Below are 215,416 nucleotides of genomic sequence, written 5' to 3' on the forward strand. Positions count from 1 at the left end.
CATTTTTTCAGACAAATGTACAAGATCTCTAACAGACATATTAGTTCATGAATTACTTCCGGATTGAAAATCAGGTATTCTTACACTGCACCCACACGACAACTGTGCTAACTATACACTTCCTTGTTAAATCTCAAGCAATGGATATGTTCTCCCCTAGTTCCTTTGTGGCTAACTTTTCCTGTTAGTTTATTTTCTGTTCTGAGAATGAGATTTTGACTCTGTAACAGTGTGTGCTCTGATATGAAACTTCCTGGCAAATTAAAGTTGTGTGCCAGATGAAGACTTGAAATCGGGACCATTGCCTTTTGCAGCCAAGTACTCTACCAACTGAGCTACCCAAGCACAACTCAGCCCCCATCCTCACAGCTTTACTTTTCTGTTAGTATTTAAAACAGATTGAACATAGTTCATGTTTGCACTGCAAATGAAAGCTGATTCCCACACAGTAAACAACCAACTCCAAACACAAAGGGTGGTTTGTGGAAACGATTAAACACAAGTAGTAATCATTACCATTATGGTCACTTGACTAGAATACAAATGAGGTGCTGAGATCCTTAGGGGCCCAAAGCACACCACCATCAACCCCACATTTAAGTGAATATCAGAGAAATCAGTGAAACAGCTTTTTGTGAATATTCATATATACAATATGGGCCCACACTACAGAGGAACCTGACTCGCCATTAGATCAACAGATCTCAGAACCATGAATAAATGCTACAGTCTCCCAATTGACAGTGATGTGCTTTAGGCCTTATGATTTTCAGTGCCTCAAATGGATTACTGTATGATAAAATTCATAACTTAGCACACTATAACTCATTCCGAAACCAAAAAAATAGGTTTACTGACAGTAAAACTTGAATATATACTGATGTCTGATCTAATTTTACCACAATATATAGTGAGGGAATTAGCATATCTGAGGAGTGTGCTATCATCTAGCTGGGTTAATGCCAAGCAAAAAAGATAAAAGTCTGCTGCCTGGGAGCACAGACATGAACTTGGCAAGGGCTAGCTGTCCACGTCATGAATTGTGCATGTTGTTTATCAAATCTGTATGTATTTAGCCTGTAAGGCAATTACATCATGCAAGCTGTGCATGCATAGAATCTCCTTAAAATGTACACAACTGAGGGTGTGCTCGCGACCCTGATTCCAAGTTTCAAGGAGGCTAGAAGAACAGAATGAAGTATGTTACTATGAAGCCCCTCTACAAAAAAAAGTGATGCCACAGATGTTTCCAACTATTGTCCTATCTCTCTTGTAACAGCATTTCCTAAAGTCTTTGAAAAATTAATGTATGACAGGTGTTATAACCTTTAATCACCAATAATTGCGTGGATATTCAAACACACTCACTTAGAAACAATAGCTGGTTACATGATAACAACTCAGTATCTCTTATTCAACTGCCGTGCTGTGACATGTGGCCGGCGCTGATCGTAGCTAGGTGGCGCTCCTGCGCTCAGCCGAGTTGCGGAGCGCCTCTATCGCCGTTTGCGCGTACTGTCGTGGCGGCACTGTTAAATGTCGTGGCACTGTCACAACACTTTTCCCCCCTTGAAAAAAAAAACACTCACTTCCTTGGAGACATGGACAGTGCGGAGACATCCATGGCCTCTTGTGAGGCCCCGAGAAGATCCCGCGGAGAGACACAAGAGTATGGTTGCAAATGTCCAGGATGGAAGCTCATGCGTGGTACGTGCCTCCTGGACGAGATGATGGGTGAAAACTCCGGAGCAGCATCCATAGGTGTCGTGGACCTGGGGGCGTGCTCCAGCGAGATGGGTCCCAGAGAAGGCGGCGTCGCGACTGGGGCCGGTTCCGGCATACGCGGAAGCGGTAGCGACGTCGGCTGCATCAACACAGACGGTAGATCGGCAGCAGCGACAGGACTGGCTTCTCGGGCTGGTGGAGGGAAAGGAAGGGGCAGTGGCACCGGCATGGCCCCCACTCGTGGGTGCATGTGGTCGTAATGGCGAACAACCATGCCGTCGTCCATACGTATTTCACCAAGCCGGCGGCCGCGAAGAGCCTTGACCACCCCTGGAATCCATTTAGGGCGAGATCCATACCCTCGTGCCCACATGTCGGCACCCACCGAGTATTTTCCCGCACTAGTGGACACAGCACAAGGCCTGACAGGTGCAGTAGAGTGCGCGGTTGGCGGCCATGCAAGAGTTCAGCAGGGCTGCGATCACCCAGAGGCGTGAAGCAATAAGAACTCAGAAATTGCAGCAGAGCGTCATCTGTGGAAAAATCACTAAGGAATTTTTTCATTTGGCTTTTGAAAGTGCGGACAAGGCGCTCTACCTCCCCATTCGATTGCGGATGGAAGGGCGGTGCTTTAACATGATGAATCCCGTGTCCAGTACAAAAATCATGAAAGGCCTGCAAAGAGAACTGAGGGCCATTGTCCGTGACAATCGTGGATGGAAGACCTTCTAGCGCAAAGATTTTGGACAAAGCCAGCGTCGTCGCCGCAGTGGTGGGCGACAGACATCGAACAACAAATGGAGACTTCGAGAAGGCGTCAATCAACAGTAGCCAATAAGTACCGAGGAAGGGGCCGGCAAAGTCAGCATGCACCCGTTCCCATGGCTGCGCCGGATCAGGCCACGGAGAGGGCATTGTATGAGGTGCAGCCAGTTGTTGAGCACACTGACCACACACAGCAACCATGTGGGCAATGTCCAAATCAATACCGGGCCAATAAACGTGCCTGCGGGCCAGGGACTTAGTCCGAGAAATACCCCAATGGCCTTCATGCAACAGTTTGAGAACATCTTTGCAAAGAGAGGCTGGCACCACACCCGTGGAGATGCGCCATCCGTGGCCAGAAGAACAACACCATCACGAACAGACAGACGAAGGCACAAGGCATGGTAGTTGTGAAGGGGATTTGATGCCCGGCCTTTGGTCCTGTCCGGCCAACCCCGTTGATCAAAACCGATCACCTGACGCAGGACCGGGTCCCGCGCAGTAGCTGACGCGACCTGTCTACCTGTAAGTGGAGAACCATTGACCGCACGACGTTCTTCCTCATCAATGTGGAAACAGAGTAGTTCATCATGATCGAAAACCAGGTCGGGGCCCATCGGCAATCGCGACAATGCGTCAGCGTTGGCGTGCTGGGCCGTGGGGCGATAGTGAATCTCATAGTGAAAACGAGACAAGTATAAGGCCCAACGTTGCAGGTGGTGAGCTGCCTTATCCGGAAGCGACACCGATGGGCTGAACAGAGAGACCAGCAGCTTGTGGTCGGTGATGAGGTGAAACTTAGAACCATATCAAAAAACGCTGAACTTTTTTAGAGCATAAATGATAGCGAGTGCCTCCTTTTTGATTTGAGAGTAACGCTGTTGCGCATCATTGAGGGTCTTGGGAGCATAGGCGATGGGTCGTTCCGACCCATCCTCATACCGATGGGCGAGCACATCTCCTAGGCCATACTGTGACGCGTCAGTCGCCAGAACCAAGTGCTGACCCGGACGGAATGTGGCAAGACAAGGCGCTGACTGCAAATGAGCCTTCAGGCGGACAAAAGCCTGCTCACACTCGTCGGACCAACAGAAAGGGACGTTTTTGCGTAACAGCTGATGCAGAGGTTGAGCTACCGCCACTGTGGATGGAATGAATTTGTGATAATAAGCAATCTTGCCTAGAAACGCCTGAAGGTCTTTGACCGTAGACGGCCGGGGTAGAGCGTTAATGACCGCAACGTGCTGACGTAGAGGACGTATACCCTCACAGGACAAGTGGAAACCAAGATACACAATGAAGGGTTGGAAGAACTGTGACTTGTCCACATTGCACCTCAACCCAGCCGAATGCAAAACTCAAAACAGTGAACACAAATTGCGAAGGTGCTCCTCAGTGGAGGCCCCCATGACAACTGTGGTGTCACCGCCAGACACCACACTTGCTAGGTGGTAGCCTTTAAATCGGCCGCAGTCCATTAGTATACGTCGGACCCGCGTGTCGCCACTGTCAGTGATAGCAGACCGAGCGCCACCACACTGCAGGTCTAGAGAGACGTACTGGCACTCGTCCCAGTCGTACAGCCGACTTTGCTAGAGAAGCTACACTGACCGATATGCTCTCATTTGCCGAGACGATAGTTAGCATAGCCTTCAGCTACGTCATTTGCTACGACCTAGCAAGGTGCCATAGCAGTTGATAATTAATATTATGAAGCATGTACCGTAACGAGATATGTTCTACAATTGTGGATTAAAGTTAAGTATTACTTCATCTACGTACTTTATTTGCACTTCTCAAGATATTGTCCTGTTCCAGACCTCACGCCAGTCAGCGTGTAATTAAACGCATGCATTTCGGCCTCCTCTAGAAACACAGTGTTGGCTCTTCTACCAACACTACAACAACAATGTCATCCAGATAGTTGATGCAGCCGGGAACAGAAGCCATGAGTTGTTCCAAAAACACTGAAAAATGGCCGGCGCACTAGCGACACCAAATGGTAACCGCTGGTACTGATACAACCCACAAGGAGTGTTGATGACGAGAAATTCCTTGGAAGAAGCATCCACCGGCAATTGATGGTACGCCTCTGATAAGTCAAGTTTGGAAAAGAACTGGCGCCCAGCGAGCTTGGTAAATAACTCCTCAGGACAGGGAAGAGGATAAGTGTCAATGAGGCTCTGAGCGTTGACAGTGGCTTTAAAATCACAATCGCAGACTCCCATTTGGTTTAGAAACCACCACAATTAGCGATGCCCATTCGCTGGAGGTAACAGAAAGGAGAATCCCTGAAGCTGTTAACCTGTCTATCTCAGCCTTGACAGGTGCATGCAACGCCACCGGAATAGGGCGTGCCCGGAAAAACTTAGGGCAAGCTGTAGGTTTAAGCGTAATGTGGGCTTCAAAATCCTTGGCACGGCCCAGACCAGTAGAGAACACGGATGAAAATTCAGAACACAATCCATCCAGCTGTTGATACAGAATATCCTCAGATATGAGGTGCACATCATCATCAATGGAGAACCCGAACAACTGGAAAGCATCATGACCGAACAAGTTTTCAGTGCCCGCATGATCCACCACATAAAACGTGAGGGGCCTAACAACAGACTTGTAGGAAGTAGAAGCATCAAACTGGCCAATGATAGGAATTTTCTGTTTATTATAAGTTCTCAGATTTCGCGTAACTGGAGGCAAGGGAGGGGAGCCCAACTCCAAATACACGCGAGAATTAATGAGAGTTACTGCAGAGCCAGTGTCTACTTGCATGCGAATGTCTGTATCCAGAACACGAACAGTAACAAACAACTTATTTGTTTGAGAAAGCACACAGTTAACAACCATGTCCGATGCCTCATCCTCGTCGACAGGAACTTTAGGGAACTGACACACAGAAGCAATGTGGCCTTTTTTCCTACATGAATTACACGTGGCCCAACATTTTGGACACGCGGCCCTGTCATGCTGTACGAAACAACGTGGACAAGAAGGAAGTGCGGAATGAACCTGCTTCTGTGGTTGCTGTTTTTGCTGTGAGCGTTGCGGCCCAACGCGACGTCGTTTACGCGAGTGAACTGCCACCACATCTTCGTTCTCCTGTGAAACAGGCAAATTGTCCGTGTCGAAAGTTGACTGTACACTGCCTATATCACACCACGCGTCTATTTGCACGCCAGCAGCGTGAGACACTTCAAAGGATTGAGCAATGCTTAGGACTTCTGACAACGACGGGTTTGGCAGTTGTAGGGCACGTTGCCGAACTTCTTTATCAGGAGCAAGCCGTAGAATAGCATCCCTCACCATTGAATCAGCATAAGACTCATGATGGGTGTCCGTGACAAATTGACATTTCCTACTCAGACCGTGTAGTTCTGCCGCCCAAGCCCGGTAAGATTGATGGGGCTGTTTACAACACCAGTAGAACACCACGCAGGCGGCAACAATGTGGGTGTTTTATCGGTAATAGTTAGGCAATAAGTCACACATTTCATGGAAGGACAGAGAGGCAGGTTCCCGCAGAGGGGCTAACTGAGATAGCAGCTGATAGATCCATGGGGAAATCCAAGATAGAAATAACGACTTACACATAGGAGCATCGACAACGCCGAAGCCAAGAAGTGTTGCCGCAAACGCTTCTCATAATCCTCCCAGTCTTCAGCGGCCTCGTCGTAAGGAGGGAATGGAGGCGGAGAAGAGGAAGATAGACGATGAGTAAGCGATGTCGACAATGCCTGAATAGCAGCCATCACCTGTGTTTGTTGTGCCTGAATAGCAGCCGTCAGCTGTGTTTGTTGTTCAATGAGCGCTTGCATAAGCTGTTCCATGTCTGCCCCGTCACGAACACACAAATCCACAACGCATTACATGATAACAACTCAGTATCTCTTATTCGACTGCCATGCCATGACATGCGGCTGGCACCGTTCGTAGCTAGGTGGCGCTCCCGCGCTCAGCCGAGTTGCGGAGCGCCTCTATCGCCGTTTGCGCATACTGTCGTGGCGGCACTGTTAAATGTCGTGGCACTGTCACAACAACAGGATTGTCAATCACCTTGAAAAATTTGCACTAATTAGTAAACAACAATCTGGTTTCAGATCAAGTATATCTACAACCAAAGCAATTTACACAATTACAAATAATGTTTTAGAATGCCTTGACAAGAAAAAATTACCCATTGGCATATTCTGTGATCTGACTAAGGCTTTCAATTGTGTTGATCACAGAATACTTTTAGGAAAAGCAGCCCAATATGGAATCCATGGACAAATGGGTAACTGGCTCAGATCATATCTAGAAGACAGACAACAAAAAATACTATTAGGTGTTAACAATCTACAAGTAGCAGAGGTGGAGTCTGACTGGGGAACAGTACATCATGGAGTTCCACAAGGGTCAGTCCTTGGTCCCCTCCTATTTATTATATATATTAATGACCTACCCCTGTCCTCAAACAGTGATAGCAATATCACAATGTTTTCAGATGACACAAGTATACTGACAGCCAGCAAAACCTCCACTGACATAGAGTTAAATGTCAACCAAGCACTTGCAACTGTTCTGAACTGGTTCACAGCAAATTATGTAGCAATAAACCGCAGTAAAACAAATTACATGCAGTTCCAATCCAGTTACATAAGCCCAGAAGAGATAAACATTGCACATGAGAGCCAACAGTTACAGAGCGTTCAGTGCACAAAGTTCCTAGGCATTCACATAGATAACTGGCTCAACTGGGAATCCCACGTACAGCAAACACTAAAAAAGCTTAGCTCAGCAACATTTGTCATCCGAATAATCTCCAAAATTGGAGAAATCAACGTATCAAAGTCTCCATATTTTGGCCACTTCCATTCAGTGATGTGCTATGGAATAATCTTTTGGGGCAACTCACCACTTGAAAAAAAATTTTTGAGAGCCAGAAAAAAGTAGTCCAAATTATATGTAGTGTTCCTCCAAGAACCTCATGTTGCAATCTTTTTAAACAGTTAGGTATATTAACCACTTCCTCACAATATGTCCTCTCACTCATGGCCTTCACACTTCTCAATTCCTTTGAATATTAAACAAATGAGGCATACCATCATTATAACACAAGGCAGAAAGGTGATAGGCACTGTGAATGGAAAAGTCTCTCTCTGGTACAAAAAGGAGTAAAGTTCACAATACACAAGTACAAAAATCTTTAACACACTCCCGAGTAATATAAAGTGTCTAAAAGAAAATCAAATGCTATTTTTATATATATATATAAAAATAAAAAAAAAAAAAAAAAAAACGGCTAAAGGAATTCCCACTGGAAAAATGTTTCTACTCTTTAGATGAATTCTTCAGCAGAGATAAATAATTTGAGTAGTAATTCAGATTATTTCCTTTGTCATTGTATCTGTATTGGTTTTATCACTATTGTATTTTTGTACTGTATTGTTTATTATCTCAATTATATTATTGTATTGTACCAGTTTTAAATCATTCATCTACCATGTGTAATATACCAGTATGTATTGTATTGTATGATATCTATATTGTATGTGCTTTGACTCATTCCACATCCATGTGTAATCACGCCATACTGGATCTATGGAATATGTATCTCAAATAAAAAATAAAAATAAAAGCAGTAGTGTGGTAAATTTAAGTGCAGTATCTTTCAGAGTCCAGCATCTATGTTATGTTTAAGAGCACTCAGAGAAAAATAGCCAATAAATCTGCAAGGTGTTGAAAGTCAGGGTGTTCACATGCTCCTGTGCTCTTACATGGCAACCACCACTGGCAATATTATCAAAAATTGAAATAAAAACTTTAAATGTGAATTGTTGTAAACTGACTTTTTTGAGCTATAATGTATCTTTTCTCAGGAACTATAAAATTGAAATTGAAATTTGGCATTGTTCTTAAGAATTACTTTCTGAATAATCCTGTGCAGCACTTTTCTGTTATCTTTTCTCTGAGGGAAGTTTTCCTTTAAAATTTGAGAAAAGTAGAGCAGTTCTGGGTAAAACAAAACTGAAAAATTAATTTCAAATCAACTGTGACCATAAACAAACATCTGTTCCACACATTTCATTAGCCTCTTATGCAGATGTAAACTATGAAATTCCAGTTTTATTGCTTGGTTAGTTTATGAGAAAAGGTTCATTACAAAAACAATGGCAATTAGAATTTCAAATCCTTATAAAATTAATGTGATGTGCATTTTTGGACAAAAATTGCCTAGAATTTCAAGCATTATGTTGTAAGTAATAGTCTCAGGTTTACTATTTTAGCTGTAATATTTTTGGAAATATATATGTTTAAGTACAAGAATGCATTTGCCCAACATCTGTCCTTAACTGTCTTAAACATTAGTTTATTCCAAACAGAAGGAAGAGGAATAGGATGGGAAAGAAATTGGATAAGTAGTTCTATGGATTGACAGTTCACCCAAGTGGGACCACCACAGAGACAAACTACTAAAAAAAGCTGTGTAGTCTCTGCTACATATTTTGGAATCCTTGGACAACCATGTGAAATAAAAGCTCTTTAAACACTGGGGAGTGAAATTAAATATAAAATAAAAAAGGAAAAGCACCAAAACCCCTAAACCATGGCACTGCACTTGGTAATCATCTACATTACTGTTACACCAGAGGACTTACTAGAAGTCTTAGCCTTCACCTCTGGGACATCTCAGGGTTAAGGAAGTTATTTTCCTCACAAAACTCATGTTGCAGATTCTACATATATGATCTATGCAAACATTATTTCCATCTATGACCTCTCAATTGCTGGGGACAACATTTTATCACTAGAACCAGATTTCAAGGAAACCCACAGCACATCAGCCCTGAGATGAGGCCACATGTGAGTTAGCATTGTTGGCCACAGTCCCAGTTGTGTCAACCAGTGGAGCTTAATGGCTCCTCCCTCTGCAGCTAGCTCTTGTGAGGAGACCCACATACAAGGGGTGGACAAAAATATGGAAACACCGAGAACATACAATACCTTACCTCAAATGGTCTAGGGAAACTGTTGACATTCAAAATGGCTTCCAGTCTTCTCAGAATGGATAAATATAGGTCCTGCATGGGGTTTTCAAGGGAGTCTTAAACCATTCTTCCTGCAAAACAGTGGAAATTTCAGGTAACAATGGTGGAGATGGATAGCGATCACACACCCTTCTCTCCAAAGTACATCACAAAGGCTCAATAATGTGGTGGTCAGGGGAGATTAGACAATTTGTTGTCATACTCACAACACCTGTCCTGGATGATGCAAGCTGTGTGAACAGAGGTCCTATCATCTAGGAACACAGCATCATCACTGAGAAATAAACATTGTACCATGGTATGCACCTGATCAGGCAAAATGGTCGCATAATCTTTGGCTGTAATGTGACCTCACAGAGTAACCACTGGGCTACTGGAATACCACAATATGGCTGCTCATATCATAGCCAAACCCCTGTCATGTTTCACTCCTGGGACGTAAACTCAGTCAGAAGCTGTAAACAATATGGAAGAAGGCTCATCTGACCAAATGACTTCCTTCCATTGCTCCATGGTGCCCGTTTTATACTTTCAGCATCATGTTTTCCTATTATGGGAAATTGCATCACTGATGAGTGGTCTTGGAATTGCAGCTCATCCTGCAATTCCCTGTTTATGTAATATTCTTTGTGTTGTTTTAGTGCTTACGGGGTCTGTGAGTATGACATTGAGTTTTGCAGTGACTTTTGCAACTGTTGTTCTGTTATTTTTTGTCATGGGCCTCTTCAATGACCGTCCATCACAATCACTATACACACACTTTCGTGTGTGTTGTGACTTAGTGGGTGATGTTTCTCCATTGTCCCTGTATGCGGTATAAATCTTCAATGTGGTTCTACTTGAAATACCAAACACCTTGATTATGGAAGCAGCCACTGTGCAAGCACCAAAAATTTACCCAAATTTGAATTCAGTTGTTTCTGGCAAAATGTACTCACAATTAGACAGAACACCGTTCTGACCCCGACTGACACCTGCAATGTATTGAGGACATTGCCCAGGAGTTGTTTATGGTCAGATAGAACAGTACAACCAGAAATCCTGGCTAGCACCTGCATCAATGTTGAAGCATGAATTGTATGCATTTCCATATATTTGTTCCAACTCTTGTAAGTCCTATACCACTTCTCATTCATTCTGCTGGTTCTGCCATAGCTGTTGTGTTGTTAGCTTCTGGTTTCCTCCATGTAGAAATTAAATTATTAAATTCTGCTATCAGTGAATCCTCAGTGGGAGAAAGTCATTTTGTCAGATGAGTCTTGTTTCACACTGCTTCCAATTTCTAGCTGAGTTTATGAACCCAGGAATGAAATGAGGCAAGGGTTTAGTGATGATTTGGGCAGACATATCGTGGTATTCCATGGGCCCTACAATTACTCTATTAAGGATGCATTATGGCCAATGATTATGTGATAATTTTGATGATGATGACGATTATGATGTTTGGTTTGTGGGGCATTCAACTGCGTGGTCTTCGGCGCTCATACAAAGTCCCAGTTTTCACACAGTCCAATTTTTTTTCCCAGTCCAATCTAGCCATTGTCAGGAATGATGGTGGTGATGATGATGATGATGATGATGATGATGATGATGGTATGATGAGGACAACACAAACACCCAGTCCCCAGGCAGAGAAAATCTCCAACCCGGCTGGGAATCGAAGCCGGGACCCCGTGATCCAGAGGCAGCAACGCTAGCCACCAGACCACAAGCTGCGGACAAATGTGATAATTTTGGCTGATCAGGTCCAACCTATGGTACAGTGTTGGTTCCCTAATGGTTATGCTGTTTTTCAAGATGACAGAAAGCCTTCTTTGGACAGCTTTCATGATCGAGGACTGGTTTTGTGAACACAAGAACGTTCTCCACTGAAGTTGGTGATTATTAAAGATAAGTAAATGTGCAAGGTCACTTCTACATTCGAAAAACATGATCCTAATAAATTTTCCATTAAAAATTTGTAAATTTGTGGTTCCAAAGCTTCGTTCTGTTTTCTTTCAAAGGCAGCAGCGATATCCGTTTCCAGCAGCTCAGCAAACTGTACCAGTTCATCGCCTAGTGACTCTTCTAAATCATCTGGGTAAGCATTCACGATGTTAGGAGTTCTTTTCGAGATCTCTTGTGCTGCAAGAGATTTAAAGTCCCGTAATATTCCAAAAACATTAGTGAGGTGATGGTATTTTTGCATGTGTTTAGCTAATGCAGCCAATACATTGTCAATTATCACAATAAACAGCTGAAATTCAAAATGTTCTCCAGGTGTTTGATTTTCTACAGCTTCACCAAGTGTAATTGACTACAAAAATGGTCATACTTTGTATTTTGCTTATGTCGCCTTGAAGTTTTTTGCTGATATTCTTCACTGCTAATCAGGGATTTGGCTTTTGCCTCAGTTTCTGAAAACATGAACCTCATTGCTTGGATATATTCGTGCAAGGATTTATAAAGTGCACATCTGGTGCTCAGATCATGATCAGACGACTGCAGCAAAATGCTAGTCACTTGCAAGTGTTCTAGGATTCTGTTCTATGTGACATGCATTATTCCCATTTCCAACTTACTCACTTTCAAAACCAGTCTGTAAAACCTGCGACACTCTACCTTTTGATGCATATTAGTAGATATGCCACTCAAAACTTGTTTGATCATATGAAAATCAAATAAAAGGGCCTTTGTAGCATCAGCTCTTGCCGACGAACTGGTATCTGATAACCTTTTCAAAATCATAGAGTCTTTCAAGGAAATCAAAGAAAATAGATGCTTCTGTACAACATTCTGCAGCACACTTGGCGACCAAATTTGGCGAATGTGAAAAACAGGGAATATATTCAGTGTACTTGTTTATATCTTAATTCGTGCTTCTAAGCTGGTGTACCTGCCACTCATGTTACTGGCATTGTCAAAGCTTTGCCCACGACAATCTTTGTATGAAATCATATGGGACTTAACTGCAAAGGTCGTCAGTCCCTAAGCTTACACACTACTTAAACTAAACTATCCTAAGGACAAACACACACACCGATGCCCAAGGGAGGACTCGAACCTCCACCAGGACCAGCCACACAGTCCATGACTGCAGCGCCTAGACCGCTCGGCTAATCCTGCGTGGCCACGACAGTCTTTGATATTAATGCCATTCTCTATTAAAAAAGATAGTAAGCTTTGGGAGAGTTGTTCAGCAGTATGACCTTCCATATCCAAAAACTTCACAAATCTTTCCACTGGTCCTGATGGTAGAACATAGCGCACTATCAGAGTCAGTTGATCTACGTGAGATATATCAGGAGTAGAATCACATGAGACTGAATAGTATTTGAATCTCATAATATCACAAATAATATGATCCAGAATGGCTGATGCAATTAGATGGATAAATTCTTCAACATTGTTTTTGACAAATATGACGTACCATATGTCCCTTCCTTTATTTGCTTGAATACGTATATATTACGCCAGAAACACATCAAATTTGGATAGTAATGCTAATAACCATAAATGATTTCGATTGTGGGGTGAACCAGCAATTACATCACTACCTAGAAATGTCAGCTCAGCTAAAAAACTTGTAACTGCAACAATTCATTCTAAGAGCGTTCGCCAATACTTTTGTTCGCTCTCAATTTGGCTTACTAGTTGAGAATCGACACGTGAATCCTTGTTTTTTAGAACTAATAGGAAATTATCGCTTTTCTGTGAAAAATTCATTCTTCATGTCTCTTCAGCAAAATATTTTGCATTCTTCCAGTCATGTAATCAGTCTTTCGTAAACTGTGGCGAGCCATCAGAATCTGCCACTTTGCAAACAAAACAGAACAGTCACCCTTTGCTTTCTGAATAGTACAACCAATCTCTCATGTTAGTCTTATTTGTTAGTTTATTTTTATATGTGAAAAACGATTTTCTGCAGAATCTTGACAACCTATGGTCGTCATCCTGTCAAAAAGGGACGAAAGAGGACACTCTCGTGCAGTCTGTGTGCCAGTAATGCTATATAAAGCTGCACAACATGCCAACGGTATCTACAGTTTGACACTTGCTGTCGCCTCTGTTTCTACTTTTATAAGAGGCGACGTGCATACTAGGGGCATGAGATGAGCAACAATTGTTTTATAGGGATCATATTCTAGCAGATTTTATCCAGAAGCAACACTGACGGATTCACGAGAAGATGTGTTTTCCAAAATTATACAAGATTACAGTAGATTAGTTTTCATTCCGTAATAGTTTTCAGTTCACAAAATCTTGTCAATGAATGAGGAGCATGGAACTAAAGAGTCTGCCGTTTCTTCATTGTCGATAAAACCAGGTGGGAGAAGATTGCCTACTGGTTTAGAGTTGTCACAAGTCTGGCTTTTTCCGGATTTATCTTCACATTGACTGCATCCAAGGCTGTTCATTGCGGGGAGGGGCTGTCTGAGATAAGTCCGGTCTTGTTTCTGTTGTTGGTGAAATTAGAATGATTGAAAACAACACTCTTTGCTAAAAATTTACTAAATGGTGACAGTTCTGTGTGTAGTTTCGCTCAACCGACATTTAAAAAAGCCAGTGCCATGCACACTTAACCGCTCTCCTGTACACATATTTTTTATGCCACTTTCCACAAAATGTAGTTCTGATACTGTTCACGTGCTTTATTAGTCTGTAACTGGTACCAGAGACGTCTTTGCTTTGTACACTTTTATATTGTGATTAACATTTACCCGTGACTTTGTCCACGCATAAAAGATGCTGGCACAGGTGGCGGCTCACAAAGCTTTGCAGTCCTGCTGGCACATTCGATTTTTTGCAGCACGCGACAATCACAAGCTTTTGTGGTAAAACTGTGATAACTTTGATTCTACCCAGCATGTCAAAATGAAAGCTGTATCACATTTTAAGTTAGGCCTGCAAAAACACAACTGAAAATCGCATCAAATTCTGTGCATTAGTTTTTGCGTGGTGCGCGTACATATATATACACACAAAAATTCTAAAAATAATTTTTTCGCTTTGCTGTTATAAAAAACGCCCTCATCTTTAGTTTTCTTAAATATCTCCTACATACCACTGGCCGGTGTGGCCGAGCAGTTCTAGGCGCTTCAGTCTGGAACCACGCGACCGCTACGGTCGAAGGTTCGAATCCTGCCTCGGGCATGGATGTGTGTGATGTCCGTAGGTTAGTTAGGTTTAACTAAGTTCTAGGGGACTGATGACCTAAGATGTTAAGTCCCATAGTGCTCAGAGCCATCTGAGCCATCTCCTACATACAGCATCTTTAAGTTACAATTTTATTATATGTGTAAATTCACAATGCAGTGGAAACCACTGAGCGCATCAGGTGAAGAGTACCACACCGGCTTATATGCAGCAAAGCTATGTCCAACATTGAATGATTTTCACTGCCAATGTCTTGAGTAGCTGTGTGGACATCACTCCAGAATACCATCCTTTGAAAAATTGTTAAGAGGTATCGCTAAGGGAACACTTGCTTTGAATTGTAAAGCTGACAAATGTGAAGTACAGATTCAAGAGCTATACTTTTCTTTGTACATTGAAAATTAACCTGTTATTAAAATAGTTGTTCAACCAATTAGCTGTGTTCGTGCTTCACACTTTACCATTAGGAGGATACAGTGGAATGGAGTACTGCAACGTGCTAATGCTTAAAATGTATATCATAGATGGTGAAAGCTGCAACCTATCAAAACTATTGCTCAAATTTTGGCAAAAAATCGATTTGAAGATCGTTATTTCACCAGTGTTCTGTTTCCCTCTTTAAAATACGACTTCAAGTCGATGATGTACCAATGTGGTATTAAAATCTCTCAAGTATATGTCAGTACTAAGGGCGAACAAATTCTAAGCTCTAAATAAATGGGAAATATGGAAGCGTCCGATCCCGCCCGTCTGCTTTGACCCATGACGTCACAAATATGGCGGAAACGACCATAAACCACGATTCCAATATGGCGCATATAAAGTCAGTACGTACACATTATGAGGACGAAAATACATCGAAAAACAAACACACACACTTTCCCAAAAAGCCTAATGACACTAATCAGACAAGCATGGGAAATGGGGTGTTTTTGGGTGGGGCCAAACTAAATATAAACAAATTTAGACACCCAGCCCCATACAAAACGACGAAAAAAACCGACATCACAAAACTCCCCAAATACTACTAAACACAATATCATCTGGAATCGGACACTTCCCTTGACCTATATAGCTCAACAGCAGCTCCCGATCCCACAAATTAGGATCAAACACTTCCCTTTGTCTATATAGCTCAAAAACAATATCAACATACACAGACATACATTGGGATCGAACACTTCCCTTGACCTGCGCACTGTTAATTTTATCCGTCATATCCATTCCTGAACATAAACAACAACAGATTAATTTTACTAAAATTACCACATGATGTATGGCGAACAACACTAAATTAACCTTCACACAAAATCGTTAACTCACTGAAATGAATTCCACTACAAACACAGCCAACACTCAAACAATTCTGGAAAATGAGCAAAAGCAAACTGTGCCCATTACACCACACAAACGAAAACCCTGAACATATCACCAGAGAGCACAACAAACCACAACACAACGACATCTACAAATACGCCACACTCACAAACCAAACTCCGCGCCGTCATGACGTCACACACGACAACACCCTTACGTCACAGGTCAAAGCCGACGCGTGGGATCGGACATTTCTGTCGACCCAATAAATGTCTACTGTATTCGAAATCATCAAAATAAAAACTACAGTGTTTTATGATGATATCAAACACAAATAGCTGATTCCTAGATAGGTACATACTGAGAACCAACACACTTTTCTGTTGTTTAAACTTCGGGGTATACATGAACAGACATGAACCCTACCTTATGCTTCAGTGGTTGCCTTTTTTTCAGCCAACAACTTTGGAATCACTATATAAAATCGACGTCACCCACTTAACAATCTTCAACTTTGTATAAGAAGTTGACGATTGGCCTCCAGACGTGTGGGGTAGCCGTGCGGTCTGAGGCGCCTTTTCACAGTTCATGCGGCTGCCCCCCTCAGAGGTTCGAGTCCTCCCTCGGACATGCATGTGTGTGTTGTCCTTAGCGTTAGTTGGTTTAAGTCAGGTTAAGTAGTGTGTAAGTCTAGGGGCCGATGACCTCAGCAGTTTGGTCCTGTAAGAACTTATCACATATTTCCAATTGGCCTCCAAGCACCGATTGTTAGATGTCTGTACCTCTCGGGACTTGTGTCGACTGCCCTTTTTGGATCACTGTTGCAAACGTCAACATTGCTGCGCTTTTACATTTCTAATTGTTGTGCTGTGTGGTGTTGGTTGCATGTAAGGGGTTTGTTGCGTGAACTAAATGTCACTAAGAAGCTATTGCTTGCCTTCGAGGTTATCTTCGACACACCGATTACCCTGTTCTTCATTGTGATGCCAGAAACATTATTAATCAGTTGGCAGAATGTTGTGAACTTAACTGAATGGTGAGATAATTCACCTTTTTCACAAGTTTACTTGCAACAAATAAATACTGTATGTGAAATCACAGTCAAAAAAAAAAGAGGTGATGAAACCCCTCTAACTTGACAAAAGATTTTGTGAAAAGGCAACCCCCTCCCCCCCTTCTCAATGTGCAGGGCCCATAGCATTTGCTAACTCCTGCTATGTGGGCTAATCCAGCACTGGTGAGGGTCAGTGTGCCAGCCAGCCTGCATGTGGTTTTTAGCTGGCCAGCCTGGATGTTGTTTTTAAGGAATTTCCCACATCTCACTAGGTGAATATCCTGCTAGTACCAAAGTCCCGGCTCAATTACACAATTTGCAAACATTTAGAGAACTTTTGCTCACTTTCAAGTGAAATTCTAAATGCAGCCAGTTGAGGTACACACATTCCATCCTGGAGGGTAAAGGGGTGGCAACTAAAAGGCATTCAATCACTCCTTAAATTAACCATGCCAAATCAATTCGTCACTATGCCGACCCAGTGCTAATGTGGGACAGACTTCCCTTGAAAACCACACACGACCTGTATTTATCCATTCCACAATGACTGGAAGCTGTTCTTGAATGCCAACGGGTTTCCTACCCTTTATGAGACATGGAAATGTGTTGTGTTATTGGTGTTTTTGAATATTTGTCCAAGCCCTGTAGATTCCTGTAGACAACCTTAGTGACTTGCCTATTACTTTACTGGATGTTATTTTCCACTCCACAGTGTACCCTTCAAAATAATCTATGACGCTCTGGTACAAACATTTTGGGACCACTGTTGACTAAGGTGGGCACCATCACAGATTGTCAAATGTCCCCTCAATGTCAACCATGATATCTATGACATACATCCTACTACAGTTGCTTAAAGTACAGTTAATTAGGTTGTCCATGAATCTGTCTTTCCTGAAGTTGAGATGCCTCTGACTGAGGCCATGTAGCTCCCTGTAGGACAGTGGTTACTGCATAGAAATTGTTCCTGTACTTTGCCCAAGGTCTTAAGAAGGGAGATTGGTCTGGAGCTCTTAGGAACCACTGGATCCCCATCCATGCTTTTCTGAATTATCATAAATTGTGCAGGCTTCCAGAGTACAGGAATTAGTCCTTGTCTTAATAGCTGTGTGGAGAATGGAATGATTTTGTTCTTTGCTGTCTTTTACATTGAAACAATTTTATTGTTTGCTGTTTTCTCTGCTTTGTTATGAACAGAACCTGGACTGGTAGCTTTCCCACTGCTTACCTGAGTAATAGCAGCTGCAACTTCTTATTGTGCAAATCGTAGAATGACACTTTGGCTTTCATATGGGTCATACCTACTTTCTCGTATCTCTCTTTGATGATCATCATAATATTCACTGTTACCTTATGGAAGGAGCAACTTAAGTAGAGTCTCTCCACACTCTAGTAATAGTCCCCTCCTGTCTATGCAATGTAGGTAGCACATTTGGTGTTTTTACTTTCTACAGGGAGTACCCCATGTGTCTGTTACTAGTTGACTTTTAACATATTGTTCCTATGGCCCTTTCTTCCCTTCCTTGATATTCAGCTTTTTCTACATACACAACAATAATCTAGTGTCTCTCACCCCATGGCCTAAAGCTCTTTGATAAAAGTTATCAAGATAATGTATGCATTTTTTTCAGATTTGTAAGCTCTGCACCCCATAGCGTACCATCATAATGCCTGTACTGGACTGGCTACATTTTGTAAGACAGTTATAAGTGTCTGTGCCATGTAGTCAGAATCTTCTGGTATTGGAAGGACAATTTCTACACTTAATTTTTCCAACTTAGATTTTTAAAATTATAGCAAATATTGTGTTCCTGCCCCCCCCCCCAACCCCCCAAATTCCTTCATCATAAGCCAGGATTCAACTGAACTATCATAATCGCAGTGTGATTACTACCAGTAGCATGTCGACAGATTCTCCAGGAGTTTATTTGTGAGTTGCAGTCTGATATAGCAAGGTGACATCAATGTTGCTGCAGCAACAGCACTGTTTTCACATCTGGCTGAACAGCCCCCTCTGGTCAGCACATGGAGTTTTAATTCATCAATTACTTTTTGCATTCATACACCACATTCATCAGCATATACTTGATTTTTACAGAATACAGTTGTTCCCTAGCAAATTGAATCCCTCAACTACAATTTACACCTTGAGCTACCAGATCACTAGAATTTTGCCTAATTTGTCTAGTTTTGGCAGTATCTCTTACACACATTGGTGTTTTTGTTTGTGCAGCACCAGCTTTGATGTAGCACACATTCTGAACATAATGGTTATAGATGAATACTACAAGAGCACCCTAATTAGGCATGTGTTAAAAATGTACTCTTCCAGGCCTTCATTAGTCTTCATTCTCATGTGATCAATTTGGTTTTCCCACAACTTTAATGCATGCATCCAATATTGAAGGCACATCAAAGGAAGTTACTTCTTTTGTCCCTATGGTAACCTCTTCCTACATTCTGCTTAGTCTCCAGAATTGAATGTCAATCTCTTACACTAACTGCAAGATGGTTACTGACAATAGTCAGTTTTTGTGATGTCCATTTGCAGCAGCATCTTGTATGTGGCACATTCAGTGCCAGGCCTCTAACACTTCTTACATCTAATTGCAAAGGGTATGCACTTTGGTGGCACTTTAGCATTTGGGCAGTCTTTCTTTAAGTCATCGGCTTGGCCACTACATGCACAACCATGATACATGAACCATAGACTGAACAGAAGACATAATGATGTGAAAAATATAGGGAGCCTACTCTTCAGCAAACTACCCATATCAATTACAAATAAAAGCAATAATTTAGGAAGAGAGTAAAGGAAATGCTAATGCAACAAACTTTTCACTTTATTGATGAGTAGCTGAAAGCAAACTTGCATTAGCTATATGACCTCATATTCTCACCCACGTAATTTAAATCTTAAGAACATTGTGTGCTACATACACCATTGTCAATAGTGCATACAACTTCTTTTTATTTGTAAATCATGCTGTTGGTTACAACACCACACATGGTACACAGCTATAACAACAGAGGGTGCCACTACACAAGCATTCCACAGACAGGGTGCCACACAGATGGCGCACATGACAGGAACCTGATTATGCTTTCACCTCTAGACATTAAAATAGTCCTGCCTATCTGCCGATAGTTACGTCTGATGTCACAGAGAGCACTGAAACTAACCACTACTTCCTTTACCTACCAAATACTTCATAGATGCAGATTATTCCACTGTTTGCAGAAACGAGCACACCTTCAGTTGAACAGTAACCAATAAGTTGTGACCATTACTGGCCAGTTGCCAAACAGTTATCAACAGTTGCTGCAATTAACCACAGCTATTACCAACAAGGAATTATTAAACAGTTAATGCTGAGTGTTAAAGCATTTATTATTATTTGAGCCTAAACTACAAATTTTCTACAGAAGTCTACACACAACTATTATATTAGACAGCCATTACTGAGACTGAGCTCAGAACTGCTACATGTGTTCAATCTCACATATTATTTTAGAAATGATTGATATTTGTTACTTACGGTGTTGCTTAAATTCTTCGTGTTTTAGTATTAATTGTCCTGTGATGAAACTAGTTGCAAGTGTGCAAACCTGCCACCTAATACAATAGCTACATTTTGTGGTAGGACACTTGCTTCTAGATACCTTTTATGTTGGGCACCAAACTTAACTGGTGAATACAGTACTTGCTCTGTCCATAAATATTCTAAGTTGTCCAACTCCACTGTAGCTGGTTCAAGCCCCGGTTGAAAAAGGAGGAGCAGAGGATTAACACATCTGGGCTTGTCTGGTTCAGGACAATAATACCCAGTAAGGCTCCCTGTCTGAGGTGACAAATGAAGGAAATCAACAGCTTTGATGGTGGAAGAAGGTGAAATCTCAGTGGCAGAGAAGACAGAGGAACTTTTTCCAGTATGAACACTTAATGCAGACACAGCACCTATGATTTCAAAGCTGCGGTATAATGCTGACACTGAATACGTAATTCCTGTAATGTATTTTCTATATTTTATAAACACCAGTGCAAATGTCAGTGGCAGTTGCGGCAGTGCCGCTGCTTCGGCAGTAGTGGCAAATCACATTAGGACCAAACATGCAGCATCTCCAAGGGACCAGCTTCAAAATGCTTCAGTTCTTAAAGTTAAGCCCAAAGAGGAACTTTAAATTGGCTGCCAGGCCAGCAGTCAGTCTGCACATGAAGCATCCATCAGTGTTTTCCAGAAACTGTGGTCAGGATCCAACATGGCTGAAAGGATTCAACAGAGTCACCAAATACAACAGATGCGAAGATATGATGTGCTTGGCAAATTTATATTTCTACTTGGATGGCACAGCTCAGCAGTGATTTGAGAACAATAAAGAGAAGTTCAATAACTGGGATACACTGAAGAACGAAAGAAACTGGTACACCTGCCTAATGTCGTGCAGGCCCCCCGCGAGCACACATAAGTGCAGCAACACGACGTGGCATAGACTTGATTAATGTCTGAAGTAGTGCTGGAGGGAATTGACACCATGAATCATGCAGGGCTGTCCATAAATTCGTAAGAGTATGAGGGGGGTGGAGATCTCTTCTGAACAGAATGTTGCAAGTCATCCCAGATACGCTCAATAATGTTCATGTCTGAGGAGTTTGGTAGCCAGCAGAAATGTTTAGGCTCAGAAGAGTGTTCCTGGAGCCACTCTGTAGCAATTCTGGATGCGTGGGGTGTCACATTGTCCTGTCAGAATTGCACAAGTCTGTCGGAATGCACAATGGACAGGAATGGATGCAGGTGATCGGACAGGATGCTTACATACATGTCACCTGTCAGAGTCATATCTATACATATCAGGGGTCCCATATCACTCCAAATGCACTTGCTCGACACTGAATTGAATAGTCCCCTGCCAACAAGCATGGTCCATGGACTCACGAAGTTGTCTACATACCCATACATGTCCATTCACTCGATACAATTTGAAACGAGACTCGTCCGACCAGGCAATGTGTTTCTCGTTATCAACAGTCCAACGTCAGTGTAGATGGGCCCAGGCAGTCAGAAAGGGTACACGAGTGGGCCTCTGGCTCCGAAAGCCATATTGATGATATTTCGTTGAACAGTTCACATGCTGACACTTGTTGATGACCCAGCATTGAAACCTGCAGGAATTTGCAGAAGGGTTGCAGTTCAGTCATGTTGAATGATTTTCTTCAGTTGTCATTGGTCCTGTTCTAGCAGAATCTTTCTCCAGCTGCAGCGATGTCGGAGATTTGATGTCTTAACGGATTCCTGATATTCAAGGTACACTTGTGAAATGGCCGTACAGGAAAATCCCCACTTCATCGCTACCTCAGAGATGCTGTGACCCACTGCTCATGTGCCAACTATAACACCACGTTGAAACTCACTTAAATCTTGATAACCTGCCGTTATAGCAGCAGTAACTGATCTAACAACTGCACCAGATGCTTGTTGTCTTGCTGTATTCTGCCTGTTTGCATATCTCATGCCTATACCAGTTTCCTTGGCACTTCAGTGTATATTCCAGGCTGATATGAAGAAAAAATTTGGTGACAACCAACAGCAAGCCCCCTTAGCAGAAGAACAATTTATGATTAGAGACCAATGGCATGGCAAAACAACACTGTCTTATGTATAGAATGTTTTGGCTTTTTGTAGCTCTCTGAATCTGAAATGACAGAAGCCAACAAGATCTCACATTTGATGAAAGGAGTTGCAGATGACATGTGCCCAGCTCTTCTGGTAAAGCTGTCACTACAACAGACATTAAGTACCTGCCTAATGAGGAAATGCAAGATAAAAAGAGGTGGACTAAAGAGGTATGATCAACTCCCAAATGTGGTCTCTGTGGCAGCTGTGGAAGACCACACTGAACTTGCCTGTCATAAGAGAAGACACAAGCAGCAATGACCACGAATGTTGACCTTATACATCAAAAGATTATAAAGAATGTTGAAGGAAAGGTGTATCGATCTATGGCTCTAACATCCAACACCAGTCGAAGACCCCTTGAAGAATAGACTTGGCCAGCTCATGCCTACCCCCTGTCATCATTGTCGAATGTCCTAGCATCTGGCCAATGTCGAAACAACCAGCTCCTCCAAAAAGGATAATGGCCTGCACAAGTTACGCCGTTTGGACTGTGTAATGCTCCAGCTACCTTCCAGTGCATGATGGACAACCTGCTGTGACACCTTACATAGCCAGTACGTCTTTGTTATCTGAATGATGATGAGGATGATGATGATGATGATGATGATGATGATGATGTTGGGAATGTTTTTTTGAAGGGCATCTGGAGATCATTGAAGCTACTTGACAACCGTTTTGACGTGTATCAGACTGCAGGCCTCTGCCTGAATTAAAAAAAGTGCCTCTTAATCACCCAAAGTGTAAAAATCTCGGGGCATCCAGAGAAAATAAGAGCAGTCACAGATTTATCGAATCCTCAAAACATTTGTGACATAAGAAGTATTCCCAGAATGCGTTCATACTGCTGGGAAACTGAAGCTTCAGGAGCATGTTACAGAGGTATACAAAAGTAGACATAAACACAAGGATGCTGACTGCCTTTCAAGCAATCCTTTAGTGGAAAACGGCAGTGTGGATGAAAACTCAGTCATTACCACATTAAATGGCTAAACAGAGGGAATATTCAGCACCGCTGTAAACAATAGAAGCATTCAAGGAAGAGGAATCAATCAAATGAGGATTCTAGTTAACATAAGGAAAACTGTATAAGAGGAACAATGCTACAATGCAGTGGAAATAGCTGCTTGTCATCCCATGTCATCCATGACCAGCTATGTTGAAGTATTCTATGATGCTCCAACATCTGCTCACTTGGACATGACCCAAGAAGACTTTAGCCAGAATCATATGTAGGTATCGCTTGCATTTCTCTACTGATCCATTAGACACCACACGAGCCTCTGTAAGGAATGCCAATGATGGAAGCATGTATTGCAGTTATGTCCAGGGCATTTGGTACTAATCCCATCTGCAGCATGCCATTCCATGCGGTGAAAAAGAGACTGGTCAGAAAATGAAAGATGTAGAAAATTAAACTGAGTGATAAAAGGATTAGTTACTGTGAATAAATCCTGAGACAGAAGGAATTAATGTAAATTAAGGCCAGGTGGATGGCGAGAACAAAGGACATATTGTAGCACTAGTTCCCACCTGCGGAGTTCAGAGAAACTGGTGTCTGGGGGAAGAATCCAGATGGCATGTATGGTGAAACAGGCACCGATGATGATGACTGTCATGTTGTAGAGTATGCTCTGCAACAGGGTATTGTATGTTGCCAGTATACACTGTCTGCCTATGCCCATTAATCCTGACTAATAACTGATGGTAGTCGTGCCAATGTAAGAGGCTGTACAGCATTTACATAACAGCTGGTATATGACATGTGTTATTTCACAGGTGGCTCTCCCTTCGGTAATACATGTTTTGCCAGTTACAGGGTTGAAATAGGTGATGGTATGAGCATAGGGCAAGTCTTGCAGTGGGGATGGGCACAGGGGTGGGAGCCATAGGGTAGTGAGATGGGTGCAGAAGGAGCATAGGTTCTGACAAGGATATTGCAGAGATTGGGAGGGCAATGAAAAGCTATGCTAGGTGTGGTAGGCAAAATCTCAGACAGACTGGATCTCATTTCAGTGTATGATTTTAGGAATTTATTGTCTTCTTGCAGTAGCTAGTTAATACATTCAAGATGACAAATGGTGTGCTCTGAAGTTGTTTTTTTGAAGGGATTAGCAGTACCAGGATTGGATGTGATGGCCCAGGAAATCTGCTTTTGAACTAGGCTGTTGGAATAATTACATCCGCTGAAGGCTGAGGTGAGAAAGGTGGGGTATTGCTGTAAAGAGTCTGCATCTGAACAAATATAATTGCCTCGATTGCCAAGGCTGTATGAAAGGGAACATTTGACATGGAAAGGATGGCAGCTGTTAGAATGTACATACTGTTGTTTATTAGCAGGTTTAATTATATATTTTTATATATATAAATTTGCACAACTGGCAACCGTGACAGGACATTGAGAAAGCCATAAAACCAGTTGTGTAAATTATTCAAAATTATTTATGGCATTGTATGAGTTTTTTTGCATGAACTAATTATTTTCAAATTTTCATGTGCAACATCACGACTGGGAGCAAAATAACCAGAACCAAAAATTCTTATGGATAAAGTAACCAGTTCAAAAGGGAATCAAAAGAGAAACCAGAATTTATGGAAAATTTTGGAAATACACTGTTTGTTTCATCGCAGCAAAGGTAGGACCACTACGCAACCACTTGCTTTGCTATGGCTGGTAGCGTCTCCTACATAGTAATTAGAAATCCCTTTCCTCAATTTCCCTTCCTAAATGTATTGTAATATATTTTTCAGAAATTTTATGTAATGATTAGGGAGAGAAAAGTTTAAAGTTTTTGTGTCATAACATTTCGTGCATCATAAAAGTAACTATTTAACGCTTGATGACACGTAAATCGTGTGAACAAACTGCATCCCTATGCAGTTTGTTCACTACGGTAGAAATGTTTTTTACTGTGGAAGTTAACTGTGTTTGTGTATCTTGCAAGTTTGTGTGTGTGTCTTTAATCGCTTTTATTTGTTGATCTACTGTACCATTCTCATTAAGAGTGTCTAATTTCTGTTTTATTTCCATAATGTCATTGTTTACGTCAGAAAGTACATCTTGCTTTAGCTGTTTTTCCATGTGTTTAAATTTTACATTCATTTCCTCGTGAAAATTCTTAGTCAAATCAGTAATCTGTTGTGTGACTGTATCCTGAAAATCTTTTAAAACTTGCCTTTGCTCTTGTTTTATGTTGTTTATGTCTTGTGTGACTATGGTAAGGTTTTGCAACAAACTGTCAAATTTTGTATTTATGTCTGCACGCAAATTAGTGTTATTTGTGTTTGTATTTTTTATTTCTGTGCTCAAGCTATTGAGTTTTTGAAGTATAGTGGCAAGTGCGATGTTTTGGTTGCTATCTAATGTAGTACTTTGGTTGTTAACAACTGTACTTTGTAAATTGACATTTGGATTTCATATGATAGGTGACGGTAAAGTGTCATAAAAAATCATGTTATTTTCACTTTCTATGTTTTCCCGTGCGAGCAGAATGATGCTCATGGAGATATGTGATGTAGTTTCATCTATTGTCATCAACATATCATCAAAGTTAGAACTATGTGAAAGCTCACTAACAGTTGTTACTTCGGTTATGTTCACCTCTGAACTGCTGAATACGTCTAAATATGGAAGACATGGCGCTGGCACTTCAGATGCTCTGTCTTGCTATTTTACACCATCTTGGCTCATTGCGTTTTCGCCATTGTCAGCAATAATGGAAATTGATTTTTGTGCCATTTTGCTTGAATATTAAAAATAAAATTTTGAAAAATAGAAAATTGAAATATATTGCTTTTGGAAATTTAAGCATACGATTTACGTGTCGTCAAGCGTTAAATACCTACTTTTGTGATGCACGAAATGTTATGACACAAAAACTTCGAACTTTTCTCTCTCTAATCATTACATAAAATTTATGAAAAATTCATTGCAATGACTTCATAAAATCATGTACTGAAATGAGATGCATTCTGTCTGAGATTTTGCCTACCACACGTAGAATAGCTTTCACTGCCCTCCCAATCTCTGCAATATCCTGATCAGACACTATGCTTCTTCTGCACCCATCTCACTACCCTATGGCTCCCATCCCTGTGACTGTCCCCTCTGCAAGACTTGCTCTATGCTCGTACCATATTCCAGTCCTGTAACTGGCAAAACATATGCTACAAAAAGGGAGAGCCACCTGTGAAATGACACGTCATATACCAGCTGTTATGTATACACTGTTTGGCCTCTTACATTGTCATGACTACCACAAGTTATTAGTCAGGATTAATGGGCATAGGCAGACGTTGTGTACTGGCAACACATAATATCTTGTTGCAGAGCATACTCTGCAACATGACAGTCATGACCTCGGTGCCTGTTTCACCACTTACGCCATCTGGATTCTTCCCCCAGACACCAGTTTCTCTGAACTCCGCAGTTGGGAACTAGTACTAGCACTAAAACATACTCTTGGTTCTCTCCTCCCACATGGTCTTAATTTATGTTAATTTCTTCTGCCTCCTCATTTCTTCCAGTAACTCCAGTAACTACTCCTTTTTTCACTCTGTTTTAATTTTCTACATCTTTCATTTTTGACCTGTCTATTTTTCACCATTCCCCCTCCCACCCGTTACATACAATGCACTTAGCTTTTCACTCTTATTAACTCATGCATGATGTTTTAGTAGTAATCTCTGTATTGCATATTACCCTGTCTTCCACCTTTAAGCTCTCACATTTCCAAATCGTGCCCAGTGCAGTCCCCAATAATCAGTCTTTCCTTCTCATCCTGTTTGGTAAGCCTTCCCTAACCCAGAGCTCTGGCTGACTTTTGTGAACTGTAGCCTTTTCCCTAAAACTCTCCAGTATTTTTCCTTCAACCCTCTTCCTTCCTCTTCAACTATTCTGCCAGAAGAAGGAGCCATTGACCCCAAATGCTTGAAACTTCCTGGCAGATTAAAACTGTGTGCCGGACCGAGACTCGAACTCGGGTCCTGAGTTCGAGTCTCGGTCCAGCACACAGTTTTAACCTGCCAGGAAGTTTCATATCAGTGCACACTCCGCTGCAGAGTGAAAATCTCATTCCCAAATGCTTGTAAAAGTTAAACCTTTTTGTGTGTGTGTTCTCCTGCCGCCACTTGGTGAGTAGATTTTTTATCTATCCATTTATATTGTAATGTGATGCTTTGGTACGTACTGTAACCTTCATCGCATGTTGGATGTCGCATATGTTGTGTAGGATTATGATCCTTGACTAAGAAAACAAAAAGTGCAGATATGTCGTCCATGTCTTTTGTATGAAACACTACCACAGTCCAGAGGTGCAGATAGTCAGTGGGAGGTTCAAGGAATCTGGAGACCCACTCAATCATTGCAAAGCATCAACAGGAGGGGCTACCTTCAATGCTCACCATGTAAAGAGGATGTAACAACAGAAGCTGAATATGAGGATGTACCAGTGCCACCACACAGATGACCATTGACAAGATCTAGTTCTAGGATGATGTAGTCAGTTCCAGTGAGAACTTCTGAAAGAAGGTGAGGGACACTGCCACAAGCTGTGGTGGGTGCACTCTAGTGTAGTGGTTAGCACCAATGGCTGACATGCTGCAGGTCACCACATCAAACCTGACCACTATCAGTTGCTTTTTACCTAGTAGTTATGAGTTCTGGAAGGTTCTTGAAATCTCTCACATTTGTTATGTTTGTATCTGGTGGTTATAATTAAACTGACGGTGTTCCGAGTGCTGCAGTGCAGATTGTATACATCACAGGACGCTGAAACATCATAGCTATGTTTATTAATTGGTGCACTTTGGTGTATCCTTAAGCTGCAGCATAAATTGAACTTATTCTAAAATTTCACTTGTATATCATTCACCCATCTCCAGTGTGAGCCAAAAGGCTGATGCTCCAGCAGTTGCTCTGTCCTCTTAAACTTCTGAGCCACACTACAGTACATGTGGCCACAGATACATAGGTGCCTAAGATGTTCATGGGCTGAAAAGATGTATAGTGTACATGAATTATATCTGTCACTGCCCAGTTGATCTACACTATGATGAAAAAATGAAATGATCCATGTGGCATCATTGACTGGGAGGCTCGATCCGGCGAAGTTCGGCCACCAGGTTGCAAGTCGTATTTCAGGTGACACCACATTGGGCAACTTGAGTATTGGTAATGATGGGGACAACACAACACCCAGTCCATGGGTGAAGCAAAACTCCGACCCTGATGGGAATCAAACCCGGGTCCACTGCTTGGTAGGCAAACACGTTACCACTCAGCTAAACAGGCAGACTACACTAGGATGTCGATGTATCACTCTGAACTGAACCGTCGCAATGTATTTGTAAGTTTATTACACAAAAGTGCTGGTTTCCATGACTTATCCCAGCCAAAACTGCTATCTCTATTAATTAAATTCATCACTGAGCAAATTTCAATTGCCTCTTTCACCACCAAGTCCAAGAAAGATGATGTAGATGCTAAAATTTCAACACTTTCAACAACAAAGAATGGCCAGTATCAATACCGTGTTCTGCCATAGCTGATTTATTCAAATTTAAGAGGCAGTTGCATCTGCGGTGTTCCTCAGATATTTCATGGACCGCACAAATTGTCTGTTCCATATATGAGAGACCACATTCGCAGGGTATACTGTAGACACTAGCCTTCTGGAGTCTCAAATCATCTTTAACAGGAACCAAGAGTGCTGCTGTCATCAGTGGAGGATGAAAAATAACTTTTACTTTCTGCTTGCTGAGGATCTGTCCTATTTTTCATGACAGGTTTCCCTTATATGGTAGGACAGGCAAGGATTTAAATTTTTTTGTGTCTTAGCCTGCAGAGCATTCACTGGCAAGCTAAAATCACTGAAACTGAACAGTTCTGATCTATTACTCAGCTTCAATGTGGTGTCTTTCCCTCCCAGGGGACATGCCTTATCGTAGCACCTTCAGTACTGGGCAGGAGGGATTGTGTGCTTTGATGAGGTCGAGAGCTGTGCCGGCAGGGTCACCCAAGCTGGAGTGGTCTCGACTGAGGAGCCAGACGAAGCGTGTCCCACATCATAGGGTGCAGGGGGCTCTATAGGCTTGGTTGTCAACCCCTCTAGGAGAGATAACCCCAAAATGAAAGCCTGGTCGTCCAAGTTGGAGGTTCAGCACAGAATTGATACCCCTGCGTTGTAAAACACCTATTATTGCAAACAATTCAACAACGAATGCCGGACCGCCCTACGAAGACAAACTACGCTAGGAAACAGGAAAGTGGATTTATAAGTGCTTAAATTTGGAACATGGAACATGCGTACACTGTTGCGAATAGGAGTGATGAATATTGTTCCAGAAGAGGTGCTAAGGTATGGAATGGGAGTTGTTGCTCTGCAGGAATCAGGTGGAAGGGAAGAGGAGAGATTTATTAGCAGAAATTCTCCCTGTACTATTCAGGAAAAGATGAAAGACAAGGGAAGTATGGAGTTGGGTTTATAGTATCCAAGGATATGTCTAGATCTGTTATTGCTTTCATCCCACATCATGAAAAAAGATGTACTCTGCGTATGAAAGGCAGATTTCACAACGTGAGCTTTGTGAATATATACGCACCAATGGAAGAATCAGATGAAGATGCTGTGGGCATCTTCTACGATCAACCACAGGTGGTTTGTGACAGAATACCCAGATACAATTTCAAAATAGTTCTTGGTGCTATAAAGCAAAATTGGGAAAGGAAGAAGCATTCAGAAGTGTGTTTGGTAAGGAAAGTCTGCATGATGAAACTAATAATAATGGTATGAGGGTTGTCCAATTTGCTTCCACAAAGAAGTTGAAGGCAGTAAGTACCTGTTCTACAAGGAAAAATATCTACAAAGAGACATGGAAAATACCAGGAAGAAATGAAGCAAACCAAATAGACCACACATTGATATGAAAGAGGTGGGCTTCCGATAAGGAAAATGTGTGCACTTTCTTAGGAGCTAATTCTGATTATGACCATTACCTAGTAGGAGCCAAAATGAGACAGAAACTTGATACAGCTGTCACATGAAATACTGGGGGAAACCAGGAGACTTAGCAATGAATACTGGTATTATGGTGAATGAAGAAAGGCAGTGAAACAGAAAAAGGAAGCAAGGCTAAAATGCTTGCAGCAGAATACTGTATCAAATCAGGCATTATAAAGGGTGTCCCAAAAAGAATGACCCCATTTTAAATAGAATTATTTATTAGGAAGAAGGGCTTAAAATCAACAAATTGCATACTAAATTACTCAGAAAAGACAGAAGTTTATAAAAGTCCATCATAAATGTTCAATATGTCCTCCATTGGCTGCACAGACGACATCTAGCTGATAGCCAAATTCATCCCAAACTGAGCGTAAGGTGTCTTCTGTCACTGAAGCTACAGCAGCTGATATTCTGGTTTTTAGTTGGTTGGTTGGTTGGTTGGTTTGGGGAAGACCAGACAGCTTGGTCATCGGTCTCATCGGATTAGGGAAGGATGGGGAAGGAAGTCGGCAGTGCCCTTTCAGAGGAACCATCCCGGCATTTGCCTGGAGTGATTTAGGGAAATCACGGAAAACCTAAATCAGGATGGCCGGACACAGGATTGAACCGTTGTCCTTCCAAATGCGAGTCCAGTGTCTAACGGTTTTTAGTTCATCAATGTCACGAGGTAAGGGAAGAACGTAAACACATTGTTTAACATATCACATGTTGGTAAGTCAGGGGACCTAGGAGGTCAAGAGTGTAAAGCCTGGTCTCACAGTCCTGTACGCCCTATCCAATGTTGAGGCACGTTGTTGTGCCAGTGCAGTGGTCCTCCATCTTGCTGATAGATGAAATTGTCAGAGTCAAGTTGTGGGAATAACTAGTTCTGTAGCATTGCAAGATATGAGTGTCCTGTTACGGTTTCTTCCACAAAAAGGTAGGGTCCATAAACCTTACTTTGCAAAACAGCACAAAAAAAATTCACTTTTGGTGAATCACGTTCATGTTAAGTTGTTTCATGAGGATTTTCGAGCCCGCATATATGCACATTATGATGGTGAACCTTACCACTAATATGGAAAGTTGCCCCATCATTGAATATCAACCATGACATGAAAGTGTCATTTTCCATGTCCTCTAGAATAGCTTTGCTAAAGTCCACTCGCTTCACTTTGTCACTATCTCGAAGAGCTTGTACCAGTTGTAATTGGTATGGTTTGAGGGCTAAACGACACCGTAACATAAGCCACACTGTCATGCGCAGTAACGCAAGTTCTCGGTAGCACGACGCTTAGACTTGCGGAGGCTCAGCTCAAATGCCCATCGAATTTGTTCCACTGTTTGTTCAGGAACTTGTGGCCAGCCACAACATTTGCCTTTACAGAGGCACCCTGTTTCTTCAAACTGTTTATATCACTGTCGAATGTTCTGTGGTGATGGTGGTTTAGCACGAAATTGAATATGAAACGCCCGCTGAACTGCTATCACTGATTGAGTACGACTATATTCAATAACACAATATGCCTTCTGTTGCACAGACACCATATTGCACGAGACTGGCTGCACACTCCAGGTCAGTGCTCGTAGTGACATCTAGCAGATTTTTTCTGAAACTCTAGACCATGCCGATTACATCTAGCACTGTTTCAGTTACCTAGTGACATTTGTTTCAGTATTATTACAAGTTAAAATCGGATAATTCTTTCTGGGACACCCTGTATAAGGAAAAGAGAATAGAGGCAACAAGGGTATGTAGAAGGAAAAAAGAGGGGAAGCCATAAATAGAAAGATAGGGAGATGGAAAAGCACTACCAAAAGAATGAAAACAGAAAATTCTACAAGAAAATCGAAGAAGGCACTCAAGAAAATAGACTGAAAATAACAGCTTGTAGGGAGACGGGGGGAAATCCGCTGACAGATAAACCAGGTGTTCTGGACAGATGGAGAGAATACTTCCAAGGGAATTTTGGAGGGCAATCCTACTAGGAATGAGCACCCACTCTATTATACTGCAGATCCAGAAATAGAGGAACCAACATTACAGGAAATGCAGAAGGTAGTGTATTGTCTAAAAAATTACAAAGCACCAGGAGCTGATGAAATAATTGCAGAACTGCGAAAAAATGGGGGAAAAGATTTTCATTAGCGGATCCACAAACTTATTAAGTTGATATGGTATCAGGAAAGAATCCCAAAAGAATGGACCTTAGGTGTAATTCAACCAGTACACAAGAAAGGATGGAAGACCTGCTGTTCATATTACTGAGGAATTACCCTGCTGAATGTAGCCTATAACATCTTCTCTAGTATTATCTACAACAGGTTAGCAGCATATGCAGAAGAGGCTCTGGTAGAGTATCAGTGTGGATTTTGGCTAAAAAGGTCAACAACAGACTAGATATTTGTGTTGAGGTGAATACATGAAAGGCACATGAATATAACATTGACCTTCATAATCTATACGTAGACTTCAAGCAGGCCTTAGGTAGTCACGATAGAGCACAAAAACTAAATGATTTGCTGCTGCTTGGTATGCCACTGAAGTATGTCTCACTTATTCAAGCAACATTGGCTGGTTCCAAGGCTGCAGTGCGAATGGATGTAGAACTGATCAATTGGTTTGACATTAGTTAAGGAGTCAGACAAGGGGACACACTGTCTACAATACTTTTCAATCTAACTCTTGAAGCAGCCATGTGGAAGCTTCAGATATTTGGTTACATGGGCACAAAGTCGACTGAGATTTGCGCATATGCTGATGATGTAGCAGTTATTAGTACAAGAAGGGTATCACTAGAGGAGAGGACAATATGTAAGCTGAAAGAAGCTTCAGAACCTAGAGGCATTTCTATAAATAAAACAAAGACTAAGTACATGAATTTCACCAGGAAAGAAAATAGTAACTTGGATAGACTATCAGCAGACGGTTTCAATTTTGAACATGTGCATAACTTTGACTATTTGGGCTCTAACATCAACAGCACAAAATTCATGTCAACTCAAATAAAACTGTGCATCCTAAGTGGTAACAGATGCTTTCACACATTTAAGAAATTGTTGGCCTCTAGGTTGTTAAATAGGCAGCTGAAGCTGCAACTATATAAGGTCGTGATCAGGCCAGTTGTAACCTATGGATGTGAAACATGGACGCTAACGAGTGTTGATGAGCAGCAACTTAGGATATTTGAACATAGAGTGCTGCACAAGACCTACAGGGAAATTCAGGATAATAATTGTTTCTAGAGATCCAGGATAAATACCAAGCTGGACCGTCTCATACAAGGAGCTGACATTGTAAGAATTAAAAAAAGTAGAAGAATAGCCTAACATGGACATGTCCTCAGGACGGATACTGGAAGAACAGTTAAAGAGATTTTTGAATGGAGACCAACTGGAAGAAGACAGAGAGGAAGGCCGTGAAAATGGTGAGTAGATGATGTGGAAGAAAATATAAAATCTCTAAGAGTCCGAGGATGGTGGAGAACCGTGCTGGAGAGAGCAGAATGGAGGAAACTTGTTGATGAGGCTAAAGAAGAAGAATGTGGTGTCTTTATTCACAAATGTTTGGCTTTCAGAAGCCTCATCAGTTACAGGTAGAAGTTTTGACACATAGATTCCAGCTTTGTTCAAACATATAATGATCTCGACATATGTTTCATTTAATATCAGATTTATTGTACAGACTGGTGGTGTGACCAAGGGTAGTCCCTTGTCACCCTTGGTGACCAATTTATTTATGGAAGGCTTCAAGGAAAAGGCACTGGAATCAACTATCTTAAAGTCCACAGTGTTTTGGAGGTATATTAATGACACATTTATAGTGTAGCCTCATGGTGAAGATAAATTACAAGAATTTCCAAACCATCTGAATTCCCTCCATGTACAAATCCAGTTACAATGGAAACCTAAAAGGAGGGATGCCTTCCATTTCTGGATGTTTCAGTTAGGCATGAATGTAATGGCACCCTGGGACAAACAATACATAAGAAACTGATACACTGCTACCATCCTTTGCAGACGAGTGTTCTCAGAACCTTAGTTTACAAAGCACACATAATTGTGGATGAGAGCAGTCTGCAGGATAAACTCCTACATTTAAAGAGTTTTTGAAGCCAGTGGGTATACTCCACAGTAGATATGTAAGGCACCATGAATGAAACCAAAGGAGGCCACAAGCAATGCAGAAGAAGATACAGAAAGATTTAAATCTATGGCTTTCCTGTCATATGGGAAGCCTATTATCAAAGATTGGACAGATACTCAGAAAGTATAAAGTAAAAGTGATTTTTTATCCTTCACCGAAGACAACAGCACTCTTTGGATCTATTAAAGATGATTTAATGCTCCTGAAGGCTGGGGTTTACATCATATGTGAATGTGGCCTCTCATACATCGGACAGATGATTTATACAGTCCATGCAAGATGTACGGAACACCACAGATACACCCACCTCTTACAGCCAAATAAATTGGCTGTGGCAGAATGCTGTGTTGATACTGGTCACTATGTTGTACTTAAATATAAAAATTTTAGCGTCTACATCATCTTTCTGGGACTAAGTGGTGAAAGAGGTGATTGAAATTTGCTTGGTGACCTATTTAATTAATGGAGAGAGCGACTTCAGCTTGGGCAAGTCATGGAATACAGCACTCTCTGTAATAAACTGACAAAGATATCATGACAGGCAGCTCAGAGTGAAACAGTGACATCCTAGCGTAGATCGAATGTGCAGTTGCAGATATAATTGATGCACATTGTACATCTTTGCCACGGATCAATGTCTCTGGAGCCTGCGTATCTGTGACATCTTGTGCAATGGTGCAGTCTGTGAATTTAAAAGAACAGAGATTTCTGGAGTGTCAGTCTTTTAGTCTTTTTGCTTACTCTGAAAAAGGGTGAACAATACACAACCAAGATATTAGAAGAATCTGAATTTATGCACCTACACATCCAAAATTTAATGGAGCAGTCATTGCACTGCAAAAACACGAAGATGCACAATATTCAGATTGTGCACCAAATGAAAGTCCAAGATAAGCTACAACACCAGGACTTTGCCCTTCGTTTTTCAGCATGCATGAAAATGGATGACATGGCCAGGTCACATTTTACTCTGCATGGTGCCATGAATACACAGAACTGTCGCATACAGGGTTCTACTCTGCCACATTTTATGCAGGAGTGTCCACTGCACTCAGCTTATGTGATTGTATGGTGTGGTTTCACAAGGTCCTGCATTATCAGTCTGTTTTACGAGGAGGCGACACCTCACTGGCCTGTTAGGTATACAGTGACATCTGCACATTATGAGACTCTCCCTATGCAATATGTGATTCCAGTTTTGCAACAATGCAACTGTTTCCAGACCACTATTTTCATGCAAGATGGGGAAACACCACATGCCGCTTGTAAAAGTTTTGCTTCGAGAAACCTTCAGTACCAACTGCATCATCTCTAAGCAGTTTCTTGATCTGCGGCCTTCAAGATCCCCTGACCTAAATCCATGACTTATAGTTGTGGGGATATCTGAAAGACCACGCCTATCAGGTATGTACCCAGTTACTTCCTGATCTTAAGTATAGCATACAATGACTTATCGCTGTGATTACCCCAGGATCTGTGAGCAACTGTTGACCATGCCATGTTATGGATGCAGCATGTTGCTGAGTCAGGAGACCATATTGAACACACTTTGTAATGTTTAACCATGCCAGAGCCACTGTTATCATGTATTTGATTGTTCCTTCCCTTTTCCTGCAACCACACCACATTCTGACTGCTTATAGCATCATATTTTCACCTGGTACCACAAAGTGAAACTATTATTTTTTACCATACTCCATGAGTGCACCAATTAATGAAGACTGCTACGATGTTTCAGCATCCCGTGATGTACACAGCCTGCACTGCAGCACTCGAAACATCATCAGTTTAATTGTAACCACCCAGTATGTTCTGGCGTATTCATTATATGCATAAATACCAGCATTCTGGAATATTCAAAGTTTGTATAAATAGTTACACTCTCCATCTAGGAAGTCAGCTCTGCATTGACTGTATGTTGGCATTTGTAATAAACTTGCTTTCAGTTGTAGGTTTCGTATTTTACTAACAATGCTGCTTTCGGGTTTGGGCTTGATTTTGATTACAACTTGACAATATTGAAGAGAAGTCACAGGGTTAAGCCTTTTATGTTTGGAACTGTATTTCTGGTAGGAAGACACTACTTGGCTGGAATTACTGTAGGGAAGGGTGTGAATGACTGGTTCTCATACATAATGACGAAGATAGGAAATAAAACCTACACCCTGATAAATGCACATGCACCCAAAAATGATATAAACAGAACAGAAAATGCAGGAGCAGAATTATTCTAGAGCACATTGAACAGAGTAGTGACAGAAGCAGTTAAAAGCAAAGCAGCAGCCCTGTTGGGTGTCTTCAATGCACTCTTCGGTACTGAGAAGAGATTTGAAGGCCCTTTAGGAAAATACACGGCACATAAGAGAACCAACAAGAACAGAGAGAGACTAGTAGATCTGTACCGGAGGCACAATATGAAAGTCATGATTACTTACTCTAACACCCAAGGTGACTAATAAAACAATATGGGTGATTCCTGGTAGTGAACTGGAGAAAGACAACTAGACTATGTAATGATTCAAGAGAAAACCCACAGGGAGATGACAAACACAAGAGTTTGAAAAACATTAGAATGGAATCTGATCATTACCAAAATTAAATGCAGATGGTTGCCAAACAGAAATAGAAAACAGAAAGGAATGAACACACTCAGGATTGACAAAGGAGGAGAAAAAGTGAGCAACACAATAAAAATGCAATCACAATGACTGGCCCCAAGTGAAAGAGAAGAAAACATGAGTGGAAGATGAACGAGAAGAAGCTGTTTAATGTAGACAAAAAAATGTGGTGGTTTTGGCACACAGCTAAGAAACAAAATGACTAGAAAATCTATGGAACCACAAGAACAGCTCCTAAAATAATACGGAACACCAGGAGAAGCAAATGAAATGTCATGATAACACTCCATCTTTCAAGCTCCACGTGGAGGTACCAATATCCTCAGAAGTCCGCCAACTGCAAGCCATGACGCTTTCTGACAACTGCACTTGCCCGCTATGTTCCGTGTCATTACACATTCTGTCAAAGGACACTACTGCCCACAGAAAGATTTTCCAGCCTGTCTCTATTTTTCTGGTTTTCTGCATCTCTACATAGATGGCCCCATTGAGGTCCATTTGTGTCTCAATAGTCTTCCCTGCATTTTTTCCCCTTCGACTTTGCTTTGGATGATCATCTTTCCCAAGTTATCCTCCTGTCATCAAATTATGTGACCAACTGGAACTGCAGGCTTCATTGGAAACAAATACTGGACAACCTCTTCTCCACCCTGAGTTCATGAAAGATCGCTTGTGTTGGCCCGTTTGTCGATCCATGATATTCTCAGCAACCTCCTATATGTCCACATCTCAAAAGCATCAATTCTTTTGCAGTCCCTTTTAGTTATTGTCCACGTTTCTGCGCCATAAAGGAACATAGGAAACACCATAGATTTCAGCACTTTGAATTTAGTAAGCCTGGTTAGGGCTTGGTCTTTCCAAGTGACTGACAGCTTCGATGCAGTTTCCCTACCCAGAACAATCCTATGTCGTATTTCCTGTGTACAGGCACCCTCTTTCTGAACCACTGAGCCCAGGTAAGCAAAGTGATCCACTTCTTCATATACTGATAGTGGATCAGTAGCGGGTAGTGACTCACCTCTGTCAGTTATCATGACCTTGGTTCCTTATTAATTGACAATCCAAGTTTCTCACTTTCTCTCTTAACTCTATCCGGTACTTCCTTCATTTCCATTTGTGATTATGCACACATTGTAGTGTCATCAGCAAATTTTAAATTACTGATTCTTCATCTTCTAATTCGAATCCCACGAGTCCAGCCCTGAAGACTTTTTTTCATAACATATTCTCCATACATGTTAAGTAGAACCGATGATAGACTGCACCTTTGTCTTGCTCCTTACATGGTCCAAAGGGCTTGAAATAGTTTTATCTACTCTGATTATTGCCTTACTATCAGAGTAGAGATTTTTGATAAGCATAATAAGATGATCAGGAATGTCCATTTCTGCTAGTACGCTCCACAGTTCTTTCCATCAGACACAGTCAAATGCCTTGCCATAGTGCAAGAGAGAAAAACTAATGGGGTACTGAATTCCCTACATTTTTCAATTAGCTGTCTGACACTGAGAATATGCTCTCATGTTCCTTTATTATGCACAAACCAAGATCCCCTGTCGCTATTTCTTTATCTACGTAGGTTCTCAGGAGTTCTTGGTTGACATTTAGAAGAATCTTGCTGGCTGTGAAATTAATGAAATGGTTCTGTAGTTCACACAACACTGTGTGTTTCCTTACTTATGAAATCGAATCATCACTGACATGGTCCAGTCCTCTATCCATGTTCCATTATTCCATATGCTATTACATTTTTCATTCATGACTTTCAAACCAAAATCACCAGATGCCTTGATCATTTCAGCAGTAATGCGCTCAGGTCCAAGTGCTTCGTTATTTTTCAATTTAGCTATATATTTTCAAACAACTACTTTTAATATATTAGGTTCCTTCTTTGCTGAAATGTTTGCACAACCAAGTTTTCCATTTTTATTCATGTACAACTTGTGGAAGTGCATTCTCCACTGATTAGCAGCTAGTTCGATGTGCCACCTTCATCTTCTATAACCCAGGTTCAAAGTTTGAAAGATCTTGTTAGTTTCTTTATTTCGTTGAACACGCCCCTGATCTTGTTGCAATCCCAGAGTTTCTCACTTCTCTCACAAGTTTTGTTGATGTAATTATTTTTGTTTTTTCGGCAGCTTCTCTGTACTAATGCCGATAACTTGCGGCACTGCTGAGTTACCTGCAATCCTCTCATCTTCAGTACTTTTCAGTCCTCAATGATTTGTATGGTTTCATTAGTAAGCCAGTTATTTTTATTCTTCACTTTTTTTTGCTACCCTTGACTAACGTCTACTTCAGCAATTTCCCTTTCTCTGCAGATGTCATAGTACCCGACTGATCCATTGAAAGGGTTTCTTGGAGTCGATTCCTAAAAATTTTGATTTCAGCCTTTTGCAGTAATCTTCTTGTTTTTGGAGGTGTCCCTTTACATTTTGACAGTTTCATTCTCTGATGCTCAGAACCACAGTCACCACCAGGAAGTGTCTTCATATTCTTAACTGATCATCTCAATCTTAAGCCGGTCAGTGAATAGTCTATCCGATTATGGTATGTTCCACCTGGTGAGGCCCAGGTGTAAAGTCTTTGTGGATGCTCATAACAAAGTGAATCAGTCAATCTCCACGATCATTTCTTTTGCCTAAACCATGACAGCCAAGTACTTCATGTGATGAATCCCACTTCCCTACCCCCGCATTAAAATCTCTTTGAACTATGTTAACTTCCTTTTTGGGCAGTTGGAAAGAGACTCATAAAATTCTTCTAACTACTACTCATCAGCTGTTGAAGTTGGTGCATATGCCTGTATTGCATTTAGCTTCCAAGGTCTAATGTTGAATTTCACTAGTGTTATTCAGTCACTGTACTTGTACTCAATGACTGCAGCATTCTATCTCTTGTGAACTAACAAGGAAACACCATTGAAGGTGTTATCTGATCTACCAGAAAAATATACTATATTGCCATTAGCTGTTTCGAAGTGCCCTGTGTCAATCCAGTGAGTCTCACCCAATCCCAACATTCCGATTTTAGTTTGCGGATATTCCCTTTCCATAATCTGTAATTTTCCAATTTGGCATAATCCTTGTATGTTCCAAGCTGCGATCTTGTGTATATTGCTTTGGATGTTCATAGTTTTGCTTGCAGCTGTCCCCCCAGAAATCCAACCAGGGGAATGTTCATATTATCCAGGCTGTTTAACAGCAGGCAAATCCATGATGGGTTTTCTTTGGAACACATCACTGGTGTGGTTTCCCGTTGCCTTCTGCTGTCAGTTGGAAATACAAAGGAAAACAGGAAGGACTAAGTAGAAGTGGTTAGGTCATGGTTCATCCTGGATAAGGAGATAGGACAAACCAAAAACTCACCTAGGCAGGGTCACTAAATGCCTGAACCACGACTATCCTTCGCTGAGATTGTGAAGGAATTCCTACCTGTTGGAAAAAGCAGATGATGCAGTCACGGAAAAAAAGACTTCCTTGAAAGGATGAAGAAAAGGATAAAGGGCTATGAAGTGACAGGGCCCTTTCAAAAGGGCATGATGGTGAACTAAAAATAGGAGAGAAAGAAGTGTTTGAGGAAATCTCAAAAAATTTCAATGATCTGTAACACCTGCAAAAATGTTAACGCTGCAGTACAACAGGGAAAACAATAAAGATCATGGAAGCAGTAAAAGCACTGAAGACTCTTCAGAACAATAAGGCTGCAGGTAATGATGGCACATGTACAGAGAAAGTTAAATGGGGTGGTTTGGTGCCAAAACAATAATGGACTTCTGGATGAATAGAAAGGTACTGAAAGACTGGAAATAAGTTGTCGTTATTTGTATACATAAGAGAGGTGACAGAACGGTACCTTGATAATCACAGAGGCATCTCATTACTGAATATCAGGTGCAAGATACTCCCTAGATTGTTGTTGAACTGGGTGGATGAGCATGTTGTGTCACGCACTGAAGACTATCAGGGTGGTTTCTGAAAAGGGAGTAACTGTACTGAACACACTTCTGGACTCAAAATGATATTAGAACACTGTCGCAGGTAAGTTAAAAGCTCTGCAGTGCCCTATCTGGACATTACCAAACCTTATGAATAGGCAGAAATGTGTTGCTGGATGTCTTTCAAGCCAGAGGACTGGAAACAGCAACACACTAATTAATACAGGACACCTTCAAAGGTACAACTGAAAGGGTCAAGTACCGATACTCTGTGTCGGAAAGCTTCGAAACAGAAACAGGTGTTGTCAGTGATATGGTTTGTCACTGATTTTATTCAACTTATGGCTGGATGAAGTGTTCCAACAGTGCAAACAGATGAACAAAATTGTGACTATTGAAGGTGTACAGGTGGGATACAAAATAACACTTAACCCAACAGTGGACTGCCTAGCTTTTGCTGAAGATATGACATTGCTACATGACAATGAAGAACTTGGAAAAAATACACTGGAAATTAATTCTGTAGTTACAGCAAAAGCTGGCCTCCAGACGGCATACAATAAGACTTAGGTCCTGCACACAGAGATCAACTGGAAGGTTGAAGTTCATGTGGTGGAGAGTCCAAACAGTTTTTGTTACCTGATGGAAAACATAAAAAACAAGTTACAGACTAGCAAAATCATAGTAGAGAGGTCCCAAATGCTGCAGAAGCTACAATATGTTGCAAAGACCTGTCCAAGAATGCCCAAATGAGTCATTATATGTCAACAATTAAAAATACTGCATCACACGCAATGGAGACAACCACTTGGGGGAAGAGAAACTATATCCAGATGGAGGAAGAGGAACAAAAGATCCTGAGAAACACCTGGGATACAATAAACAACGTGAAGTCTTGATACAAAGATCAAGGCAGGAGAAGTATAAGAGTGCCAAAACAAACTGTAGCTTGTCATGAGGGTGAAAAAAAGCATGTTGACTACGAAGATATGGAACACAAGATGATTAACAAGGAACAGCCGAACGAAAGAGGTCGGGGGGAAGGGGGATTGGAACAAATGTAAAAATCCATATGCAGCAGTGCAAGATAGGTATAGCTAGAGGAGTACAGTGGAACATCATAAGTGGACTGATACCAGAATCAAAATTAAGATTACAGAAGCAGACACACCCAAGGATGGACAAGAGAATGAAGAGGTCTTGGGAAGAAAGAAGACTTTCTGAAAGTCACCTGTGATCCTAAAGGATTGCAACAAACCAAATAAATAAATAATTCTAGTTGTTCTATACCTTGTACAGCATTTCACCACCAGAAGCATAGACAAAATAAATGTGATGTACCTATTTCTAAGTATCAAAGTCTAAATATTAGTATGACTGTTTATATGTTTGTATGTTAATATAGCCACTGCACATTTTGTCATTTGTATTTTTCATAACTGCTTCTGTTTCTTGGCACAACATGAGTGCAGAATTTTGCTGTCTATTTTTGCTTATTAAGTGTTTAAAGTAAATAATACTTTACTGTTGGAAATACCAAACATTTTTCTTTGTTGAAAGTGTCCCATTTGTATGCAATTTTTTTTCTCTATATTTAACATTTTGTTGTCACCTGTCCCATATCTTTGTGGAAACACAATATAAGATTTCTGGAATTCAATAAAACAAAGTTAGAAAGGTCACTTGAATCCAGAATGAGAGGGAGCTGCTTGTTGTGAGTACAAAGGGAGTCAATGTCATTTTATACAGGAATGATCACCACTAAGTAGGATGAGTGAATGAATGGACGCAAAGAACTGTCCTCCTCAGGAACACCCATTACCCAAATGTAGACCATATTCAGTAGCACGAATCATGGGACTTATGTGCTTGGTATACCACATAGGCCATTTGGATCCTCCCAACCCACATTAGTTGTCCTTAATACTGGAGATCAGAAAAAGTCTCTCTCCTCCTGCACACCGCCTTGGATTTAACCTCTGTTAACAATCCCTATCTCTCTTTTTTTTCCAGGGTGGAACTGAATTATTAGCAAATTATTCACACCATTATATCTTTCTATTCATCTTCCCTCCTCCCTCTCTTTCTAGTTTTTCCTCATCTCCTTTTCCACTTTACTCAAGGTTCTTAATAACAGTATCCATTCCACTACTCTTTTCTGTTTCTCTCAGTTCATCTTCACTATTCACTTTGTCTTTGTGTCAGCCCTGTAGTGAAGCTGGCACTGTGCTTAGCAACGGGTCATTTTTGATCCTCTCCATCTGTTTTCCTCATGTTCACACAACAGGCTGGTATCGCTCGTCTTCAGGTAATGACCCGTCAATCCTTTTTAATCTTCCTAAACCTAATCCTCTTTCCTCCCTGGGAAAGGCATTCAGCTCTGAGAGCTTGGATAGTGTTTTGTACTTTTATATGTTTTTATTGGCAGTAGTTGCACATCATTTACTGAAGGTAAGTACTGGCCAGCCATTGTGTATTCTTGTAATTTTATAACATCTCTGCCATTTTACAGAGTCAAAATGCAGTGAGTCTTACCATACAATAGTATGCTCAAGATCTTTGACAAATGATATATTAATCTCCCGCCATTTGCTGGAGTTCATCACCCTGTTCACATATACATAGATGCTGAGTCAGTTTTAGCAACAGAGAGATGAAAAAACATGAAGTACTTAATACAAAGGCAGAAGTCTCATTATAGTCTTCAAGTCAGCCAAAGGCAATTGAGTGAATGTGTGAGTGAAAATTGGCCAATGAGACAAAATGAATGAACAGTGTACCAGCATTGTCGATTCACTCTATCTACCTAACACTAATATTTGTTTATATCTTTGTACATATTAAGATGGCATGACAGATATCATTAACTGAACTGTGGGTGAATTTGTAAATAACAGCTGACATCATTACTCAAAACAAATGTAATAGTAATAATAATAATAATTATTATTATTATAATTATTACTATTATTATCATCTTCCAATTTATCCTCACATATTGAATTACTGATCTTCTTATTCACCAACTTTTTAGTTAGCAAATGAAAAGCATACTATGTAAGGGAATATATACAGAAGCCATGAAAGAAATTATTTTAATGTATTTACTTGTAAAATCTCTTCTTTATTTTTAAGTACAGATTAGGAGTTTGAAAAGTAGACAAACATTTTTCATCAGAACATATCTCTCACAGCTTGTTTAATAACAAGTACTGAATGTAGGCAACATAAACTTTTAAACTCTGAACTTACAGTCTCAATAATACTGCAGCAATCAGTCACATTGCAACACAACACATTTACTTTTCACTTTTTTTTAGTTCAAATCAACTGTTCATAAATGAATGAACTGACGAGAAAATTCATGATATGTATGCAAAGAGATCAGCTATATATACAATTTTTATGTTCACTTTTCATTTGAAAAATTAATGTAAGATACACATGATCCTGAAGCACATAATATCTTTTCATCAACACATTCCTTCTCATGTTTGCCCTGGAGATGGACTTGTGAATACATGGAAAAAACTGAAACCTTCCTTTATTTTGTTTTTAAATTACTGTTGTATGCCAAAATTACTGCTTTAAATAAATTCTACAAAATGTCTGATCAGACAACTACAGTCTACCATATCCTCCTTTTGCTGTATTTTCCTTTTAAGCTGCAAACATTTTTGGACACTGATGTTTCCTTGTACAATATAAGATATATTACAGCAGTTATTGACACATGATACTATTATTCCAGATCATGTATGAAATTTCAAAGAAAATTTCAAATCAGTATAAGCAAACCTCAACAAGGAATCAAAGACTGCAGATCTCTTTTGTGCGTGTCAAGGTTGCAAGAACTTGTGCTTCAGGAGCTTTACTATACTCAAAACAGCCTTTTCTTTATTGCAATAGGACTTCAAAATAAGCCTCCTGAACAACATATTTTTACACTGTGTTCTTAAACACTTTTAAACACTCGTACAAAACCACATACATTCCTGTAATAAAATATTTACAACATCAACACTGCATTCAAATAAAGCACACAATATCGCTCTTGCACCCTGGTTTGCACTTCTGGCAGATCAAGTAACATAAAATCAGCTGTTACTTGCTCTCGTTTTCAAATTTTCTCTGTCATGTATACAATCACTTTTTCTGGCCCTATTTACAAAAAAATATATATTTAGAAAAATAAACTCACAGGGGAACACCAGTTGGCAAAGAAGTGAATATATGCATGACAGAACAACTTTCTCTCTTAAAAATTTAAAGAAGAAATTGAACACTGGCGTATTATGTGGGAATGTAATTAACAGCAAAGTATTTTTGTCTCGGAAGACTTCTCCTTTCTCACTTTTCTTAAAGATGTAAAAACACGCAAAATAATATTTTTTCTTACTCAGAACTTTTGAAACTATTCTGAAAATCATTCCAAATTGTTTATTATGGAACACGATTGTTCATGTAGAGTTTTAATGCAAGGCAGGAACAGAACTTCTATCTGAACAACATGGCCACAATACAATTTACATGTAGAAGAGACACATAATTACTACTCTTGTGCTTAGGCTGAAACTAATTTCAAAATAACACAAAAAATGTAACGAGGTACATCAATATCAGAATCAAACACAAATACTGTGTTCCTGTTTGCTACATAATTGCCCATTAAATGCACAGTCACTTTGTCCCCCAATGTTTGAATGAATAAACTGGTGAGGACAAAGCTTCTGGCAATCTCTCCAATTTAATTTTGGGGCATTTTGTGTCCTATGATTTCACTAAAAAAATGTAAGTAAAAATGCCAAAATAATTTTTTTCATAATACATAAATAAAAATCTTGCCATAAACTTCCACAAAAAAAATTATAAAAACTGAAGAGCATTCTTGACCAATGCTATGTTCTGTTGCACTGTAAGTTAAGGGTCAAAAAGGAAAAACAATAAAGGATATAAACTGTCAAAATTCATAGAATTTTAGGCATTTTCCTGCAACAAGATATAAATATACTGGTTCACATAATAATAATGGTGATGTTGCAGTTCCTCATAAATACATTCAGAACCACTGAAAGGGGACTGAAACAAAACTGATCAAAGGAGATATGCTGAATATGTTTCTTTTTTACTTTTTTTTACTTTTATGAAACTGGATCTGGTTTAGCAGCAGTGGCAACTGTGGCTGAAGTGGGAACAGTAGCAGCAGCTGCCAGAATTTCATCAAATGACTGCTCTAAGCAATGCTTAAGCTCAGCATAGCTGACAACAAGTACACTCTGCTCATCACGTGACATCAGGCATATCTGCAACAAGAAATCTCTCTTAAGCAAATTTTCAAATATTTTCTTTGCCTCATAAGACTATTGCAAAATGGTGAAGAGTGTATCAAAATTTTTAAATTCAAACTAAAGCTACTGAAAGGTTGGTAACAATTTTGCATAATGTAGAAAGCTTGACAAGCATACACTATCCATAACTGGAAGGCCAGAGGTTATACGGGCAGCTGAAGGGAGTGGGGGGAGGGGGAGAAGGGGAAAGCAGGAAGTAGTAATAAAAGAGAGAAACAGCAAACCACAATCCTCTATATGGGAATAAAAATTAAGAGGGGGGGGGGGGGGGACACTTGCTATAATTTAATACTATATATTAACTTCTAATTCACTTAGTTACTTTTCATATGACTAATAGAATTTCTTTATTTCAATCACAGATTACTACTGTTAGCTTGATAAGTATGCGAGAGCATGATAACTCAAACAATGGAAAATCCAGGACGGAATGTAACAATAACAGAGAAGGAAAGTTGCTACTCACCATACAGCGGAGATGCTGAGTTGCAATAGGCACAATAAAAAGATTCACACACACATAGCTTTCGGCCGTTAAGGCCTTTGTCAGCATTAGACACACACACACACACACACACACACACACACACACACACGCACGCACGCACGCACGCACGCAAACGCAACTTGCACACACGACTGCAGTCTCAGAGAGCTGAAACTATCAGCTCTCTGAGACTGCAGACGTTTGCACGAGTGTGTGTATGCGTGTGTGTATGTATGTCTACTGCTGACAAAGGTCTAAATGACCGAAAGCTATGAGAGCATGATAACTGTTATGTTACGTTAAGCTAAAGTTTTACTGGAGTATTCAGAAATTTACGTTCATTTTGCACTGGCATTACTACTGTTACACTGTTTAAATATAGGGGATGGAGCAGCTTCAATCTTTAATAAAATATAGCTCACCAATTTCAATAACATTTAAACTTTCCTTATTTGTGCAGTGAATGATAATTACAGCACTAACATGAATTCCATTACTGTACTCTAGTTATTGTCCCCACTAACTACACGTAGAATGCACAAAAGTATGACTTTTGGGGAGAAAGACAGTAAATGGGCAGCGAATCATATTACCACAGAGAGGCAGACAGCACCAAATTTCTCTTCTCCAGAAACACTTTCTTGCCATAGCTATGCTACATTTTATATCCTCTCTACTCAGGAGCTATCTCCAGATAATTTGTATTGTGAATCTGATAAACATTCCTTCAAGAACTGTTTCTGCTTGTTTCATGTTAGTTGCTTGTTGAAGAAGTATGTTTATGTCAATAAATGTTGTGGCAAGAAGTGAGGGTTACAACATGTGGTCCTACAGTATTTTAAACACAACAAAGTTTTCAATCTGAACTCTTTCTGGATTTATTTATTTCACAATCATAAGTTTGGAATGTGTGATGTTTTCAAGTGAAACAATAAGAAGTGCATAAAACATATTATTTATTAATTAGAAAAGTGCACTCAGATTGAGCATTAATAGGCAAGTTTACACAGGTTTTAGTCTTTGCTATAGTCTGTCACAGTTTTCATTCTCTTTGCACACATTATAATGGTATTTGTTACTTATCTGTCTGAAGTTCAGTCGGTTTGTGGAATTTGTTGTTGGTATGTATTTTACGACGAAATGCCTATTATACGTCTCTCGTTCCTAACCTAACTCGTCTCTCGTTCCTTAAACCTAACTAACCTAAGGACATCCCACACATCCATGCCCAAGGCAGGATTCGAACCTGCGACCGTAGCAGCAGTGCGGTTCCAGACCGAAGCACCTAGAACCGCTCGGCCACACTGGCCGGTTGAATTTGCAGAAAACATCCTGTTACTTTAATGTGAGACTGGGGCAGTCACTGTAAAAATTTCAACAAGAAAACGGTGAGACAACATGTTATCCTTCTATATGTACCACACACTCCACTACTCTCTGCCATTTATACCAAGAACATAAGATTTAATGTGTCAGTTCAGATGCATGATTTTATAACTGTTTCAAACCAAGCTGTATTATTTAAGGCAATCATCATGAGCACATACAATGAAGACAGAGTTAATAAGTCTTAAGGTCAATATAAATGTCTAGTCATAGCGGATAATTGCAGAAAATTACATAAATAATCATTACTAATTTGAAACAAGAAGAATATATTAATAAACTGTTTGGTTGGTTGAGTGGATTCCTGTTCACATATTAGAGCAGACCACGCTGAATATATGTTCCACAGATTTATCCTTGCAACACAGTTGTTTGGCAACCATTTTACAACACAGTTATTTGGCAACCATTTTACAAAAGTCTCATGCAAAGGATGTTATTTGTGCTAGGAATATACACCATTTAAATTCAGCAATTACAAGAAAAGAAGAAGAAAAGTAGAATGGCCACTAAATTTAGCATCTAAGAAGTGATTATTTACTTTTAATTTGAAACATACATTACACAAACATACATTAAATTTGCCAAGTTTATGGGAGTCTCAATAATGAGTGAATCAATGACTGATGAGTGGACATGATTGCAGGATTAGAGAAAGTTATCTATGAAGTGTGAACTGACTTTCATGAAGATTAAGATGACAATGACTGACTAAAACAAATGTCACCAGTGAGTCACCTTAAGTATTTCCAAACTGAGTTTGTGCAACAAATAATACCTCTTTTAGCAATGGAATCACTTATGTAGGAAGGTACATATTTCGATGTACAGTAAACAGTTCTGGTAAACGTGCACTTATGGTATCTGCAGCTGCTGTGCTGTGTGCTGATGGTAACAGCTCACTTGTTGAACAATGGGAATTATATAAGACAAACCTTGAGTCAGTTGTTGGTTGCCAATCAAAATGCTCATTCATAATTTCCTGTGGTTAGTAAATAAAGACAGCTGGTATTTTGTTCTGTTAGGTTACGCTGTAACCACAATGTCGAAATTTTTGGCAAACTCAGAAATGAAATGTACAAGTAGGTTATTGCAATGGTGAATGTACATCTCGGACTACATTACACATAAATCAATTATGGCAATTGTATTTTTGTGTCGAGATTCACTGGCTTCGCCAATTCTCAGGCAAATTATCACAGTCCGTCCTAGCTTACACCTCAGACTATACTATAGGTAGTTTAGTTTTTTCCCCAGTTATCAAATATGAAAATAAGCAAGAAACCTTGAAATTATAATTACCAGGTAAGTAAAACTACTACTAGCATTTTCAATACCGAAAACAAATGTCATCAACTTGTACATTCTGTCAAAGAAGATCGCTGGATTCGGCAACTCTCAATAACTAGTGCATACTATCACCTGACTGACTACAACCAACATCAATGCAAGAACTGCTCACACAGCAAATGTACATCAACCACAATTCTTTTTACACTGCATTTGATATCACTCTCTGGATGAGGCTCAATTAATTATCATTCGTGCAGGTATCAATAAACTATTTGTTTGAAATTATTTGATTATGTTCCCTGAAAATCTTTAACTGTAGTCAAATCTCTACTTACTGATATGAAATTTATGATTTACTTAGTCAATTCCTCTCAGCTATTCACAGAAAAATCTCTCATGCATTAAATTTGGTAATGTACAGTGAATGTATGCGTGGCACATATTAAATAATAGGTATGTATAAATGAGCAAAGTAAATTAGTCTGAGTGAAGAAACATAGTATGGGACACTTTTTAAAAAAAAAAAAAAAATTTACAAGGTATGTAGTCAAATGGCTGTAAATGACTAGAAACTTGCTTAAAATCTAATAACGTACTTATTTGGATAACTATCAATGCCATTCATATGGAAAACAGTGCGACCACTAGAGTAACCGGAAAATCAGTGTCCTAGCCTTAGTGTATTGCAGTCAGACACACACTATTAGTAAGACTGTCATAGACATAAGAAAGTGGAAGGCAATTAGCCTTGTGAACATTTTTAAGCTGTAGCATGAAAAGGTACATTGATTTTCCACTATGGGTAATGAAGATGTAATTGGATATGAAAAGGATAATTGCTGCTCACCATACAGCGAAGATTCTGAGCTGCAAAAAGGCACAACAAAAAGACTGTCAGAAAGTTAGGTTTCAGCCAACACGGCCTTTGTCAAAAGTAGACACCACACACAGATGTACACACTCACCACAAATGCAACTAACATACACATGACCACAATCACTGGTAGCTGGAGACGCACTGCAAGCAGCAGGGTGTTGTGGGAGAGGCAACCGGGTGGGGTTAAGGAGGAGGCTGGGGCAGGGGGGGGGGGGAGGGGGGAGGAGGGACAGCAGAGCAGATAGGTGCAGTCGGGAGGTTAGACAGAGGGTGGGGGGAGATGGGGGTTATCGGAAAAGGAAAGAAGTAAAAAGACTTATTTTATTTCAATAAGACGAAACATCTCGTTACAAAAATACGCATTTTCTCGGAGTCACAAGACAGATTTAAAATACCTTCACTCATTTCAGAAATAACCTCAGAAAAAAAAATAGTCCCCTTGAAAGAATTGTATAAGGCAGGGAAAACTTGTGTAAAGCAATACTATATGTGACCGCCAATAAAATTTTGGTTCTACTGTGTTCATTATTGTTGGTTATTACCCTTTGTGGTATGTCTATTATTTTACAGGTATTGCGTGATTTTCTTTTGAGAAATATATGAGCACATAGCATACAAACTGCCAGCGACTGGCACAATTTTGTTCTTCTACTGTCCACGCTTTCTAATATATAAACTACTTCCAAAGTGCCAAAATGTATTACGATAAATAAAATGTCTATAAAATGCTGCACTGTACAACATACTTGCGGTGAGACAATCACAATTCTCAGGCCTCTGGCCTGCCAAGGATCACATCTGTCCTGGGTCTATATACACTCCTGGAAATGGAAAAAAGAACACATTGACACCGGTGTGTCAGACCCACCATACTTGCTCCGGACACTGCGAGAGGGCTGTACAAGCAATGATCACACGCACGGCACAGCGGACACACCAGGAACCGCGGTGTTGGCCGTCGAATGGCGCTAGCTGCGCAGCATTTGTGCACCGCCGCCGTCAGTGTCAGCCAGTTTGCCGTGGCATACGGAGCTCCATCGCAGTCTTTAACACTGGTAGCATGCCGCGACAGCGTGGACGTGAACCGTATGTGCAGTTGACGGACTTTGAGCGAGGGCGTATAGTGGGCATGCGGGAGGCCGGGTGGACGTACCGCCGAATTGCTCAACACGTGGGGCGTGAGGTCTCCACAGTACATCGATGTTGTCGCCAGTGGTCGGCGGAAGGTGCACGTGCCCGTCGACCTGGGACCGGACCGCAGCGACGCACGGACGCACGCCAAGACCGTAGGATCCTACGCAGTGCCGTAGGGGACCACACCGCCACTTCCCAGCAAATTAGGAACAATGTTGCTCCTGGGGTATCGGCGAGGACCATTCGCAACCGTCTCCATGAAGCTGGGCTACGGTCCCGCACACCGTTAGGCTGTCTTCCGCTCACGCCCCAACATCGTGCAGCCCGCCTCCAGTGGTGTCGCGACAGGCGTGAATGGAGGGACGAATGGAGAAGTGTCGTCTTCAGCGATGAGAGTCGCTTCTGCCTTGGTGCCAATGATGGTCGTAAGCGTGTTTGGCGCCGTGCAGGTGAGCGCCACAATCAGGACTGCATACGACCGAGGCACACAGGGCCAACACCCGGCATCATGGTGTGGGGAGCGATCTCCTACACTGGCCGTACACCACTGGTGATCGTCGAGGGGACACTGAATAGTGCACGGTACATCCAAATCGTTATCGAACCCATCGTTCTACCATTCCTACACCGGCAAGGGAACTTGCTGTTCCAACAGGACAATGCACGTCCGCATGTATCCCGTGCCACCCAACGTGCTCTAGAAGGTGTAAGTCAACTACCCTGGCCAGCAAGATCTCCGGATCTGTCCCCCATTGAGCATGTTTGGGACTGGATGAAGCGTCGTCTCACGCGGTCTGCACGTCCAGCACGAACGCTGGTCCAACTGAGGCACCCTGTGGAAATGGCATGGCAAGCCGTTCCACAGGACTACATCCAGCATCTCTACGATCGTCTCCATGGGAGAATAGCAGCCTGCATTGCTGCGAAAGGTGGATATACACTGTACTAGTGCCGACATTGTGCATGCTCTGTTGCCTGTGTCTATGTGCCTGTGGTTCTGTCAATGTGATCATGTGATGTATCTGACCCCAGGAATGTGTCAATAAAGTTTCCCCTTCCTGGGACAATGAATTCACGGTGTTCTTATTTCAATTTCCAGGAGTGTATAAACCATGAAATTCCGCCGTATTGTGCCACACACAAACAGACCTGGTCTGCAGTCAGAATGGTGAGACTACATTCTATGGGCAGGGCCTGCACATTAATGGGAAATGATGGGCTTCAGATTGGAAGGCCTGATCCATTACAGGTACCTGCAGAAATGACCTGGGTTTATGCCACCCACATAGCAGCAACTTGTGCCAACGTACCCATGGGCTTCCTAGAGGAATCCTTCCTAAACACACAGAATCCTAAATCCCTCACCTGGTTAACATTTATTGATGACATCTTCATGATCTGGATTGATGGTGAGGACACCCTATCCACATTCCTCCAGCGACTCAACACCTTCTCCCCCATTCGCTTCACCTGCTCCTACTCAACCCATCAAGCCACCTTCCTCGATGCTGACCACCTCAAAGATGGCTATATCAGTATCTCTGTCCAAATCAAATCTACCAGCCACCAGCAATACCTCCACTTCGACAGCTGCCACACATTCCATACCAAGAAATACCTTCCATACAGTGTAGCCACCTGTGGCCATCGCATCTGTAGTGACAAGCGATCCCTTTCAAAATATATCCAGGGTCTCACTGAGGCCTTTAGAGATTGTAATTATCTTCCCAACCTTACACAAAAACAAATCTCCCACATCTTATCTTTCCAGTCACCGAACACCTCCCAAAGTCCCACCGCCCGACCACAGAGAAGCTTTCCCCTTGTGACTCGATACTACCCAGGACTGGAGCAACTGAATTACATTCTCCACCAGGGTTTCGAGTGCCTCTCGCCATACCCTGAAATAGGAAATTCCCTAACCACCATCCTTACCACTCCTCCACCAATTGTACACAATATCCTCATCATCCTTACACAACCCCTGCTTCCAGCCCCTTACCTCACAGCCCATATCCCTGTAACAAGACCTAGATGCAAGACCTGTCCCATACATCCTTCCACCACCATCTACTCCAGTCCTGTCACAAATATCACCTATTCCATCAAAGGCAGGGCTACCTGCGAAACCAGCCATGTGATCTACAAGCTAAGCTGCAACCACTGTGCTGCATTCTACGAGGACATAACATCCAACAACCTATTTGCCAGCATGACAGCATGATTGGCCACTGACAAATGTGGCCAAGAATCAACTGGACCGCCCTGCTGCTGAGTACGTCACACAACAGGATGTCCTTCACTTCAGTGCTGCTTCACAGCCTGTGCCATCTGTATTCTTCCCACCAACACCAGCTTCTCTGAACTGCGCAGGTGGAAACACCCCCTGCAATATATCCTACATTCCCGTAACCCCCCTAGCCTCAACCTTTGTTAGTCATTGTCCTTACCCATCCAACCCCGTTCCCCTTTCCCATTCCTCCACAACACAGCACTCATTCCACCAAAGCACCCAGTCTTTTACTTCTCTCCTTTCCTGCTAAGCCCCCCCCCCTCCGACCTCCCTCCCCCTGCCCCGCCCTCTGTCTAACATTCCGAATGCACCTGGCTGCCTCACACATCACCTCTTCCCTGCACGCTTGTAGCAGCACTTTACCATCCCCACCCCCTAACCTGCTATCCTTCCCCCTCCCTGCCCTAGCCTCCTCTTACCCCCACCTGGATGCCTCTCTCTTAATACCCTGCTGCTCCCAGTCTGGCTCTAGCTATCGGGGTCAGTGGTCATGTGTGGACTTGAGATATGGTGTGAGCAATATAGTAACAGTCACTGTGACAATGCCAATGACGCCATGGGGGCAAGATACAACTTATTATACAGTCACACTATTGTAATCTGTTAGATGACACAGACTGTTTGTGGATTTCGGCTTTTTCAGTACACTTGTGATGTTCTGAATGATGAAGTACTTTTGTCCTGCATGGCTACTGTAAACAAGAGTACAACATATAATACACTGTTTATCAGAAGCATCATACTAATTTCACAACTGGCTCTTGGACTTGCACTATTAATTTCCAATAGTAACTACAGTACTTTGAGAAACAAAATTTGATAAGAAGGGGTTGGAAAGTGTACAGAAATACATAGGTGAGTAAGACTGGATAATAGGAAGTCCTAGATCCTGATCAGACGTTACTTCACTATCCGATATCGTGGTAAAGAACCAGTGGAACAAGGCAACTAATTTATTCTTAGTGGGACATCCATAACTGTTACTTGGATTGTTCATACAGAATAAAAACCACTGCAACTGAAATTTCAGAATTCCTTTATTTGGATAAAGGCATGCACATTATAAGGGTTTCAGGACACTAATCCCATCTTCAGGTGCTATTTAATTGTCTACGACACTACTGCACAAGTCACGTACCAAAACTGACAAATTCAATAGTAGTATGAGAGAACATGTGTGAGGAGACATGAGAAATGTGGGGTCATCCAGTAAGACTCTAGACGAATAGGGCGTAACAGACAAAACAGAACTAAATCCATAAGTATGCACACTCAGATGGAAAAATATAATCTGATGACCTATTATATGTTTATAGATTTAGTACTGTTTTTTCGGTTAGGCCGTTTTTGCCTCAGGTCTTACTGGATGACCCCACATTTTTCATGCTTTACCTGCACAGTCTCTCTCATATTGCTGGATACATATGGTAATTTTTCTACATGACTTGTCATCCACAATTAAGTAGCACCTGAAGATGAGATTAGTGTCCTGAAACCCGGGTAGTGTACATGCCTTTATTCAAATAAAGGAACTTCAAAATTACAACTGCTGCAGATTTTATTCGCATAGGTAACACTTGGTTCAAGAATCATGAAAGAAGGTTATATACGTGGAAGAGGCCTGGAGACACTCGAAGATTTCAGACAGATTATATAATGGTAAGACAGAAATCTAGGAACCAGGTTTTAAATTGTAAGACATTTCCAGGGGAAGATGTGGACTCTGACCACTATTTATTGGTTATGAACTGTAGAGCGAAATTGAAGAAACTGCAAAAATGTAGTAATTTAAGAAGATGGGACCTGGATAAACTGAAAGAACCAGAGGTTGTAGAGAGTTTCAGAGAGAGCATTAGGGAACGATTGACAAATACAGCAGAAAGAAACACAGTAGAAGAAGAATGGGTAGCTTTGAGAGATGAAATAGTGAAGGTCGCAGAGAATCAAGTAGGTAAAAAGATGAGGGCCAGCAAAAATCCTTGGGTAACAGGAGAGATATTGAATTTAATTGATGAAAGGAGAAAATATAAAAATGCAGTAAATTAAACAAGCGAAAAGGAATACAAACGTCTCAAAAACGAGACTGACAAGGAGTACAAAATGGGTAAGCAAGGATGGCTAGAGGGCAGTTGTAAGGAGGTACAGGCATATTATCACTAGGGGTAAGATAGATACTGCCTACAGAAAAATTAAAGAGACCTTTGGAGAAAAGACAACCACCTGTACGAATATCAAAAGCTCAGATGGAAAACCAGTTCTAAGCAAAGATGGGAAAGCAGAAACATGGATGGAGTACACAAGGGGGGACCTAAAATTAACTGGAATTTCTTTCTAGAAAGCATATACTTTATTTTTTCAAATACAACCTTAATCTCCTTCAAAGTACTCTCCATTAGCTTTAATACACTTGTCGAAACGTCCATTCCAGTGTTCGAAGCACCTTTTAAATACGTCCTCTTTGACGCCTGCTATCACTTTCATGACATAGCATTTTACGTCTTCCACATTCGCAAAACGCTTCCCTCTCAAGTCTCTTTTCATCCTCGGGAATAGGAAGAAGTCCGAGGGTGCTAAATTCGGTAAATAGGGCATGTGGGTCAAGGTAGTTGTCTTCGTTGAGGCCAAAAACTGGCAAACACTGCGAGCCGTGTGGGCGGGAGCGTTGTCGTGATGCAGGAACCACATGCCAGAATCCCACAAAGCCGGAGGTTTTCGCGAAAAACTTCTGCGAAGCCGTTTCATAACCTCCAAATAGAATTGTTGGTTTACTGTCTGGTTTCCAGGGGCAAATTCAGAGTGTACGATCCCTTTGATGTCAAAAAAACAGATCAACATCGTTTTCACATTCAATTTCACTTGTCGAGCTTTTTTTGGTCGAGGTGAGTCAGTTGACTTCCATTGTGATGACTGTTGTTTACTTTCTGGATCGTACCCATAGCACCATGACTCACCAACTGTAATGATTTTGTTGAAAAAATGTGGATCATCTTTGAACACGTCCTTCATTTCGAGACAGGCTTGAACGCGACGATCCCTTTGATCTCGGGTAAGAAGCTTCGGCACGTATTTTGCTGCCACTCTTTGCATCCCCAAATCGATGGTAAAGATGCGCTGAATTGAGCTCCAGGACAACCCGAACAAGTTCTCGAGTTGGTCGATTGTTCTGCGGCAATCTTCACTGATGAGATCACAGATTTTGTCGATGTTGTCGACACTTCGAGCAGTTGAAGGTCGACCGGAACGGGGCTGATCTTCAACCACCAGTTCTCCCCTTTTAAACCAAGAAAACCATTCGTACCCTTGCGCTTTACTAAGAGCATGGTCTTTGTAGGCTGTCGGAATCATCACAACAGTTTCTGCTGCGTTCTTGCTGAACAAGAAACAAATCTTCACTGCCGCACAGTGTTCATAAGAACTAGCCATTTCCTTGTGTCACGTCTGCACTGTACGCACACTCATAGAACTGCCAAGGAAACCACACTTCTCACTTTTGGGTGACGCCGCATGGCAGAATGACTCAGCAGAGCTCCTACTACAACCGTCTGGCGGCGCAACCTGCTACTACAAGTACACGATGTGCAGCATTATGATTCCAGTTACTTTTGGGTCCCCCTTGTATAAAAGGTCTATATAAGAGTGATGTCCTCGGGGCAATATTATGGAAATGGAAGAGGACATAGTTGAAGATGAGATGGGAGATATGATACTGCGTGAAGAATTTGACAGAGCACTGAAAGACCTAAGTCAAAAAAAGACCTCAGGAATAGACAACATTCCATTAGAGCTACTAATAGCCTTGGGAGAGACAGCCATGACAAAACTGTCATGGTGAGCAAGATAGATGAGACAGGTTAAATACCCTCAGATTTCAAGAAGAATATAATAATTCCAATCCGAAAGAAATCAGGTGCCGACAGGTATGAAAATTATCGAACTATCAGTTCAATAAGTCATAGATGCAAAATACTAACACAAATTCTTTACAGATGAATGGAAGAACTGGTAGAAGCCAAACTTGGGGAAGATGAGTTTGAATTCCGTAGAAATGTTGGAACACGCGAGGCAATACTGACCCTACGACTTACCTTAGAAGACAGATTAAGGAAAGGCAAACCTATGTTTCTAGCAATTGTAGACTTGGAGAAAGCTGTTGACAATGTTGACTGGAATATTCTCTTTCAAATTCTAAAGGTGGCAGTGGTAAAATACAGGCTATTTACAATCAGATGGCAGTTATAAGAGTAGATGGGCATGAAAGGGAAGCAGTGGTGAGAAGGGAGTGAGGCAGGGCTGTAGTCTATCCTCTATGTTATTCAATCTGTATATTGAGCAAGCCGTAAAGGAAACAAAACAAAAATTTGGAGTAGGAATTAAAAACCACGGGGAAGAAATAAAAACATTGAGGTTTGCCAATGACATTGTAATTCTGTCAGAGACAGCAAAGGACCTGGAAGAGCAGTTGAACAGAATGGACGGTGTCTTGAAAGGAGGATATAAGATGAACATCAATAAAATCAAAAGAAGGATACTGGAATGTAGTCGAATGAAGCCTGGTGATGCTGAGGAAATATGATTACGAAATGAGACACATATGGTAGTAGATGAGTTTTGCTATTTGGGGAGCAAAATAACTGATGATGTTCAAAGTAGGGAGGACATAAAATGTAGACTGGCTATGGCAAGGAAAACATTTCTGAAGAAGAGAAATTTGTTAACTTTTAGTATGGATTTAAGTGTCAGGAAGTCTTATCTGAAAGTATTTGTAAGGAGTGTAGCCATGTATGGAAGTGAAACTTGGACAATAATCAGTTTAGACAAGAAGAGGATAGAAGCTTTCGAAATGTGGGGTTAGAGAAGAATGCTGAAGATTAGACGGGTAGATCACATAATTAATGAGCAGGTACTGAATAGTATTGGGGAGAAGAGGAAATTGTGGCACAACCTGACTAAAAGAAGGGACCGGTTGATAGGACACATTCCGAGGCATCAGAGGATCACCAATTTAGTACTGGAAGGGATTGTGGAGGGTAAAAATCGTAAAGGTGTGTGACAGCATAGTTGCTCTGGACAACTTCCATCATCTTCGCATTTCAGTGAAGAATATAACGTTTTTGGTATGAGTATCACAATAGGCATGACTAGCAGCAAGACTGAGGAAGACCACATTTTTATGTAGAAACAGCTGTGGCAGATATTAACATATTCATTAAAAATGAAGGTACATCCAGGAAGGAGGTTAGCGAACAAGGTTTACATTCGTTTGCAGGAAACACAGGTTGACAACTTGCACAGAAAGTAGCTAACAACCACGTTGAAGTGAGAAAAATTAGAGAAACAGATTGTTGTATGTGGACACATAACCAAGAATGTTAGGAGAACTTTATTAGACCGTGGCATGTGCACTAATCACCATAATACAAGCTGAACACAATAATAAGATCCAGCAAGTGTATGCAAACAGTAATAACATGATAACTGAATGCGAGTTTAGTGCGGCAGGGTTTAAATAGGCACTCGCCTGTCTCGGGCTCTGTCGGAAGTTTACAGTGTTAATCTTTTGCGGCCCACTTTTGTGTATGACAACACACTGCTCATGCGCTCGGCTTTCAAGTGTATGCACATTACTTCATTCGTCTACTCCTGAGGAAACGCTTGGATTCACAAGGTGTCCATGGAGTCTTCCTCTGCCAGGTTCTGACTGAGATGACGTGCTGATACTGGGAAATATGGTCGGAAGTACTTGGGGCACAGGCAGCATCACAGTCCGCCTTCTTGAGTCAAACCATACAGTAAGATGGGTCACGTCAGCACAAGCTCCATGTCCACCATCAGGTCCGGTGGTGGTGGTGGTGGTGGTGGTGGTAGTAGTGGTGGTGCCCCCACAGGTCGCATCCGAGGTGGAGCAGACAGCTCCAGTATGAATAGCAGCTGAATCATTACTGGTAGCATTATTGAAGAAGCTGTGCCAGGTTCATCCACTGGTGATGGGTGTCCCCTTGTATGTTGTGGCAGGGATCCAGTCGCATCAGGGGATCCATCGAGTAACACAGACTGGTGTGGTGACATCGGTGTCCCAGCCTAGGTTGTTTGGTCATCCACGTGCATGTGCGACTGGTCGTAATGATGTGCACTGAGGCCCTCCTCCATTCAGATGTCAGAGACGGTGACCATGGCATCGGGGGATGACAGCGGGAATTCAGTTTGGGCAGGCCAGAAATGGGACGACGGCTGCAAGGGTTGGCGTCCCTGACATTGGCTGCAGGACAGGCAGGAGCGTCCGGGGTTGATGCCTGTGGAGCAGTTCAAGGGGTCTGTTGTTGTCGAATGGCGTGAACTGATAGGAAGACAGAAACTGATCCAAGGCAACATCAGACAAGGACCAAGTTGTTCACTTTTTTATTTGCGTTCTGAATGTTCTAAATAACCTTTCAGCCTCACTGTTGGACTGCAGGTGTAAGGGCGGGGCAAAAATGTGGTGAATCCTGTGGGTGATGCAAAGCAGGCAAACTCCTGTGACACAAACTGAGGGCTGTTATTAGAGCCAAACATTGCTGGAAGTTGTCCTATGGAAAAAATTTTTGAGGGGGCTGCCACGGTGCCAGAGGCCAAAGTTGAAGGGTAACATACAACATATAGGAACTGAGAGAATGCTTCAATAAGTATTAGGCAGCACATGTTCAGGAAAGAGCCAACGAAATTTATGTGGCAATGGTCCCAGGCCTGCGAAGGCTGCAGCCACGAGGAGATCACCACCTGCGGGGCAGCTTGCGGTGATGCACATTGAGAACATTCTGTAACATGACTAGTGATGTCACCATCCAAACCAGGCCAAAAAAACATGAGGGCAGGCTAAAACCTTTGTGTGTGACACCCCCACTGATCAGCATGCAGCAATTGAATGATCTCTGAATTGAAAGCCAAGGGAACCACGATGCGAGGAGCTGAATAGTCCAAATCAAGGAGCAGAACATCATCAATGACAGAGAAACAATGTCAAGACACACAGTAGTTATGGAGGCGGCTGGATGCCCACACTCACAGTGGAGGCACCTCTCGCCAGCCATGTTGTACGCAATGTGTCACATTCCGTAAAATCGGATCAGTAACATTAGCCTGCACGACCTGAGCACCAGATTAGAAAACCATCAATAGTCTGATGAATGCATTCATCAATGTGGAAACAGACTAACTCCTCCCAATCAAAAACTGGGTCTGGACCAAAAGATGGTTGTTGACCCAGTTGGTATGTTACGAGACAAGGAGCAGATTGTGAGACAGACTTCAGTTTGGAAAACTCTGTTTCGCACACCTGCAACCGGTGGAGAGACGTTCCCTTATGCAGCAAGGTATGTAACAGTTGGGCAACTGACGCCGTCCCCGGAAAAAACTTGTGATAATAAGCAATCTTACAGGAGAGAAGAAAAAAAAAGGAGTTCTTTGACTCGTGTAGGATGCGGAAGAGCCACAACAGCAGAGATATTCTGACCAAGGCGTTTGATACCAGCACCAGAAAGCTTGAATCCAAGAAAAACAACACAAGGCACACACACGTTGTCGAGATGTTCAGCACTGGAGGAGCTAGAGACCACAAGACCACAAGATAGTTGGCACAGACCTCACGAGTTGTTCACGAAACTGCTGGAAAATTGCCAAGGCAGTGGCCATGCCAAATGGTAACTGCAAGTACTGATACAATCCAAAAGGCGTGTAAACAATCACGAGCTGTTGAGAGACAGCATCAATGGGAAACTGGAGATCTGCATCAGAGAGGTCGATCTTGGAAAAATATTGACCACCAGTGAGCCTAGCAAAAAGTTCGTCAGAATGTGGCGACGGATACGTGTCAATCATAGACTGTGGATTGACAAAAACTTTGAAATCGCTGCAGATGTAACTGTCCTGATAGCTTCTTCACAATGATTAAGGGAGTAGCCCATTCCATGGGTGTGATTTGTTGGATGGCCCCAGAGGCTCTGCCTCTGCCTGTGCCTTGAGCTCCGCCTTGACTCGGTGAGAGAGCACCATTGACACCAGGCAAACCTGGAAGAAATGGGGTCTGGCCGGAGGTTTCATGGGGATATGGGCTTTGAAATTATTGGCACAACCAAACCTGCAGAAAACAAGACCAGAAAAGCCAGTGGACGAACCACAGATTTATATGTGACTGGACCGAGACACTACCTAAGATAAGAATGCTTTGTTTATGGTAGCTGACTAATGTATGTAACACTGGCACTAAAGTCCATGTACGTTTGCAAGTTGCGTAGTGATACGGCAGCACCAATGTCGACTTGCTTGTGCAAAACCTTCTGATAAATCTTGACATCAGTAAAAAGATCATTGGATGCAACAGGCACGTCCGATACATAACTGAAATTCATGTCATCATCTGCAACAGACTGTTGGAATTTTGCATTGCAAACAGGAGCAATGTGGCCTGTTTTGTTGCACTGGCAGCAAATGGAGCACTGCTTAGGACAATACAGCCTATCATGGGTGACAAAACACAACGGACAAGATGGAAGCATTGAAAACTTGCATTGTTGTTCATTACCACGCTTGCTGTGCTGCTGCTGTGGCCTTGGTTGCTGCAGTGAGGTGGGCCAGCTGCTGCAACATTTTGCTTGCGTGCAGACCGCTGCCACCATGTCGTCCCCCCCAGTGAATCAGCCAACAAACAGTGGGAGGCAAGCAGGTTAAACTTCTGCAACCTTGCACCACAATTCAATTTGAGTACCTGCAGCCATCAAAACCTCACACTTGAGCAATGGTCAGAATGTCTCAGATGGAGGGATTTTCAGACTAAGGGGCCCACTCATGAATCTCACAATCAGGGCAAACTGAATGATTGCACACGAACCACTTGGTTGGCATACAACTCCTTATGTACATTAGTGAGGAAGTGACAAATGAAGGTCGCACTTGTTATCAAAAGAGAGTGAAGACGAATCCTGCTGGGGGCCAGCAGGTCAATAATGAAGACAAAAAAAAGCATGGCATAAGGTAAAATCAGTCAATCCAAAAGCGTGACGATGCTCCTGCAACCATTTTTCGTAGCTTCCCATTCTTCAACAGACTCATCATAAGCTGGAAATGGCAGGGATAAATGACCGGGGCAGCGACAGGCAAAACTGGAAGTGCAAGGGGTGACATAGCAGGCGATGTATATTGAGAGGGACCTAACTGGCCAAAACAGAGACAAGCATTTAAGCATTTGCAATACCAGGGTTTGATTGTGTTGTACTGTGGCGAACACCCCCTGCTGCTGACTGAGACGCTGTAAATGCAGTAATAACCCCTTGCTGATCAACCAGCCACCATAAAAAAATCATCTGTAGCACCATCAGACATTGTATACGCAATGGAGGACCAACCATAGACTGAAAACTATGCGGAGATCAATCCCACACCATTGTCACTCATGTTGTAAGTTGGACACTTGACACAACCAAGAATGTTAGAACAAATTTATTAGACTGTGGCATGTACGTCATTCATCATATCATACACTGAACACAATAAGACAAGGCAAATGTATGCAAACAGCAATAACATGACAACTGAGTGCAAGCATAATGCAGCAGGGTTTAAATAGGAAGCCGCCCATCCCAGGTTCTACCACAAGTTCACAGTAATGCTCTTTCGCAACACACACTCATGGATGACAACACTCTGCTAGTATGCACAGCTTTCAAGTGTGCGTGCATTTCTTCACAGATGATGTGGAAAGCTTTTTACAATCAGTCCCTGAAGAACATGTCGGTGAGACATGGCTCCTACTTTTACTTTCAGGACACAGATACAACAGCTGACTGAAGAATGTTTACCAAACAACGATATTACGTTAAAGATATTGCCACCAAAGATAACAATAAAGGGTCTCCGAGAAGTCACAATACCCCTTAAGAAAATATACATGGGAACGTGCCCCTGACACTCCACTACCTGGGCACTTGAAATTCAAGTATTGCAGTCAACAAAGAAAGACTACATTTTAAAAAAATTGAAAATGTAAGCAAAACAATGGAAAATCCAAGATGGAATAAAGACAACATTATGAGAAGGATGAATTGTTACTTACTCTGCAGTAGAGATGTACAGTCACAGATAGGCATGACAAGAAGACTATCACACACACGTGTGCGCGCACCGAAAGGCATCTCGAACACACATATGACAACTTTCTCTGGCTGTCGAGGCCAGCACTCCACCTTATGTTATGATATGAGCTGGGGTGTCATCACGATACCTCCCGGGACCTTAGCACGGCAGAAACACACAGGCCTCTGTGTACAAGGCATAATGGTGGATGCATTTATCTTCTGGATGCATACTTGTTATATGTAAGAATTTATACCTGCTATACATAAGAACTTCAACAAACAGTATACTATTTTCAACTAGGGTGTACGGGGACTTCTCAGACACACTGTATACTGTCAGTATATGGATACATTTTTGTTTTTTACATAGTGTAAGCTGCTGCCAGCCACTGTGTTGGATCTGTACAAGAACTGATAAACTACAGGTCATGTTACATGACTGATATTTAATCGTCAGTCTTCACTCTTCTCTACCACCAACTTTATGCAGCAAGATAAATACCTACTTTAACGTATGTGTGGTAAAGAGCTGGTCACAAAATGGATATACCTGTTGTAAAGTTGATAATGTGATCACCATGGCTTTTGATGCAAGACTACTGCAGTGTGGATACTTAAAAAATGATGTGGAATGTCCACATCTTACCCGCTATCAAGTGTGCTTACTGTCCCATTCCAATGCATTATAATCATTTCACTGAAACTCCTCATTTACACTTTGTTGACTAATAAGAGGAAACTGTATAACAACACTGCAACTTCTGTTTTGAGAAATATGACTGCAAATGTTGGTCACAACTGTCTGTTTCACAGCACTGTTTCTTCAGGGACCTGTGCTTCTGTAGTCTCCAGATTTGGTAATGTTCAAGAACTGATGCAGATAAATAACAACTGTGGGCCGTAGGAGAGACAGATCTCCATACTTTAAAGTCATTTTATTCAGTTTTAGCTGGGGCACTTTTCTTGTTAGCTCTTAGCTCCCATTATTGTTCCACACTTATTTTTAAACTCACCTTGTCATGGACTCCAGCATCCAATTTATTGAGACAATGGACAACATGGGCCATGTCTATCCATGGACGTCCATCTTCAGTTACTTGGTGGTATAAGTAATCACGGAAAAGCTTCAGCATGTAACGATCCCCTGTTTCAGCCCAAGTGGGATCCATATTAAGCCTTAAAGAACAAGAAGGAAATGTTTTGTTAGCTACATTCATACAAAATATACTAATTGCAATACAATATTTTCCTGTAAAGCCAAAATTTTTTCAAGTTCAGGCCTCTAAAAAATTACAATATATTACAAATATATAATAACTAAAGTTTACAGACAGTTCTTTCAGTTACAAACTTAAAGGGGAGAGTACGCTACAATTTACTTAGCACAGAAAACAACAGACAAAAACAATGGAGGTCCCTGATTTACAAACCTGACCTAGGAAGCTAGTAGTAGTAGTAGTAGTAGTAGTAGTAGTAGAAAATATAAATAAGTGTTACAATTGTTCTAGTTCAGTACTCTGCTTCGTCTCCTCAAAACCAAGGGCACTTTACATGGAATGGGAATAGGCTGGACACAAGGGGCAGTATAAAATAGGCTGCAGTTCATAGCAGATAGTAGTACAGTGCCCCTAAACAATATACAATTACAATAAATCTCCTATGTAGGACTCAACACAGTTTTCACAATGGCGATCATCACAAACTCTGCTCCCTCAGCCTCTGATTATTGAATATCTGACCAGTTTTGTGACTGCAGAGAATGTTTCCAACTGAGAGAAAATAATTTATCATTCTTAATTGGCAGAATCAGAATGTTATCTTTAACGTATACATTGAAGAGGCGCTGAAAAAAGTAAGGGAAAATTCACAGACAGGTGTAGTAATTCATGGCCAACGAATAGATATGATAAGATATGCCGATGATATAGCTGTCCTGGCTGAAAGTGAAGAAGATCTTGTAGTCCTACTGAATAGAATGGATAAAGTTATGGGTGAAGAATATAATATGAGAATTAATAAAGCAAAAACAAAAATAATGGCATGCGACAAAGAAGATCAAGTGAAAGTCCAAGTTCATGTAGGCAATGAACTGCTTGAACTAGTTGATAAATTTACTTATCTGGGCAGTAATATTACCAGGGATGGAAGGAGCAAGGCAAAGTGAGGGTAGAATAGCTCAAGCAAAGGCTACTTTTAACAAGAAGAAAAACATATTAACATCTAAGAGCATCAGCCTTGAAATCAGGAAAAGATTTTTGAAATCATGTGTGTGGAGTGTGGCATGCTAAGGGTGTGAAACATGGACTCTCGGGACAGAGGAAGACCAGAAGCTAAATTCTTTTGAAATGTGGTACTATAGGCGCATGCTCAAAATAAAATGGATCGACAAGGTCACAAACGAAGTGGTTCTGGAAAGAGCAGGTGAGAAGAGAAGCTTCTGGAGTTTCATTGTTAAAAGAAGAGTGCAATTTACAGGCCATCTATTAAGACATAAAGGACTCCTGAACACAATCATAGAGGGATATGTCGAGGGAAAAAGACCAAGAGGAAGACCACGACTGAGGTACATGGATCAAATCGTGAAAGATGTGGGATGTAACACCTATAAAGAAATGAAGAGAAAAGCTGAAAGACGCACAGAATGGAGACAAGCTGCCATTGTAGCTGTTGCAAACCAATCCTTGGATTGACGAAGAGAAAAGCTGAAAGACGCACAGAATGGAGACAAGCTGCCATTGTAGCTGTTGCAAACCAATCCTTGGATTGACCACTACAGAAGAAGAAGAAGAAAATTGGCAGAAATTGTTAGATGTGAAACTAACAACAGGCATGTCCCAAAAGAGTGTTATAAAACGAATATTGTACGTGGTATACATAAATGACACAGGCCTGTTTCCAGATGATTAACTGTATGAAAACGTAGGAAGACCTGCAGACGGTCAATGCTTGTACTTGAGCCTCTACATAAACAAAGTGGCGTTCAACCATTGAAATATCTGTCGTTGTTGGAGACATCACCCAGCTGCACTCCCGTAACTTGTTTAAACAAACGTACTTTACTTTATTGCTCGTACACAGGTCAAAAGATCCGGTACTCTTATTTCACAATTTACAATCAACCATATTCCAAACTGTTAAATAACAAGCAGTATGTGTGTAACATTATAAAGAAGCAACAATATAGGGCTAGTTGTATGAAACGCAAATGACATTCTGAAATTCATTAGAAGAATACTAAAAGAAATGCAAGTCACAAAGAAAGCATGCAGCTTAGCAAATCCTATTTCAATCAATAATTACATAGTATTCATCAGTTTTGAGCCATTAGTGGATCAGACTAACAGAAGCAGCAGAAATGAATCCAAAGACGACCTGTGAGTTTTTTAACTTGTTAATTTCAGTAAGCACAAAATTGGAGATCTCATCAAAACAAATACTACAAAAGAGGTGGTGTTCACCATAGAAAATTTTACTGTTAAAATTCTGAGATCGTATTTTCATACAAAGGCTTACTAAGAGCTGTTCTTCTTGAGTACTATTCATATACAGAACATGACACTGGGAATCTATAACCTACAATAAGTACCCTCCACCTTATGCCATGAGGTAACATATGGACTACAGACATAAAGATGGAGGAAATATGTAAAGACAAAATGGATAGACTTCTACATTTACAATGCTACACAGTTGGGAGGGGGGGGGGGGGGGGGAAATAACGATTACAGAGGAAGAAATAAAAAGGAAATAAACCAAATGCTTCTGTACGGATGAGAAAAATTGGAATAGAGTAAAAATACATATTGTGAAACATAGAGCTGCACTTGCATGGAAAAGCAAAAATAATCAGTGCAATATTTAAGCTCACTGGTACATGAAGCTTATATGCTTGTTGTGGTAGCTTTCAATCCAGAGACTGGTTTTATGCAGTCCTCCACACTAGTCTATCCCTTGAAAGCCTCTTCATCCACTGCAACACACATCCATTGGAATCTGCTTACTTTATTCAAGCCTAGTTCTTACTCTAACATTTTTACCCTGTATACTTCCCTCCATGACCAAACTGATAAGTGCTTGAGGTCCCAGAATGTGAATGTGTCTTATCAACCAATCCCTCCTTTTACTAAGTTGCACCATAAATTTCTTCTCTCTACAATCTGATTCAGTAGCTCCTTATTGACTATTCAATTCACCCATCTAATCTTCAATGCACAACTGTAGCACCACATTTCAAACACACATTCCCACCTTTTTCAAGTTCATTGTCCACATTTCACTACAAGGCTACACTCCAAATACCTTCAGAAAAGGACATCCCAGAGGGAAACATTCCACGTGGGAAAAATACATCTAAAAACAAAGATGATGTGACTTACGAAACGAAAGCGCTGGCACGTCGATAGGCACACAAACAAACACAAATATACACACAAAATTCTAGCTTTTGCAACCAACGGTTGCTTCGTCAGGAAAGAGGGAAGGAGAGGGAAAGACGAAAGGATGTGGGTTTTAAAGGAGAGGGTAAGGAGTCATTCCAATCTCGGGAGCGGAAAGACTCATTACCCTCTCCTTTAAAACCCACATCCTTTCGTCTTTCCTCTCCTTCCCTCTTTCCTGACGAAGCAACCGTTGGTTGCAAAAGCTAGAATTTTGGGTGTATATTTGTGTGTCTATCGACGTGCCAGCGCTTTCGTTTGGTAAGTCACATCATCTTTGTGTGTGTGTCTATATATTGTTTTCAGAAATCTATTCTAGTTATTGCCAGTCTACATTTTATATAATCTCTCTTTCTGCTATCATCAGTTATTTTGCAGCCTCAAACAGAAAAACTCTTGGTATGTTAGTTGATTGGGAGGGTTAAGGGACTAAACAGTAAAGTCATCTGTCCCTCAATTTGAGAGCAATGCATTCACAAGTAGAGGCATCTACCAAGAACACGATCTGGTCTAGTGGGAATATACATAAAAGTAAAAACAGAAAGTCTAAAATGTAATGGACATATTTTGGACTGTCAATAATAATAGCAAAATGAAACAAAGAAATCAGCAAGTGGGCTTCCCTGGGTCTCTGTACATGACAGAGAATGTTCCACCCACACCTGGCCCATCCCTAATCCATTACAGTCGAGGGCACCCTCTATTCAACATAGTGTGACACCCACAATGGAAAAAGGGGGTGCACCTGATAGTAGGCAAACCAAATCTAAAAACAACTGAAACAGAGGAAAAGAGGGATGAAAGAATGGCCTGGACAAGGAGGTGGGAGATGCCCCAACCCCAACCACTCGGCCCCTGCTCAGGATGTAGATTAAAACCTTAAAACTGAGAATAAACATCACTTTCACAGAGAAAACAGGGAAACAATTCAATCACCCATGAATTGTATCACATTATTAGAGACAATGAGTCCAGAAGTCTGTACTTAGCATGGAGGGGCAAAACAAGAGGGCATTCCACCGCAATATGAGCTACAGTCTGTAAGGCTCCACAACCCCAATGTAGGGGTGGTTGAGGACACAAAATGAAACTGAGGGTTAACCTGTTATGGCTGATGTGAAGATGACTTATGATGGTGGATTCCTTCTGGGGGAAGCAGAAGGAAGAGTGCCCTGCTGCAGTAATCTTCTCAATTATGTGAAGTTTATTAGATGTAGCAACAGACCACCAGGTGTCGTTCCATTTCTGAGTGAGCAGAGACCTTACGGGCACCTGAAAATCTACACCTGGGATCATCAAAGCAAAAGGGGATCGGTGAGTGCTCCTCTAGTCAAAGAGGCAGCCATTTCATTCCACAGGATACCCATGTAACTAGCGAGCCACAGAAAGACAACTATGCAGGCAGCATCACAAAAGTCAGTGAGAGGGTCTTGAATGGCAGAGACAAAGGGGTGGCAAGAATAGCATCAGTCAATAGTGTGGAGACCGTGAGTCAGTACATATTAAAACACGGTCGACAGAAGCCCGTTTTATAAACTGGAGGGCTCTGCTAATAGCTATCAGCTCTGCTGTGAACACGTTACATGTTTCCAGCAGTTTTCTTTTTCTTTTTGGTAGGGTTTAAGGGCGCTCAACTGCTGAGGTCATTAGCGCCCAGTCACTGGTGTTAGAGCAAATGGAATCTGCTAAAACTCAAGGGGATGGGGGGACACCAGAAGTACCTGACAAAGATGCAGATAAAATAAGTAAAAAGGTTAAATGTCTTTGGACAAGCCAGTTAAAGTTATAAAACGCAGAATACGAGCAGCTGCTCGAGCGTCATCAGCTAAAACATCCGGTAAAGTAGATGGCAGGGACAGGATAACACGAAATTGATTAAAACGGGGACACGACAATAAAACATGGCGCACTGTTAATGCCTGACCACAAGGGCACTGCGGGGCTGGATCACCGGAGAGCAGGTAGCGGTGGCTAAACCGGCAATGCCCAATCCGCAACCTGGTCAGAAGGACCTCCTCGCGCCGAGATGGTCGGGAGGATGTTGTCCAAGCAGTTGGGAGCGGTTTTACTGCCCGGAGCTTGTTTCCTTGGAGGGGATGACTAAGCATCCCACCACAACGACACAAGCCTCTTACATACATCCCCACGAACGTCAGATGACGGGACACAATGGGAGGCTGGCCGAGGCAGGAGGACTGCAGCCTTGGCTGCAGCATCCGCAGCCTCATTCCCAGGCACTCCTATATGTCTGGGAACCCACAGAAAGCTGACAGAACCACCATTATTAGCGAAAGAATGGAGGGACTGCTGTATCCGTTGAATCAAGGGATGAACCGGATAGGGAGCTCCAAGGCTCTGAAGAGCACTGAGCGAGTCAGAGCAGAGTACATACGATGAATGGCGGTGGCGCTGGGCATACTGAACGGCCTGATGGAGAGCAAAAAGCTCGGCCGTAAAGCTGGAACATTGGTCGAGGAGCCGGTATTTAAAGGTGGCGGCCCCGACGACAAAGGCACAGCCGACACCATCGTCAGTTTTGGAGCCATCGGTGTAAATAAAGGTGTGACCGGCAAGTCGAGCACGAATTTCGACAAACCGTGAGCAATACACTGCAGCCGGAGTACCCTCCTTCGGGAGTGAGCTGAGGTCGAGATAAATAGGAACCGGAGCCTGGAGCCAAGGTGGTGTCGGGCTCTCACCCTCTCTGAAGGTGGTAGGGAGGGCAAAATCCAATTGTCGAAGCAGGCGACGGAAGCGGACTCCGGGTGGCAGCAGGGCAGACACATACAACCCATACTGACGGTCGAGAGAATCGGCGAAGAAGGACTCGTAAGAGGGGTGGTCGGGCATAGACAACAACCGGCAGGCATACCGACACAGCAGTACGTCGCGCCGGTAAGTCAATGGTAACTCGGCAGCTTCAGCATAAAGACTCTCCACAGGACTAGTGTAGAAGGCTCCGGTCGCAAGACGTATCCCCCGATGGTGGATGGAGTTGAGCCGGCGTAAGAGGGACGGCCGAGCGGACGAGTAGACGAAGCTCCCATAATCCAGCTTCGATCTGACTATGGACCGATACAAGCGAAGCAGGACAGTGCGATCCGCTCCCCAAGATGAACCGCTAAGAACTCTTAGGACATTAAGGGAACGTGTACAACGGGCCGCCAAATAAGAGACATGTGGAGACCAACACAGTTTCCTGTCCAACGTGAGCCCTAAAAACTTAGTTGTGTCCACGAATGGGAGAACAACGGGACCGAGATGTAAGGATGGCGGAAGGAACGCTTTATATCGCCAAAAGTTGATACATTTGCCACGCTCCATGAGTAGAGGCTGTCTAGACAACGCTGAAGGCAGCGCTCCAGGAGGCATGTTCTCTGGGCACTGCAGTAGATCGCGAAGTCATCGACAAAGAGGGAGCCTGAGACATTAGGTGGAATGCAATCCATAATTGGATTGATCGCTATGGCAAAAAGGGCTACGCTCAAGACGGAGCCCTGAGGCACTCCGTTCTCCTGGAGGAAGACGTCGGACAATACGGAACCCACACGTACTCTAAACTTTCGATCCGTTAAAAAGGAATCAATAAAAAGGGGCAGGCGACCGCGTAGGCCCCACCTGTGCATAGTGCGGAGGATACCTCCTCTCCAACAGGTATCATAAGCCTTCTCCAAGTCGAAGAACACGGCTACCGTTTGGCGCCTTCGCAAAAAGTTGTTCATGACGAATGTCGACAGGGTCACAAGGTGGTCAACAGCGGAGCGGCGGCGACGAAAGCCGCATTGGACATTAGTAAGTAGTCGTCGAGATTCAAGAATCCAGACTAACCGAGCATTAACCATGCACTCCATCACCTTACAGACACAGCTTGTAAGAGAAATGGGGCGGTAACTAGAAGGAAGGGGTCTATCCTTCCCAGGTTTGGGTATAGGAACAACAACGGCGTCACGCCAACGCATGGGGACTTGACCTTCGGTCCAGACGCGATTGTAGGTACGAAGAAGGAAGCTTTTGCCCGCCGGAGAAAGGTGTGCCAGCATCTGAACGTGAATGGCATCTGGCCCCGGAGCAGAGGACTGGGACAGTGCAAGCGCACGTTCGAGTTCCCGCATAGTAAAGGGGGCATTATAAGTTTCCAGATTCAGCGAGTGGAAGGAAGGTCGCCGAGCCTCTTCTGCCTCTTTCCTGGGAAGGAAGGCAGGATGGTAATGGGCGGAGCTTGAAACTTCCGCGAAAAAGTGGCCAAAGGCGTTGGAGACAGCCACAGGATCAACAAGGACCTCATTACCTGAGGTCAGGCCAGGCACCGAGGAGTGGGCCTTAATGCCCGACAGCCGGCGCAGGCTACCCCAAACGACAGAAGAGGGAGTGAAACTGTTAAAGGAGCTGGTGAAAGAGGCCCAACAAGCTTTTTTGCTGTCTTTGATGACTCTACGGCATTGCGCTTGGAGTCGTTTGTATTCTATACAATTCGCCAACGTAGGATGGCGGCGAAAGGTGCGTAAAGCACGTCGTCGAGCACGGATAGCATCCCTACAAGCCTCGTTCCACCAGGGGACGGAAACGCGACGTGAAGAAGAAGTAGTACGAGGAATGGAACGTTCGGCAGCATTGATGATAACAGCCATGAGGTATTCGACCTGACTGTCACAACTGGGAAAATCGTGGTCCGGAAAGATCGCCAGGGATGAGTACAGTCCCCAGTCAGCTTTCAGTATGTTCCAGTTCGAAGGACGTGGGGATGGGGTGTGGTGCAGGAGACGAACGACACAGGGGAAGTGGTCGCCCGAATAGGTGTCAGAAAGGACATACCACTCGAACCGACGGGCAAGAGTGGCAGAACAGATCGAGAGGTCCAAGTGGGAGTAGGTATGAGTAGAGTCCGAAAGGAAAGTCGGGGCGCCGGTATTGAGGCAGACAAGATTGAGATGGTTGAAGACATCCGCCAAGAGTGAGCCTCTTGGACAGGACGCAGGAGAGCCCCAAAGGGGATGATGGGCATTGAAGTCGCCAAACAATAAAAACGGCGGGGGAAGCTGAACGATCAGGTGCATCATGTCAGCCCGACTAACAGCAGATGATGGTGGAGTGTAGATGGTACAAACTGAAAAAGTAAAAGCAGAAAGAGTAATGCGGACAGCTATTGCTTGGAGTGGGGTGGTCAATGGGATGGGATGGTAATAAACATCGTCCCGAACGAGCAACATGACCCCACCATGAGCTGGGATACCGTCCACAGGGGTGAGGTCATACCGCTCCGAGGTATAGTGGGTAAAGGCAATACGGTCAGTCGGGCGCAACTTGGTTTCCTGGAGACCAAGGACGAGCGGACAGTGCAGGCGGAGGAGCAGTTGTAATTCCTCCCGATTAGATCGGATACCTCGTATGTTCCAATGAAACAACGCCATCGCTAGTCAAAAGGTTGGGGGAACGAGACGGGGGAAGAGCTGGTCACCTCGACGGCCGCGGAGGGCCAGGTTGCGAGGGAACTACGCTACAACCGACGGGAGGCGGATCCGGTTCCATCGACTTGTTGCCAGCTGCGGCCGCTGTCCCTGGTTGTGTAGGACGGGCCGCATCATTTGCCGACGAAAGGCCGGCGGAGCGCCTGGCAGCAGAGCGTCCCGGCGAAACTGAGGACGGCCGGGAGCAGCGACTCACGGATGGAGCGTCAGACGAAACGCGCCGGGGTGGAGAGGGGGATAGAGACTTCTTCTTGGAGGCCTTCTTGGAAGGCCGAGGAGGCACAGGGATGGTGGGCTGGACCCGAAGAAGGTCCTCACGCGTGGGGTCCGTTTTGGAACGCCGGACCTCGGAAGCTGGGGTCCGGAACGTTTCCCCGATGGACGCCTGAGAAGAGGATCGCTTCTCAGGTGGCGTGGGGGGAGGAGGAGGAGGAGGAGGAAGGGTGGCCCCTGGGGCAGAGGGGGTGGGGGCCACGGGGGAGGAGGATTTGGAAGGGAGGGATTTGGGAGGCGGAGGCAGAGCCCCCTGATGGGTGGAGGAGGTGGAGGGGGTACAGGATAGGGGTGAGGATACCGCGGAAGGAGTGGACACAACTGAGGCAAACGAGGTGGTCAATGGCACGGGATGGAGGCGGTCGTACTTCTTCCGGGCCTCAGAATAAGAAAGCCGATCCAAAGTTTTGAATTCTTGTATCTTCTTCTCCTTCTGATATGCGGGGCAGTCTGAGGATCTGGGCGAGTGGACGCCAGGACAATTAACGCACCGAGGTGGTGGGGTGCATGTATGTTCCTCACGAAGAGGACGTCCACAATCGCCACAAAGGGGCTCAGCCTCACACCGTGATGACATGTGCCCAAAGCGCAAACACCTAAAACAGCGCATAAGAGGCGGGACGTAAGGTCGCACGTCACACCGGTAGCACATCACCTTCACCTTCTCCGGGAGAACGTCCCCCTCGAAGGCGAGGATAAAGGCCCCGGTGTCGATGCGACGGTCTTTGGGGCCGCGCTGGACTCGCCGGACGAAATGCACGCCTCGGCGCTCCAGGTTGGCCCTGAGCTCCTCATCAGATTGTAGCAGGAGGTCACGATGAAAAATAACCCCCTGCGTCCTATTTAGTGCCAGATGTGGGACAATGGATACTGGGATGTCCCCTAGGCGGTCGCACGCCTGGAGCGCCGCCGACTGTGTGGCGGAGGTGGTCTTGATAAGGACGGACCCTGATCGCATCTTGCTGAGAGCCTCGATTTCCCCGAAGACGTCCTCAATGTGCTGAACAAAGAACATGGGCTTGGAGGTGGCGAACGTCCCCCCCCATCGGTTCGAGAACAGACCAAATAGCGGGGGAAGTACTTCGCCCCAAGCCGGCGGGCCTGTCCCTCCTCCCATGGAGTGGCCAAGGGGGAAAGGGCAGGAGAACCAGAACTAGAAACGGTACCTTTTCTTTTGAAAGACTCGGCCGCAGAGCGACCAGATACATGTTGACGTTTCATCTGCGAAACGTCCGCCCCGATACCACCCACTCCGACCAGGGGCTCTCCCCACGGGCGCCACCCAGCCGCAGCAAGGGCCACCTGGCAGGATGACCATTGCCGGGAGTCCTGATGCCCCAAGGAGACGGGCATCTACTCCTTGGCCGACGTGGGGAGGGTGCAGCTCAGGTATCGGCAGTACAATCCCTGTGTTGTCAGGGGGCTACAACCTAGAGGGTACATGACGACCCCACCACAACGGGCTGGCTACCGTGCTGGATTTCTGGTGCCATGGAAAGTCCATCATGATCGCTGGTGCAGATGGAGATGCACTATGGGCGTAACTTGGACAACCCATCAGGCGTTGAGGCCCAATTTGAGGAATAGTGGGTAAGGTTACAACGCCGGTGCAATGCTGAGTGCCAAGGTCTTAGTGCACTTAGGACCAGTGGTACACCATGTAAGGTGTCCTTCCCCAAAAGGCTCGTACTTCTGTAGAATTTTGAAAAATGGAGGTCAAACCCCAAGGGGGACCATTACATGGAAGGCCGAAACGGTTGAAACTCCTTTTAGTCGCCTCTTACGACAGGCAGGAATACCGCGGGCCAATTCTAACCCCCGAACCCGCAGGGGGAGTTTCCAGCAGTGAATGGCATTCCATACTGGCAGGGGATGCAAAAACATATCCTGCGTGATCCACAGTTTTGGAGCTGTCAGTGTAAAAAATGACAGCATCCTGGAACTCTTTAAGAACTGGATGTAACGGATGCTGAAAGGTCATGGGGGCAAACGAAACATTAGGACCCTGAAAGAGATTGGTAATAATCCATGGCCTGGGCATAATCCAGTTGGGGGATGCAGTAGGGGAGGGGGAGGGGGGGAGGACACGAGGAGCAAAGTCCAGGAAGAGAGATGGAAGAGATCTCAGCACAGGATAGCGACATGCATTCCAAATGGTAATCCTATCCTAGATGGGTATCAGGGTGAGGACCCCTCATATACAAAGAGAATGGGATACATGTTGTGATCAGAGAACTGTCCAATAGCAATTGGTTAGGAGACCAAGAGCTGGTGCCATCAAATTTGAAGATATAAGATCTCCACTTCAACAAGGAGACTGTCTATGAGAATATTCCAGAAAGTCCAGATGGTAGCAGTGGACAGACTTATGGCATGATGATGGACTGTGTCCAACAATTTCAAAGCTCAAGGAGCCATCAAGCCATAAATCTGGCATGCATTGTCCAAGTGGGACAAAACCAGGGCCCAGTAAATATGGGTAAGAGCAGCACCAGGCACAAGAAAGGAGGGAGCTTTAAGCTTCTGCATGCAGTTAGTCTTCAGTTGATGAATATGAGGCAACCAAGTCAGACTTTTATCAAAAAAGGTGGCCCATGAAACAGGCTGTGCTACAACGTACAGGGCTGGGTAACTAAGTACAGTTCTGAATCAGGATAAAGTGTCGTATGATGACAGAAACGCAAAAGCGTGACCCACATTTTTGTAGGAGAGAACTGGAAATCACGGGAAAGGCCCCTTGCAGTGACCTGCAGGATGGCACTTTGTAGCTGCAAAAATCCTCCAAATAGTATGCAGGGGTGACCAGCAGCCTAACAGAGGTCACTAACCCATTTATGGCAATGAGGAAGGTTGTGAAACTCAACCCAGAGCCCTGTAGGAGGTGAAGTACCAACTCTAACACACGGCAACCAGTGGGATAAAAACTGACGAATAAAAGTAAGCTGGGAGCTACGAAAGTCCCAGTCAAAGTAAAATGTGATGATGCCAAGTGGTGTTGCACACTTTAAGTATGTAGGAAAAGGCTGCAACAAGGTGCTGACGCTTAGAGAAAACTGGATCATTGGCAGTCCAGAAGACTATGGAGCTTGGCCCACATCTGAGAAGAATAGGCATACATCCCGAGGGTGGAGACCTAGAGTTCCCAGCAAGCCTTCTTACTGCGTGTGATTACATAGCGAGCCTTGGCATGAAGTTGCTTAAAAGTGATAAGGTTGGTCTGCAAAGTATGTCATTTGAATCATTTCAGGGCTCATCAGAGATCAAGAATAGCTATTGTAATGTCTATGGTCTACCACAGCAATGGTCGACCATGGAGGGGACCTGTAGAAAGAGGGATAATAGTACCAGTGGTGTGGATGATCTGCCAGGGAGGCGCTGAATGTAACAGCAGAGGTATAAAAGGTAAGCTGGATCTTTGAAGTGCACAGCATGGTAGATAGTCAGTTTCATGGTGGCAAAGAAACAACAAAATCAATGGAAAGTGGTCACTGTCACAAAGGTCATCATGTAGTGACCAAAATATTGAAGCCACAATATTAGGGGAAAAGATCGCTGAAATGGTGCCATGAGTGGCACTGAAGAGGCACAGATCATGATCTGCAAGAAGCTGGTCAACTAGAAAACCCCTACCAGACAAAGTGAAACTCCCCCACAGGGGGTGATGGGCATTGAAGTCCCACAGCAGTAGGAGAAAAGGAGTGGTGGAAGCTGTTGGATTAAGGAGGTCAGTTCGACATAAGTAAGTGGCCTGCCTGGAAATGGGTAAACATTGCAAATGGTGATCCCTGAGATTGTTTTCACCCATACGGCTATTGTTTCAAACATGGTACAAAGTGGAATCCATTCACTGAAGACTTCTGTGTAAACTAATGTACTGATTCTTCCAGATAGCTCTTGGGGACAGTATGGTTCCAACAGAATGTACAATAACCACCAAGTGTTGGCAATTGCCATCAGTGAAGGCATATTTTGGAAAGCAAATCAAACTGCAGAAGAGAGGAAGTAAGGTGCTGGCAGATGACAGCAATACCGATCACAATTCCACTGAATGACCGTAGTGGCTGAGAGAGGTATAAACGGTCCAGGAGAACTGGTCATGCCACACAATCACTGCCTGTCACCACTGGGGATGGAACCACATCCAAAATCATCAACTCAGAATCCAACTGAGTGGGGGAATCTGGACCTGGAGGGGGCATCATAGGAGTCTTGTCCCAATTCTTCTTCTTCTTCTCGTTCTTTTCCTTTCTAACCTCTGATGGGTAAGATTTGTTCAAGAGGCTATCTGTAGTGAGCACATGGACAGATGAAGAGCGAGAAGTCCTGGGACCAAGAGGTCATGGCTCCTTCAGCCACTGTTTGGCATCATGCCTCTGGTCTGCAGGTTGCTCAAAAGAGGGATCCCAAGAGAAAGAGTCTTGACACCAGTAGACACGAAAGAAGGAGAACACTTCTTTGGTCGAGTGCAGGTTAGTGGTTCCCGAAGAAGGTGCTGCAGGAACCATGAGAGCAGAGGGTGCTAAGAGATCTGACTCGGTACGGATGAGGTACAGAGGGGTGATGGTCATGATTTTTACATAACTGAAAATAATTTCCACAGGATGTACCTCGGTACAAGACAAATTCAAACAATGCAAAATCCAGGATGGAATGTAACAAAATAATGAAAAGGATAGTTGCTACTCACCATATAGTAGAGGTGCTGAGTTGCAGAAAGGCACAACACAAAGACTATCAGAATGTTAGCTATCAGTCAAGGCCTTTGTCAGAAATAGACAACGTAAGCACACGCACACACTCTCGTAAATGCAACTCACACACACACATGACGACAGTCTCTGGCAGCAGAAGCCCGATGTATGGCGTTGCGCGAGAGTGTGCGTATGTGTATGGTGAGCCAGACATCTGACTCCAGCTGCCAGAGACTTTGGTCAAGTGTGTGCGAGTTGCATTTACGTGAGTGTGCGCGCTTGTGTATGTTGTCAACTTTTGACAAAAGTCTTGTTGGCCAAAAGCTAACTTTCTGACAGTCTTTTCATTGTGCCTTTCTGCGATTCAGCATCTCAGTACAAGACAGGTGGTCCAGAGATTTGTAAACCAGGATCTTCTTTCTTGAAAACTGGGAAAACTGGTAAATGCGGAGGAGGATGGTGACAAACAAATGTGGATATTAACAAGCAGTACCTTCATTGAGTGATCATCCACAGTTGCTGCATTTTGGGTCCTGCCATGCTGTGGGATGACTTGTGCCCAAAACAAACATCTAAAGTCCAGCGTAGGTGGTGGGACAAACGATTTCACATCACACCTGTACACTATGACCTTAACTTTCCCCAGGAGGACATACCCTTCAAAGGCTAAGATAAAGGTACCTGTATCTGTACATTTCTCCTTGTGCCCTTTTTGTACCAATCTGATAAAGTGTATGCCTCACCACTGGAGATTAATCTGGAGTTAATCTGTTTGGAGAGTGAGGTTTCTGTGGAAGATGATTCCTTGGGCCATGTTCAACACTTTGTGTGAGGAAATAGTTATAAGTATGTCACCTAGACAGTCACATGCCTGAAGGGCTATAGATTGGGCAGCAGAGGAAGTTATTACTAAAAACGAACCATTCCGCATTTTTCCCAGACCCAACTTCACCAAATTTGTCTTTGATGTTTTCAACAAAAAATAATGGTTTTGCTGCAGTAAAGGTATCCCCATCAGTCCAAGTATATATCAAGCACTGGATGAAGAGTTTTGCTCCCAGACGACTGGGTTGTCACTCTTCCCACTACATAGACAGGGAAAGAAGTGTGGGGTCATATCTCTCTGCACTGCAATAACCTTTTCCATCTGAAGAGGGTGCTGGGGCCTTGTAACCGCCAGGAGAAGAAGTTTGAGATTCTTCATAGTGTTCCCATGAACAGCTAGGTTCTGAATGCCCATCCAGACAGAGCCCCACTTATACAACTGAAGTGCAGCAGGTTGCCCAGAGGTTGCCTGCTAATGATTTTTCCACTTCAGCAGCCATACAGTTCATTGGTGTGCAGCACATCTTGACATTGAGCGATTTTTTATAGAGGTTTCTACCATCCTCGTGATCTGGGTGGCTAAGGCAAGAGCCCCATTCCCTGTGACACGCAACGTTCCACCACCGTGCGACGTGGAGTTTGCTGAAGCATGCCCAGGGCTTATGGTTATGAAGGACTGGCGGTGCCCACCATTCTCCAGCTCAGGAAACATGAGCATCCAAAACCGAAAACTAAATCCAGCAGGATCAGCACCAAGAAGACCACTCAATGGAGAGGCAGAGGGGAAAAAGAATACTACAAGGACGGACTTGCAGCACAGAAAGAGAAGTAGCGCTGCAAGAGCCGGGCCCAGATGTAAGACAACACTGAAACAGAACAAGAGGGAGCACAATGGAAACACAAATCTACAGTAGAAGATGCAGGCAATGTGACTCCCCCTAAGGGATCTTATAACCTCTTTTCAAGGCACTATTAATGCCATTCAACTGATCTCCCAAGCCCTTTGCTCTCTCTGACAGTTGAAATGTCATCCTAATTTGGATGGTTAAGAGAAGTGGCGTTGGTGGAAATGAATCCATGAGGGCAGGTCATGCTTGGATAGCTCATTAGGTAGAGCACTTGCTAGCTAAAGGTATAGGTCTGAGGTTAGAGTTGAGGTCTGGAACACAGTTTTAATTAGCCAGGAAGTTTCAAATCTGCATGCACTCTGGATGAAGAAAAAATTGATTTAACTAGTATTTATTTCTCTATTCAACACAGCCTAGAAAATTCCTGCATACAAAAACCTGATACAACTTACTCTGGACGTTCATTTACGGTGCCCAACTTGACGAGTAACCGGCACAAGCGGCCATTTTCCATTTCCTTTGCCAGTTCATTCTCCAGTATATCTGCCCTCATTTGTGCTGCATCTAGTTGGGTGTAAAAACGTGCCCCAATCATTGGCATCAAGTCTGTTACGTTCCGAGGTTGCTGCTGTTGCTGCTGACTACTCAGCAGGTACCTAGCAGGAAATGATAAAAATACAAGTATATGGCCACTTCTTACAACCAGATTTAGATTTCTACTTGAACTTTAGCATAAACACAGATAAAGCAAACACACGAGAAAACATGTATATGCTCCTTCCTCCTATTACCATCACTAAGCTCAAGAAATAATTTTAGATGGTTAGATGTCAAAAAACTTATCACAGTTCAACACAAAGTAGACCTTAATGGACACTAGCGCAAAGTGAAGCATATTTTTACATTAAGGAGAGTAGACAATGAGCAAAAATTACAATATACAACAAAAAAAATAGTAACGATGTAAGACAACACTGAAATAGAACAAGAGGGAGCACAATGGAAACACAAATCTTCAGTAGAAGATGAGGAAGCAAGACGTTTATCTTGTGTTTCACACTACTACTTTTTTGGCTTCTTTTTTATGTCCCTTTTCTTTTTTTCTGTTTTCTATCAGAGATTTGGCTTATTTTCACTTATATATTTACCATTCCTACAATTAATTTAAAAACGATTCATTAAAAGTTAGGTAGTATTATAGTTTGCCCAAGGGGGGAAAAAAAACAAAGTGTATCTTGCATTCCAACAAAAACTTGAGGTGGTGGTATTGTCTTTCAGTCCAAAGACCTATTTGATGCAGCTCTCCATGCTAATCTGTCCTCTGTGTGCCTCTTCACATCAATTATTCTAAGCTACATCCACTTGGCAATACATGCTGTTGTCAGACCTTGGTTCCACTTTATTCCCCCCCTCCCCATAACCAAAATTTACTATTTCTTGATACATCAGGATGTCTCCTATTGACTAAACCTTTGTTTTAGTCAGGTTGCATCCTAATACTCTTTTCTTCCCAAATAGTTATGAATATCCACCTCATCCACCTCCACACACATCAGATAATGGCTTGAGGTGCATATTCTTAAATAAAAACATATTTTCACAGTAAAAGCATGAATGATAATAACTAGTGGAGTATTCTGAACTCAATGAACAAAATGTTGTTGGCAAAAATATAGTCAAATATAAGGAGGAAGATGAAGAAAACAAGAAAGAAACAAAGAAAGAAGAGGAAGAAGAAGAAGAAGCTAATTCTAATGCAACAGAAGCATTGAGTAGAGGGTACAGGTTCCAGTTTCTTGGTATTTTTTATGCATGATCGTTTTTGGAAAATGAGAAAGAAATTGAAATGATGAAACCTAAGGAAACTAAAAGAAATCTAAATGTGAACTGAAAGGCCATGTATGAACATTTATAGGTTATACAAAAATTAAGTATAAATTCTGGGAGAATGCAATATGTGAAATGCTTTCACCAACAGTAAGGAAGCATTTTTTTGCTTAGAAGAAAATGCTAGAGGTCATAATACTAAATAGTGCATCATCTTTAAAAGATACACAATTACTTCATAACAGCAATACTGTAGTGTATCTTCATGTTTCTTCCAGTAAATTGACTGATCCATTAAATCTCAAGTGTTCAGCCATACAAATTACATTTCCACCACCGATATTCATGTGGCATATTTTCCGGCCATCTTCAGAGTGAACTGACCGACTGTTGGTTGGCCTACTACAAAAATAGCCAGAAGGCATATAGTCAAATTACCGGTGGAAGAGATACAGTAGTTCAAGCTCTTCTGCAAATCATTGTAGAACACAGAAGTAATTATTTATAGATCCAAACAACATTAATAAACTATCATCACTAAAAAATAAATGTCAACTAATTCTTCAGTCAGTCATTGGTGGACCAACATTATAATAAATGGAAATCATTACTAAGCTTATATTCTACAAGATTAATGTATTGAGTCAGCTGGTTTTCAGGTTACAAGTCCATCATCAGACTATCCATCTCCGAAGGAGATACAATGTTTGTAAACAACTTTGGAAAATATTTTACCCATCTAGACTGAGGCAAAAACACACAGTGTGGTGGTAAAACAATTTAAAAGGTAAAATGTTTAACAATAAATAAATGCAAAGGGAACAAAAAGGAAAAATATTAACACTATATTAAAAAACTGTAGCTATATACAAATTTACATTAAATAAACAAACCAAGTAAAATAAAACTGGTACATGATGAGATTACTTTAAGAGGTATTAAACACGGAAAGTTATACAGATGATCCGTATGCTGCCCCTTCCACTGTCTGCAAAATGTGTACATTAACACACCAAGGACAGGTATCACAGATTGTAGCAAATACACTGCAATCCTGCAACCATAGTATTTCCTACTATGTGAAGAAACCACAGCCCAGCGTATTTTCAATAGCAAAGATAAGACCCAATCACCAGCAAATAGTGTGGTATACAAAATTACTTGTCCTGTCTGTGATACGTTTTATACTGGTCAGTCAGGCACAGATAAAGCGATTAAGCTGGCTGAACACGAATACAGCTGAAGGTTGCAGAATTATGAATCCACATTTGCTGAGCAGGTACTGAGTGAGGACCACAACTACCAGCCACAGTCCCATGTCCTTCATTTAGCTAACACAGGCCAAAAACTCAATCTGTTGGAAGCCCTAAAATCAACACACATCTAGCTCACAGTCTTTAATTAATATTAAATGACCAAACACAGCTTAATATTGCCCCTCTTCTAAACTTCACATAATCCTCACAGTTTTCCACTACATTCCACACTGTCTGTCTCTTCATATTCCTCAGTTTTCCTGTATTTATTCAGTCCTTTTTATCTTATTGAGATTGCCTATGTACTTCACATATTCTGTTGTTACAAATGTTAATTCTTTCTTTTAATTGGTTTCTATATCACTTTCCACATTTGATAACTCTTATTAAAGTACTGATTTTATTGTGTTTGTTTATTAATGTATACTGTTATGAAGGTACAGTTTTTGAATTTAGTGTTAATGTCTTTCTTGTTTGCTTCCATCATATTTATGGTTCAACTTTTTATCTTCTAAATTACATTACCACAACACTGTCAAAGATGACATTTACTGTCTGTCTGTGTCTCAATCTACATATGTAACATTGTTTCCAATGTTATTTACAGACATTGTAACTTTTTTGGCAATGATAGTTAAAATTGAGGACACATTGAGCTGCAGACAGCCACAACAAAAAGTCTTTTATACAACTGAGCTTTCAGTCACAAGGCCTTTTTTTAAAGCAGAAGACACACACACACACACACACACACACACACACACACACACACACACTACTTTCTCCACTGGAAAGGAAGCCTTGTGGCTGAAAGTTTAAATGTACAGTAGTCTCTTTGTTGTGCCTTTCTACAACTCAACATCTCCTCAATATGGTGAGTAGCAATCCATCCATTCCACAATATTAAACTTGATTATTTTCCATACAAAAGCAATTTCCCTAACCTCTTCATCATACACTAAATGAGAAAATAGAAAAAAAACTTATCTGCTGCTCACATGATGAGATTACGGAGATCTGATGAATAGGTACGAGTTACAAGATCCAATGATGTCTGAATATTCTCTCGTTGTATTGCCATGAGAGATCTGCATCCCAGTGCAAGCACTAGTTTTCCCAAGGCAGTTAGATCTTCTTGCTGTCAAACCATAAAACAGAATGCATTATGCTGTTACAGAGATCTTTAGATTTTACATTCTACAACAATGAAAATCCAGTATTAAATTTGTTTGATCGGTTTTACGCAACCACAAAATGTTCCAAATCTATAACGCAGTCTATCATAATGAGTAAACTAGTGCATTGCAAGGGAAGAAAGGATGGGGGTGATTAGGAGGAGGGGAGGGGGGTGAAGGAGTTTGCTTTTCCTTTCTTAATGCCTTGGTAAGCTGCCTTCGGTTTGGACAAATTAGTACGAAATATAAATTAGACATTAAATGTATTGAAGTCTTCATGTTACTCATTTTTATACAGTATCATTGTCTCAAATGTAATGGGATAATAGAATACAAACATAATTTATTGTTTTGCCTGCTATGTTAAGGTTAACTTCAAATCTTTGTAGTTTGTTCTTTTAATTTTACATTTTTCTTCTGTTTTTAGATGGCAATGAAAATGAAGCTAATAACACAAGAAAATAATATGAAACCTAAAAGTATCACCAGTACTTTAGTAAACACAGCTTCCACCAATCTCCCCCCCCCCCCCCCCCCCAAAATCTACCATTTTTTCTTTTTTCCCCCCATATGTCTGGACATAATCAATCAACTTCTCTTTTCAACCTCCTAATACAGTACTTCTGTGTGTTTTACAAAGGAAGATCCCTAGTTATAACAGGACATAAAAACTATTTCTCCATAATTACTGTTACCTACAAATTCTAATCTCTCACATGAATGTTATGTAACATAATAATCCAGACATATGATTTCAGATGTTCAGCTGCATTGCTACATTTTATGATCTGTTGTATTCTATACGTATCTCTCTTTCCTGGTTTCTCAATAGTCTACCCTTTCCTTTTCAGTTGACTTCATTTTTGTGTGCTGTTAATCTGTTTTAGCTTTAAATGAAATACCCACTGATAATGAAATGTAATTCTTTTTTTTAGTACTGCATTTGGTACTGCAGTAAAATGTTCTCAGTTGTCTTTAAGTGCATTGTAACAGTGTCCTTTCAATGCCAGCTTCAATTTGGGGAATAACCAGAAGTTGACTAGGGCCAAATCCAATGAATATGGCGGGGGAGCCAGGACTATGATCTGTTTGCTGGCCAAAAACTTTAAAACAATTTGTGAGTGGGGCATCGTTGCTGAGGAGCAACTGGGAACCCATATCTCGGTATTCGGGATGAATTCGATGAATTGTGATCTACAAACAATAGATGACTCAAAAAGCTTGACAATGTCCCACCGCTCCACCGTCAGCGTCCGATGAGTGTCAGACATATACTGTTACTATATATACGAAGACAGTAACTTGTTCTCGAAAGAACAGTTACTGTTGATGACCGTGCAGCTTTTCCCTGGAATAAATGAAGACTAACTGACAACCTCAGCTGCCGACTGGTGTTGTTGATATACCTCGATGTGGACAGTTGAAAACGTGTGTCCCGACCGGAACTCGAACCCGGGATCTCGTGCTTACATGGCAGACGCTCTATCCATCTGAGCACACAGATGAATAGGGCAACTGCACGGACTTATCCTTTGCACGCTTCCCGTGAGACTCACATTCCCAACTCAAATGGGGCACACATTTTCAGCTGTCCACATCGAGGTATATCAACAACACCTGTCGGCAGCTGAAGTTGTCAGTTAGTCATCATTTATTCCAGGGAAAAGCTGCACGGTCATCAACAGTAACTGTTCTTTCGAGAACAAGTTACTGCCTACGTATATATAGTCAAAGGCTACCCAGCCATAGACCTTCGTCTGTGCGAATGCGCACAGGTTGCCCAAACTCTTACGGGAATCGCCAAAGCGTGCGTGAGTAATGAGTGGCTGGGCAAATGTCTATAAGGTACAATACATATGTAGAATTGTGGACAGTTGGGGATGTCACACGGGAAGCGTGCAAGGGATATACTGTTACATTTGCAGCCAGGATACATGCTGCTGCAATGCTAGCACTTTTGATTTCCTACAAAGCTGTTGTTGAAACTTCAAGGATCGAATGCCACAACTTGCCGTGAGACAGCACAGCAGTTTTGAATTTGACACAAGCACTCCTAACAGCACTTGGACGAACTGTGTACTGATGTTTCTTTTAATAATAATAATAATAATAATAATAATAATAATAATAATAACAATAATAGTAATTCTGAATCAGTGGTAAAATACAGGGAGCGAAAGGTTATTTACAATTTGTACAGAAACCAGATGGCAGTTATAAGAGTCGAGGGGGATGAAAGGGAAGCAGTGGTTGGGAAGGGAGTGAGACAGGGTTGTAGCCTATCCCCGATGTTATTCAATCTGTATATTGAGCAAGCAGTAAAGAAAACAAAAGAAAAATTCGGAGTAGGAATTAAAATCCATGGAGAAGAAATAAAAACTTTGAGGTTTGCCGATGACATTGTAATTCTGTCAGAGACAGCAAAGGACCTGGAAGAGCTCCTGAACGGAATGGACAGTGTCTTGAAAGGAGGATATAAGATGAACATCAACAAAAGCAAAACGAGGATAATGGACTAGTCGAATTAAATCGGGTGATGCTGAGGGAATTAGATTAGGAAATGAGACGCTTAAAGTAGCAAATGAGTTTTGCTATTTGGGGAGCAAAATAACTGATGATGGTCGAAGTAGAGAGGATATAAAATGTAGACTGGCAATGGCAAGGAAAGTGTTTCTGAAGAAGAGAAATTTGTTAACATCGAGTATAGATTTAAATGTCAGGAAGTCGTTTCTGAAAGTATTTGTATGGAGTGTAGCAATGTATAGAAGTGAAACATGGACGAGAAATAGTTTAGACAAGAAGAGAATAGAAGCTTTCAAAATGTGGTGCTATAGAAGAATGCTGAAGATTAGATGGGTAGATCATATAACTAATGAGGAGATATTGAATAGAATTGGAGAGAAGAGAAATTTGTGGCACAACTTGACTAGAAGAAGAGAGCGGTTGGTAGGGCATATTCTGAGGCATCAAGGGATCACCAATTTAGTATTGGAGGGTAGCGCGGAGGGTAAAATTCGCAGAGGGAGACCAAAAGATGAATACAATAAACAGATTCAGAAGGATGTAGGTTGCAGTAAGTACTGGGAGATGAAGGAGCTTGCACAGAATAGGGTAGCATGGAGAGCTGCATCAAACCAGTCTCTGGACTGAAGACCACCACCACAACAACAACAACAACAACAACAACAACAACAACAGTAATCTCTAAACTGTGTCCTCAGCTTGCAATAGGTTTTATTTTAAATGCAATCTCACTAACAATATAGCTGATAACTACACAGATTTGCTGCATGAGCCTTGACTCTTGTGTGTCAGAACTCTTACATTACATTTTTCAGTGAAGCATAGGAAAGTGCCTCTTGTAAATTGCTTGTTCATTGCCACAGCAAGTTTTTTTGCTGAATCCTGCCATTGTATAAGGATACAGTTGTGGGTTCAAAGAACAGTAATGCCTTGGTTTGAACACACCAGAATAAATGTTCCTTAGTATATGGGCAGTCTCACGTATTTTTATGACAAAACAGCACATTTTTCAGTTCTACTGACCAATAACAATGTTTTTCCCTAATGAAATGCAGTTAATAGATTTGATTTAAAAGTTTAAAACCATGGTGTTGTGAACTGGACTAAATATGAGTACACACACAGCTCATCTTGGCACAAATATTGTTAACTTTTACGTAGGAATGCTTGCAGAGTGTATAGCTATATTTACAAGAAACTATGTACAGTAAGTCAGAGTTCTAATTTATATAGTGACTATCTCTGATACTCATTACCCTTTAAATGTATGAAAGAATAAGAAGAAAATGAAGAAGAAGAAGAAGAAGAAGAAGATGATGATGATGATGATACAATAAACTTACATACTGGATTTAGTAATTTTCTTCTACTTGCAGAATAAGCCCCTGTTCTCAAAAATAGAGCAAATCTTCTAACTGTTATCTTTACTATGATATAAACAAGAATTTGGAAGTATCTTATTTGGAGAACATATTCATTTGCTGATTACGTAAAATAGGTCCTAACAGAAGACAGAATCTTCAGGGATGTGGACCAAATTAAGGTGAACATCAACAAAAGACAAGTTAACCACAGAGACTTAACCTGTACGCTGCATTAGCAATAAAGTATTGTTATATTGATTAGAGCTTATATCAGAAAAATTTAGCCTACTATATCAGAAAGAAAGGTACTACATTGACAAAAGCTGCTACTGCCGAAGTTTTATTAAATGTTAGCTGCTTATCACCTACTGATGGTTTAACATTTACTTGCTTGCATTGGTATCCTTTTAGAAAAATTACCTACATCAACAAATAGAATATACCAATTTCTGGCTTTGTGTTATATGTGAGATTCTTGAATGCCCTTGCAGCAGAGCATGTAACTCCCCCTGTACCCTAAATAAGACGACAAAGTCTACAAGATGGTATTACTTTGTACTGTGATTGTGCAAATTATAATTTTAATTAAAACTGATTTTCCTTACAAGCAACAAAAACATTATGGAATAAAGATATAGAAAAGTGAGTGTAAGAACTAGAAGATCATTAAGAGATCTCTGCAAGATATATGGTTATCTAATTTGTGCAATATTCTCACAACCCACTTCTGCTGAATAAACACAACATTTACTTTCAATTCACTGCCCCCAGAACACTGTTCTATAAAACAAGGAGTGAAAATGTGCAAAATAAGTCAAAATCTTTATCTTTAGTTCAGCACAATGAGAAAGGCTTTTATAAACAAAAGATGCTGAACTGCGCTACTTAGCTAATTTTTCTGTGAGCTGATCTATTTTCACTTGCTATCCAGATATCTGTAGTGTTTCATTTAGCACATGACCATTCATGTCTATTTCAAATTCTAGCATGCCTTTCGCTTGTCTGAAACTGTGTTGTGTGGGACTTAAAACTGTTTGCTATGAAACTGATGTGACCTGTGTTTTGCTACATCATATATCCAAGTTAAAAATGAAAGTGGATTCAGTACTGCTTCTTGTGGGACCGCACATGTTCTGCTCCCTCATTCTGAGACTAGCTCCATTCCCAATATTGGTAGCACCATTTACACTTGGTGTAAACATCATAGAAAGAGCAACATAAACACACATAAGTAAACCAAAAATGTAAATATGCAGGATTAAAGGTATCTTGTTAAAAGCAGGTATGTAAGGAGATCAACTATATCTTCTCTCAGTAAGTGTCACAAATAGCTTCCAGCCTGCATTTCTTACATTATTATTAAGCATATAGTATTTCTTGTGACATTGGGTTTGGAAGCAGTAAGGAGAGATTTGACCCTTAAGTTTCAATCAACATGTTTACTGGTAACAATAAATATATCACAATGTATAAATATTATTTTGACATTTGCAAGACACAACAAACATAAATAAAATGTACAGGGTGCGGCACTAAAATACGGACAAATTTCAATTTGAATTTCCTGCCATATTGCAGATCTGCCGGAAGTGCGATTGGCATTCTTGAAAGCCATACGCATCTAGTAAAGTCAGAACCTCAAAATAGCCAAGAAGCTATGAACAAGTGCGGAGTAAAACTGAAGAGCCGCAATTATTGAAAGTCTTCATGCCGAGTGTTCACCCAAGGAAATAGTACGATTCTTTGGGTACCTGAGATAAACTGTTTATGATATTGTGACAATTCTTTGGGTACCTGAGATAAACTGTTTACGATATTGTGACAAAGTACAATGCTTTGGAGAAGTCTGGGGACGGTTCCACTAACCCGGCATGGAAACCTCATTCGAAGAAACGTGTGTCACAAACTGCGGCAATCATCGAAAAGGCTTAGGCACTGATTTCAGGGGATCCGAGGTTATCGCTGAGGAAATTGGTGTCAGTAATGAATGTCAGCAAGCGGACAATGCGTCGGAAGGCAGAGGAGGACCTCATACAAGCCATTTAGTCCAAAACTGGCTCTCAGAGTAGATTGACATGTTCAGATCGACGGAGTTCTTGCCCTCGAATAGCCCAAATTTGAGCCCTTCAATTACTATGTTTGGAGCATAGTTGACCCACCCTATGTCGCATCTCTATGCACTGCTATTGAAGCAGCATTCGTGAATATGGACAGAGCTGTAGTGCTGTTTCAAAGAGTGTGTCCGATCACTTCAGAACAGGATTGGAGGCAGTCATCATGGCTGAAGGGAATTACATCAAAAAATATACTCTTGAAAGATACCACCACTTACACATAAAAAGACTTTCATTTTTATTTGTATTTTGTTTTAATATATTTGCTTTTTTTAAAAAAAAGTCTCCGAATTTCATCCAATGTTTACGCTCCTTACACCAAGTGAGGCGTCGTTTAGCATTTACCATCGTGATGTGTGGCTTATGAGCAGCCGTTCGGCCATGAAATCCAAGTTTTCTCACCTCCCACCTAACTGTAATAGTACTTGCAGTGGATCCTGATGCAGTTTGGAATTCCTGTGTGATAGTCTGGATAGATGTCTACCTATTACACATTATGTCCCTCTTCAACTGTCAGCAGTCTCTGTCAGTCAACAGACGAGGTCAGCCTGTATGCTTTTGAGCTGTAAGTGTCCCTTTACATTTCCACTTCACTATCATATTGGAAACAGTGGACCTAGGGGTGTTCAGGGATGTGGAAATCTCGCGTACAGACACAAGCGACACCCTATCACCTGACCACGTTCGAAGTCCACGAGTTCTGCGGAGTGCCCCATTCAGCTCTCTCACAAAATCTAATGACTACTGAGGTTGCTGATATGGAGTACCTGGCAGAAGGAGGCAGCACAATGCACCTAATGTGAAAAACTTATGTTTTTGAGGGTGTCCAGATACTTTTGATCACATAGTGTATACAACTTTGTCATTAACAAAGTTCCTGTGGTTGTAATGAATTGTCTGTAAAGTAATACAATATGTAACATTAATAGCAGTGGTCATCACACTTCTTAGGGCACATATCAAATTACTACTGTGAATGTACACGATTATGTACAGACTTTTTTCTGTCGAAAGTCCTCAGTACAGCTACATATCTTGCAAATATTCCACACAAAAGGATCCCTCCTCCATCATTATGCTACAGGCATTACATTATAGTGTCTCATTTTGTCCCCACAAATGTGTTTAGTTACACATAAACATTACATGTAACAGCAATTCTGATGTATTATCCTACTTATTCTTTGACTTTTGAGATCTAGATTATGCCATGCTTCTAATCACCACGACTATTACATTCTCATATTTTTAAGTTGATCTGTATGTGTTATATGTGGAAATAAATGTGTGGTTCTATCTTATGTCCACATATTTGGTGACCCTGACATGATAGCACTACAGCACAATTGGGCCGGTTTCAGCATTCTGCAATGTATCGCAACATGAACGTCTGTCACTTCCACGCTAGCCATCCCACACTCGTTCTCACATGAAAATGGACAACTCACTGGTCACCACAGAACCAGCTGTGAGCAGTGCAATTACAAGGGTTAGTATTAAGCCTTCGCTGTTCTGGCCAAGTATTGTAGTTCGCGCAGCTTGAAAGCCAGTTCGTCCTTGTGCAGATCCCAACAGATGAAATGAAATATAGTTAACTGGTCACATTAGTTACAGAGGACCTAGCCACATAAGTGCAGGATATTCTAGCTGCACTGCCAGACACGAATCAATGTGTCAATCAAGAATGCAGTGGTGACATGCTTCTGACAGTCAGAGGTGAAGCGACTAGAGAAGCTTTTGTGGACCTAGGAGCTCAGTGACTGCACACCATCACAACTTTTATGCCATTTGTGTGCACTGGCAAGCAATGCAGTGAGCGGCGACATGCTGCACAGTATTTGGTTGTCCCAATTACTCTCAGACACTCAAAAAATTTGACAATGTGCGCAGGTGACTAAATGCACTGGCGCAGACAGCGGACAGGATTGCTGAGATGTATCCTGCAGAACATATAAACACTGATGCTATGACAGAACTTGCCTGCAGTGGCACTAGCATCGCTACAGTCACAATTAGCAGAACTTACCATGCAGGTAGCCACATTACAAACAGTACACACCAGCCAGTGACTGCACCGCCAGACATCATGACTTCACACCCACTCACCATTGGCACCAAGTATCTACTGGTATCACAAGACGTTCGGCAACCACACATGGAACTGTACACCACCATGCACATTGACTTTTTGTTACAGACCACAACACAAAGTTACAATACCTACACTAGAAATGGGACAGAAGTGTCAGCATACCTGGCAACTCGTCTACCACGTCAGAGCTATGGTCAGGTCATATTATTGTTTAAACTTGGATTATGCCATACATTTGAGCAGCAGTTCACGGTAGCTGATATATCACAATCTGTCACTGGCGCCGATTTCTTATCCTTTTATGGCTGATGGTTCATTATTTATACGGATCACAAGCTATTAATTTGTGCTTTCACTGTAAAACAGAAGGAAGACTTGCAGAGGCAGCTACGCCATCTAGATTACATTAGCCAATTCATTATCTGAATTGTGCATGTACAAAAGAAGCTGAATGTGCCAGCGGTCACACTCTCATGTGCGAAGGTTGTGAAGGTTACAGCAGACACATGCTCATGTGTCAAAGCTGTAGCAGCTGCCACTGATTTTGATGCCCTTGCATGGGCGAACCAACATGATGAAGAGTTCTGCAATTAATTGAAGCAACCGGGAGGATTGAAGTTGCAACACATTGCGACACCTTAAGCAAATGTATTATATTGTGACATATCTGAGGTGAACACACATCCATCTGTGCAGCAAGAATTTTGAACACAAGCAACTGCATCAGTACACAATCTGGCACATCCAGGAGTAGGAGGCACTCTCAGACTGGTCAAGCAAAGTTTTCTCTGGCTTGGACTGCATGCAGATTGCTGAACATTTGCCAAGCGATGCATAGCGTGTCAGATGAACAAGTTCACGCAGCATATCAGGGCACCGTTAGGTGTACTTCTACTTCTGAATCAACGTTCTGAACATGTGAATGCCATAGGCCCGCTCACAGTCTCGGAAGACAATAGTTATTGTCTCACAGTTGTGAACCAATTCACCAGGTGGCCAGAATCATTCCCCATGAAAGATATCACAGTTGAAACCATAGTGCAAACATATTTTTTGTGGATCGAGCAACAGATTCGGTGTGCCACTGCGAATAACCATTGACCAAGGGTGGCAATTTCAGGCTTATCTTTTTAAAGCATTAGCTACATTATTATGCACAAAGTGTTCAGGCACCACAGGCTATACTGCATCAAATACCAGAATCAGGTGTCTGCATTTACAACTAAAAGCAACTCTGCAATGTCAAGCAATGCTGACATGTAGGGAGGCACAACCTACTGTACTCCTCGGTCTATGGGCATCACTCAAAAGTGATGTGAAGTCTTTGGCAGCAGAACTAGTATATGGGCAAATGCTACATCTGGCTGAAGAATTCTTGCACAGCACAGCAGACGATACAATCGCTGTATCAGACTTTACTACCAGATTACGGGAGCATATACAGCAGCTCAGACCAACAGCACCCAGAACAGAAGTCAGTTTAGAAGACACTCATTTTGTGTTCATAGATCTCGACAATTGCAAACACATTTTCTTACATAATGATGCAGTATGCTAACCATTACAGGCACCATATGATGGACTGTAGGCAGTGATTACCAGAGGCAATGACAAATTCTGAATCAGAATCAATGATGTGCCTGCCACCGTCACGTCATGATGGACCAATCAAACCCACATTTTTCAACGCATTGGATACTGCAAACACCTCAGGATCCACACAAGCAAAATATGACAATACAGTGCCAGGTAATGTTCCAGTACAGCACAATCACCAGGTGATATAATGGACACAGGTGCCTTGAAAAAGAAAACAATGCCAAAGATTGTACATCACAACTGTTGGGGTCACTGACTCAAGCAGCATAACGTCAGCTTTCAAAAAGCAGTTGTAACAACAAACGAAGTTTAATCTACGATATCGTTAGCAATAGGGAGGGAACTCATGTAGTGTGTCATTCTGTCCCGGCAAGCACCTGTGTACAGTGATACGTAAACATTCCATGTAACTGCAAATTCCAGTGTGTTATCCTAGTTTCTCTTCGACTTGAGAGTTCTACATTATTCCATGCTTCTCATCAAAGTGACTCTTACTTTCTCATACTTGTAACTGTTCTGTATGTGTTAGATGCAGAAATACATGTTTGTTTATATCTGATGTCAACAACATCATAAAATGGAAACAGTTTACTCATTTAATGGTGTAACATACAACAAAATAACTTTCTTAAAGAAAATTAAATACTATCACACCATTCACAAAATAATGCACTACATATGCTGTAGAGTAAAGGGTCCTCTATCCATAAAAAGTGTCCAGTCCCTCTCATCAGCTAAAATAAGGTACCCTCATGGCCACAATATAGCTCTCGTCAGTGGTAAGTCGCAATCTCTTGTTTTCAGCTATTTATCCTCTGACAAAGAACTGACTGTATTAGCAATAAGGTACCAGTGCTCAGGAGAATCAACAATATATCAAAATTTATTCATGCTGCTACAAATTTAAAAAAATAAAACAAAAATGATTCCATAATCATTTTGTAGATGTGCTCTGTGCAGAATGTTCTGAATAACACTATTAAAACTACACAGATAGCCAACCGCTTCACAAAACAGTGTATAAACACAAAAATTCTGATTAGTAAACAATTATCAGTTGAGATTCAAGAAGAAAAGCCTGGCAGCAAATGACAAAAATTCAATCAACCCAACAGGATCAAAATTAATTAGTACAATGGGGGTGTCCAAATTTCAAACGATCTTGATTGACTTAGGAGTAAGCCCTTAAAAAAGAACTGGTCATTGCAAACTTATACCACTGCAAGAAATTCGGTAGGTATTCATATTTGTCATCATGGCCAATTCACTTATACCAATCTCGGATGACCGATTCCGGTACTTATCACCTACACCACGGATTTTCCTGCATAATCACTCCAATCCATAAATGTATTTTCAATCAGTTTACAAAAGCTGACAAATTAATAATCTCCCTGCTAGAGTCAGAATCAAAGCTATTATAGATCTGTCAAGACTAATCAAACTTTTTGTACACCTAGCAGCAAGAATACCTTATATACTGCTAATGGGACCCATGTATGTGCTCTTAAAGCCCTGATCTCATAAAATACCCAGGACCTAAAAGTTCCAAGACTGCCAGAAGCAACCACTCTGAGCCAGGGCTCAGTTACATTTTCCATGGGCTCAACCAACCATTAATGATCCTAGGCATGCACCTTGGGATTTATTCGTGTCTGCCATCTTGCCTACAGTTGATGAACACTTCAAATGCTGAACCAGTACTCTAGAACTGATCACACTAGGTCTCATTGTGGTTTCCTTTATGAATGCAGTGCACTTTGACACAAATTTTCCAACAAATCTGTCTTCAGTTTACCTATATATAACAAATTTTCTGCGTTCTGTTGAAGTACAAGGAGTGATCAAAAAGTAACTGGAATTTTTGTTTTTCTTAAAGGTTTTTTTTTTTTTTTTAATTCATCACCACCAACCTTGTCTCCTTCAAAGTAATCCCCCTCAGATATAATACAGTGCTTTTTCCAATCTTATAAGCAGTCTGCAACTCACTTTTCATTATGGTGTTCAGCAACTCTTTTTTTATTGAATCAGTAGTGGCAAAACAACGTCCTTTCATGGTTCTCTTCAGTCTTAGGAATGGAAAGAGGTCACAGGGAGCCATGTTTGGTGAATATAGTGGCTGAAGCAACATAATGTTTTGTTTTTTTTTTTTTTTTGCCAAAAAATTACGAACTAGCATTGAGGTGTGAGGGGAGCATTATCATGATGCAATGTCAGCAAGTGGGTTTGACAAAATTTAGGTTGTTTTCTTCAGACTGCTTCACACAAACGGCGCATAACTTCCAGGTAGTATTCCTGATTGACCTTATGACCATGACGTGGAAACTTGTGAAGCATTTTAATCAAAGAAAACAATGAGAAGAAGCTTCACATGTGATCGAACTTGTCGAATTTTTTTCGGTATAGGCTCTTTAACAGTATCCACTGGGACGACTGGGCCTTCGTTTTGACATCATACCGGTATACCCATGTTTCAGCACCTGGTATTACCTTCTTTATAAGTTGTGAATTGCTGTCATCTTCATTCAGAAATTGCTGAGGAAGTCTACACAATATCGATTTTGGTCAAAGTTCAACTATATCAGAACGAACTTCGCTATTATACATTTCATGCCCAAAACATGCACAAATCATTTTGTATAAGTCAAAGAATAAGCTGATATCATCAGCAACCTCTCTGACTGTGATTTCCCAGAACCATTTTCTTTACTTCTTCCAAACTGTTGTCAGTAACTGATGTGCTAGGGCATTCAGGGTAGTTGTCATCTTCAACATCTTCTCGAACTTCTCTGAAACATTGTAAACTCTCATCTTCCTCACAGTAGATTTGCCAAATCCAGAGTCAACATTTTGAATGCAGTGCTGCATTTTATTCGATTTTTCAAGCAAAATTCAATGCAATTACTTAGATCCATCTTTTTTTTAAAGCAAAGTTAGCCAAGCCTTCGAAAACACATATAATCTTTCCGACTGTCAACAATAAACTAATATTCAAAACAATTGAAAATGCTTAAAAAAATTGAAAAGTGAATATGTAAAGCCCCAAAATTAAAAAAAAATCTAATTACTTTTTTATCACAACACATATACCAAATGCACTTATTCTGTATACTAGGGAACAATGTGGAACTCTACTTAAAGCATTCTCCAAGTCAAGAAACGTTAACCTGAGTTGTTCTATCTACACCCTTCTGAACAAGATGGCTTTTACATCACTGATGCCGGCAGAAGCCATGAGGATAGCAGTTGTCTGGTCCCCAGACTCCCTCACACATGAGATTAGTATATGTTCCATAATTCTAAAAGAAATTGAAGTTGATGATGTACGTCTATAATTTTGCTCATATATCTTTCGAACCTTCTTATATATTGGATAGACATGTGAATTAGTCCAGTCACATCATACACACTGTTGTTCCACTGACCTACGGTAAACTTGCATTAGCAGAGAAGCCAGTTCCTTCAGATATTTAGAATAAAATCTAATGCATATTCCATCATATTCTGTGCCCTTTCCTCTATCAAGCAATTTGAGCAGTTATTCAGTTTTGTGCTCATTTATTTCTGTATCTATCAACTTCCCATCCATGCAATGATCTAACATAGGAACTGAGTTATGAACATCTTTGGAGAAGAATACTAATTCACCCATTTTATCATCTTTCATTTCAGTACCTCCATGGTCAAAACCATGTGGACAGACTATGTTCCACTAACTGATTTAAACAAAAGACCTTAACTTACCAGTTTTTTTGAGATCTCAAGAGGTAAGACCTTGTTTCCAACCTAATTCAATGCTTCTCACAAGCTGTCTTTCCATGTGTTTTGATTTTGTACAGCTTTTATTTGCCAAAAAGGGTTTTGTTTCATTGGAATCTTCTATGCAGCTCTCTCTGTTTTTGTATAAACTTTCTCGAATTATTACTGAAGTGATGTGTCTTTCCCATCACTCATCATCTTCAATGGGACCAACTTATCTATCACATGGACTGCAAAAATCTGAATTTCTGCCACTGATCCTCCAATTTCTTCTCCAAGCAACTAAATGTTTGTAGGTGAATGTTCAGGTAGTTTCTGATAATTCTCCTCCTGCATTAGGGTAGCAGAAATATATGTATACCTTTCTTAACTTTTAACTGAACATCATAGATATTTTTGAAAAATATTTTGAGTACTGTGTCAGAAGATTCTTCGTCCCTGCCTATAACTCTATAAACATATGTATGTGCATCTCCTAGTCTATATAGAAGGTAGACTGAAACCTCCCCATATTGCCCCTGCACGGTCGGAAGATTAACATGCAATATTTTCCACATTTTCTCTGAAGTGTTCCACAACTTAGATCGTGATGTGAATGGATGATAGTAACATCCAACTACTATTTCAGGTTTGCCCTTATCTTCAGCCAGATTATCTTGCATTCTGCCTCAGTATTGATTTCATTAGACATTATGGAGTTTTTATGGTAATAAATGTGCTGTCACTGTTGGGGACTTGCTCAGTCTTTAGGTAGATATTCCAGTATGAACTGATTATTTCACTACTGTTGATTGTGTTTATTTGTGTTATCATCATTAGTGAGTAACAGTACCTCTGGAAACTTGCTCTGAATGCTTCTGCACCTAATTAATATCTGACTTAAAATTTTTTGTCTGGCATACAATAATGCTTGTTCATCTTTTTAAAACCTAAATGAACTACACATGGTTCCTTAAGTACTATATTTAACTGCTTGCCCAATATACAGAAACCCTGAAAACTATCGTGTGCACACTGCACATACTCTTGCTACCTGAGCAGCTACTTAGGACTATATTACCTATTCAGAAGGATCCTACAGTTCCCTAAAGCTCCCCACAATGTCAAGAAATCTACACCCAAGATCATCCATGTATGGACAGGGCCTTTGGTTTAAGTCTTTAACCCAAATCCAAATCAGATTTAATCATACAAACATAGAAGATCGTAATTACAGCATTTTTATGTGATCACTACGCTTTGTCACAATCATTCAAGTGTCTCATGAGCTTGCTTATTCCTCTATAATTATAGCACAACACTCTGAATATGCGCGTCAGTGTAAACTCACTGACCTCTTTAACACACATTCAAAGCATATGAAAGAGATGGTAATCATGAGCAATTTCAGGACTTCATGCAAAATATTTCAATACTGCAAATCCAAGTTCTGAAAGTATTTCAAAAGTTAGGCTGGCAGTGTTGGGATGTGCATGGTCCCATGACAAGGAAGAGGCTTTAGATAAGAGAACCCTCTTGTGTGAATTGCTGGTTTCCATTGCCTGGGCATCAAATCTACAACTACTTCAACACTTTGCGAATCTCTCTGAGGTGGAGGTGCCAGAAAATTATGAACTGGAAAATCATTAATAGTATTGTTGACTAAATGTATTAAGTTTCTAATGTATTTTTCAAAAATAAAAAATAATAAACTTATTAAATCTAGGATACAACATAATATAATTACATGCAAAGCATTACTACTCACACTGTTATTGGTGTGGATTGTTACATTACTAAAACGTAACATGCCAACAGTGGCGGTACAAATGTGACCTATAGAGAAAGAAAGTGTAACTGAAATGTACCTGATAATGTGGTATGAGATGCAGTGGGTTTGTAGCTGTAGGGTCAAATGACAATACATCAGCAATGGCAAGACAGCTAAGACGAAGCCTTGATCTGCCTGTTAACAAAATCTTTGTAGGATCAAGTGTTCGACAAGCCAGTCCTGCAGAGTGTATCACTCTCAAAGCTGATGTTAACTGCATGATATAATTCCAGATTACATTTTCAGGAAGTTGTTGGCGTAATAAAGCATTCTTCTGATGACTGTATGGTCGTGGTGCTGATGGGTCTGCTGAGAAGGGATCACAGTAACCATTCACCGGTTCCACTTGTGTGAAATGCTTTACCATCATTGTCTCTGCACCAGGATGGTAATCATAAACGAATATCATTGCTGAAAAATTATAAGAGGAAATGTTTCAGTGAAGAGCTTTTTCCACATTATACACATAAAAAAAAATGAGTGTCACAGAGGTACAGACAGATAAACAGTCCCTACTATGAAAAGTGGGAATTGTGACAGAAAAATTTTGGTTTTTACAGTTTTTCCCCAGGAGCAAACCAGAAGAAACTGGCAGAAAGAAGAAGTGATGTTAATGAAACCTTAACTCAAATCATATGCATATTTTCTCATGCATTTCACTCACCACATTAAATACCATTTAACATCCTGTTTCTGTACATATTCCAACTTCTTGCCACTATTTTCTACTTGTTTGCTACCTAAAAATGAAAAACAACCTTTGGGTTCTCAAACTGTCATAAGCATGCCTGTTATTAATGGTTTCTAGCATTTAGACACTCATCAGAACTTTTAAGGTTTGAGCCTGTTGATCTGTCCAGCATTTCATAATTAATGGTGCTGCATAGAAACTTGCTATGTAGGAATTAGTAAGAAGTATTGTTCACATAAAAAAAAAAAAAAAACTCTTGCGTGGACACAACATTTTGTTACATTTCATGCAAGCAAACCATGTCAAGATTGATAATTAGTAGAGAATTACTAATGTAATAAGTAGTGCAGATGACCCGAACATTCATCACATTGTTATCTTAGTCTCTAAAATGTGTTTGAATTTGTATGATAAACTACAATGAACCATAAACCAAGTAAACTGATTGTCCAATGACATTAATATTGACTTTGGGCACAGGCAAATGAGTACCAGTATTTTACAAATAAAACAGTGTTCAAACAGTTCCATTTTCAACTGTGGTAAATATGTATGGTTAAAAAATCATCCTATCTGTCAGGCAGAACTGAGTTTTCAAACTAGCCTCATCACAACAAAGGAAGAAAATTTTCAATTGCTGCATTGTGACTGATGGATTACAACTATATAAACAATAATTACTGGCACACATTTATTTTTCCACTTTCAGAGTGTGATATATCTGGTGATCTCAGAAATTTCAAGGAACAATGTCACGTGAGAAAACAGTATTTTTCAGTGTCACTACTTCACTATATTAATTTGTAGAAATAACCACAAGTGCACTGCACTTGTTTCTCTGACATCACATTCTTATTTACTAAGTACATGCACAGCCTGACAGGCCACACAATTTACACATGTACAGAAGCAAGAACTAAAAACTATGGGATTACATGATGTTTCTTGTGGCTTCACGATATATGCAACTCTTTTACAGTGATCATTGTCTTCCATTTGTCAGATTTCAGTTTCCCATCTGTGCAATCTTCATCATGAAGACCCCTTAAATTTCTATCATCATTAACATCTTGCATTCATCTTCTAGGTGGTCTTCCACATTCTTCTCATTCAGCTAAGTTCACTCAGAGTCTTTTGGCCATTGGTTATCATCCACTCGTTGGAGGCAGCCAAACCAAGTTTATATTTTGCTTTCTATGGCATTGAGAACAGTGTCTCTATCTCCTATAATTTCCCATATTCTTCCATTTCAGATGTGTTCCATTCTGGAGATGCGACAACTTCTTATCTATAATCATCTTTCTAAGAAATATTTTTATTTAAATAAAGCAAAGATACATCAGTTTCTAAAGTTAGTTTCTTGGTAGACATTACTTTGTGAACAATAGATTGAAATTAACTACTCTTGATTTTACATTTTATTCATTACCGAGCCCTTATCAAGAATTTCTGAGGAAATTATTTGAGTAAAAAAAGGTCACCGGCATCTTATAATACCACACCATAGCTGGAATATCTTCTCAATAAGGTACATAGATATTATGGTACTCTGAAATTACTTAATAACCACATTTGCAGCGAAAAATGTAGTCACTTAGTACTTCACATTCAGTGCACTTCAGGTCATATATAGTGCTGTACACAAAACTGCGTTTAAAGCTGGAAGAGGAGCCATATAAAACTCCAGTCTGAGATTCATTAATTTCATAAAGTTACAGTGCAGCTCCCTTTGTTGCACTTAAATCCATCCTTGCCCACTATGCTGAATTCAAGCAAGAGTTTCGTGCCTCTCTTTCACATACAGTGTATCAAGTCAGTCACTACCACAAACGAAGTTTATGTTGCACTTATATTGTTCCAGTGTTATCTATGGCTCAATGAGGAAAGACCATCAGATGTTCAATGGAATATTTATCTACAGCATGAGTCACATAAGTCATATCAGTATTAAGATTTAGTTAACATGTACTAACACTAGTACAGAGAAATTCATTTTTTGTCTCCCAATACAGTGACCTAATTTATGTATTCTATGATGTAATAAACTTAGAAAATCTTGCAAGTTCATAATGAAGTCTTATTTATTACAACATACTTATCTGGATGATGGACACAGATATCGGATGCAAATTCTTCAGCAAGGAAAGTAACCGTGACTTTAAATCTGCATTGTAAGACATTCTATGTAAGATATTCTACGCAATCCTTTCAAAAATTTTTCATTTACGAGGTATGATCAAAAAATTCCAGAAGATTTGTAATTTCGAGCCAATGATGTGTTGGAGCGTCATGTGGGTAGCATCCCTGCACAAGCCTGTGTAAAATGTGTAACTGCTTGAAGTTTCATTGTTGTATGTCTGTTAGTTTTTGTTCAGGGCTGTATTGTGTAGAATGTTGTGTGACACAGTTTGTGAATTTCAAGATGGCAGAGTCAGAGGAGCAACATGTCTGCAAAAAAACCTTTAAATAGACACACCAAATGATGCAAGAAACCTGCTGTGATGAGTGCTCAAGCCACTCTTGGTGTTATGAACAATTCACACAGTTTTAAAATGGCTGGATGGAAGTTAAAGATGACCCTTGTTCAAGATACCCTTCAACATCTACCGACAACACTCATATCAGGAATTTCAACGAAACTGTGCATGCCAATCAAAGACTAACTGTCTGAGAGATTGCAGAAGAATGTAACATTTCAGCTGGGTCATGTCATGAAATCCTGATACAGTATCCCGGAATGCATCGTGTTGCTGCCAAGTTTGTCCCATGGCTCACGAGTCAAGACCAGAAAGACCTTTGCCTCGCAATCTGTAAAGTGCTTTTGGATCGTGCAAATGAGAATGAGATGTTTCTTAACAGAATCATAACTGGTGGTGAGATGTGGTTCCACAGTTATGATGTTGAGACAAGGTTCAGTCTTCACAATGAGTCAGGAAAGTTTCTCCAAGATCAAAAACGGCTCGTCAGATCAGGTCAAATGTCAAAGCCATACTGACAGTTTTCTTTGACTTTGAAGTCTTAGTTCATCATGAATTCGTGCCACAGGAACAGACTATTAATTGATGATACTATCTGGACATGTTGCGACACCTGCAAGAATAGGTGAAAAGCAAACAGCCTGCAATGTGGCAAGACAATTCATGGCTCTTAGATCACAATAATGCACCCGCACATTCATCCCAGTTGGTGCATGACTATTGCACAAAAAATGAATTCACTGTGCTTCCTCATCCTCCGTATCCTCCAGAACTGGCCCCTGCAGACTTTTTTATTTACAAAGTTGAAAAACCTGTTGAAAGGTTGAAGACTTGCAACAATATACGAGATAAAAGAAAATGTGCAGATGGCACTTGGCACGATCCAGAAAGCAACACACAAAGACTGCTTGCAGAAGTGGAAACAGCATTGGGAGCAGTGTATCAATATGAAGGAGAGTATTTCAAAGGAGATCATGCACAAGGTAAGTGTAGAAAAATTTTGTGGACAAAATTCCAGAATTTTTTTTAACATACCTCATATTAGTTTTCTTATAGAGGAGCAAGATGGTGGTGACATTTTGCTTCCTATGGTGAAATACATTTATTGGCCAGCTAATCAGCCACCCAATTAACATGAAATCCAACATGGCATGTTATCCGTTAACCCTCTGATGACTCTGGACATGTTAAACTGCTGCTCCTGTTCCGATTTGCTTTAGTTGTGTTTAGGCACATTACCTCGCCAATCCCTTTGTGCTCTGCACATAATTACATGCAGAACCAAATTTGCTCCTGAAGAGCCTACCAGCTGTTCAACTTTAGGACAGTTCAATCAGATTCCCTGTTTGCATTTTGGGAGGATATAGAATTAAATTCAGGAATTTTCTCATAAGCATTAAAGGTGTGAAAATTTCTGTACCCTCTTCATGTGTAAATGAGCATGTTCTCTATTCTCATCATAATTTTAACAATAATTAAATGGGACACAGATGATTTTATAGATGTTCAGATATTTTTTGTATTTTTATTATTTGGTTGAAGGACTCCTTGGGTGGGGTTTGGCATATGGAATTCGACAGCAGAAATCTCTACATCACTGCAGATACTGCATGGAGCTACTAACGTCATATGGAGTGGCAAGTAAGACCTCAAAGTGAAGTACTCCACTCCACTACTATGTATTACCGTGGCTGTGCAGGGTAACAATGTTAATGGAAAAAAAAGTGTAAAGCTATTAGTATTAGCCTAGTCACTACCCAGACAGGATGTTTGCACTCACATTTCTGTAGTAAAAGTTCTTCAATATTCGGAAACAGACGAATTATTTCACTCACTTTTTATTGGGAAGTTTGACAGAATAGCTGCAGCAACCAGTGAAACAAAATTACAAAAAGGGAAGTAGTAGGAATTTGATGGATACTATATGGCTGATAGTTTCGAAACTTCAGAAAGGAGAAGTGGCATACTGAAAATAAAATAATAATCATTTTAATTTCTATCTGAGGCTCAGAATCACCTTTCATATCACAAAAATGGTGAAGAAAATTGAAGCTGTAACAAGCAGAATAATTCAGACTACAATGTTATGCATGGAAGCACTATTGTACAGTGTTTGAAGTTGAGCAACTCTACAATATATAAAGAACTGAAGACTCATGACCATTTTGAATTTTATAATAAAAGTGAATATTGGACAAATAGTTTCCTTACAAAAGTGAGTTGGTGGGTTATTTAACAGGATATTGGAATTCTGTCATTCACTGACATCTTAGTGGAAGCCAAACTAACACTTAACTGAAGCATCAGTAAGTTAACTAATGTTTCATGTTTTGAACTTTAAACATTCCTAAAATAATTATTATTGCTTTCACACAACGTATAAGTGTGAATTTTTCATAGTGAAAGCAAACAACAAGTAGTAGTCAAAGACATTCAACAGTTGGAGCAAAAATTAATAACCATTGTTTCTCAATATTTATTGGTCAATACTAAATATAAAGAAGATTTTATGGGAAATTAATACAATTTGGAATGGTCTTGACCTATGAAGAATTAAAAGGTGAACGTCAGAGCTACATACAGAAGCTTCATATGGACTACCTGTTTGACAAGTGAGTAGCTCATTTTCTGGGAAGTGACAACAGAGAGTGTAGTTAGTGCGCTATACCTGTGTGTAACGCCACTTTGCACCCAACCGTTGGAAACAGTGGGGACAGCCGGAACAGTGGATATCCAGCAACAGTCGAGCTAACACAACTTCCACAAGCAAGCAGTGTGCATGGTCTATGTGAAATCTAATTGGGGTTCGCCTCATCAAAATCCAGTGAGTTCGGTTTCAAAAGTGTGCAGTGTTTTATTAATTTGCCGTTCAATTCATGGTGAGCACGTTAGGAGAATTACAATTTATACAGAGTTTGCTAAATGAATTTAATTGGTTTATGTGCAATTTAGATAAAAGATGTATGTATCGTTTACTGTTAGTACCTTCTTAACTACTGTCAACGCCATTTTCGCAACTCTTTCTAATTGTGACTTGTGAGTAGATTGGCGACTGTGGCTCTCATTAAGGGAAATGAAGCATTCAAAACAATTATGCATTTGTTTTCACACCTAACAACAGATACAGACATTGATTTTCTCGATAGACAACAGATGATCTAAAATGGTCAAAAGATTTTCTCGAATAGTTGGAACATAGATGATAAACTGCTTGATTTGAGTTCTCAAGAAAATGTGATGATGGACAGATTAGAAAACATGGTGGCAACAGGATTAAAACATGGGCAAGATTTAGTTGATTGTCTCAGCTTGGTGATAGAATGGTTAGAAAGCAAAGTTGAGCATTTACATACAATTAAATCAGGACAGGACATTCTAGGGAACACAGTGCAATTAGAAAAAAATTAAGAGCAACAGGGGGTAATTCAGACCTAGTCATGACTGACTGATTGCAACAGAGATTTGGTAGAGGATAAACTACATTTCTGTTAACTATTTCACTGCATATGACAAAACATTATTACTGTATGAATACTTCTGGAAGAGTAAACAAAATACTGAGAACCTGGAGCAACTTCAAAAAGTGAAAGTAGTTACTTCACATTTTACATACTATTTTAGATCCAATAATACCAGAAGGCCTTTGAGATCTTGTGGCTGTGGACACACTATGTCCACTGTCTCATGCCCGGCGAGGAATGGCATGTTTTCACGATAGTTGAAAGCTGGTTTACATTCATGGAACTATGTGCCTGTCAAAAAGGGGAAGAGAAAATTAAATTAAGCTTCACAGGTTGACAGGGTATGTGATGTTACATCAGTGATTATGGTATTGTATCAAATTTACAAAGAACTTTCCAGTATAAGCCCACTTATCAGTATGATGTTGCACCACCTGTGTTCTGGATGTATATACTGATTCAGTTGTGTCATAAAGCTGTTGTATTTTCTCCTGAGGCAAGCTGACCCACAACTGTTGTAACTCTTTCTTAGTATCCTGGATACTGGCACTGAGAGGGGCTTGATGAGTGAGCTAGTCTCATGTATGTTCTACCAGATACTGATCTTAGAGGATTGCTCGCCACACAGACAGCTCATAGGTACACATGCCATATGTGTACAAGCATTATCATGTTGAAAAATGGTGCCACAATACTTCCCCACGAGAAGTAACACACAATGATGGATCACGTCTGAGAGAGACCATTATACCATCATAGTTTCTTCAATCACTACCAACTGCTCCCTGAAGTCATTCCCGATGGTTCTCCTTACTATGACAAAAGCAATAACACTACCCTGCCTCTTCAAAACACTGGAAGAATGGGACCTCTTCCCCGGTCACCACCACACTCGCCGATATTTGTTATCCAGGTTAGAGCAGAATCGTGATTCTCTTGTGATACTATGTTATATCACTCATCAGTAGTTTATACTTTCCGGCCATGACACCACTTCAAACACAGTCATTTGTGTTACGTTAATGGCAGCCTAAGAATGGGACAGTAACTGCACAGTCCTCCTCATCCTTGTCAGTCTCTGACCAATAGTGCAGGATGACACAGAATGTTTTAGGGAGTTCTCGGAGGGCAAGTGTGAATGTGATAGGGCTGCACTGTGTTTGGTGCACAACGTGATGACCCTCACTTGTGGTGTTCTTATGTGTAAACTTGTCAATGATTATGCTTTCCCTAACGCTCCTTCGCAGTCCAATACTGGGCCGCTCTCATATTCAAATGTCCCACAAATCTGGATATTGCACACTTCGATTATCCAGCTACATGGACAGCACAAAAAGGTTCTTTTGAAAGTCCATTAGGTACAGAAAATGCTGTCTCAGTCAAGTATGCAGCAGCTCCATCTCCTTCACAGTGATCACTTGGCATCTGACACTGTTCACACCCCTTATGTACCTTGACGAGCCTGGTAACAAAACTGCACACAAGAAACACTAAAGCACTGTGTTGGCCATTCTACGTGTCACAGAAAATTACAACTCTAGTCACTGAGATATCCACTGATGGTATACATGTTTATGAAGTTACACTGAAATGTCTTCTGGGTGCATCACATTTTTGACAGGTAGTGTATATCCTTTCAAAAAGTGCTATGCAAATATTGTAATAGACAAATTGAAGGATCAATATCTTAAGATTACAGGGAAATCCAGTAAGTGAACTTGGATGACTGCAGACCCTATTGTCTAATTAAGCATTCCTAGTGAGTAGAAATGATTGAGAAATTTGAGAGGTGGCTGAATGATTTGCCCAATTCAGTTACAAAACTCATGCCTACAAAGGTAGTAGGATGGCAGCCTGAGGGACTACCACTTCTAAAATGAGTACACTGGCCTTTGGATGAAGCTGATACAGAAAACAAATATTAAGAAATATTTACTGAAAAGGGGGGGGGGGGGAGAGAGAGAGAGAGAGAGAGAGAGAGAGAGAGAGAGAGAGAGAGAAGATGGGACCATGTACAATGCAAATTGGGAAACTTAGTTCCTGTTAAAAGTCATAGGTTACATTTAATGGAGAAAGTAACTGAAAAATTCTATCCATTATATGAAGCATCCTTTGTAGTTATCAGTATGCCAAACCCCAATGCAAAGATGCTGGCTAATTCTACCACTGGAAATATCAAGGAAATCTTTAGCACACAAGATGTACAATTGTTTGTAAGTCAGTAGACAAAAGTATAAAGACTAGAGAAACAACCTCAAAATTCTGGGCACTGAAGTATATTGAGTCTCAAACCATGGTTGGGTACTTGGGGAGCATAATACAGAGTTGTATCACCATTTAACATTGTGGCCTTGGAACCACCTTTAATGGGCAAGGACCAATAGTGGTATATATTGGTGTAGTGTAAAGGAATAGAGACTCTTGGAGAGACTGCATATAATTACCATGGCCTTAGTACTTTATTCCCTCTTTGTGGGGAAGTATCTTTTTCCTTGTTGCAGGGAAGCACCAATTCGCTTGTAGGAATTTAGTTCATGCAGAAGAATTACTAGAAATATAACGTTAGTACTAGAAATGCTGCAGGTGAACATTCTCTGGGAGTCTTCTCCTATGAGAGCCATGCTCTAAATTAATGACTGTGTCAATGCCCTCATGTTTTCAGATTAAGGTGACTTGTGCATGATTTTCTTCATTCTTGCAGAGGGATTTTGTAGGCTTGATTTACTAAATGTTGACAGCTGGTAAGAGTTCGTATTGTTTTCTATGTGGTAACATTAATATGGTACAGATTTTGTACCACGGGCATTTGTATAGTTTGGAATTTTCCGAATAATAATATGATTTGGTTTGTATACCTTTCTAAGTGTGGTTAGCTTAATTATACAATGGAAAATCCAGGATGGAATGTAACAATACTTTGAGAAAGTTGCCACTCACCATATAGCGGAGATGCTGAGTTGCATATAAGCACAACAGTCCACTTTCTAGTCTGGTTCAGATGCCGAATGGAATAATAATCAAGTGGAATGAAAGTAGTCCTTAAAACTGTTATTTGCATGTAGATGACATCCCATATATATTCAGATATTTGTTTTGCATTTTTACTATTTATTTGAGGTACTCCTTGGATGGCGTGTGGCTGTTGGAACTCGACAGTGGACATCCCTACGTCACAGCAGGTCCTGTTGGAGCCACTAGTGCCGTATGTAGTCCCAAGGAAGGTCTCAAAGTATTCCATTATGATTTACTTCCGTGGACATGCAAGATGATAATGTTCACAAAGGAAAGGATAAAAATTTATGTAAGGCAGTTAGTATGAGCTTAGCTACCCTCCAAGCAAGATGTTTGTACACGTGTGTGTAATAAAAGTACACTGACATTCAGAAACAAAAAAACTGTTTTACTTGATGAAAGTCAGCAAAATATGTAAGCAGTAAATCACTATTGCTGTGGATTTCACTACTGGAAATGGTGAAAGCCCAAGTTGCATCAATTAGAAAAATACAAAAAAGGAGAAGATTTTCGACTTTGATGGATAGTAATGTGGCTGCTGGTTTTGAAATTTTGGAAAAGTTACATATTGAAAATCACCTACTCATCATCTTAGTTTCGACTCTGAAGCTCAGTTTGATGCTCTGACCTAGTGGTGCTGTTTTGATCTTCATTTTTGGTTACTGGTTGTTGACCAAGATTCTCTTCTGTAAAGTAAAACACATGCCACTGTGGTTGTATATAGGAAGAAATCATAGACTTTGGGAGACTCTAAATAGATATTATTGTGAGAATGAAGTCACTGACAGCACTAATAGTCGTGACTCTTTGGAAGAATCTCAGAGTAAAAGTTCTGACCTAGAGCATCTGTTTTTCAGCACTTTCTGTAGGCACTTGCCAAACCAGCTTCAGGATGCAAGTTGAGATTGGGGCATTTTTCCTGATAACTATAACAAAAAATCTGATTAAAGCTGTAGCAGACGAAACCAATAGAATTTATGTATACTCCAAGGCAAATACACCTACATCAGTGTATTCTCAAATGTCAAGATGGAAAAGAATGATATCCTAGGAACTGTGTTCCTTCATTAATATGTGTGTCTGCTCACGGCTAAGTTAAAATGTTGAAAATTAGTGACTACTGAACTAGAGACATGCTCCTGAACACTTCAGTTCTTGGCAAAATTATATCCACACACCATTTTTGGTCAATTATGAAAATGCTTCAGTTTAGTGACAGCTCTAGCAGTAACTAAGGAAACTGGTTATCCAAAACTACGAAAACTCTACAAAATTCATACAGCATTCCAGAGTGCATTTCAACAACATGAAAAGTTCTGCACTGATGAAAGCCCATTGTTGTTAAATGTGAAATTATCTTTCAAAACAGCATATTCTGTTCCAATAAAGTAGGTCTGGCATGAAAAAAACTTTGTGCTATGCAACTGTAGGACTGATTAGGTCAAACAATGAAAATTGGCTTCATCAATTTGGGAAAAACTGGTAACATAGATGCAACAATCAATAAACCACATTTAGAATGGGGACACACTATCCTGGCAACTGGTATTCAAGCAAAGACTGTTCCTCTGGCTTCTTAAGCATGGATCATTATGATGTGACACTGTTCATAAGAACAGGCACAACATGCCAAAAAGTATAGCACAAATTGAAACAAGGAGAAATCCAGTTTATGTTCACTGATACTATGTTAGCTACGAACAACACACACACACACACACACACACACACACACACACACACACACACAAAATATTTTCTGTCATCTTACTTTCTCTTTCTGTTTGTGCAAGTAGTTTCACTTTGTATTCACCTTCTCCTTTTTACCGTAATCTACCATACAATTTTATCCTCCCTATATATACTCAATAATACGCAACCCACTTCCAAACCATAACCAAAAAAATTTTTTCCCGCTTTCAACACTACCGCTGCTATAAAATCCACCTTTCCCAGTTCACAAACAGTTCCTTTCACCTATTAAACAACCATTTTGGGTAGTTTAACAACTTTTGCTTTATTTCCATTTCCGTTTTTCCCACATCACTAATCATTTTTAGCTGCTTCCCACAGGTTTTAGCGTAATTATTTCTTCGTCAGACAATTGTTAGCCTCATTTTCATAATCTGCCACCACAAAAGCACTCCTTTTAATACATTTACACACAGTTTTTTCGAAATTTTCCCAAATTTCTCCACCCTTTAACATGTTTTGGCGGCAACACAACCACCGAACCTTTGTGCACATCGTTGTTTACCAACCCAAGTTCACCACAGAATCAACACAGCTCAGCTTTAACCAACACTTTTTCGACTTTTTTCACACCAGATCTCCAGTTGCTTTCTAGTTCACCTTTATCTCTCCCCATATATTTTTATTTTCATTTTCATTTCAGCCTCATGTTACACTTTCCACCTTCTAATACCATGTCACCCTCACAACACCCCCACAACGACCCCATTAAGTTTTATTTACATTCCCTCCGCAAACGTGCCTTCGCCCTAGCCAGATTACGCTCCCATATTTTATTTACTCAGGCTTGTCCGACATTTGGCATTACCCCCAAAGGCCTCACACTTCAAGTTCCCATGTCTGGCTGTAACCCTTCTTTCCATCAGTCCCTATACCAGTTCCAAACTGAACAATCCATAGCCCTCACCCGCCTAATCCTTCACCTACACATCAACTCAGCCAATGAACACACCCATTAACTATTATCCTTAATAAAAGTCCTCAATCTTTCCTCTCCCACATCCACACCGGCTGTTCAGAGCATCCTCCTATAGGCCAACCGCAAATTAGAACAGCATGCCACCCTACACCTCAAAAAATATCCAATCTCCTGGTTTCCCACCTACAGAAAGGCAACTCACTCACCCTCCACAACCCTTCCAGTAAACCTCAACCTCCTCTCATTGCACACAAACCCAGTCTCTCCCATCTACTCAATCTCCCACTTCCAGCTCCACTCTCCCCAAAACCTCAAAATTCCAATCAACACAATCTGGAACCACAACACCCTAATTCAGTAGTTAACCTTTCCTCCAAACCTCTCTCCCAATCCAAAACCTCTGTCCTATCCAAAGGCCTCACCTTCAGCCCTACTCCCAGATTCAACCAAACAGCCCTCGTCAAAGATTTACTGTCCTACACTCGTACTCTCTGCTGGAAATATCACTTTGCCACGAAGAAAAATAATCCTAATCCTACTCCCAATGATCCAACTCTCCAAGACACTATCCAAATTGAACCCTGCCTGGAACAGTTCCGTCCTCCATCACAGCGGGACCCACCTCCTCTTCCTCAAAATCACCCTCTCCAAACCTTCCAGGAATTTTTCACTTCCAGCCTTGCCTCTCAATCTTTCTTGAAAAACCTTAATCCTACTCCCAACATTACCACAGCTGAAACCCAGGCTATCCGTGATCTGAAAGCTGACCGATCCATCGTCATTCTTCCGGCTGACAAGGGTTCCAAGACCGTGGTACTTGATCATCTGGAGTATGTGGCTGAGGGACTGTGTCAGCTTTCAGACAACACTACATACAAAGTTTGCCAAGGTAATCCCATTTCTGATGTCCAGGCGGAGCTTCAAGGAATCCTCAGAACCTTAGGCCCCCTACAAAACCTTTCACCTGACTCCTTCAACCTCCTGACCCCACCGACACCCCGCACCCCTACCTTCTACCTACTTCCTAAAATTTACAAACCCAAACATCCCGGCCGCCCCATTGTAGCTGGTTACCAAGCCCCCACAGAACGTATCTCTGCCTACGTAGATCAACACCTTCAACCCATTACATGCAGTCTCCCATCCCTCACCAATGACAACAACCACTTTCTCGAATGCCTGGAATCCTTACCCAATCTGTTACCCCCAGAAACCATCCTTGTAACCATTGATGCCACTTCCCCATACACAAATATCCCGCACGTTTAGGGCCTCGCTGCGTTGGAGCACTTCCTTTCATGCCAATCACCTGCCACCCTCCCAAAAACCTCTTTCCTCATCACCTTAGCCAGCTTCATCCTAACTCACAACTTCTTCTCTTTTGAAGGCCAGACATACCAACAATTAAAGGGAACAGCCATGGGTACCAGGATGGCCCCCTCATACGCCAACCTATTTATGGGTCACTTAGAGGAAGCCTTCTTGGTTACCCAGGCCTGCCAACCAAAAGTTTGGTACAGATTTATTGATGACATCTTCATGATCTGGACTCACAGTGAAGGAGAACTCCAGAATTTCCTTTCCAACCTCAACTCCTTTGGTTCCATCAGATTCACCTGGTCCTACTCCACATCCCATGCCACTTTCCTCGACGTTGACCTCCATCTGTCCAATGGCCAGCTTCACACATCCGTTCACATCAAACCCACCAACAAGCAACAGTACCTCCAGTATGACAGCTGCCACCCATTCCATATCAAACGGTCCCTTCCCTACAGCTTAGGTCTTCATGGCAAATGAATCTGCTCTAACCCCGAATCCCTGAACCATTACACCAACAACCTGAAAACAGCTTTCGCATCCCGCAATTACCCTCCTGACCTGGTACAGAAGCAAATAACCAGAGCCACTTCCTCATCCCCTCAAACCCAGAACCTCCCACAGAAGAACCCCAAAAGTGCCCCGCTTGTGACAGGATACTTTCTGGGACTGGATCATACTCTGAATGTGGCTCTCCAGCAGGGATAAGACTTCCTCAAATCCTGCCCTGAAATGAGATCCATCCTTCATGAAATCCTCCCCACTCCAACAAGAGTGTCTTTCCGCCATCCACCTAACCTTCGTAACCTCTTGGTTCATCCCTATGAAATCCCCAAACCACCTTCCCTACCCTCGTAACTGCCCCCAGTGTAAGACCTGTCCCATGCACCCTCCCACCACCACCTACTCCAGTCCTGTAACCCAGAAGGTGTACACGATCAAAGGCAGAGCCACGTGTGAAAGCACCCATGTGATTTACCAACTGACATGCCTACACTGTGAAGCTTTCTATGTGGGAATGACTAGCAACAAACTGTCCATTTGCATGAACGGACACAGGCAGACAGTGTTTGTTGGTAATGAGGATCACCCTGTGGCTAAACATGCCTTGGTGCGTGGCCAGTACATCTTGGCACAGTGTTACACCATCCGGGTTATCTGGATACTTCCCACTGACACCAACCTATCAGAACTCCGGAGATGGGAACTTGGCCTTCAATATATCCTCTCTTCCCATTACCCACCTCGCCTCAACCTCTGTTAATTTCAAGTTGCCGCAGCTCATACCTCACCTGTCATTCAACAACATCTTTGCCTCTGTACTTCCGCCTCGACTGACATCTCTGCCCAACCTCTTTGCATTTACATATGTCTGCCTGTGTCTGTATATGTGTGTGTGTGTGTGTGTGTGTGTGTGTGTGTGTGTGTGTGTGTGTGTGGGTGCGCATGCACTCTGACTGCCTGTAATGCTACAGAAATGTTTGATACAGAAAATATTGACTGAGAGCCTTGTGAAAGAATCAACAAACTGCTGTGAGTCACAGATTACAACTTGAGTATGGGATTATGAAAGCAGTTGACCACATTGACACGCTACTGAGTTCAGTCAAACCAGTATGGAATACTGTATGAAAGTCACTCGCCATAAGGTGGAGATTATGAGTCACAGACACGCGTAAGAAGAAGACTTTTAAGCAAGTACACTTTCAACCAAAGTCCTTTGTCTGAATTAGACAAAACACGCACACGAGTGCACGCACATGTGCGCACGCACACACACACACACACACACGGACACGGACTTACGCAACTCACAGTGACTACTGTCTCTGGCTGCCAAGTCCAAACTCCACTTTTGGCTGAAAGCTTATTTGCTTCAGTCTTTTGTTGTGTCTGTGTGTGACTCAACATCTCCACTATATGGCTTAGAACATTCTTTTCCCACATAATGTGCATTTGAATTTTAAACAGCATGCTCTTGATGAAACAGTAACAAGACAAAAAAAAATGCCAATTTCAGATTTTCATCTATCTTTGGTAAGAGAACATGCCGCAGAAAAGAGGAAAGTTAGCAGAGGAAGTAGCTCTGATGATGAGAATCCTCTATCATTTATTGGGATGCATTTTCCAAATGTTCTTAAAGAGTGAACCCTTGGTGCTCCCTGCCGCCGTTGGATAAGCAGCTGAGCAGCAAGTCGTATACTCCTAGCTCACTCGTTTGTTACATAGTTTAATTCTTAATTTCTTTGAGTGTTTTTGGTACTTGCATTGTTTAATTCATAAATTTCGGGCGTATTATAGTATTTGAGAGTTGTAGCATCGAGTTTTAGTACCTGAATAGTGTAAATTCGCGTAGTCGTTTGTCTACTGTTTTTGTTTTGAACGGCCAGTGTCGGTTGGTCACAGTCAGTGTGCTCCCTGCCGCCGTTGGATAAGCAGCTGAGCAGCAAGTCGTATACTCCTAGCTCACTCGTTTGTTACATAGTTTAATTCTTAATTTCTTTGCGTGTTTTTGGTACTTGCATTGTTTAATTCATAAATTTCGGGCATATTATAGTATTTGAGAGTTGTAGCATCGTATTTTAGTACCTGAATAGTGTAAATTCGCGTAGTCGTTTGTCTACTGTTTTTGTTTTGAACGGCCAGTGTCGGTTGGTCACAGTCAGTGTGCTCCCTGCCGCCGTTGGATAAGCAGCTGAGCAGCAAGTCGTATACTCCTAGTTCACTCGTTTGTTACATAGTTTAATTCTTAATTTCTTTGCGTGTTTTTGGTACTTGCATTAATTCATAAATTTCGGGCGTATTATAGTATTTGAGAGTGCAGCATCGCGTTTTAGTACCTGAATAGTGTAATTTCGCTTAGTCTCCTTCCGCCGCCGAGCAGTGTCAGTAGTGTGCAAGTAGCAGCATTACTGCATTTACTAGGCAATCTTGTATTTTAATAACCGTTTAAATTTTGTCGATTTGTTTGCGCTCTCTGTAGATTAGTTCAGACGTTCTTTGCAAAACAGTTTTTAGCATGGATAGGGACTGCAACTGCTGTGTTCGGATGCAGGATGAGTTGGCATCCCTTTGCTCCCAGCTTCAGGCAGTGTTGGCTTCGGTCACACAGCTTGAGGCTGTTGCCAATGGGCATCACTGTGGGGGTCCGGATGGGGGTTTGTCGGGGACGACCAGCTCGTCCCACGCATCCCCTGATCGGACTAAGACTGTGGTTGCCCGGGATACTGCCCGCATTGAGGCTGATCCCTCACCTGTGGTAGAGTGGGAGGTCGTTTCAAGGTGTGGCAGGGGGCAAAAGACATTCCGGAGGGCTGAATGGAAAGCCTCTCCAGTTTGTCTGACGAACCGGTTTCAGGCTCTGTCTCAGGGTGATACTGATCTTCGGCCTGACATGGCTGCTTGTCCTGTTCCAGAGGTTGCCCCTCAGTCTGCAAGATCCGGGCAGTTGCAGAGGGTGGGCTTACTGGTAGTTGGGAGCTCCAACGTCAGGTGCGTAATGGGGCCCCTTAGGGAAATGGCAGCAAGAGAGGGGAAGAAAACCAATGTGCACTCCGTGTGCATACCGGGGGGAGTCATTCCAGATGTGGAAAGGGTCCTTCCGGATGCCATGAAGGGTACAGGGTGCACCCATCTGCAGGTGGTCGCTCATGTCGGCACCAATGATGTGTGTCGCTATGGATCGGAGGAAATCCTCTCTGGCTTCAGGCAGCTATCTGATTTGGTGAAGACTGCCAGTCTCGCTAGCGGGATGAAAGCAGAGCTCACCATCTGCAGCATCGTCGACAGGACTGACTGCGGACCTTTGGTACAGAGCCGAGTGGAGGGTCTGAATCAGAGGCTGAGACGGTCCTGCAACCGTGTGGGCTGCAGATTCCTCGACTTGCGCCATAGGGTGGTGGGGTTTCGGGTTCTGCTGGATAGGTCAGGAGTCCACTACACGCAACAAGCGGCTACACGGGTAGCAGGGGTTGTGTGGCGTGGGCTGGGCGGTTTTTTAGGTTAGATGGCCTTGGGCAAGTACAGAAAGGGCAACAGCCTCAATGGGTGCGGGGCAAAGTCAGGACATGCGGGGACCAAGCAGCAATCGGTATTGTAATTGTCAACTGTCGAAGCTGCGTTGGTAAAGTACCGGAACTTCAAGCGCTGATAGAAAGCACCGAAGCTGAAATCGTTATAGGTACAGAAAGCTGGCTTAAGCCAGAGATAAATTCTGCCGAAATTTTTACAAAGGTACAGACGGTGTTTAGAAAGGATAGATTGCATGCAACCGGTGGTGGAGTGTTCGTCGCTGTTAGTAGTAGTTTATCCTGTAGTGAAGTAGAAGTGGATAGTTCCTGTGAATTATTATGGGTGGAGGTTACACTAAACAACCGAACTAGGTTAATAATTGGCTCCTTTTACCGAACTCCCGACTCAGCAGCATTAGTGGCAGAACAACTGAGAGAAAATTTGGAATACATTTCACATAAATTTTCTCAGCATGTTATAGTCTTAGGTGGAGATTTCAATTTACCAGATATAGACTGGGACACTCAGATGTCCAGGACGGGTGGTAGGGACAGAGCATCGAGTGACATTATACTGAGTGCACTATCCGAAAATTACCTCGAGCAATTAAACAGAGAACCGACTCGTGGAGATAACATCTTGGACCTACTGATAACAAACAGACCCGAACTTTTCGACTCTGTATGTACAGAACAGGGAATCAGTGATCATAAGGCCGTTGCAGCATCCCTGAATATGGAAGTTAATAGGAATATAAAAAAAGGGAGGAAGGTTTATGTGTTTAGCAAGAGTAATAGAAGGCAGATTTCAGACTACCTAACAGATCAAAACGAAAATTTCTATTCCGACACTGACAATGTTGAGTGTTTATGGAAAAAGTTCAAGGCAATCGTAAAATGCGTTTTAGACAGGTACGTGCCGAGTAAAACTGTGAGGGACGGGAAAAACCCACCGTGGTACCACAACAAAGTTAGGAAACTACTGCGAAAGCAAAGAGAGCTCCACTCCAAGTTTAAACGCAGCCAAAACCTCTCAGACAAACAGAAGCTAAACGATGTCAAAGTTAGCGTAAGGAGGGCTATGCGTGAAGCGTTCATTGAATTCGAAAGTAAAATTCTATGTACCGACTTGACAGAAAATCCTAGGAAGTTTTGGTCTTACGTTAAATCAGTAAGTGGCTCGAAACAGCATATCCAGACACTACGGGATGATGATGGCATTGAAACAGAGGATGACACGCATAAAGCTGAAATACTAAACACCTTTTTCCAAAGCTGTTTCACAGAGGAAGACCGCACTGCAGTTCCTTCTCTAAATCCTCGCACAAACGAAAAAATGGCTGACATCGAAATAAGTGTCCAAGGAATAGAAAAGCAACTGGAATCACTCAATAGAGGAAAGTCCACTGGACCTGACGGGATACCAATTCGATTCTACACAGAGTACGCGAAAGAACTTGCCCCCCTTCTAACAGCAGTGTACCGCAAGTCTCTAGAGGAACGGAGGGTTCCAAATGATTGGAAAAGAGCACAGATAGTCCCAGTCTTCAAGAAGGGTCGTCGAGCAGATGCGCAAAACTATAGACCTATATCTCTTACGTCGATCTCTTGTAGAATTTTAGAACATGTTTTTTGCTCGCGTATCATGTCATTTCTGGAAACCCAGAATCTACTATGTAGGAATCAACATGGATTCCGGAAACAGCGATCGTGTGAGACCCAACTCGCCTTATTTGTTCATGAGACCCAGAAAATTTTAGATACAGGCTCCCAGGTAGATGCTATTTTTCTTGACTTCCGGAAGGCGTTCGATACAGTTCCGCAATGTCGCCTGATAAACAAAGTAAGAGCCTACGGAATATCAGACCAGCTGTGTGGCTGGATTGAAGAGTTTTTAGCAAACAGAACACAGCATGTTGTTATCAATGGAGAGACGTCTACAGACGTTAAAGTAACCTCTGGCGTGCCACAGGGGAGTGTTATGGGACCATTGCTTTTCACAATATATATAAATGACTTAGTAGATAGTGTCGGAAGTTCCATGCGGCTTTTCGCGGATGATGCTGTAGTATACAGAGAAGTTGCAGCATTAGAAAATTGTAGCGAAATGCAGGAAGATCTGCAGCGGATAGGCACTTGGTGCAGGGAGTGGCAACTGACCCTTAACATAGACAAATGTAATGTATTGCGAATACATAGAAAGAAGGATCCTTTATTGTATGATTATATGATAGCGGAACAAACACTGGTAGCACTTACGTCTGTAAAATATCTGGGAGTATGCGTGCGGAACGATTTGAAGTGGAATGATCATATAAAATTAATTGTTGGTAAGGCGAGTACCAGGTTGAGATTCATTGGGAGAGTGCTTAGAAAATGTAGTCCATCAACAAAGGAGGTGGCTTACAAAACACTCGTTCGACCTATACTTGAGTATTGCTCATCAGTGTGGGATCCGTACCAGGTCGGGTTGACGGAGGAGATAGAGAAGATCCAAAGAAGAGCGGCGCGTTTCGTCACCGGGTTATTTGGTAACCGCGATAGCGTTACGGAGATGTTTAATAAACTCAAGTGGCAGACTCTGCAAGAGAGGCGCTCTGCATCGCGGTGTAGCTTGCTCGCCAGGTTTCGAGAGGGTGCGTTTATGGATGAGGTATCGAATATATTGCTTCCCCCTACTTATACCTCCCGAGATCACGAATGTAAAATTAGAGAGATTAGAGCGCGCACGGAGGCTTTCAGACAGTCGTTCTTCCCGCGAACCATACGCAACTGGAACAGGAAAGGGAGGTAATGACAGTGGCACGTAAAGTGCCCTCCGCCACACACCGTTGGGTGGCTTGCGGAGTATCAATGTAGATGTAGATGTAGATGTAGTAGATGATGAAGGTACCCAATGAGCAGAAGCATAGTTTGCTTTAAAAAAAAAAAGTGTACTGAGAAGCCATGTACAAATGCAAAACACGCAATATATCAATGTGTACTGTGCCAAAAATCGGGGATTATGGGAAAACGAGAAAAAAATTAACTGTCACTGACTGCATATGAATATCTATTGAGCATGTGCAGCTCAAAAATTAAAAAAAACAGTGCACAGTGAGTTACTGAAAAAGAATCGTACACAATAGTCTATTTCTGACACTCAACAATTATTTGGACACCAATGAAAATTACTTGTCAACACTGATTATTTCACTTAGAAGGAAGCTACAGAAATTTAATCAGGGCCATGAGCTTGAACTATAATGGTAAACTCATAATGAGTTTCCCAGCACACACTCTTTCATACAAAACAGTTTACGAAAGAGTTATTAAGCAAGCCCAGATAAACTAAGTTGGTTGGCCATTTTGTATTGCACTGCAGTAACCAGAATATAGTGCAAATCCAAAAGCAGGACTGTCAATGAAGTACAACGTGTAGCACTGAAATCATATGTATTACAAAAACCAATGTACAGCCAAAACACAATTGAACTCTTCGACAGAGTGTACATGTATTTATAGAAACATAGAACATTGTAAGAGTATAGAAATATTGTAAACATTAGAAATTTCAAGAAGCTTCCAGAATTAATAAATACTAAATGACAAACAAATATAGGTGCTCGGGTTTGAACTGGCAGCCCACGGCATACCAGATTCTAACTGCTTCACCACACTGTATGCAGCACAACTTGCAGTAGTATTCTACAGTGTTTATTTCCTAAGTTACATACTAAAAACTAAAAATTATGCTTTGTTGCACCAAAGAAAGCTCAGTTTTGGACAGTCGACCATTTTCAATTCAAAAGAAATGATTCAAAATTAAAGAAACACTATGATTAGCTACCACACAGGATGATTACACAAGTGCCTTATTAGAACTGCTTGCATAGTGTATTATCATAAGTAGACAACCTACCTGTCCCTGACTAAGTTCTCAGTACGCAGTAGCCCAAGGACCAATTTCTACAAAGTTACCAAACAACTTTCATCAAAATATTCAACGAAGTGGAGTGAAGAAGTTTGTACTGTGATTTACAGTAAAGACTGATGTAACAGAGTAGGATGACAGAGGGCCAGTGGATCTCTTATTCCTATAAACTCCGTAACATGATGATTGGACCTACAAGAACACCTTAAAGTAAGCTGTGCTAGTTTTTATTCTTTCTTTCTTAAGTTAATACTGTGAACAATCCTTGAAAAAAGAACATGTACCAAGGACCACATGTAAGAACGAAAACCGAACTACTTTGTTGAATCTGAAGAAGCACATTGCTTTCTTCATAGGCCATAATATCTTACTGAATATTACTAAAAATACGTAATTCTTAACTGAGAAAACAATTTTAGAGTGAGTTTGTGCAGTAAAGCAAACGCAGAGAATCTTCAAAGTCAAAAACTAATTCTTCAAATAGCTATAACTAATGTACTGCCCTATATTTGTAGTATCTACATTGAACAGTCTCAGAGCGACAGCAGATAGAATAATCAATACGTGCTCCAGAAAATATTCATCAGAGAGTGAGGCAGAACTAGCAGGTTACTCACTCCCCGATAGCAGACAGAGAATAAGGCACTTAATGAACATAGCCAGACTGCTGGTGATAATGAAACAGTCAACACAGGAATAGCAAGAACATTCACAGCACTCAGAAGGTTAGAAGATTACTTTTCTCCTTCCTTTGTTAAGGATATTAACTAGATATTAACTGACAGCGACTAACATTTAGTGTGTTGTGTGAAGATACTGCTTGAAGGGCAGATGTTGAGTAACTCTTTCTTTCTGGTGCACTGCCTGTATTTGCAGTATCTACACTGAACAGCCTTTGTCCGAATATGAATATGCAACATCTATGGATTGAACATCAGCGTCCAAGCCACTCTAACATTACAAAGGTTGCGGTAAAAGCAAAATATTTCTCTAGACATTCCAACATCTTCAGTCCCCCCCCCCCCCCCCCTTTTTTTTTAAAATTACTGACCCACCTGTATAAATAGCCAAATTTTTGATGGGTATTGGTGGTAAATTATAACATTATGTCTTCTTGTGTTTGCCTTAAACTGAGTTTAATGTAAATACTGATGTTTGTAAGGGAAGACAGTGGCAGCATCAAGTTTTATTAATGTTTTTGAATAAACCCTTTGTGTCTTTTCGAGTGTCATGGAAATATTGTATAGTCTGCTGAATGACTGTCTGGTGGAAGTCTGATTAACTTCCAATATCCTAAAACAGCTAGCCTTATGGACATCAAAAAATACAGTGTCTCTGTTTACACCAATCTGCAAGACAGAAGATGATGGCATTTCAACTGTTCCACTAGTCATGGACACAGCATGGCTATTGGGCAACTTTAATGGAGATCCATCAGCTGGTGTAAGCGGTTCATTTCCAAGTTGCATTAGAGATTTGATATGTTTGCTATCTGACGAGTGTAGTTCCACACAGAGTGAAAAATACCATTTCTCCCTTGTTAATCTCTGCAGGACGCTTAGCCTACTCTTAACACTATTTTCTGTGTTTACTATATGGCTTTTCAGGTTCATTTTTCAGTACCTGCTGCATTCATTCATTCCACATTGTGTTTTAAACATCTCACCCCCAGCTCAACCCATACTCACTACTGTTATTAACCAAAAATACCATTAGGGATTATGTACATTCACACACGTGTAGGAATCCATGGGTACCTAACGAGCTTTTTCCTATGTGTTCGTGTACACACACACACACACACACACACACACACACACACACACACACATTTTATTCGTACTGTAAGACACTTGGGAGATGAAAAGTCAAATAATTAAAAGATCAAAATATAGATATAACAATCAAGAACTTCCCAGTAGCAAACAAAATATTTCTGCTACATGTATTACACGTACATGTATTACACGTAACAGAAGACAAAAACTAAAGTTAGTCTTTCAGTGATTAGAAGTATGTGCAACAAATTAACATAATTTAGAGTAAACAGCCTAAAATGAGTACTGAACTTACAATAATCTCCAAATGCTTTCGTTGTAAACACTTCCCTCAACTGGACAATGTTGGAATGTTGCAGTCTTTTCCACATATCAATCATCACCATGCTCTTCGTATTTAACAGTCGAAATCCTGAAATATGAAACAAAATTTTACTTCAAGTATGCATAACTGCGTAACTAAAAGAACAGTGACTTTAAAAACGGGCAGCACTACACTAGAAGAACGATGAAGTGAAGAGTATAGTAGTCTTGCTGACATGCATCGAATAATTAACATATTCTCACTGGTGCCAATCCACTTTTGTTTCAGCACAGTTATTTATTTTTGGTTTAGGAAACACAGATACATTCTTTATTTTATTAATGTTTACTGATGAATAACTGTTTCACAAAAACTGTGTTTGTAGTACTACCAACTGTTCATCACATTAAACAGCTTTTCAATCTGAATCATATCCTATTTTAATAGCTGATAGGAGATACTCTACATTAAATAACTAATTCCACTGGTTGGCATCTGTTTCAAAATGCCAATTGGCTACTACTCCTAATTAACTTATAGTTCTCTCTTTTTGACAACTTACTTGGGTTACTTGGGGAGTATATGTGTGTGTGTGTGTGGGGGGGGGGGCATATATGGGGTGAGGGAGGGTGTACAGTTGTGAGGGAGGGAGTATGAGAGTGAGGGAGGGTGTATAGATAGTGTACAGGGATGAGTGAAGTTATACAGGCAGAGCATAGGGCGGGGAGGGGTGTACGGGGCAAGGGAGGGTGTGTATTGAGGTGAACCAGGGTGTACGGGTGTATTGGGATGAAGGTGGGACCCACTGGGGCAAAGGTGGCTATATTCACATGAAGATTAATGTTCTGGGGCGAGGAGGAGAGGGTACTGGTGTGAAGGACGCCATACTGGGGCGAAGGAGAGTGTACTTTGGCGAAGGAGAGTGTACCGAGGAGAAGGAGAATGTACCGAGGAGAAGGAGAATGTACTGAGGAGAAGGAGAATGTACTGAGGAGAAGGAGAATGTACTGAGGAGAAGGAGAATGTACTAGGGTGAATGAGTGTATATTGGGATGATTGAGTGTATTGGGACCAAGAAGGGTGATGAGAGTGGTTGGGGTGTATTGAGGCGATGGAGGACGTACTGGGCAGGAGTTTTTTTGATGGTGGTTGATATCTTTGGTGTTGAGGGAATGTATGTTGAAAAGGGAGGGTATAAGGGTTATATATCCACGACAGGAATATAGAGGCAAGAGGTAGGTGTGTGGTGGCGAGTAGTGGTGTTTGGTAGTGAGGAGTGGGGGTGTGGGGGCGGGGTGGCAGTGTTGTGGTGAGAGGCGTTAGTGTGGCGGCAAGTGGTGGTGGTGGTGGTGGTGGTGGTGGTGTGGTGGCGAGTGGTGGTGGCGGTGTGGCGGCGAGTGGCTGTGGTGTGGCGGCGAGTGGCGGTGGTGTGGCGGCGAGTGGCGGTGGTGTGGCGGCGAGTGGCGGTGGTGTGGCGGCGAGTGGCGGTGGTGTGGGTGGGGGCCAGGATGGTGATGCTGGGGGCATGGAGTGGTGGGGTGGGGGCATGGGGTGGGGGCACGAAGGGAACTGGGTGAGGGTGGATGGGTCGAAGTGACAGAAATGAAGTTGAGGGGTATGGTGGTCTGACATGTGGGGGAGGTGGTCGGGGTGGTAGGGAAGCAGTGACAAAGATGGCATGCAAGGGTACGAAGTTGGCACAAAGGGGAGCCACAAAGGTGGCCCAAGGGGGAAGAAGGGGTGAAGGGCAGGTGGTGGGGAGAAAGCCTGGGGGTGGGCACCAGGCCCAGGGTATGAAGCAATTGGGGTGAGAATGATGGCATGGGTGAGGTCGACAGCTGAACAGAGGGTGAGGGTTGAATGGATAAGGGAGCAACAGAAAGTGATGGGGAGGGGGAGGGGGAATGGTGATGGGGACTGGGAATGGAGGAGGGGGGGTGAGTGGAAAGCTGTGTGAGACAGCGGTGCAGCTGAGGAAGGGCACAGGAAGGCAAATGTGTGGGAGTTTGGGTGGAGGAGTGGCCAGGGCAGATGAAGGCCACCAGGGCAGATGAAGGCCACGGTGCATTGTGACAGGGGACTGGGCAGCATGGCAAGAGAAGATGGGAGAGCATGGTGAAAGCTGATTGGAAAGCATGGTGTGAGGGGACTGGAGGGCATGGTTGAGAGGGGGGATTGGAGAGCTTGGTGGTGGGGGGGGGGGGCAGGATTGGAGAGCATGGTGGGGGGGGATAGTGGAATATGGTGAGGAACGGCACTGAGAGGGGGTGCTGAGGGGACGGCATCGGTTGTTGCAGGTCTGAAGTGATGGGGGCATTGGTGGACGAGTGCAGCAGTGAGCTGGTGTTGGAGGGGTAACATGATAGTGAGGGGGTGTTGGGTAGGGACAAGGTGGTTAGGGGGATGTTTGGGTGGTTTTGGCAATGGGGCGTTTGGGGAGCAGTGATGGGGTGTTTAGGGAGTGTGGCAATAGGCCATTTGAGGGGGGAGAGGTCATGGTGAGGTGGGCATGGGGAGTGTGGCAAGCAAGACATTTAATCAAAGTGTTTTGGGTCAGAGGGCATCATTCTCATTGACTTTAAGCAAGTAAATCATGTGTGCCAATTTATTACCCAATATATGGACTAGTTTCGTTGTATGAGAGCAAAGCACGAACCTCTCAATACGTGTCCCTGAAAGGTGCTTCATTCTGTTTCCAATTTATAGAATTACGTTGAAATAAAATAGTAGCGAACCTAAGAGCTGTTGCCGTGACTGGCCCTGCTACTGTGTAGTTGTGTGGTTGCATTGTCGTGTGTGTGTGCGTTTGTGGGAGGGGAGGGGCATTCATTAGATTTTGCAATTTGTTGTAGTTCTGCTACAAATATGTCATGTTTGTTTGAGCGAGCAAGAAGTGTTGGGTGCTCTAGAGAAAGATTCACTGATTCTGGATCAGGAGGAGGGACGACTGAGTGGGATCAGTTTGAAGATGACTCATACTCAGGTAAGCGGCAGTCTACTGGGTCTGTTGCTGCAGACACTACTGATGTAATTAAAATTTAGTTCTGTTATGTTTTTCTTCATCTCCTCTTTTATACGGATGAATCTCATAAAGCAGTAGCATCCAACACGAATTTCCAAGTTTTGTTCAGAGAATACGAAACCAACTATTGCAATACAAGCATAAAAGAAACAAACTAGTATTGCTCTGATTACAACATGCCTCTCTGAATATTTCAGACTTCTCTATACAAACGCCAATTATGTGTGAAACTGCTTAAGAACTCACCATGCAGATTTTTGGAAGACAGTTATAGTTTCCACCATTATTATAAAATTTGTTATCTATCACAGAACTAAAATAAATATGAGAAATAGATTTTGAAGTTGATCCTTTTTTAGTATCTCTTTAAGATACATCAATCACTAATGTGCCTGTAATTTTTAAATAATGGCATAAATGGCTGGTTTTCTCTGAGAGAGAAAGAGAAAGAGAGAGAGAGAGAGAGAGAGAGAGAGAGAGAGAGAGAGAGAGAGAGAGAGAGATGTTACTTTTACTTTTATGTGTCTATTAGCAGTACCAAATGTTTCACATACTGAAGTTAAGTACTGGCTGACAATTTTGTTTCATGGTTTATTAGTTCTCTTGATTGAATTTGCATAGATAACAATCTATTTTGTTTTTCAGCTTTACATGCAGACCTTTTCAACCACGTATCTATTCATACACAACATGTAACTTAGTGGTGCAAGTTATAGGCTTCTATCACAGCACTTCAGGTAATGCTAGTGTAGTTCATGTTTCCTGAAGCACAAGTCACACACCCTGCTAACTTTCCTATTCTAAGAAAGGTAATTAATGCCCTTTCTTCCTTTCTCTTCACCTTTATACATCCTCACATTTATTTTTCAAAGCTGGTGCCCTGATATCTTTTCCAGTTATTTTTGCTACTGTTGCTGTTGTAAATTATATAGTCAACACTTATATATATATAAAAGAAGGATGACACATCTCTTCAATGTTACAGTACATATTACATTGTGTAAATATTGTCATATATGGAAAGATGAAAAATGGGTACTGGTTTTTCAAACAAAAGCTCAGTTCACTTTTTGCCCTCAGTATAGTTACTTACAGTATTTCTAAACACTTTCTAATCTTATGCGTTTTGAGATATATATATAAAAAACAAAGATGAGGTGACTTACCGAACAAAAGCGCTGGCAGGTCGATAGACACACAAACAAACACAAACATACACACAAAATTCAAGCTTTCGCAACAAACTGTTGCCTCATCAGGAAAGAGGGAAGGAGAGGGGAAGACGAAAGGAAGTGGGTTTTAAAGGAGAGGGTAAGGAGTCATTCCAATCCCGGGAGCGGAAAGACTTACCTTAGGGGGAAAAAAGGACAGGTATACACTCGCACACACGCACATATCCATCCACACATACAGACACAAGCAGACATATTTAAAGACAAAGAGTTTGGGCAGAGATGTCAGTCGAGGCAGAAGTGTAGAGGCAAAGAAGTTGTTGAAAGACAGGTGAGGTATGAGTGGCGGCAACTTGAAATTAGCGGAGATTGAGGCCTGGCGGATGACGAGAAGAGAGGATATACTGAAGGGCAAGTTCCCATCTCCGGAGTTCGGATAGGTTGGTGTTGGTGGGAAGTATCCAGATAACCCGGACGGTGTAACACAGTGCCAAGATGTGCTGGCCGTGCACCAAGGCATGTTTAGCCACAGGGTGATCCTCATTACCAACAAACACTGTCTGCCTGTGTCCATTCATGCGAATGGACAGTTTGTTGCTGGTCATTCCCACATAGAATACGTCACAGTGTAGGCAGGTCAGTTGGTAAATCACGTGGGTGCTTTCACACGTGGCTCTGCCTTTGATCGTGTACACCTTCCGGGTTACAGGACTGGAGTAGGTGGTGGTAGGAGGGTGCATGGGACAGGTTTTGCATCAGGGGCGGTTACAAGGATAGGAGCCAGAGGGTAGGGAAGGTGGTTTGGGGATTTCATAGGGATGAACTAACAGGTTACGAAGGTTAGGTGGACGGCGGAAAGACACTCTTGGCGGAGTGGGGAGGATTTCATGAAGGATGGATCTCATTTCAGAGCAGGATTTGAGGAAGTCGTATCCCTGCTGGAGAGCCACATTCAGAGTCTGGTCCAGTCCCGGAAAGTATCCTGTCACAAGTGGGGCACTTTTGTGGTTCTTCTGTGGGGGATTCTGGGTTTGAGGGGACGAGGAAGTGGCTCTGGTTATTTGCTTCTGTACCAGGTCGGGAGGGTAGTTGCGGGATGCGAAAGCTGTTTTCAGGTTGTTGGTGTAATGATTCAGGGATTCCGGACTGGAGCAGATTCGTTTGCCACGAAGACCTAGGCTGTAGGGAAGGGACCGTTTGATGTGGAATGGGTGGCAGCTGTCATAATGGAGGTACTGTTGCTTGTTGGTGGGTTTGATGTGGACGGACGTGTGAAGTTGGCCATTGGACAGGTGGAGGTCAACGTCAAGGAAAGTGGCATGGGATTTGGAGTAGGACCAGGTGAAACTGATGGAACCAAAGGAGTTGAGGTTGGAGAGGAAATTCTGGAGTTCTTCTTCACTGAGTGTCCAGATCATGAAGATGTCATCAATAAATCTGTACCAAACTTTGGGTTGGCAGACTTGGGTAACCAAGAAGGCTTCCTCTAAGCGACCCATGAATAGGTTGGCGTACGAGGGGGCCATCCTGGTACCCATGGCTGTTCCCTTTAATTGTTGGTATGTCTGGCCTTCAAAAGTGAAGAAGTTGTGGGTCAGGATGAAGCTGGCTAAGGTGATGAGGAAAGAGGTTTTAGGTAGGGTGGCAGGTGATCGGCGTGAAAGGAAATGCTCCATCGCAGCGAGGCCCTGGACGTGCGGAATATTTGTGTATAGGGACGTGGCATCAATGGTTACAAGGTAACCCCATTCCCGATGTCCAGGCGGAGCTTCAAGGAATCCTCAGAACCTTAGGCCCCCTGCAAAACCTTTCACCTGACTCCATCAACCTCCTGACCCCACCGACACCCCGCACCCCTACCTTCTACCTTCTTCCTAAAATCCACAAACCCAATCATCCCGGCCGCCCCATTGTAGCTGGTTACCAAGCCCCCACAGAACGTATCTCTGCCTACGTAGATCAACACCTTCAACCCATTACATGCAGTCTCCCATCCTTCATCAAGGACACCAACCACTTCCTTGAACACCTGGAATCCTTACCCAATCTGTTACCCCCGGAAACCATCCTTGTAACCATTGATGCCACGTCCCTGTACACAAATATTCCGCACGTCCAGGGCCTCGCTGCGATGGAGCATTTCCTTTCACGCCGATCACCTGCCACCCTACCTAAAACCTCTTTCCTCATCACCTTAGCCAGCTTCATCCTGACCCACAACTTCTTCACTTTTGAAGGCCAGACATACCAACAATTAAAGGGAACAGCCATGGGTACCAGGATGGGCCCCTCGTACGCCAACATATTCATGGGTCGCTTAGAGGAAGCCTTCTTGGTTACCCAAGTCTGCCAACCCAAAGTTTGGTACAGATTTATTGATGACATCTTCATGATCTGGACTCACAGTGAAGAAGAACTCCAGAATTTCCTCTCCAACCTCAACTCCTTTGGTTCCATCAGTTTCACCTGGTCCTACTCCAAATCCCATGCCACTTTCCTTGACGTTGACCTCCACCTGTCCAATGGCCAACTTCACACGTCCGTCCACATCAAACCCACCAACAAGCAACAGTACCTCCATTATGACAGCTGCCACCCATTCCACATCAAACGGTCCCTTCCCTACAGCCTAGGTCTTCGTGGCAAACGAATCTGCTCCAGTTCGGAATCCCTGAATCATTACACCAACAACCTGAAAACAGCTTTCGCATCCCGCAACTACCCTCCCGACCTGGTACAGAAGCAAATAACCAGAGCCACTTCCTCGTCCCCTCAAACCCAGAATCCCCCACAGAAGAACCACAAAAGTGCCCCACTTGTGACAGGATACTTTCCGGGACTGGACCAGACTCTGAATGTGGCTCTCCAGCAGGGATACGACTTCCTCAAATCCTGCCCTGAAATGAGATCCATCCTTCATGAAATCCTCCCCACTCCGCCAAGAGTGTCTTTCCGCCGTCCACCTAACCTTCGTAACCTGTTAGTTCATCCCTATGAAATCCCCAAACCACCTTCCCTACCCTCTGGCTCCTATCCTTGTAACCGCCCCCGATGCAAAACCTGTCCCATGCACCCTCCCACCACCACCTACTCCAGTCCTGTAACCCGGAAGGTGTACACGATCAAAGGCAGAGCCACGTGTGAAAGCACCCACGTGATTTACCAACTGACCTGCCTACACTGTGATGCATTCTATGTGGGAATGACCAGCAACAAACTGTCCATTCGCATGAATGGACACAGGCAGACAGTGTTTGTTGGTAATGAGGATCACCCTGTGGCTAAACATGCCTTGGTGCACGGCCAGCACATCTTGGCACAGTATTACACCGTCCGGGTTATCTGGATACTTCCCACCAACACCAACCTATCCGAACTCCGGAGATGGGAACTTGCCCTTCAGTATATCCTCTCTTCTCGTCATCCGCCAGGCCTCAATCTCCGCTAATTTCAAGTTGCCGCCACTCGTACCTCACCTGTCTTTCAACAACTTCTTTGCCTCTACACTTCTGCCTCGACTGACATCTCTGCCCAAACTCTTTGTCTTTAAATATGTCTGCTTGTGTCTGTGTGTGTGGATGGATATGTGCGTGTGTGCGAGTGTATACCTGTCCTTTTTTCCCCCTAAGGTAAGTCTTTCCGCTCCCGGGATTGGAATGACTCCTTACCCTCTCCTTTAAAACCCACTTCCTTTCGTCTTCCCCTCTCCTTCCCTCTTTCCTGATGAGGCAACAGTTTGTTGCGAAAGCTTGAATTTTGTGTGTATGTTTGTGTTTGTTTGTGTGTCTATCGACCTGCCAGCGCTTTTGTTCGGTAAGTCACCTCATCTTTGTTTTTATATATAATTTTTCCCACGTGGAATGTTTCCTTCCATTATATATATATATATATATATATATATATATAAATAAAAAGGGGTGGGTGGAAACATAGCTGAGAACAAGTACTGTTGGCGCGACACAAAACATGTTTTAATCAGTTTGTCATTTCAGCATGATGTGTGCATAAAATCTATAAAATTTTTGTAATATTCCACAGAGGAAACAAAATTAATCAATCAAGTGAGTTTCTTCTTGCGTTAAAGAACTTTGGTGTATTACAATGCACAAAAGGAAAGAAAAAGAAAATATGAAGGATAGAGAAATAAAAATTAAATGGATTTCATGTTTTCAACTCAGTAGCAGATAAAACAAATGGCTCCTAAGCAAATGCTAAGATAGGTCAAGGTTTACCAATGTTTTTACAAGAAGCCAGAACCAACTGTGTTGAGTATAACTAGGGAAAACATCCAGTTCGAACATCAATAATGGCACTTCATATGGCAGCAGCACACTGCACAAAGACCTTCATTAAAAATAATTTAATACTTACCATGCACTCTTCTCAGACAGTAACGTACACCCGTTTTTGTGTTTGTGGCTTTATATGTTGATATGGGGTAGCCCAATAGCTGAGACTTTCGCAAAGTATTTCCAGTCGCAGATTGCAGAGGACAGAGATCATGGTAGTTGTCTATCTCATTGGGCAGATCTACAAACAAGATAAAATTTTTCTTACACTCCATTGTAAATCAATTAAATATCGCACACACTGTATATGCATTGGCAGATGAAAATGGGTAACAACCACAGAGTAATTTCCTCAAGAGAAATTGTTCTAGTTTTGTGGCCAACACTTACATTTTGTTTGTAGCATGTAGTAATTTCCTCAAGAGAAATTGTTCTAGTTTTATGGCCAACACTTACATTTTGTTTGTAGCTTGTTACAGTACATATTGTGCTTGTCATCAACAGAGACAAGAGTATTTTTTATCGTGGTACACTTCATGTAATATCGTGTTTAATCCCAGCATGACATTTTATTTTGTACTTACTCTGAGATTTGCAAGATAAACCAGAGTAACAAAAAAATTTTAACACATATTGTTGTGTTTGTAATTCTCATTTAGGGAGAAATTACAATAAAGAAGAACAGAAGTACAAGTATACTCAACATCAGATAGCCACAAGCATTTTAAGATTCACCCCCTCCTCCACCCCCTTGACCAGTTGATAATCATGACCCCACCTTTTTTGTGGTATTTCAAAGTTTTTATTCATACTAAATTTTAAAATGTGGTTGTGTGTGTTTTTTTCATGGTGCCTGTCTGCAACTCAACACCACCTCTATGTTGCAAGTAGCATTCTATCCTTTTCATGTTGTTATTATTCCATCCTGGACTTCCCATTGTTTAAATTGAAACTATGAACATATATGAAACTGAATACTGTGCAACATTACGTTTACTTGAGTATACAACACAAATGTATGACAAAGGCAGTTATAAAAGTCTAAAGGTGAAGACAAAATGTTCCAACAATCAAATCTTGGAGATGCCACTGCAACTGTGCATTACATTACAAGGATTAAATATGTTTCTAAGTATTTATCTTCCCCATTCTCCTCACCACCACCTGTCTTTTCCTCAATACCTAGTTTTTGTTTCACAAGATGATGTTAAGGAAAATAAAAATTATCTATTGTGAACCTAAATGAAACTCTCAGTCTATTATCTTCAATGGAGAGAGATTGAGAGATGGAGAAGTAACTTTATGCATGCCATGGGAAAGTCTGTTGGGCTCCTTACTGCTCTTGTGCGTGATAGTCTTGGCAGACAATATTAAATAACAACCTCAGGCTTTCTGCAGATGAAGCAGTTAACTGTAAGGAAATACTATCTAAAGAAAACTACAACAATTCTCCAGGCAGATCTTGGTAAGATTTCAAAGTGGCACAAATGAGGGAATTTGCTTTTGATGTCCATAAATGTAAGAGTGAGTGCTTTACCAAACACAGAAATGCAGTATCCTATTACTACTACATCAATGAGTTACAACTGGAATCAATGAACTCATAAAATACCTGGGTGTAAGAATATATCATTACATGAAAAAGAATGACCACATGCACTGAAGCCATGACTAAAGCAGATAGCATACTTTGGATCATTGGTAGGATACTGCGAAAATAAAACTGGTCTCCACGGGAGTTCATCTACAAAACAATTGTGCAAACCTTTCTAAAATGTTGCTCAACTGTACGGGAATCACAACAAATAGGATGAACAGGAGATACTGGATGTATACAAAGAAGGGGAGCTTGAATAGTCACAGATCGGCTAGAATCATATGCACGAATCACATGGTAAAATAGGGGTACTTGCAGAGTAGGGATGTAAATGTATGTAACTGGATAAATCAAGTACCCATTTATCACATACGAAGTGGAATCCAAAATTTTCGGGATTGGTGCTGCCAGCTGGAGTACTAGATCTTTGCACCGCTAAGTGGTGAAAGCTGAATATCTGATGAGTCAGTGTGCAGAGTAGCATTCAGCTGGGAGGACATGTTGCGTGTCCACAGTGATTTCCATAATACTCTGTGTTTGGTGTGTGGCGATTTTATGATGGATCCGCAACCAGAACAGTGTGTGTGTGTGTGTGTGTGTGTGTGTGTGTGTGTGTGTGTGTGTGTGTCTGTGTAAATCTCGGGAAAAGTGCTATGGAGACCCTTGCAATGATTCAACAAGTGTTTGGGGGACAGAGCATGCGCCGTACGCATGTGTTCAAGTGGCATGCTCGGTTCACAGCCAGCCGTACAGACGTCGAAGACGATGCTCACACTGGAAGGCCCGTTAGCCGCACAATGCCAGATATTGTTACCAAACTTCAACAATTGGTTCGAACCATTCAAGACTTCATGGATGAAGTGGATATTGGTTATGGGACATGTCAATGAATGTTGACTGATGAACTGGGCATGCATTGTGTCGCTGAAAAATTTGTGCCCAGGATCTTGACAACATGTAACTTAGTGGTGTAAGTTATAGGCTTCTATCACAGCACTTCAGGTAATGCTAGTGTAGTTCATGTTTTCTGAAGCACAAGTCACACACCCTGCTAACTTTCCTATTCTAAGAAAGGTAATTAATGCCCTTTCTTCCTTGCTCTTCACCTTTATACATCCTCACATTTATTTTTCAAAGCTAGTGCCCTGAAATCTTTTCCAGTTATTTTTGCTACTTTTGCTTTTGTAAATTATATAGTCAACACTTTATATATAAAAACAAAGATGATGTGAATTACCAAACGAAAGTGCTGGCACGTCGATAGACACACAAACAAACACAAACATACACACAAAATTCAAGCTTTTGCAACAAACTGTTGCCTCATCAGGAAAGAGGGAAGGAGAGGGAAGGACGAAAGGATGTGGGTTTTAAGGGAGAGGGTAAGGAGTCATTCCAATCCCAGGAGCGGAAAGACTTACCTTAGGGGGAAAAAGGACGGGTATACACTCGTGCACACACACACACACACACACACACACACACACACACACACACACACACACATATCCATCCACACATATACAGACACAAGCAGACATATTTGGTCTTTAAATATGTCTGCTTGTGTCTGTATATGTGTGGATGGATATGTGTGTGTGTGTGTGTGTGTGTGTGTGTGTGTGTGTGTGTGTGTGTGTGTGTGTGTGCGCGCGAGTGTATACCCGTCCTTTTTCCCCCTAAGGTAAGTCTTTCCGCTCCCGGGATTAGAATGACTCCTTACCCTCTCCCTTAAAACCCACATCCTTTCGTCCTTCCCTCTCCTTCCCTCTTTCCTGATGAGGCAACAGTTTGTTGCGAAAGCTTGAATTTTGTGTGTATGTTTGTGTGTCTATCGACGTGCCAGCACTTTCGTTTGGTAAGTCACATCATCTTTGTTTTTAGGTATATTTTTCCCATGTGGAATGTTTCCCTCTATTAATATATATATAAGAAGGATGACACATCTCTTCAATGTTACAGTACATATTACATTGTGTAAATATTGTCATATATGGAAAGATGAAAAATGGGTACTGGTTTTTCAAACAAAAGCTCAGTTCACTTTTTGCCCTCAGTATAGTTACTTACAGTATTTCTAAACACTTTCTAATCTTATGCGCTTCGAGCTATAAAATAGAAAAAAAAGGGTGGGAAACATAGCTGAGAACAAGTACTATTGGCACGACACAAAACATGTTTTAATCAGTTTGTCATTTCAGCATGATGTGTGCATAAAATCTATAAAATTTTTGTAATATTCCACAGAGGAAACAAAATTAATCAATCAAGTGAGTTTCTTCTTATGTTAAAGAACTTTGGTGTATTACACAAAAATTTGTGCCCAGGAACTTGACTACCGATCAGAAGGTACAGCACGTTTAAGTGCGCACTGACCTTCGTCAGACCGCATCTGGTGATCCAATCTTCTTGTCACGGGTTATCACCGGCGATGAGAGCTGGATTTACGGTTATGAATCGGAGACAAAGCAACAATCGACCCAGTGGAAGAGCCCGGGCTCTCCAAGACCCAAAAAAGCGAGAGACATGAAGAGCAAAGTGAAGAGCACGATAATTGTTTTCTTTGATACCAAGGGAATTGTGCACAAAGAATTTGTTCCACCCAACCAAACAGTGAATTCCGCATATTACTGGCTCCGTGAAAACATGTGGCGATGACAGCCCAAACTTTAGCGTCGTGGGAACTGGCTGCTGCATCACGACAACGTGCCCTGTCACACATCCTTGCTCACCAGGACCTTTTTGGCAAAAAACAACATGGCGGTTGTACCCCACCCACCATACTCGCCAGATATGGCACCTTGTAACTTCGCACTATTCCCAAAACTGAAACGCAAGTTGAAAGGCCGTCGGTCTGGCACTCTAGATAGAATTAAAGAAGCATTGCTGGCAATGATAAACACCCTCAAAGAACAGGACTTTCAGAAAACGTTTGACCAGTGGCAGAAGCGCTGGGACCGGTGTGTAGTTGCGGATGGGAACTACTTCGAGGGTGATGGTGACTGTTAGTACAAAGGTAAGGTTTTCAACAGATGGCAGCAACAGTCCCGAACATTTTGTAAAGCACCTCGTATGATAAAAATGAATTATAATTTCCCACACTCTGGTAGATTTTACCACCAATAAATGTATCATCCTCACCACTATTTTATGCTTTTTTGTGTCCCTGTGGACACAGAAACCCATTACATTACAGAAATCATTACAGAAACCAATTTCAGTGTGAACCAGTAATATCCCACCTCCCAACATTGTGCTGGAGTACAATGTTTTATTTAATATCTGCTTAAAAACCAGATCAGCTGATATTCAACAAACACTATTGTTTTAATAGCAAACTCTGAAATATGGCTATGTACCACATTCTGCCTGCACGAGAGATGACTCTACTCTTTGGATTGTAGTAGATCCTTGGAAAGCTAAATTTAAAGCAAAAAGCAGATAGATGACACACACTGTTATGGTAAGTGATCACTAACAGATGTGAACGAATCCTGAACAGAACTCTGCAACTCATTGCTGTCTGCCATTAATGCCACATTTATTTTACTCTCCTACTGTGACGAATGTGTTAAAAGTACTAGACTGCAATTTTCCTCAAGGATGTAATAAAATGCTGAAAAGGTATTTAAACAAGTTTCACTTTATGAACAGTGCATTTCCAAGAGTGAACGTATGTGCAAGGTTTCTGTAAGACCTTTGGATGTTTGCTGATCAATCTGCATCAAAGTCTTAGGATGCACCAGGAGTTGTTTTTACCTATGACTGTAGTGATCTGCTGTGCGGCTGAGCATTGTCGAGCCAAATGATAACTGAATTACACTAGATCAGTTTCCAAAGCTTCTATACAAAGCCCTAAATATGACCAGCAATTTACAGGCAACAGGTGGAGATCTGCAGCTGCTCCTACACGACAAGATCATTGAGCACCATTAATTACTGTCTTACAATTCACGGCAGGGCTACTGAATTTTCAGTGACGTACAGGATGGAGTCTAATCAAGAGTATTCAAGACAATGAAGGGAATCTGTATTTTCTCTGAATACATAATAAATCAATGGAACTTTAATGAGACCCCCCTCTCACAAAATAATGTAATTTCAAGGAGCTTACATATTAGTTAACTTCACATTTACTTACTTCAGATGATTATTTCCTTCAGGTGTAGGAGCAGTAGAGCAAGTAACAACAGTTAATTATTTATCTACTCTCCTAGCCACATCTGAATTAAAATTGAAGGTAATGTTATAAGCAAATTTAGAAAACTGCTTATTCTATGGATATCTCACTATTGACTTTCTTTTTCCCCGCTCTTATAATCAGCAAACCTAATGATCACATTCCCTCCCCAAACCACCAACTAACTTCCCTTTCAATTCTCCCAAAACCATGTCACTACATGGTGTCCACAAAGTCTGAGTACATAGGGAATTTTGCTGCCACTATTAGAGACTGGTTGAATGACAGTTTTCCTCACTGGATTGGCAGATGACATGTGGAGTGGTTCCATCATTTGCCAGACCTTTCTACCCTGGATTTATTTTTCTGGAGTGTGCCGAAAGAGAAAGTTTACTAGATGAAGATAGCAAATTTAAACCACCTGACAGAACGCATTACCAATCAAGTGTGCTAAAATTGATGGATTCAGACCCATTCCATTGAGTTCACCTTAATCTTGCAAGGCACATCAAATAATGCATTGAAAAGCATGGAGATCATGTTGAAAACTTTTATTAACATTAAAGTGACTAAATGTGCTTTATTATTACATATTAGAATTCCTTTTGTACCCAGACTTTATGGACACCCTTATGTACACTACCCTGCAAAACTTAAGAATGAGATGGATAAAGTAACATAACACATGAAAAATTTTGTGACAATGAATAAAAGCGAAGGATCAAACTGCCAGAAGTCTCCCAGCCATGCACAGAGAGATGGATGAAACACTGTGTAAGATCAGTGTGACTATAGTGCCCAATGAGACAGGCTCCACGACATGAGGCTGTTGAAGGAATGGCAAAAGACAATGTGCATCAATCAGTGAGCAATTAACAGTGCACTGCAGTGTTGTTGTTCATTATAGAATGGCCAGGTCACAAGATTTGGACCATTTCACATAGGGAAAGAATCATTGGGAAACTGGAAGAAGAATGAGTGTGATGATTATAGCACAGGAGTTTATTATTTTTCACAGCACTGTTTCAAACAATTGAAATATCAGCTCGGAATATCAACAATGTAAAAAAAGATAGGATTGCTACTTACCATAAAGACACATTAAATTGCAGACAGGCACAGCTAAAAGACACTTACATAAAGCTTTCGGCTACAGGCTTCATTAGCAACAGAGAAACACAAAATATTCATACACACAAGGAAGTGCACCTGACACACTCATGATCACTAATTCCAGAATGTAACTTTCACTTGGGATGCAAGCAGCAATCTAGAGGGAGTGAGGAAGGGGTAGTAATGTATGGTTGGTGGAAGAGATGAACACATTCTGGTAGAGTGCGCAGTGACTACAACGCCATCTGGTGCAGTGACAGGAGGTTGTGAGGCAGGGGAGTGGGAAAAAAGGGGGGGGGGGAGAGGGGAGAAGGAGAGGAGTGGGAAAAGATGGGCAGGTTCATTAACAGAGGGTGGCAAAAAAGAGGGCGTGAGACGAGAATGGAGATGAGATGATAGGAGCACTCAAAATCATGGTCATCAGCACCCTGATGAAAAGTCAGCATGCCAATCTCATGCATGTGCGTGTGGGAGGGCGGGATGCCAATCTCATGTGCATGGTGGAGAGGGCAAAGTTTTTCTTTATTCATGGGAGGAGGCAGTTGCTTGGGTTGAGGGGATGGCTTAGTGGGCTTGTGATGGTGAGCAGTGGTATGTTGCTTAGGTGGTACGCCCATTGCGAACAGCTTCCGTTTCAAGTGTGGAGTTTCTCCCACAGGTACACCAACAAGTGTGTGTGCTCGCAATTGAATCTGTGGTCTGAGTTTGTGTGGAGGCATGACACTTGGCAGCTGGCACCTTAAGGGCTAATGCAAAAGAAGTAGCAAAAACCAGAGGTCACATAGCTTTGAAAGCTTTTTTAGCTTCACCATTGGGTATGCATCTCTTGACTTCCAAGTCCTGAAATTTCCTTTCCTCATTGTAAACCTCACACTTTTTGCTCCACACTGGGTGATCCATGCAGCAGTTTACACATTTTGAAGGAAGGGCACAAGAATTGCCTGATTTGTGAACTGAGCCTCCACAACTGCTACACACATCCCTCCCATTACATCCCACAGTGGTATGGCCAAATCTTTGACATTTGAAGCATCACATTGGTTTAGGAATAAACGGGCAAACCTTAAAATGGATATAGTCTGCAAGGGTATATTCAGGTAATTCTGGAGTACTGTAGTGTTTCGAGAATTTCTGCGTAAATTCTAGAACCACTCAGCCTTCTACCATCTCGAACACATGATATTTTAGAAGTGAGTGTAGGATGATAGAATCCTACCTACTGTGCGCCACATGTTTGTGTGTGCGGGTTTGAAATTCAGTCACGAGAAGAATGTAGATGTGGCGGTCAAGCAGCAACGACAAGTACTTTTCGGGTGATCCATGGCAGTTTTAGTGAAACTGTTCGGAAGAACCATGGAGCTTCTATGTTATTCAGTGCTAATTGTGTCAGTGACCATTTTTATAATAATGAAAACAGTTGAGAAGGTACTCTTGAGAAAAACTCTTGTCTTAGCCTTGTTGAAGGGAAGAAGTGCTTCTGATTTATGTTGAGAATGGACATGGTGTTTAAGCCAACTTTCTCGTATATGTAATTTAGTTTGTTTCTGACATTTGGAGACACGAGAGACTTACTAAACAATACGTATTTATGTGAAGAGTGGGTTTTGTGACATGTCTGAAGTTTAAATACACGCTGATAATTGAGGCAAATGAAAATTAGTATGTCTACTTATACACTCCTGGAAATGGAAAAAAGAACACATTGACACCGGTGTGTCAGACCCACCATACTTGCTCCGGACACTGCGAGAGGGCTGTACAAGCAATGATCACACGCACGGCACAGCGGACACACCAGGAACCGCGGTGTTGGCCGTCGAATGGCGCTAGCTGCACAGCATTTGTGCACCGCCGCCGTCAGTGTCAGCCAGTTTGCCGTGGCATACGGAGCTCCATCGCAGTCTTTAACACTGGTAGCATGCCGCGACAGCGTGGACGTGAACCGTATGTGCAGTTGACGGACTTTGAGCGAGGGCGTATAGTGGGCATGCGGGAGGCCGGGTGGACGTACCGCCGAATTGCTCAACACGTGGGGCGTGAGGTCTCCACAGTACATCGATGTTGTCGCCACTGGTCGGCGGAAGGTGCACGTGCCCGTCGACCTGGGACCGGACCGCAGCGACGCACGGATGCACGCCAAGACTGTAGGATCCTACGCAGTGCCGTAGGGGACCGCACCACCACTTCCCAGCAAATTAGGGACACTGTTGCTCCTGGGGTATCGGCGAGGACCATTCACAACCGTCTCCATGAAGCTGGGCTACGGTCCCGCACACCGTTAGGCCGTCTTCCGCTCACGCCCCAACATCGTGCAGCCCGCCTCCAGTGGTGTCGCGACAGGCGTGAATGGAGGGACAAATGGAGACGTGTCGTCTTCAGCGATGAGAGTCGCTTCTGCCTTGGTGCCAATGATGGTCGTATGCGTGTTTGGCGCCGTGCAGGTGAGCGCCACAATCAGGACTGCATACGACCGAGGCACACAGGGCCAATAACCGGCATCATGGTGTGGGGAGCGATCTCCTACACTGGCCGTACACCACTGGTGATCGTTGAGGGGACACTGAATAGTGCACGGTACATCCAAACCGTCATCGAACCCATCGTTCTACCATTCCTAGACCGGCAAGGGAACTTGCTGTTCCAACAGGACAATGCACGTCCGCATGTATCCCGTGCCACCCAACGTGCTCTAGAAGGTGTAAGTCAACTACCCTGGCCAGCAAGATCTCCGGATCTGTCCCCCATTGAGCATGTTTGGGACTGGATGAAGCGTCGTCTCACGCGGTCTGCACGTCCAGCACGAACGCTGGTCCAACTGAGGCGCCAGGTGGAAATGGCATGGCAAGCCGTTCCACAGGACTACATCCAGCATCTCTACGATCGTCTCCATGGGAGAATAGCAGCCTGCATTGCTGCGAAAGGTGGATATACACTGTACTAGTGCCGACATTGTGCATGCTCTGTTGCCTGTGTCTATGTGCCTGTGGTTCTGTCAGTGTGATCATGTGATGTATCTGACCCCAGGAATGTGTCAATAAAGTTTCCCCTTCCTGGGACAATGAATTCACGGTGTTCTTATTTCAATTTCCAGGAGTGTATTTATAAGTAGAAAGAGTCTTAAGAAATTGCTCTACCTAGCAGCATACTTCAGAGAAGAAGAGAAAGAGAGTTTGCAGCAGCAGGCTAGCAAGAAAATAAGGTCGGCCAAGCATCCCAAGTAAGTCATCACGTAAAAGAAGTGGAAGTTTGTGTGTCTACTTCAGACTTAAATTGTCATCCAAAGCGTTAGAATGTGGCGATCAGTGAGAAAAGACCAAAAAACTAGCGAATAAGCTGTTGTGTGGTACCACAGCAACTAAACCAAATACGACAAAGAATTACACCGAGACAACGGAACATGATCAAGTATTTAAAGGAGCAAAATTTTGAATTGAGAAATAGAGAAGAAGATTCCAGTGTGTTTCTCTAAGAAGAAATACGCCTAGAACACTATGACTAATAAGATCCGGTGTGGGGAGTGTTGAGGTCTCTTATGCATCGCGGGGACGCAGATACGTAAACCAACATCCCACACCGCCAGCACCAGTTGCTGTTCACCAGTGCTGACCTGCCTCCACATCTGCTCACCGACACAGCACAAATTCTTCACCGAGTGAGCGTAAAACAGAACTTTATTGTTTTAGTACAAAGTGGCACAAACTGTTCAGTGATCCTCATAAGTGTAGTTACCATACTTAAAGTTAGTTAAATGCTTACAAGATCAAAAGCTTGCAAGAATATGGATAACATATGACAAGTTGAGGAAACTCAAGAACCAGCTATGGCTATGAGAGTTAGTAAAAATTGCCTGAGTGGTCTGAATTAGTAAATTTAATCAAAACTCAAGATGTGACTGAATATTCAATTAATTGCTCAAAATGAGACTAAGTGAAAAACTAGACTCAGTACATTCTCAATTAAATGCCAAAACAACAAATTGTTAAATGCCAAAGTCGACTCACATAGCAAACAATTCAGTAATCTATGTAAAGGCATGGATGCTTTAAAGACTGAATTTGACGCCTTAAATACTAAAGTAGAAAATTTGAAATTCGATTTAAAGAATGAATAGACTAGTTCCTTGACAATTCATGTAAATCAAATGTTTACTGACTTCACCAGAAACAGAATGCTAATTTTCAGAATTTGACAAAAAGATTAGAATTGAATATTGAAGACAAATGTAATAGTGTAGAATCAGAGCTTAATGAAAAGTTAAGAATCTTTGAAAATGTGTGTAATGTTAGATTTAATGATGTAAAGCAAGGGTTGAGTACTTTGAAAGAGTGTGTCGATAAGCAGAATAATTTAATGCCAATGATTCAATCACTAATCACAGGTGTTAATAAATGAGTAGATAATGTGGAAAGGAACTTGAAAGAGAAATTGGTGAACTCTAATATCGTAAATATGTGTAGTTTGGAGGAACAGGTTGAAGAAATTATAGATCGAAAAGTTGCCAAGAGAGTAACATCCTGTATCTCCAACTCTATTTTATGAACTTAGTGAAACCAAGAAAGTTATAGATAATCTGTGGAAAGAATTCAAGCTTATCCAGGATAAAGTAGACAAACGGGTAACTTTGCCTAATGTGGTATTAACTAATGAAGTGATGACTGATCTGCAATGGGTGGCTAATTCAGGGTAATCCAAGCAATTCCCCAAATTTAAGCCCGATGGAGAAGTACATCTGACACAGTTCTTGAAAAGCTTTGACGAAAAATTGGGAAGACTCTAAAATGATTGAATTTGCTGTGCATTACCTTCTAGGAGAAGAAGCCTCAGAATGGGGAACTGTGAATATTGAGAATTTTTCTTCTTGGGGAGTCTTCCAAAATAAATCTAAAGAGAAATACAGGTCTGCTAGTGCCCAAAAAAAATTAATATTAGATCTTTGGGAGCCAAAATATTACAATAATACTTGGGGTACTAAGAGGAAGTATTTTGACTGGCATCTAACATGGGCGAAGTATTTAGATAAGCCGGCCGAAGAAGAGGGATTGGTTCGAATTTTAATCAGACAATTACCCATCTATGCAAGAAAAGACATCTTATGTAGTGGTTGGAAAACGGTAGAAGAGTTGTTGTCTTTTGTTGACGCACTAGATGGCATAAATAAGAACCGTAATGAAACTTTACACCAAGGGGAAAATTCGAACTATAAAAGAAATAGTGGAAATAATTTTAAGAAGCATGAAGTAAACCTCGCAAAAGTACACTAGTACAATAAGCAAAATTGTAATGACAATTACCAAAAGAAGCATCCACATTCAAATATACATCCTGTAACTTTTCAAGAATTCGTACTGAGTAACCAGTAGTATCTCGTTTCGGTAATCAACCCATAATGAGTCGTAAGCAGACAACATGCTTCGATCTGGATCCACGACCGGGGCACAGCTCGTGGAGATACACCAGGAAGCCTAGTTCATTATAATTATGTTAATTTTACGCACAGAATACCTACAAGGGAATGGTTACTGCTTGAAGAACCAAGCTTATTTACTAATAACCCACAACCTATAATAGCAGGGACAGTGGAAACTTCGGAGGTTAACATATCTATAGACTCAGGGAGTGAGGTATCACTCATCTTCAGCGCATTATTTAATTCATTACAGGATAAACAGCACCTACCATTATCGCCAAAATACAGTCGAGATAACAGGAACGAAAAGTAAAATTGTGAAATACGAAATTAAAGTGAACTGTTGTACTGGAAATATATTATTTTGTCACACACTGTTGATAGTAGAGAATATTAACAGAGATGTATTGTTTGGTTGAGATTGGTTATTAGAGTTTAAAGTTATCTTAAACTTTGATGAAAATCTCCTTTGTTTTGGTAAAGGGGATAATAGATGTTGGACACCATTTGTGACATATAGCTGCATTGGAAAACAAACAACGGAATGTCAGTGTCTGCAATTAACAGCTACAGTGCAATCATCACCAAAGATCGATAATGTAGATCCAGGAACACATCGAACGGATATACAAGACAAAGTTAATGAATCCCAAATATTAACCGAACAGCAAAAACGACATTTATATAAAATTTTAATGGAGTATGAAGTAGTATTTTCCGATCATCCAGGTAATATCAGCGACTACATCTGTAAGTTCAAAATCAAAGATGACAGTCCATTCTTTTGCAAACCATATCCAACACCAGTAAGTTTGAAAGAAGCAGCTAGGGAAGGAACCAACAAAATGATTGATGACAATATTATGGAACAAAGTTCCAGCATAATGAATAAGCCTCTGGTCGTAGTGAAAAAAGCTACGGGGAGGGGGGTTGATTAGTGTTAGATGCTCATACATTGAATGGACATACAGAGACAGAGAGAGGGAGGCCGATTAATACTGATGAACTGTTATCCAAATTTGAGAAAGCAATGGTTTTTTTAGCACGATGGATTTGACTGAGAGATATTGGCAAATAAAATTACATCCAGAATTCACAAAGTATATGGCATTTTTGTTTGATGGTAAATCATATCATTTCAATGTATTACCATTTGGACTGAATATCTCAGTATCTGTATTTATACACGTGCTGGATGAGGCACTAGGAAGACAGTTATTGAAGGATTTGATAATATATGTAAACGCTAATCCTAATAATATCAGCTACTTGGGAAGAACATAGTTTAACTGTTTGTGCAAGACTTTGAAAAGATTTAAAGACAAAGGGTGAAAATATCTAAATCGCACTCTGCGCGTCAAGAAGTTAAGTTCTTAGGTCATATTGTAGGGGTAGAAGGAATTAGACCAGACCTGGAATGCTTAAAAGCTATCAAAGAATGTCCACAACCCAAAAACTTAAGACAATTATAAGGTTTTATAGGTACGGCCGGATACTATAGACGGTACGTACGAGGGCAAGAACTAAATGACCCAAGAACTTTACGTTTACTAATAAAGGGAGTACCAAGGATTTGCGTTTAAAACGTTAAAAAGAGTGTTGTTGAATCACCCAGACTACATCAGCTCGTTATGGGCGAACTGTTTAAAATTTCGACAGATGCATCCGATTATGGTATTGCTGCCGAACTTTTTCAAGGGGAGTGGGATGCAAATAGTGTAAAACACAGAGCCACAGCTTTTGCAAGCCGTAGCCTAAGTAAGCATGAATTAAATAACACGGCTACCAAAAAGGAATTATTGGCAATTGTATGTAGTATTCAAAAATTTCAAACACTAGTATGGGGACCTACAATCCATGTTTATACAGATCATCAAACTTTATCCTTTCTAATGACTAGTCAATTATTACACAGTAGGTTAATGCGATGGATGCTTTTCCTACAGGAATATGATATTAGGATACAATACATAAAAGGTTCCAAAAATATAGTACCTCATGCTTTGTCTAGGCTACCCATAGGAATGGAAGAATTAAAATGTACAGAAGGATCCGGCATTATTTTTGCAATTAATTTTATGTCAGCAGAATATCTGAACATCAGAGTAAAGGAAATGACTCAAAGAATAACAGAAAATATCCAGCACGATTCCTATTTCACAGAAATATTTTCTGTGTGTGCCCAAAACTCTTTACATCCTAACCAATTACGAAAATGGAAAATTATAAGTCATAACTTGTTTTGGAGGGACAGTGTAACATCACAGCGTTGGTGCTTATGTATTTCGAAGGTAATGGAAGACGCATTTGTGTGGCTATGTTCATACAGGATATGGACACTTCGGAATCAAAAGTGTATAGCCCATATGAATAAGTTTTATTATTTTAAGCAGCTGTTGTTGTTGTTGTTGTTGTCTTCAGTCCACAGAATGGTTTGATGCAGCTCTCCATGCTACTCTATCCTGTGCAAGCTGCTTCATCTCCCACTACCTACTGCAGCCTACATCCTTCTGAATCTGCTTAGTGTATTCATCTTTTGGTCTCCCTCTACGATTTTTATCCTCCACGCTGCCCTCCAATGCTAAATTTGTGATCCCTTGATGCCTCAGAACATGTCCTACCAACCGGTCCCTTCTTCTTGTCAAGTTGTGCCACAAACTCCTCTTCTCCCCAATTCTATTCAATACATCCTCATCAGTTATGTGATCTAACAATCTAATCTTCAGCATTCTTCTGCAGCACCACATTTCGAAAGCTTCTTGTCCAAACTATTTATCGTCCATGTTTCACTATCATACATGGCTACATTCCATTCAAATACTTTCAGAAACGACTTCCTGCCACTTAAATCTATGCTCGATGTTAACAAATTTCTCATTTTCAGAAATGCTTTCCCTGCCATTGCCAGTCTACGTTTTATATCCTCTCTACTTCGACCATCATCAGTTATTTTGCTCCCCAAATAGCAAAACTCCTTTACTACTTTAAGTGTCTCATTTCCTAATCTAATTCCCTCAGCATCACCTGATTTAATTCGACTGCATTCCATTATCCTCGTTTTGCTTTTGTTGATGTTCATCTTATATCCTCCTTTCAAGACACTGTCCATTCTGATCAACTGCTCTTCCAAGTCCTTTGCTGTCTCTGACAGAATTACAATGTCATTGGCGAACTTCAAAGTTTTTATTTCTTCTCCATGGATTTTAATTCTCCGAATTTTTCTTTTGTTTCCTTTACTGCTCGCTCAATATACAGCTTGAATAACATCTGGGACAGGCTACAACCCTGTCCCACTCCCTTCCCAACCACTGCTTCCTTTTCATACCCCTCGACTCTTATAACTGCCATCTGGTTTCTGTACAAATTGTAAATAGCCTTTCGCTCCCTGTATTTTATCCCTGCCACCTTCAGAATTTGAAAGAGAGTATTCCAGTCAACATTGTCAAAAGCTTTCTCTAAGTCTACAAATGCTAGAAATGTAGGATTGCCTGGCCTTAATCTTTCTTCTAAGATAAGTCGTAAGGTCAGTATTGCCTCACGTGTTGCAATATTTCTATGGAATCCAAACTGATCTTCCTCGAGGTCGGCTTCTACCAGTTTTTCCATTTGTTTGTAAAAAATTCATGTTAGTATTTTGCAGCTGTGACTTATTAAACTGATAGTTCGGTAATTTTCACATCTGTACACATGCTTTCTTTGGAATTGGAATTATTATATTCTTCTTGAAGCCTGAGGGTATTTCGCCAGTCTCATACATCTTGCTCACCAGATGGTAGAGTTTTGTCAGGACTGGCTCTCCCAAAGCTGTCAGTAGTTCTAATGGAATGATGTCTACTCCCGGGGCCTAGTTTCGACTCAGGTCTTTCAGCGCTCTGTCAAATTCTTCACGTAGTATCATATCTCCCATTTCGTTTTCATCTACATCCTCTTCCATTTCCATAATATTGCCCTCAAGCACATGGCCCTTGTGTACTCCTTCCACCTTTCTGTTTTCCCTTCTTTGCTTAGAACTGGGTTTCCATCTGAGATCTTGATATTCATACAAGTGGTTCTCTTTTCTCCAAAGGTCTCTCTAATTTTTCTGTAGGCACTATCTATCTTACCTTAGTGAGATAAGCCTCTACATCCTAACATTTGTCCTCTAGCCATCCCTGCTTAGCCATTTTGCACTTCCTGTCAATCTCATTTTTGAGACGTTTGTATTCCTTTATGCCTGCTTCATTTACTGCATTTTTATGTTTTCTCCTTTCATCAATTACATTCAATATTTCTTCTGTTACCCAAGGATTTCTACTAGCCCTCGTCTTTTTACCTACTTGATCCTCTGCTGCCTTCACTACTTCATCCCTCAGAGCTACCCATTCTTCTCCTACTGTATTTCTTTCCCCCATTCCTGTCAATTGTTCCCTTATGCTCTCCCTGAAACCCTGTACAACCTCTGGTTTAGTCAGTTTATCCGGGTCCCATCTCCTTAAATTCCCACCTTTTTGCAGTTTCCTCAGTTTTAATCTACAGTTCATAATCAATAGATTGTGGTCAGAGTCCACATCTGCCGCTGGAAATGTCTTACAATTTAAAATCTGGTTCCTAAATCTCTGTCTTACCATTATATAATCTATCCGATACATTCTAGTATCTCCAGGGTTCTTCCATGTATACAACCTTCTTTTATGAATCTTGAACCAAGTGTTAGCTATGATTAAGTTATGATCTGTGCAAAATTCTACCAGGTGGGTTCCTCTTTCATTTCTTCCCCCCAATCCATAATCACCTACTATGTTTCCTTCGCTCCCTTTTCCTACTCTCGAATTCCAGTCACCCATGACTATTAAATTTTTGTCTCCCTTCACTACCTGAATAATTTCTTTTATCTCATCATACATTTGATCTATCTCTTCATCATTTGCAGAGCTAGTCGGCATATAAACTTGTACTACTGTGGTAGGCGTGGGCTTCGTATCTATCTTGGCCACAATAATGCGTTCCCTATGCTGTTTATAGTAGCTTACCCGCATTACTATTTTTTATTCATTATTAAACCTACTCCTGCATTACCCCAATTTTATTTTGTATTTATAACCCTGTAATCACCTGACCAGAAGTCCTATTCCTCCTGCCACCGAACTTCAATAAGTCACACTATATCTAACTTTAACCTATCCATTTCCCTTTTTAAATTTTCTAACCTACCTGCCTGATTAAGGGATCTGATATTCCACGCTCCCATCCGTAGAACGCCAGTTTTCTTTCTCCTGATAACGATGTCCTCTTGAGTAGTCCCCGCCCGGAGATCCGATTGGGGGACTATTTTACCTCTGGAATATTTTACCCAAGAGGACGCCATCATCATTTAACCATACAGTAAAGCTGCATGCCCTCAGGAAAAATTACCGATGTAGTTTCCCCTTGCTTTCAGCCGTTTGCAGTACCAGCAGAGCAAGGCCGTTTTGGTTAGTGTTACAAGGCCAGATCAGTCGATCATCTAGACTGTTGCCTCTGCAACTACTGAAAAGATTGCTGCCCCTCTTCAGGAACCATACATTTGTCTGGCCTCTCAACAGATATCCCTCCGTTGAGGTTGTACCTACAGTACGGCCATCTGTATCGCTGAGGCACGCAAGCCTCCCCACCAACAGCAAGGTCCATGGTTCATGTGGGGTTAAATGAAAACTGTTTCTCACAGATGATGGACCACAGTATGTAAGTAACAACTTTAGGGAATTCCTAGCATGGGAAGGTATTCGTCAGGTGTTAATATCCAATTATAACCCATCATCAAACCTGTGTGAACAAGTAATGAAGGAAATTGGAAAATTATGTCGCACTTACTGTTGTGAGAAACATACTCTGTGGGCAACAAAAATTAAAAGACTTTGAACTTATCCTAAATGAATTACCACCTTTGTCGAGTGGGTTGACACCTTTAGAAGTTGTAGGTAAGCCATTTATAGGAGAACCTCTAATTAAATGTTTTAACTGGCCTGAACAGCAGAGTATTGATTACGAAGTGAATCAGGAAATAGTTTCTAAGAACTTAGTAGTTGAAAAAGCACAACAAAGAGTAAGCAAGCATAATGAAAAGGCTAAGGAACCTCAATACCAAGTCGATGACTTGGTTCTTATAAAACAACATCTTCAAAGCACGACGCTAAAGAACGAGACTCATAAATTTTTCCAAAAATATGAAGGACCGTACCTGGTACAAACGGTGATTAATCCTAAGACGTTATCATTAGTAGATTCTACAGCTGTATCAGAGAAAGGGAAGTACAATGTAAAAGATGTAAAGTTGTATATTCCCCCAGGGATATTAACATTCTGAGTTAATGGGCAGAGTGACGACCATCGGATCCCGAGTTGTTTTCGTTGTTTCTTCCAAAATAGTTTTCCTGCGCCGTATTCCTTTAAAATCTTAAACTATTCTGTCATCTATTCCCAACATCTTAAACTATCCTATAATCATAGTGCTTAGAAAACTGGATATGACTATAAGATAAAGAAACCTTAGGAGAATCATAGAATAAGACAGAAAGAGATATCGACATAAAATGAAATGAATAGAGTACCATATTTATGGATAATATGAGGTGAATAATAAACAATTGTGATACCATAGTGTATAAATTTTCTATTTTGTATAGAGTATTTTATAACTTTTATGAGATGTGATGTAAATGGGAGGGTTTGTATAGGTTTTGAAAGGGGTGGGTATTGTAAATAAAAGCACGGTTTACACGAGCAAATAAATCATTGCCAACACAAAACACAGATCACACCTTTCAGACAACCCTCACAAACAACTGTGCCTGATTCTTCACCATTTGCCGTTTCCATAGGGTTTCTAAGATTTCCTTCGGGAACCTTAAGGGTGAAGGTGGGAATGTTCGTTCCGTAGGAGACGATTCAACACCAAACTTCCTCCAGCGTCTCACTGAAGTACCTGAGGGGTAGAGATCCTGGGGAAAGGGGGTGGAAAGGGTTTCCTGTCTTTGGGGCTATCTTCTTTCTCTTCTTAAATCTTAGAAACTATATCTATTTTTTTCTTTTCTTCCTTCTCATTTGAGGACCTATCTGCTTTTTCCCTCTTTCCATATTCACAAACTTCTATCACTGAAGTCCTTCCCCGTTTCCGTGGTTTCTAATAACCTACATCTTATTTTTAGATAAGAAGGCTGATGAATCAGACTACATGAACACACATCTGCATACACACAAAAATACATTTAGACACAAACATTGAAATTACAGACTAAAAAGCCTGTCACCACAATGTGAGAATCACCAGGTATTGTAGGGGAAAGAATATGTGTGCGCGCGCGCGCCCACACACACACACACACACACACACACACACACACACACACACACACACACATGAAGAGGTGTATATAAAGAAGGAATAGTGGCAATGTACTCATACCAAAAGAGGGAAACAAAAGCATGTGAGTTGTGGAATAACTAAGCAGTAATGAGCAGGAGATAGACAAGGAAGAGATGTACGCAAAGAAAGAAACAGAAGGAAAGAAAGCAAGAGTGGCATTAGCCATGCTGATCATTTGAATAGTATATATAGACATAGTATCTACTAAGATTATAGAAGTTGAGAAGTAGAGGAGGACTCTAGGGAGTAAAAAAGTGAATGCAAAGTATATTTTTATTTTTATTTTTACCAGAGAATATTCAATTAAAGTAGACATCGGAATGCGTACTAGGGTAATGAACCATGAGGCCTACTCAGAAAGGATAAGGGGGGCGTACCCGGCATTTGCTAAGTATACAGGACAGGCATACCTACATGGAGATATGATGACCTGTGGCCTAAAAAATAGTCATGTTTTATAAAGGGGGGTACCTACCAGAATGGAAAGGAGTAGTGCTCTTATAAGGTCAACCCACAAGCAAGGTATAGGTACCGATCCTCGGAGAAGGGGACAGTATATTGACAAAAGTCACAAATTTTATAGGGATTACTCTGGAAAGCTTGAATTTTATGCACAACTAGCTTTGTTAAGTTTCAGGTAAGTTTACGAGTGTCAAAAAGAACACCTTCATTTTGCAAGAGTTCCTCCAAACTACAAAAAATAGTAAAAATAGTATATACTGAGGAAAAGTAGTACAAAAAATGAGAACTGAAAGTAGTTTACTCAAGTGTCATGAACACCTGAAGTTTACGATTGAAAATAAGGAAATAGTCCTTACAATTCCTGAATACTAGGAAACTGTCTGAACCATGAATAAATGCTCATGTCTGGATCTCAAAGTAAAGTAAGAGCAGAATAAAGAAACGCTCAGATTGTTCTAGAGCAGAAAAAGATTGTTGTTCAAGTGAAAGATGTATGCATAAACATGTATAAGAAAAATATATTGTTATGATATGAAATGTTGTTATGAGTGACATTATTTACATTATGATTGTGTATAAAAGATTGCGAGTCCGATCTGAGTGGTGAATATGTAGTGTCTTGAGAATTTCTCCATAAATTCTAGAACTACTCAGCCTTCTACCATCTTGAACACATGATATTTTAGAAGTGAGTGTAGGATGATAGAATCCTACCTACTGTTTGCCACATGTTTGTGTTGCAGGTTTGAAATTCAGTCACGAGAAGAATGTAGACGCGGCAGTCGAGCAACAACGACAAGTACTTATCAGGCGATCCGTGGACGTTTTAGTGAAGCTGTACGGAAGAACCATATAGCTTCTATGTTATTCTGTGCTAATTGTGTCAGTGACCAGTGTTATAATAATGAAAACAGTTGAGAAGGTACTCTTGAGAAAAACTCTTGTCTTAGCCTTGTTGAAGGGAAGACGTGCTTCTCATTTACGTTGAGAATGGACATGGTGTTTAAGCCAACTTCCTCGTGTATGTAATTTAGTTTGTTTCTGACATTTGGAGACACGAGAGACTTACTAAACAGTATGTATTTACGTGAAGAGTGGGATTTGTAACATGTCTGAAGTTTAAATATACGTTGATATTTGAAGCAAATGAAAAATAGTATATCTACTTCTTTTTATAAGTAGAAAGAGTATTAAGAAATTCCTCTACCTAGCAGCATACTTTGGAGAAGAGGAGAAAGAGTTTGCAGCAGCAGGCTAGCCAGCAAAGAAGGTCGGCCGAGCATCTCAAGTAAGTCATCACGTAAAAGAAGTGGAAGTTTGTGTACCTACTTCACACTTAAATTGTCATCCAAAGTGTTAGAGTACTAAACATTAGAAGAAATGTTGCTGATTGGTTCAATTTGACTCTCCTCATATAGTTCTGCACTTCTGTGATGCCCATATTTTTTCATTCTTCACGTAACCCCATGGGGTCCACTTCCATTATATTGGAGCAGGTAACCACACCCCTATTAAAGTTAAGGGTGTTGTGAAACTCAGCCTTGACTGGGTAGTCACCTAAGGCCTAACATCCCAGAAGCTTAAGTACTTTGTTTGAATTAGGAGTTTCAACTGGAAGTGTTCCATTATGAAGTCCTTCGACACTTTTTATGGACCCAGCAATACCTTCCAATGCCTTGTGAATTTAGACAGGGGAGGCCTTCTCAAAGGTTCTCCCTGTTTGTTTGGTTACAATGAAAGTGTTATGGCACACTAATGCCCTGTTACTGTGATTCTGAGACTTCTTTCCGTGTGGACCGACCGACTGACCGAGCTCTCTTTGGTGAGTGGGAGTAGGTACTACCTCATGGTACAACCTGGAGGTGGAAAATGTTGGATGGAGGGTGTGGGGACTGTATGTTACCGTAGAGTGAGGTTGGGATAATTGCAAGAGTGGAAAATGTGTTGGAAGGATAACTCGTATCTGAGCAGTTCAGAAAAGCTGGTGGTGGAAGGGAGGATCCAGATGGCTTGGGTAGTGAAGCAACCATTGAAATCAAGCATGTTATGTTCAGCTATATGTTGTGCCACAGGGTGGTCTACTTTGTTCTTGGTCACAGTTTGGCAGTAGCCATTCAACCTGGTGGACAGGTGATTGGTAATAATAACAATAAAAAAAGCTGCCTGAATTTGCAATCATGTGTGCAAGAGGTGTGCTTGCTTGTGTGAATGAAGGTTGTGGCCAAAAGCTTTAGTTATGTTTTTTTTTTTTTTTTTTTTTTTTTTTTTTTATTTGTGCCTGTATGCAACTTAACATCTCTTCTTTACAGTAAGCAGAATCTCTCTTTTCCTACATTGTTCACAGTCTTGTTTAATGTGCATTGGGGAGTGTTCCAAACCACAGGCTCTGCTGCCCTGAGGCAAAAACAGCCAGGGTCACTGGGCAATGGTGCCAAGAGCATACAGATGGGGTCAATAAGGAGTAGGTTTGAGTGCTTTTCCCAGATAGGAGCAGATTTAGTCTGAGTAGTGGTTCTGAACATACTACCCCAAATGGTGAGAGATGGGAACATGTAATGCATCAAAGAACATTGTCGAACATGGTCTTTTACTCGTCGAAGTGTTATGGTGTGATGAGGTCTAATGCTGCATGGGCATACTGACCTCCAAATCTTTTAACATGGTACATTCGCCAATCAACATTATTGTCACCCTGTACTTCTTCCCCATTTAGGCCTTTTCATGGATGACTTAAATTTTGTGGATTATAATGCATTATCACATCGAACAACCAATGTGGATGAGTTCTTGATATGAGGATATTCGGCAACTGGACTAGCCTGCCCATTCCTCCGACTTAAACTTTCTTTTTTTTTTAAAAAAAAAGGGGGGGGGGGGCATTCCATCAAGAAAAGGCAGACTGTCAAAGTTTGAGTGCAATGAGTACAAAGTGGTGGGAGAGCACCCCTTAACAAATGGCGATGGCTAAAAGACAGTACCCAATACACAACCTAGCTAAAATGATCTCCTAATCACGAGAGGGCCGAGAGGAGGTTATCCAAGCCACTGGAAGAGGCCTAATAACCTGGAGCTTGTTCCCATGAAGGGAGGAGCAGTGGTGATGCCGAAGTGAAACCACCTGCTGACAGATGGCAACGCAGAGATCATCGGAGGGAATGTAAAAATTAGCGAGCTGAGGTAAGAGGACTGCAGCCCTGGCAGCTGCGTCGGTGGTCTTATTTCCTGTCAGACCGATGTGACAGGAACCCACATTGCAGCATGTCCACAGGCACCAACAACCATCCACCAATTGTCAAATGTGCTGGTGGAGCAATGGAATACCCTACCACGAACTTCTTACCAATCCTATGGCCAGCATGGGAGCGCGATGCAGAGCATGTATTTCTGTCCGTGGTGATCACACACCCTATGAAGAACCACGTCCCACTTTTTGTATAAGTCCACAGGAGCATCACAAACTGCTGTAACTTAAGTGTAATTACTGTCTTTGAATAAAAGTGTCATTTCTGCTTGTCTCATTGGTAATTTCTTTCGATTACCTTCTTTATTATACCATAGCAATCCTCTCTACATATCACCCAAGTTTCATCGAGCTATGTTACTTAACAATGACACATTATGCAAAAGTTATTCTTGTCATTAAGTTTTGCACACCAGTATTTACTGGCCGCCAACAGCTGTGATTGTGGACAATACATCAGAGCAATGAGCAATGTTTATGATATAATTGGTAAACAATGTGGCAAATTTCAAAAATAGAAGATCAATCAAACAACAGCAAAAAGAGAAACTGGTTAGTAAAGGAAGTACTAAATGAGAAACTACTACAAAAATTTTTATTTCTGTTAAAAAAAAAGTATTGAGAAAAAAGTATTAAGAAGTAAAAATAGTATATTCTACTATAAGTTGGAAAACAAAACTAACAATTCAAATGATCTGATAAGCATGGCTTTATTACCTTTGAAATCAAAATCAAATAGACAAAACTTCAAAATTCTGAACAACAGGAAAGGTTTTAATACACTAAAAATTAACTAGAGCCAACAGCCAACATGTGGTACACAACATGCCAAATACATGAGAAATAAGTTTAAAATAAGAGGTATTTGTTTAAATTGATAACAAAGAATTGGATGTCCAAATAATGGAACCACAAAAACACAATATATTAGTAAAAGTATTTTTCTTAATTACAAAGGACAGGCACGACAGAATCAAGATACAACAAGGAAGCTTCTCTATAATTCTTTGCAGAGAATACTCAGTGCCTTCCAAGCTTTTTTAAATGTTAAAGTTGGCAAAGATAGAACAAAGGACACAAACCTGCCCAAAACACAGTAAGACATTGAATTACATTTAAAATCTTGAAATATGAGATTGCTTGCAAGCAGAATCTTAAGGGCATATAAAAGAAAGAAAATCGCTGAAAGAGATGATATACCGTAAAGAAATGGGCTGCATGAGGGGTAAGGGGATAGAAGCAGGAAAAGACAAGATATGGTGCCAAAAGAATTTAGATAAAAGTGACAGTTGATGGACAAACAAAAAGGTGTGTATGTTCACAAAGAGTGGCTGAATGAATCAGTGGAGCATGATGAGTAAAAGAATGACATGGTAAAATTTACAACTTACAGCTGCCTTGCTATAAAACTCATTTCAAATAGTGCAAAAATACACTATTGCTTAAATACACAGCAGTTTTAATAAAAAGCAGTTCAGATCACAATACTTTTTTATTTTTAATTCTGTTAAGCAGGTTTGGTCTATAAAACTATCCTCAGGCCATGTTTCCAGATGACGTGAGGGGCTGATGCATGGGGCTGCTGTGCAGTAGCGACTGGTACATGCCACATACTGTAGACTCATGACAGCACCAGTCAGTACTACAAACCAGATTTATGCATTGGCTCCTCATGTCATGTTGAACTGTGGTCTGAGGATGGTCTTATAGACTGAATCCACTTAACGGAATTAAAAATAAAAAAAAATATCTATTAAAACCTGGACTGCTTTTCAATAAAATATTAATTATGTTTGCAGTTGCTCCACAATGAAGTCAAAAATTATTCTACAGCACTTTTTCACTCTCAAATTGGACTTTTTGGTAGTTCCTCAAAATATGTAATCTGTTAACAATGTACCATTCAATATATCATTACAAGTAGATGGCTATGGACACAACAGTGGCCCCACCCTCTCTATCACTCTTCTTAACAACACAGGTGCTGCAAATCATACTCATTAACAACATCCCTTATTTTTACCTTCATTTATGCTAAATGCAAATGGAGATGTGTACAGCATGTGTGAAATGACATGACATTAACAGCATGATGTGCATGTTCCACACGTACAATGCAGAACCGGCACATATTGAGACATGTACGACAAGTGCGCCCTTCAAATGGAGTGACACGCACATTCCGGATACTAATTACACACCTACATCTTGCCAAACTGGGAATGTGCAGTTTATGAATGGATATTTTGCGTCACATCTTTCAAAAACACTGCCATAAATGCAAGCCCACCTTCATCAGCAATACATTTAAGCAAATTAAATATATCAAATCACCACACTGTTTCAGTTTATTGGTACTTTCAGAATAATAGTGACCACCTTCCTCATTTGTTTAGCCTGTTGTGCAATCAGTTCATTAATGCTGATACTGTGTATGCAACCACTGAAATGAACATTGTCATTCATTGGAGCTTCTTGACTGTTTCTAGCATACAGTGAAAATTTGATGTCCACATGCATGTAGTATGATACCTCTAATTACATCCATACCCAAGTAATCACAGTGAATCTTGCATACTTCTTATCTTGGATCCTTTTATCAGTAGCACAGAGAAAATAAACTTGTGGAAACTCCCACTTTTCAAATGTTTGTAATAGATCATACAGATACAACAGCATATTATGCCGCACACAGGCAACCTTGTTTCAATATATATTTAAAATTTCTCTGCTTCTTGATCAAGTGATTTTATAGTATACCTATTTCACAACTCCAACAATGAATGGGCTATTGATTTTGGGATCTGAAGACATTGTCAAGGCAGAAGATATAATCCCAGTGTCTAATGGCTCATCAGTCATTGAACTGTGAATTGTTCTTGACAAAAGAAGAAAATAACAAAACAAAATAGCAAAACTACACGGATATAAATAACTGAAAAATATAATGTACTAATGAAAAAAGATCAATAGCTTAAATGATGAAAAACAAAACAATACTCAATGACAATGGCCAATAGTACGGTAATATTTTTCACATGGCCAATACTACTACTGTCCATATGGGAAGACTGCTTTCCCACTCCCCATCTCACATCTCTCGCATCACTAATCTGGTGTAACAAACTGTGCCACAACCATACCACTTTACCAGGTATAGGCAAGAGTCATCTCACCATCTTGTCATGACCCAATCTGCGTAGCCCACTTGAACCTGTGAAGTTAGAAAAATGTGTGTTGCGCCACTCGCGCTATGGGCATCTCAATTTGTGCCTAGCCTTAGTATGTATATATAACACTTCTATTTATTTACATAACTGCTCCCTAACGTCATAGTTTACAAACAATGTTATGGGAAGACTATAGAAACAATAAGCTTGTGAACTCCTTTTCACATGAAGAAACTAGGTAAATAATTGTAAAACTGAAAAAGAAACATCTCCAGAACCAAATAGGATCCCTGCCGAAGTAATACAAGCTTTAAATGACAATTACTTGTGTGAAATGTAGAAGTGATTCTTGAAAGGAAGGGCCCTTGCATCATGGAAGAATGCTAAGGTAGTGATTACCAATAAAAGGCAAGACAAGAGGATCCAATTATACCAACACCCTACAGACCAATCTGTCTTCTGAATGTTCTGGTAAGTTATTGGAAAATCAATAACACAAAAGATTGCAAGATCACAGACTGCTACATGGGATGAACTCTCAACAGTACAGGTATAGAAGCAGCAAGTCAACTGAAGACCCAATTAATAAGGCAGTGTCACTAGCAACAGATAATCATTCTATGTACGCTCTAGTAGTGATGACTGATATAACTGGTGCTTTCGATAACCTTTGGTGGCTGTCTTTCTTTGGGAGCTGGAGTGTCCTAATGTGCTGTACAACATCCTTAGAGACTACCACCTCAGGAGATGTGCACCGCTGATATGCCCAGGACAGGAATTGATGAAGAACATAACAAAACGCATTCCACAGGTATTAGTGTGAAGCCCAGAGTTTTGGGTGCAAAATTGGAGCCCATATAACAGAAGTTTTACATGACAGTGGTAATGTAAGCAGACTGGTAACATTTGCATATGACTTGTTGTTCATCATAAGTGCTGAGTCCAGAAATATTGTAGAAAACAAATGTAATGCAGCACTCCATGACCTTAAAGGATAGTACTTGGAGGATGGTGTTGAAGTGTCAAACCGTCACACCCACCTCCCAAAACTTTGTATCTCATGCTGAAAGGGAATCTAGCAAGAAATCCTAAAATAAAATTAACTGATGTAATGATTAGAAAAAGAGTAGTAACGAGATTAATTTTGCACATCATATAGAGAAGGCAGGCAGAAAAAGCACACACCTGATGCACAAAATCATAGCTACTGCACATGGGCTATTTCAGCTTTCCTTGAAAACAATCAGAGTAACCACCAGTATATACTAGCATCAGTTGCAGGATATGTTGCGAGCATTTGAGCTCATCGATTGCACCTTGTGATGCCAGCTGCATCAGTCAGAAGATTTCAACGAGGATTATTAATAAGATTAATGGGTGCCTACTTCATTACCTCAAATGATGCACTGTTAGCAATTCTAGAAATATGCCCACTGGACTTACAAATCAGAAAAACGAGAACATTTAAATTTCTCCATGACATCATGGAGAGGCTAAAAATGAGAGATATTCAGCCATCTTGCAGAATTAAACATTACCTGGCTGGTCATGACCCTTATGCTACGTATCTGCACAAAATAAAAAGACAGTTTAATTATAGTTGCACCTGTGGCAGTATGGGCACTCCAGAACACACACTGTGGGACTGTGTGCTCTTCGAAGACAAAGTAACTAACGGTTCTCAGGCATTAAGGATGCTGGATCCCAAAGCAGCACTGAGGAATGAGTCAATTTGATGCACCTTGGATGATATTGCAGCTGGAGTATTCAGGAAGGCCAAGGAAAACTTCACGAAGCACTCAACCGCACAACAACATGCAGCCATCCCAGCTATTATGGATTACTTTACATATGGAGAGAAGGCAAACGAGGTCTGTGACCACTGAATGAAACAGTTTTCGAAGAATTTGTATTGCAATGGCGCAAGTGATCATGAAAGTGTGTATTCTAAGATGTTACAGTGGAAATGCTGCACTATGCACAAGGAATCCCGCAGACAATGGCTGTTGACCGAGGTAGTATGAGGCAGTGGAAACAAATGTCAACAGTTTAGATGACCCTAATAAATAACATAAACAGAACTGAATCTTTCGCACTAACTGTAGTATTAGTAGCTGGGTAATTGGTTATGGAGTTTCTGTTGTAGCTGTGAAATAGTAGTAACTAGTTGCTGTACTAGTAGTAGCAACAGGAGTGGTAACTTCTTTTTTTTTTTAATTAGCATTTCTGGGCCAAAATGTATATAAGTACTAGGAATAAATAATTAATACATACAATTATTAACATCCACAAAAAATTTTACTCCTTGATAATGGGCTGCAATTGTAAAAAATAAATAAATAAAATAAAATCTGGAAAATTTGTACATATTCATGTACAGTTTTGTGTAATATATTACACAGTGAATGGCATTAGTGACATATTCCACACTGTTTTACGGTGTGAGGCATTTGAGTTTTTTGGAAAAAAAAAAATCTTTAAAATAAAAGGATTACAGAAGCTGAAACTGCAGCCCATGTAAGTCAGCATATCCCTTAACTTTTTTACCTTGCTAATAAATAACCCTACATGTTTATCACACAAAAGACTTGCTAATCCATTTCATCCACATATATAGGTCAAAAGCAGTGCCAACCACAAAATATTTCTCATGCAACACAACAGCAAACGAAACAACGCTGACATCATGCAATATGTAATATGTGAATGTAGGCATTTGAAGATGAATACTGGTACTCCAAAAGGCTCAGGGCTTATATACAAATGAAATTTCACAATTGGCACATTTGTCATCATTTGTTATTAATGCAGTAAACATAATGAATATGATGTTGATTATTAATAATAATAATATTAATTGGTATACCAAGTAATAACAGTTATATGCAGAGCACTAGAAGCACATAAAGCTAAACACGAAATTATAGTACCGCCTACACTTATATGGAATGTTACCTGGATACTGGTCTGGATCAGGCTGAGAAAGTACAAGAGCATTTCTATGCAGGGCTTCTAGACGCAGTTCTTCTGCTATATAAAATCCACTACCAGCCTTGCTTTGTGGAACAGGGTGCAAATGGGTTGGAGTCCCTGGATACATATGAAAACTAGGCAGAACCACTGAAGAAACTGAAGTGTTTGAATTCAAACTCAGACCACTGCTGTTTAAGCTGCTGTTTTCCCCACCCGATGCAGGATAAAAATATGTTGTTCCTCCAACATTTTCCTGCAATGGCAATACAATGAAATTCCATAAAGCTCTTATTACAAAACTGTAAATGATCAGTTAAGAATCACACACAAAAAAACTACTCACTATACAAAACACAAAACAGCACTACACTAAGTGGCAAAGGGAACTTTTTAACTTGCACCAAGTGTGTCGACATGACACGGTAGTAAAGGGATTACATTTATTGTGAACAATAACAGTAACAAACAGCTTCCATATGTACTGTAACATCTCACATCTAAACCATATATTTATTGGACTATAATGAGAAGTTATGCCCTGTTCAAAAAATAAGCAACAAGAGCTGTCACAGACAAACATCATCTCACAGCCTGGTACATTGATACACTGCGGAACAGTAACACAATTGATAATTTTCAATGGATTAACATTCTGGTTTGGGCATTTATTCAGTCAGTATAGCAAGTATTGATGCATGCACAGAAGGCATCTGTGTCAAGCCCCTGTGACAATGTAGTGTCAGTGTGCTGGACATCTGTTCAATTGAGACTAAGAGGTGCTTCCAAAATATAACAACAATGAACACATGCAGATGATCAGGTGTGGCTTCCTATTAACATCAAGCAACATTATGGCTGCTGAGAGAGGTTAACTCAATTTGAGAATTTTCTCCACAAGTCACCAACAGCATCATTAACTGTCTCTCATCCAGAGGCACTGACTTATAAAAAATATTTGGGGTGGGGGGCATACTGGGGGTCTTGCCCTGGGAAATTTTCTAAATTTTAGATGAAAAATAGTGAGTTCTAAAGTTTTTTTAAGCATTTTAGAGTCATATGATCAACATTAGAACCCCGAAAACTGGCTCTCGATAACTCGACACTCCGGGAACTCAACAAGCCTCACACATTTTTTGGCTTTGAAAAAAGAAACAAGACATAAACACACATGATATTTTCGTAAAAAGCTAATTTAATTTACAGTAATGATCATGCTTATAGACTATTATAGAACAGTGAAATATATAGCTCTGAAAAGACTTAAATTATATTTAAATAAATCCTAAACTATCATTAAAAGAATAAAACATAAAATATTGCTGTCACACAGTAATAGCACTTTCATTAATAAGTGAAATAGCTAATTTAAGCTTACTCTGAATAAGGCTCAGGGTTCATTAAATAAAAACAATATCTCAAAGTTAATGCTTTAATATAGTTAATACAGTATGCCTAATACTTTCAATCAAAAGTATATAAATAGCGGGTTTTAATTGGTTTTTACACCCTAAAAATACTTAAGAATTTGAAAATAACTAATACAGTAAGATACTAATACCAGTACTAAACTAGTACAAATATTTTGAACCTGAAAATTTAACATTATGTTTGTATTTAATTCTCTATTTTATAAATATTTTTAATATTCTTCTAAATGCCATTATTAGGGCTAGAGTGTCTTTAGAAAGACACAACTGTCGACTGCCCGACTGGATTACTGAATATGAAGTCACTGATGACTGGTCAGATATCCAATTCATCCAAAACATCTTGGTGGGCATGAAGATCAGCCAAGTTATTCTATCACTTCTGTACCATTGTTGATCGGAGATACGAATTCAGACGTCTAAGGGTGCTAAATGACCATTCTGCTGTTGCTGTCGTGATTGGAACTACTTGGAGAAGCTTAATGCACTTGACTACTTCACATAACATTTCCCCAACTGCAGGCTCTTGTGTTATGTACTTGCTTACATCACGCAAGTTTTTTAAGATCAGTTGTTTTTTATTAGCGATATCGGCTAACATATTCAAGTGTAAGTGCAGTCTCTCAAAGTCTACGTCATTTTTGAAAAACTCAGTTGATTTTCCCAAGTTTACTAAAAGCAAGCACTCTTCTTCAACTGTAATGACCTGTGTGAGTCCAACCTCTCAGTAATGCAAGACTGCACCGTTTTACAAACTTCAATGTAAATAGCTTTATAGTTTTTAGCTTTGTAGTATCTCTTTGGGGTTTTATAAGTGTGCAGTGAACTGGCTTCATTGTTTTCATACTTCTTTGGTATACTTTGATTCCGAGGAAGCGAAGGATCATCAACTTGTAAAGGTTTTTCTTTTAAACACAATTCCCAAAAGTCTTCAAAACTATCATGCCTTCCATTCAATATACAAATCAAGCCCACATATATTTTTTCCAGATCAGCAACACTTTCATTGACATCTTCTACTGGGTTCACTGCATGGCAGTAAAGACATAAAAAGAATTGTCTTGAATTGTAATACTGACTCAAGGTAGCCAGCCTGAACATTTGTAACCTGCATCTGTTTTGTCCTCTGCAGAAAATCTCAAGAGCCAAACGGCCTTTCTTCATATCACTAACTTTTCATTCATTTGGGAGGCCACACTTCAGTTAGTGATAGACTTAGTTTCAGAACACCTTTTTATGGGTAAACGTATTTTCATGAGGATGGAATTTTTCCAAAGCCTTTTTCCAGTTAGAAAACCCAATGGAAGTAAATGCATAATCTTTTTTTGAAGCAAATTGTAATAGATTTTTAGCATCTGCCTCTTTGCAGGTTTTGCAAAAAACTTTTTCGGTAGGTGCTTCATATTCTATCCATGTATATTTGATCAACCAAGACTTCTGAAATGATCTTCCCTTACTGGATTGTCCAGGCTTCGGCTGTGAACGGTTCTCACCCAAAGATGACGAAACTGATGATGCAATGATTGTTGGAGATTGACTTGCAGTATCATCAACTTCCAAGCATGCCTTTTTGGTAACCAATTTATCCATTGCAAACTTAATTCACAATACACTGAGAGACTAAGGTAAACGAATAAAAATATAGTCATATAAAATAGTCCACTAGTCACTAAAGTTGGAAGACTAAAAATGTCTGCAACATGCACTGAACGAAACTATCCAAACAGAATGACTGCGACAGCAGGGTGGGCTTTATATAGCTGTGGCGTCGTAATGTCTCAAAGCGTCAAGGCGACGCGAGGCGGAGGGTTCCAAGTGCTTCTGCTCCAATCCTTTTGATGTTGCTGCAGCTGCAGCGCTGGCCTGCTGGCACCAGGCTTTACACGAAGGTTTGCGCACCAGAACAAATTCTAAGTGTGCCTGCAGCACCGTAACACTATCATGATTCACACCACTTTTTTCAGTTAACCTGCTTACTATTGTAATAATTATTTGTTTTAACTCATTACTGAATGTATTTTGAAAGGTAATTACCATCAAACAAGGGAAATAAAAAATCCCAACATAATTTTGTGATTTTACAAAGCATACAACTAATAATTTTCTTAAATTTTTGAGGGGGCTCGGGCCCCCTCAAGCCCCATGGAGTCAGTGCCTGTGCTCTCATCCAGTGATGAAAACAAGCAAATCTATGTGGGCACCAGAAATGACAAGACTTGCTTTACCGGTTGAGCCATTTTGGATAGTGGGGATAATGTGTGTTCTCATACTACTGGTTTCCGATTTTGGCATCACATGCTGTTGCTAATCTTCCATAATAACAAAAAACAGGAACAGCAGCCCCTTACTGAGGCACTGAGTGCACAATACATATATCAACAAACATCATCATGTACAGAATAGGCATGTCAATCACAGTGGCCACTGCCTCCCTGTAAATTAACTTTGCATAAAACTGTAGTAAGTTAGTGGACACATGATTGTTGACACTGGGGGACATACTTGGCTGATAAAATCACTGTTCATCACACACATTTGTTTCTCTACAACTGAAGTCAGTGTACACCTGTTTCCATGAGGTATCATTACACTGGACATGACCTGGATGGCACTAAGCAAGCAAAATCACTCAGTGCTACACAATACTCATGATCTCTTAGTACGGCACATCACTATGGCTGCTAATATCAATAACAGTTCTTTTAAGGACCAAAGGACCTAGATATTTTAGACCCAGAACTAGAATCTTACAGATCAACACGGAGAGCATTAACAGATCTAAATGCCAATATTCACACAGCTCTGCCTATAAAATAATAATAAAGTGATTGCTCTCCAAGAAATGCATGCAACTCAAGACAAGGGGTAAAACAAATGTTTGAGTTCCTCTACGCAAGTTACCATCCAGCCTACAGGATATGTATGCAATACAATAGTGCTTGCCTTCTTAACCTGTAACGAAATGCAAGAAGTTGTTATAAAAAACCTGGATAGTTACTTACTGTAAACATCGACAATCCTCCAGCAGTTCAACGGCCATCTCAAGTTCTCACACACATATCCACCCAGCTATTTACATGGGATTTCAACAGCCAGAATGAGCAATGGAAGTATAGCTCTAATGACTCCAACGGAAAAGCTTTAATTTCATAGGCAGAAGAATACAGTCTCAGCCTAATTTTTGAGGCCAAGGATTAGTTCACATTTAGATAAGCTGCATGGAGGCAAGAGTACAATCCTGAATTACGTTTTGTATCTTCAAATGATAACCTCGAGCCATTAGCAATCACACAGAGAATTCTGGATGACTTCCCACTACCCAGTAATACCGGCAGCAAACTTACAAATTTCGCTGGTAAAATCCATTCCTCACCCATGCTGAAATTTTCAGAAAGCAAATGGTCTGACTTCTCTAAAACCTTGATAAGACTGTGGGATAGATCCCTGTCCTGAACAATAACTATGGAAGTACTGAACAGAACAAGAAAGTTTATTCCCAAAGGTTACGTGGGACACTGAGAGCAAGAAGTGGCAAATTAACTGCTGCATAGTCTTGAGGACAAGCACCACCAGCAATGGCTCGACATGATTGAAAAACTTGACTTCGAACAATCTAGCACAAGAGTCGAGTCACTCTTAAACAATGTGGGAGGTGCTAATCAAATAACAAGCAACAACAACCTCATAAAACTGAATACAGTTGCTGCACACATCATCAGGTAAAGCTCCAGGTTTCAATGGATCCTCTTGCACTGTGGTATATATGCTAAAATATGGCTAGCCCAACTCTTCTCCAAGATTCTGCAAACATGATCCATTCCCCAACTTAGGAAACGGACAAAGGTCAGTGGTATCTTAAAACCAGGTAAACCCAACCACAAATATCCAAGTTCTTGTCCTATTGCCCTTCTGAGTACCACATGTAGCAAAACACATACTGAGATACTTGGAGAGATTCCTGTTCAACAGACTGGATTTCGAGCGAACTGAAGCTGTGTGGATCAAGTACGAGGGTAATCCCAAAAATAAGATCTCCTATTTCTTTATAAGTACATAGACCTGTTTATTTCTGCAATGGTTTACGTCAGTTTACAGCTTGAACATTTAGCTATTTTTCAACTTAATCACCATTTCTGTATATTCATTTTTGTAGACGCTGTGGCAGTTTTTGTACGCCCATGTCATACCAGCTCGCTGCCATGCTGTTCAGAAAATTATGAACGTCTTCTTTCACCTCGTCGTCGGAGCTGAATCGCTTTCTGGCCAAATGTTCTTTTAATCTAGGGAACAGGTGATAGTCACTGGGCACCAAGTCAGGACTATAGGGTGGGTAGGTGATTATGTTCCACTGAAACTGTTGTAGGAGAGCAACGGTTTGCTGAGCGATGTGTGGGCGAGAGTTTTGTCATGGAGAATGTGTATGCCCTTGCTCAACATTCTGAATTGTCCATTTGTGTTTTTTCAGAGTCTCACAGTACCTGTCAGTGTTAATTGTGGTCCCAGCGATTCAGCTCCGACAACGAGGTGAAAGAAGAGCTTCATAACTTTCTGAACAGCATGGCGGCGTGCTGGTATGACATGGGCATACAAAAACTGCCACAGCATCTACAAAACTGCATCGACAGAAATGGTGAATATGTCGAAAAATAGCTAAATGTTCAAGCTGTAAACTGATGTAAACCATTGAAGAAACAAACAGGTCTATGTACTTTTATAAAGATAGGAGACCTTACTGTTGGGATTACCTTCGTATTTTCATTAACAACTTACACAGAAGCTGGCCTCCAGAAAAAACAAAAGACTTCTGCTGTACTTATTGACCTGTCCGCAGCTTACGATACTGACGGAGGGAGGATGTTGTGTATCAGCTGCTCTGTGTAATATACTGCAGAAGAATAGCCCAACTTCTCAACAATACGCTGGCTGGCAGACCACTGCAGGTAATTTGTAGGCAACACCGTTAGTGATCAGAAGATCCTCAACCATACACCTACCTCAAAACTCAGTACTGGCTCTGCTAGTATTTAACTTTTACATTGCAGATATGCAAGCCACTCAACCCAGGCAGGTTAGTTATGCTGAAGACTGGGTGACAGTAACTCAGGACAAACGAATTGTCACCAATGACTTATTAATAAAAGACCTAAGTAAAGTACAACAATACTTTCCTAAATGACGACTTCAATCAGACCCTAACAAAACTGAAGCCACTTGCTTTCGCCAGAGTAATATTCTTGCCAACCGAGAAATGGATGTATTTTTAAAGAGCAACAGCCTGGCCTGCAGCAAATATCCACACGAGCTTGGAGTTATAATCGACAGAATGCAATCATTTAAACACTATCTAACAAACCCTGCAGCTAAACTGACATCAAGAATTAATATTCTGCAAAACTTATGTGGTTCACCGTTAGGGTTCAGCAGCTTCGACCTTACGATCACTCACCCTCGGCCTTGCCTACTCTGTGGCAGATTACTGCAGCTCTGTATGAATAAACACAAGCCACGTGACACTAATAGATACACAACTAAATCAAATGATGCAGATTGTTACTGGTACAATCAAGTCCATTCCAGTGTTCTGGCTGTCTGCCCTGAGCCGCATTCCACCAACTAACCTGAGAAGAAATAATAATCCTCTCAGGGAATATAAGAAAATCTGCAACAACCAGGTGCTGTCAGTTCATGGGGACATACCTGCTGTCCAAATCAACAGGCTCTGCTCCAGACATCCGCCACTTAGAACAGCTAGCAACCTTGCGGACTGTAACTTCAACCTCCCTGAAGCTTGGATGGAAGAGTAGTAACAACATTCTACCACAGCTTTCTCCATGCTAACAACAAAACATGGGAACTTTGTCTGCCCTGGGGGATGTGAAGTACACAGGATTTGAACCAACCACAGGAGATGCAGTGACTTACTTTACAGATTTGGAAAGAATACCACTGCAGAGTACATCTGTGGCTTTCCAAAACAGACCGTCAGACACATTATGGAAGAGTGCCTTCAAAATTCGCACCCTGGAAACCTCTCTGACTTCTTGGGCACTACACCAGATGTGATAAATTATATAAATAATATGTCTGTAAATTGTAACTTATGTGCATTTTGTGTTGTATTGTAATTGTATTCCAAAAGTGATGTGTAATTGCCATACAATTATTATTATTATTATTATTATTATTATTATTATTATTTCCTTCACTTTCTCAGACGTTAAGTCCGGTTAAAAATGGAGTGACGCGGACCTTGATCAAGCGTCACTTCCTTTTAACTGTACGGTATGTGTTATATTGCAATTAGGAACTTTCGGGTAATTGAACATGTATCAATAATTACGGATTTCTGTAGTTGTATATATATGTTTGGATGTAGCTGTATTGCATTGATGTACTGGTGGATATTGTGTGGTATGACTCCTGTAGTTGATAGTATAATTGGTATGATGTCAACTTTATCCTGATGCCACATGTCTTTGACTTCCTCAGCCAGTTGGATGTATTTTTCAATTTTTTCTCCTGTTTTCTTTTGTATATTTGTTGTATTGGGTATGGATATTTCGATTAGTTGTGTTAATTTCTTCTTTTTATTGGTGAGTATGATGTCAGGTTTGTTATGTGGCGTTGTTTTATCTGTTATAATGGTTCTGTTCCAGTATAATTTGTATTCATCAGTCTCCAGTACATTTTGTGGTGCATACTTGTATGTAGGAACGTGTTGTTTTAAAAGTTTATGTTGTAAGGCAAGCTGTTGATGTATTATTTTTGCGACATTGTCATGTCTTCTGGGGTATTCTGTATTTGCTAGTATTGTGCATCCGCTTGTGATGTGATCTACTGTTTCTATTTGTTGTTTACAAAGTCTGCATTTATCCGTTGTGGTATTGGGATCTTTAATAATATGCTTGCTGTAATACCTGGTGTTTATTGTTTGATCCTGTATTGCAATCATGAATCCTTCTGTCTCACTGTATATATTGCCTTTTCTTAGCCCTGTGTTGGATGCGTCTTGATCGATGTGTGGCTGTGTTAGATGATACGGGTGCTTGCCATGAAGTGTTTTCTTTTTCCAATTTACTTTCTTCGTATCTGTTGATGTTATGTGATCTAAAGGGTTGTAGAAGTGGTTATGAAATTGCAGTGGTGTAGCCGATGTATTTATATGAGTGATTGCCTTGTGTATTTTGCTAGTTTCTGCTCGTTCTAGAAAGAATTTTCTTAAATTGTCTACCTGTCCATAATGTAGGTTTTTTATGTCGATAAATCCCCTTCCTCCTTCCTTTCTGCTTAATGTGAATCTTTCTGTTGCTGAATGTATGTGATGTATTCTATATTTGTGCCATTGTGATCGTGTAAGTGTATTAAGTGCTTCTAGGTCTGTGTTACTCCATTTCACAACTCCAAATGAGTAGGTCAATATTGGTATGGCATAAGTATTTATAGCTTTTGTCTTGTTTCTTGCTGTCAATTCTCTTTTCAGTATTTTTGTTAGTCTTTGTCTATATTTTTCTTTCAGTTCTTCTTTAATATTTGTATTATCTATTCCTATTTTTTGTCTGTATCCTAGATATTTATAGGCATCCGTTTTTTCCATCGCTTCTATGCAGTCGCTGTGGTTATCCAATATGTAATCTTCTTGTTTAGTGTGTTTTCCCTTGACTATGCTATTTTTCTTACATTTGTCTGTTCCAAAAGCCATACTTATATCATTGCTGAATCCTTCTGTTATCTTTAGTAATTGGTTGAGTTGTTGATTTGTTGCTGCCAGTAGTTTTAGATCATCCATGTATAGCAAATGTGTGATTTTGTGTGGGTATATTCCAGTAATATTGTATCCATAATTTGTATTATTTAGCATGTTGGATAGTGGGTTCAGAGCAAGGCAGAACCAGAAAGGACTTAATGAGTCTCCTTGGTATATTCCACGCTTAATCTGTATTGGCTGTGATGTGATATTATTTGAATTTGTTTGGATATTAAGTGTGGTTTTCCAATTTTTCATTACTATGTTTAGGAACTGTATCAATTTAGGATCTACTTTGTATATTTCCAATATTTGTAGTAACCATGAGCGGGGTACACTATCGAAAGCTTTTTGGTAATCAATGTCTGCGTAGTGTAGCGACCTTTGTTTAGTTTTAGCTTGATATGTCACCTCTGCATCTATTATCAGTTGCTCTTTACATCCTCGTGCTCCTTTGCAACAGCCTTTTTGTTCTTCATTTATAATTTTGTTCTGTGTTGTATGTGTCATTAATTTCTGTTTAATGACTGAAGTTAATATTTTGTATATTGTTGGTAGGCATGTTATGGGGCGATATTTAGCTGGGTTTGCTGTGTCTGCTTGATCTTTAGGTTACAGATATGTTATTCCGTGTGTAAGTGTATCACGGAATGTGTATGGGTCTGCAATGTAACTGTTAAATAATTTAGTTAGATGTGAATGTGTTGAGGTGAACTTTAACCAGAAATTTTCTATTTTATCATTTCCAGGGGCTTTCCAATTGTGCGTAGAATTAATTGCTTGGGTGACTTCATGTTGCAAAATTATCACTTCAGGCATTTGTGGTATCATCTTGTATGTGTCTGTTTCTGCTTGTATCCACCGTGCATGCCTGTTATGTTGTACCGGGTTTGACCATATGTTGCTCCAGAAGTGTTCCATGTCTGTTATGTTTGGTGGATTGTTTATTTTAATGTGTGTGTTATCTATTGTCTGGTAAAATTTCTTTTGGTTTGTGTTGAATGTTTGGTTTTGTTTCCTTCTATTTTCACTTTTTTTGTATCTTCTGAGTCGTTTGGCTAATGCTTGTAATTTCTGCTTCTTTTCGTCTAATTGCTCTGTCGCTTCTTGTTGTGAGATTTTACCTAACCTTTTTCATTTTTTTTCCGAGATTTCATTTCTTATAAATTGTGTTAGCTGTCCGATGTCTTTTCTCAGTTTTTCTATTTTGATCTGTAGCCCGTGTTGCCATGCTGGTTTTGTGGGTTTCTTCTGTGTGTTGGTTGGTTCTGATCTCTGCCTAGTGTGTATATTTAGTGTAGTGAGTGCTCCTATATAAACCAGTAGTTGTAACTCTTCCATAGTTGTGTTTTCATTTATTTTGTTGTGTATGATTGTGTTGATAGTTTTTATTGTTGTTTCGACTTGTGGGTTATTTGGTGGTCTATGCAAGATTGGTCTAATGTCTGTATTTGTGTCTTTGTATTCTATATATGTTAGCTGAAATTTTTCTTCTATATCTAACATCTGTGTCACTTCGTGTTCTATTTGTGCTTGTTCTGGTGGCTGTCTTAAGATTTCGTTTTCCTCTGACTGTTTAATTGGTGCGTGTTGTTCTTTGTTTGTTTGCTCTCGGATGTTTGAGTCCATTACTGTATTTTCTTCTTCTTCTGATCGCACATTATTTTGTTCCAGTACTTGTTGTACTTGTTGTTTGATGTTTTCTAATTCTGACTGGGGTATCCTGTTATTTTTTATTATTACACGGATCTGATCAGCTAGTCGTCGTTCTGTTAAAAATTTTAATTCTGGGTATCTGGTAATAAATGTTGTGTATACTTGTGATCTGTATCCAGTTGTGTTGGTTCCTAGGTTTGTTGCTTGGTAATAACAGAACATGAGGTGTCGATTAACTTCATCTGACCATCTCATCCTCTGTCTTTGTTTTCCTTCTAGGGTGGTTGCAGGAAGCATATCCTGCAAAACACCTCTATTTGGATTTAAATCATTTTCCAGTTGGCTAGCAGTGTCGTTACCATTGTGGGCGGGCATAGGGTTCAAGCGTCGTCCCCGACCATGACGGCGCTTGTCCGAGGCTTCTTTAGTTCTGTCCTGAACCAAGTAATCACACTAAAAGGGGGGTTAGCCCTATTAGTGGTTTGTTCTTTTCGTCGCCTTTTACGACTGGCAGAACATACCGGAGGCCTATTCTTTTCCTGGGCCTCCACGGAAATCACAGAAAAGCTGAATCACGATGGCCAGATATTTGTTTGGACCATCATCCTCCCGAATGAGATTTCAGTGTGCTAACCAATGTGCCACTTCACTCGGTCAAATAGCTCTGCAAGTGCAGTTATTTTGCAGGGAATGGGAACAGTATGCTAATGCTGTCACGATTTTCTAAATATGAGCGGAAAATGTAAACAAATTAAGGAATCTTGTAGTCATGAAATTTTCTGAGTCCACAATTTTTGAATTACTAATGCTCAAACAATTGACTGATTTCAGACCATCAACAGCTTATTAAACCTATTAAACTGACATTTGGTAGTTGTTATAGAGGCTGAATCACTTAACCTGTGAAATGGAGAATGGAATCTCAGTACAAGTGTACTTGAACAATATGACCTGTGTAAATGGAAAACTGTTTACCATATGGATATCCAACTGTATAGGAATAATGATCAGAATGTGCGTTGAGATGTGTGTTGTTAGTAGTGCTTGGTGCTGGTACTGGTATGGTGACACAGGGTGCATTACAGTTGTAGCCAGTCAACATGAGGGTGGGCAAGGTGAGCAGGGCTTTACTCAAAAGTTGTTTTACCCAAACAACAGGAATAGTGCTGCTGCTCTTCGTGAGTACCAATGCATTAAAGTAATATGGAGTGGTCTTCTTTCCTCACTGGGGTTGAGGAAAGTGATTCAGAGGTTTGAATTAACTGGCTATTTGGGAATTGCTCCTAGTAATGTCTAGCAGCCAATTGCACCACAGAGTCTTAAAAAAGTTACTGTTGCCATGACCGAGAATGCTGGATGCTATGTGCAACCTTCAAGCAATGCATGAGCTGTGCCATGGCATCTGAACATTGCATGGTCCGCTGTTGTTTCTGGGAGCAGTAAAGCAATTTCTAGTGCAGTTCCAGCTGTTGTGGATCCAGATGGTCATCACAGTGAGCAATGTTTGTAAGCTGGAATGTAAACAGTGTACACAATTAACAAATGTTTCCCTCTCACGTGGAAATTAAAACGTGTATTTTTTTCAGTGGCTTATTCATTATTTCTCTTTCAGCTGTCCTTACAAATTTTTCAACAAAGTTTCGCTGTCTTATGCTCATTTGTTTTTCATGGGGACCACATCAAGAAGGAGAAGTTTAATTATAACCAAACTGTATGTCTACCTTGACTCCGTAAAGTAGCATTAGTTCATTCTAATAACTGTTCTAAAGTGATTCTTTGTGGCTGTGCTGTTATCTATTATATTCTGCCTTTGACTGCATAGTGGATGGTGGACACACTGGAGATTGCAGATAGTGCTGTGAAAAAGAAAGTTAAGAACATGGCTTTCTGTGATAATGAATGCAAGCTTTAGATTGTGTTTACATTGGTGCGTTTAAAAATAAGACTGACTTTCACAACAGAACATCATGTATCAGTAGTCAAAATTACAAAGAGATGAGGATGTCATAGATCAGACGTAGCTGTATCTGAATCCTGAAGCAGAGACGTTTCCATAATGCAAGAGTATAACTCTTCTTTAATCAAAATTAGACTGTTTCACTGAATTATCGTCTTTTCACGACAAGAAATTTCATATGACTCCATAACTTCAAACAAATTTCCTATTCAAATTTCTCTTAGTTTTCCAATTTCCATTCAAAGTGGACTGAACATGATGATGGTAACTTACCACAAAATATTTTCCATACCTCTGCTTTAATGTGAATTGCCACTTACATTATCCTTCATCCTAAAAGCCCAAATCCTGACCATTACTTACCTTCTCCTCATTACACATAACTGCAAAAATGGAGAAAGCCAACAGTCAGTCTTAGCAATGTTCTCAAATCTCACTGTTTGTGGGAGAAGACTGAGAGGAAGAAGGAGATATAAGATGATACACAACATAAAAGGAAGAGGAAATTATGCAGACCTGAAGACGATGGCAGAAGATCGGACAGCCTGGAGAATACCATGTAAAAACCTGCCTTTTGGCAGAACACTAACAATGATGATGACTAGCCCTCAAAGATCACCAGCACTGGAGTCAATTCTGTCTTCATCGGAGTTTCACATTTTGAATATACACAAAAGTAAATGAAAACTACATTTTGTTGCAATCTCTACTGCAGTATAGAATATGGCAAAACAACTTTCATCTTTTACCTTTGATTCTACCATATATTATAAATTAACCATATCTGTTTACAAATCGTATAATGTAAAAGAGATGTTACCTGGTAGGCAGAAACTGGAGTTACTGATGTTTTCTCAAGACTAGATGTAGGTGAACAGTTGCTTAGTGGTGGTGATGGCTGTGGTGTTAAATGAGGAGTTAGTGGCAATGGGCTTTCAACACTTGTACGCCGAACGAAATTGTTTACTGGACTACTAAATGCACGGAGGAAATTCGGCGAAACAGTCCCTCCAGTGCTGGCTGCAGGAATGAACTCTGGGGCCTGCGGAGTTACCTGTAAAAAATGGAAAAGATTCCTTCTTGTCTCTACAGACGTATTTAAGATTTAAGTAAAAGATAAAGAAACCTCACTTCCCCTTTTCCTCTCCTCTTCTTCTTCTTCTTCTTCTTCTTCTTTCTCCTCCTCCACCAGTGTCAATACAGTCATGCACACATATGACTACCTATCCCCAGCCCCCCCCCCCCCCCTCTCTCTCTCTCTCTCTCTCTCTCTCTCTCTCTGTGTGTGTGTGTGTGTGTGTGTGTGTGTGTGTGTGTGTGTGTGTCAAACATTATATCTCCTTATTTTCCAGAACATGATCTCTCTGTTTATATTTTCATTCTGATCTATTTTACGCTGTTATTCTTCAAGCATTTCATGCATTTTTCTGATAACCATTTGTCTCATATGCACTAACTGTACAACATACGCTTTTTATCCAACCAGTAAGTTGCACCCTGCCCGATTATTTTCTAATGTAAAAACATGCTGATAACCTTAAACAACTGATAATTCAGTCAGTAATAGGGATCCTATCACATTAACTGAGCCACATTTCTATAGCCATTCACTCTATAGTAGTAGATGTTTTAACTAAATATGAAAAGAAGGAGATGGAAATCACAGACCAGAGTGGATGAAGTTCACAGACTCAAAGAAACAGAAAGCAGATTAAGCTGAGGGGACCAGATTGAAATAAAGTGCACGTCATTTATGACGGCGGCCGAGTTTAGGTTCACTCTGTGCATCTGATGTCACAAAACGCAGTCAGCCAATGAACAGAGAATGACGTTGCCAGAGCTCGACTGCAGTGCACAGCACGGACGAGTGTCTTCACTTTTAGAAACGTGCAGTCATAAATAAAGTAATTGAACAAAAGCAATGTCTTGATAGCAGACTTTCTTTTACAGAAAGTTTGGAAAAAGCATTCTTTATACCAATTGCTTCATATTCTATTAATTAATTAAACCAAACAAGCAATAAGCCTCCTAATTCAGGCAATAGCAAGGAAAGGTGTTTGTATCATTCTCACTAACCGCTTTTTCGCAATAAAGAACAGTGGTAATTGTTTATTTACTGTTGTGCTTCGACGTAACGTGAGTAATTCATAATCATACCAACAGTGTTTGTCGGTATTTTGCGTGATATTTTAAAGTTCTCCGGGAGATATATTGAATGACGAGCTGCGTTAGCATAATGGTTGAAGTGTATGGCTGCTAAGCGAAAGGTTCTGAGTTCAAGCCTTGATTGGTGCTTAATATTTTCTTTATTTTAAAAACAATATCGAAGTGTCTTACTTCATGAATTTTATTCGTTTGAATGTAATTTTTTGAAATTTCTAGTGGCAACTAAAATCAACCATACGGAAAGTATACGCTACAGACTTTTACCTCTGCAAACTCTTCAAAATTTCGTGCAAAGGTTTACTACATTTAATGCTGCACAATAACTGCGTTGAACATCAAAACAAAATTAAGTCATTTATGGGGGAAAGGTATCAGTCAAGAAGACGTGTAAAAATCAAATTTTTGGGCCAAATAGTTTTTATGAAATCGAATGATATAGTGTGTCAAAGCAGTCGGAACACAATGTGTCTGCGCAGACGAGCAGTGCAATGATGACAAAATCGTGCACATCGTGGAATGCGGGGAGCATGTCTCTATAGCAGCGAAAGGGTTAATGCGGTCGTGGTGGCTTTACTGCATAAACTGTGCACTCCCCCCTAAACGTAAGTTTGCGAAATATACTATGGCGCTGCTTCTCTTGGTGCATACAACTGGCAACACAGCAATCTCTCGCGTCTGGGCAGGCATGCTCGAACCGCCAAGATAAAAGAATTGAACTGAATGGTCAGTCCAGCATTGTCAAGTCAGAGGGGCAGTTTCCACACATGCAATTACGAGAAGCTGGGAGACTGCTTCTACAAGTGACTTGCCTATAATGGGATGGGACAGAAAAGTGACACAACTGAAGTACCATGTGCTGTGTGGATGCAAGAGAGGTACTGTACTTGAGCCTTTGACACGAATGTGAGCCATGTGGCAAATGGTTGATGGTCAAAGTAGCCTAAGGACAAACCATGATATTTCACAAAGCACCAATGTTCTGCTTTGAGTGTGAGGATGGTGGGGTTAAGGGACTTAATAGTGAGGCCATTAGGTTAGTCCACCTGGAGCTAGTGACATCAGTCAAAAATTTGATCAAATGGTGAGTGTATGTACAAGTAGTACAATCAATGCACTGAGGGTAGTCCTGTTTTTGCAGGGATGGATAAGAAATTCACATTTAAGGGTACAATTTAAGCTAGTTGAAGACCTACACTATATGTGGTTCAACAGTTCAGTTTAAGAAGACACATGTTATTTAGAAGTGTGCTCAATGACTGCAGCTGGAAGGCTGGAAGTTTGTGTGGATATGATGTGAGGGATGTTTTTGTGTATGAGGTTATGAAGCAGGGGTAGTGACTGCCTGTGAAGGCCTTGGGAAGGCATTCAATACACTAGGGGCATAATCAATTGTCACAGAACACGAGACATCTGATTGTGGCAAAACTCTGAAAAATACACTTTCTGGCATGGAAAGTATGGTAATTACTGTGTTAGTATTGTTGGTCGTTGCAAGATATGGTGTGGATGGAGGATTGCATAGAGACATCAGTAAAGTGGAGGTCAGAGTAAATTAAGTCAGCTCACTATGATGCTGGGGGGAAGGGTGGGGGCGAGGAGCGGGTGAGGGGTGAGGGGCAAAGATCTGGGGAGGGGGGGGGGGGGGGGGTGAGATCGGTGGGAGGGGGCAGCAGGGGAGGGGGGAGTGGTGTGGTGGGGGCAGCAGAGACGGGGTTGTGGTTGGAGTGGTGGGGGAGGGTAGGAGTGGGGGAGAGAGGTAGGAGTGGGGGGGGGAGGGAGGCAGGAGCAGGGGGGGGCAGGAGCGGGAGGGAGAGGCAGGAGCGGGAGGGAGAGGCAGGAGCGGGAGGGAGAGGCAGGAGCGGGAGGGAGAGGCAGGAGCGGGAGGGAGAGGCAGGAGTGGGGGGGGGGAGAGGCAGGAGTGGGGGGGGAGAGGCAGGAGTGGGGGGGGGGAGAGGCAGGAGCGGAGGGGGGGGTGGACAGGCAGGAGGGGGGGCGTGGTAGGAGGGTGGGAGGGGGATGGGGATGTGAAGATGAGAGTAGCAGAGTGGGGGAGAGGGAGAACATCATAAATTTGTAAACTGAGCTACTATGTCCCTGTCCATGTGTATGTGCCTGTCGACTATTCAAAACTCTCAGAATTGAGATTGTGGTTAACTTTACTGATTCTAATGTTTGCAATATAACAGTGTTACTTGAACTAACATAACATTTCAATGTAATACTTTCATATTCCTATTCAATGCCAGCACAGCAGAAAAATAAAAATCACTATACACTAATTATCTCTCACGTGGAAAATATCAAACACACTAACCTTCTTTGTAGAGACAGTTTGCTCTATCGTAAGTCCAGCTAAGCCTTTAGTAATGGCATGGGCTGTGGCAATTGTAGGTGTGCTTGCACTTTGGCGATTCTGTAGACAAGTCAATTTAAAGAAGTCCAATGAGAAACAATGGAACATAACAAACAGTATTTCAACAAAAATAGGAAAATAACTGAGTACCATCAGAAGAGAAAGAGATTTGTAACAAAAAATATCAGATCTCTTCTGTAATTAAAATAGGAACGGAAAAAAACACTTGTAAAATGAGAAGCAACAACTTGCAAAATCTAATAATATTTCTTGAATGGTTACAAAAGTCACCAATTACAAAATGTCCGTGTTTGTGTACTTGTGACTATTTCATATTTTATAGGAGGTGTGATCAAGAAGTAACGAGAATTTTCGTTGTTCTTAAAGAATCTTTATTTATTCATCAACATCGTCATTGTCCCCTTCAAAGTAATCCCCATATAATAAACTTGTGCCAGCACTTTTCTAATCTTGGAACTACTTCTGGAACTCACTTTTTGTTATGGTCTTCAGCTCCTTCTTCAATATTGTCATCAGTAACTAATGTGATAGGGTGTCCAGGGCAGTCATTGTCCTCAATGTCTTCTTAGAACCTCTTTGAAATGTTTCTACTAGTCGTAAGCACTTGTCTTACTCATTGTAGAATTGCCGAAAACCATGGCTGTGCTGCACTTTTTCCATTTTTCAAGCAAAACTTAATGCAAATTCTTTGTTCCATCTTTTCAAGAGTAAAAATCTGCCAAGCACTCGAAAACAAGTATAACCTTTTTAACTATCAAGCATAAACTAAACAATCAAAGCAGCTGAAAATGCAAACATACATCAGGAACACGTGTTTACAAGGTAAACAATTATAAAATCTCATTTATACAGTATGAGAAATTTAAAAATTCCCGTTTCTTTTTGATCACACCTCACACTACATTACATACATTGACCAAATCAAAGCATATATTAAAAATGGAATGCATGGATGCTGGGTGGAAGGGAATGGGCAGGATGTGTACTCCTTGCACTTTAAGGAATTGTGGGTTATTTAAAAGTGCAAGAGCAGATTCCTCTTTAATTGCTAAAAAGTAGAGAGAAAAAAAATTAAAATGATTGGGAATAAAAAGTTTTCTAACTTATACGTAGCATTATATGGGTTGGGTGTACAGGAAAGGTGGCTCTGCCCCACTCGGAGGAACCATCTTAAAATTCACCTGCAATGACATAAGCATACCAGAGAAAAATGCAGATTTATTATAGAGCATGACATTAGTGCTCTCTTAATTGTGGGAATCATTCACATTATTCCTCCCTGCACTGATAACTGAACTTTAGAAGTAAAAGCTTGTACTGCAGCACATGCTTGATGTTGGCCAATATAATCTTTCTTATTATTTCCTACCTCTTTTTTATCCTACACTCTCATTTCTATCAATATCTTTCCATTCCTTTAAATTTAGTTATTTTATTTTGACCTTTGTAGCAGTCTTAGCAGTTTTGTTGTCTGTTCTTTTCTCTGACTGCTGCTTCTTTCCTCCTCTTCTAACACTGCCCATCTTTTATCTCAACTATGTTCATATTTCCAAGTTGATCCATACTCTAACTTGGAGGGTCTTTCTCTGCCACTTTTCACTTTTTTGTATAATCTATGCAGCTGACATTTATTTGAAAATTTTCTTCTTTTCCTATCTGCCAATTTCTTCCTTACCCAAGAGTCCAGGGAGATACAATCATTAATTACTGGGTATTTATATTTCCTCCAATATTTACGCATTGTTGTCTGTTGAAGGAAAAGTTTGTACAGAAAAATAAGCTCTTATGCGTATTTACAATGCAACTTTGTGAGCAGGAAATTTTTCTATTTTTACGTTCACTTTGGATATACTTTCTTCAGCTATATAACAAAGGTTCTGTAGTTCTAATCTTATTACATTGTAATAAATCAAAGATTATATTAACTCTTTAAAACATCAGATAGAAACTTACTAAAACATCCACTAAAAAGTCATGGCACTGGAACATCACTGTTCCAGAGACTGGTCTCTTGCTCTATGCTACTGACATGAAGATGAATGACCCCTAGAATACATCTATAATGGAAGTTCAATTCTATTAGCAAATACACTAGTGTAAGAAATGCCATATGCTAAAAAGTAGCTCTGCTGGGACAAGTAATGATCTGCAGTCAGGCTAAGGCTTCCACGGTAAGATGGGTGGAGTGTGGAGCTCGACCAAACAATTACATTTTGTGTGAAATTGCATTTGGTTAGTGACTAAGCGCATGAAAAAAGGGGGGGGGGGGGGAGATGCTATGTGCGGTTGTGAAACATGTACTCACAAAATTTTATATCATTGCACATAATGTGTAGAAAATCTTAGTCATACTTCGTTATAAAATCTTTTGTGAAGAAATGAGGTGCTGTGAAAAGTGCCATCACTGACATCCTAGAAACTCCACCATATCACACATCAAACTGGTAAGATGAGGAGGAAGGTTCACCTGACAGTAGTAGAAATGATGCTTGTTATAGGAGTATGCAGCCTATCATTTACTGTAAGACCAAATTTCGAACCCACAAGAAAAAATGTTCACTGTGTACATAAATTGAAGAGCAACAGTCACATAACTGCAAACAATGGAATTTACAAAGGCTTTAGCATATTATGAAGTGGAAAGCAACAAGTTTTTGAAACTTTTTGTCTGGAGACAATGGTCTTTGTTGGAGCAGCAGTCAGTAACAGCCACAGTCAAAACAGAACAAAAGTGTTGTATGAACATTGATTACACCAATTCCATAACAACAGTGAATTACACAGTAGTTGTTGCTGGGATTCCCAACAGTCACAAATAATTGGAAGCCACTGGAACAAGTCTGATGATTTTCCTCATACTGCAAGTCAACAAACAGGTGTTCTTTTTGTGCACAATCTTGTAGCACACTCATGAACATTAATAAAAAGAACTTTCTGTACGTATTTAATGACTGTGCACACAGTCCTTGCACCAAAATATTGCATCTTGTGAAGTATTCAACATTCAAGAATCAATCATCTGGACCTGTAATCAGAATTGCGTAAAAGATGCCAGTAGTGTTGAGACACCCATAGATGAAACGAACTGAAATTGTGGATTGCAAAGCAAAAGCATAAACATTTAGGGTCGACAGAAGCGTCCGATCCCACGCGTCGGCTTTGACCCGTGACGTAAGGGTGTTGTCATGTGTGACGTCATGACAGCGCGGAGTTTGGTTTGAGTGTGGCTGTCTCCAGTTCTGTTTTATCTTATTTTATTTACTTTTCTGATCTGTTCGTTCTATCTCGTGAGATTTTTTTTTTTTTTTAATTTAAAAACACTTATTACTTATTTTAATTATCTGTTTCCTCGAATTTCTGTTTTAGTTTATTATATTTATCTTTCTGATCTGTTCGTTCTATCCCGTGAGATTTTTTTTTTAAAGACAAAAAACACTAATCAGCTACTGAAGCATCTTTATCTTCTATGGGTTGCAGGGATTACGACCCCTGGGGAGGTGGGTGGGTATTCATACATGGCTGTCTTCACTTACATGTTGTAGCTATGCAAGGCGCCTAAATTTGTTTATATTTAGTTTGCCCCCCACCCAAAACACCCCATTTCCCGCGCTTGTCCCGTTAGTGTCATTAGGCTTCTTGTGGAAAGTGTGTGTGTTTGTTTTTGTTTCCGCCATATTTGTGAAATCATGGGTCAAAGCAGACGGGTGGGATCGGACGCTTCCGTATTTCCAACATTTAATTCTGTTTTCAAATGTGTCTTTACAAAGGAGGACACCACAGTTCTGTCCCTCCTTTATTCTTACAGAACTGCAAAGATGAGTGACACATATATTAGTTTTGGCAGCATTGACATACTGCTAAAAATGATAAAACTGAATAAATTTCCAGGGCCAAATATAATCTGTATCAGATCCTATGCAGAAACCGAGACTGGGTTAAGCCCTGTTGTAATTATAATCTACTGCAGATCCCTCGAACAAAAAATGGTGCCCAGTTGTTAGAAGAAAGCACTGTCTACCAGACTTATTAAAAACATTTTGCAATCCATCTGTTGTAGAATATTCTGAGCACAAATGTAAAGAAGACTACTGAACAGAATGATCTTCATGTCACTTGGTGCAGATTCCAAAAATATGGATCATTCCAAGCCCGACTGACAATTTTATTTCATAAAATTTTGAAAGTGATAATGTAATGAGGTAATTGCAGTATTTCTTGACTTCCAAAATGCATTTGCCTGAGAAAAACAAACAAACAAACAAACACACACACACACACACACACACACACACAAATGAAAGTACAATATAAGGCTGAAGTATGCTATCTTGGATGAAGAGTCATGAACAGATGTAAGAGTAACTTCACCTGCCCTAGAGAAGTGTGTTGGACCCCTTGCTGTTCATGAAACATATTAATAAACTAGTAGACAATATTACTAGGAACCTTAAACTTTTTATCATTATGCAGTTACCTATAATGAGGCACTGTTTATAAACAGATGCACAAATATTCAGATACTGATAAGATTTTAAAGTGGTGCACAGAACAACAACTTTAAGTATCCAGAAATATAAAACCCTGCTCTACACACAACATAAAAAACGTAGTATTGTATAACTACAATAACAAAAGGCTGCAAATTGAATCAGTCAACTTGTACTAACATCTGAGTGCAACAATTTTTTGGGATATGAAATGGAATCATCACAAAGGCTCAGTCACAGGTAAAGCAGGAGGCAGACTTTGATTCACAGGTATGACAATCACAGGTAACCAGGTTACAAAGGAAACTGCTAACAAACCACTCGTGGCACCAATCATATAATACTGGTCAAATATGTAGGATTCATACCAAATATGACTAATGGGGGATACTGCATATATACAAAGAAAGGCAGCAGTAATGGTCACAAGTTTGTCTGACCCAAGGAATACAATCACAAGGATGAAGAAAAACGTGAATTGGCAGATGCTTGGAAATAAGACACCAAACATCCTGCAAAATCCAACTTACAAAGTTTCAAGAACCAGAAGTAAGCAAGGAATATATTACAATCCCCTACACATTCCTTTGTAGAGATCACAAAAACAAGATTAGATTAATTACAGTGCACACAGAGGCATCTGATTAATCATTCTTCCCCTGCTCCATACATGAATGGTATGGGAAGAAATTACTATGTAGAGCCATGGAAGTATCATCTGCCATGCACTTCACAGTGACTTGTGGAGTATAAACATTAGCTCTGTCCACAGGCCCTGGCAGGACTGTAAGTAATGGCTGACTGCCATGTCATCCTCTGCCAATGGAGTCACTGGATGTGGTATGGAGGGGCGCAGGTCAGCACACTGCTCTTCTGGCATTGTACTTTTCATGATCTGGATTTGCAGAGTACAGAACCAGACAATTTCCTCAGATATTTGCAGTCACCTATAACATGCTGATACTGCATCCAAAAATATAAAATATGTGAGGGCTGGATGATAAGTAATGTACCACACATAAACGACAGCACTTGCAAGTGCCAGCTTGCAACACTTTCCATGGAATCTCTGCAACAACCTCAATTAGTCACAAAATACTGCTGTGATTAATTATGTAGTTATTGCGGATGGAAAGGGCTGTTTCAGGATAGCTAATCACTGCAACTGAAGCAATATGTTGTAATCGAATGCCTAACAGCAGGATGTGTTGCCCCACTTGAAATTTATTGAAGGCTGAAAGCAGTGTATGGAATGACTGTGTTGACATCAGCACTGTGCAGTGCAGTGCTAAGTGAACAGATGGTAAAGCTAAAGGACCTGAAACAACAGAATCGTGTGTGTGTGTGTGTGTGTGTGTGTGTGTGTGTGTGTAATGACTAGCTATAGTTGATGATGACCAGAAAACAGTTAACTCTGGTCAGTGTCATTCAGTTTTTATCACTTCTTTGGATTCAGGTAAGTAAATTGAGTTACACCATACATACATCACACAGTAAGATACTAAATCTGCATTTTCATGACCACATGTCGTCCAAATGAATTGGCCACAATTAACTGCACAGAAACACACTTCTTGAGTAACACTCCTGTACATCAAATTGTTAGAAATGAAAGCTTATTTACTGCTACAAAAGAATGTTACGGTTACCCATAAATGCAAATTTGCATCAGGACCTGAGAACTTTCTATACTATTGTTCCTTAACTAAATTGTGTGTTCCTTAGTTGCACTATATTTTGTTAGTCTCTTCCTTACAAATATGACCTCCCTGAATTTAGTTTGGGAATGGTGTGGAGTGGATAAGCCTACTAAAAAAGGGTTCCTCTTCCACCTTTCTGCTGAACCTTCGAGAATTTTTATTGTAGAGTATTTTGACCTCATTTGATGTCATGTCCCCCGTGAGTCACACATATTTGCTTTTATGCTCAAAATTCTCTATATTAAACTTTGAATAGGTCAAACCTCTCAGTATTTTCAACAAATGCCTTTAACATTCTACTTCAATTCTTCTCTACTACAACATACTTCACAGCAGATACATGGTGTATTATCTTTCCTACCTTTTTTTGATACATTCGCTGTAGTAAAAGGTAACAATATGATCTCAAAACTAAATTCTTCTGACATTTTAGCTGTTGGGCAACATAATACTGACCACGGCTTCTTTTAGTGGATCAGAGACAAATATGACAAGTAATCAAACACAAGTTATATTCGAAATAAATAATGTTGTATAACACACTTTACCATGTATGTGGCTAACTTCGACTCTTGTGGCACACCATTTGCCTGTGAGTATGACAAAAACAATGAAGAATCCAGCCTTTCGTCACACGATGTATCTGAAATATTGTGAAATAAGTATTTTTAAATCAAGAGCTTATTTTATTCTGAAACATTTACAGAAACAGCATAGTTTTTAAGTTACTGGAATGTGTGAGAAAATCAACTTAAAATGTATGTAAGAATTGTTTTTCCCCAAACTATTGACTTTAACCTGTGAGATGAGATACCAGACAGTATTACACAAGAGAAATAAGGATACATACTTTCCTTCCTTTGGACAAAATTATACAGCAACTAATTACAAACTAACTAGTATTGTTCATGCACAAAATCACCCATTCAGAAGGTGAAAATTTGTCGCCAGGCATTTGAAGTTACAGCTATTATCTAACTGTCACCCATAATCGGAAACTTAAAAAAAAGGGATTTATTATCAAGACAATATTTGTAATCTTTCTGCTTTAAGTTCAAGTTATCCCAGCAGTTTCTATGGATATACAGCTTTGATCAAAAAAAGGAAATCATATCCTGCCTACATTTTGTATCTGTCCCTACCACATATGCACTACAACCGCAAGCCTTTTCGGGGCGGGGGACATCTTTCAACAGTACATATAACTCATGATTTCCTAGCAATTTAAAACCTATATCTGCTATTGTTTCATTGTTATCATTTATCCTCCTTTTCTTCACTTTCCTCCTCAATCTAAATCAAAGTATTGCCTCAAACACAAAGAACGGGGGGTAAGATAAATAGCTTCAGTCTCTTATGTGGCACGAGATATTCTCAGAAACAAAATCACTAGCTGTCAGACTCCTGTAGTCTTTCATACTGATTTTCATTTCATCCTGTGTTATCCCCTCCCTTTCTCAGATGACTGTCATACTTAATTCTTGGCTAGTTCTTTCAACCCCCTTGCACTTTCATCCTTATTTCTAGAAGCTAGTGTTTTCGTTAGCTTTTATTCATATTTTGGTATATACCTGATAGTTGTTTTTGAACATGCTTTCGGGTCCTTCAGCTGTTTGGCAGTACTCAAACATAAGAATTTAGGCCAAAAATCTCTCCAAAATTCCACACAAAATTCATATGCTAACAGTTTTCATAATTTTGAATGGAACAGCAATTTGCTACGACTTTTTGTCAGCAGACAACATACAGGTATTCCTTTTTGTATTTCAAGTCATACTCTACCTACCCAACATATTCCCAATCCTGATTACTCCACCAAGTTAACATCACACTGACAAAGTCTTACTTATTGCAGCAAATGGTTTTCTATTACATATATAATTTTTTTGGCTGCTGTTATTCAGTCCTAAATTAATAAGCAATATACAAGAAACTTAGGCACTTGCTGAACAGCTAGGAAAATATCCTAAGCACTACTGCCCATACTCCATTTGTTTATATTATTTTCAACAAAGAACACGAAGTAAGAATGCATCATGAAAATCAAATTATGCATGCAAATGTGGAAACTGATATAACAGCCAAGTATTTCACTACCTGACAGCTTTCTAGCCCCAAATTTAAATTATTGATTGCCAGTACTTCAATGTCTGGCATATGTGAAACTAAAAGTCTTTAACCAGTGGTGTTTACATCTTCTAAATAAATATGCGAATCCCATAAAACAATTATGTTAATTTAATACAAATACGTCAAATACACTACCACTGAAATTGCTACGAAATTGCATGCGTCTACACCCGGAGCTTCAGTATAAAAATAAACACACACATACCAACTGTTTAATAAACCTACAATTTTTTCTTTAACATGTTCAACTACACAATGTAAACAGGCTGATTTAAAAAACATAATCCAGTAAGATAAAATGATGATGCTACCACCACATATACAGAACTTTTCACAAAAATGCTACGTTTTCTATCAACTGTGTTCTACTGCGATAATTTTAATGAACATGCCGAAAACTGCAAATATCTTACATGACACATCCTGCGCTTTCACTCGTGTGTCCGTATATGCAACACTCCCATGAAAAACTACACTGGCGACATTTGGGTTCCTCGGAAGAATTAAATTCTCATCGGTATAACAGATACTTAAGTTTGATGGCGTTAATCCTGAATTTGTATAATTCACCCTTGTGTTCACGCTCACAGCTGGTTTTCTGACACTACTTGAGATGCCGTCCATCACGCTTTTCTTTTTTCCGGACAATAAACTTGACTAAACCACAATTTAAAAGGAGCTGAAATATCATTTGGGATGAAAGGGTACTCGATGAAATGTCATTCTACCTACATAGTGGTTCTTAAAGTCGTATACCAACACAGTTTCAAGGAACAACAAAAGCTCCACTTCTGTTGCTGTCTCGTTCAGTGAGATGCGTGCGCATCACGCTGAAAACAGAAGAGACGCTACTCCGCAGTTAACTGAGGTTTGTTTTCAAAACATACCCGGTTTTGTTACAAAAAAAAAGCACACAAAAAATTTAGTAAATAACAATAGAAAACACAGGAACGTTAGACGAAGTCAAATTCAAGTACTAAGACCAGTTTTTTTTTTATTTTAATAGTATCTTCATGGTATAAAATGTTGCGACCGTCCATTTTTCTTCACATTTGCGTTATGTTCGTCGCTATGGAATGACTCATTTTTGCTTGATGTTTCTTCGCCCTCTCATTTCAGTTTGGATGTACAGCCAATAAACACAATATATGAAAGAACTATGCAGACAGAAAATAAAGAGTAGTCCGTTGTATCAAATATAATGCTATAAAATTGCCAGTCATTTTGATCCTTCTTGAGCTTCAGCTTTCCGCTTATCGCATACACTAATGCGCAGAGACTTCGATGCTTCGATGACCGTGGAAAAATTACTCTGAGGAGCATGCCAATCATGTGACAAGGCGCTAAATGAGAAACTCTTTTAAATGTTGTTGGTGAAATAGTAGACTTGGCTTCGTAGAACCCGTATACCTACAATACACAAATGGTTTGCTATCCCATAGTCACTGTTTGACAACACTGTTCAAATTTAAAAAAAAAAAATCTGCGTTGATGACAAAAGACGCAATTTCTTCTTCATCATCATCATTATTCATTCATTTCATGTTGTTCTAAGGCCATTTTCATCACCCAACGGATTCACTTCAGGTTCTTTTTTTTATTATTATTATTTCTTATTTATTCACCCATGGCGCTACGTAGACCCTATAGAGAAGTCTAATATCCTGGTGATCTGTATCTGTCTACACTCTGATGCCACTGTAAAGTGCACTGCAGAGGACGTTTCCTATTTTGCTACGTGTTAGGATTTCCTCCTGTTCCATTCTCATATATAGCACAAGCAGAATGACTGCTTAAATGCCTCCGTGTGCACTGTAATTGGTTGAATCTTGCCTTTGTAGCCTCTAAGGAACTGGTACATGTAGGGGGTAGTAGTAATTCATAGGTCCCTCACTTAATACTTTTATTTACTTATTTATTCTTTGCTCACAGGCTGTAGCTGATAATTTTCAACTGAGAGTATTGGATGTGTCACAAAATTTTGTAGTCAGCCACACTACGACATATGTAACATTTCATTGAGTTTACCATGTTACATTACATCAAGGCATAAATGCAAAGTATATGCAATAAAAGAAAACAGGATTACGTGTCCATCATCAGTGATGCTACAGAAGGTGTATAACAGTATATGCCATCAGATTTTGAACATGTTTCCAATTTGGATAGCTGTAGAAACACAACTCCATAGTCCATTATCTTCATAACTTTATAATCCACGATGTTTGCTGTTTTCAGTTTGAGAAAGAAAACCTGTGTGTTATCTTTTTCCACACTAAGTGTACATACTCTTCCCACACAAAATGCTTATCTGCAATAATTCCTAAAAATGTGCCACTTACTTCTTTAATTGCCTCTCTATTTATCATAATATTTACACCGTACACCGTGCAAAAGCCTACTTATCAAGATTCAAGAATGAGTACTGTTGTTTTTCAGACCAAAGTGAATCTTGATAAGTAGGCTTTTGCAGGGTTGTTGGCATCTATCTTCAAGCATCTACCATTTCACATTTCTCAAAATCTCAGTGAATCTGTCTTGTGAAACAAACAAACCTCTGACCATTCATGCCACCCTTCTTTTTATACATTCAATATCCCCTGTAGTTCCTTTTGGCAGGAATGCCACACACTTGAGCAAATTTGCAGGCTGAGTGGCAGAAGTGTTTTGTAAGCATTCCCCACTGTGGACTGATTGCATCTCCCAGTATTCTACCAATGAAACAAAGCCACCCGTTTTACTTATGACCAAGTGTGTGTAATTATTCCATTTCATATCACTACAAATTATTACACCCAGGTATTTGTAAGAGTTGACTGTTTCCAAGTGCGACTCATCAATACTGCTGCTATAGGATACAACATTTTTTGAATTTTAAGAAATCAAGGATTTCACATTGCTGAATATTTAAAACAAGATACCAATCTTTGCAATAATCTCAAAGTTTAATAAGATCTGACTTTATATTTATGGAGCCTTTTTTTAGACAGTATTTCACTATAGATAACAGCCTAACTTGCAATCAGTTTAGGTGATCGTTAATATCGTCTGCCAGGTCATTAATTTACAACATGATCAGCAAATCTTTGGGAAACAATTATAAAGTGAATTTGAAATGTCAAATGCAAGTAACCTTATTTGTACAGAGTATCAGTGTCACATAGATTACATGCCATTAACAATTCACAGATACAATACAATGCGGAAGTGTTATTTCAGTGATTCTCCACATCCTCTCCATGTTGGTCTACCTCCAGAAGTATGATCAGCTGGACAGGTCTAGTGATGTGTATTGCACCTGCAGTCACAAGGATGCCCACGGGCAGGATTATGTCTCTGTCTTCTGTTAGCTCTTGTACTCTTGCAATCAGCCACAAGTGCTGTGGAAGAACTACTTCTTCTAGGGGTATGATGTCACAGGCTTGGATCCTCGCCGCTCCTCCATTTGGGCATTTAACTTGGTGAAAGTTATGCAGGAACATAAAGTACTCCTTATTCCAGTTCTCTTAGAAATCTGAATTCTGCTGTTATTTGACAGAATTTGAACTCTTGACGATCTTGAAAGACAGCACTTCACAACACATGGAATGCATTTAAATAAATGAGGCAAATCGCTGCTCAGTCAAAAGATCAAAATGTTAGTGGATAGTGTTTCTCCTAGATGTAAGAAAAGTGATCCTATTCCACTACCACTGGTAAAGGATGCCTGCAAAGTATCTTCCCTACCATGTACTCCAGTTCCAGCAGTAACACAACATCAGGTATCACTGATTACAAAAGAATGTGCTGGGAGAGAAGAAGCTGTAACTACAGTTACAACAGGTAGAACACCCCATTCAGGAACTAAGATAATAGAAACAGCGAAGGTGGCAGCATATTCAGCAACAAGTGTACCAACAGGTGATCCAGCTGTCCATTCTGCAGCAACATTTGAACTACCTACAGTGGGAACCCAGCCACTTACATCATGTCATGAACAAGAAGAAGAGAAGAGACCTCCAAGAGTAGAAGCAGTATCAAGTGTAGCGGGCAAACGGAAAACTGTACCTCCATTACGTCTAAATGATTTTTTAGGAGAAGGCAGCAAGGGGAAGAAGCCCATAAGATAAATAGTGCCAGAGATTTAATAGCCTCTCAGCAAAGTAGTGCATCTGTAAAGAGAGACAGGTTTGATTTTATAATCTGTTATCTTAACATTGAAGGAGTAAGGGATAAAGAATTTATTGTCAATGACTTTGGATTAGAAAATAAGTTTGATATCTTTTGTATAAGTGAACACTGGGCTAGTGAGAGTGAACTTACATTTATTAAATTTGATAATTATAATCTAGCCAGTAACTACTGCAGAAAATTGCATTTATGAGGTGGTGTGGCAATATATGTTAACAAGTCACTTAGCGGTACAGTCAATAGATTAAATCTAGATTTTCTGTGTGACGAACAAAACTTGGAAGCTGCTGGTATAGTAATTTACAGTTTTAAGTTAGTTGTAATTTCCCTGTACAGGTCACCTAAGGGTATAACCAATGTATTTTTAGAAAAACTGGACTTGCTGTTACATGTACTTAAGATACTAGATGGATACATTATGATATTGTGATAGGTGGTGAGGTGAATGCTGAATTCGATGTTACAACACAAAAACGTACTGTCACTGAACTCCAAAACCTACTAAGACAGTGCAACTTACTTTCAGTCAATAACAAGCCTACAAGAGAACATGCATGTCTTGACAATATTTTTGTAAATTTTAAAACAACAGAAGAATCATGTTTTGTGACAGTATTTCCATATTCTGATCATGAGTCAGTATCTTTAAATTATACAAGTAGGTTCCCTCTTGATAAGAGTAATGTAAATATGCTTGTCCCAGAATTTGTGGTCACTAGACCAGTCACAGATGAGAAAATTGACAGGTTTCGTACGTCCCTTTCTAACAGAAATTGGTTTGGCCTGTGTTATGATGATACACATTATACTCTAAGCAATTATCTGCCAGCAAAGGTACTATTTGATAGGTTTCTTAAAGCATTTTTGGGACACTTTAATGACTGCATTCCAATAAAGAAATGCAAAGTAACTGACAGAGTCCTAAAAGCAAAAGCTCCAAAGAGACAAAATACATGGTATACAAAACAACAGCTGTCTACTATGAAAAATCAAGTTATGTTGTTGTACAATATTTATAAAAATCTGAAAACCAACCATGCTAAATTAGCCTATGTTAGATCTAGGAATGAGTACAAAAAAGCAGTTGTGGAAGCCAAACAAGCACACAATCTCAGAAGTATTGAGAAATCCACCAATAAGTGCAAAGTAGCATGGACACTAATAAATAGTGCCACCAAAGTTAAAAGAAGTGACAAAATTATTCCCAGGAATTTTATGACTTTTTTATTAAGTCAGTTGAGGAAGTAGGAAGTGCTATAATTAAACCTGAAATCAGCTCATCACAGTTACTGTCAAAAAATATTGCGAGGTCATCAACAAACACAAGTACCTTCAATTTTTCTGAGGTCTCACCTGGTTTTGTGTTAGGAATCGTGAAGCAGTTAAAATCATCAGACAGTGTAGACATATATGACCTGTCTTGTAACATGCTGAAGGAAGTAATAGACTGTATAGTGTACCCCCTAACATATTGTATAAACTTTGAAGCTGCTGGTATAGTAATTTACAGTTTTAAGTTAGTTGTAATTTCCCTGTACAGGTCACCTAAGGGTATAACCAATGTATTTTTAGAAAAACTGGACTTGCTGTTACATGTACTTAAGATACTAGATGGATACATTATGATATTGTGATAGGTGGTGAGGTGAATGCTGAATTCGATGTTACAACACAAAAACGTACTGTCACTGAACTCCAAAACCTACTAAGACAGTGCAACTTACTTTCAGTCAATAACAAGCCTACAAGAGAACATGCATGTCTTGACAATATTTTTGTAAATTTTAAAACAACAGAAGAATCATGTTTTGTGACAGTATTTCCATATTCTGATCATGAGTCAGTATCTTTAAATTATACAAGTAGGTTCCCTCTTGATAAGAGTAATGTAAATATGCTTGTCCCAGAATTTGTGGTCACTAGACCAGTCACAGATGAGAAAATTGACAGGTTTCGTACGTCCCTTTCTAACAGAAATTGGTTTGGCCTGTGTTATGATGATACACATTATACTCTAAGCAATTATCTGCCAGCAAAGGTACTATTTGATAGGTTTCTTAAAGCATTTTTGGGACACTTTAATGACTGCATTCCAATAAAGAAATGCAAAGTAACTGACAGAGTCCTAAAAGCAAAAGCTCCAAAGAGACAAAATACATGGTATACAAAACAACAGCTGTCTACTATGAAAAATCAAGTTATGTTGTTGTACAATATTTATAAAAATCTGAAAACCAACCATGCTAAATTAGCCTATGTTAGATCTAGGAATGAGTACAAAAAAGCAGTTGTGGAAGCCAAACAAGCACACAATCTCAGAAGTATTGAGAAATCCACCAATAAGTGCAAAGTAGCATGGACACTAATAAATAGTGCCACCAAAGTTAAAAGAAGTGACAAAATTATTCCCAGGAATTTTATGACTTTTTTATTAAGTCAGTTGAGGAAGTAGGAAGTGCTATAATTAAACCTGAAATCAGCTCATCACAGTTACTGTCAAAAAATATTGCGAGGTCATCAACAAACACAAGTACCTTCAATTTTTCTGAGGTCTCACCTGGTTTTGTGTTAGGAATCGTGAAACAGTTAAAATCATCAGACAGTGTAGACATATATGACCTGTCTTGTAACATGCTGAAGGAAGTAATAGACTGTATAGTGTACCCCCTAACATATTGTATAAACAAGTGTATACTGGAGGGTTTTTTCCCCGATGAGCTTAAACTGTCTAGGGTAGTTCCAGTACATAAAAAAGGAGCTAAAAATTCCGTCTCAAGGTACAGGCCAATATCCATCGTCCCAGTTTTTCAAAAGTTCTAGAATGCATAATTTACCAACAATTATCTGTTTACTTTGATAACATAGGATTAATAAGTGGATCACAGTATGGCTTTAGGAAAAACCTGTCAACCATTGAAGCCATAGACAATGTTGTTAAATACATCCATCAAGTATTTGAAGATAAATGCTTTGCTCAAGTGACTTTTTGTGACCTAAGCAAAGCCTTTGACTGTGTAGAACATGCACTACTACCCGAAAAAATGGACTTTTATGGTGTTAAAGGTAACAGCCTTAAACTATTAAGATCATATTTACAAAACCGTAAGCAAGCCGTCTGTGTTGGGAAAGAAATGTCCAGTATAGAACAAGTTAAGGTAGGTGTTCCGCAGGGATCCGTGCTGGGCCCTTTCCTTTTCCTAATAATGATAAATGACCTGCCATCATTTATTACATCCAGAACAGTACTCTATGCTGGTGATACAATTTTTCTGAACAGCAGTAATGATCTTAATAGCCTTAAAACATGTGTTACAGAGACAATTGAGCAAGCTTCACTCTGGTTTAAAGCAAATGGGTTCTTGCTTAATGAAAGGAAAATCCAGCAGATGGTATTTAGTTTAAAAGACAAGTTTCCATCAGATGATCCTAGTTGTGTTAAATTTTTGGGGGTATATTTGGACGATAAACTTTCTTGGAATCCACATATTAAGTATATTAGTGGTAAATTGTCTAGGGTAATCTATTTGTTAAGGCGATTAATGCACTGTGTACCTAAAAATTATGTTAGAGTATCTTACTACTCATTTTTCCAAAACATCATATCCTATGGTATTATTTTATGGGGAAACTCCACTTGTGTGCATGATATACTATTGCTGCAAAAGAAAGCTATTAGGATAATTACAGGCTCACCATACAAGGCTCATTGTAAACCTTTGTTTACTCAACAAAAAATCATGACAGTAATACACCTATATATTTATTATGTTTTAATCTACACAAAAAAGAACTTACCTAAAGTAAAACGCAGGGCAAATATACATTGTTACAACACAAGGACAAACAGCTCTATCTATACGCCCGACCACAGACTGTCAAAATCAGTTAACAGTTATGAACTTACGGGCCTCAAATTATTTAACAAACTTCCACAAGCTATACAAAATTTACCAGAGCAACAATACAAACAAACACTTTATGACTGGTTAGTTGTAAACCCATTCTACAATATAAAGGATTTCATGACCTGTGATATTAAACTGTAACATTATTAACAATTCTGTTCTTTTATATCATGTACTGTACTGCATTGTATTATGTGTATGACTTTGTCTATTGCTGTAATGGCTTAAAGACAATAAAATTATTATTATTATTTTTATTATTATTATTATCTCTTGTCAAGTCTGCTGCAGTCAGTGGCTCAGGCCTGGTTGGCAGCATCATAAGTCTCTCCCTCACAAGGAAGTGTGCTGGAGGGAGTACTTCATCCCCAATTTGAGAAATGGTCCTCGAGTTCAGCGCAACTTCAATTCCTCCACACCAAGCTGCACACAGAGCTATAAATTTCCAAATTGTGCCTTGTTGTTCCAGTGCACTATTTTACATGGGAGGCAGCAGGGAATAATCTTCTTTATTGTGCATTGGCATGTAATATCCAAAGGGAAGTGCAAAGCTCCAAAAGTACAATTCTAACTCCAAGTGGTGCAAGTGAATGTGTGTATGACAGATTAAAAGCTTTGTGGAATCACGGTTTCTGTTTAGAATAAGTGACCTCCTTTCTTCTGTGATTAAATTGGCATACTGTAAACAACCACCAAGATTTAACAAATTTTTTTCCAAAAATGGGTTGATACTTTCTATTGTTGATCTCGTCTGAAGTGGCACATTTACCTTCGGAGCCTGGATTTCTTGAAAAAAAAAATGGTGTTGTGTAGTCTTAATCCGATAGAGTTGAGCTGTTGTGATTTTTTTCTGTGGTAAATTCTCTGTAAAAGTTCATCTTGTCAATGGGTTTTATTTTGAATCAAAAACTGTGCACTGTGATTTGTTAGTAACCAGTAAGAACTAAATCTGTTGCACACCAAGATTTTCCAAGTATTAGGATTACCTTTAATCCAAGCAAGTGTCACCATGCAATCTGTCTAAAGAGTTACCGTGCTCATATCTGTGTTGATAGCCTTGCAGTAGTAACATTGAAGCCTGATTCCTATTAATGGTGCCAACAGTTCCAGTTGTGCCAATGTAACCTCCTTTATGGATTCTAGTCTACTTTTAAGACACTTTAATTCAATGTGAGACCTACGGAGACATGTATCCACCTATTTACATAAGTGTGTGATGGTTTTAGAGGAGCTGAGATCCAAGTATGCCATCGAGTAGCAAGATGCTAAGGTATATGTTCATACCACTCTAGCCCAAGTATCCTGAAATAAAATGATTTGTATTATGGATATGGGGTTATTAATTCCAGAGGGTCATAGAAACTGGCAGTTGATTATAGTTAGTTCCTTTTGGGCCACAGTCTGAGATATGTTGTCAACCACTTGCTGTTGATCTGTGCAAAATGTATCATCTTCTGTGTTCTTGTGAACTCCCAACACATGCAAAATTTTTGAGAGCTCTCATCCTTCTGATTTCTGTACTGCAACTACCTGCTGAGAGTTTGTTGCCCACTTCTACATGGGTAGTTTTATTTGACTCATAAGAATGGTCAGTTGTAAAAAGTGTTATCATTCCATTCTCTTCTGCAGCACCTGCTGTAAAATCATCCATATAAGTGTTGTGATCTAACAGGTGGCTTGTGGTAGAAAACTGCAATGAATACATGCTTGCAATTCTCTCAGAGCCGCTGAAAGTAAGAATGAATTACGTTTACGCTCAAAGGGTACACTCTTAAATTGTTATTTAGTCACCCTTTGATTGCCGCTTGCTTCATTAACTTTGTGCTTATCTAGACAGATTTCTGTTGTCCAGGTGGAGAACTAACTGTAAAAATGCTAGGATAATATGTGCAACAATGGCAAAACATCGCAGTCGAACACATGTGAGTATAGCAGTTACTTCGGAAGCATGGTAGGTTGAGTTTCTAAGACATCATTAAGTGAAGAAGACTTCCTTTTGTGTGATGACGCATAAGTGAAGAAGACTCCCTTTTGTGTGAAGATGCATCAAATACAATTTACCATTTTCTGCTTCCATATTTCTCCATCATTACTATTTGATGAAGCAAACAAAAGGTGTAGGCAGAATTATGTGGTGGGCCCAGTTCAATGTGTTCGTTTTGCATGTAGTTTGGCATGTGGCACTAATATGCACATGCAGGGCTTCATTCTTCTCTAGACATTTCCACAGCATAAGGAAAGATTTTTCAGATTACCGAGGTTATTTCGAAGAATGACCTCCATTTTTTGTGGAAGACGGACTACTCATTGCTGATCCTCTCCATCCAGTCCAGATAAAATTAGCTGTAGGAAAGCCAGAAGTATCAGTCTAAGAACAAAGAAATGTCTCTGAGATTATTATAACCCTAATAGTTAACCGCCAAATCGATCACAGTAAAGTGCCAGAGTTTGAAACACTCCTAAAAAGCAGTGAAGCTCACATAGTGCTAGGTACAGAAAGCTGGTTGAAACCTGAAATTAATAGCAGTGAGATTTTTGGGGAAAATTTAAGTATATATCGAAAGGATAGGCAAATGAGAAATGGAAGTTGTGTATCTGTTGCAGTACACAAGAAAACCAAATCCACTGAGATAGAAATTTAAGTTGCCATGTGAGACTGTTTGGGCAAGACTAGTATCAGGGTTGGGCATAAAATGATAATTGGATCCTTCTGTCACTCACCAGAGTCGTCTCTTGATGTAACCGAAAACTTTAGAGAAAACTGCAGTTCATTTATACCTAAGTTCCCCAATCGTACTGTAATCATTGCTGGAGACTTTACTCACACAATTAATTCAGAAAATTACAGTTTTGTTAATGGTGGGCATGATAAGACATCCTATGAAACATTACTAAATGCCTTCTCTGAAAACAAACAGCTAGTTAGGAACCCCTCTTGTGATGGCAATATATTCGATTTAATGGCAACAAATAGACTTCATCTCTTTGATGATGTCCACATCAAAACTAGTATCAGTGACCATAACATGGTTGTGGCAACAATGATTATCATAGTACAAAGGACAACTAAAACAAGTAGAAAAAAATATGTTCAGCAAACTAGATGAAAAATCAGTAATGCGATATCTCAATGAGGAACTTGAAACTTTCAGCACAGGGCAAGAGTATGTGGAGGAACTATGGCTTAAGTTTAAAGGAACAATTGACTATCCACTGGATGGATATGTACCCAGTAGAACAGTTCATAATGGGAGGGAATTTGCATGGTATTCAGTCACTGTAAAGGATATTTTAAAGAAACAGAGATTACTGCAATATAGGTGTAAACAAAGTGTAGGGCTGTAGATAGAGAGACGCTGAATGAAACATTTTTGGCTGTCAAGAGAGCAATGCATGAAGCCATCAGTGACTATCATAGCAGAATATTGTCAAATGATATTTCATACAACCCAAAGAAACTCTGGTAGTATGCAAAAGCTGTTAGTGGTGCAAAAGTTGTGTCCGGTCTCTAGTGAATGAGACAGGAACTGGAATTGACTGTAGCAAAGCAAAAGCTGAAATGCCTAACTTTGTTTTCAAATGCTCATTTACAAAGGAAAACCCAGTAGAACTGCCCCAATTGAATGCCTGTACCACTGAAAAGATGAATTAGTATTAGTGTTAGTGGTGTTGAGAAACAGCTGAAATCATTAAAATTGAACACAGCTCCAGGCCCCAATGGAATGCCTGTCAGATTCTATACTAAATTTGTGGCTGAGGTAGCCTCTCTTCTAACTACGAGGGTAAGTTAGTTATTATCCGCAATTTAGTTATATTTTTGTTTATTTGTTATTATATCTTTGCAATTTTCAAGCTGCTAGGTTAGTTTCATTATCACTGCCATGCTGTTAATCATGGCTGCTCAGCTGTCTATTTGCACCAAAGAAGAGCAACGTTCAGTGATCCATTTTTTGTTGTTGGAAGGTGTATCAGGGACCAAAATTCATCAAAGACTTTTGGTACAGAACAGGAACAGTGTTTTGCCACAACAGAATGTCTACGAATGGATAGAAAAATTCCAAAATGGTCACACATGTGTTACGAACGATGAAGGAACCAGACGATCATTTACCGCCATAAATGAAGAAACCATTGAGCATTCACATGAAATGATTCTCTTAGATAGACGAACAGGCACATCATCTGCAAATTAGTCATGGTCCTGGCTATGAAATCATCCATAACAGACTTGGGTTGCACAAAGTTTGTGCAAGATGGGTCCCAAAACAACTCACACAGCTGCGTGAACAAACGCACTTGGACATCTGCAAAAAACATTTGGATCGCTATGATAACGCAGGGGACAACTTCTGGGACAGGATCATTACTGTTGACAAAACATGGATCCATCATTACAAGCCGGAGAGTAAACAGCAGAGTATAGAATGGTAACATCCAAATTTGCCATGCAAGAAAAAGTTAAAGACCCAACCGTCTGCAGGAAAACTGATGCTTACAGTTTTTTGGGACACACAAGGTCCAGTACTGGAACATTAGGGGGAAAGGGGCACAACGATAAACCATGTATGTTACAGTGAGATGCTTACTGCCAGGCAAAATCCTTCAATTCAAAGCAAACGCTGAGGATTGCTGTCAAAAGGTGTTGTGTTGTTGCACAACAATGCCTGTCCACATACTACTGCCCACACTGCTGAAACGCTCCGAAACTCAAATTTGAAGTACTGGATCATCCTCCATATAGTACTGATCTTGTCCCTTCTGACTATCACTTGTTTGATCTACTCAAACAGGCATTAAGGGGCCACTGATTTTCCTCGGACAAAGCAGTGAAATAAACGGTGCATTCCTAGTTCACAACTCAATAGAGAACCTCCTTTTACGAGGGCATCAGGAAGCTTGTACAATGATGGACCAAGTGTGTTGAAACGCAAGGAGACTATGTCGAAAATTGATATTCTTGTAAGTTTCCTATTTGATTACAATAAAATTTTATAACTACTTCATGGATAATAATTGTAGAGCCCTCAAACAAAAAACTGTGTCCAGTTCTTGGAAAAAAGCACAGGTCACACCTGTCCATAACAAGGGTAGTAGAAGTGATGTAGTAGAAGTGATCCACAAAACTATTGTCTAGTATCCTTGACATTCATTTGTTGCATAATCTTAGAACATATTCTGAACTCAAACATAATGAGGTATCTCAAACAGAATGACCTCCTCAATGCCAACCAGCATAGTCTGCAAAAACTTCAATCATGTGAAAGTCAACTTGCACTTTTCTCACATGACATATGAAAGCTTTGGATCAAAAATGGCAGGTAGAGGCAGTATTTTTTGATTTCTGAAAAGCATTTGACTCAGTACCACACCTACATTTATCGTTAAAAGTAAGGTCGTAAGGGGGTATAAAGTGAAATTTGTGATTGGAATGGGGAGTTTCTGGTAGAGAGGACGCAGCAAGTTATCTTGAGAGTCATCATCAGATGTAGAAGTAACTTTGGGTGTGTCCCAGGGAAGTGTGTTGGGATCCTTGCTGTTCATATTGCATATTAATGACCTCGCAGACAATATCAATAGTAACCTCAGAACCTTTGCAGATGATGCAGTAACCTAAAATGATGTACTATCTGAAAGAATCTGCATAAATATTCAGTCAAATCTTGATAAGATTTCAAAGTGGTGCAAAGGTTGGCAAGTTGCCTTAAATGTTCAAAAATATAAAACTTTGCACTTCACAAAACAAAAAACATAGTATCCTATGATTATAGTAACAAGGAATCGCTGTTGGAATCAGCCAACTCATACAAATACCTGGTTGAACACTCACAATTATCTCCTCCTCCTCCCAGTGGAAAGGGTGTGTTGCTGGTAGGTACTAACACCCAATCAAATAAGAAGACTCATGTAGCCAGTCCTCCTGACTCAGGAGTAAATTCTAAAAGTTTTGGGTCTAGTAACAGAACACATGCTGGCAGCCAGAATATGTTTCTAATTGTAAAAAGAGAAGAGGGCTGCTTTGAGCAGGTTTTACCTTTCTGCATGCAAAAAAGGTTAGAAGTCATCATAAACAGCAGTTAAAAATCAGTTAACCCTGGCGCAATGAGACACTGTTGGTGGAAAAATCTAGTTCCCAACATGTTAATAACCCCAGAGTGCTCAGTGCCTTGGGGAATATGCCATCAAAACTGAGCTGCACACTACCTTGAACTACAGCAAAGGTGTTGTGACATGCAGGGATTTGGTGGACATTCCCATGGAGGAATTGAATGGTGAGTGACCTCCAGAACATATAGTTGATGAGCAAAATATCACGAAGAGGGTGGATGGTAATCTTTTAAAGTCTGATGCCTTTATCCTGACATTTGATAACCCCAGACTTCCTAAGCATGTTAAGGAAGATCTCCTTTGCCTAAAAGTACGGCCTTATGTCCCCAACCCAATGCATTATTTTAAATGCCAGTGCTATGGGCGTACTACTCTTGGGTGTCACGGAGAAGCTACTTGTGCCAAAATGTAGTAAGGCCATCCACAAAGGAGTGCCTTGTTCATTTCCATTGAAGTGTGTGAATTGCTCTGGAGCTCACCCTGTTTTCAGTCAGGACTGCAGCGTACATCTGAAGAATGGAAGATACAGGAACTTAAGACAATGAAGCAAATCCCGTATGGTGACAAAAAAGATGTATAAAGCCATGCTGCCGCCAAAATTCACCTCTTTTGCTTCAGTTCTTAAGCAGCCTGTGCAGAAAGACAATTCTACTACACAAATGGAGGCTTTTAGTGTCAACACTAGTACCGGTATTTGTCAATGCACTTGTGTTGTTGCAGTTATTTTGACACCTGTACTTCCCTCCACAACTTCAGAAATTGCCAATGTTGCAGAGATCCCTGCCCCTCCCCTAGGATGCCATCCAGTGCTGCCACAACCACAGCCACATTTGTGGCTCCGAAGCCTACACAGGGCAAAAAAAACAAAGGCAAAGCATCTACAACTGATGGAATCAGGAAGTAAATAGTCAGATGATGTTGACATCATCCGCTCAGATGTCTCTCTTGATTCTTCTTTAAAGGTGATGGACTTTGAGGTCAGACTAGGTCAATCATCTCACCCAAAGAGTGAGCTCCCACCTATTGCGAGCTCCCCTCCCCGGCAGCAAGTCAGGATGAAAGCGCTACACCCATGATAGATGGTTTGCATCCTATAGTGGAACATTAATGGGTTTAGGACACATGTGGAAGAATTGAAACTGCTACCACAGGAATGTCCTCTGTCCTTGTGTTTGGCGGAAATGCATTTTAAAGTGCCTGATGCCACTGTACTGTGGGGCTACCAAATCTATCACAAGGATGACTTGACTGGGGAAAGGGTCAAATGAGGGGTATTTTGTTTGTCAATAACGTGCTGCTCCTCTGCTCTCCTCCTAGCTACTGACCAGCAAGTGGTTGCAGTTGCACTTCATGTACATCAGAAGATCACAGTTTGTTCTTCCTCAGTGTCAGTTAGACAAGAAGTTGGGAGCATAATGCAGTGAATGAAGACTCAAATGCATCAATAGTTAGTAGATGATTTGCAATGACTTCTAGTTTTACGTTATCATTCAATGGTCCCTGATAAAACTAGATTAACTGCCACCATGTAGAATGCAGTATGTGAGATTACTTACACTGGTGGGCACTATTACACACACATAGACCATCTGAAATGTGTATATCCTAGATGTACGGTGTTCACATTTCCAATGGAACTGTGTTCGGCAAGAGTAACTGATGAAGTAGAATCTTCCAAATTTGTGCAGGCTGAATTATGATAACGTTTCTTTCAAAAGAGACACAATTACTTTCCTTTCTTGCTGCAGTCTGTTGCTGTACAGGCCTAGATAAGGCAAAGAAAGCGCCTGTTACTTGATCTCAAAATCTTGAGGAGGTCCTGAGCATTCTTTATTGTCTCGCAACCTTGTGTCCAAGGACCACACTGCTTGCAAAATGTACAGTAGGCTTCTGACTTACAAACTGTATGCCCTGGCTTAGAGCAAACATTGAGAGCTGCCGTAGACAATATAATGCTAATTAATCTGCAACATTTGCATTATGTCACCAGCATCCCATCTATCTCTTCTGACAATAATTCTATTAATTTCAAAATGTTTCCTTCTGACAATAGTACCCTTTTGGTATTGATTATCCAGAACCGACATATCTCTAGGAAAGTGTGAAATATTTTACGAATTAACACTCCACCATAAAATTCTGTGTTCTCTCCTAGCACCTGTAGAGCCTGGGTGTGCTTGTTATCACTGTGCTTACTTTCTTGTAACCTGCTGTAATTTATGCACAACACATCTGAAAACCCGCACTTTAAATTCCTTCAGCTGGCAGGAAAATGATTCCATTGTCAGCAACGAATGTTCATTCAATAAATGTTAATGCAATGTGCAGGGTGGTTCCCAGATAATCATGATGCACCCGAATAATTCTGCCCTGGTCACCAAAACGTGTACGTAAAATTTCTTTAGTGTGCTTGTAGGGTGCTGCAGTTACAGCAGTTCCTTCTACCAAACCCTTGGATTTCCTCTCCTGGCAGGCTCTAGGAAACATTTGTTTATTGACAACCAGCCTTCTCCCAGCAGTGTTGCTCAAATTTGTGTTCAACACATGTACTGCATACATCTCCTCCTCCTTCTCTGTGTTCACCTTTTCCTTCTTCCCATCTCTCTGCCCAGTTCATCCTCCCAACTCTGTTTGTCCATCTCCTCTTTCCCACTATGTCTCTCCATTCCCCCCCCCCCTCTCTCTCTCTCTTTGTACATCTACTCAACCCCTCTCCAAATATGCCTTCTTCCCCACCCCTCAGTCCATATCCTCCTGTCCCTCTTTCTTTTCCACATGCCCACTACCCCTTCCTCCTGCCTTCTCCATCTCCTCCCTCCAAATATATATTTCCTCCCTGCTTCTCTCTGTCCATCCTCACCTTGTCCAGCTCTCTGTCCGTCTCCTCTGCACTTTCTCCCTGTTCGCTCCTCCTTTCCCGTTTCTCTGTCCATCTCTTTCTCCCCTCTCTCTGTTCAGCCCGGCCCATCCACAGGTGTGACGCCTGCAAAGCATAAGCATGCCGTTGCTACCCGCACAACATGCTTTCTCCCCTATCTCTGTGTCTGTTTCCTCTTCCCCACACTTTCTAGCCATCTCATCCTCCACGTCTCTCTATCCATCCCATCCACCCTTTCTCTGTCCATCTTTCCCACCCTCTTTTCTCTAGCCATCTAATTCTCCCCATCTCTCACTATCCATCCCCCCCCCCCCCCCCCCCCCCCAATCTCTATGCTCAGCCATGCCCATCTGCACATGTAGCCCCTGCAAAGCAGGTCGATAACACAGGCTGATACTACTCCCACACAACATGCATGTCATGCTGGACAGCCTACATGTTGGGGGCTGGAAAACTGTTTCTTCCCGCTGTTGTGTAGGCCGTGCTGCAAAGTAAGGTGATAATGCAGGCCAATATTATTCCCACACAATCTACCTGTCATGCAGGACAACCTACACACCAAGGGCTGAAAAAACAAGAGTTTGCCTGTACCTCTGCTCCTGCAAGAGCTAGGAGTTTTTAAATCCCACAGTGCTGATACTCTTGAGGTCTTCTGTCTCTGGCCAAATTTGGTTGAAATTGATCCAGGCATTGGGGAGGAGATCCCTAGACACAAACGCCTACATTCTGCTTTGTATTATGTAGAGACTGGCAAGTTTGGATCTGGGTCAATGGAAGATTCAAGACTGTTCCCAGAAGCAAGTACAGTGCTTGATGTTACTGGGAAATGACTCTAGCTTAATCTGCAGTAGTCAAACACTGGTTCACAAATGTATAGAAACTTTGTCCTGAAGTCTCAGAATTGTGTTTTGCCTTCAGACTGTTCTTTTCACTGACTCTGTGTATTCTTTGCATGCTGATACATCAGCTTTGTACTCATGTCATTAAGTAAGTTCTTGTGTGGTGTATCCATGATTACCTATCACATTAGCTAAAAGTCTTCTGCAGACAAGTGCTAACTTGTTCAACCTCATTTCTGGCTGTAGAGTCATTTAAATGATTTATTTGGTTGATGAAAATAGTTAATGTGCTGTTTTAATATTCACGGTCATGATCCATGACAGTACTCTATAAGCTTCTGAATTGATTTTCTTACTAGGATCAACTATGCTTGTTATAGAATCAATTATCCTCCGATGTTCTACTCAACTAGTACTTCAACTACTAGCATAAGGACAGTAATGAATACTGAAACAGTATGCCCTAGTGGACAACTGCTTTATCTGTCGGCATGCCACATAGCTGTTGCATGGTCACTCAAAATCAGTGTGCACTGACTTGATGTGTCTTTGATGCCCCTGTGATACTGAACATTCCTGTCAGTGTTACTGTCTCCTGGGTTTCAGCAACAGAAAATGTTGGGGAAGAATTAGAAAGTGAATTTAAATGTCAATCACAGGTAACTTCATTTGCACAGTGTGTCTATATCACTGAGATTACATAACATGTCATAACAATTCAGGTATATAATGCAATACAGAAGTGTCATTTCACTGATTTTCCACGGCAAGGATCTCAACAAACTTTCCTGGGCATGCACGATGTTACTTTTACATCTATTAATATCTCTCCATCAAAGATAACATGCTGCATCCTCCTTTACAAGAAAACTTCAATCCAGTCACAAATTTTGCTTGATAACCCATATGATTACACTTTTGTTATTAAGCATTAGCACGCTACTGACAGACAACTGTCTTGACAGACATTAGTGAAGTGAGGCATCTGTTAGGAAATCCATTAATAATTAACTAACACTAACTGCTGAAAGCTATTTGGGCTTATTAAAACTACATTGAATTTAAAATTAAGAGGAACATTGCAACTGTGATATTATCTGCTGATCTTGGGTGGCATACAAATTGTAAAAGGACTAAAGGTAACCATTTGCCATATAGTTATGGCACTGGGCAATCAACAGGGACGTAAACAAGATTAAAAACATGTTTAAGCTGTCAGTCAGCATCTTCTATAAACGTGACAAGAACACATTACCAAGTGAGGTGGTACAGTGGTTACAACACTGGATTCGCATTTGGGAGGACGGCAGTTCAAACCCGCATCCGGCCGTCCTGATTTAGGTTTTCCGTGATTTCCCTAATTTGCTTTTGGCAAATGCCAAGATCGTTCCTGTCAAAGGGCATGGCTTATTTCCTTCCCTAATCTGATGGAACTAATGACCTTGATGTTTGGTCCCCTCCCCCCATATCAACCAACCAACCAAGAAAACATTAACAGACGACACTCTACCTCCGGTTAATATTCCAGTTTTTTTTTTTAATTCTGTTAGCACTCTGCTTAAGCAGCTTATTTGAATATATAACTCAACTCTCTCTTCTTTTTAGTTCATCTATGATGTGGAGGTCAGGACTGCAATAATGACCACTACAGGGAAGGGTGAGAGGGGATGAAGAGCTTTCTTATAGTTGATGAGATACGGTGGGGTCTCTTCCGCACTGGGCATTGTGGGTTGACAAAGGCTGTGAGAGGCAGGCACAAGAAAAAGATGGTTGCAGCAAGACAGACTGCATGCATATACACACAATTACTCCAAAAAGCTACAGCAGTTAGAGGTGTGTGCTATTGTCCAGTGACATGGCCTACCATCGATCCATCCCACCCTGATTCTGTGGTACAGTCAGATGTCATTCTCACAGCCCACAGTGTTGGCAAATGATGTCTCAAGGACAGCAGGAGCTGCTGCTCCAGCAGTGCTGAGGTTTTGCACAATCAGCATACCTCAGCAGCACTACACCAGAGGCAGCCCAATGTTGTTACACTACTGGCAAGGTATCTTTGTCCCACTCAGCTGAGGCAAGTATCTGGTGCTGACAGGCACCGAGTGGCTCAGTGACTAGGAGGTTGCGTTTGACTTTCAGCCCATCCGGAAACAACAAAACCCCAGCTGGCAGTCCCACTGGGATGGCAGGAGAATGTTGGTGGCCTTGTGGCAGCAGACAGAACGCAGTGGATGACAGTTCAAAACCCAACTGTCACAACATGCCCAGCTTGGTAGGATAATCTGCTCTTATATACAACAGGGCAGTCCTGTTGCAGCTGGGGTCACGTATGTGGCTTGCCAAGTGCTGAAGAAATGTTTCAAAACACCGACTGCTGCTGCAGCACCCATGTCGTAATTGCAGAGTTGCTGGATGGCGTAAATATTGAGCTAGTGAGCATAGTTAAGTACCTGGATTTAGGAATTGAACCTTGGCTTGAGCCCACACTGTTCCTCTCTTCCCCTCTTGGAATAATTTAACCCACTGAATTACTGATTGAATAAAGTCTGCATGAAATAGAGATGCTGTTACCTTTACAGTATACAGCTTTCAAACTCCCAGTCATAACACAACTCCAGAATACAAATTTTAGATTAGCTGCCTTATGCCTATACTCTTCATTTTCATTTATATTTATGCCATTCTACATTCCTGGGACTCAGTTACTGAATCTTTAATTCTTGATTCCTGCACTATCTCACTTCAATTCTTCAAGCCTAAATTCCTTTTCATGATCCATTCGCTGATCCCTGCAGTACACCCCAAGCTGTCACCCTCTTGTAGTCTGTGACTATGAGTTGTCCATTTTGGCAGCAGTACAAAACCATCTCATAAGAATAAGGGTATAGAAATACAGGAGGCACCCTAGTCAGGCTGGCAATTCTTGTGGGAAACCTGGAATTCTTAGGGAATTAAATTTCAGCAGGAAAAATCAGGGAAATCTCAGGGAATTTCTTAAAATCTGAAGAATTTAAGGGATTTTTTTTTATTTTATTTTATTTTTTTGGTAACCTATCACTGAAATTCAATTTTATTGAGTTTTGTAAACGACAAAATACTTAATGTTTCAAAGCGTGTTAACTATATGAATATCATTCCATGTAAATTACTGGTCCTACTAACATTTGGAATTCTCAGTTTTTAAGTTTGAGTAGCCACCCTGCTAGTCTTTCCCACCTCACAATACTCATACACTAACACATTAATGCTATTAACTTTCCATAAATGCTTCAGATACACATTTATCTAATATACATGGAAAGCCCAAATAAAATTCTCACATATACTGTAGGGCCACACCCTGCATTATCCTGCACAAACAACATCATGAACTCAGAATCAAATACTAGGCAGTTCTTGACCTGTACGAACTTACCTATCTATACGCACACTACCCCGCTGCAATATCGCTCTGACATGAAGAAAACTATTTACAAAAGAAGGGAATCAGTGGTACCATGGGTGTGATTGCATTTTTAGTCACAATGGCTTGAAAACTACCACAATTACATTGACTATCTTCATCATTGTACTCACAATACCTGAATAATACATGCAATATTGCATCATTTTCACAATAAATCCACAATACTTCACAATATGTCTCAATATCCTAACTCACAATTACCTCTCATCTTGAGAGACTAGCTATTGTATCACACTCCAGGGCTTTCAGTATCACTGACTTACTTCCTAAGTCACAGTAACTTTTCAGTTAATCTCCTGTGCCCTTAATACACATATACTTAGTAAAACTTCCCCTACCACTCAACATGTTCTCCCATGATGTCATTTCCCTAGCTAGGACAGATATCTTCAGTGAAGTTTTTGCTGTCATACTCAGTTTATCTCGAGGGACCTGGAGTAGTTTAATAATGACATAACATCTAACAATTGTCTTGCATTTGTATGGTAAAGCAGCAATAGCTGCTTTGAATCGGTACTACATGATGCAAAAATAGGAAATGCATTACAGGCTGTTGCATCATTTATTCATGTTCTCTTTGGTCACCCCTGTACAACTCTTAACATTTACCTTATCATCTACATAACACCTAGGAACTAAACAGCATTCACTAACTATTGCTATGGTTGTATGTTCTACATCAACCGAAAGTTATCCTATTTCCTGGTACACTCTTTGCTATTTGCAACACTCACCGACAACTTACTTCTCTTACATGTTTGCACAACTACTTCTACATAAATTACACTCCAAAAAATAATTCACATATTGCACTACGTAACATCAATGTTTCCTACCAGACACACTAAGTTTGTACTGTTATCATCAACAGTGCAAACAGAACTGTCATCTGACAGTTCCTTTAAGATATCCCTGAACAAAATGTCTCTTTTACACTTTCTTGTAATCCTCTTACGTAAATGTGAGACAGACATACATGTAACCACAATATATGGGGTGGAGCAGGGGGAACACGTTTTTTAAACACTAGTAGCCACCAATGAGTGAAGATATTGATCATGGGCAGTCATTGGCAGCCAGCCCGGACTATGCAATTTCAGTTGCTAGGCAGCACAGAGCATCGTGTGTTCGCTGTTGAGCAGTTCTTTAGAAACAATGATTCTGTGGTCAAAGTTCAAAGTCTTTTCCATTGAAAGTTTAATATTGTATGTCAAGATGCTGTTCCTGATCAGAATACTGTATTCCAATGGGTTGCAGCATTTAGAAGTACTGGATGTGTGATGAAAAAGAAACCACCTGGTCTTCGCCATACAGTATGAAATCCAGAAAATGTAGACAGAATGAGAATGACAGTTATTGTTAGTCGAAAATGATCCACTGGGTGACAGGCTGTCTTGCTGGGTATGTCACTTCATTGCATCTTACGTGTCGATTTCAGATCCAACCCATACAAAATACTGATTGCCTAGCAGCTGTGTGAAACAGATTTTGTGCAGTACATAGATTTTGTTGCATAATGGATGCTATTCTTATGGAAGATGTAGATGTCCCAGTATTCATGAGTGATGAAGCCCATTTTCACCTAAATGGTTATGTTAGTGTACAGAACTGTCAGTACCGGGTGTCGGAGAACCTGCATGAACTACACCAAAAACCTCTCCACAGCTCAAAAGTCACTGTGGTGTGGTACCTCCACGATAGGGATTGTTGGATTTTACTTTTCTGAAGAAAAACGTACCACAGTTATTGTGAAACCAGCTTGCTGCGGCAAAATGTTTAAACAACTTTCTGTGTACATTCCTTGAAAGCCGCAAAGTGAACATGATAAATGTGTGATTCCAACACGATGGTGCCACGGCTCACACAGCAAAAGCATCCATGGAAGTGGTTCAACATATGTTCCCAGGACATGTCATTTCACAATATGGTGATGTTCCTTGGCCCCCACACTCACCCGATCTATCGATATGTGACTTTTTTTTGTGGGGCTACTTGAAATAAAGAAGTGGGCAAGCCTCACACAATCAGTGACCTTAGTTGTCATTCATAAGAAGCTGGAAATTGCCCTGAGTACTATCAAACGATAATGGAAGCTGCTGTGAATCAGTGTGTTGGAAGAGCTCCTGAGAGTCGTGTACTTGTGATACTAGTACCAGAGGTGTACCTCAAGTAGTATCCTTTCCTGTGGATCCTGTCTCCTCTACAGAAAGTACAGGATCTATCATTACTCATCCACCTCACTGTGAGTGGCATGTCAATGGTAGATCTAGAGGTCCTGTACAGGGTGGACGAGGACCAGAGGGGACTCAAGGTATTGTACAGATCACCCTAACCAACAAGTTTGAGGTGCTGTCTTTCACTGAAACTGATTCAGTGGGGTTCACTTCACCTATTTTGGAGAAATCTGTTTTGTCTTGTGTCTAGAGGAGGCAAATGCAAAAGGGTAAGTGGCATGGGCATGATAAGACATCCTGTGAAACATTACTAAATGCCTTCTCTGAAAACCGTCTAGAACAGGTAGTTAGGAACCTCACTCATGACGGAAATATATTTGATCTAATGGCAACAAATAGACCTGACCACTTTGCATATGTCCATATCGAAACTGCTATCAGTGACCATGATGCGGCTGTGGTAACAATGATTTACAAAGTACAAAAAGCAACTAAAACAAGCAGAATGATATTCGAGAGCGATTCAAATGAAAACCTTAAAATTTTTTTAAAATACTATTTATTGTGCAGAATTGGTACAAAGCTGTATCACTTCTCAACATAATCTCTCCCACACTCAATGCAAGTCCTCCAGCACTTACAAATTGCATAAATTCCCTTAGAAAAAAATTCTTTTGGTAGTCCGCGCAACCACTCGTGCACCGAGTGGTGTACCTCTTCATCAGAACTGAACTTCTTTCCTCCCATTGCGTCTTTCAGTGGTCCAAACATATAAAAATCACTTGGGGGCAAGGTCTGGTGAGTATGGTGGATGAGGAAGACACTCAAAATGCAGGTCAGTGATTGTTGCAACTGTTGTACGAGCAGTGTGGGGCCTTGCATTGTCATGTTGCAAAAGGTCACCTGCTGACAGCAATCCACGTCACTTTGATTTGATTGCAGGCCACAGATGATTTTGTAGGAGATCTGTGTATGATGCACTGGTGACAGTGGTCGCTCTAGGCATGTAATACTCCTAAAATGACGCCTTTTTTGTCCCTAAAGAGAGTCAGCATAACCTTCCCTGCTGATGGTTCTGTTTGAAACTTCTTTGGTTTTGGTGATGAGGAATGGTGCTATTCCTTGCTTGCTCTCTTAGTTTCCAGTTGGTGAAAGTGAACCCAGGTTTCGTCTCCAGTAATGATTCGTGCAAGGAAGCCATCACCTTCTCATTGAAAGTGCCGAAGAAGTTCTCCACAAGCATCAACATGTTGTTCTCTCATTTCAGGAGTCAGCTGCCATGGCACCCATCTTGCAGACACTTTGTGAAACTGGAGCACATCATGCACAATGTGGTGTGCTGACCCATGACTAATCTGTAAACATGCTGCAATGTCATTTAGTGTCACTCAGTGGTTTTCCTTCACTATGGCTTCAACTGCTGCAATGTTCTGTGGAGTCAAAACTCGTTGTGCTTGACCTGGACAAGGAGCATTTTCCCCTTGAAGTCACACCATTTGCGAACTTCCTACTCCATTAGTAGACTTGCTGCTGTGACAAACATGCATCACCATACTGAACCTTCATTCGTCAATGAATTTCAATAGGTTTCACACCTTCTCTACGCAAAAACCGAATAACAGAACACTGTTCTCCCCTGGTGCAAGTCGCAAGTGGGGTGGCCATATTTATACCGATACTGCGACGGTATGTGTGCATCTGCACTATGCTGCCACCTACAGGCCATTCTGCACGCTGTTTGTAGCCCGCTTAGTAACTTACAGGATAACGGCGCGAAATTTCGATTGGTTATTACAAATTTAAGGTTTTCATTTGACTCACCCTCGTATGTTCAGTAAACAAGATAAAAATTAGTAGCCAGGAGCATGTAGAGGAAATATGGCTCAAATTTAAAAGAATAGTTGACCGTGCATTAAATAGATATGTACCCAGTAGAACAGTTCATAATGGGAGGGAATCTGCATGGTATTCAGTCACTGTAAAGAAGCCTCTAAAGAAACAGACATTACTGCATAATAAGTGTAAAACAAAGCATTGGGCTATAAATAGGGAGATGCTGAATGAAACACATTTGACTGTCAAGAGAGCAATACATGATGCCTTCAGTGACTACCGTAGCAGAATATTGTCAAGTGATCTTTCACAGAACCCAAAGAAATTCTGGTCATATGTAAAGGCCGTTAGTGGCACCAAAGTTAGTGTCCAGTCCCCAGCGGATGAGACAGGAACTGAAATTGAGGGTAGCAAAGCAAAAGTTCAAACACTTAATGCTGTTTTCAAATGTTCCTTTACAAAGGAAAACTTAGGAGAATTGCTCCAATTTAATCCTCGTACCACTGAAAAGATGAATGAAGTAAATATTTGTGTCAGTGGTGATGAGAAATAGCTGAAATCATTAAAAATTGAACACAGCTCCAAGCCCCAACAGAATCCCTGTCAGATTCTATACCGAATTTGCAGCTGAGTTAGCCCCTCTTCTAGCTATAATCTATTGTAGATCCCTCTAACAAAAAATCATGCCCAGTTCTTGGGAAAAAAGGCACAGGTCACATCCATCTACAGGAAGGATAGTAGTAGTGATCCACAAAACTACTGTCCAGTATTCTTGACATTGATTTGTTGCAGAATCTTAGAACATATCCTGAGCTCAAACATAATGACGTATCACGAACAGAACGACCTCCTCAATACCAACCAGCAGGGATTTCGAAAACATGGATCATATGAAACCCAAGTTTGTTTGTGTGGCCATCCTCCTCAGTAAGCATATAAATACTTGTTTTGTGAATAAAACTGCCTTTTCCTGCTTGCCAGCAGCAGCAAAAGACAGTTTTATTTACAAAACAAGTATTCATATGAAACCCAACTTGCATTTTTCTTACATGGGATACTGAAAGCTTTGGATCAAGGCAACCAGGTAGATCAAATGTTTCTTGGTTTCTGAAAAGCATTTGACTCAGGACCACACTTATGCTTATTGTCAAAAGTGCAGGGCATATGGGGTATCATGTGAAATTTGTGACTGGATTGAGGATCTCTTTGACAGGGAGAACACAGCATGTTATCTCAGATGGAGAGTCATCGTCAGAGGTAGAAGTAACTTTGGGTATGTCCTAGAGGGCTGTGTCAGGACTCTTGCTCTACATGTATTATATTAACCTCTAGTGTCCGTAGATATCATATGTGATACCTCTAGTCTAAAAAAATTTTACGCATTTTCCGACCACTTTAGTGAGAGCGCCTGCCGGTATCACAGAGTATGTATTCAGTGCATCATTTGTTTAAATTTCTTCACGCCATCAACAAGCATGCACCATGTCACGAATTAGAAAAGGTAAATATTCTTATCTTTAGCAATTTCACACATTTAGAAGCATATTTATATTCACAAATGTTTCATGTAGCCTGCAAATAAATATTGTCGCAGAAGAAGCTGAGTAGCACAGTCACCATGGTGTAGTAATGATACTAGACTGTTGCATGGAGGGTCATGAGTTCAAAACTCACCTGAACTGCAAAATTTTAATTTCTATATTCTTCGAGTACATTCTAGAAGTATCCACAAATGTCAAGAATCATTGCACTGGAATGTTCTGTAACTGTATATATACCATATGTGTTCTGGCTGGAGGCAGTTCGCTCCACACTCTTGTATGTGCAAGTGCTGAATAAACCTTTGTTCAGCGAAGTTAGTGTTCGTCATTCATATAATTACACCTTCTTCTACATGACAATATCCGAACTGAGAAACTACTCTTCAAGAACAAAATGTTCCACTTAATTGCAGGTATCATCCGATACCTCGGGACTCTATTACTATAAATCTCCTGTCATTGTTAACTTAGTTACAGTGGCGCGAGTCTTTGTTTCTTCACTTTTTGTTTAATTTGCTTCTGCTTGCTGTCGTTATCCTGTATTAAATTATGTGTTTCCCTTACATGAAAATATATTGGGTATTTATTGTATTACTTTAATGAAAATAATGAACCCATAATCTCATTCTTCCCTGCTGTAGGGCTAACTGATGAAGAAATAGCGGTACTTTTGGCAGTGGAAGATCCAAATATTTCTGAATTTGAGCTGTCTGGAGAAGAAAATGAGCTTGCTGTCAGATCACAAACTCCAGCAGCTGATGGGTCATCATCCAAATCAGATTACAATGGGTACCTTTGAGTGAGAGCTAACACAGAGGTACAAAATGCAGACACACGACAGAGTACGTAGTTGCTAGATAC

General features: G+C 40.8%; 1 protein-coding gene across 2 annotated transcripts; it reads right to left on the reverse strand.

Moving 5' to 3' along the window:
• Positions 1-44,471: 44,471 nt before the first annotated feature.
• On the reverse strand, positions 44,472-188,494 carry LOC126481314 (PAN2-PAN3 deadenylation complex subunit PAN3). Of its 2 annotated transcripts, none has more exons than XM_050104975.1 (12): positions 188,377-188,494; positions 186,063-186,157; positions 179,268-179,366; positions 175,608-175,841; positions 161,986-162,256; positions 132,562-132,720; positions 123,988-124,104; positions 100,397-100,770; positions 84,922-85,061; positions 81,293-81,496; positions 65,316-65,478; positions 44,472-46,684 (listed from the first exon to the last, which is right to left on the reverse strand). In XM_050104975.1, the coding sequence occupies exons 2-12, from the start codon at positions 186,063-186,065 to the stop codon at positions 46,523-46,525; spliced, it is 1,926 nt and encodes a 641-aa protein (XP_049960932.1). In that variant the 5' UTR covers positions 186,066-186,157; positions 188,377-188,494; the 3' UTR covers positions 44,472-46,522. The 2 variants fall into 2 exon arrangements, with proteins under 2 accessions (XP_049960932.1, XP_049960931.1); XM_050104974.1 differs by having other exon boundaries at positions 188,058-188,470.
• Between the last annotated feature and the right edge of the window lie 26,922 nt (positions 188,495-215,416).

The sequence above is a fragment of the Schistocerca serialis genome, chromosome 5, assembly GCF_023864345.2.
Source record: "Schistocerca serialis cubense isolate TAMUIC-IGC-003099 chromosome 5, iqSchSeri2.2, whole genome shotgun sequence".
Classification (NCBI taxonomy): domain Eukaryota; kingdom Metazoa; phylum Arthropoda; class Insecta; order Orthoptera; family Acrididae; genus Schistocerca; species Schistocerca serialis.

Coding starts and splice junctions, on each gene's coding strand:
- LOC126481314 (XM_050104974.1), bottom strand. CDS start 188,268: ATGGACGGCATCTCAAGTAGTGTCAGAAAACCAGCTGTGAGCGTGAAC. Junction 132,721..161,985: donor TGATCCAGACCAGTATCCAG/GTAACATTCCAT, acceptor TCTTGTTTGTAG/ATCTGCCCAATGAGATAGAC. Junction 124,105..132,561: donor CTGTCTGAGAAGAGTGCATG/GTAAGTATTAAA, acceptor TTCATATTTCAG/GATTTCGACTGTTAAATACG.